This window comes from Epargyreus clarus, unplaced genomic scaffold (assembly GCF_041222505.1).
Source record: "Epargyreus clarus isolate Ecla_fem2 unplaced genomic scaffold, WU_Ecla_fem_2.2 ptg000007l, whole genome shotgun sequence".
Lineage (NCBI taxonomy): Eukaryota > Metazoa > Arthropoda > Insecta > Lepidoptera > Hesperiidae > Epargyreus > Epargyreus clarus.
The window spans coordinates 20,965,670-21,250,635 of NW_027332215.1; the positions used below are offsets into that span (position 1 = coordinate 20,965,670).

Below are 284,966 nucleotides of genomic sequence, written 5' to 3' on the forward strand. Positions count from 1 at the left end.
TCTTGTTCATGTTCACTTGTTCATAACTAAATTAAAATAATAAAAAACAAAATTATAATTTTTAAAATGACAGATAAAATTTAGGAGTACTAATTTACAGGTACATTAATTATAAAACTACAAGATTAGGCGACATGTTCATACCCTAAATTAAAAATATAATAGTTATATACTTACACTAACGAATATGGGGAAAAACTTATCGTAAGATATTATAAAAACCTTAGATGATAAGTACGAAAATTAAGCAAATTAAATAATTGGGAATGTATCTTTATAAGATAACAATTCAAAAAATAAAACTAAAATTTACAAAATAACTTACAATAAAAGGTAGGAATGATTGATCGGTGTCAATAGATTGAGCGTTGCAAATCATATTTGGACTCAATAACGCCTTATTTATTGTTTTTCATTTTACAGAAAAAGAAACAGGCGTATATCTTGGTTAAAGAATAAAGTGCAAGTTTTTATGAGATTCATACATTAAAACAATATTTCTACTGTTTTACGAATACTTATTAATTGGTTTATAAAATCGGCATGTTATCATGCCCAACATTTTTAAACTGTTAAATTAATTTCGGAATTTCGCAGCGGGACCACGGGGTACTAACTATGCGGGGAGAGCAGCTGACACATACAGTGGCGGCCAATTTTGTAATTCACTGTACAGCCAGCTCCAAAAGTAGATGAACATATTAAGGTTTCAAAAATACCTATACACCCAAGCGTTAGTAAGTAGCTACGCGCAACTAGCACCACACTTAGATGAACATAAAGTTTCAAAAGTAATAGATGAACAATGTCATATGATATTAGTGACGTTTGCTATACGGTGTTCAGCTACGTTTGACGCGTTAATGTTCGTCTAATTTTGACACGTTACGTTCATCTAATAATGATGCTAAAGGTGTTCAGCTATTTATGAATGCCTGGGTGTATATGTATCTTTGAAATCTTAATTTGTTCATCTACTTTTGAAGCTGACTGTACATTATTACTATCAATTTGGTATAAGTTTTATGAAGTATCTCGGAGATGTTATGACGTCAAGATATTTTTACCTATTTCGTAATACCAGTCACATATAAATATGCCTTCGTATTAGAGTGGATTTATTCGTATAGCAATCGTACTGGCAACGATATTTACTAGACGAGGGTAGGAAACAAGATAGCAAGTAGTATGGTTGGTAGGGGTTAGATTTGTCTAACGTCAAACCTCACGCTTGAAGGTGTGTATAGCCGCCCTCCCTCGAACCATCCATATTCTCACAAAAATGTCTTCAATATAGTGGATTGTAAGAGTAATTGCAAAAAAACTGATAACATTGAATTATACTGTCTAAAGCCAGTAAAATTAGTTATAGGGTTTATGTCATTTTTGTAGTTAATAATATTAATTAGTAAAGGTTTATAAAAATATTTAAGAAATTTTAATGAAGAAATGAATTTTAATGAGAGCTTGGATTTTTATACTGTCTAAAACAATTTAAATTTTTAATAATTTTGTATTTTTTATATAATTTTTGTAAATGTTTAAAATAGGGAGATCAACAATTAAAAGTGATAACATTGTATCAGAAATTCGTTCGATATGTCTGGATAGGTAGAAAATTTTGGAAATTCATATAAAAATAAATTTTAGGTATGTCGTATTGAATTTGAATAGTAAAAACGTTAGTTAATGATATTTTTGTCACTTATATTCGATGAATGTGAATGCTTATTTCTCTCTTTTGAGAACTTTGGCTCTTTCGCTCTATATTAAGAATAGTAATGTCTTTCTTAGAATTCATTTAAGTATGATGTGTCACGATTTTTCACGTTTCAGTTACAGGACTTCCCGAAAATACCGTAAATCTTGAGTTATGATCTTTGGCTGATATTAATTTGGCACCTTTTTACGCAATTTGGAATAGAAAATGTTAAAACTAACATTCAAACAGTGAGCGTACTAGACAGAGTACTGTCAGAAAGTCCGTCCGATCTTATTGTTTCCTTATCATGTTTCATGTCAGTGATGTGGTACCCGAACAAGTTTCCTTACACATATTGTTTATTACTATCTCTAATGTGACACATAGGTCATTCGGTTAAATGCATTTCGATTATAGACACCAAGATATAACCATGCTTAAAGACTATTAAGATGAGTTGAATACGATAAAATGATTAAATACGTGATTAAATACGATTATTGTAACCCGGTTAAGGGAATGCCCTTAGTCATCCCAGGTGTCGTAGGTAGAGTCGGGGTAGGCCCAGGGCGGGCGGATCGAGGCATGCGAGGTGGTTCTGTTGGTACGGGCATCATAGCTAGAACAAAAAATACTAATTATTATAACGTAAGTAAATAAACATTCTGCAAGTTGTTCACCCTTAACATTTTTTTTATTTATATGGCAACACAACGTTTGCCGGGTCAGCTAGTTTTTGTATAATAAATTTAAAGGTGGTAGAACCTTTTGTGGTTCGACTCCGGCGGCACCACCGCCACATCTATTTCTGCCTAATAACAGCAGTGTTAAGCGCTGCTGTGTTCCGGTTTGAAGGGTGTGGTAAGGGAGACAGACTTATCCGAGGCGTTCGAGCTTAGTCCTCAGGGGTAGCGGCGCATCTGTGGCTGACCTCAGGTAAGAATATCTAATCCTATCTGGGGTTGATTACAGATGTCCATGGGCGGCAGTAGCCACTTACCATCAGGTGGACTGCATGCTCGTCTGCTACTCCTATATTATAAAAAAAAAAACAGTTGTTATCGTAGTGACTTACCGGGTCTCGACTTGAACGAATCCGGAGTTGTTGGCGCCGCGGGAGGTGGACTGCACGGGCTCCAGGTCCGCAACGTGCCAAGCGAGGAGAGGGTCAGAGAATCTGGGAAATACAGATATTGTTAAAAGACTATTCAAAATTCACATTACTGAATATTGTTATATTGTCAAAGAATTTTATTTAAGTATTGAGGACCTATTTTGAAATTTCATTAATAAATGAAATATTATTCTCCGTACTTTTCCTAAGATATGATTATTGAGTCATTGAGGATGAATTATATAAAAATACTAGAAGACTTGTAGACGTTAGACTTTAAAAAAAACACCAAGATAATTGTTCTTCAAATCCTTAAAAGCAATTCATTGGCGATTTCCCTGTTGCAAATGTCCATAGGCGATGGTCACTACTTTCCAACATTTCCCTTCTTTGTATTAGGCCCGTGCCAGACCTAAACAAATATTTGAACAAAAGACTTTGCTCACGCATTTGAACACTTATTTGTTTAAATTTTTTAACCTGTCAGTAATGAGGTAATGAGGTAATGTATACTTAATTATTTATGTGGTCTCCTAGTAACTGGACTTTGCGTATGTGCAGCAGGCTCCGCATATATTGAAGTTTGAACGCTTTGATGTGCGCTCGAAAAACCGACACCAAACGGCAAGGTGCAAATATTTGAAGCAAGCTCTGAACAAATACTCAAGTACCCGTGCTACACTGTGTTCAAACATGTTCAAATATGTGTTCAAATGTTTGTGCTATGTCTGGCACGGGCCCTAAATAAAAAGGGTAGTATTTAAACGAGTGACTGCAAATAATTTTGAATGACAAAAGTTTTTTTTTATTCGATCGTTTTATAATTTCCCAATAAAAAATAATAGTTTGATATTTTTTAAACAAATATAGGTTCCTTACTGGTCTTGTCCAAAGAGACCATCGCCTTCAAAGATGTTGCGATCAGGGCGGGGTTGGGCAGCGGGGGCGGGCGGGATGGTGGTGCGGTCGAACGGGTTCGGCGGCGGCGGCGTGCGAGCGCGGGGCTGCGGCGGGTTCGTTTCCAGGGTCGAGTTGTAGATTCCATATTGGAAGTACATGATCATACCTGGGAAGAAATATGTTTTTAAGAATGATTTACTGACATATCCTAGGAAAAAAATAAGAAAGAGAATTAACGAATTCATTGAATTGTTGTTGGAGATGTTACAAATAAACTACGTTAAGTTAAAAAATGTTTTAAAATCATGGATCACATGAGCTTCGAAAAGACATAACGCAGTACATAACGTCAATATTATAAGCAATCAACGAAAGTTAATTTTGAATAAAATTTACTAAACTTACGATCTTGCAAGATTTCGGTCACAGTCACTGATTTACGTTGACAGTCTGTCTGTTCGCAACTTCCCTAACAGTATATCCGTAACAAAACATACCATTTCATCGTTACAAAGAAGTTCATCTGAAAAACCAGTGATAATAAGTGATACTTACCAAAGAACATCCAGATGGTGAATCGCAGCAGAGTCAGCAACGACAGGTTGAAGATCAGATACATGTTGATGAGGAGCGCCATGGCCGGCACGTAGGGCACTCCGGGAGTCGCGTACAGCAGGCCGACACTGAAAGAATTATACGTTTAATACTTTGCCATTCTTATATGTTTTGACCCTTTCCCGGAAACTCGTTATGGGTTCGTCTCAAGCGAGGGCAGCAAAGAGGATATGCCGGACCCCTACCGGCTAAAACAGGCTAAACAGGTCCTCTGGACGCCCCTTGTCTGTTGAGACTACGGGTACGCTAGTAGCACTCTTCCACGGTCCAAGATGTTTTTCCCTTGGGAAATTAACTACCAAGCTTTTTAGGGCGCTGTAAACGTTTGCAGAGATAAGATCTGATGCGTGTCAAATTCACCAAAGAATTGATTATATTTTTTTAACCAAGCTATGTTATGTTATGATAAGTCAGCTAAGAATTGGAGCTACGGTTGCGAGCTACGGATCGGAATCAATGTAGATAACTAAGTATTTTCATAGTACATCTTACACGCTAGCTCCTCGCATATCAAATTCAAATGTCATTTATTCAAAATCCGAAGGAAACTACAACATGTGCTCATTTTTGTTTTTTTTTAAGGCACGGCCCGCGCATTTGATTTTCTGAGCGCATAAGAAATTAATTAACAGTGAAGAAAAAATATCGTAAGGAAACCTGAGAAAAAAAGGCATGCGACGTATATACGCACTTAGCCAACCCTGATTCTCATTCTGAAAGGAGACCTGTGCCCAACAATGGGACAGTAATGGAATAACGTCGACGATGACCAGTAGACATACCTTATCGGTACTTTATTGGCAATGTCAAACGTTTAACCCGTACCTTATTCCACCAAGCCGAAGAATATTCAAGACTGCACCAGCGTTGCACACATATACGTATGAGGTACTCACCGATTTTGTGGTTGACGTGAGATCAGCAGCAGAAGGACGAATATGGCGAACAGAAGGATGCCCATGATCACAGCGATGACGGTGTTGGTGGGGTCGGCGTAGGCTGCCAGCAGGTCGAAACTCAGCATGCACACGAACATCACACTGAAGCATCTTAACACGTACATGCCTGCGAAATGACCATTACTTCATTACCAAGAACGAGAAACATCTAATTTCTTTAATTTTAACAAGATGTAATTTGTGCAATGCTTACAATATTCATTAAATTCTATGCGAAAATATTGCAACAGGAACTTTAGTAGAGCCAGAATTGTAAATATATATCGCCCGTCGTATCTGTTGTTAGAATTAATTTTTAGTGCCATCTAAAATGAGGACAGTTGATACGTTTTTTCTTTCTTTCGCAAAAAAAAAAAACAATCAAAATCGCGCTCTTTCCTGAACATTAGTAAAAAATTTAGTTTGTACTTTATTCGTTAAGAACAAAGAAAGGATTCTTTATTCCACATTGATACAAAACCAGCTTTTTAAAGGTATCGAAGAAAAAAATTGTTTCTCTTATCGGCAAATAGAGATCGAAAGAAAGAAAACAACTTGGCAACTAGTATTCGGATCAAGATATATAAGTTCCACTTGTAAAATGATAACATTGTTACAGAGAGCCCGTCTCGTGCTACGGCAGAGACAGGACTGCGCTGGAAGCTCCCGACGCCCGCCTTAAGTATCCTGCAGTACATGCGAACGGCGCATTAACTAAGTGATCTAATTTTGAATTCAACCGTCCCATTTTAATATTTAAAATTCGAACGAACAACAAACTTTAAATATTACATTTTTTCGAATCGTATTGTGCACGGGCCGGGTTATGAAATGTATTGGTTTAACATAATCACATATTAACTATTGAAACTTAAGCAATGGATTTTTTTTTGACATACAATTCATAATTTAGTAATTTAGTTTTAACAACAAACAGTAAGCATTTATATTATAGTCGTAGTGTTACTGCAAGCAGGGGTAGTTGTAGTTGTCCTGCTTCCACCCTTTCCTCATAAACAGTTCTACCCCATTTAACTTATAGATCATCTGTGTTGTGAAGCTTTGAAAATATTGGTCTGGCGTGCAGAAGGTTCTGGTTCGATTCTCAATTCCTCATCCAGCCACATATGTACATTTTATTTTCAGGAGTAGCGGACACCTGTTGGTAAGTGGCTACTTCCACCTATGGACATCTAGGATTACAAATTAAGACGACAGATAAGATTACATTTCCACCTGAGGTTGGCCACTGATGCGCCGTTACCTCTGAGGATTAAGCTGCAACGCCTCCGAAAAACATATCTCACTTATCACTTAGATTATTTTAGATAATGAGCTTCGATTTTTATTTATGGTTCCAGGTCCCGTTGTTACCGATCTTTATGTGAGTTCATGGCATCTACGACACGTACATAGTGTGAGGTTGTGAGTGTAGAAAGCATCCTTTTTCTTCACATGAGTAGGCACTAATTCAACTCTACTTATTGTAACTACACTTTATAAATTTTTAAAACTTTTGTTTATCATACATCTATTGCGGGTATTTTTTACAAAGTAAACAGTTTAGGACCAGAACAATGTATAAAATATATCGGAAGCCCGATATGACCTTACAACGTATAAGGTAATCGACGTATTAATAATTTATTTGAATCGTTTGTATACCAGCCGTTATGTGAAATATGGGCTATTTTCTTTACTTATGTCATTAGTATGAAATGTCAAGGTTCGCATCAAATTGAAAATTGATGAAACTTGACTATTATTTACTTTACTATGGCACATGTTATTTTTCATAATACTGGACTTTAGGTTTTATAGAACTAGCAATTATACTTCTATTCTACTAGTATTATGTGAATACGGCATACTAACGTTTTTTAACTATTTTATATACGATAGACGATATATCTACTTATCCGAGGCGTTCCAACTTAGTTCCAACGTTCCAACTATGAGCGACGCACGACCGACCTCGGGTTAGACTCTACAGATAAAAATAAATACAGATGTCCATGGGCAGCAGTAGCTACTAACCACCAGATGAACTGTATGCTTGTTTACCGTTATGTTCGTTTGCCTTTATTATAAAAAAAACAAACTAGCTGACCCGGCAAACGTTGTGTTGCCATATAAATAAAAAAATGTTAAGGGTGAACAACCCTCATCACTTAAGGGTATGAAAAATAGATAGTAGCCGATACTCAGACCTACTGAATATGCATCTAAAATTTGGTGAAAATCGGTAGTCTTTTCGGAGGAGTTCGGTAACTAACATTGTGACACGAGAATTTTATATATAAGATGTATCAACAATTTTCCGTAGCACTATTAAAGTGAACTTTGTTTTTCATTTAAACATAGTGGTTATAGTTACCTATTCATAATCACCATTCATATCTACAGAGCAGTTATCATTATTAACGCGTAGATGGAAAAACAGAATATCATATCACCATTTATATCTAAACTAGTACCTATTATTTACGAGTATATCATTATATTATTATATTTTTTGAAGGTGGTAGAACCCTTTGTGGTTCGACTCCGGCGGCACCACCGCCACACCTATTTCTACGTAATAACAGCAGTGTTAGGTGCTGCTGTGTTCCGGTTTGAAGGGTGTGGTAAGGGAGAAAGACTTTTCCGAGGCATTCCAGCTTAGTCCTCAGGAGTAGCGGCGCATCTGTGGCCGACCTCAGGTAGGAATATCTAATCCTATCTGGGGTTTATTACAGATGTCCATGGGCGGCAGTAGCCACTTACCATCAGGTGGACTGCATGCTCGTCTGCTACTCTTATATTATAAAAAAAATATATATATATCAGCATTCAAATCGACACAATAATTATTAATTCTGTTTACATTTAAACTCAGTTATTCATGTTACGATTCAGATCGAGATATTAGTTATTCATTCAATATTCATGTCATCTATTTTCTAGTTTGAAAAATATTAAAAATGTAGTTTTTAGATAATTTACGAATGAAACTATATTTCTCCGCACTTTTTCTTCGATTGCACCACTTAAATGCGCATGTCGGCATTGTTCCGCGTAAGTTACACCATGCCAGCCATTAAATGTCTGACAGAATTGTCAGCCGTTAAAGCCATTTAATGGCTTCCTTCAATTACAAGGCGGTGAGATATCTATACTTATCTATGCATACTTATTACAACTTACCACTTTCAACAGTAGGCGGGCCGGGGTGTACCCAGGGGAAGAGGCCGGGGAACAAGTATGACAGCGGTTGGATGCGACGGTACAAAGCATCGATGAAGCGACTGTACAGAGAGGTGTTACCAGCGCAGCCCCCAGGCATAGCACCTGCGTGAAAATAAACCTTTTGTTTTATGGATATCATTTTATATACACTGACATATGATTATTCGCAAAAAGCGTACATTATTTAATTTTAACTCGCTGCGGCTCACGAGAAAATATAAAATGTTGCTAAAAGAGAGCATCATAGTTGGTATAAAAATATTGACACAACCGTATGGGAATAGAGCCATTACTGATCGCAATAGTTATTATTTATCAATGCCACTAAGTCTGTTACATTTAGTTAACAAATGACCTTAGTCACGACACTAGTTAGTTGTGAATTTGCAAAGAGTTGTACGTGGTGTACAACTCTTTGCGACATATGTAACATAAGTATGTACAACATAAGTACAACATAAGTACATGTACAACATAAGTAACATGCTTACTGCGTTACTACTTTTTCTACTTTACTAAAGTTTCTGCTGCTTTCAAGCAGCACATAATATTAGATCCACATTTATTGAATTATTTCTAGTAGCTTGGCAATTTTATTCAATTGCATTGCAGGATATTTCTAAGTTTTTATTCGAGTAAAATATATCAAGTAAAATATACAGAAGTATGAACTTCTTATATACACGCAGTGCTAATGTGGCTTTGGTTAATAATCTCTTTCATTATTATTTCAGACAAAGACCATTAGTTACATTATTAATCTGTTAATATAATATGGAAGGCTAATCCGGTGCAATCACTTTATACTGGACGCATCGCTCAGCTTTATTAATAATATATTAATGAGGCTATTACTCCTATGTAATTGTGATTAAAGGCGGCAAGCAAGGAAGATGGTAGAACCCTCTGTGGTTCGACTCCGGCGGGACCATCGCCGCACCGATTTCTGCCTAACAGCAGTGTTAAGAGCTGCCGTGTTCTGCCATGAAGGGTGTGGTAAGGCAAGCATTTTCCGATGCATTCTGGCTTTGTCCTCAGGGGACTGTGGCACTCCTCTGGTATTAATCTCATTCTATCTGGGGTTGATTATAGATGTCCATGAGCGGCAGTAGCCACTTACCATCAGGTGGACTGCATGCTCGTCTGCTATTCATATATTATAAAAAGCTGCAATATTTCTGTGACGCTGTTTGTTCCAGAAGGAAACGCCAACAAACTACTCAGTTGATAAAGTCAGAAGGGGTGAATATGGTGGCCAAATACGAAGTGGACTACACACACTCCTAAGTTTGTGATTTTAAGGACGCTGAGTCGTGTATGTTTCCAAACGATGTTTTTGTACTAAGTACGTAAGTTTTTAATATGCACATTACTTTCAAAAATCAGAGGAGCATGCAAGAGATTCTAACTTTAGACCCCCGACTGTTTGTGTGCTACTCGAGTGCGGATGACAAATATACTCGTATCTTGTCCAAGATATATTTTTTATAAATTTTCCATCTTTTTACTTTTATTTCCTTAAGTGATACGACGACTCGGCATTAGGCGGTTGCATTACTTTTACTATTTCACGTTAATTTCCCTCAAATTTCTTAGATTACCGCCCAGTTTTCCTGAACAGGCAATAATAGTTAAAACTTGGGCACCGTCATTATTAAGTCATACTGTTTCAAGTCATTACGAACTTTTTATACTATTTACATCAGGGTTCATAGCTACGATTTTAATTAAGTCCTGTAAAGTTGCCACTAACAATGGTGTTTTAAACTTTATGGACTTACCTACTTATATTCCGACTATAATATTCGACAATTAAGCGAATATCGTATACTTTGACTGCATACATCGGAAAATGTTGAAAAACAAACATATTTTACAACAATAAGTATAAAAAGTGTGGCTAATGTAATGTGTATTCAATACAACTCCAACACAAGGGCAAAAGCATAAAGAAGCTCACATATTTTTTAATCTATTACAACAAAAAAAAATCGCCTCATCTATGAACAAAGCTTGTCCAAGAGCAAAGCAAATGTCAGCAGCAAGTACACAAGGATTAATTAAACTAGGAGACAACAGTGGTCACAGTTGGAGGTCCAGTCGCTAAGAGCGTAAAGTAACTGCAATCTTACCGTAGAACTTGTTTTCATTGTTTGGATTCATGAGGAAAGCGTCGTCGCGCCCATATTCCTCGCTCTCGTCTCCAGGCAGGGTGTCGTCCGAGTCGGGTGAGCTGTGGAAACGCTATATCGCTTAGCAACGCACGCTTGTATGTGCACACGGTAAACAGTCATGAATACACCGGCCGGTCAGTCGCCAGGATGCCGTGCTTAAATCGCAATTGCCCTTAGCTTATGGTAAGTGTCGTCAAATTTTACGGCCGCTCAGAGAACGGTGTTTCTGCGCTATGCATATTATGATAGCAGCAAGGCCAGGCGATGGGTATTCGACTGATATGTGAAACTTTAGACTTATGGAGTGTTCAGAGCGGTCGTAATATTTGACGTGAGTTATACCTTCGAGTCACACGGCGGACCATCACGCGCTGGCCCGGCGGCATCATGTGTGTGCCTTGGCTCTGGAACAAATATATTAAAATGAAGAATTCTGAACATATTGCAATACTTATTGTACATTTTAACACGCTTTTATTAATCTGTTTTAGGTATTATTCGTTATGGTTTCAATTTGTTCAAATTGATTGTGCTTAGAAATTCTATTGCAAACCTTTATGATGGATAAAAGAGAAATTATCGCAGAAAGTATATAAAAATAACTATAGTTCAAGAGGTGGGTAAGGAACGGGTTTACTCGCAAAATGACAATGGCTTAGGCCAATGGGTACAAGTATCCAGGGATAGCTTTCACAATTTTTGGAGAACTACGAGAAATGTAGACTTTCTCATTATGTGCTTTATACCATTAAGCAAATGATGATAAATATAAATTGTTATACACATAAGTTCGAGAAAACAAGATAGCGAGATTGGGATCAATATTACGTTTGAAGTTTCAAATATAGAAATTACATCAAGTGAAGTTTGTTTATCGAGTTTAAGGAAAAAATATTACGCGTATCAGTGCTTAAGAGTAATCATTAAGGTTTTATTATTCCAATATTAACGTTTATAATAAATCAACGTTTCTTATCAGTTGGCGAGTCAATTCTCGAAGTAATAATAAATACCAGTCTGTATTGTGAGCAGTGACGCGATCTGTTTTGTTTTGGCGTGAATTATTCACAATTCATGGCGGTTCCCGAAAGTGGGTCACGGGAGTAGGGGAGTGACAACTGCCTTCCTCCAGATACGATTGAGCCGTGTTCATAATGGAACGCAGCGATCATTGCATAAGTACAAGGAACAAACTTTACTTTTTTTTTTCGTATTATATATTTTATTTTATTTATAATTTTCTTGTATATTTTGTAAATAAGTCCTTTTTGATGTGAAACATCTATAGCCGCACGTAAAACCGATTTCTGGCGTGGCGACGCATGCCGTACACGCATATATACAGGGTGAATTTTTTAAACGGGCCTTCAGGGCCAAATCCGAAACTATAAGGATTAGCGAAAAATGCTGAAAGGAGTTACGAGGCCGATTTTGATAAAAACTAAAACTGCATCATTAGTTTTTTAAAATATCTTTTTCCCTAGCCGGGAATCGAACGAGTTCATTTTAAAAAAAAAAATACACCCTCTATATTATTCCACCATCTGATAGTGTCGCTTATAAGGATCAAATTCTGGGAAGTAATGTTATGTGACAAATTAAAGGAAAAGGCAAATTTTGAAGAAAATACATATTTTTCCATAGTATGGCAATCATACTAATCCTTAAGGATTATACGTAACAAATGATTTATGTGTAATTCTTTAGAAACATACGTAAGTCATACCATTGAAGAATTTGTTGGTTAATCAACTAATTATTCGATGTTATAACCGTGACATACGGCTTAGTATGAGAAAGTAATAGTTTGGCAGGTAAATTACCGCCGTTTTTAGGATTTATTTTTTAATAAAAATAGATAAGTGATTAAATAGTAAATTGTTATTGTTTGTTGTTTATAACTACGTTTCAACAGTCAATATAATTTTCTGTATCTCTTTGTTTAGGTATCACTCGGATTTGACTCGAAAAAGACATTCTCGGAAATTGTCAATTTTACATCTGTATTAAACGAAACTCCGCCCATAGCAAGTTAAATCTATTATAATGGTCCTAAAAGTAACCTTAACTAAGTCGGACATAAAAATATAAATTCTTGAAGAACAAAACGTCCATTTCGAATAATTTGAAACATTGAGCCAAAAAATTGTTAATATGCGAAATGTTTAAATTGATGAATGGCGGGAACTTAACTGCCAAATTAATATAAAAAGATATGTATTTTCTTAAAATTGAGGCTTTTCCTTTAGTTTGTCATTTATCATTACTTCCCAGATTTTGATCCTTATAAGCAACACTATCAGATAGTGGAATAATATAGAGGGTGTATTTTTTTTCAAAATGAACTCGTTCGATTCCCGGCTAGGGAAAAAGTTATTTTAAAAAAGTAATGATGCAGTTTTAGTTTTTATCAAAATCGGCCTCGTAACTCCTTTCAGCATTTTTCGCTAATCCTTATAGTTTCGGATTTGGCCCTGAAGGCCCGTTTTAAAAATTCACCCTGTATATATACAGTCTATATGCAGTAGTGCGTACGGTGTGGCGACGCGTCGCCATGCGCAATAACTATTACCGAAGTCACTGATTAAACGAATTAAGTAGTCACGATTTGAAATAAATTCGTAAATTTTTGTATTTAATGAAAATAAATGTTTATTCAATAAATAGTCATCGTTATCTGGAAAAAAATCGTAATATTTTATTTTATCATTATGACATATTTAGTTCCTATCACAATATGTTCCTTTCTGCATATTACTTTTACAAAATAATGTCGATGTTTCACATCTGCCAGGCGTCCCGTGACGGCTCACATTTTTTAGTTTATAGTTTATTTTATTACTTACAATTTCATATATTTAGTAGTTATAATTGTAAGCAACATAGATATAATATTTAACATCGAATAAAATATATGTTACTATCATGATAAATGAAAAAAGAGAGAGGATGATCAAATACAAGGGCAAATAATATTTTCAGTATAGAATTCGACAAAAACAAAACAGTCTTTACCTGCAATCGTAAATTAAAAGAATACACGGAATATTTTATTTATATTTCTTTTATTAATTGTATTTACAAATTCTACCTATATTTTTAAGATAAAACAATGAGTTCAAATTTCATTCGTTCATTGGATCTCGGTAGGGTCCCAAGAATGTTGACTGCGTTATCTAATTATGTTTTTTATGGAATATAAGCAGCGAAATAGCATGTAGTCTTAATGTTAGCAAATGCATTATTTTTACTAATGATTGCCTTTTTATCCGTATGCCTTGTATACCTTGTGTCATACCTTCGTATATGGTTAGATACTTAATTTCCATTGCGATTCCAATCTAGTTTCTAATCATTTTTTACTGTACAAAAAAAATACGTATACGGAAATTTATTCGCGTACTTAATTTAAGCGTAAATATGTGTCTTTAGAGATGAAATCAACGTCTTTGTTCATTTAAGATTAAACGCAATCATGAACTAGGCTTTATACGTATTCATTCGAAATTGACGTCGCCACATACGAACGTAAATATGCCGAAACGCGGTGACGCTTGGTTTGCCACTTTCAAGTCGTGATATGTGGAATATCAAAGTTCTGTTTTATATTAAATTTTAAGCACTTTGATCTAATAATTGATAAGAGTGTCCTTTGTCTATAAATATACAAAGTTTCGGTACCGGTTATAGGGTTCACAATGCATTTTTATACTCAAATACTAAAAATAAAGAAAATTATATGATAATTACGTGATGGGCAATTAATTATGTTCTTGCGAACCGATTTTTATTATATCGACGGGTAAAATGCGATTTAACTTAAGTTTCATATAGAGTAATATTGAGTTATAGACATCGTCAAAATCGGCGATTTTTGAGCTAAGTTTCAAGGAAATCGGAGCACTTATAGATGACTTTCTGCATTGAGCTAGAAGAGTTAGAAAGGAGCCGTGTATCTCACTTAATTCACTTGCTATCTCTGTAAACTAAGGTAGAATGTCTCAACCATAAGGCAGAATATACTATAGGGTATGCGCAAAAATATTTTGTTTACACGACCATGCTGAAGTTGGGCAACAGGCAAAACCATTCGTGAAGATTTTTACGGTCGTATCATTTCATTTTCATTTCGCGTCTTTTGTGTTCGATAAGGTGGTTGGGACTTTTATTTCGACTTTCTTATATTGGGGTTGAGCATTGAAGTATGTTCCTGTCGTTCAAGCTGTTGCTTGAAAGAGTAAAGTATACTTACTAACCTAGTGGTAGCGAATTGATTGAAACTCGACCCTTCAATCGAAGGATCTTTCAAAATAATATTCGTACGTGCGTCAAAATTAAAACGGTGTTTTCCTTCACCGTGAGGAAACCCACACGCAAGAAAGTTCTTTAGAGAAAAACGTTCTCAGAGGCGTTTGAAGTACCGATTTGCATTTGACCAGCGCGATGGACGATAGCCTAAACGCTGAGACCTGTGCCCATTTGTGGGAAAGTAATGGAACGACGAAGATGAACAGTGTTGAAGTCTACGTATAAACACTGTGGTTGGTTATTCTCGATAAGGTTCCACAGTTAAGTAGTTCGTGAAACTTTGCTAACTACATTTGCTCGATCAACCAATTGGTCGGTGAATAGTTCAGTAGAGCGTGAAACGTAAGCCTATTATTGCTTATGATAAACTAAATTTTACCCGCGGTTTCACTCGCAGTCAGAGGTCGATGATAATTAAATATTTTCAATACGTTGTTCTTAAGCTTATCAGGTACAACACAATACAATAAAAGTTTTCAATGTTATGCATTATCAATATGAAAAAAAAATCATATCGATTATCTACCCTTACGCTGTTTGTCCACTGCACCGACACCGAGCCGATATCGAGAACGATGTTATTTCGGGCCGATTTTAATTATGTCGTGACGGCGATAGTTTGTCCACTGCGACCGATATCGGCGGTTTATTTTGTACCAGCTGTCACTCGTGTGTACAAAAGTTCATGACAATCGATTATGTAGTTAAGGCGTGAAAGTGAGGCAAGCAAACATTGAATGGTTTATATTGTTTCATTAAATATATCTGTAATACATACTTTACATACATTTTATATTTTGGCATTCCTTCATATATGAACTTTGATAATGCCAATTCTCTAATGCGCAACGGGGCCTATAAGATTTTTCGTTCACGTATTTATTGTACTCTTATTTAAGCTTATCTAAGATAATTTCAAGTTATCTAATGCAAACAGGCTAAGTTATCAGCCTATTGGCATGTAGCTCTCTTTCGTAGATTAGTATCGGTGACGAAAGTGGACATATTTTATGACCAGGAAGAAGTAGAGTGACGATATCTTACGGGTATTGTACTCTCAAGTAAACCTAATATAAACAGGATTAGTGGCACTTTCTTCAGTTCACTTTTAGCAACACAATGAAGATCGAAATTGTGTCGGAAGCAATATCTGAAAGCTGATCTCTCACCGAATCCAGTGTTCAAGATTAATATATTATTATGTCGATTTTGCGAGAGAATTTTCTGGGGATATGCTATTATGATAATATTTGCAAAGTGGTAAAATAAGTATAGGTCCTGGTCGCTCGGAGTGGTACCCTTATTTCTAGCGTAAAGAAGGTCTTGCGTATCTGTGAAACGGTGTAGACTTCGGCTGACCTACGGTGTTAAGTGACGAACTTAGCCATTAAGATCGGCTTCTGTTAGAACCCCTGTTTTATGAAGTCTATTACAAATGTCCATGACCGCTCATGGACCAATGTCATCTCATACGATGCATGCTCGTTCGCACTACAATTTTATGAAAATGGCCATTGTTTGAAACTTGGTTCGAAAAGTACAATAGCAAACATTTCTGTTTACATTTGTGTGTGTGTTACATAATTATCTTAAAACTTAACATAATTATTTTTATTTAACTAATCAGTTCTAACTGAAGAATTACCGGCTGCTTAAAAATATAGTATAGTTCTCCCCTTAATTTAGTTGAATCCAACGACACATTATGTGTTAAAATCTGTACGATAAATCCTTTGCTTCATCTGTAGGACCTGCGGCCTCCCAAACAACAGAGTCTTAGAACCGTCCAACCAGCGAGTCTGGGAACGACGAGGCTATGTGGCGAGGGTATGTGTGTGGCTATGTGTGGGTATGGGGTAGTAAATTCGAATGATGCTCTCTCGAGCATCGTCCGACAAGAGCACCGCGCTTAGAGGACTCCAGTTGCGTTCCGATAGAGACACCGGAGACCACTAGGTTGCGTAAGAAAATATAATTGGATTATAACAAAACCTTGATGCACTTTTCAAATATCCATACTTGTAATGTAGAATGTTTCTGTTCAACATTTTTAAATTAGCAAGCATTCATTTGCAAACAGACGTCGTTGATGTAATATCGAATCATATAAACTGCTGAAATATACGATAACTAATTTCAATATTTATTTTTGTAACATACACCTGAACTACAATAAATGTATTATTAACACTAAATCGAAATAACTATAAATAAATGCTACATCGCGTACCGCTGTACGGCTAAACATGGCCTAATAAAACAACAACAAACATTCTAGGAATAGTAATGTTTTGTTAGAAATTCGTAAATATACATATAATATTGTACCGATATTCGTGCGTTGAATGACTTAAGAATAGATTAATATGAAAGAAATACGGCTGTTAATCAATACGAAAATCGATTTCGATATCTAAGTCAGCTGGCAACCAAAGGCTTCCACCGAAAATCTCAACTGCTTTATTTCAGAAGTGTGTAGGATTTTTTTATCTTGCTGACAAATTTCAGGAATAATTTATTCCGAAACATTAGCAAAGATAAACTCGACTATACCCCTGTTTTTGGATTATTGAAGAGTTCGCCTCAGAGCTCTAAAAAAAGTTCCCAGACGCGTGTAAAGTTTACCGATTCGCACTGAATCAGAAATATGGTATAATCCTGAGACCCGTGCCCAGCGGTGGAACAACGGGTTAACCACGATAACAATGTAGGTACATTGTTTACGTTATAACAGATTGGTTGACTGTCAACTGATTGTTAATTACTTACAGATAGATTCACAGAGATGAGACAACAATGGATGTATGCATTAACAGCTATTGTCTTGCCCCGTAATATGCCTTTGGCTTAAGTCTTTGACTATCCCAATCAGGATTTAGTGCCATTCAGGAAATTGCTCAGAGTAATCGCGATGGGGCATCCGGAGTCGAACCACAAAGGGTATTAGCTCAGATTGACGGTGTGTAGATATATTTACTTACGGTTACTTGATTTGCTTGATAGGGCAGACACCTTTGACTCCTTTGGCTTTGACGTCATGTTCTATACCGGAAGTAATACTGACGTGGTCACCTACGTCAGTATTACTTCCGAAGTAAACTGAAGGTTTAATGCACTAGGCTTAGCTGACTGCAGTACAAATAGAGGTAGCTTGCAGCTAGCTTGTAGCATATTAGCTACAAGCTATGCTGAGCTGTAATAAACACTTCTCTGTGACGTAATGCATGTTAAAATGATTGGATTCGATATTTGTTAGTAGTAGTTTTACTATTTCCTAAAGTATTATAATGCAAAAATAATAAAACATACATTGAAAAACCATGTCAGTTGAATGATATTAATGTTTTTTTGTTAATTATTTGATAAAATAACCAAATTGTATTTTCTATTAAACAATTTGTAAAAATACCACAGTAGGTACCTACTCTTATTTAATTTTTAAAAGTAATACATAGTTACATAATGTAATGCTACTGTGTTTATTCTTCATTATTTTATCCGACGGCAGCAGGGAATTTGAAGTTAAAAGAGATAATAAAATGTGCTTATCTGCATGAACTTTTAGTTCGGAATTCCTGAGATATTCCCATGGGAAATTATTATACGTATCTGAACAGGTAGACTTAGTCTAGAGACTAGAACTTTTCTTTATCTTCTAGAAGTATATCTCGAACTGGCAATTAATTCTTATGTTAGTTCATAGTGTAACATCTAGATCGAGTATAGACGAATATGATTAAATACCATGTTAATAATATATTCGGTTGATAACGCGCCTGTAATCGCACGCTCACATTAACGTTGTTCGGCAAACTATTCGGCGAAACGTTCGCGAGTATCTCAATATTACATAGAAGTAGTAAAAGGGTAGAATTACTAAATGACTGATATTTACAATTAGTTCAAAATTACTAAGGTTTTTACTTGTTGTTATAGTAGCAATAATTTGTTGTTATATAGTAAATGCATTGTGAAAATTTCAACTGTCTACGTATTACGATTTAAAAAATAAAGCCAAAACCGTCGAAAAATAGCAGTTTCTTGTATGACTACCCCCATTATTTTGAACCTATATATATTAAGCATTTGTTGTTATAGGCGCCACCGTTCTACATACTCTATAAAAAATCTAGTGTCTCCCCTAATTCGATTTAGATAGAGCCCCGTGATAGACGCACGGACGGACAGCGGAGGCGTAGTAATAGTGTGCCGTTTTTATCCTTCGAGTACGGAACCCTAACAATGCTGGTAAGAAGCAGATATATCAGAAAGTTGAAGATATCCGCCGAGAATTCTAACTTTTTCGAACTTTTGACTGTAAACCAGTAGATGATGGATTCGAAATAATACAGAAGTCCTAACTGTGTTCTGCGAAGATGAGGGTAAAGAATCTTTCTTTCGCGCAGGTAATATTTTCACACAGAACAGTGCCCTAACATTGACAATATATCGCACACCAATAAATTATTTGTATAGGATTTTTTAATGCATTTTATTCAAGAAAAAGCTGCACATAATTACACTTAGTCAACTGCAATTATAAAAGAGGAATACGTCTCTATTATTTTATAATAAAAGAGTAGCAGACGAGCATGCAGTCCACCTAAGAACATCGGTGATGAACACCAGATCGGATTAAATTCCTACCTCTGCCAGTGATGCGCCGCTACCCCTAAGAACTAAGCTGGAATGTCTCGGAAAAATATATCTCCATTACTACACCATCCAAACCACAATACAGCAGCACTTGACACTGCTGTTATTAAGTAGACGTAGGTGTGGCGTTGGTGCCGCCGGAATCGAACCACAAAGGGTTCTATCACCTTTAAAATCCTGTATTTCTCTTAATGTCTTACAACTTTGTGTCACCGAGTCACAGAAACTAATAAATTCTTAATTTTATTACAACCTTTTCATCTATTAAATCTATACCTGTAACAATCATCAACCTTTATCATGTTACAGTTCCTTAATAAATAAACCTCTTTCTCGAGCGATCGGGAAGCTGTCGACTGGGATTAATTCATTAGGGACTAATATGATCAGGATCGCGCCGGGTGTCGTTATACGAAGATTGGATCTAGTGAACATGGCGAGATACGATCGATTTTTGAAGTGATATTCTTTAGCAGTGTTGTGCACTTTTTGTGATGGGTAAAATATTAAACTCAGGACGCCTCAGGACACGTGGCCTGATCAAAAATTCTTAAGACGGCAAAGCAAAGTGCAAAAGCCAATATGTGATCCCGTGTCTGCATAGACAAAATATGTCAATGGCTGTCAGTTCCATCTTTTACTTATTATGTTTTATTATTCAGGTTAAATTGAAAGTTTTCAGTATTGCTGGAGTGCAACCCGTTGTTTTTTTTCGACAATCGATATTAAGCATTTTGAATATGGTAGAACCCTCTGTGGTTCAACTGCGTCGGCACCACCACCATATCTATTTCAGTCTAATAACAACAGTGTTATACGCTGCTATATTCCTGTTTGAAGAGAAGGGAGAGATACTTTTGCGACGCATTTCATCAGATGGACTGTATACTCGTCCGCTACTCCTATATTATATATACCAGACAATATATATTCATTTTGTTATATTTCAGTTACGTTTAACATGCCAACAATTATCTCAGTTTAAAAGTTATAATTATGTCTCTTGATTAAATTAATTTGAACATATCTTTCTCATAATATAACTGAATTCAGGCATATTTTTACAACAAAAATGAAAATGGCTACATGTAAAAATATTACTTTAAGGGAAGGGAAAATAAAACGATGCGCATTTTTTTAAAATATCAAGGAGTGGACGGTTATTTGTTAGGGAAGAAAAACGCTTGCCGAAAAACTTATTGTTGTGTTTGTTTTGGCGTGGGATCGTATCTTTTTAAGACACAAATACTTTTGTTATGACAAAAGTAAAAAATACAAGAAGACAAATTCACGTGACCTCATTGTAGAACGCACAGCAACAAGATGAATAAGAAAAAATCGAAACGAAAACAGTTGCAACGTAATATGCTAAGTCGTGCCACTTGGAAGCCTAAGAGAGTTTGTCCAACGCCGCCGTCACCGAGCCTTCCCGGAGAACGAGATGACGGCGGCGACGTAGCGGTACATATATTTACTATAACCGCCTGTTCATCGTACGTTCGTAGCCCGAGCACTGTCATCCCGGCCACCGATATTGCGAATAGATTGGCGTGACCGCTAGATGTGCCGGCAATATAAAACACGTGTGAACTTGTCCACACTCTGCCGTCACACGCGTGACAGTTGGAACAAACGAAACCGGCGATATTGGTCACGGTAGACACACGATCGCCGTCACGCCATATTGTAGTCGGCCCGAAATAATCTATTTTTTATAATATAGGAGTAGCAGACGAGCATGCAGTCCACCTGATGGTAAGTGGCTACTGCCGCCCATGAACATCTGTAATCAACCCCAGATAGGATTAGATATTCCTACCTGAGGTCGGCCACAGATGCGCCGCTACCCCTGAGGACTAAGCTGGAACGCCTCGGAAAAGTCTGTCTCCTATACCACACCCTTCAAACCGGAACACAGCAGCGCTTAACACTGCTGTTATTAGGTAGAAATAGGTGTGGCGGTGGTGCCGCTGGAGTCGAATCACAAAAGGTTCTACCACCTCATTTTCGGTGACGGTCCGGTGACGGCGGCGGTGGACAAACGTTCTCAGGATAACCTAGTTTACGTAAACGGTCCTTATGGATGGAGGCGAAAAAATATGAATTGGAAATCCATAGCTGCAAGTGGTTGCAATTGCGCAACGGTAGTGTTGGGCAAAACAACAATAAATAATGGTTGTTTTGTACCGTCACTCTGCATCCGAATTGAATTGTAAAGTGACGGCCCTGGGTAAGCGTGACAAATTGAGTACCACCCGCCGAAGGTCCAGGTAAAGTAGGAAAGGATCGATGCAGTTTGTCACACCTATTTTTAGAGTTGTTTGATTTCGCTCACCTTATTAAGTGGGTAGACCCGTTTGAGGTTTTCTTTGTTTTTGCCAAACAAAGAAATTTAAAATAATTTCATTTACTGGTATGTTATGTTTTCAGTATTGTAGTTTATTTAGTCCTATTGGACTAACAAGAATATTTTGGTGTGTACTAACATTTTTGTAAGAATAGTTTTCTACATTGATAGATACAAGAAAACTTTTAATCACGAGGCTCAATCTGCTCATCTGTCCATTAAATGGTAAATAGAGAAGCTTTATCAAACTTTAGCTTAGAAACTTATAAATGCAAAGTTAAAGCTTCAAGCAGCTTGACCGTGAGAGCTCCGTAAATAAGGATCCAGGAAAAAGTGAAGTAAAATAGAATCTTTCTTTTATTGGAAACATATTTAGGTAAAACTAGGGTATTGGGTTAAAAGCACCGAATTCGGATTTTCTGTGGAGAATATTTTGACCCACATCCATACAATTACATTACAGATAAAATTAAAACAACGCTGTCTCTGAAATGTGCTCGGAATTGTCCCATTACGTATTTTGTGTTTTCTTTGTTACGTTGAATAAACGATAAAAGCAGATTTGAATGGAATACGTTATTGGTTTGATTCATCGTGCATGCATGTGATATTAAGATTTATTGATGACATGCTCACCGTGCACCCACGTAGCAACTATGCTACAATATATTTCGTAGCGTTCGTAGCTAGATACAATGCATGCATGTGATATTAAGATTTATTGATGACATGCTCACCGTGCACCCACGTAGCAACTATGCTACAATATATTTCGTAGCGTTCGTAGCTAGATACAATGAGTATTGGATTTATTAAACTATAGAACTGCTTTTGCGACATGCAAAATTTTTAAACATTTTTATAGCTATAATTTTTTAGCGCGTAATGGAAAATTATAAAAAAAAACAAACTGATTACAACTGACTTCCATATCATTATCACTACACGCTGATTATGTCGTAATCTAACAAATTATTTTGAGCGCCGACTTCATGGACTAAACCAACATTTACTTAAATTATTTTTTACTTTGTAGTTATAATGAAGTAGCTTGTATTTTTCGTTAAAAAATTGCATTGCGTATTGTATATCAATATATTTTTTGCTTGTACCCATAATTTTCAGTCCGTTTTTCTATTTCATTGTTTGTAACAGGGCTCTCTATCTCACCTCTGGAGTCAGGGACAGATATACACATGATTTTTTATAGTGTGTGTATTACAATGACCCCTATAACGTCATATTTAGATGACGTAAAAATAATAAAGGGCATCCTCAAGTCTCCTTTTAAAAATTCGTGTTTCTAGGTAATCAGTATCTCGGCAATTCGGTATCAAATGCATGTCGTAGAAAATTTAACAATTTGCAATCATCATCATCATCAATCCGTTAACATCCTACTGCTGTGCACGGGTCTCCTCTCATAATGAGAAGGATTAGGCCATAGTCCACCGCGCTGGCCAAGTGCGTATTGGTAGACTTCACATACCTTTGAGATTTTAATAGATCTCTCAGCTATGCAGGTTTCCTCACGATGTTTTCCTTCACCGTTTAGCAAGTGATAATTAATTTCTAATACGCACATAGCTTTGAAAAATCAGAGGTGTGTGCCGTGGGATTGGCACGTCTGACCCCTCGATCGAGAGGCCGAGTTTTTAATCACTAGGCTATCACTGCCATTTATTACAATTTACAATGCATACCCAATATTAAATAAAACCTATTTTTAAATTACACATATAAGTGTTTGGTAGTTCAAGTTTGTACGAAAGGTAGCAGAATTTCCTTTAAGAGCTAAATTTTGATGCATCTAGCTTTGTTTAACACTCCATTATAAAGTACGGTCTCTTCACCATATTGTGAATTTATGGAGGATATTCCGAAACCCAACTTTGTTTGATGCACCTCCTCAGCTTGTTCAAAGCTTTCCAACCCCTTTGTCTATCGTTGATTTTACTTAGGTATTAAATTTAGGGCAGCCGATAACTTTGTTGCACCTCTCCCTAGAGTTTCAAAGCTTTCATCTCCTAACGCTTTGTTTATTAATTTCTCTTTGTTTTAGGATTTAGGTATTAATTTGTTTCCTATAGAATTCTGCAGCAAAATTTCAGCGTAGCGTGAACTTACATGGAATACTCCCTGGAAATTTCGCATTAGTCTTATCGCAAACTCACCAGTTCGAAAGCTTTTATGCTAAAGCTTTCATACCTTTGGATTTGCTTTATAACAGCATAAGCCTCTAATGGAGGATTACAGAGAATATTCTCCAGGTGCATTTTGCCTTTGGTGAAGCAAATTGCAATAATACCAGAGCTTATGTACTTTTACATATATTGACTACCGTTTTTATACTTCCATTCTAATTATCTTGGCATTTTGTTTTAAAATCCCTGTAGAGTTCAGATATTTCGTTGGCGCTGGATTTTAAGGGTAAAATCGTTGTATAACTTTGCTAGCGTGAGATTGAAAGGAACAAATTAAAAAAACTGCCTGTCTTAAAACTTTCCCCGGTCCAGCGGCAGTTAAAAGCGTGGCTTTACAAAACTGTTTTTTCAAACAGGTATTGAATTGGTAGGTGAAATCCTCTGTAATCCGTTGTATGCCTGAAAGCTGTTATTATTTCTATTGCAGTTTAATGATGCAATTTCGTAACTATGCGGTGTATAATCTTTGGGATTCAGGGATTAAAAATTTTAACGAGCGAACAATATGTTTTGATTATTCATGATATGTTTTGTGGACCTTTGTGTTGCTTACGTGCGTGTAGGAAGGGAGAAATACTTATCAGACGCATTCTAGCTTATGTCCGTTACAAATAATTAAACTCTCCAATATTTTACCAACCACAAATCGAAATTGGGCAAATACTGCCAACTATAAATTATTAGATTTTAATATTTGAAATGCTAAAATTGAATTGATTGATTTCATTTACAACGTGAGTAAGACTGCACGTAGCAATGCGTAGCCGACCTTACATAGAATTTCAATCCTATCTGTCGAACCATCCGTCAGTTACCGTCAAGTGGACTTATCATCCACTCTCTCTCTCCACTCTTATTACTCTATTATCCTAACTACTCGTATTATTACAAATGCGAGTTTGTTTGTTACACTTTCACGCTTTTACTAGACAACCGATTGTCATGAAATTTTGTACGAATGTTGTATTGTAAGGGGTTCAAAAAAACACATAGTATCCTATTTGATTTTAGCGGTATAAAACCGTCTCCGAGGTATAGACCAAAACCTCTGAAAGCGAGCGGAACCGCGGATAAAAGTTATTAAGTTTTTTAAAAAAGAAAATACATAAAGAAAATTAGTAAATATAAAAAGCGTGCATTGTAAATATTACTTTGGTTCGTAGCTAATCCTCAAGAGGGGTAATTGAAATTTTTTTCACTCCTTCGCTTGCCCGAGACAAAACTACTGGCACGATTTTAATTATAAAACGCCTCCTTATTTTCTTAACTAATTATAGTAGTTGATAATTAAAAACAACAGTAGAGTAGATAACAGTTCAGGGCGAATAACCTCATGATTAAACAAAGCAGATTATGTTCAATGATATTTTATATACAATTTTCATAGTAAAGAATAGTTTTTATTTCTTTTCATGTTTATATTTATTTTCATGTTTTATGTTATCCACAGTTTTATGTATGGATATTACACATATACTTTTAAGTGTTTTCTAACGTAAGTACATATTAAAATTTAATTATAAATTGCTTTAATGGGGAAGGAAAACATGGTAAGAAAATCTACACGCCTAGGAGTTAAAAAATCGTTATCCAAGGCGTGGGATGTCTTCTAATACGTACTCGGCCAGCATGTTTAACTACGACCTAACTCATATCAGTCTGAAGCAGTGGGACAGTATTGGCTTCACGATAACGACGAAGACGACATCACGAATGCACCTAGTTAGGTGATGATGTTAGGTTCATTATTGCTATACCCCTGGCGCCAGACATAGACAAATATTTGAACAAAGACTTTGCTCACACATTTGTACACTTATTTGTTTAAATTTGTCACACATGTCATGGTCTCGTAGCAACTGGACTTTGTGCATGTGTAACAGGCTCCGCACATATTTGAAGTTTGAACGCTTTATGTGCGCTCAAAAAAAAATGGCAAAGTGCAAATATTTGAAGCAACCTTTGAACAAATACTCAAATATCCGTGCTTCAGTGTGTTCAAACATGTTCAAATGTTTGTGGTATGTCTGGCGCGGACCTACTTCTAATATGACTAAAGTCCGTCGTTACGATCGTCTACACTTTATTATGTAATATGAAAGCAGCCTGTGCCGCATTGAGAAAATTTAAAACGAACGACAAGACCGCCGCACTAATGTCTTGATAATAAAACAGTTGGGATCGGGAAACTTCGTACAAAATAAACAATTTGTGGCAGTTGGAAATGCTACATGGATTCTTTCGTGACTGTAATCCGCCAGCTTACTTGAGAACGTGTGTTAAATTCAGATCTTTTTATATGTACCTAATGTTAAGAGTATGCCATCGAATCTGTATGAGATAGGGTGCTTTTTAGGGTTCCGTACCCGATCCAATCCGATGGCTGTGAGTGTCACAAGGCTGTATCTCTTGAACCATTATAGATAGCCACTTAAAATGTTTACGGAGTATATATAACGGTAGTTGCGATAGCAACAAATAGGTACTAAAAATAGGGTTCCTTCCACGGAGTATGTATAACGGTGGCCGCTATAACAACAATAAAAATAAAAACGTTTGAAAATAAATGGGGGACGCTATGTAAGAAATCGCAATTTTTCGCGTATTCCGCTTTATCTATTGCATCGAATTTTAAATTAAATTCATTAAAGGATTACATTAATTGTGTAAATAGGCAGATTATGATGTTTCCCGTTTCCTTATAACCCCCGGAATTATTTTCATTATATTATAAAATAAAATTGACCGCGCTCGAGCATGTCATGGAAATCACATTTATGGTATCCTAGACCATGGGTGTAAGGTATCTCCCGAAATCCCATCTTGGCCTCCCCAACTATTGTACATACCTATACAAAAAGTCTTCAAAATGTGTCGCGGTGTTGTCTCAAACCAAAAATCACTTGATCGTATTTTATATGTTAAACCGCAGTACTCAATGCTTGCGTAACACGTGTGCAGTCAAGCAGATTAGAAAATCTGGGTCAGAAAATTTAATCCTTGCCAAAATTCGCGAAAACCGAAAACTATTTCAGCTTAGACGTGACTAAGAAACAAACACCGTTTACCAGTTAGGTACAAATGTATAAGTATTTTAAGGGAGAAACCACTTATAAATGTGTTAATAGGGCTTATTTAATTTTTACTTCTTATCATAAGTATAATAAACTTAAAATTTTATAACATTTCATTATTTTTCATTAGTATTTTTAAACCTGTTATATTTTACTTTCGTACATTTTTTGTAAGGTTAATATTGTATATAATTAAATGTTAATTGTATGATACTTAAATAGAATTAAATTATATATGTATATGACATGCATTAAAAGAAAACAAAAGTTTAAAAAATAATAATATAATGTCAATTTCATAAAAAATATATTTCGAACGGTAAGGCCAGATTAAGTTTGACTTTATTTATATTTCAGAAAATTAAACATAACTATAATTATCTCAATTTGAAAAATATAATTGTTTGTCTAGTATCGATATTGAACCAGAATCGTCAGGTCAGAATTTACAACACTGTGTAAATATCACACACAAAAACACGAGTGCATTCATTCGACTCAATATTGCGTTCTATCAATTCACAATACTTATAATTTTTGCAATAAATCTTGGGATAAACTTGCAGGCTCGGTCGCCTCCTGCCGGAAGTGTGCGAGATGCAGACAATAACTTTGAAATATAGGTCCCTATTAGCGAAAGGATATGGGCGCAACCGCGGTGGAGCGACTCGAGTGATCGATTCACAACCGTAGATTCAATTGGAAATTCCATTTCAAAGATCTCGAGTATGTAAAACGTATTTCTTAATGTCACGTTGTGTTATAAGCGTTATGCAATATTGGTTCCATTTTTAAAATAACTTTAGACCCTATCTACGAGTATATATTTCTACACTCATTCAAAGTGTCAGACAAAATAATATTATTGTTATTCTCAAAATATTTTGTCAGACATGCCCGGCCCATGTCTGCGGTCATGTTAGGTACGAAAGATACGTTCATACATAAACACTGTATGTAAAGATATGATTTCGTGTTGCCACTGATATAAATGCACCATTATGCCCGTTAGAAATAATTAATCTTAACAATTTCGCCTACCAATATTGAAATTTTAACTTGCCGGCGCTAGAAAGTAGAAACGTCTTATGTAAGATTTGTATGACGTAGAAGGAATAAGTTGATTAATACTTAAAACCAGGCTTGATTGCGACTTAGTCTGGGATCGAATACAAAACTCTTTGCATGACAGAAATGGGGGAAAGAGTTTGAATACTTTAAATTGACAATCAAAAACTATCCATGCGTGTTAAGTCGCAGGCAAAATAAAGTCAACTATTATTGTACCATCGCTGGGCATAGATCTGAATGAAGGGAAGAGAGGTTTAGGCCACAGTCATCATCATCAACCCATTACTGTCCCACTGCTGGGCTCGGGTCTCCACTCATAATGAGAAGGATTAAGCCATAGTCCACCGCGCTGGCCAAGTGCGTATTGGTAGACTTCACATACCTTTGAGTTTTTTTTGATAAATTTCTCAGGTATGCAGGTTTCCTCACGATGTTTTCCTTCACCGTTTAAGCAAGTGATAATTAATTTCTAATACGCACATTAATTTGAAAATCAGAGGTGCGTGCTTGGAATTTGAACCTCGGACCCCTCGATCGAGAGGCCGCGTTTCTTAACCCCTAGGCTATCACTGCTTTTTTTTTTGGCCACAGTACTGCTGCTCAAATGCGGAGCCGATGCAGATGCCGAGCTGGTCAAATGCGGATTGCTAGACTTTACGCACCTTTGCGATTTTTTTAAAACTCACAAGCGTGAAGATGTCCTGACGATGTTAACCTTAACATTTTAAGCAAGTGATATATTTAATAGGCCAATTATTTATTTGAGAATATTGCCCAAAGAAAGCGTTATTCTTTTTGTTTCTAGAATCACGAAATTTTGAGAATTGTTATTTGGATTCGAAACTAGGACTCTCCGATTGAGAGGCTATGTCTCTAACTAGGCTACAACTGTGTTTCTGGTGTCCTGTTCGTTGTGTCCTTCCACTTATTTCTATTCCTGTATCACATCTATTTCTGCCTAATAATAGCAGTGTTAAGCGCTGCTGTTCTGGTTTACAGGGTACGGGAGACATAACTTTCCGGAGCATTCCAGCTTCGTCCCTAGGGGTCGGCGCATCTACAGTCGACCACAGGTAGGGTTCTAATCTTAACTGGGGTTGATTACAGATGACCATGGGCGGCAGTATTAATTTCCGAATAATTTGTATACGGCTTCCCGTAGTTCATCTTGTTTGCACGGATTCGGAGTTTATACTAACCGTTCAAGAGTTAAGTTTCGAGAGGTATTTACCTAAGCCGGGATATATATAATTGTGTAATTACTTCACATCTTCAAGGGAGTTTATTTGAACTATAGACATTGAACAAATAATTAGTAATAGACCGGACGTGGGGAGGATATCCATAACTATTTTCCAAAATTTATACAATAATTGTAGGTATTTTAGAATTTGACCATTTGGTATACTACTTTCTAATAAGAAATAATCTTTAATGGAAAATCTTTTCTTAAGTAGATCTTCAATTGAATTTCAAAAAATTATCTTGCGAGTCAAATGTGTGATAATCGGGTCTGATAAATCGGTCATCGCTTTAACGGTTAACGAATAAATAATGTATGGAATTCTAATCGATTAAGTATATTAATTCGATATGGATTCCATATGAATGCTTATGTTCTGAAATGGCCTAATTTGAGTGGATTATTGTGCTCATCATCATGATCAGTGTATCAAACATAAATTTTGAAAGTAAATTTCGATTAAGAACATCAAATCGATTATTACTGATGTCATGGCATGGCTTATTTTCTTAGGACGTTAGGATCTAGAACGAAGTGGAATAAACCTTTACTCTTTGTTCCCAATCATTATTCAATCAAATTAAACCCATGTTATTGTTTGCTTAGAATATTTTTAAAAGGATACCTAGATAAGATATAAGAGGATTAAACCTTTATTCATTGTTTCGTAAAATACATAATGAATTGCTCGATTGTAAAATCAAGGAATAATTGATATAACTTTGGATTCCAATTTTGAATCAAATTAAGCAAGCGCGCATTTCTTGTTATTCTTGTAATCGGTCTCTCACAAATGGATTTGCGATTGTATTTTTCATTTCGACTGAAACCGGGTCGCTATTGAAATATATTAAGTACTTATTTAATAATTAACAATTAAAGCTGCAGCGTATTAATTTTTCTTTTCTTTTTATAATATAAGAGTAGCAGACGAGCATGCAGTCCACCTGATGGTAAGTGGCTGCTGCCGCCCATGGATATCTGCAATCAACCCCAGATAGGATTAGATATTTCTACCTGAGGTCGGCCACAGATGTGCCGCTACCCCTGAGGACTAAGCTGGAACGCCTCGGAAAAGTCTGTCTCCCTATCACACCCTTCAAACCGGAACACAGCAGCGCCTAACACTGCTGTTATTAGGTAGAAATAGGTGTGGCGGTGGTGCCGCCGGAGTCGAACCACAAAGGGTTCTACCACCTTCAACAATTATTTGTTCTCTGAAATAAACATTTTTTATATTGTATCTCTGTAGCGAAACGTCCATTATATTCTCTAATATCTCCTTTACTACATACGAAATATATAAAAAATCTGAAAAGCAAGAACAAAACTTTTTTGAAGGTAGAACCCTTTGTGGTTCCTCTCCGGCGGTACCACCACCACACACATTTCTGGCGCTGCTGTGTTCTGATCTGAAGGGTGTGGGGTTAAGAAAATATACTTTTCTGGTGCGTTCCTACTTAGTCTTCTAGGGTAGCATCGCATCCGTGGTCGACGTCAGGTAGGAACCTAATCTTATCATCTTATCTAGGTTGATGACGGATAAGGAGGACTGCATGCTCGTTTGATACTTCTAGGTTAAAAAAATGATTGATATGGTGAAGGATTTCGATCCCTGTATGTCTTTGTATGTCTTTGAACCCTTTCCAATACTTAATATTACTTTCCTCACATAAATAATAAATTTAAAATTGAATGTGGCGCTGAAAGTTTATGATGAACAAATGACTCACAGCGAAGCTGGTCTCCCGTTGTGCGGAAGCGGTGCCCTCGGGGTCGACGGGGGTCCTCAGTCTCTGGGGCAGCAGCTCGATCAGATTGGTGGTATACGGCTGGAAGCGAAGTACCAACACGCAGGCGGAGACCAGGGAGTACGCCAGAAGAGTACCTGGGAAAGAAAGGCGATTTTAAGGGCTAGTTTTTCTTTCCAATGTTTTTGTGTGACTGAAATAGGAAACGTTTTTAATATTTGCTTGGCTTGAAGAACTTTCTAAGTATTAAGCAGTACTTAAAACAGGAAATTCAGACATTAACTTTGATAATTATGAAAGCAATGTTGAAATATGTCATAAGTCATAAGTTGTCTAGGTTACTTTGTGTAAGTTCTGTTTTTACTAAAATAAAGTAAGACATCAAATATAATTAATGTTGATTACAACGGTAGATTTGAATTCGGGATATTAAGAGATGAATTCGAGAAGTATTTCATTATGTAGGGCTTTATACTTAAAACCTAAAATAGCCAACCTAAATACTACTATGTTAAAATAACTACGTGAGTGCCTAGAGGTGAAAAATACTACATTCAAATTGTTTTGTTGCACGATAAATTTCAATATATTAGAATATAGTATTTCACAATTTCGATACTTAATTCAACGGCTAAATAGTTTCACGCTCGCGAACATTCAATATATCATTAATAAATATTACATAATAATATCACACACAAAATTAAATTGCTCATTTGATTGGATGTTTTTGAATAAGTATTGCATTGCACAGGTATTAAATTTAACGCAACACATTAATTAATCTATAATTATGACTGAATGCCGAAGGGTAGTGCTGTACCTCACCGCTTGCACATAACGTTGCCAGCAATTTAGCCATAATTAATTCGCTACAACGAGGTAGGTAAGTCCTGATATTATAAACACGAATGTGAGTTTGCTTGTTTGTATGCTTGTTATACTTTCACTTTTTAAGTAAATAACCGATTGTCATGAAGTTTTGTATACACATTGTCTGGTATCCATACCTTTTATGCTGAAAACATCGCAACAAAACAAAGTTAATACAAACTCGTATTCCATTATTTCAATGATGTTTTACATAAAAAGTATTTTTAATACTATACTACATAATCGATTGTATCGATGGTGATCTATCGATGTATCTGTCGTTTCCCTGCCCGGTACAACTGTAATTTAAAGTATTTAATAGATGCTCTTAAGAGATTATCTGCTCACAGTATAATTACTTACATCAACATAATTAACAGAATTGAAATGTTCGTCTGTAATTTTAAAATTTCGTTAATTTTGAAGCTTTTACGCAATGGAAATAACTTTAAATGTGAAAATGTAAATATAAATTAATTTGTGAAATCGAATGTGCAATCAATTTGTGAAAATGAAATGAATTATTATTTCGTATAGGTCTTAGTGGGCCTTAAAATTAAAGTTTATTTTTATATTAGTTTCGGATTGGAACATAAACTCAATTGAAAAAAAATACACGATAATAAGCGGGTCTCTTGTTTTGGTCTGTATCATTATCTTTACAAAACTATATGGCTTCGTACTTTAGTAAGAAAAGTATAAGCTCCATTATGGTACCTTATATATGACCCAAAAAGGCTTATTCAAGACACTTTAGATGAATATATTTTGGTATTAGAATCCTAGAGCCCAAGATGAGAAACAAATTCATACCACGAAGCTATCTTTGATCAATAAGTGATTTGCGGAGCCATTCGATCGTTGTAAATTGAATAGGACTGCACAATGCGACCTCAAATCATATTGCACGTAAAGCTACGGCCGAAGCCAATAAATCCAAATACAATACGAAGATTCATCTTCGTTTTCAAACTGGATTCGGTCCAAATGAGCCGCATTCACTCGTGACTATCCCAACTTTTTTAGGACGATATTCCTGTCGCGCATGTTTGTGTATGCACGCGTGACCCACTAGCACACTGAATTAACTTGCTGTAGTCCTTGTAAACAGCATGCGTGTGCGTAGGAAAAGATAGATGTAGATAAATGGCGCGCAGGCGGGCGTAAACGTGCGTGACAGGAAAAGCCCGTAATTCTATTACTAATTAGAAAGTTCTTTACATTTTAAACAAGACAGTATTACCAGTTATAATATTTAAAAGATCTTTTCGTAGGTCTAGAGCTTTAAAAGGAGCTATAGGTGATAGCTATAGGTACCTAATGAAAGAAATTCTTATTTCACTTTAGTATCCTATAGTATAGTATCTTATTTTTAAAGGCACTAGACTGGAATGGATTTTAAATGAAGACACTGACATCGATAAATAAAATGTCTTGTTTGTTCTAAAAGCGACCAGCAATCTTTCAAGTCAGCTCGGTAACATGCTGTAAATAGAAATCGTTGTATCGAAGAAGATGAAGATTTGAAGAATCCTAAAATAACGTTCAAACATTAGGTACATACATGCCATATCCCAACAGCAAATAATAGCGTCACTTGTGCCCGGACGTGGCAAGAATCTGCAGCTTAGCAGAAATAGATAGGGCAGAGGCACTATTACAATGGGATGGAACAGGAAAACTTCGCCGGTTTCGGAGATTTGTGGCACCTAACTCATTAATGTGTGTTATTGTTATCCCACGAGTGTTATTCACGTCGTGTATTTAATTTATTAATGTAATGAAAAATGATGTAATGAGAAATTAATTATCACTTGCTTAAACGGTGAAGGAAAACATCGTGAAGAAACCTGCATATCTGAGAGATTTATAAAAAATCTTAAAGGTATGTGAAGTCTACCAATACGCACTTGGCCAGCGCGGTGGACTATGGCCTAATCCTTCTCATTCTAAGAGGAGACCCGTGCCCAGCAGTGGGACAGTAATGGGTTGATGATGAATGAAAAATGTATGATTGCTTACTCAACGTTTATCGTTCAATCTGTTCAGAGGACTAATAAAATGGATAAGGAAGAAAGGAAATAGAGTGGAGTTCTTGCATAACAATATGCATTGCATAGGTTTCTATTGAGGTAGATAGACGTTCTGACGAAGAAAGAAAGCCACTGGTGATAAAAATCACACAGTATATAAGGATTTTTCTTTCCTTTTTGTAAATTTAAAGTAGCAGAACAGCGTGCTATGTAACCGATGGTAAGTAGTCACTGATATTCATTGACGTCTGCAACTTATTCTATGTACAATAGGGGTTCTATTTCAAGTCGATCAGAGACGCGCTGCTTCTCCTGAGGACTAAGAGAGTAGCAACATACATAAATCAGTCGGCCTACACGGCCTTTTACCAAAGAACTTTACGCTTGAAATAGGTGTGTTACTTTCGTTTCGTAATCAGTAAATAGTCAATGCATCAATTTATGATAAGAAGTAATCTTCGAAGGTTGATCGATCATCATCATCATCATCATCAACCCATTACTGTCCCATTGCTGGGCACGGGTCTCCTCTCAGAATGAGAAGGATTAGGCCATAGTCCACCGCGCTGGCCAAGTGCGTATTGGTAGACTTCACATACCTTTAAGATTTTTTTATAAATCTCTCAGGTATGCAGGTTTCCTCACGATGTTTTCCTTCACCGTTTAAGCAAGTGATAATTAATTTCTAATACGCACATAAATTTGAAAATCAGAGGTGCGTGCCTGGGATTTGAACCTCGGACCCCTCGATCGAGAGGCCGCGTTTCTTAACCACTAGGCTATCACGGCAGCTGCAGGTTGATCGATGGTTAGAATGAAATTTGCAGACAAGTCTAATCAAATAGGCAAATGGATAACCAATTACGTTAACATAACATTCTTCAAATTACTTGCTCACTTTCCGCAGCGAAGACGGGAGTTTCCTGCACTCTAATTAATTAATAAACTAGCATTCTCCCGTCACTAATTGTAATAATGGGTTGCCGGCTTTGATATTCCTCATCCATACTCGGCTTATACACCTGCTAGAAAGCTATCATTATGATTTACAAATTGTAGGGGTTGTGTATAATGCGGGGTCGATACAGATAGTCACATGTTAGGGTTAATTGATACTGATTACAAGACGAATGGCGGTTTTCGTTACGCAGATTTTTACCAAATAATGGTGTGTAGCGGAAATATAAACACCTTTTTGGTATAAATACGGTGCACGCTGTATTTTGTTGCTCGCAGAATTTAACGAGCATAATTAACGCGGATACAGTGAGATTAAATATCACTGTATTCGAGTACGAGTAGGTACAATATTATTTGTATTTTTAATATAAATAAATTGTATTAAAAGTTATACCGTACCTACCCGTAGTATGAGTTTTTACATTTTTACAAAAATGACTGTTTTTGTATTTGTTTACGTATTTGTCCATACATTTTCAATCGGTACCGGAAATTATGCGTCTAGTGTCTTCTTATGGAAAGTATTTTGAGGAGCTATTTACTACCCAGTTAGCTATTGACGACCCGCGTGGCGGAGCGGTCGCCATGCCGGTCTGACGCTCAGAGGGTCCCGGGTTCGATCCCCGGCCAGACAGATATCTAAATGATGAATTTAGATTTCTGTTTCTGGGTCTGGGTGTTTGTGTATTTGTCTCTGTGTGTGTCCATAGCACCCACGATACAGGGAATCCTAGTGTGGGGCTGTGAGTGTAGAAAGCGTTTTTTTTTTATTCAATTGATTAATGTTGGTTAGTGCTAATCACCCCTAATCCGTTTTGTCTACTAAAATTTTAATTATTTTTTAGGTTTGAGGACTTAATCACTCGTTATTATTCACGTTATTATTTATAACAAAATGTTATAACTGACAATGTTAGCAAACGGGCAAGCAGTCCATCTGAAAGTACGTGGCCGCTATGTCCCATGGACAATCAAAATCAACTCTATATAATATACATCACATTCATCATTAATAACGTCACATTGATCACATTGTTATCTACCTAGTCGGGAACTGAACCCTTTCTTTTTTTTTGTTATCGAGGGGGAAACCTTCAAAAGGTACCCGACAACGTGGGAGCGACGCCGGGTTATGTGGGATTTTTACTGCATTAAAACCTCCCCGGTGGCCGTCCTCTGCGCTGCGTAGAGGGCTCCGGGATCTCCAAAGGAATGCAACCGGAGTCCTCTTAGCGCGTTGCCCCGTCGGGCTCCGCCCAGGTGAGCTTGACACTCGCCACACCATCTGGTGCGTACGACGGTATGCGACCACACATACCGTCGTCCTTCCCGGGGCCGCTGGCCGGGCGGTTCGAGCTCCCACTCTTGCCGCCCGCAACCCCGGAAGTCCCCTTTTAGTCGCCTCTTACGACAGGCAGGGGATACCGTAGCCCTATTCTAGTCCCGGAACTACAGAAACAAATCGGGAACTGAACCCAGAATACTAAGTATTAATGTAATGTTTTAATTTTATTATTTGCTACAATTTCTTAAATAACCAATCACGATAGCAATTGTACATTCCATTCGTTTCTAGATTGATTGGTTATTTTCTATTTAAAAGTATATTTGAGGGAAAAAGTATGCGTTATTTTATAAAAACAAATATACTTCTAAATTTAACAAATTGTTTCGTGGGCCGCCGTGGGACAAGTTTGTTAATAGGCGCTATTTAACGAGTGAACAAGTGGTTGATCGTGTTTTATGGGATCAAAGCAGTGGGCCGCCGCTAGTAAACCACAATTAGCGATCTCTCCCCGTTATCTGCTAGAGTATTGTAAATAATTCGACCATTTATTTTGAATACAAAAACGTATTACAAATTGTTTGCGTCAGAGAAAAATGGTTAGGGAATCGAGTGAGAATACTTGAGAGTTCTGTGAATTGTCCTGAAAGCAAGAACAAGTACCGATAGTTCTTTTGGATTGGTGCCACACCACCTATTCCTAGCGTAAAGCAGATGTGATCCATTGGAATGATGTGGATGCCAGCTGACTTACATGGAGACAAACATTGTCCTAGAGTGACATCGCAACCGGTTTCATACACTACCCTGTTTTAAGTGGTATTGGTTACATATGTCCATGATGGCAGTGATCACTTACCATCAGGTGGAGGTGCAGCTTCTATTTTTTCATAATACTGAGGTAACAAACGAGCAAGTATTCCTAGTGTGAAGTGGTTACTGCCGCTGATTGACTTCTGTAGTCGACACTAGATAAGATTCGATTGCACACTCGCTACCCCTAAGGACTAAGTTGGAACGCCTCGAATAATTATGTCAGCCTGACCAGGTTTAATGCGGAACACAGCAATGCATAACACTACTTGTTGGCGATGCAGGCTGCTGGCTGACAATAGGGATAGGTTTTGTATATTTTTACCTTTTTATACTATTTTTTTATTTACAAAAGAAATATATTGCATGTCCCTTCTGACTACTTACAAATAAAGGAACGTTGTTTTTCTCCGACTCCCCAAATATAATTAATTAATAACAAACCTCGATTAGTTCGATAAAGCCTTTGCCCTAAGCATCGCTGCGACACCGGAGCCCTACACTGCTATTATAAGGGTGGGAGAGATGATTCGAAGGTATAAATAAATTTACAAACGTGCAAAATACACGCAAAAAAAAATTGATCCTTATTTCGCAGTTGTGTAAAAAATTACGGTTCAAAATAACAAGTCAGGCTTGAAATGGATATTGAAATATTTTTGAACATTTCTGATATTTGCCATTCTGATATTAAAATTGTAAATATTACAGTTTACTTTGCCATTAAGTTGATATTTTAATTAAATATGCTCGTACGTTACATTTATAAATATTATTTTCACTGTTGAAATGTCGAGTAGATGTTTTCCTAATTAATTATTGAATATATTTTATTACATTTTAAAAACTAGTGGTGAATATAATAATTAAAAGCTTTTGGTGATAATGTAATGATTTTAATGTAAATTACGTGAAAATTTCGTCCATTCACTCTGTATTCATTAATTATATTATTGTATATAGTAATATATTGATAAGTGTGCCTCAGTTATTCGTAAGTACTACAAAATTACGTACTCGGTTTTTTTTTAAATTGAAGTAACAAAGTAAGCATGGACAAGAGGTCACTGTGCCCCTGGGCATTTTTTTATAATATAGGAGTAGCAGACGAGCATGCAGCCACCATGAGTCCATGAGTCATGAGTCCATGAGTCATTACCATGAGTCCACCTCATGGTAAGTGGCTTCGCCGCCCATTGACATCTGTAATCAACCCCATATAGGATTAGATATTCCTGAGGTCGGCCACAGATGCGACGTTACGCCTGAGGACTAAGCTGGAACGCCTCGGGAAAGTATGTCTCCCTGACCACACCCTTCAAACCTGAACACAGCAGCGCTTAACGCTGCTGTTATAAGGCAGAAGTAGGTGTGGCGGTAGTCCCGCCGGAGTGGAACCACAAAGGTTCTACCACCTTCAAAACCATTTGTAACCAACTCCATATAGAATAAGGATTGTCCCTGAAGCCGATCACAGATACGTTTATACTTCTCGGGACTTGAATGGTCGCTTATATGTAAGTCAGTTGCCATCCAATCGTAGTCTTCAACTAAAAGAGTGATTTGTTCAGTGATTGACATGATTAATTTACGAAGAATAATATTAATTATCTATTTTATATTTCATCTTTCGGGATGCATATTTACATCGAAGGCTCGATAATATCGAAAACTTTACGCGTTATTAATTATTGAAACGAATTAATTAAATATCAAGTACGAAAACCTGTTTTCCCTGAAAACGTTCAATTCTGAAATTCGTTATTTCATGTTCGTATTCATTTAATACAAAGTTATTTCGACGCTACTAGACAAGGAACGCAATTCAAAACCACTCAATCGTTTAGAAGAGCCTGGAAATATTTACTGAACTGTAAATGTTTTCCACAAATAAAACTATCGAAGTGATGTATTTTTAAGCTCCGGCACTATTTGTTGGAATGTGGAGCTCTAATGAAATTCATATATTCCAACGAAGCTTTTAATAGTACATCCTCTCAATTACTTGTACTAAATCAACAACGAGGCTTACACGAATGCATGATACAGATTTTATTGTATTTTAGGACTTGGGCACTGCACGCCAAATTTTTATGCAATTTATTTTATTTATTTCCATTTATTTCAGACATAGTCCATATTTTGTTAGTATTTTCTTTGCACTTAAAAACCTATGTTAGTAGAATTTATTATAATTAAAAAGAAACAAAAAAAATAATAATAAATAACATAGAGAACAATAAAACTAAAATTACGAATGAAATGAATGCATTGAATGGAATTATAACTCAGTTATGCAGGATTCACGTTGTTTTCATTCACCATTTTAAGCAAGTGATAATTAATTTCTAATATGCACGTAACTTTGGAAAAAATATTCAAAGGTATGTGAAGTCTACCAAAACGCATTTGACCAGCGGGGTGGACTATGGCCTAATCCTTCTCATTCTGAGAGGAGACCCGTGCCTAGCAGTAGGACAGTAATTGGTGATGATGATGATGATGATTATCAATTTCAATGATAATTGTCAGTATAATAACAAAGCGGTAAGTTGGAGCGGATCACACATTTGTTGACATTTCTGAGGACTGAGATGGTCGCTATATGTAAGTCAGCTCGCACCCTTATACAGAAAACTTTTCGTGTTTCACTTTTAGGCTGATCAGGCAATAGAACTTCTACGGCCCAGTCGTCCTGGTCACTATTATTTATAAGCATGAATTAGTGGAAGTGAGGCTAGATGGCCACTAAACCAACACTAATTTGGCCAGCGCAGTGGTAAGCTTCAAATAAGAACAAATGAAAAGCTTGGACATAAACGATTCACTACTTAAACACTACCTAAACGGACGTGCACCAGCAATCCTTTAAATGCACTTACCCCATTTAAACAATGTTTAAACATATGGTTATACGAAAATTAAACTCGTTAAAGCATTATTTGTCGAACGCATACTGTTTAAATTTCAAATTGAATTTCATATGAAAACGGAATCTCTAAATCTGCTTGAAATAATATTTGTGGAGTACGTCTACGTTTACTATGTCTTTGAACAGATTTCGTAATTGAGTAGAGTTCAAAATGTATTATGAAATGAAACATGCTACGAATAGGGACTTTATATAAGTCCTATTAACGTAGTGTAAGTAAACGAAATACATAACATAATAATATGGTATAAAAATAATACGAATGCAACCTCAATAAAATCATTTGGAGGTCTTTTAATTTTATAGAAGTAACAGACGAGCATGAGTCTACATGACGCTAAATGGGAAATGACAGCCATGCAAAGCTTCTTGTAAGATCTGAAGATGGCAGAACCCTTTGTGGTTCGACCCTGGAGGCATCACCTTATTTCTGTCTAATAAACAAAGTTGGCCATACGATATTATAGGTACTATTAATTTTATATGATCCTTATTATTTCCTTTTAACTAGAACACAGTAGCGCTTAAAACTGTTGTTATCAGACTGAAATACATGTGGCGAAGGTGATTTCAGAGTCAAACCACGATGGGTTCAACCTTTGAAACATTACATACTTTCTTAGAAGTTTTTTTATTAATATTAAAAAAATCCTTTAGAGCTCAAGTGTGCATAATGTTTCACTACTGTTATAAGATGATAGACTTGATTTAATATTTTTAGTAATTATATTGTGATTCATAATCTTTTCATATTCTACGAATGAATGGACATTTCAAATAATATTGTAAAAACACGATTGAATATGATTTATCCAATCATAGCAATTAAAAAAAATATCCAACTGCCTTTTTCATAAAGACATCGGAAGAGATCTTATTTTATTCTATGCTTATTGAGTTCATGCAGTCGTGGCATAAGCCATAGGAAATAGTACTGTATGCAATATCCGGTCGCTGACGGGTCGAGCACCAAACCGGTCATAGCTGTTGCGCGCAGAGTATATTTATTATTTTAAAATATAATAAAAACTAAACTAGTAAGTGCCATTAATTAGATTTTTCAGGTTCCCCCATAGGCCTTGGCCAGCATGGTGGACTATGGCGTAATCCTTCTAAATCGGAAATCCGTGGGACAGCAAGTTAATAAGTTGATGACGTAAATTGGTACACACTTGAAATTTTTACAGAAAATGTATAACGGTTGGTGCTATAACAACGAATACTAGAAATACAAGAAAATAAAAAAATGGGGTCGCACAACAATAAACCGCTGTTATCCGGCATTTTCGCTTTATCTATTTAACCGTTATAGGTAAATTATTAATTAATTTAATTAAACCGTAATAGGTAAATTATTATTGATTTAAAGGATACGTTAAAAGAGCGCCGGCTTAATGTATGCAATTAATTGTCGGAATCTAAATCTAAACCTTATGATTTCAATATGTATTTGAAAGTATGCATAATTATGGATAACGTACAACCCATTACTGTCCCATTGCTGGGCACGAGTCTCCTCTCAGAATGAGAAGGATTAGACCAAAGTCCACCGCGCTGGCCAAGTGAGTATTGGTAGATTTCATGTACCCTTGAGATTTTTATTTATATAAACGTCTCAGGTATGCAGGTTTCCTTACGATGTTTTCCTTCACCGTTTTAAGCAAGTGATAATTAATTTCTAATACGCACATAACTTAATATAAAGGTATTATATTAATACTAGCTGACCCGGCAAACGTTGTGTTGCCATATAAATAAAAAAAATTTAAGGGTGAACAACCCTTATCACTTAGGGATATGAAAAATAGATAGTAGCCGATTTTCAGACCTACTGAATATGCATATAAAATTTGGTGAAAATCGATAAAGTAGTTTCGGAGAAGTACGGTAACTAACATTGTGACACGAGAATTTAATATACAAGATAAAGGTACTCGTATACTGAGTGTAAATTGCAAGCAAGGAAGCGTACTATATTTGCAGCGTTTAATACCAATGCGTTTAATTACAGCGCTGACCACAGTCCAACATGCAAATAAAGCCTTTACAGCTCAACCGACCCCAATTCAGTCTAACATGCTGAGCTTGTCAAAGTCATACGCAAATCGAATAACCGGGTGGAGGGAAACATGTAATTTAAATTAATTTCGTTGTAAGTACATTTCTTAGTTCAGAAATTCATTTGCGTTGGTTTCGGGCGTGCATCGCGTTTTCCGCTCCCCTCATCTTTTTGTTAGTTGCGAAGGGACGCGGGTATTAATTAATGCGAGGACACTAACTGCGAATATTTCTCGGGTTTTAACATGTCTGAGAGATGAGATATTACGATAAAATGTACACATTTCATGATACTTAGTCTCTTTATGGTGCATACGTTTATTTCTCAAAGGGCGCGTGCTGGCTACCGTGTTATGATATATATTTGCATAGTCATTTATTTTGAAGTCGTAAAGAGGTACCGCCGAGAATTTAATAGTAGTAAAAGTTCGCTTTGATTGCTGACGGACCTCTTATTTCTAGTATGAAGATCTTCTTGATAAATCGGCGTGGATCTTATATCTTGTATGACCTTTTTTATGCATGTGGCAACTATCTTAGTCTTCAGTGGTTCCGCATCTCTATCTGATAACATCCTGCGTTGGAGATGGGTATGGTTAACACATGGTATGGTTAGATGGTCTGCCTGCTTATTTGCTACTTCTAGATAAGTCTTCAGAGCTGACTACATTGTGGTCACTTATTTTCGAATTAACTACAACCCCTATACTGTTTCTATCATAGGTAAGAGCTACCGATCCATTTTATCTTCGCAAAAAATGTTAAAAAATACAAGACTCATTGAAACGAATAAACTCCGTTATTTTAACTCGCGTAGTGCTCTCAATCAATGTTAATAAAAGCTTGCAGCAAAAATAATTTTAACAATATTTTTACCTCAAACAGAATCCTGTTGACTCTAATTGATGTTAATATTATTAAAACAAGGCAATAACAGCGTAGTAAATAAGTATTGCTAAACGTACTAGGGAAAACGATAATTAAATTTTCCAGACCAATCAATCCCGAATTAATCTGGACGGGATAGACAATAATTGAAGCTTGATTTGCGAGTAACGGCTAAAAATAAAAATAGGATTGGAGTACCAATATCTATTAGCTGGCGGGAGTTAACGTAAACATTTTCAGTTTATCCAGCAGTGAGGCGGCAAGGCACGTTTATTGATGTTTTATTGCCCCTTTTTATGCACCGATATCGTCCACGGTTGTATTTAAATTGCATTAATAAAAAGTAAAATACACTCCGATCTTTACACAGGCAAAGTGTTGTTCGTTCGATCGCAACTGGCCGACAAAGCTTTTATGTTTCAATGAAAGAATTATGGCAGGATATTAAACACTTTGATTTGTAAAATCCAGAACATTTATAAGATTTATTTATTTTTTATAATTACCTAGGTTTAAGGGCGAAAATAGTTATTCGCAAAGTGATTAATTAAGCTAGTGTATTATAGTTGAATGTCTTCAGTTATTCATCTCGATATTTCTTAAAAAAAATATTATATTGTATAGAAGGTGAAGTACATCTGTCAAAGTGACAAACGTTTTGCAGAATTATTTATTTTTAGATTTAAGTACCTTGTTAGAGTCAAAATTAATTACGGACGACTTGACGGTTCATTAATGATTGGTCCGTTAACTCACTGCTAACTTAAAATATTTCTACTACTCGCGGGCAGGAGTTATTCCTTTATAATCCAGGCCTAATTCTAAATTCATTCTAACTTCTCTAAAAGTATTTATTTTTGTGTAAAACATCTGCCAAATTCCTTAACGTACCCAAACGGCCCTAATTGAAATTAGCGAGTAGTTTTACTTACCCAATGATTATTCAACACTATTGTGTTTCAAACCACTGTGAATCACTGAAATATTAATAGTAGAACGCAGAAACGTTCCTCCGTTAAATTGGGTTTGACGCGAATAAATTATAAAAATACATGTCCCGACCTCTAAGATTAATTTCAGTGGAATACAATATATACTCCAATAAAACATGAGATCCATGAATGTGAATGATCCAAGTAAAGAAAACGTTGTGAAGAAACCTACACGATTGTGAGTTCTTTGGAAAGCAAAGGTGTGTGAAGTCTACCAATTCGCAATCGGCCAGCGCGGTAGGGTGAGTACAGTGAGTGAGAGACTACTAATAAAGACGTTAGTAGTATATCTATGAGTAAACAATTTATTCTGTTTATGACGTGTCAATCTGTCTACGTAAAATTTTGTATGAATCCATTTAACAATTGGTTTGGGTTAAATTGTATCATTTGAGTCTAATTTGACACGCCCTTGTAATCACAAAGTACACTACAAATTTTTGTATGGCATAAGTAGGCTGTTTTTTGTTGGTATAGGATTAGAAAAAGATTATTCAGCCTTAGAAACCTAAAAAGCCTTGTAGTGTATATAAAAAAGTATATAAGATGTATAAAATGGTATGCTTATTGTAAATGGAAGCAGGTAAAGTTGTTAGCACTAAAACACGACATTTCTTTTAGTTTCAATGACGTTAGGGAATGCTAGACTCTGTAAAGTTTCTCTCACAAATAAGACTAAACGATGTTAAAAGTACTTCGGAATCTACTCAGAACTAAAGAGATCTTGTAACAAAATGATTTTGTTCTTGGCTACCTAAAACGCTTTATAATTTATTTAGATACTTCACTTTCCATTCGATTTTGCCCGATGCTTGTATTTCATTTGTTATAAATAATTAATTACTGTTACTAGGCAAGCGTCAATTGGAAATCACTTAATATATCTCAAAATAAAAAAGTTTAAAGAACTCTGACGTTGAATATGATGTTGTTTTGTGCAAATTAAAGCATGACGATTAATATTAAATACATAATATAATCTTTACTTATAAGACCGGTTTTTCACGTTTTAGCAATTGCATTGATGCTGAATCGTGTTTAGTGCCGCTGCGTTCTGTTATCGAAATAATTGGCGTTTAAATTGGAATTGCGGTTAATTGTACGGCGACCGTTATTTACTTTCAACCTTTTGGAACGAACGAAGCGGTACGTTGGTTAAGAGGGCTAGGCGAGCGTCACGAAAAATCCTAACGACACTTTTGCCATAGTGCGTAGCGCTCGGAGAGGGGGCAGGCCGAGTATAGGATTCGACTTATTCGTTCTCTCTCTCTCTCTCTCTCTTGACTGTGACAAGCCACACGACGGGTGCGTCTTCTGTGTATGTGTACATTGTTTTGTCGTGTTCGTATGTATGTAGTTTTAGTATCAACATTAAGTTGATATTTATATAATAATTAAAAATAAAACAAAATGTATATATTCATAACTTTAAATAATATTGATTATAATTTTATTAGCATCCCTTCACTTATTTCATTTATCGTTTAACTCCTAAACATTGTTAATTTATTTAATTATACCTCCTATGGTACTTATTTTAAAACTAAAGGAACTTCGTTCCAATCGGATGTCCCACATGTGACACCTTAGACATTTTTTTAGTATTTCTTACTAATCTACTTAGTAATTCAAATGTCTCTCTAATACGCTTCAAGAAGTAGAGCCCTGTGTCAGACGGGCAGACAGACACCGGAGATTGCTTTTATTGGCACAAAAAGTATAATATTATAAGAACTATATTATTTTGTAGAATGCACACAGCACAGTTGTAATCAAATTTTCAGGCACGATTAGTTATGCGACCCATTTAGGTCCGTTATTCATAATAAATATATCCAATACTTAGCCTACCAAAGATCGAAATGGCATAATGTCTGCCTACAAAATTATAAAATTATTAATAAAAAGTATCAGTGGATTTTATTAAAGCAAACTCGATACAAATTCGTACCTTATATGTAAATACAAAACTTTTCGATTTTAATCAGCGTCTCTTTGAACAAACTTATAACAACTTGTAACATGAAACTGAGTTGTTCCAATAAACAGTTGATCGCTCTAATATCGTAAAATGGATCGAGACGAACGCACGAGTTATTTAAGAAATTATATTAGTTTTCTTTTGGTATTTTTATGTAAAATGACTAGTCGAAATGGACGCATTGATTTTAGAAAACCTTCACACCTTTTCGCATACTCTCGGATTCTTGATCTAAGGGACCGAAGTTCAAATCTCAAGCATGAACCTCTGTAGCACTACCATGAGTTGGCATAGAAACGCCGCTATAGAAATTGTAAATAGAAAACTATTGTCATTTTGCTAGTGAGTAACATAACTACTATCGTTACGGTATTTCTTGACAACGTCTGTCAAATTAATGACTCATGGGACCGAATTTGTATGGCAATAGATCATAATGACATTCGCTAGCGATTTGATTTCGATAGGTTTTTTACGTTACGAGTGGCTCACACTACGGAATTTAGTTCTACGAGTAACCACCAGAGGCGCTGTACAATTTTTCATACATTTATTTTACGCAGTCGCTAGCGAGTAATACTTTTGTAAACTCATGGTAGTGCTACTGATTCTGAGAGGAGACCCAGCAGTACGACAGTAGTTACTATATAAGAGAAGTGACCTCACCTGTCATGAAGATTATGTTTTTAATGTCAAGTGTCAATGTCAAAAAATAGTTTTTTTTAACCGTTTGTTTCGGTTGATCGGATATACTTAGGTGTATATACCAAAATGTTAAGGATAAAAAGCAAACAAAATACCTCAGTTAAATTCACAGGGCCTTTTGAGTATTATTATTTCGTTTAAAAGCTCAAAACTTTGTCAACATCCAATTTACTCGTAATTTGTTCGCACTTCTCGAGCTTAAATGCAATTCTCTTTATTTTTATTGCGTTAGGGAAATGTATTCGCCGGTACTGGCCTACTGCTGGGCAAAGGTTTCCTTTCAAACGAATTGGTCTAGGCCAATTACTTAGTCGAGTTATAGACTTCACACGCCTTTGAACCTCGGATCACAATACCTACATAGATATTAGAAATTAATTATCATTTGCTTAAACGGTGAAGGAAAACATCGTTAGGATACCTGCACACCTAAGAGTCCTTTTAAAAAGTTCTCAAAGTAGGAAGTCTATGGATATGGCCTAATCTTTTTCATTCTGAGAGGAGACCCGTGCCCAGAAGTGGGACAGTAATAGGTTGTTGATGGCATGCCTTTAACTAGTGTTTTTTTTTTTAAACTTTCAGGCTTATTGATTTCCACATGATGTTTTATCCTTAAAGCAAGTGATAATAACTATTTTATAATGTGCACATAACTTTAAAAAATAAATCTGAGATACGTGTCCTGGATTTGAACCCCCGATCGAAAGGCTTAGTTTCAACTAGGTTATCACCGCTCATTGTATACTCATAAATTTTCTATTATTTGTGTCTAGTCATTCCAGTGATAATACACAGATAAGGTACAGATTACAACTATAAAGGGTAGCTTTGTTTTCATTGTTTTGTCTGCCCACTGACTCGATTTATTCGCTCCCGATACTTGACTTATATCTTTACTTGCACTACAGTTGTATCTTGAAGTGAGAGACTTGAAATTGGTGACGATTAAAGTAGAAACACTGAGATTATCCTTTTTTTTTATAATATAGGAGTAGCAGACAAGCACGCAGTCCACCTGATGGTAAGTGTCTACTGCCCATGAACATCTGTAATCAACTCCAGATAAGATTAAATATTCCTACCTGAGGTCGGGCACAGATGCGCCGCTACTCCTGAGTACTAAGCTGGAACGCCTCGGAAAAGTATGTCTCGCTTACCACACCCTTCAAACCAGAACACAGCAGCGTTTAACACTGCTGTCATGAGACAGAAATAATCCTACTAATATATCCTTCTCTATCCTAAGAAATATCCTCTTTATATCGGATGTCGGAACAGCGGAATGTAAGGTTGCCTATACACGTATTAATAGAGGAAATAGGGATTATTTCACAAGATTTACGTTAGTGGTAACACTTTTCAATATAAATACCAAATGTTTTTTTCTAGCATGAAGTAGGTCATTTCGGTAGAAGATTTTAGATGCCGGATGACTTACACATGACTCCGTCTTAACCCTGAGGTGTGGCAGCGGCTTCACGTAGAACCTTTGTTCCGTATGAAGTTAGTTGCAGAAGTCTACGGGCGGCAGTGGTAATATACCATCAGTTGGACTACATTTTTTTTATTTGTAAATGAATTATCACTTTATTATATACAACAAGTTATCAAGTTATTTACAAAATTTACATATATACAAAAATGAAAAACAAAAATATAAAAACAAAAACACTACCATAAAAAATTGTCACCATCACTGTCTTTGGCCAAGGTTCCCAAGACGCTGGCAGCATTTCCTCTCTGAATTGCTATACCAATTCTTTGATCAAAACATGGACTACATGATTATTTGCTATTTCAATCTTGTAAAAAAATACTTTTTCCGCCCGATGATAAGTGGTCATGGATAGCTATGTAAACTGAGTGTGAATGCCTCGTGGTATATGTGTCAAATTCTGAGTTCATAACATCTTCAAACAGGAATACACTCTACTGTATGCAGAAATATACCGGTGGCATCGTCAGCCCAACTATTGAAGGTTTCGGCAACTTTAAAATTAAATTACATCAACAGAATGTAATATTGCGACGAGGACCGAGGAACGAAAAACAAAGAACCTTTTTCAAAAGCATTGACTGCAAAATATTTTTTAAAATATGAAAGGATTAATGCTTTAGCGAACATTATTTGTAGTACTTATAAATTTTATAATGAAATATACAAAATACGGACAGTGCAGTTCTGATTAAAATTTAATTACGTAGTATCAATGGCTGAAAATCGAGAGTTTGTTCGATGAATATTTAAATAACGTAATGCGCCTTTATTATTACTTTGAGAGCTGAAAGGTTAATACATTGCTGATTCATAATGATCACTTAACGAGTATTAAATATATATAAAGGTAGTAGTAGTTCGGGGCGCTGTGCGCCGCCATACTTATTTCTACCTTAGCCAGGCTTCAATTCGTCGTCATTTTAGTTAAGTGAATACCGTTTTCATATAGAAACTGTCAAATAGTGTCAAACTGTCCCGACCACGAGTAGTTCCACTAAAAACCGTAAATGCTTGTGTGGTGTTTGTGGTGCATAATCGAAATTAGTGAATACGAAAACGTTACTAATCGCAGCGTCGAACTCGAGGCTGTTTTCCCTACTAAATTGTCTAGCTGGTTTCAGTGAGAGAGATTTACACACAATGTTCTAACTTTATCCTCAGTTGTAGTGAGAAATCTCTAGCAAATAACGTAACTGACCTCAGATAATCAAATTCTATTTAGAGTTCATTGGTGGCAATGAGTACTTTCCTTGAAATAACTGCTTATTTTTTTGCTGGTTTAATGTCATTGCGTTGTTAACTTTGAGGAATGAGGTGGGGCCGCTCATTTCGATATATGTATCTAACCACCCATTTTATTATCGAACTCCTGTCTTCTTAGAATTTTTTGTCACATTTCGAAGAATGAAAGTACCTATAATATATAAACGTTCTCAATGAACACGAACAATATTTTCTACAAAATGCATTTTTATTACTTACCAATGCTCATCATCTCGACGAGCACTTCCAGTTGAACGAACATCGCCACGAAGGCCGAAATCACTCCACTGCACACAGTCGCCAGAGCAGGGCTTCCGGTGCTCTCGGAAATAGCGGCCAGTCTCCTAAACAAAAAATATACAATTAGTAAATGTAACACTGTTGAATTTAGGGAGTTTGCCTCCTCCCACCCGCTTAGTATGCGAGATAAGAAAAATATCTTGAAACATTTTTGAACCGCCCGCAACAAAGCTATAGCTAAGGCCATGGGTCGTAGGGTGTCCGGCAAATTTGTAAGAGATATATTAACGTAAATAATTAACTTATTTAGTATTTAAAGTACCTAACTAACTTTGGGTACTAAATTATTAATACCCGATTTGAAGCCTTTGTAACTGTAAATAATCAAGAGTAATTTAGATATTTAATGAAAGTGGCCCATTGTTGACTTTCATATGAACAATACGCTAATGGATTTGTTCATTGTGGATTCCGGACTAAACATAATATGTGGATTTTGTGTATGTACAACAATTGTTTTGTTTCATTTAGTCAGAAATAGCGTGAGCCCGAATCACAGTTGATAGACTTTTATTGTTTGTTATTTTACATTAAAGTTGAATTTCGAATAAAGGCAAAAGTTGAAAATATTAAACCTTCCTTCATTTTCCTTCATTAAAGAAATAGTATGACATACATAAAACGATCTTAGATCGCGATCCCTACTTCCCGTGGGATTTCCGGAATAAAAACTATGCTATGTCCTTTCTCGGGTCTCAGACTATTTTTGTACAAAATTTCATTAATATCGGTTCAGTGGTTTGGGCGTGAAGAAGAGACAACCAGACAGACAGAGTTACTTTCGGATTTATAATATGAGTAAGGATTATTATTTAGTGATTTTATTTTTATATATTACCTCAAACGATGAACAGATGAACTAATAGACAGACGGAAGACAGATATTACAATACGATGGAGACAAGTAGAACGGGTTCATTACAAATTATTTTTGAAAGGATATTATTTCGTATAGTAACGCATAGCTTTTTAGAAAAGTAGTATAAGAGCATGCAGTCCACTTGGTGACACGATAACATTACGGTCCGTGAAACGTGTAAACCATCGCATACGATATAGGAGAGCTAGGAGCATAGGAGAGCTATCTAGACGGTCACACATGCTATTCTACCCCTGAGGACTAAATTGGAATGTTTTATTTAACATATCTTTTAAATCTTCATATTTCTACCTAATAACAGCAGTGTTAGGCGCTGCTGTGTTCCGGTTTGAAGGGTGTGGTAAGGGAGACAGACTTTTCCGAGGCGTTCCAGCTTAGTCCTCAGGGGTAGCGGCGCATCTGTGGCCGACCTCAGGTAGGAATATCTTATCTCATCTGGGGTTGATTACAGATGTCCATGGGCGGCAGTAGCCACTTACCATCCGGTGGACTGCATGCTCGTCTGCTACTCTTACATTATAGAAAAAAACCTTTTAAATATGGAAACAAAAGCGTTTAAAACTGCTATTATTTAGCTGTAATTTACGTAATAGGGGCATTTCCATAGCTCATATGAAAGTTTATCGTGAATGAGAACAATAGTTGGTTACTGGGCAATATATCAAACAATATTCGAAATGTATTGTTGCAATCGAACATTTATATACGTAGGTATTAAATGTGATTGTTTTCAGTTCTATTTGTAAACGATTAAGTAGCAGATATTTGGTTTACTTATCGATATGAAAAACTGTTTCCCATATCGTTATCAGAAACAGTTTATTATAAACGTCTGTTCTCATTAGCATCACTCTTTCTAGATATCGATTTAATTATAACATAGACGAAATGAATATATTATTAGAAACGGTTGTAGCTTTGTCATTTGTAATTTGGCAGCGTACATTTCGTTAGGTTTTGTAATAACGGTTAGCAATTTGTAGTGTATCGCAATGGTATCTGTTCAGTATTTAGAACTGGTCGAAATACTGATGATAAATAAAAGGAGTAAATTCAAAATTGAAAAGGTTGACGTTTCTGTCATAACACACATTGTACAGACAGTCGGTATTCGGATTTCGTCACGGGACGTGTATAATTATATAGTATATTACGGGAGTCCTGGGGACCTATTTGGGAGTCGCGAGTGTGTGTGCATCAAGGTCGATCGGTCGCCGAAGGGAGCACCGCACCACTCTACGGTATTTATACATTTATTCACCTACATTATTGTTTCTAGCGCACAAGGGTTCCAAATTATATTTCGGATCAACCAGCGACCTAACACTCTACAGTATCTAATAATTGAAACGGTTACAAGTTACGATAGGTATATCGGAACATCTCTTTTTGTATTCAGTTCCAAATAATTCATTAAACCATTGTGTTAGCAGTCAAATACAGAGCTTAGTGTAATGTTCGCGTTGTAGGAATTTCAATTATACTAATTCGATTTCCGAAACGGTGCAGTTTGGGTGCAATGACACATACAGGAAATAAGACGGACAGTTCGGACAATGTAGCGCGCATTCGCAAATCGAACTGGCTCGGGTAAACGAAATTTAATTTAAACTTTGGTGTACGTATTGACAATCGTTCCATCTGTGTTTTTGGGTCCTTTTGTTTGGTAGCTAAAGTAGATAAGGTTATACGATTAGGGCTATTAGTATGAATATGCTACAAAATTGGTGTTTTGCATGATCGTGGTAGCGATAGCCTAGTATAGAATGAGGGTGGTAGAACCCTTTGTGGTTCGACTACGACGGCACCACCGCCACACCTATTTCTACCTAATAACAGCAGTGTTAGGTGCTGCTGTGTTCCGTTGTGAAGGGTGTGGTAAGGGAGACAGATTTTTCCGAGGCGTTCCAGCTTAGTCCTCAGGGGTAGCGGCGCATCTGTGGCTGACCTCAGGTAAGAATATCTAATCCTATCTGGGGTTGATTACAGATGTTCATGGGCGGCAGTAGCCACTTACCATCAGGTGGACTGCATGCTCGTCTGCTACTCCTATATTATAAAAAAAAGAAAGGCGGGCTCGTTATAGAGGTTCGAATCCTAAGTAATCGTACGACTTACCTGGGATTCGATTTCTGATTTTTTCAAGTTATTGGCATGTATATTTAGCACATTCGGTGTTTTCGAAATCGTATTATCGCCATTTTAGTATTCACTTGCATCGAGCGACCAGAAGTATTTCTGACTAAATAAACGACTACCTCTAGGGACCATCCTGTAATCATTATCTATCGTAATATTCCTAACACACCAGGCCTTACAACCAAATATAACCAATTACAACTTATAGAAATAGTTGTAATCAATATCAAAAATATAGATTAGAAATTTGATTGCAATCACCGTAGCTGCGTAGAAAAGTGTAACTTTCAAAACATAACGGCAAAAGGGCAAAAATAAAACTAACCCTTAAGTTCTAAAACCGTGTTGAAAGAGTACTTTCGTTAAAGGAGCACTTGGGCTTGAAAGATGCTTGCTTCAAGAATTCCTGAATGACTCATCATGTTTTGAGACACAAGAGATCCCTATTATCCGTTGCTTTACAAACAATTCTAGGTTAAGGCTTAGATTGAAACGCGTATATAATGGATTACATAATACGTCTATATACAAATCATTAAACGTTTTCTACACTGGATACACTGGAGCTGCGAGCTTTTTTTATTACAGAATCGTATTCACCTTGCCTTGTCAGTATGTACAATTGTACAGCCATCTCCAAAAGTAGATGAATTTAAGGTTTCAAGAATACCTATACACCCAAACGTTTATAAGTAGCTGAACACAACTAGCACCGTAATTAGATGAACGTCATAAAGTTTCAAAAGTAGAAGAACACTACAGTGGCAAAAGAAGCTAAACAGTGACATATCATATTATTGACGTTAGCAATTTTGCCTTAACGGCGTTCAGCTAATTTTAACGCTTTACGATGTTCGTCTACTTAATTATGATGCTAGGGGTGTCTCACTTAGCTGTCCCTGTAGTTCTGGGACCAGAATAGGGCTACGGTATTCCCTGCCTGTCGTAAGAGGCGACTAAAAGGGGGCTTCCGGGGTTGCGGACGGCAAGAGTGGGAGCTCGAACCGCCTGGCCAGCAACCCCGGGATGGACGGCGGTATGTGTGGTCGCATACCGTCGTGAACACCAGATGGTGTGGTGAGTTTCAAGCTCACCTGGGCGGAGCCCGACGGGGCAACGCGCCAAGTGGACTCCGGTTGCGTTCCGTTGGAGATCCCGGAGTCCTCTACTCAGCGCCGAAGATGGCCACCGGGGGGTTTTAGTGCGGTAAGAATCCCACATAACCCCGTGCCGCTCCCACGGCATAGGGTACCTTTTGAAGGTTTCCCCCTCGTCAAAAAAAAAAAAAAAAAGGGGTGTCTCACTACTTATGAACGTTTGGATGTATAGGCATTTTTTCAATAAGCCCCAACCGATTGGTCTAAATTTTTATACCTGTTTGGGCGTACGTCCCAAGATAGCGGGTTCATTAATTTTTACGCACTCACATGATAGGTATGAATTAATTGAAAGGGTTTTTTTGAGAATAATACGAAAAACTAGACGAGGTTATTAAAACGCTTGTTTTTAAAAGGTTTTTAGCATACATTTATTTCTTGTCGCGATGCACTGATCTCTTCCCATAACTGGAGACTGTTGAGTAGGTATACTCCACGCTGTTCCAAGCTGGATTCAACCCGTGTTAGATGTTTATACTGCTCATTTATTCTTCGATAAGGTTTATGGATTACTGCTCATTTGTACAATGATAACAACCGGGAACGGAAGCCTAACGTATTCTTTGACGTACGGATAAAACTATAGGCTTGTCTTGTGCTACATTTGTTTTACGAAAAAGAAAAGTATTTTAATGGATTATTTTATAAGCCAAAATTTTAACGAAAATACAGAATTTTGGTCGATCGATTGTAGGTATTGCTACACTTTTACTAAACGCTACACACTTTTACTTAAACGTTAATGTTGAAAGTTGATGTCATTTCCATCTGTTTTCCTTTTTGCATCTTTTAATTTGAAATCTGCTGGCTGCTAATTATAATTTTCAGCGGATGGAAGTTCAACTGGATTTTTTACTTTAGGCAGGCGTTTTGCCTTTTTGGTCTGCTCGGCTGCAAGCTCCAAACGACCATTCAATGTGCACTTTATTAAGATTTCTCGCAAAAAACTGAGTTTCCTTTCGAATGTAAATAATTTGGAAATACGATTTTATGGCCACATTAAGTATATTTTACTATGGTTTACAGGCTGGGCTGTGAGCTCATTCCTACCATAGTAGAACACAACGTATAATATTAAACTTGTTACTAATCATAATAATAATTTGGTTCTAGACTTAACAATGCAAGTATTTAAAGTTAAGGGCATTTTGCAAATTAATTGTCACTTTTTATTAAGGCGTAGTTAACACCGACAAAAACTTTGTACATGAGAATAGGTAAAACATTTTCTTCAATTATAGCCGGAAGATGAGCAAACAGTCCATCTGATGGTAAGTGGCTACTGCCACCAATGGACATTTGTAACCCGAAATAAAATTAGATTCCTACAGAAGATCGGCCACGGATGTGCCGCTACCTCTGAGGACTAAGCTGGAATGCCTCGGAAAAGTAAGTCTCCCTTACTACACGCTTCAAATCAAAACATCAGCTCTTAACACTGCTGTTATTAGGCAGAAATAATTGCGGCGGTGGTGCCACCGGAGTCGAAGCACACGTTCTACCTTTATATTTAAAGATTGATTACACACTCCAGATTTTATCACTTACTTGAAGATAAGTCCGTCATTAGCCATCGCGTACATGATGCGGGGCATGGGGAACATGGAGCCGAACATGGAGACGGTGAGGCCGGCCAGCGCGCCGATAGCCACGACGTACTTGCACGTGGGTGCGTCCACGTAGGCGAACATTTGCACGAGCGCGGAGCCGGTGTCCACTTGTTTGTACGGCACTGTTGACAAAAACACGGTTATATAACTTTGGTTCGGTGGAAGTTATACTTATTAGAAAGATGTTAGTAATAAATTAATCAAAACGTATGTATATTGCGTTAATATAGAACCTAAAACCAAACATCGGGTATGTTTGGTAATGTTAAAAAATGTTTGTGGTTTAAATTTGTGTTGTAATTTTACTGTAATATTTTTTTTGATGCTCAAGCACATATTTTATATCGGCAGTAACTTACTCGTGTGTAATTCTTCGACACTGATAGTATTATCATCGCAGCTATTTATTTATGTTTTATATGTTTTTTGAGATTTTAATTCTGGATTGGAGGATTGTTAGTTTGGAAGATCCTAAGATAGAAGAAGAAGTTTGCAACCTCCGATGGTGAGTCGATGCAAATAAGATATTTTTACTTCGGAATTATTAATATAAACAATTGACTGTTTAATCTACAGTTTATGTAATTAATAATAAAAAACGAGAAATAAAATAATTAAGTTAAAGCCCCTTTGCGGGTATAGGCCTCCCTCCTCCAGACGTCCCCATTTTCCTCTATCTTTCCCTTTCTCTATCCAGTCTGTGCCCGCTTTTTTCCTTATCTCATCTGTCCAGCGTTTATTTTTTTTTTTTATTTCTCGTTTTTATTACTAAACTTTTTATATGTATCTAGGTTAGGTTAAAGATAAATAAAAGGCTTATTATTATTATTATTATTATTATTATTATTATTATTATGTAATTAATATACTAATCTACATTAATATTTGAGTAGTCGTAGTAAAAAGTGCGCGGGAAAATTATTGGGTTAAAAGGGTAATATTGATAAGATCAATATAGCGTAACGAGTAAAATAAAGCGTCAGTTGGCTATAAAAATCGGAACTACCGAGTAGAATGGGCGCATTGGAGCTATGCAATGTCCGAGTGTACTTTACACAGTAACATGCACATTAAGCTGCGGCCAGATCCAACGCTCGAAAGCCGGATTGAAATGCGGAGGTCACTTTGAGGTGTAATGCTTTGCTTTACTTTGAAATTATTAATATGAATAAATTGATTGTTTAATCGCGAGTTAATACCATGTGATACACCATGTGATATAATATACTAATAAACCATTAATTTGTATAAACCTTAATTTGTATAAACCGGTGTCATTAATGCGCTGGAAAAATTATTGCATTAAGTCATTGATTTTTTTTTTTATAATATGAGAGTAGCAGACGAGCATGCAGTTCACCTGATGGTAAGTGGCTACTGCCGCCCATGGACATCTGTAATCAACCCCAGATAGGATTAGATATTCCTACCTGAGGTCGGCCACAGATGCGCCGCTACCCCTGAGGACTAAGCTGGAACGCCTCGAAAAAGTCTATCTCCCTTGCCACACCCTTCAAACCGGAACACAGCAGCGCCTAACACTGCTGTTATTAGGTAGAAATAGGTGTGGCGGTGGTGCCGCCGGAGTCGAACCACAAAGGGTTCTACCACCTTCAATAGGTGTGGCGGTGGTGCCGCCGGAGAAAAAATTGATAAAATGAATATAGTGTCCAGTTGTGAATAAAATGAAGCGTCGGTGACTGTAAAAAGCGTAACACGGAACTTCCGAGTAGAATGGGCGCATTGGGACTATGCAATGTCCGAGTGTACTTTATAACAAAATAACATGCACATTATGCTGCGGCCAGATCCGACGATCGAAAGCCGGATTGAAATGTGGAGGTCACTTTGCGGTATAATGCTTTGCTTTGAATTTATTCTTAGAACGTATAAAAATACTCCCGAACAATGTTACAGATAACTAGCTGACCCGAAAAAATGTTGAGGGTGAACAAGCCTTATCACTTAGTGGTATGAAAAATAGATAGTAGCCGATACTCAGACCTACTGAATATGCATATAAAATTTGGTGAAAATCGGTAAAGACGTTTCGGAGTAGATACGGTAACAAAGACTGTGACACGAGAATTTTATATATAAGATTTTATTCAGACCATCTGTATACAACCTAGTAATGTGATGTGATAGTGATATGAATAGGTTATGGGTGCAATTTGATGTTTTTGGATGAGAATAAAAATAAAATAAAATATACCTAGGCGCACGGCAGTGCCTCCTCCAGATTTTGGGTATAATTTATTACTTACAAATGCACCAGAAAATTATTTTAAAAATTATTATTATTAAAATTATTTTATTATTATTAAATAGTTCAGTGGGATTTATTGTCTTTCTGGGAATTTACCGAATTTTAGAATGTACTATGTTATAGTGTGTAAACTTTTAGAAGATACAGGTTTGTGCTTAGAAGGCTGGGATAAGGAAGACACACTTATCCGAGGTGTTCCAACTTAGTCTATGAAGGTTGCATAGAAATATCTATAGGAGGTAGGTATTAGCCAGTTACAATGAGGATTGCATGATCATTGGTGCTCATCAAATGGTCGATAAAAATCAGGTTTTAATATAATCAGCTCCAAATTACACTATCTTAATGCGACAATATATTCAAAAGCTTTCAATTCGAAGCTGAAATACGTTGATTGAATAAATCAGTCTGTGATTAATAGTGTTACGTAAGCAATTACTTTAACGGGTGAGCGAAATAATTAAATAAAGGCTACTGTTTACGTTAAATATTTTTACAGTTGATAAATAATTGATAAAATGGAATGAAAGTATTTTACTTCCGAAATAATATTGGACGGTACTAATATTATCAGTTGTATAATAATTTACTTTTCTTTTTAAATGGTTTTATCTAGATGTTTTAATGTGGTAAAATCCTTCCTAGTTCGATGATGGCAGGACCACCGTCTGACATATTTCATATGTTATCCCTATATTATAACTATCTGGACTTAGTCCTGGGAAAGGTAAGTCATTTCCCAGGTATGACCTAGTTTGAGCGCAAACTGAGATAGATGAAAGAACTTTTATGTGCTGGATTGCAGTTAAAGAAAACTGTAGCCCATTAACTTACATCGTCATTGTAACCACAGAATAAGTAATAGTACGCTTAACTTTAATTCCAGATTAAATTGGACAGTCCGCACTCCTGCTAAAGTTGCTTATCAATTTAAAGTTGGTCATAACTATGTTACCTCTGGGATTGATATGGGCTTAATTGCTACAGAGTATTTACTGCCTTACACTAATAAACTTTATATATCGGATAGCCTAGAAGAAACTCGGACTCTCGATCGAGGGGTCCGAAGTTCAAATCCCAGGTACGCACCTCTTATTTTTCAAAGTTATTAGAAATTTATTATTATTTGCTAAACGGTGAAGGAAAACATCGCGAGGAAACCTGCATACCAGAGTGATTTAATAAAAAAAAAAACAAAAATATCTCAAAGGTATGTGAAGTCTATCTACCAATACGTACTTGGCCAGCGCGGTGGACTATGGCCTAATCCTTCTCATTATGAGAGGAGACCCGTGCCCAGCAGTGGGACGTTAATGAGTTGATGATGACTGATAAACTTGGTTTCTGAAGAATGGATGTCTTACATAAGGAGTTTGGTTAACCCTCAAGCTTAGTGAACAACTGTTTTGGCCCTAACAAAGGGCTCATATCATAATATTTTCTTAAGCATTTTATGTATACATTTTTATGTATTATATTTTCTCAATTATTTTAGCATTAGAAAGGGGGAGGAGGGGATTTGCTGCCGCTCCTGGATAAGTCCATGAACTTAATTAAAAAAGTCTGTATACTTAACATGCCCTGACTAGACGCTTAATATTTTAAACTACATACATATTAGATAAGTATCTCATAAGCTCATAAGATTATTCATGGTTTCTATAAACGTTAATCTCCGAAATCTCCCACTTTTCCAAAGAATTTTTGCGAGTGTGTATATTTGCTTCCAACTTGAAAAATGGATCAATGAAAAAATTAATGCAATGGGTGTTGTCGAGGTCTAGATATTGTTGTCTAGTTTGTGGTTGAGTTGTTGCCGCGACAAAACGTTTGCTTGAGGGTACAAATATTAATAGTGAAATCTACCTATCATTTACAGTAAGCGAAACTTGATATCCGCTTAAATTGATATCCGGTGCAGGCGTAACATACGAGTTAGGCATACAACCCAACATTCAAAGGTCTACCAACCAAACATTGAGCGTACAAATACTCCCGTTGGAACTACAGTAAAGGCTTATTACACAGATGCGGTGTGTCTAGTAGATGTTTGCATACGGTGTTACGATGTTCTATTGCATGCAGAAATGTTTGATCTCGATAGATCAAATACAAGCGAGAATATACGAGTATATTGGCAGCTATTCCAGTCTCTAACCTAAGGGCAATGCACAGAGCCCCCGACAAAACAGGGCCTCCGAAAACTAAAATATTTGCTTATACGACACGCTAATATTTACGTTCAGCATTTTTTAATTGAAACGTTAATCATTCACTTATTAGATTTTTGTTTACTGTCTAAGTTGTTAGGTTTTTATTACTGCCCCTCCCCTTTCAGGCCCCCGAAGTTTTGCATACCCAGGGGTCCCGGCATTTCTTGAGGCGGCCGTAATCAGCTGGTTTATAATAATTGGCTTTAGATATATTTAATGGCATATCACAAACCGAGATAAAACCAGATGTGTCTGATACGTTATGTCGTCAGTTGGGGTTGTTATAGGGCCATTAAACCTCATCGGAGGTCTTATGGGTGGTTTTAAACAAATCCGATACGGGTTGGTAATTAGCCCGTTACCCTCTCCATCAATACGCGTTGGAGCAGCGTTAGAAGTTCACCATAATAAAGGCGAAGTGCTAGTCGATTTCCACGCGGAGTGTTCCGTAGCGCCAAATTTTTATCTATTTTTTATTTGTAGTATTTATTATCATAGCAGCTATAGAATTAAATGCATCGTAAAATTTAAACAGTCTATCAATTACGATCCAATGGATGCAAATGGCAATGATTTTACGAGGAAAATAAGACCGAGTAGAGTAGAGTAGTATTTTTAGATCGCTTATTAGGCTTCTAATAATGCTTGATCAGGTCCCTTGGGCCTTTGGTGTCAAGTTACAACGATTAGGACTTAACCTGCTCTACGAAGCGCCGAAGTGCGTGAGGACTTTGGCCGTTAACAGCTACCCATACAATTTCCAAGTTCTGACGCAATCCGCTAGGGGCGCTGATTGGAAATTATATGGGCAAATACGTAAACAAATACCAAAACAGTAAAATATATTTGTCAAAACGTAAAAACTCATGGTAACTCATGGTAAATGGTTAACTTTGTAGATTATGATGTACACGAATCACATTGTTGAACGCACTTTATTACATTTTATGAGTTACTATATACCTATAGGTATTATTACTTACTATTCGACAAGAACCACTAGATGTAGAATTGAAACGCAAATATTAGCGTAGCATAAAACTCAATAAACTTTAAGTAAATTGATGCAACTCTCGCTGAGAAATCCGATAACTCTATTCCAGTCAGGTACATAATCGAATTAGTGTATTGATGCAGGAAATTCTGTTATTCGAACACTTCTGAAACATTTCTGATGGAATAATTTAATTTATATCTCGAGTAAATTCCGTCTGTATTTCATAGGTATTCAATTGTAGAAATGTATTTTCAATACATTAATTGCCCTACACTTGCGTTGTGTCATGGATGGCATGAACGCACACAGGGACGAAATCACAAACGGAATGGAACCCGGAACCCTTTGCGCGTCAGACCGGTATGGCGACCGTTCCGCCACGGGGGTCGACCCGGTTATTGGTTTAGACCATAATTGGATAAGCCTTAAGGCCAGATTTATAGATTAAATCTATAGACATTCAACGTGTTGTGTAAGAAAAAAACATATTTCTAGATTTTAATACCATGTCGTGCCGCCGGAGTCGAATCACAAAATCTTCCTGTAAGAGCTCTAATATACGAACGACGGGCTGATGTCGGGTTCGGCGACAGTTGACGACAGTTGGTGTCAGCCTCTAAGGGCAGGTGACGACAGTCGGCAGCAGTCCCCAGCCACTCGGCAAGCAAGGATAAAACACCATCACTAAAGCGGTTTTTTTGTATGAGGTACCGACAGGAACATGGCGAATTATTTTTTTGTTAATATAGGAGTAGCAGTCGAGCATGCTGACCACCTGATGGTAACTGGCTACTGCCGCCCATGGACATAGATTACAGAACCAACCCCAGATAGGATTAGATATTCCTACCTGAGGTCGACCACAAAAATGCGCCGCTCAGAGGTCTGAGGACTAAGCTGAAACGCCTCGGAGAAGTATGTCTTCTTAACACACCCTTCAAAACTGAACACAGCAGCGCTTGACACTACCATTGTTAGCATACTCCGGAGTCCAACCTCAAAGAGTCCTACCACCTTCAACGTGTTTTGTTGTCAGTCGTTAACGAAAGGCAGCGACAGCCGACCACCGCCGCGGACTTTGGCTGCCTGTGGTTAGGTTAGGTTAGGTTAGGTTGTGAGCGACAGTCGGCGACCTTCATCGACAGTTTCAGCGCGGGCTGCATTAGCTCAGCGAAGCGGTTTCACATTTATGTTTTACATGCGATGCAACGTACGAGTACTAAATTCCTGAAGTTCGATAAACTGTGTGATAGAAGCACTTCAGTTTAAATCAAGTTACTGTGGCTGACCGAGTTTAGTACACGTTATAGGATCAAGTTAAGATATTTCTGTGTTGTGCTTATATACTAATATTATAAAGAGGAATACTTTGTTTCTTTGTAATGAATAGGCTCAAAAACTACTGGACCGATTTTAAAAATTCTTTCACCATTTGAAAGCTACATTATCCACGAGTAACATAGGCTATATTTTATATGAAATATATTTGATAAATAGATTTTGAGGCGGTACAAAGTTTGCCGGGTAGCTAGTATTTTAATAAAAAGCTTAACTAGTAGGTCCTTTCCTATCGTAGTGGATAATGTGTATTAATTGTGCGACATTTTCTACACAACAAAACAGACAAATATGGAATATTTGAAATAATAAACATTTTTTAATTCCTATACAGATTGTAAACTGTTTTTTTAGTTTAATTAGCAAATGACATATGAATAATTATTTATCATAATACTATAACGGCGAAGGCGAACATCGTAACCAAGAGTCCTTTAAAAGAAAGGTTAAAGTAAAAGCTACGATTTTGAAAGCTCCCCTCGATTATTCTGGTCTACCCGATCCTGATTTCCTTATAATGGAACCACCTTAGAAATATCTTTTTTCCAACAAAAAATAATCATCAATATCGATTAATATACGACGAAGTTGTCCGCGAAAAAACATATATAGGGTCGAATTAAGAAACCTCTTCATTTTTGAAGTCGGTTAAAAAATTGTGTGAACATCGTAACAAAATCTACATGTTTCGAAAATTATTTAAAAGAAATCTTTTTTACAGAACTGTAAAGTCTACCAATTCGCACTTGACTATCGTAGTGGACTACGGTCTAAAGGTCTGTCTGAAACTAGTGGCATAACGGGTTGATGACGACGGTAGGCACGACATCTTAATTCAATATTGGTAGAAGTTCAGAGCCATTTACTCGTAGATGCAGAGAGTTACGTTTCGTCGAGAAATCGTAAGCAACAATCCCCATAACATAATAACACAGATCACAGATCAGTTTACACGACAACTGAAATCTCGCCTACGATTATGTCATACTAGACTCGCATATGACAGAATCAGTTTGAATCGTTTTCAGTGCGAGATTTCTCATTCGAGTTTAGTTTTTATACAATTGTAATTCAAGGAACAACGTGTTCCCAACGATGCTTCCAAACCACTTCTTCTCGCTCTCTATTTTTTAACCTAATACTTTTTCTTCTTTTTCCGTTTACAATTAATTAAACGGAAAATTAGATATAATTGAAATTAAAACACCCTTGCGCACTGCACTCATGGTAGCATCTGGCATAAAATCTCGAAATACGATTATTGCTTTGAACGTCTGTTTATATTAAATAAAACGCAATAAAATATTCCATGCGAGGCAATTATCGTCCAAGGCAACGAGAAAGAAAAAACGAATGGTTAGACGAACAAAATATTTTATATTCCTTCTATAACCGTATCTTCGAGATGAGAAACTCTCTCCATCTAAATGGGCCAGAAGCTTAACGGTGCAAGAAGTTAGTACAAGCCCTAAACCTTTATTTATTCACCATCATCATCAGCACAGGAGTGCAGAACTTCTATTACAGATCGAAGTGATTCGTCAAGTGGCACTTATAGAGCATACTCGGTGCAAACTTCTAAGTGCCGGATGCAGAACTGTTTGAGGACCGGCGGGAAATCCAATGTAAACTGGGTTATGTTTATCGATAGAGCGCCTACTGGAAAAGTTTATTCGTGATCATACTGAATATTCTTTATCTTTTAGTTGTATCGTAGTCATTATAAATTGGTCACGCTGTATTGTCGTTTTTGGCTTTGTCGTAGCTAACCTTGGCTACCTCATAGTCATGTTAAAAAAACATTTATTTTCTTTTTTTGCCATATAATTATGTATTATAATAGTGTTATAATATTGTTAGTTTACACTGTAGCCGTTTTAATTATGTGAGAACTACGTCACATATCGTTTTGTATATATTGTAGTCACATCCTTACCTGATGTTGTACCAATAATGACATTACCTAACTAATTCTCCGATCGTAAACCATCCACCATCTCTAATATAAAATGTGAAATAGGTAAAAAGCTACATTGTGTCATACGGCTATACTCGTTGAGCATTATAGGTTTTTCATAAGCATCATCTTTATTTATATACTTAAATATGCAGCTTTAAGATTACGGCCGGCCTCAATAACTTACTAACCTTTAACTAAAAGTTAAATTAGCTACCAAAAGTAGCTGATGACTGTTGTTTGCGTTTCAATAACTCAAGATAGTTCGAAATTTTAACTTTTACTATTTATCTATCTTTGGGAGGGCTTTGCGCTTACCATAGTTAGCTTGAGCCATACAAAAATGACATAAAGCGTTTCAATAACATTCTGACAGCTTACTTTAGTTAGTTTGAGATACCATCTGTCAATATTTTGCTTATTAGGCATTTTATAGTGAAAAGGAAATGTAAAATATGTCTTTCTAAAATTTAACTAGTTGGAAAGTTCCCAAAAGTCGTGCCAAAATATGACGGTGATAGTCATCACTAAAATTACTCTCACATTTCAGTTCTAGTGGTCAAAGCAATTATTATGAGGTTCACAGAAGGTATTAAGGATCCCAATGGTAAATAAAGAGAGGACAAGTTTTGATGTAATTAATCTGTTATCTTTGGGCGACCGCTTGTGGCTAGCGCTTTCGTGCAACCGAGAGTAAATAAAGTCTTCGATCTCGGAGAGAAAAGCAGTAGTTATTCTTATATATGCACTACGACCGATTTCAAATGATTTGACACGGACGGGTCGGTCGGTGTCGGTGTAAGAACTTTCAGACCCGTAGGTGTCTACGAGTCTTGTCCCTGTAGTCTCGGGAATAGAATAGGGCTACGGTATCCCCTGCCTGTCGTAAGAGGCGACTAAAAGGGGGCTTCCGGGGTTGCGGGTGGCAAGAGTGGGAGCTCGAACCGTCCAGCAAGCAACCCCGGGAAGGACGACGGTATGTGTGGTCGCATACCGTCGTAAACACCAGATGGTGTGGGAGGAGCCAAAAGTGCTCCCCCAGGGTAGAGCCTGATCGGGGCATTGCGCTTGGAGGACTCCGGTTGTGTTCCCTCGGAGATCCCGGAGTTCTCAAACAAGCGTTGAGGACGACCACCGGGGGGGTTTTAGTGCGGTAAAAATCCCACATAACCCGGCGTCGCTCCCACGTCGTCGGGTACCTTTTGAAGGTTTCCCCCTCGTAAACAAAAAAAAAAAGGTGTCTACGAGTCTGAAAGTTCTTAAATTGTTTGGTAAACTGTATGTTTATGGATTCTGGGGGGAGATCCGTGCCCAGCGGTGGGACGTATTAAATCTTCTGAAGATCTAGATTTCTCACTGTCTCTCACCATACTAGTTTACCATAACAGTATGATATACCTACCTTTAAAAGTTTATTGAAATAATTAATACCTTTATTGTTAAGCCGGATTTCGCTTACACGGAAGCTGTAATTCTATTTTATACGGGATCTTCATAAATCTTTTCATTGCACTAAGTCTATTCAAGGCACAAAAGGGACTAATACATCCGAGCAAATTTATATTTTTATATGAATGGTGTGAACCTTCCTTTCCCGCCATACTGAACATAAGCTCCTTATCTGTCTAGGTCCAATGTTACTTAATATTTTGTAGAGTCTTATGGTACTGAGTATTAAATTGAAGCACTAATCTAACTGATGGTTAGAGATTAGTGCAGCCCTAGAAAATTTTAATCATCCTAAGTAAGATTGGAATCTTATGTGAAGTCGCACAAAGATGCGTCGCTACCACTGATAACTAAGATGATTTTCTTCGCTGGTAATGCACTTTGATTTCAATCTTATGGTCTGTGATTCTTTGCAGTATATATCAATAGCTCTAAAAGTATACTATATATATACTTATACTAGCTGACCCGGCAAACGTTGTGTTGCCATATAAATAAAAAAATGTTAAGGGTAAACAACCCTTATCACTTAGGGGGATGAAAAATAGATGTTGGCCGATTCTCATAGATACCGGATAAGCACAAAAAATTCATCAAAATCGGTCAAGCCGTTTCGGAGAAGTATGGCAACGAAAACTGTGACACGAGAATTTTATATATTAGATTAAGTAATAACTTTTTATATGTACAATACAGAAGTAGCAAAATATTGGTATGTATTTACTACCGCCCATGAACATCTAGTTATGTGGCATTTAATGGCCTTGCACATCTATAATTAACCCTGGATAAGATTAGAGACAAACCTGAGGACTGTCGCAGATACCTAACTACTCCTGGGGAGTAAGTTAGATCGCCTCGCCTTAGTGACTGTCCCCTTCCATACCCTTAAAAAATAAAATAGCTTTGCACTGTTAAAGGTAGACCATAGATTGGTAAGGGTTACTCACTCCTAACAAGAAAATGTAAACAGCTTTGACAATTGTAATTGTCACTGTCATCTATTTTCGTGTTTGAAAGATATTAAAAAAATGTAGTTATTAGATCATTTACGAATGAAACGATATGTCTCCACACTTTTTATTGGATTTCGTGTTTTTTCATTACTTAACTGCACATGTCGGCATTGTTCCGCGTAAATTACACCGTGATAGCCATACAATGGCTGACACATTTTTCAGCCGTTTAAGCCATTTAATGGCTTCCTTCAATTACAAGGCGGTGAGATATCTATACTTAATACTTATCTATGGGGTAGACATAGATGTGACCGTGGTTCCTCAAGTCACACCAAGGTAAATCCTACCACCTTTAAAATTAAAAAATACAATATTCATTCAATGAGTATTTCATTCCTACAGTGTAGATATCTACGTATTTTAAGTGTTTCAATAATATATTCTTGTAAGGCGCACGTTGTCAAAGGCAGTCCCATCGTGAAAAATCAAACGAGATCTTCAATGCTCTGTTTGTGAAACAACACTGCGATATCGTATTCCACTTACAAGAACTGGCGGTAATTTAAATTCGCACGATACGGTTAGCTCAAAGTAAATTGGTTTCCGTACGGGTAAGATGACATGAGCATGACGCTTCATTTTATGCGAGGGTGCCTGGTCAACCGATGGTAAATACGGTAAGCTCGAGTAATACAGTAAAACGGTGTATTAGTTTATTAAATATAGTAAATTAAAGTCAATTCCATTTTTTAACAATAAATAAGATACATTCAATGTTCCTACTAAAAGGGTTTATGGACGGGTGAGATGCAAGTTGCTTCATCAAATTTATGCAAGGAGGATGATGGTATGTAAACATGCTAAGAGTGTTCTTCTGCTCTGTTCTGATCTTAAAGGTATAAGTGGCTATTGCCGCCCATGGACATCTGTCATCAAGCCCGGATAAGATTAGATAGATTCCTACCCGATGACAGATGCATCGCTACATCTGACGACTAAGCTGGAATGCCTCGGATAAGTAATTTTTCCTTACCACACCCTTCAAACCAGAACAAAGCAGCGATTAACACTGCTGTTATTAGGCAGAAATTGGCGTGGCGGTGCCGCCGCTAGAGTTTCATCACATTTCAATAACACACATGATATTTGATGTGACTCGTTAAAGTAGATATAATATTATTCGGTTCATGCCGAGAGCTGTTGACGAGCGCTGTGTACAAATAAATTATATTCCCGGAAAATTACTTTGAACGTTCAAAACCAACACATAATCTGGTAGCAATGGCTAAACATTTTATATTCGTTATACAAGGGATTCGTTTTATATTTGTTGATCTGCCCCGCGGCTTTATTTGTGTTGCCCGTTTTATATCGTTAAAACACATTTAAAAAGTTATACAAACACACGCAAAAATAGTGGTCTAAAAAGTATGAAGCATGAAAATATTGGTACTAATATTTTTATATAAAAAATATCCAATATTTATCGTTATATAATTCGAAAACATACTTTTGTAAACTTAAATGGTTATAGCTAAAGTTCACCTTTGTATCATTTTCTAGGTACACAAATAACTTAATAAATGGGTGTATTTCACCTAGTCAAACGATAGCTGTGGTTGTATGACCATTTTGTTCTAAGTTTTCATCCGTATATTTAGGACAAGATAGGCTACTCTTGGACTCTAGATAAGTAGGTACAGAAACTAAACTCGAAAAATGACCTGAGTCTGACTCATTTCGCGGTGTTATGCTGCAGCACTCTTGTCATAATTTTTTACTTTTCATATATTTTTTATATTTTGTTTAGTTTTGGTGTTTAATCATTGTTTCTCTTTTGTGGCTGTTTATTTTAATATAATAGTCTTTTTCATTTTTACTGTTCATATGTTTTTGTATGTTCAACTTCCGCGAATAAACGGTTTTATTATTATCATTATTAAAAAAGCGATGCATTTATAAAACGCGTCTTCGATATCGATATCGCGGCAGAACGCGGCATGTCCAAACAGCGACATAGCGTCGATGCAATCAAAATAACTGGCCAAGTGCGAGCCCAACTCGCGCACGGGTTCCGTACCACTAAATTTTAATTTATTTCAATTTTTATTTTTAGCATTTATTATTAACAGCTATAGAATAGTAAATACAATGTGAAAATTTGAAGAAATTCGGCGCAAAGTGCCGAAAAATAGTTTATTTCATGGCGAGTGGTGACCCCCATTTATTTTCAAGCTTTTCAATATTTATTGTTACAACGGCTACCTTTACACATACTCTGTAATAATTTCAAGAGATACCTATTACGTTTTGAGAGATAGAGCCCTGTGACATTCGGTCAGATGGACCAACAGCGGAGACTAAGGTTAACGCATTGATTTAAATAAGTGGTGCTTGTGCAATCTAACTATTAAATTAACTTTTTTTAAACGTGTTACTATTTCTATTTTCTTACACCTATCTAAGGACACTTGGTTAACTGCGACGAATATAATGACACCTTAACTGTCGAAATTAGTCCAGCCGTTTGTTAGATCCGAGGAAATAAAGAATGACAAACATACAAGATAGGCGCGAAAAACATAACCCTTCCATGGCAGTCGGGTAAAAAAACATGCGATAAGTGTATTCGTGACGTTCGATAGATTCGTTCGCGTTCAGGTGAACACGTGTTTTTAAAGGGAATATTTAAAAACGTTAGTTTCAAAAGGCACGACACCGGTTGGAATGTAGCCAATAAGAAGATATCTATGTCCAATAGTCTAACTCAAAATGACGATGGGATGAGATTTAAATTAATGTGGCTGTAATATTTTTTTTTATAATATAGGAGTAGCAGACGAGCATGCAGTCCACCTAATGGTAAGTGGCTACTGCCGCCCATGGTCATCTGTAATCAAACCCAGATAGGATTAGATATTCCTACCTGAGGTCGGCCACAGATGCACCGCTACCCCTGAGCACTAAGCTGGAATTCCGCGCAAAAGTCTGTCTCCCTTACCACACCCTTCAAACTGGAACACAGCAGCACCTAACACTGCTGTTATTAGGTAGAAATAGAAGAGCGGAAATTCCACGCTCTGCAGTCCATGACTAGAAAGTGGAAAGAGAGGCTGGCCGAACCTACGGCTGGCCTCAGGACTGTGGAGGCTGTCCGTCCGATACTAGAGGACTGGATGGACAGGCGGCATGGGTCACTATCCTTCCGGATGGTGCAGGTGCTCTCGGGACATGGGTGTTTCGGGAAGTACCTGTGTCGCATAGCCGGAAGGGAGCCAACCACCCAGTGCCATCATTGCAGCTGCGACGAGGACACGGCGCAGCATACACTGGAGGAGTGTCCCGCCTGGGACAGCCAGCGCCGTGTTCTCGTCGCTGCAGTGGGGCCTGACCTCTCGCTGCCGGCCGTTGTAAAATCCATGGTCGAGAGCGAGAGGTCATGGAAAATCTTGAAATCCTTCTGCGAGGATGTTATCTTGCAGAAGGAGGCTGCGGAGAGGGAGAGAGAGAAATCCTCGGACCTTCCAATCCGCAAGCGGAAAACCGGGCGTAGGAGAAGGGCTCCCCACGCTCATTTCCTACCCCCATAACGGAGGCATTGGCGTAGGACACGGGGGTGTTCTGCGTCAAAAAAAACATCAAGCCTCGAGGTGCCGCGCGCGGTGTTCCCGCGCGTACCTCAAAGATGTGCGGATGGAGTTACTCCAGCTCCATCCCTACCGAGATGGGCCCTGATGCGGGCAAACGCCGTCGGGACTGCGGACGAGTGCTACTAGCGTACCCGTGGTCCCGATAAAGGGCGTCCAGAGGAACACCGCGGGGTTTTAGCCGGTAGGAGTCCGGCATATCCTCTCCGCTGCCCCCGCGGCCGAGAGGAACCCATGAAGGGTTTCCCCACGAAAAAAAAAAAAAAAAAAGGTGTGGCGGTGGTGTCGCGGGAGTCGAACCACAAAGGGTTCAACCTTCAAATACATAATTACACAAATTGAGTAGCTGAGTAAAGATTTAAGTCTTTTACGGTCTCATTGCTGGACTCGGATCTGTTCACAGTATCAGAAGGGCTTAGGTCGTATTCCACCGCACCAGATTAAGCTTTTTTTAATTCTCAAGCGCATTAAGATTTTTTTTAAATCTCAAGCGTGCAGGTTTCCTCATGAAAATAGCCTTAAGCAAATCATAATCAATTTCTCATAAGAACTATTTAAAAAATCAGATATGCCTGGGATTACATCTTCAAACCCGCAATTGCAAGAATGAATTTCTAACCACTACGCTACCACTGCTACTTCGAGAATCAATTCCACGTGGAATCCGGTTTATACCCGTATTTCCTGGGACGATAATCCTTCGACGGTGTAAATGATGTTAAGGAATAACGTAATCCATAAACACGTTCGTACATGAACCACTATAACAGCTTAAAGAATTGAAGCATACAAATACGATTGTTGGTTCAATAAGCTCAGGATTTATCGGAGCCTTAGGATTACTTAGTTCGGGAAACATGAAATATGTATGGCTGACTTATTTCCAACAAACGTGCTACATGTGACTTATTGTTGGTTGCTTTTATCTAGTGGTCGGAAAAGTTTATTAAGGGCATCTTTCCTGTCGCGCGTGTTTGCTACTTGCATCCTATTGTGTCATACACACGCATACGGGTCGCGAAGGCACTGTGGCGAGGTTATGCATGTGTGCGTGTGGCACGCGCGTGCGGTAGAACCGCGTGACAGGAAAAGCGCCCTAAGGGAGCTTGGTGGCTTTTAAGTCCGAGATTTGAATACCATGCGAGCTTCTTTGATATTGAAATATCATATATTAAAATTTACTATGTTATGATTTTCGTCAACAGTGAAAGAAAACAGGGCTGAGTATTTTCGTAATCTTCTAAAAGAAATACCAACCTTGCCTACCTTCAATTGGCAATTAGAAATTGCTACACAAAAAGTTATTAATACCACATAAACCTTATTGCGAAAAGAATTAAAAACACAGAGAGACAATGAACTCCACAATTCATTTACTAATGAAAGGACTTAAAGATATCAAACGAATACAAAGAGAGAGAACAAATAAAGATACGATTATCCGTTAGGAATTGTTCATTTAGCAAATTACGTTATAAAAAATTGCGCTGTTAATCTTTTTGTACGTGTTGGGGCAGTGTTTTTAATAAGCTATTTAATTATTCTAAGAGCAGGTGTATTTTATGAAACGCGGAGTCAGAATAATCCCTTTGTGTCAAAGATTGTTATTGGCCGGACATTCTCGTCTGAGTTCACCTAAACTACGATGAGCGATTAACTATTCTTTTGCAAATTAATTGAAATTTACGATGGACATAACAGGCAGCTTGCAAAACACTTATGTTAAACGAGCTTTTGTCCGCGGCTTCGCTCGCGTTACGAAGTAATATTTTCATCCCCTATTTTATCCCCTTGGGGGTAGAATTGATCAAAATCCTTTCTTAGCGGATGCCTACCTCATAACATCTACCTGCATGCCTACATGCATACATAAATTTCAGCCCGATCGGTCCAGTGGTTTGGGCTGTGCGTTGATAGATCACTATGTCAGTCAGTCACCTTTGAGTTATATGTATGTAGATGGTTACTGCAGGCAAGAAATATCTCTGACAATCATTAAAATGGGTCATTGTGTTTACTCTCGATAAAAGGGTCCCAGGCTTTTCACCACGCACCTGCGTTTTTCAAAGTTATGTGTTTCAAATCGCATAATAATGAAATGATGTCACTAACATAATTAATTGGTTCAATAAACTTTATAAGTTGATATTTTAGGAATCTTTTTATATCGCTTTCAGTCTCTAGCCCAAAGTGGGACATTCGCTGACGAAACGTACGCTTACAAAGGATCTTTTCAATGAAGATGCCATCTGTAGTAAATAGTTCGGGTCTTAAAGTGCACGGATTACACGAGACAGGATAAGAATGTCTTTGCTTTGGCTATCAACTGCGGGGCTAAAGTTTCCGAGACTTCGAAAAGTTTCGCTCAGTTACTTGCTATTCAAAATGCGATGGCATTAAAAGTACCTCGTAAGAGCGATTAAAATTGTCAAGTTTCCGTTTAGTTTTATGCATTTAATAAAAGCCATATAATTTATGGATATCCTACCTTACTGTTTAAAAATTTCGTTAACATCTACAGACATTGAGCGTGCCAGACACGTACAGTAGTAGACAAAATCACATTTTTGTATATATATTTGTTGACTATAACGCCCCTATCTGTTCCGGTACACGTGCCCTCTGTAGATATGAGCGGGGTCTTATAGTCGCGCCGGGATTAACGAAATTGTGTGTCAGAATCTTGATGTGTGTAGGGATGTACAACGTAAATTAAAACCGATTTGCACTTGAAGCTTTTCAATTCCTCTTTTGCTCACGAGGTACCCGTATATACTAGGTATAACAACGATTAAGGACTGTACGCTAGGATTTCATCAAAATAATTAGATTGAAATGGGATTATTTTTCCAATGGATCCTTTATCTCCAAGCTTTATAGTGTGAATTCTCAGTAGTTTTTTTTTTATAATATAGGAGTAGCAGACGAGCATGCAGTCCACCTGATGGTAAGTGGCTTCTGCCGTCCATGGACATCTGTAATCAACCCCAGATAGGATAGATATTCCTACCTGAGGTCGGCCACAGATGTGCCGCTACCCCTGAGGACTAAGCTGGAACGCCTCGGAAAAGTCTGTCTCCCTTACCACACCCTTCAAAACGGAACACAGCAGCGCCTAACACTGCTGTTATAAGGTAGAAATAGGTGTGGCGGTGGTGCCGCCGGAGTCGAACCACAAAGGGTTCTACCACCTTCTTGTTGAGTAGTGCCCGTCATAGTTTTATTTTTAGGCGGCACCACCTTTTCATCTTTTTGGATCTCATAAAAGAGTTAAGTGCTGCTCAGACCTGGTTTGATGGATTTGGTAACAGCGTTGTACCTTAGTGTTCAGGGGTAGTAATGTACTGTGACAGAGGTAGGGCTATATTCCTATTTGGATTACAGATCTTCATGAGCGGGAGTGGCCATTCACCGTAAACATGGACAGCATATTCGCCTACTGCTTGTATAATATAACAAAGTCACTTAGCAAAAACATTTATGAAAAAAATGTTCTCTACTAAAGATTTATAATAAAATTCAAACCTCAAGCTAAGTAGTAATAAGTTTCATCTTAAAGTATAAAAATATTGACACTTGAGTTCAGAAAATAAGCACATTCTTAGGCAAGTCGAGCAGACTTCCGGGGTAATACGTTTTCCTAGTACACTTTTCACGCTACTTACGAAGCCGTGACAAATATTAAATTTTAAACTTTACTTCATTCTGTTATTGGCTGTTATAAAAATCTTCATGGAAGTACTTTTCTTAAACTCGTGATATTTATATTTCAATAACGGTTATTACAAATGTATTATTATTATGATTGGTTACAAAAAGCTAATATTTATAATACAAAAATATTTATTTGATCTTTGTTAAAATGTAAGGGTAGGTTGCGTTATATAACTTAAACATATAGAAAAGCCTAACCAATCGTCAAATCCATGGTTAAAGATTTATAAGTTGCAACATTTTTAATTGAGGTAGAAATTACGTTTTATCTTATACTTAATTTTAACTGCTCGATTTCGATCGGTTAGAACTGTTGTATTTGTGAACATCCGTATCGGTCAATGTCAAGTAAAAATTTTGGTACGAGTAACAGCGCCACAAATGGCATTAATCGATACAACCTAATCTTAGAAACTTATTGTGAAATAACCATTTAAAGATTAGGGGACCTTTGCATATTGGAAAAAATAATGATATTGAATTATACAAGTACAGTAAATCGAATGTTAGAATAAATATATTGTAATCCGATTTCTTTTAACTAACATTTAGAAACGACACATCACTTACATAATTATTAAAGAAAAGTTGATGACTTAATTTCATAAAGTCAAAATCAAATGACGTTTTCTTTATTTGTAGCGATAAATAGATATACCGGGTGTGGTCCATTGTGTATATTTTTCTGCACTTTATAAAGTTATGTAATATCAATCAAATAATTAAACTTTGAAGTTATGCTAAGTTTCGCAGGCTTGAACATAAGGGCGCTTAACTCGAATATGCTTTATGTAGTTTGAAAACTGCGGTCGGCGAATCGACATCACTGGAATATTTCTGTAATAGTGAAAATGTACCTGTTGATTCATGTGTGTTAAAATCCAATGATCATTCGGATTAATAATGCACACAACTTTCGCTATTTTATAGATTTTGGGAGCAAAGGAGCTTGCAGTTCACCTAGTGTTTGTAGTGGTCACTACCGCCATAGACGTCTGTGATCAACTCCATTTAGAATATGTTGTAGTTGAGGCCAATTTGATTGTCGCGCATGAGACTTTAGATTGTTGCCTCATACATCAATCAGCCGGCATCCACGCCCTTCGCGATATACATGAGGTAATGACGAGGTGCATTCGCAAGTAGTCTCAGTCGAAAAAAAAGTCAAAAAGAACAAATTTTTTGGAGAATATGAAGTACCGCCAGGTAAGAAAGGTCCGCAGGAGGCAAGGAGTGGAACGTGGGCCATATGAAGCCCAGGTCGCAGGCCGCTATTTGCTGATCGCTGTTCTTTTCTAGATAATTTCGATGCCACGTATCTAATAGAAATTTTCTTGTAACATAAAGATCAATAGACTTACCAACTAGAGTGAGGATGATGGAGGTGCTGACGTAGGCCAGTAAGATGATGCCGAGGCTGCACACGATGGCCAGGGGGATGGAGCGTTTCGGGTTGTTCGCCTCTTCGCCGGTGGTGGCTATGATGTCGAAGCCGATGAAGGCGTAGAAGCAAGTTGCAGCGCCGGTGAACACCTGTATGAAAAATATTCTACATTTAATACTGAGAGAAAGCTGGATTACAAGCTTAGTGGTATGACTAGATCTGTTATTCCTTCGCGTAGGCTACAGTGGCGCCTGGTTGTAGAAACAAGGGATTTTCGGGTTTGATTTTTTTTATAATATAGGAGTAGCAGACGAACATACAGTACAGTGACTACTGCCGCCCATGGACATCTGTAATCAACCCCAGATAGGATTAAATATTCTCACCTGAGGTCGGCCACAGATGCGCCGCTACCCCTGAGGACTAAGCTGGAACGCCTCGGAAAAGTCTGTCTCCCTTTACCACACCCTTCAAACCGGAACACAGATTATTAGCCAGACAACCCTTAAACGGTTAATGTAGGTTTTTGTTTTATATCTTTGATAATTTTTATATTTAATCAAGTATGCTATTTGAAAGTCAACTTTCGGACGGTCATTTCGGAGATTTTCTCGATAGTTCCAACGGATTAGTTAACATAATTGGTTTTTGGTACCTGTCAAATCCATAAAGTTTGATTGATTATATTTCCCTCTTCGATATTATCTTAACTATTTGATCTCATTAACACCCTGTCGACGAATGAAAGGCGGTAAATAACTGCCCTAACTTTTTTATGATAGAAATATATTGTATTGTCTATTAAAGTTTTAAGAAATTTGTACATTAAATTAAAAAATAATAATAATCTAAATGTGACACGAAATGCAAAATAGATACGCAAACATTGTTTAAGATTAATTATTACTAACGGGCGCAAATAACATTAAAATAGATTGCGCCAAAGTTATGTAACTTGTTCTCTGAAATAAGTTCTTAAGTATTTGTTACCATGGTTTTTGCTATTGAGAAAAAACAATGCAAGGATCTCTCGAACAATCATCATTACTTTCCTATATAACAAAGAAGCATGTTATCTTTTTCTTATATTTTTACCGTAAATAAATAATAAAATAAGATATTTTGAAGGTGGTAGAATCCATTGTGGTTCGACTCCGGCGGCACCACCGCCGCACCTATTTCTACCTAATAACAGCAGTGTTAGGCGCTGCTGTGTTCCGGTTTGAAGGGTGTGGTAAGGGAGACATACTTTTCCGAGGCGTTCCAGCTTAGTCCTCAGGGGTAGCGGTGCATCTGTGGCCGACCTCAGACAGGAATATCTAATCCTGTCTGGGATTGATTACAGATGTCCATGGGCGGCAGTAGCCACTTACCATCAGGTGGACTGCATGCTCGTCTGCTACTCCTATATTATAAAAAAAATATCATAAAAGATAAATATAAACGAGCAGTTAGCACAATTGGATAACCTTTATTTATACTTGTTGTTTCATATCGTTAAAATCAGTTATATTTTGTAAAACATTTTTTCATTTCCGACAAATATATCAAAATTTAAACGACGAACGCCTCTTTTCCATTTTAAATTACATATTCACAGCTCACAGAGCCTCATTACCAGTTTATAAAATTACCTATAAACATATACTGCAATTAATTTAAGTAGCGTACGAGTTGACACAGACCTTGGGCCCGTCACGAGCAATTAGGTGCGTCGCAAAGTAGCGGAAATACTCCATGCTAAATAAACGTGGATCTCTTATACTATTAGATTAAGCGTACATCGCGGGTCAAAGTCGCTCGTCAAACGGTCTTACAAATTGCTATATTATCGTATAAGTATACAGTATCTACTTTGTAGCAACGAGTGTGTAGTCACGCCTTTTAGTGGTATCCGTCCATGGACATCTGTTATAACTATTTATTACTGACAGTGTGGCCTGTGATTATATTACGCATATCTTAACTATTACTTTGATTCAACAACACTCCTTACTCCTTAGTCCTCAACGGTTACAAGGCAGAAATCTTATCAGAGATTATATATGTACATGCGCTAGTAGCCACTTTCAGGTGGATTACGTGTTCGTATGCTACTCCTGTGATATCAAAAAAAAAATCTCCTAAAAAATCAAACGCCCCTACTCACGTCACTTTTCAGTGTAATTTTATTCAAATAAATAAATTAAATTTCGATCTTTGTAAGGCAAAAATAGTAAAGACTTATTAATTATTAAGCAAGCAGTGATAGCCTAGTGGTTAAGAAACTCGGCCTCTCCATCGAGGGGTCCGAGGTTCAAACATGCACGCACCTCTGATTTTTCAAAATTATATGCGTATTAGAAATTAATTATCTTAAACGGTGACGGAAAACATCGTAAGGAAATCCGCATACCAGAGAGAGATTTATAAAAAAAAAAAAAATCTCAAAGGTATGTGAAGTCTACCAATACGCACTTGGCCAGCGCGGTGGACTACGCCTAATCCTTCTCATTATGAGAGGAGACCCGTGCCCAGCAGTGGGACAACAATGGGTTGATGATGAATTATTAAGAACAGGCATTACTCTATCGACTGACAACATCACTTTGCGTTTATCCTTAATATTCATATACTCTTATGGAGACCTGTCACCGCCATTCTTAGTTACTCCCGCTGCTTACCTTCAATATGACGTCTAATGCATGCATAATAATTTTGTATGTAAAATTAAGTCAACTGTTATTAATATACTTTGATTTATGCTAAACAGACGATTACTTGGATGTAATACAATATAGTTATAAAATTAATTCTAAAATAACGCTTGAAAGTAGTGTAGAACTCATATCTCCGTATTAGGATTTTTCGTGTGTCGTGTGTGATGATGATGCTCGAGTCGGCCATTTTTGGTATTCGAGTACTTTAGTACTCATATAAAAAAGAATCGAGTCAGTACACAATTCCAGAGTATTCACAACGTACTCGAGTTAGTAACGAAGTACTCGAGTACTAATAACATACAGTCCAATAGCACGAAGACAAAAAGGGGCCTAAACTAATCAAAATCAAATAAATTGTTACTTGCACAATTGCTGCTGTATTCACTCGTTTGCCTATATAAGGTACATATCAGTGTACGAGTATCATCCGTATTCGAGTATCACTGGTACTCGAGTATCACTTATTAGTACTCGAGTATGCGAGTTTATGTAAGTACTCGAGTACTGACTCGAGTCGACCTCACTCGGCACATCTCAAGTCGTGTGTACCATAGACTCATAGACGAATACACAAACATTTAACTCCAGAATATATATCTAAATTCATCATTTAGCTATCTGTCTGGCCGGGGTTCGAACCTGGAACCCACAGCGTTTCAGACCGCTGGTCATCACTCTTGGCCACGCGGGCAGTCAAATTTATTTTATTTTATTATAGCTGTAGTATTTTTGTATCTTATTACTTACCAGGAAATGTTTAAGATAGGTATTTTTATTTCAAAAAACTGTATCTTAATTAACGTATTAGTTACATAATTAACAAGTTTATGAGATAGGCATCGTATTGCTTTATACTTTGAATATACTGTGAGTTTGTTGTGTCTATTATTACACTCTTAATTATGGTTTAATATATTCCAGTATAGGCTTTCGTCTTCATTAAAAACAAACATTGGTAACATGAACCTTAGGAAACAATCTAAGTATTTATAAGGGCCTTTCAACAGGTTCCTAAAACAAAAGTAGAACTCGCAATGTTTGCAGAAAATATTTTCCTTATCATCTCTTTGAAGACTGTAAATACCAACGTGGGATCGGGTAAACAATTCTTAGAGAAACCTGACATTTTCTTTAACACAAGCGTAGGTTTATTGTTGTCAATAACACTACCCTGCCAATTTAATGATTTACACCACTACCATAGTGTAGACGATAAGCTATAGACTGAACATTTCTTTTTAAATTTAATTTACCTTTGTACTGTATATTGAAACTGTATTACACTATGCATTATTTTTTAATTATGATTAATTAATTTAATTTAAATCTAATTGCAATATTTTTAAAATTCTGTGATTATTTTTGACATGACAATTTATTCCTTATCATCTTTTTTTTCACAATATACTGATTGTAATGTAATTTAATAATATTTGTATTTTTAATTCATAGCTTTTATATAGACATTTGTTAATTTGCATGTTGTCGTCGCCTATAATTGTCCTGGCACTTTTAGACTTATACCTACTTGAGTTTGTTTAATATTTAGTGCATAAGTGTACAGTATGTTGGCGATTCAATAAATAAATAAATAAACGGTTTGTACTGAGCAAAAATGTTAATGAGGGATTCTATTATAAGTATTGTGTTATGTAGCAAACTAAGTGGATATGTTTGTTTTCTCAGGGTCGAGGGGATTCTCGATTAGGGGTATTCGAGGTTCAAATACCAGGTACGCTCCGCATTACTCAGTTATGCGCTTATTAGAAATTAAATTTACTTGGTTTAATGGTGAATAATGGTTTATGAACTAAACTAATATGCCTGATGCCTGAGAGTTCTTTAATAATCTCAAAAATGTGTAAAGTCTTACAATTCGTCCTTGGCCAGCGCGTGGACGTTAACCTAAGCCACTCTCATTCTGAGTAAGATAATATGAGGCAACAGTGAGATAATAAAGAGTTCATGACATGTTATATAGTTCTGTGATAATATCAAGCGATCATTGCGGTCCATGGACACCTGCAATAGGGGCCATAATCAACCATAGGCGCGTTTCTACCTCATAGAAATAAATTGAGACCCCATGTAATACAGTATTTTTGGATAAAACACGCTTATTTTATTTCTTTAAATACAACATGATGAAAATTGATCATAATTATTATAATTGTGGTATATAACAAAACAAGGCTATACTCGAAAAAGCTTGTAAAAATGTTTGTAAATGGAGAGCACGCCTAACAGTTTTTACAGACATTATATTAATTAACTTTTACAAAAGAAATTCGAAAGATAGGTATACCCCGAGAGATTAATTCATGACCGATGTATTACCTGGCTTTATCGGCAGGATTTTTTCTTCTCTTTAATAATATAAGTTTTTATTTTATTTAATTTTTATGCACGGTTTTTACGCAGGTATATTAAACTTTTATCGCTAATAAGGTACTTAGGTACGTATAAAAGAGCTGAAAAAAATTATATTATATGTTTTGATTGTTTCGTAAATCCATAATAGCTAATCCTAATAAAGAAATTTTGAAAAATAAGGGCACGGCATGTTTTCAATATGCGTAAATTAAGAAATGTAGCATAGAATCGCTTATCGTTCACCAGTTCCTAGTGTGACAGAGGACCTTTCTAGTTCATTTCATTTTCTCTATGTAATAGTACACCTTCATGAAAGTGTTTGGGGAGAGGAAATAAGTGAATGAAAGTTGAATTGTGTACTGTCAGTGCACTTGAAGTGTGATTCATGTTATCGGAATGGTTTTTACTTCTACAAAAAAAAAATCTAGAATGAAATGAATATTTTAGATGTTCATAGATTTGAATCCTGAACCTTAAAGTCGTGTCTGAGGAGTGAGAAGTTAATGTGCGAGTTTTTTTACAATATGGGAGTAGCAGACGAGCATGCAGTGCACGTGATGGTAAATGGCTATTGCCGCCCATGGACACTTGTAATCAACAATAGGATTACATATTCCTACCTAGGGCCGGCGACAAATGCGCCGCTACCTCTGAGGATTAAGCGGGAACGCTTTGGAAAAGTATGTCTACCTTACCACAACATTCAAACCAGAACACAGCAGCGCTTAACACTACTGTTAACAGGTAGGTAAGGTGTGGCGGTGGAGCTGCCGGAGTCGAACCACAAATGGTTCTACCTTAAATGTGTTTATTACACAAGCAATGCTAGAAATGTTTATCCTACGCAAAATCTAGAAAAAATGTTACTTACACCACTCCACCCGTAGGGCAGGAAACCGGATGGGCCAGTCCAGTTGTTCGTATCGATGTAGAACGCGCCGGCCCCGACTAAGAACACCCATACAATCATGTTTATAGCATTCAACAGGTTGTTGAAGACCAGCGACTTCTTCACGCCAGCCACCAGCACCATGGTCATCAAAATGCAGATCACGAACGCCAGCACATCCGGAGGCTTGCCTGTAAATAAATCTTTGGTTACATAACGTCAAACTTAACTAGAACAGTTTACCAGGTAATTAGTGTGTATGAATATTATTAATCGATCTTTTGGATAAATTTAATATATTAGAATATATAAATATAAAATAGAATTTTGCCCGCTAAAAGGGCTATTTATACACTGATTATCTGTCTGTCTGGTTGTCTCTTTTTCACGCCCAAACCACTGAACCGATTTTAAACCTGAAAAAGGACATAGGATAGTTTTTATACCGGAAATCCCACGGGAACTAGGGATGGCGATCTAAGATCGATTAATCGGAGAATCGATCCTTTGGACCCAAAACATCGATTATTTTAATCGATATTAGTAAGGATTGAATCGTAAACTATACATTTGATCAAGTGATGATCTTTAGCAAAGCTGAAGGTCCGAATTTTCAGTTTTATGTATGTTAGTATGTTATATTATTTTCTTTTAAACGCGGGCGAAGCCGCGGGCAAAAACTAGTTTGTCATAAGTGTAAGGTTAAATATAAGCGTCGGTATTAATTTCTGTTTGCGTTATTTTTTTTTTAATTGACTGTCGTAATAACGGTGTTCATTAGCCTCGTATACTATATAAAATTACTCGTATGTTTTCGTCTTAGTATATGACAATTGACTTCTAATATGCACCGAAAAAATTAAGTTTCATATCAAAATTCATATCACTGGGCTACGAGTATAACTGCTAAAAAATAAGAAATGGTTACACACAAAGATTGATTGAAATATATTACCTCGTTGGTTTCTCTTTTTCTTATATTCTGACATGGCTAACACTTATGAATGTTCAAAAGTACACTAGATTGCACCTCGCAGTTAAAAGTGTAGTAACGAAATGATTGAGTTTCATAGACAAGTGATCAAATATGCAATTGCATGCGAATTTGAAACTGCGTCTGTAATTACGCTGAGTGTCTTTGTGATTACAATAAACATGTTACTACACCTCGGACAAACTCTCGCCAATGTTGGGTCCAAGGTTTGGATTCCTATATTGTCATATCTGTCAAACATTGGGACTAAACGCTTAAACATAACAACATATATTTTCGTTGAGTGCAGGAGTATCACACATATCTGAGAAGTAGTGCTGCATGATATTGAGATATGATTTGATTTGAATAGTGTTGAGAAGCAAATAAATAATTTACTTAAGATGATCAAACCTTTAGGTATAATAGATTACTTGTAATCATTTTTTCATATGACTTGCTGTATTTACAACTGTGCTCTTAGTATGAGTTAAAACTCATACTAAGAGTACAGTTGTAAATACGTTTTTACAAACATTACTGTTTCTATAATATTTGTTTATGTATTTTCTATATGTATTTATCAGTCCGCTAGGGACGCTGATTGGAAATATATGGGCAAATACGTAAAAAATACAAAATTAATCCGTTTTTTTAAAACGTAAAAAATTAATACTAAGGGTGCTGATGACAGATGTCCGTGAGGTGACTTCTTAACGACAGAAAACTTGCCTTTTCTTGCATTGTCTTTTTCTGTCTCAGTCACAGAAGTAAAGTATCCAAAGAGATAATTATTTGTTTATTTTGCTATGTATTCACAAATGTCCATTCAATACTAAAAGTGGATTTTCGATACGGAAAAATTAGAAGCAATTTGATTTATGGCTTCCCTAAAACATTACGACACTTCAAATATTGGGCCAGTAATTAGCCAATGGGCAGTTACAAAAAAAATGCCCATGTGTGGCCTCAACAGAATCTAACGGGTGGGCGAATACTGCGTCAATTTCTTGTTAGTGTCCTATCACATACTGGCTCTACATTATTATTTCGCTGTTATTCTATGTCAGCTTCTTTCGGACCTCGTTCTATTTATCACAAAGACATGATGATGCATCTATTGAAATTTGAACCTGTTTTCAACAAGCCCTTTATCATAACATGGGCGTCGCATAAAAATGTAATATTATATTACTGTTTACACAGTACAAAACCTATAAAATATTATTGCGTTGCAAAAATGTCTTATTGTAAAACTACTGCTTTGTAAACTTTTTAATTCCTGGATGGTTTAGCATTTCTATTTCGTTATGTGCGCATGAGGATCGAGTTTCGATTCCTGAAATGGTTGTTTAATAAGTATAGATATTTTTATATACAATCCTTATTGTATCAACGAAGTTGTACACCACAATATTTGTCAAAAACATTCAAAAAATGTATTAAACTATTAAGAGTCTGTCTTATTGTTATGAATTCCTTAATGCCTGTCTAAGATTACTAGATTCTAGATTTATTCTATAGAACCAGGCGTATGGCAGTACTCCGGCTAAGTCGTATGTAAATGAGGCACGGAACGCTAACCATTGGACCACCCCTGACTATTTACATTTGAATGATCGTAATTACTGTGAACAAGGTTAGTCGTGATTTCTTTCTATTTTAATAGTAAATGAGGACTCCTTGTTAAGTATTCACTGGAAGTCTGACGATAGTTCTAAATGGAACACGATTTATTTCTCGAGATAGACACGTTGAAGTACCTAAATTTAAGATTTTAGATCTTTATTACTTTCTCTTCAATAATATCATAGATAGAAATAATAAAATCAACATTGTTTTAAGGCAGAAATGAGTGGCGGTGGTGCGGCCGGAGCAGTACCCTTACCATGAGTTTTTACGTTTCGAGAAATATGACTGTTTTGGTACTTGTTTACGTATTTGCCCATACTATTTCCAATCAGCGCCCCTAGCGGATTGTTTCAGAACGTAACATTCAGTGTCAGTAACGTATCATTAAATGTCTTAATTGACAAAATGACGCTTTATGTTTTGGCCCTCTTTTTTGCGAACATGTGACGTGGACAAAAAGACTTGAGCACTTACTTATTGTTACGTTTACTCAGTCTATTGAAGCAAACGGAAAAGAATAATGGATTGAATAAACGTAACGTAAAATTGTGGGATGCTTTGAAAACTCATGGTAAGGGTACAGAACCACAGAGGTTTATTTAACCTATGCTATTTAACCTACTAATTATTTACCTACAACCTACACGTCTAAATAGGTTTAGATCCGGCCGCAAACATTCAGCTTGCTTACCGGTATACCTACTGTTTCATTAGCTCGCTAACTGAAGTCACTTTCTTTGAGCGTACAAAACAGAATTTTCAATAGAATGCGTACATAAAAACGCCCCACATTTTTCCGACCAGTCGGTTGACAGCAATTAGAGTTGTAGTGAGGGCCCGACGCTCATTAATCTTTATTTATTTTTAAGTATATTTCTTTTGTAATGCTTTAGATATTCTTGTTCATCCACGTAAATAATAATGTCTAACCCTATAAGTATATAAGTATAATGTAAGTAGTGGTAGGCTAGTGGTTAAGCAACTCAGCCTTTCATTTAGGGGTCCGATCAAACCTCAGGCATCGATGTTTCAAAGTTATGGGCGCATTAGAAATTAATTATCACTTGTTTAAATTGTGAAGGAAAACATCACGAAACCTGCACGACTGCATGTTATTAATTCCAATCAGCGCCCCTAGCGGATTATGTCAGAACTAGGAAATCGTATGGGCCAATACGTAAACAAATACCAAAACAGTCATATTTGTCGAAACGTAAAAACTCCTGGTAAGGGTACAACAACGGGACTGTAATGAGTTGATGGTGAAAATAATTTCATGTTTCTACCTCCTAACTTTGTTATGTTGTTTCGGTGCGAAGGTGTGTGCGCCTTCCTTAAAACTTTACTAACATTTTTCCTTACCAGACAGTAATGCGTTATGTTTAAAAGTTTCACAAAAGTATTATAACATAATTGTAGCAATCGTAGCAACTTGGGCAAAGAAATTGTGAACCAGATTGGAGCCATTATTCGCGCATACTGATTTTTATAATATGGGTGAGACATATACAAATGCTATCATTTTGGATAACGATAAATATTTACATTCAATAAAAATTGAACTAGGTTATATTATTTGAAGACCCGCGTAGCGGAGCTGCCGTCATTCCGGCTTGACGCGCTAAGGGTTCGGGTTTGATCTCCGGCCAGACAGATATTTAAATATTTAGACATATTCCCTGGGTTCGGGTGTTAGTATATTCGTGTTTGTGCGTTCATTGCCCCTACTACAGAGAATTCTAGTGTGGGGCCATGAGTCTGGAATGCGTTTAACATGTACTTACCAAATACGGTCCCAACGTTTTTAGCGACGTAGCTGGAGATGGCGCCGCCAAGCAGGGAGTCGATGCAGGCACTGAGGGCGCGGGCGCAAGCACTTGTTCCAATCTGTGTAAAGAAATGTGTTTGCGCTTTCATATCTTTTTCAGAAAATCGGATGATCGGAGAATGATCGGATTAAGACTAGCTTATTAATTAATCGTTTGAATTTTTTTGACTTTTACATACGAAGAAACAAGTCAAATTAAAGCTTACTACAGGCTTTTAAAAAGATAGTAAGAAATAAATACAACGCTAGAATGTTTGTATATTTATGACCGCTTAACTATTATAAATATTGTTGATGGTTTCAAACACATATTACAGGATTACAGGTTCGAATACTTATTAGAAGAACTAAAATACTTAAAGGCATTTTCGTTAAACTTTACAGCTGTCATATTAGAGTAACACATTTCGCACGGAAATCTTGAACAAGTTCAATGAAAGCTTATGAAATGATGTTTGCGTGCCAAAAATATATTTGGTACGTAAAAAGGTTAGATATTTAGAAGTCAAAAGACAAGAGCCCCGTAGTTTTCTAATAGCATTTTTCTCATTATTCATTTAAAGAAACATGTATGTGTAGTATAGCTCATTATTTGTATAATTTAGTTTTCTATCCTTTTTTTGAAGTTTTTATATATACCGCTATAAGATCGTGACGCGGCGATGATGTGAAAGCGCACTGAGGAGTACATTATATACTAAGTAATTCCGCATTCAAATTCAAATTCAAATCTCATTTATTCAAAATTGATTCATGAAGAACTTTTTGAAAGTCAACAAACTACCACCGCTTCGGAAGGTATTTCGCTATGGAGAAGAAGCGGCGCAAGAAACTCCATACGTGTGCATATTTGCATCTTTTAAAGGGTAAATAATATACAATTTTACATAGTGGTCCATATAATTAGGGCGAGCGAAGCGAGTCCTCTATAATTCAAAAATCTTGCAAGCTTTCCATCCCTTTTTTGAAAAAACTACAGGGCTTATAAATTTGAAACTTAACATAGTTACTTAAGGTCATGTCTAGATTGGACCAACACGATTGAACTAAGGTTTTGTACACAAAAAAAACACTTTTTTATCAAATTTAAATTTTGTGTAACATTGATGGCTGTATGACTTGGATTATTTTTGTTTAAATAATGGCAGAATAAAAAAAACGTCATGATGAATGCAGACATTTATGACATAATTATGTCAATCAAAAATATGAAAATGCTAAGGTGGCAGCGTTTCACCGGTGTATTTTAAAAGCGTTTTGTTTCAAGTTTTTCTTTGTTTTGTAATATAGGAGTAGCCGACGAGCATACAGTCCATATGATGGTAAGTGGCTACTGCCGCCCATGGACATCTGTAATTAACAGAGGTCGGCCACAGAAGCACCGCTCCCCTGAGGACTAAACTGGAACGTCTCAGATAAGTTTTTTTTTAATAATATATGAGTAGCAGACGAGCATGCAGTCCACCTGTAGTAAGTGGCTACAGCCGTCCATGGACATCTGCAATCAAACCCAGATAGGAGTACATATTCCTACCTGAGGTCGGTCACAGATGCGCCGTTACCCCTGGACTAAACTGGACTAAGCTGGAACGCCTCGAAAAACCATGTTTCCCTTACCACACTTTTCGAACCAGAACACAGCGCTGCTGTTATGAGGCAGAACTAGGTGTGGCGGTGGTGCCGCCGGAGTCGAACCACATAGGGTTCTACCACCTTAATTTAAACTATCCGTCCGATTTATTTAGTGTCAAAGAAAAAGTTTAATCTATTTACAATATGCGTACCGAAAATGTATCTAATTAATTACTATTAATCCATTTACATAAAATTTACGTATCATCGTATGGTAGGTACATCAATATAGCTCTGACAACTAAGTATAGTATAGCCATATCTTTATGAATTGTATTCTCCAGGTTATACTGGTGTACTTATAGACTGTAATACTGTAAAGTTTCATTCAAATCCGATTAATATAATACACAAACATCCATCCATACTCACAAACTTTCGCCTTTATAATATTCGTTGGATATTATAAATGTTTTGACGCAGTGCAGTTTCAAAAACTCCACATATCCGATTAATCTAAGTTTTTGTTTACAGTGGGAAATTAAAAAACGATCAAATAAAAAAAAAACTTAGCGACTGATAATGACATACTGTTTTAATAACTTGTGCGACTACATTATTAAGTGAGCGACTGGAAATATAAAGAGGCAACTTTAGTGTTAAGATAGATTAGGTTTTTGTAATTGAATTGGTTAGGTTAGGTTGGAACATATAAGACAATATAAAACGAAGCGAGCAGGGCGCGACAGCGCCCAGCGAGCGGGTGGGCCCAATCTGTATGAATTCAGACCTTACCTTTATTCATGATCAATGAGATGAGCACACAATATTCTACTTATTATAGTATTTTTCAAAGTGATTTTTGTATTCGAAACACTTCATTTAAAATAAAATGCTGCTCAGTATTAAAAAAAAACATTTAATGCTAAATATTGAATAAAACGTCCTGCGTTTACACTTAGAAAAATATTAGGTCGCTCAAATTAATGTTTGTAAGTTGCTGTTCTGTTGATTTTTCGTCACTCGCAGCCAGTTCAAATTAATGTTTGTAAGTTGCTGTTCTGTTGATTTCTCTTCACTCGCAGCCAGTTGCTCCCTTAGTAATACTATAACCAAAATTCATTATTTTTGTCATTCAAAACTTTTCTTTGCAGTCACTCGTTTAAATACTACCCGTTTAGAATCCATCCGCAAATTTCATTTCCATCGTCAAAAAATACTTTGTTTGTGACAAAAAGCCCAGTGACAAATTTACAATTTAGCGACTATCACATTGTGTTTTACGGAAATTCGTTCCTGTATTGTATAGAATTGGTTATGTTAGGTAGAAACATAAAAGAAAATACAAAACTAATTGAGCAGGCCACACACATAATTCATTAATTTAATTCATAAATTTAATAGTTAATTTAAGAATTGATAAAAATGTTATTTAATAGAATTAATTAGTAGCTCATTCGCAGCATTACGGAATGTATCCCTCGGAGCTTTAGTAAATTAAAGAAGTCGTGGTGAATTCAACAATCACTGATAAATGACCAAAATCGACATGAAGAGAATAATAAAGGTCATTCACCATCTTGTTGATTGGTAACAGACCCCAGATTAGCTTATAATGTACTGCGTTTCAGACATCCACTATAGCTTATACCTATATATACTTAAAAAATATTTTTTTGCAAATCAGACGCAATAATTTTATAAGTATGGCGGAGTTTAAATTCAAGAGTAAAAAGATACCAAGGATAAATCGCAAAAAAAATTACAATCCCAAAAAATGGATCTAATATAAGTTATCCACCACAAGTTAAAGTGGTTCTGGTTCTGGATCAAAGGTAGCTTTGCTCTTCATAGGTCCTCTGACGAAAGGTAGATTTAATAATTTATTGTTAATTAATAAGTGACCACATCATCCTTGATATAGGATCTCAAACTGAATATACCATTCACGATACGCGAGCCCTTATAAAGCTGCGCTTTTTGCTAGTTAATTATTTATGTTGGAGCTGGAGTTGTCATACCATGCGGATTTATCATTTAAGTACTGATTTACATTATAGTAAAATTATAGTTCAAAAAACAAAGAACACGCTTTTATGATAAAATCAACTAAAAAGTAGCTTTTCGGAGCTTTAGGTGCTTTTCGAACCTGATAAATGGAGCACCCCACACTTTTTCCACAATTATACTATTTACTGTTCCTTAATTGATTCTTAGATTGAAAATTATTTTCTACTTTTTAGTTGATTTTATCATAAAAGCGTGTTTTTTAGTTTTTTGAACTATAATTATTTATTAATTTTTAGTATTTCTCGTTATAGCGACCACCATTATTCATCGTTTGTAAAAAAATCAAGTGTCTATCTATTACGATTTAAGAGATAAAGCCCAACGACAGACGAACAGACCGCAGAGGGTTTCGATTTAACCTTTGAGTACGGAATCATTCTACAAGAGGGCATTATAGATATGTTTCAGAACATTTGAGTTATAGGGAAATAACATTATTATTTTCTAAACTAATTAAATTAAATCACGATATAAAAGTTACGCCTATTGAAACTAAATAGCAATAATTATTTGCAATCTAAAGTTGCGATGAACTTTGCTGAAGGTGTTTGAAAAATCTCGCCTCGAAAATCGTTAATCCAGAGGATGTTGATAAGGACAATGGTACAAAACTATTAATTAATGTTTAAAATATTGAATTGTCATCGGTCCTTAATAAGTATGCCAAATTTCGAGTTAATCCGACGTTTTGAAGGGGGTTAAAATCATGTTGAAAGATTCCGTTACATACTAACATACCAACATACCAACATACCAACATACATACGTCTGAAGCTAATAAAAGCGTGTTAAAATTGATGGCCGCTACTCTGACCAGGGTATTGAACTTAATCTTTAAGTTGCGTTTAACATATAAAGGGCAAATTTAAGAAATTAGGTTAGTTTTTACTTGGTAGAACCTTATGTGGTTCAATTCTATTTTTGCCGAATAACCGCAGCGTAACTGCTGCTGTGTTCTGGTTTCAAGGGTGTGGTAAGGGAAATATAATTTTCAGAGCAATCCCAGCTTAGACCTTAGGGGTAGCGGCCGCCCTCAGGTAGGAATCTAAATTTACCTGGGGTTGAATGCAGATTTTCATGGACGGTGTTAGCCACTTACTATCAGTAATTCAGTACCCTTACCATGAGATTTACAACGATTTGACAAATATGACTATTTTGGTATTAGTTTACATATTTGCCCATACAAATTCCAATCTGCGCCGTTAGCGGATTGTATCAAAACTATAGTGTCAGTAACGTAACATTATATGTTTAAATTGACAAAATGGCGCTTTATGTTATGTCTCTCTTTTTGCGAACATGTGAGGCAGACAACGTTTACTCAGTCTACTGAATAAACGGAACAGAATAATGGATTGTGTAAACTTAACGTAAAATTGTGGGATGTTTTGAAAACGGGTACAGATGGACTGCAGGCTCATCTGCTGTTTTTATGTAGTATAAAAAATGATCCTTATACATAGGGCCCTATATATATTATTGTAAAAATAATCTCTTTCTATAACATCTGCTATATGTGTCACACATGTGAATCTTGGCAGCAACTGGTCATTTAAGACCGATGAATATGCATGGTTTCAGACGCTGAACATTTATGAACGGTGACTGGTAGTATAAGTATTAAATAACAAGTTTAGTATCTACGAGGCCGTGCTTAATAAAAAAATAACATAGAAATACAACAGACTTCTATGTCACAAAGTACACAACAACATACACAAGTATTTATTTATTTAGACATACCAACAGCAAAACATATAAACACATTTACATTGAACATACAACCAGACAGATAATACTTATATGTAAGCCAATTATAGGTATGTACAGCAATCTCTTAAATCTAGTATTACTGTTAAAGCAGTTACAATTTAGTTATTAATAGTATATAATATAAGTAAAATATAAAGAAACAAATGTATGTAAATGTAGAGATACTATCCATAAATTTATATCTTACAATGAAATAAATTTTGTCTTAAATTTATTTTTGAGTAATAACACAGTAAAAAATAATTGAAATAAATGTTGGTTTAGTACATATTTCTGAAGTCGGCGCTCATCCGGAGCTAGGGCACTCGTCGGAGACACCTCCTCTTTTGAAGTCGGTTAAAAAGCCGATATTGGACCTAGTAGGATAGTGTGACATTTCCTAATAATAAGTTATTTTGAGATAACTCAAAAGCGTATTATGCATTTTTTATTGTGTTGTAATTACATTTTTCGATAAAATTTGCAATTTATGAAGATAGCTACTACTATGAGTATAAGTAAACTCAGCTGTAGGTGGCCCTGTACACGAGTGCTCTAGATTGGCCACCAATAGAGAGAAATGGCAAAATGTCGTGAGGGGAGTCACATCAGCCCCCACATACATGATGACCACGACCACTCTGACAAGAACACTTTGACAAGAGCGAAACGGCTAAGAAGAAGACTACTATGAGATACTCTCTTGATAATTAGACGGTTAAATATACATATTTAAACTATTTACAACACGTGTGTTACTATGATCGCGTAAACAAATTACTTTACACAAACGTAAAATAAAATGAACAAACCGATATTTCCGGCGTTTTCTAATTTATTAAATAAATCGTAAAGGGTAGATACTTAAAATGTTTCTAAAACGTTTGTAAAAGTTAGATACATAAACCAAAAAAAACAAAACAGTAATGTAATTTGATGGAAGGGATTCCTCCCCGAGTCCGTCCTTATATGCGAGGTAAACTTGCAATTCGCCAATTATTTGAAATCGTAACCCTGGATATCTTATCTACACTAATATTACAAAGAGGAAAACTTTGTTTGTTTGTTTGGTTGTAATGAATAGGCTCATAAACTACTGGACCGATTTTTAAAATTCTTTCACCATTCGAAAGCTACATTATCTACGAGTAACATTGGCTATATTTTATATGAAATATATTTGATAAATAGATTTTGAGACGGTACAAAGTTTGCCGGGTCAGCTAGTCTCACATTAAGTTTGCAAGAGTAACTATGGTAATTAAACATACCTTAAATAATGTGAGCTAAATTGCTAACCTACGAGTAACCATAACAATGCAAGTATCGTATGCGTACGCGTAATTGCAATAATTGCGAGTGTAAGCCAAATATAATTACTCCTAAGGTTTCATACATAATACTACTGAGGTTTCGAGGTAAGACTAATAATAGATTAAATTCATTGCCGCGTACAGTATCGGAATGCTCATAATTATAGTGGGGAGTTTGACAGTTGGACTCCCCTTGGCTGACAACTAACGCCCCTTATCATCAATTATTTATTCATTGTTTTGTCTACCGATCGATAGCAATGGTGTCCATCAAACTACTTCACCTTAAAAAATGATTATTTAACTGGGAATTGAATTTGGAATTTTGCGAGTCGCACAGAACGTCACAATGATAATTGCCATTATTTTTCCATGATTTTTTGAATTTTCAATTAGGATTTTGAGTTATATCACATTAAAAAATTAACTTACTTTTTCACAGCAGCTTGCATGGAAAGCATTAAGATAGGAATAGCCTACAGTAAAGAAATTCGTAAAAGTTAAATTTTCTTTTTAGCTGCTTCTGAGGGCAAAGATATAGTACCTATAATTTAAATAGATTTTTATGGCGATTACAAATTCTAAGTGTAAGTCTATATTTTAAGATATTTTAAAAAACGAATGATGCAGTTTTAGTTTTTATCAAAATCGGCCTCGTAACTCCTTTCAGCATTTTTCGCTAATCCTAATAGTTTCGGATTTGGCTCTGAAGGCCTATTTGAAAAGTTCACCCTGTATAGTATAAAACTACTCGATTAATATATTTATGCTGACTTTAATCTTATTTACTCTTATGTTGGAAACGTATAAATATTGGCGCGAGTATATACTTATGGGTGTGACATTTCTAAGAAAAAATTCCAAGGCAAATCTAGACTAGACTGGTATTGTAAGATCGATGAGAAATACCCTGGATATTATATTAATAACTCGTTCATGCTAGAGGCGAAAGTCCTTCAAAAAGCAATAGCTGCAGTAATTACAGAGAACATTAATTAATAGGAAACATAATAAAGCAAAGTCACGCGTCTGTACAGATTTCCTATATCTATATTTTGGGATTTTTAATAAATTTAAAGTTCTGTCAATTTATTATTCTCTCTGATTTTATATCGTAAACGGGGATGCAAACGGAATCCTAAATTACCTTTAATGTCATACGCATATTCATAATTCATATTTTATGGGATGTAACGAAATGCGGTAACATAGATTCCAAGCTTTTGGCAAATTGCACTAATTCATTGCATGGAAAACGATATAAATAATTCCACTCGCATGGGATTTGATATTGTTGACTAACTATTGTGTGGTACGAAATATAACCAAAATATTCATCGGTTAGGAAGGACACATAACTTGTTTCTATAAATAATGAGTTTTTTTTTTTATATGTAACCTAAGGATAAGACAGACGGGCTGCCTGATGGAAAGCAGTCACCGTCGCCTATAGACATTTGCAACACCAGAGGAGTCGCCAATGCATCGCCGGCTTTGAAGGAGAGCTCTTTTTACACCCCTCTTGAAGAGCCCCATGTCACAGTCCTGAGGGAATATCTCAGGAGGAAGTTCATTCCACATTTTGCACGTACGCGGCAAGATGATGGTAAGTGGTCAACTGCCACGAATGGACTCTAATAATCAAACCAGGTAAGATAAAAGCTCTACTAAGACGACTAGAGTTAAGAAACCTCTGATAAACATATTTCCATTACCACACCCGCCAAACCAGAAAACAGTAGCGCTTAACACTGCTGTTATTAGGCAGAAATAGGTGTGGTGGTGGTGCCGCCGGAGTCCACCACAAAGGGTTCTACCACCTTCATCAGAGTCAAACCACAAAGAGGTTTTCATCCAAACGCATACATAGGCGTATATATATGGGGAAAACACTTAACCCTTTTAGAACTTGATTAAAAAATAATTATTCAAGTACGATCGCAATACGATCGAGTATGTCCTTATGTAGAAAGTGGGTTAACCAGAATGTCATTACGCTCGCTCGTTGCCGAAGGGAAATAATGCTCAGTGTATGCAACCACTCCGTTATTGTTTATATGAAAAAATCTCGCTCCCGGAGTGAAGTGTAATTGATGAGATTTAAATGGTTTATTTTAAAATAATAGATGGTAAAGTATTCTAGCTATAGTGCCTAGAGTTTTTTATCTTTCAAGCAGCAAATGAGCAAGTGAACCTAAGAAATCCTAAAAAAAGTTTTCAAAGGTATGTGAAGTCTACAAGCTCGCACTTGGCCAGCGCGGTGGACTATGGCCCATTCCTTTTTATTCTGAGAGGAGACACAACAGTGGAACAGTAATGGGTTGATGGTGGTGCCGTTCACATGTTGATAAGTGCACTGCCTTTGTAACCAACTCCATAAGCATATATGCTGCTCTATGAATGTAAAAATATTTAAGATGAACAGTCACATTTTAGACATTTGATACGTATGAGTTTGAAACCGAAAACCGAACAAATCGGAACCAATTAATATACAAAGGAAAATAAGTTTGTATTCATACAACTGTACCCTTAGTATGAGTTTTTACGTTTTCAGTATCAGTTCTGATACAATCCGCTAGGGGCGCTGATTGGAAATGTATGTGCAAATACGTAAACAAATACAAAAACATTCATTTTTGTAAAAACGTAAAAACTCAGACTATATTATGTAACTTAATTATTCCACTGTGGAAGGTAATATTTATAGGCCTTGTAGTCGAAACAGCTAGTGATATATACGGTTTTTATACGCGGTCGGATTTATTATTAATAATGTATGTATGCGACACCAAAACCGACACCGATCAGCAAATGGACTCATGTTTTTTGATTCCCTATTCCGATTTACTCAATCACCGACACCAAAATTATTTAAATGTTACGTTGCTGCAGTTTTCACCGTTTTTATTATTCTAGCAAAGGAATAAATATTTATCTCATCTGACCTATTTCCTCTTTAAATCCATTCATCTTTAGTTTGTATTTGAAACCAACGAATTTCGTAATGTTTCTAGTATTCATAGATTCGATAGAGTCGTGAAAACAATATATGTAAGTAATCGTTATTACGAAAATGTTGAAAATTTTCTTATGAATACAAATAATATATCGTAATTACCATTTGCTTCTATTTTTTGGTTTCGAGATGTTTTATGACCTTATTTAGGTTCCGTTATCATCTACAGACAGACTATTCGAGGAACACTAAATCATAATTGTCTATACACTATGTCAACAGGCACGGCCCATCTCTCCACGGTTTTAAAAACTATAGAAACGTTCTACATCCATACATGTAAATATACCTTTAAGTAAATTTAAATAACATTGACAAAGCTTACCAGTGCATTGTTATGCCGTTGCAAGTGTCACATATATGACCGTTAACAGCAAAATTTCCCGTACGTTTGTGTCAGACGATAGCCTTCGGCGTCGGTTATGATTGGACGGCAGTCATTAGTCGTTGACAAAAGCCTTTTGAACGTCGAAATCGGATATGCTTTCGAAACAATCCCGTGCTTCCCTTTAGTGCTTCACGTTAGTGCAGTGTGCTTCAAAGATGAGATAAAGACAAAGGATCTTCCCTTTGTCTTTATCTTTGAAACTCTGCTCAGTTTTGGGAAAATATCCATGGGATATAAACAATTGCTTCTTTAAAACGGTGTCTGGATTAATATTTTTTCGTTATGGTCAATAACTAGTTATTTATATGAATCATGGTGAATAGATGTCCATTGAAAGATTATTGTTAGGGCAAAATCGTCTGTCTTTCTGTCCAAAAAGCAAGCACCATGCAATGACAGCCGTCGGATTTGCTGATTGGTGTTCATGACAAGACAAAAAATGTATAACGGTCCATTATGATGAAAAGGTTAAGGACTCCTGTCTTAGAACTAATTATACAAAATACTAGCTGACCCGGCAAACGTTGTGTTGCCATATAAATAAAAAAAAATTAAGGGTGAACAACCCTTATCACTGAAAAATAGATAGTAGCCGATTCTGAGCTACTGAATATGCATATAAAATTTGGTGAAAATCAGTAAAGCCGTTTAGGAGGAGTACGGTAACTAACATTATTACACGAGAATTTTATATATAAGATAAGCTCATTACTAATTACGCAATGATAAATCGTAATTGTGAAATATAATTTATTATATGTAGAACACGGATTTCATCTTTCAATCAAAGGGAGTAGGTATGATTTATTTTCTTTACAAAGACGTCTGTTCAGTTCTGAATTATAATGAATTTTCTAAATATTTTAACAATCTTTCACATTCAATGTTTCGTTATTGTCACTTGGGGAATTCGTACTAATAAATGCCGGGTTCGATGATCGGCGATTTTGATGCATAAGCGTTTATAAAATTATCATGTTATTTTTTGCGTGTTTCCGGGCTTTGGATGACACGTTAAGCCGTCGGTTCCAACTTATCTTTGTTAGCAGTTGTTAGATCGTGTCAGAGCGGATGAAGGACACCCGACACTAACTCGCACCATTTTCCAGCAGGTCGAATAGCATAGTGGAGTTTGCTCCGAGTTTCGTCCAGTTATAGCGAGACCCGTTCTTAGAATAGCGGAAAATGGGTTGTAATAATAATGCAGTCTTAGCTTGTTTATGATAATAAGTGTCATCCGCATAATCAGTAGCGTAACGTCATGTTCTAACGTTAAACGCGTCAGTTAAAAATTATGCAAAAGGTAAGCGAAGCGAAACTGTTTTAAACGTATGACGAAACTTGTTTACACATCCTCTAAGGTTTTGCATAAAGTAAGAATAGCGTGTAAATATTTTTGTATCGATTGGTGCTAGCGTTTCCGTCGTATTATGGCAATTAAGAGTGGATAAGCACGCGATTTATTCGATTAAGACTGCGTTTACCAAACAAACAATACATTATAAAAACTATTTTTACCCGTGGTCGAAATCCATAATGATTACTGAAATTTGGGGAACAAAGAAAAGCGGGTCGTAAACTACTTATTATCATAAAAACAAAGCCTTAATTAAAATATAACCAATGTTACTTCCCAAATTTAGACGATTCTAACGACACCTCATGTTACAATCCGTCAAACCTTTTGGTGGGGGCGGCAACACCTTTCAGCGTATTTCGCTAATCGTTTTAGTTTCGGATTTGGCCCTGAAGGCCCATTTGAAAAATTCACCCTCTATATTACTTGTCTTGTTATTTTATTTCGCGCACCTATATGTATACTTTCTTGTAAAAACACAATATCCGCATACGCATCTGCATCCGCGGATGTGAGCGGTCAAAAAAGCGCATCTGCAGATGTGCAAAAATCTGTATCCGCAACATCCGTATTCCGGAGACATATACAAGTATTTTTTCATAAATTCACTGTCACTGATTGTCATCCGACAGCCCCGTACACAAGTCACAGAAATGGAAAATACGGTTTTTTTCGTTTTCACGATTCGTACATACGCGTGAGCCAGTATTGCCTTTGACATACGATTTGTTTTGTGGAAAACTTTAACAAGGAAACACCTATGTAGAAAACGTGTCATAATACTATCCGGGAATTTTTATACTTAAATATTTTTGTGCACTATATGTCAGTATATCTTACAAAAGTAATTTTACTACTGACATACCTACCAGTAGTTATTCTTTGGTACTCTATTTTTTTTTGGAGTTTATTGGAGTTTACTCCTTAAGAAACGATTTGAGTTATAAGGCCCGGTACGGAAATTTTATGAGGAGTAAAATCAAGTGTAACACGAAAAGTTGAGGCGTTACGTAGAAAAAGACAAACATATATATCCACACTTTACGCGCAACACCACTGAAGTCACTGAATAGAAATGTCATAATTTTATTTTTTTTGTTGCATCTCACGGCCTCATACCCTCTGGTGTATGAATTTGAAATAGTCGGGTGATGTTTTGGAACATTTTCGGAACATTTAAAATAGCCTGCAACAATTCCCATGATGTCCTTAGTGTGTATGTCTTTGCGTGCGTGTATGTGTAAATGCGTGAGTGAATATGTGAGCGCGAGCGTGCGCAGATTCATGCGTGTGTGCGATGTGCGTACTTTTGATCAGTGTACATAGATATATGACATGACGTATGGCTTGCGTATGACACACGCACACTCATACATAGGTACGCACGTCTACACAACACTTATAAACACATGCAAATAATACATCGCAGTAATGTGGTCAGTTGCAGTGTATTCTCGTAAATTGAAAGCAAATCTTGGTATTTATGGAAAATTTACGTATAAATAACGAATACTGCTTAATTTACATAATAAATAAATAAGTATTTCAAATATTTTAGAGAAATTTTAGCACGAAGACGTAGCAAAACTTTTTTACGCAACTATTTCAATTCTCAAAAGTGGTTACACTTTCTTGTTAGGAGTAAGTAATCTTTACTAATCTATGTTGTGGACCTTTTACCAAAAGAAAAGAATGAACATTTTTTGTAGGATATTTAATGCTACATTTTTCCTCCGGCCTAATTCAATTCTTGTCTAATTTTACTCGAAATTAATCCACGATGATCGACCGCGGTAGGTGGGAAAACTCTTTTTATACGTACTTACAAATTTAAAAGAAATATGTTTGAATAAGCTGATATATCAGCCTTGTCGTATAGGGGTACATTTTTGTACCAGAAAAATCTCCCCTCCAGCCTTCGTCTTTGCCCAGTACTGGGACACAATGACATGTATGTAAAGTAATAATAATTCGCCAAGTACGAGTCGAACTCTCACATGGAGGCTTCCGTACCACCGTTCATGATTTTTTACTTATTTTTATTCATTTTGTTATTTTTAACACTACTTAGTTATATGACACAACAATAGATGGCGTTTGGGCGATGATGAATGATACGTAAACAATGTATAAAAAAATTAATATAACTATATTAAAATATTTTTTATGGTGCTTATTTGTATTTATTATAATACCAGTTATAGTAGTAAACGGATTGTAAAAAAATCAACCGTCTTCCTAGTATGGTTTAACAGTTAGATCGAAAAATGTCGAAAAATACCGGTTTCTTGTATTGAGACCCCATTTATATTCAACTTTATTTTATTTTTTATTATTTGTTGTTAAAGCGGCCACCGTTATGCATCCCCTGTAAAAAAAATCATGTGTCTATTTTTTACGGTGAAGATATAGCCCTGTGACGGACGGACAGACAGCGAAGTCTTAGTAATAGGGTTCCGTTTTTACCCTTTGGGAACTCTAAAAAAATAAAGCGATGATTTCATTTTTATATAAGACGTGTAATATTTTAATCTTCGTACAGACCACATTACCACTAGGGTTCTTTGTCATTGTTAAAATACTATATTAAAAATACCCACTTTTATGTAAATCTCAGGAGTATAATTTTTCACGAAATTATCTTTTACCTTTATAGCAAGTGATAATAACTTTCTAATATCCATTACTATGTATAAACATTAATACACAAACAAATTCATATTCTTCCAGATAATAAAATAATTATACAAAGCATTCGTATTTTATTTTATTTTCAGATGTTACCTTTCATACCGGTTATTTTATTTCAGCTTGTACTCAATTTTCATTTTAAAAATAATAAAATTGCAAAGAGAAAATGCCAGGTTCTTATAAATGAATAACCCTTTTTGTTTGGGAGATAACATATGAGCGTCGATAGTTGTCGATAGTCAGTGGCAGTCGCTTTCTGTCGGTGACGTCCGCTTGCGACATCTGCTTCTTGCATCTTGCGTCGGTGATAGATGTCGACCGTCGCCGCCTGATGTTAACGACTGACGACAAAGTACTATACTTCTCTGTCGAAAATTGTTGACAATAAGGCGGAGACGGTCGGTAGCAGTTGCTGCCTGTCGTTGATGATCTTCGGCGACTGTTGGGGCCCGTCGGTGGAAGTCTTCAGTGGCAACCGATGATTGCAGCCGCCTGCCTGTGTTAGCGACTGCCACTGACTGTCGACAAACTCGCCAGCGCGGGCTGTCGCTCGTATATTAGCACCCTAAGGTCGTTGTATTTTGGGTCGATTTTAATATGTCGTGACGGCGATAGTTTGTCCACTGCGACCGATATCGGCGGTTTGTTTTGTTCCTGTTGTCACGCGTGTGACGGCAGTATATGGACAAGTGTCGAGGCGAGAAAAGCGCCTGAGGGAGAGTTTAGGCAAAGTTACTAGATTGATTTTTAGTTTTGAAAAATAATAATGTTATTTCCCTATAACTCAAATGTACTGAAACATATCTATAATGCCATCTTGTAGAATGATTTTTAGGATTCCATACTCAAAGGAGAAAACGAAACCCTCCGCTGTCTGTTTGTGAATCACAGTGCTTTATCTCTTAAACCGTAATAGATAGACACTTGATTTTCTTACAGACGATGCATAATGATGGTCGCTATAACAACGAATACTGAAAATTAATAAAATAAATATAGTTCAAATTATAGAATTTACTGTTCCTGAATTGATTCCTAGATTGAAAATTATTTTCTACTTTTTAGTTGATTTTATCATAAAAGCGTGTTTTTTAGTTCTTTGAACTATATTTATTTTAAATGTAGACGTAGCAAAAGAGTATGCGGTTTACTGTTATGCAGAAAAAGTGCGGCGTTGGTGACTACGAAATCGAACCACAAATGGTTTTACTACCATCTCTAGGTTTTAACCCCATTAGAATTCTCGGCCACTGCAATCGTTGCTTTGATGCATTGTGGCTTTATTGCATTAGTATCCTGGACACAAATTTTCATATCCAAGAGAGACTTGAAGGTTACACCTCATTGCTCCAATATCGATTAGTGATTGCAAGCAAAAATAATGGACCATTTAGGGGTTCACGGATTCGGAACGCCAGGTATTAAATACTTTATAAGATACTAAATATAAAGCACACTTTTTCGTCTTTTTATGTTTACTCGAGCAAAGTTTAAAAACTACTAATGCGATTTCAGTGGGATTTTATATGATTATATACCGTTTTAGAATATTAAATCGGAAATTAGAAAGAAATAAAGTAATTTTTTGTTCGGATAATTGGAACACAAATGAAATCACAGAAAGTAATAAACCGTAAAACAAAAACAAAATACACGCGATAAAAGGAAATTAAAAAGATTTTAGAAAATGTCGTTTAAAAAGAAATACTCATCTTGTACCACGGACAGGTAAACTGAGTCATGTTGATTTTCAGTTTGAAATTAGAAATTCCTTTTTCTGTAAATAGATGGAAAGTTGGCTAACACCGGAGACGACATTGTGATGTCTTTTAAAAGCCAATTTGTCACTGTTCAACACTTTTATAGCAGAGTACAAGAGCCAGTATGATAAATTAAGTTTTCATTTTTATTACGACATAGTTCACGTTCATACTCCCGGTTCGGGTGATATTTTTAAATCTATTTTACACTACTTTTCTAGTGAGTACTGTTCTTTTATTAATTCGAAAAAACATTAATATTTACAATTATAATTAAACTTACAAAAAATTAAAAGAAATAAATTAAACTATAAATATAAAACAACTTATTTACAAAATGTACATTAGGGTGGAGCGACGTTGTATGGGATTTTTTTTTCTTTTTACGTTGGAGTTCTAATAGTGCGGGAAATATGTATCATACTAAGAGATTAAACTGTGATTTTTTTTTAATTTTTTGGATGTCATCTTATGCCTCCGCCTCGCTGTCAATAATTGATAAAAAGTAAAAAAATGCTATTTACTTACAAAGGCTGCAAAAATATTGGAAATATTTTTTTAATAATTGCAAAAAAGGTGCAAAAGTAAGAGAATATGATTCTACTTTACTGATCATTAACATATAAACAAAGAGCTTTGAAGTAGGTACAAAAAAATTGATAATTATACCTAAAATCTGTTTTTGCCTCAAATTTGGTCATTTTTGATCGAGACTCTAGTTTTATTTTTATTAAGTCAATGGATTAATTTCGGGCACAATAATGTAGATGAATCTGTTGTTATCATTTACAGCTCTCTCGACAACTTCACATGTTGTTTGGATGTGATATGGCAGCGTAGGACCCCGGTCCAGAAGTGCAACCGTTATGGTGGGAAAGCAAATGATGTATAGTCGCTCTTGAAATAGTTGGGTAACTCCCACCATATTTATCGGTATTATAGATAGTTACCCCAAAGTCAATAGTTACAATATTCTCTTGATAAATTATTGCATGGGCAAAATAGCCGACGATGGCGCACTCTATTCCTTTGGTTAAACCAGAATCAGAGCTGCGTAAGTGGTGTAAACAGATCTGGGTTCGCTTACTAGCAAGATCCGTTCTTTAAGGACTGTTTGCCTATACTTTATCCATATTTTATCCAAAAATTTAAAAAGTAATCTTTCCTTCTGTCAAAATGCTATGCCGATATCTGAAGCAAAAGCTTTCTACTCAATACTCTTTCGTGTATTTATCCTGTCACCACGCAACATATGACGGTCTATAACAGAAATATCTGCTATTATATTATACAAAACAATATTTTAAAGAACACAGTATATCTGTACCAAGTTGGCAAGTTGGTTTCTAAGGTGTTTTGTAAACTTTTGTTGTAGAGATATCTACTTTTCCAATGATCATTGGCAGCGACGTTCTTTGATCCAACAAAAAGCTTTTATTCCTTTCCGGGTACCTCTCTCTCTTTTGGACAACCAGATGGATCGAAATATTAGCATTTGTAAGGAGGTATATTAAAGGGAACTTCTCTTGCAGTCCGAAAATTCTATAATAGTTCTTTGGAAAGTATTGTAATATATTTTAACAAGATATTTCGTTTCAGGTATTTTGCATGCAAGCTTTTAACTTTTACTTCACTTTTGTTTGACTTTCAGTAGAAATTGAGTCTACGTGTCAGCTTTATTATATGCTGGAAACAACTACGCCTCCAATATCCTTAAATGATGATTCGCAAGAATTTCTTGTCGCGACTTTAATCGGCGTCTCTTCCATTGATAAAATTTCATAACATCTTTATACACAGGCATAATATTCCATCTTTATTTTAACTTTTTCAACAAAAAATGAATATATAAATACATCAGTTACGTATTTATAATAAGAGAAGAAGATATTATAATAATAATGTAAACATATTTTAATGAAAAAAGAAGACATGAAAACATGAGTCACCGGCGTAAGTAAACGATTAATATGACTTACTTTGCAAGTTTTGATTGAGAAATGCTCTCCTTTTGCATTTTTATAATGACACTATTCAAAATTATTATTGTTTTATTTGTTAATGCTCTACAAAATAAAGTGAATAAAATATAATAAATGCTTAAAAAAGTTATAGACACCTTCAGCTGTAATCTGCAAAGTATACACCAAAAATGTATATTTTTAAAAGTTCATTGACCTGGCGGAGGCTCTTACCCTTATCTGATCGGAATAATATTTTACACACTTTAGTTTTAACCATCAAGACATCTTTTCGTCACTATTACATTTCCAAAAATAAAAAAAAGGAATTTCGCTCCACCCTAATGTACATATATACAAAAATGAAAAACAAAAATATAAAAACAAAAACACTACCATAAAAAATTGTCGCCATCACTGTCTTTGGGCAAGGTTCCCAAGACGCTGGCAGCATTTCCTCTCTGGATTGCTATACCAATCCTTTGAGCGAAATGTATGCGAAATGTATGTATATTAGTGAGTACTTGAAATTTCAAGCATGTCTCAGACTGATATGACAATACCGAAAAATAAAAAAATAATATAAGATTTTTAAAATTTTAACACTAACACATATATAGAGATACTAGCTGACCCGGCAAACCTTATGTTGCCATATAAATTAATAAATGTTAAGGGTGAACAACCCTAATCACTTAGGGGTATAAAAAATAGATTGTAGCCGATTCTTAGACCTACTGAATACGCATATAAAATTTGGTGAAAACCGGTAAAGGTTACGGAGGAGTACGGTAACTAACATTGTGACACGAGAATTTTATATATATGATACAAATGTTAACACTCTAAAAACACTTATATACGGAGTGTATATAAGTCTTTTAATTGAACTTGAATTTGAATACAGAAATTCAAATCTTTTGCAGCGTAGCATTAGTACATTACGATACGCGTGGCCAAAGTAGCCTATTTTTGCACGGCGTGAAGTTAGCGCCCGAGCGCAGCGAGGGTGCTAAACGCCGTGCACATAATAGGCTACTTATGTCACATGTATCGTATACTATTTTATAGCTCGTGTGACATAAACCCGCTTATACTTGTGAAGTAATATGAAAAAATATGATAATTATTTTGAAACTTATAAATGATTGAAACTAAAAATTATGAATTAAAAGAACAATAAAAATGTGACACAACCAAAACCATTGAAATTTGATGTGAAGAAGTCTTGATTTAGAAAATTTAGTAATTATTCTGCTCTTGTGATAAAGACAAATCTAACACCACACATACGTCGAAATCTATCAAGCTATTTATGCTACATACAGTCGTCTAGACCAATGACTTATAATGGGAACTCCACCTAAACGTATTAAAGAAACATATGATAAGCAATCACATAATGTACTAATTCATGACTAATACTAGTGATACAGTAGAAAATCGATTATCCGGACCTCAGTTATAAATATTCGCGATTATTCGGATTGACAAACGTGAACAAGTATCTTTGTAATAACCCTTGCAAATCAGTCACATTTTGTGTGACATGTGCATTTAAATTCCGAAAAGTCGCCAAATCGCAACTAAAAAGTTACTATAAAAAACAAAACCCGATTGCTAAAAATATAGCCTATGTTATCTCCACGATTAGGACGAATCCAACGACACATCATATGTCAAAATTAGTGAAGTCGTTTGAGTTTGCCAAAGAATGAAAAAAACATACGTAACAAACATATAGTCGAAAAACATTACCTTCCTAAATTGGTTTAAATAGCTTTTCTTCATAAACTCAATAATCCAAATTTTCGATAATCCGAATGCCACAAATACGACAACAAACAGGTCGCTTAGTCGAGATTCTGGATACTGGAGTAGTATTTTGGCTAATTTTGATAATGATTCCTAATTTAAATGTCTCCTACTATGGTGTGTAGCGAAAATACACAGTCAAAACAAACAATAAAACTCGATAAAGCCCAACAGTTAGTCTTATAGTGATGCTATTGCTTATTATATACACAATGGCAAAAACATTTATAAATACGTCCAAAATAAAATATTAACATAATTATAGCTTTAAACAAAATACTCATTACTCACTTTTAATTTTTAAATGACATTTAAAAGACATGAAACGTTCATAGTGATGTTTATTTTTTACAACTGTGAGGGTAGTGTATTGATATTCGTACAGTGTAAAAATCGGCTACTTTGGACACAGAAAAGCGTGGCTAAAATGCGGGTTTAGGTCACAGAGTGCTATAAAATATTTTTTAGATCATCTATCAAATTATCTGTCGACTGCGTCTCACGTGTTAAGTTTAAACAATATTCTACTTTTTAGTTATTATAAAACGAGGTCTATTAAAACAAATCTTGAATAATAATAATGTCTTTAATAGATTTTTGTAGATGAATAAGCTAAGAGCGGTACGTATAAAGTTTTTTTCGGTAGTAGTTTGTTGACTTTCAAAAAGTGTTCTGTATGAATCTATTTTGAATAAATGAGATTTGAATTTGAATTTGAACGATGACTGTATTTGAGATTTTAAATTCAATACATTGTGACTTTAACAGTATACATGTTATACCACATTTGCCCCCTTGCAAACCACGACCTCTTTGAATGAGCGCGTTTCAGAGCGTGACCCGCCCTGCCCTACTGTAAATTTACAGATATACCTACAACTAACTTACGTTTTTATGTACTTTTATGGAAATCAAGCAGGAAATAGGCTTCGGCCAATTATTACAGCGTTGCTTGAATTAATATCCAATTATTACCTTTGACTATATAATAAACTAAATCAAAGTGCGATTCCACATTTTCGTTTACGGAGTACTTGGCACTGAAATTAAATCTTAATAATTAAATAGTCGTCAACAATTCTATGACAGTTGGCCGTCCCTTTGTTTATTAAGCCCTATCCGTCTATTTCGTAGAAGACGGTTGAGCCTAAATGTGAATTGTTTAATCATAATTATATTTGGAAATAATACTAATTGCTTTCCAGAAAATTTGGATATAATTTTTCACCAGCCAATGATAGCTTATTTATATTTTCTACATTAACGCGGTAGGGTCCTGACTAGGGGGATGGATTTTATAAAAATGAAATGATATAGTATCAATTTTCTTATAATTTTCGCCATATACACACTTCAAAAATATATCCTATATGCTTCGATCACTAAGTTCTTATTAATGATCGAAGCCTATATGCCTCTTTTACGCATGAGAATACATAACATATACGTAACAAAGAGATCAACCAGGAAGACCGTGGGTGTTGTTCAGTTAACCAATTTTAATAAATTATTCCCTAAAATCATTCTTAATAAATGGGGTATCATATTCAAATAGATTCGTCACGTCATCAAGCCATTATTGTCCCACTGGTCTCCTCTCAGAATTAGAAGGATTAGGCCATAGTCCACCACGCTGACCAAGTGCGTATTGGTTGACTTCACATACCTTTGAGATTTTTTTTTATATAAATCTCTCAGGTATGCAGATTTCTTCTCGATGTTTTCCTTTACCGTTTTTAGCAAATGATAAATAATTTTAATACACACATAACTTTGAAAAATCAGAGGTGCCTAGGAATTGAACCTCGGACTCCTAGTTCGAGAGGCAGAGTTTCTAAACTATTAGGATATTAGTGCTTTATACTGCTTAAATATATTCTTTCAAGTGTAACCACAAAATTCAGAGTTAAGCGTACGATAGTCGCATGGTGAGCGCAACAGTTGTTTTTCACGTTCCAATTTTACTCTCAACTTCTACGATAAGCCGCTTGGAAGCTGAGGGAGACACAGGGATCAAACGATACAAGTCGCACAACTTTAAATACTAAATGCAACCGGTTTTTTTTTAATATAAGAGTAGCAGACGAGCATGCAGTTCACCTGATTGTAAGTGGCTAACCCCAAATAGGATTAGATATTCCTACCTGAGGTCGGCCACAGATGTGCCGCTACCCCTGAAAACCAAGCTGGAACGCCTCAGAAAAGTATATCTCATTTACCACACCCTTCAAAGCAGAACACAGGAGTGCTTAACACTGCTGTTACTAGGCAGAAATAGGTGTGGCGGTAGTGCGGCCGGAGTCGAAACACAAAGGGGTCTACCACCTTCAAATCCATTTGCGATTATGCCACATACCATTGAGTGGACTACATACTCATACATAACCAAGTTAGGCTGCTAAAGCCGTAATCATGGATACCTATATTGTGTTTATGATTATTCAAGCCGCGGTTTGCGCAGATAAGCGGGTTACAAGTTAAGCTATATTGCCAACGTTCGGAACAAAGCCTTCATGTGAATAGGTTCCATTTAGGCCATCATCTACGTAGCTTTAATAAAAGTTTACTCTTATAACCGTTTAGCATTAATGCGTGTAATATTTTAATTTAAATAACGTGAGACAGTTGTTACAAAGGTATGTTATTGAAAGTCCTCCAAGACATTTTTAACGAAGTCAGTAAAACCGTGTTGATATGTACATTTTAATTTGTGTCTGTGTTCGTCACAAAATTCTATTTCTTAAACCGAAATAGACAGATTTCAAATTTTCATAGTGCCTTTATTTGGCTGCTATGATAAAAATACTTGAAATTAAAAATTCATGCAAATTTTATCCTACGGTACCCTCCATTTTCAACCCGCACTTCGACAATTATTTCATGGGTATATACGAATACTGATCCTCGTAGGTAGTGTATTTTAAAATTATTTCTGCCTCATTACAGTAGTGTTAAACGGTGCTGCTCTGGTTTGAAGGGTGTGACAAGGGAGACATACTTTTCCGAGGCATTCCAGCTTAGTCCTCAGGAGTAGTGGCGCATCTGTGGCCGACCTCAGGAAGGAATATCTAATCCTATATGGGGTTGATTACAGATGTCCATCAGATGAACTGCATGATCGTCTGCTACTCCTATATTATAAAAGACTAGCTAATCCGGCAAACTTTGTACCCCCTCAAAATCTATCTATCATATATATTTCATATAAAATATAGCCTATGTTACTCGTGGATAACGTAGCTTTCGAATGGTGAAAGAATTTTTAAAATCAGTCCAGTAGTTTTTAAGCCTATTCATTTGTAATGAAAACAAACAAACAAAGTTTTCCTCTTTATAATATTAGTATAGATTATAGATAAAAGATGTGGAAACGAAATCAGTTACAGGTAACACATATACTGAATATAGTTAAGAATTTAAAGAGGGCGAAAATGAGTCGCCACCGACCGTGTAAGCTAAGCAATTAACGTTATCCGATTGGTCAAAACCCCTTCAGCTTTCGAAACGTGACCTGAGTTGCGATTTTCTTAGTACAAAAGTTTTAACTGTATACGTGTTACACATCTCTTGCTTTAAACTAAGTAGATTAAGGTATGATATATACAATCACCGAATCTTTGTGGAGCATATAAAAATACATTTTTAGAGATTGTCTACTTCATATAATGCAAAAAATCATGCCATATATTTTGTAGGAGTAATATATATTCAAAACTAAAAAGATAGTCATCATGTATGTATAGCAGTGATAGCCTAGTGGTTAAGAAACACGGCCTCTTGATCGAGGGCCTGAGGTTCAAATCCCAGGTACGCGCCCCTGATTTTTCAAAGTTATGTGCGTAGGAATTAATTATAACTTACCTAAACAGTGAAGGGAAACATCGTAATTAAACCTGCAGTCCTGAGAAATTAAAAAAAAATGTTTTCGAAGATGTGTGAAGTCTACCAATTCGCACTCGGTCAGCGCGTTGGACTATGGCTTAATCCTTCTCATTCTGAGAGGAGAACTGTGCCGATGATGATGATCAGGCTACACCTTACTCCTTACACCTTAACTGTTCTTACGCGGTAATTAATTTCTAATATCAACACGGCTTTGAAATATAAGAGGTGCACGGATCTTGGATATTCCGAGTGAGTGGCCAAGTTATAACTTCTATTACTGGAGCCTGCTTATATACGAGAACCATTATGTGGGGCTATACATCGTCGAAGATGTCCAGTAATGATGATCGATGCATCTCGGTACATCTTAATTTGACATATTGTTGTGACACGCCAGCAAATGCTCGTAACTTGTGTTTGAATGTGCAAATGTTAGTAATATCATCGTATATAAAGAAGACTCTCCATCTGCCCTTATAGAATTTATTTATTGGGTGTAGCCTCTCAAAATTAGAGTTGAAAATTAGTACTAGTACTGCTGATAAAACAACGATTAAAGTAAGATTTCAAATGTTTGTAAGTAATCATCCAAAATTCGAGTATCTGTACGTGATTTCAAATATAAGGACGTTATTGTTATAGTATTAGAATTTTGAAAGAATTCGTTTAAAAAAGAATAGTAAGGTGAAGTAAACATAATTGGCGTGATTGTGTTTATTCGAATAGTTCGTCACAAACATTTAGGGTCGGTAAATATGTGACGGAAAATGCGTCACGTATTATCGGTCGCGTTACGCCAGAATAGAGAATATATAATAAAAGATTCAACCTTTCACACCTAACCGATGATGCGTTAGTGCGTCGAGCATACAACTTCTGATAAGCTCGACGCATTTTCCGACAGATATGCACCGACCCTTAAAAGGTGGTCGAGTCAGTAGGATGACAAAAGGGCAAATATTTATTTAGTAAATACGTATAATCAATTCCAATTTTACTCCTCATAAATATTATGAATAAATTATTACCAAGCAACCTAATCCTTTATGTTAATAGTATTTCTTGATTCCCATCTTATGAACTTTATTTATTAGAAAGCGTCAATTAGCCGTCAACTGCGGTTTCGGAAGGTTTATCCAAACAAATTAATATTGACAGTTTAATGCTCAGCTCATGGATGTTAATAGCAAAATCATTTCACGGAACCACTATTCATCGAGAGTAAATAATTACTGAGCTGAATCCATGTGCGGGTAATAATTTTGTAGGAAATATTGACCCATCAAGTTGGGCTATATTTTATTATTATTAATGTGGATCGTTATGAGAAATTCCAATTAAGCCCGGACCATCATTCGAGGTGCTGCAACAAAGATTAATGTGTCATCACATGGTGCTACAGTTGAGCGTTATTCTATGAAATATCAGCTACAGTTCCCTTAGTATAAGTTTTTACGTTTTTACAAAAATTACTATATTTGTATTTGTTTACGTATTTGCCCATACTTTTCCAATTAGCACCCCAGCGGACTCTATCAAAACAGATTGGATGGACAAATGTATGGGAAATACGTAAATAAATATAAAAACAGTAATTTTTGTAAGAACGTAAAATCTCATACTAAGGATACAGTGACGTGACGATTGAATACGGACATTAGTTTCATCGAACAAAAAGCAACTATTGAATGCGATTCAATGGTCTTAATACCGGTCCGATTTGCAGCAGTTTCCGGACTCGCCCCGGTGAGGAAGACATTAATATGATGGATTCAGATTTCGATATCGGATTCAGCTTTTGAATTTGTCTATGTATGTGTATACATGCTAAATGAATGTAAAGCAACGAATGAATGCAACGGATTATATGTATATACAACAATATACATATACATATAGTAAATGTAAGTAATGTTTAATTGTTTAACTTTAGCCTGAGAAATTGGATTTTACAGTGTCGTGGCGTTGGATACTACCTAACCAAGTTACTTACAAGATTTCCGCTATAATGGTAAGTATGGTATGGTGCTTATATTTAAATAAACGATGACTTAATTTTTTATATATAGCCTAGTCGCTTATAAACAATTGCAACACCAGAGGAATCACGAATGCGTCACCGATTTTTAAGGAGAGTTCTTTATGCACCTTTCTTAAAGAGTTCCATGCGGTAGGACTCCGATAATACCTCAAGTCGAAGTTTGTTCCACATCTTGCAATGAAACCCTAACTCAAAGAAAATCTTTAATGAAATGAAATCCCCACAAATTTATTGTTGAATAGCTGCAGAATAGTATAGTAACAGGCCATTTGATATGCAAACCGTACATTTGTCAAACATCAAATCCAGGAAATTGTTCCGATAATTACCGTGGAGTATTGCGTTACTGGTTAACATGTCTATTTGCGATATTGTGGTTGAATTGTGGTAAATCAGCGGCAGTTACGCGGTTTCGTTTTTCAAACATGAAATTACTCGCAAACAAATATACATACTACATATATGCATGAATAAATTAGGTTTAATTATATTTCCTGACGAAATGATTTATTTTGCAGCGGATAATGAAATACTTATTGAGGCACGGAACAATATTAATTAAAGTAATTTATACAGTAGCAATTTTAAATTAATTACAGTTCATTAGTGCATAGCTGCTCGCACAAATTTTAATACCCATTATTAATAATCGATCTATCCAATGTTCTGCTTACCAAAGACCGACATTTGTTAAGTATCAAATTGTGATCTTCGGTAGGTAAAACTTGAGTACATAAATATATTGTTTATTAATAACAAGCGTATGTACGAGTACATAGAGGTTCTTCTGTACCCTAAGTATGAGCTTTACGTTTTGACAATAATGACTGTTTTTTTATTTTGTTTACGTACTTCCCATATATTTTCAATCAGTTCCGATACAATCCGGTAGGGGCGCTGATTGTAAATGAACGGGCAAATACGTAAACAAATACCAAAACAGTATTTTTTGTAAAAACATAAAATCTCATACTAAGGTTACTCTGCACGTAAATAATTATTAATATTTTATCTTTAATTAAAATGAAATGTCAAGCTTGTTGCAATTCCTTCTGACAAGCACAACACCAACTTTTCGCTGACTTGGTACAGAAAGAAAAGCCAATATCCGCGACTCACACGACTTTCACGGCTTCCACAACTTTTCCATAGAAGTTTTAGCGGGCATGCAACTTTTATTAACTGAATCGAAAGACAGGAAACATAAAGTTGCCACGCCAACAATGAAATGAAATAAATGACTGCAAGAGTTCAAAACGAGAGCGTAGTTCAGACCCTTTGTGCTAAAACTCTTCCACATCCGATGTTAAGTGTCTATATCGTAATGAATTTCGTCCATTTTTTTGTAAATTCAGAGTACCATGCAGTCCACTTGACGAAAAACTACTGACTACTGACTGACTACTGTCGCCCATAAACATCTGTATTCAACCCCACATAGGATTCGGTTCTTACCTGAGGTCGGCCACAGATGCGCTACCCCTGAGTACTAAGCTGGGACGCCTCGGAAAAGTATGTGTCCCTTAGCACACCCTACAAACCATAATACAGCAGCGCTTAGTACTACTGTGATAAGGTAGAAATAGGTGTGGCGGTGGTGCTACTGGAATCGAATCACAAAGGGTTCTACCACCTTCCGATTTTCTAGTTGCAATAATTTCTGTCTGATTAACTGTTAAAATAAACTCTATTACTAGCGCGCGTTGATAATATTATACTATGTTGTTATTATCTTATATATAAAATTCTCGTGTCACAATATTAGTGACCGTACTCCTCTGAAACGGCTTTACCGATTTTCACCAAATTTTATATGCATATTCAGTAGGTCTGAGAATCGGCTACTATCTATTTTTCATACCCCTAAGTGATAAGGGTTGTTCACCCTTAACATTTTTTTTATTTATATGGCAACACAACGTTTGCCGGGTCAGCTAGTAATTACATAAAAGTATAATAACGTAATTTTATGATAATGACTTTGCAGTCCATCTGTTGGTAAATAGCAACTGCCGTCTATATCTACCAACCCCAGATAGGATTTCTACCTGATGTCCGTGACGGATGGGTTGCTACCCTTGAGGACTGAGTTGGAACTCCGTTTAAGTATACGGTTTTTACCTATACGGAATTAAATATTATATATGTATACAACTATTGAAAATAAGATAAATAAATTATACGAAACCTGAAAGATATGTACACACACGTACATACAAAAATATAACCCTTCAAGTTTACCTTCATAATCTGTATGTTAACTTACACAATAGCTTACCCTAAACAAATTACCTTCGACCCATAGCTCATATAATAACTCAACATTTACCTATCCCGGACCTATTCAAATCATAATCGGACGTCTCTCATAATTCAAACCCCTTTTTTGTAGTAAAAATGATAAAACATCAATAGTTGTAATATCTGTTAGAGCTTTCAGATATTAAAAAAGGTTGTGATGTTTAATCCTCACATTTGATTATAAATTATTAATAAAGCAATCAATCACATCAGTTGATTGATAATTATAATTTAGCTAAAAACCACGCTAAAAACGCACAAGGAAAATCGTTTTTCCTGATTCCTGACGGTCCTTATAAGGAGAATGGGTTAAAATTATTTATATCGTGTATCATTATCGGTTCTTGATAATTGTTCAAAATTTTAAATTAATCTGACAGTTCAAAGTGGGTAAAAATCGAGTTCAAAGATTGCGTTACATACATACTGTTCAAGCTTATAAAATCGTGTTAAAAACATAACCTTTAATCATCTCAGAGCTGTAGGTAACCCCGGTCAGGGGCCGTTTGGGCCCGTTTCCCTCTTGCGCGAGTCTCCCTAGAAACTCTTTATGCGGCGGGCGGATCTTTCCTTTTGATTATTTCGCAGTCAAAAAATTTAGAAACTATTTTTAATTTAATTTGACGACTTTATTATTTATCGCCATTAGATTTTAGAACCTAGAGTTTTTTATTTTAATTTTAGGTATAACAATTAAATGCCGTTATTCTATCAAAAAGACAATGAAAAAGAAGGCTTCACTGCGATTTAATTTAATTGAAATTAAATCATAAAAATGGAATTTTCCGCTTCTTCGTATGGAAAATGATAAGAAAACAAAATCCTACAAGTCAAGTTTAATGTGACTTATGCATTTTTGTGGCCATTTATTACACCAACCATATATTTTTGGCTAATCACGAGTTATTATTTCTGAAAAATAGTGGTGAAAGTAGCTAAAAGATTTATGTTTATGATTCTTTGCAAATTGTGCTTTATATTGCTAACAATATAGTACTAACTCAAACTTTTATATTATTATTAGATATATGAATGTTATTTTAAAATCTTGCCTTAATTTGTTACATTGTACCATATATTTGAGCCGGGTTTATGTTAAGAATCGCAATTTAATAAAAAAAATATATGTTGATTTTTGTTGAAAAATATTTACTTCACACAAATATATTTTGATGTGTGTTATATATTGGCCTTAATCACCTTAGTTAGAAATTCGCCTTAAACAAAATTATCAAGCAGACATCTGATCCTGCACCGCCGCCGTGCCGTGGGAAAGCTGACTCCGCACCACCGCTCCGTTTCCACTGTATAGTCCCGAACGTGGGAATTCACTCTGGGCGCTAACATTGCCCCAGCAAGTCACCACTTAGGATAGTTAGTTTTAATTTAGGTTAGATTTAATCCAAAACATGTAATATTCTGTTTTGATTAAATACGTTTATATAAGTAATTCGGACTCTCTGTAGCTGCTGCATCTCGACGCAATATTTAACTTGTGTGTTATCCTTCATGGATGTATTCAACTCGCGCTTGGCTTTCGAATATCGTTTATTTTTCCACTGAATTTGCTGCACCCATTTCAAATTTAAAACTCTATGTATTCTTAACATCTAGAATATTCCACGGCCCTGTTTACCCACAGTTTACTTACAACAGTTTTAATTATTATTTCACTTAAGCCTTGAAGTCGAGCATTTCTTAACGAGGAAAATATTCCTAAGCCGTTCAGACTCACCATTCAGTTATATAAGCTTTTAAAACTGAGTGTTTGAGTTATTTATGTCGTTTTTACTTATTTTATTTTTTGAGATTACTTCTGAAGTGTAAAAGTGGTTCAAGATTTATATGACATGAATTCAAAATGATGATGTGGGCCCTTAAAAAAAGGTGTAAAAACGGCTCTCCTCAAAGCTGGCGGCTCCTCTGGTGTTGCAAATGTCCATGGGCGACGTTGAAGACAGACTCAAGTAAAAAAAAAAGGTAATCCACTCATTAGGTCTGCACAGCGAACCATTAGGACCATGCATATATCACCAAAATATATTGATTAAAACGTCGAAGTGAAGCGTTCTAATTTAGTCCCGGTTCCTTAATTACTGACGCGTCTGTGTCCGACCTGACATGGAACGTTTTTCTATTTTGGGGTTGATCAAAGATGCATTTAGGCCACAGCGATGGTTTTGGGAACTGCATGTTGTGTTTGCCTGTTTACGGAAAATCGGAATTACGCTTTTTAAAAATAAACATTTTGAAGGTGGTAGAACTCTTTGTGGTTCGGGCCGACCTCAGGTAGGAATACTTAATTCTATCTGGGGTTGATTACAGATGTCCATGGGTGTCAGTAACCACTTACCGAGAGGACTGCCTGCTCGTTTGCTTTTCTTTATGAGATAAAAAACACAACCTGTAGGTTATATTTGTAGTAGTTCATAGTAGTAGTTGTAATAGTTGTAGTTATATTTGCAATTATTTTCTTTCAGAAAGACGTAAGTAGTCAACTATTAATTTGTTACTGAAGTCATCGTTAAGAGGTTAATTGATTGTAAGTTAATTTTGCATAGAAGAACTTGAATTCGAACTTTAGTTGAACTCAATTAGGTAAAAGCGGGTACAACTTCCTTCTAAGTTTACTGGTTTCAAAGCCGATTTGAGAACTGGACGACATTGGAGCGGAATGATAAAGATTTTGAACAAAAGGTGAATAGTTTTACCCGTACCGACTTCACACTAGCACAGTACCCTTACCAGGAGTTTTTACGTTTTAACAAATATGACTGTTTTGGTATTTGTTTACGTATTTGCCCATACAATTTCCAATCAGCGCCCCTAGCGGATTGTGTCAGAACTTGGAAATAGTATGGGCCAATACGTAAACAAATACCAAAACAGTAATATTTGTCGAAACGTAAAAACTCGTGGTAAGGGTGCAGATTAATAAATAATAACTACGTTAGGCCGTTAGGGCGCTCGGGCGCGTACCAAGGGCCCCTGAAATTTAAATGTAAATATTTTAAAAAAGCCAATAGTTTCAGTTTCAGTAAGTTGCTTGTTTTGAGCTTTTAATATCATTTATTGTTATAGATTATTATAATTATAAATATTTATTTATTATTAATTGCATAGAATTATTATTTTTATCTTAGTAGAAATAAAAGGTTGTGTCAAAAAAAGTTTGGTATGAAATTATTTTATTATTTTTAGTTTAACTCTATTATTTAAATTTTAGTTTATAAATAATTTTATCGTAATTTATTTTTAATTATTTCTCTTCTAAGGGCCCCTGGTTCTTGAGTGCCCAGGGGCCTTAGATTTCCTTAAATCGGCCAAAACGACTTCAAGCAAAAAGAGGAATAAATTGTGCAAACACGGAAAAGCAAATATTTTCTTAGTAACAAATAACTTTTCGGAAAGAGAGTGTTGAAAATACATTAACGGGTGTACCGCATGTGGGGGAAGGTTGCCTCGATAAACCGAATCCGTACATACGGGTTCTCACATAATATCTTACATATTCTTTTACTATATTTTTACATTTTGTTAATGTTAACTAGTGAAGTGTAGCAATGGTAAACAGAAATATTTCTATTAAATATGAAATTTCTATTTAAAGTGATTGGTATAATTGGTGACTTAATTGACATGATTGGTCAAAAGATAGATTTACTTAAACTTCAAATCCAATTAGTAAAATCAATAGATTCAACTATTGTAATACTAAAATAGTAATGATAAATTCCTATGAAACGTAATGATAATTGACATGGTTAATTTATATAGGTTGACCCTCATTACTTCTAGCTTGACGGTTGTGGTCATTTGTACTTAAGGGCCGGCCGGCTGTACTCAATATTAAAGATTCAATTTTCAAATTCGTACTTTTCATTGGAAACCTATGTACTCATTTAATAAGCTTTCAAAAAACTAAAATCTCAACCGAATAACAGAATACAGAAGATTCTTTTTGAAGTCTGTTAATAAATAAGTCGCATACACTCGCCAAGTGTAATATCATATCATAAGCTTTATGAATTCTAGTGGGAAGGTAGACTTACGGATGCGTCATTCTCTTTTTTTTTTTGTTTAAAGAGCTGTGAACCGGTGAGCTTGAGCGGATTTTAGCACGTAGCAACGTGCTAAAATCCGCTCAACTCCTCTCTAAAAATTCGAATTTGAGATAAAAACGAACATCGAATTAAAAAGCACTTAAAAGGTGCCAATAGAGTAATAATAGTAATAGAATCGTATTAGCAAGGTTCTAAAAAATAAATTCGATTCAAATGTGTACGATATTGGTATAGCAAGGTGGTAGAACCCTCTGTGTTTCCACTCAGACGGCAACACCGCCACACCTCTTTCTACATATTAAGTTAGGTGCTGGAGCATTGTGTTTTGATGGGTATGGCATAGGGTAGCGGCGCATCTATGGGCGACTTTAGGTAGCTATATAATCTTATCTGGGATTGAGTACAGAAGGCCATAGGCAGCAGTAGCCATTTACCATGAGGTGGACTGTATGCTCGTCTGCTACTCCTATATTGTAATAAAGTTATTTAAACCACAATTTAGTATACGGTAAGACAATCTGAAATATAAATCACTGCACGACTTTTGTGCCAATACTCATGAATTGATTTACACTTCCCTTATTGATATATGAGTCATGCAGAAATTGGAATATTGCATGTATGTACTCGTACCATCGCCTATACCTGTAGTGGTTCCATGAAATCTGTTATCGATGGCATCGTAAACTATACTCTTGAAACCTAATATCCCGCTACGAATTATGACGTAGTTATGAACGTTTTAGTTTCAACTATACAAATAAATGAAAATAAAGTGCTTGTTTCTAAAGTGAAAACAGCTTTTCTCCAATTACATATCAAATCATATGTACTTATAACAAAAGTACAATTATAAAAAATATCTGTCTGTCTGTTTTTTCGGCTAATCTTCAAAACTGATTTTGGGAATATAACTGGGAACTAGTTGATGATAAAAAGAGTACGTTAGGCCACTTAAAAAAGATACTGAGGAATCCGCAGAAAAATGAAATTTTCAGAGTATAAACGCGGGTAAAACCACAGGGTACAGCTCGTTAGCCATAACCGTTACAGAAATATGTTCACATATCATATATCTGTATATTTGAGTATGCCATGGGGTTCCAAAGGAGCACGGGGTCAGAATAATTTGAACAATGGATACCCATTTCATGAATAATTTTCCCTGTCCGATACGAAATCGATTTTCAATATGGGATCGGCTCGAACAATGAAGAAGCGAGAACTGAAGTCACCAAACCTAACAATGTTTATATAAATCTTTATATCTCGCAATCTAATGATTTAGTAGCTATACTTCTCATCGATATAGGTAAATATATTTTTATAAATGTAAATTTGTAAAGTGTAATCTTGAAAAAATAAAAACGTATAGTGCTTTTCAAGTTGAGTCCATCTCAAGCTTACCCAAAACGAAAATATCTTGTTCAGTATAGTTTAATTAAGCTTAATAATTACAATAGAATTAAAAAAAAGAAAAACAATTAAACACTTCAAAATAAAACTAATACAATAAAAAAAATATAAATAAATAATCTTATATGTAAAATTCTCGTTTCACAATGTTAATTACCGTACTCCTCCGAAACGGCTTTACCGATTTTCACCAAATTTTATATGCATATTCAGTAGGTCTGAGAATCGACTATTATCTATTTGTCATACCCCTAAGTGATAAGGGTTGTTCATCCTTAACATTTTTTTATTTATATGGCAACACAACGATTGCCGGGTCAGCTAGTTTAATATAAATTTTTATTCTTGTTTAGTTAACTATGACCAACACTAAAATCAGACAGCTTAATTTATTCCAATCAGGTGAATTGAAAGTACTTAAGCAACCAAATTGTTCATATTATAATTGTCTGAAATCTATTTTTAAGCAATTAGTGAAATAGCAAAAACAAACCGTTTCATAGCGGCACAACGTGTCACTAATTGAAACCATTTCAATCTTTGATTTTTCCAATAACGTAATCACAATTTGTATGCAAAATGGATGTGATTCTATTATTACAATGGTAAATTTAATATTGACAACGCTGTTTGTCCACCAACCACCCATACCGAGCCTATACCGATAATTAATGACGGCGCCGAAGTACCGTACATACATTTACTATAGCAGCTTGTCCACCGACCGTCCGTCACCCGAGCACCGTCATCCCGGCCGCCGATATTCCGAGTATTTCCAAACAAATTTTCAATAAAATATCTTTATATCACGGCGTGCGTAAATGGACGTTTTACGCACGCTTCGCGTGCGCAAAACCCCCATTTCCGACCCCGTAATATAAAATTTTATACAACACGCGGACGAAAAATGTTTTTCTGACTCGTGTGATTGCAGTTCTCGCCTGCGGCTCGGCCTGCAAACTCACACTTGTCAGAAAAAAATTTTTCGTCCTCGTATTGTAATGTACTATTAGTACTTCAGGCACATGGATTTTTTTTGCATTTTTCAAAATTTCTACACGCTTTGTCTTATCGCAAAAACATTATAAATCGATACGTAATAAAACGACAATGTTGCAAATTCGTCAAATTAAGGAAATGCATATTGTACCCTTATTTGTAAGACAAGGATCACACTCGCAGCAAAACGTTTTACGTCGTAACACTGCGCTGTTGCCGCTCTTATCAAAGGTGAGTGAACAGATGTTTATAAATGGCGTTCTATTTTTACCCCATCATTTATTATTGTTTGTTTGATTTTTTGGAGTTTACTCCTTAAGAAACGATTTGAGTTATAAGGCTCGGTACGGAAATTTTATGAGGAGTAAAATCAAGTGTAACACGAAAAGTTGAGGCGTAACGGTAACCAAAATATGAATCAAGAGTGCTTTTATTAATTTAAAATACAGTAAGTTCAAATCCCATATGAAAGTAATTATTACAATAAAAATAATTAGCAATATATAAAACATTAAAACGTCATTAACTAATTTGTTTACATTTTTGCATAAATTAAGTTATAGGTTTGATCATTTATAAACACTGTGAAAAATATGAACATTGGCGCCATAATATGATTAACAATCTTTTATGAACGTTTTTAAAGAAGAGTAACATATAAAATCAGTAAGCAATTGAATAAGATATAATATTAGCAAAATAAGTTTTTAACATAAAGAGGCTTTTGTAAGTTACTGATATATTAATTTAAGTTATAAAAATGGATGCATTATTGATCAGCACCATCTATCAACGATAAACAGTATTATTTAATATTTATTACAGAATTATTGCTAATGAATTATGTTCAAAATAAGTTATATAAAATTAGCAATACGTTTTAAATGAATTATAGAATTATAAAACATTCAGAAAGAATCCAAATTACATATAGTAACATGTTTATTGAGTCTCATATAAATTTCATCCGTAAATTGCAACAAGGATATTTTATAGATGGCAAAGAAATTATAATTATTAAGTTTTAAGTTATAAAACGTTTAACATTGTTTTAAATATAAATAATTATATTGTATTAAAATTTACTTTAATATAAACAATTATATTAAGTTACCATTATAATATTTGGAACCAAAATACATAGATTGATAAACTTGCAAACTTACAATTTATAAAACTTGCCACTAGATGGCGCTATTTTATATTATTTCGTAACATACTTTATGCATACTTTATGTAATACGCATTATTGAAGTAATATACTCGTAAATAATCCGAATAATTACAGATATATGTTTGTTTCTCTTATCATTTTAGCAGATGCGTTCATTTACCTACCCTTTTTTCTATTCGATATATATCATAATATTATCATTCGTAAGGAGTAAACTCCAATCGTGCGTCGTAGCTGACACACACACTTTTTTTTTAATTATTGTAACATGTTCCAATGAAGGAGTAGGACTAGTGTTTCCATTTATTGTCGTATGAAGGTATCCACCTTGTATATAAAGTGTCTGCTGAAGTTCTTGCCGCCTCGAGTTGGTACGTTTTGAAGAATACGATATGAGTTAACAAAGTTCAGTAGAAGTGTCATACTCTTACAAGAGAAGGTAAAATACATATAGCAACATAACTATAACAAGTCAATTATGAAATAAGTCAGAACTTTGTAGACACGGTGTTTCTTTCCGAGCTACTTTGACACTTTATTCAAATGAAGTGTCTGCTGAAGTCGGCGTTTTAGATGTTATGTTTTGAAGTGTCAAGTGAGAACTGGTAAAGATATATTTTGTAATCAGTGGACTTTGAACTTTATCTACAAAAAGTTTTTAGTAAGTTTATTAAATAAAATACATATTCGCGTACCCTTACATAAATGTAGGTTTTCTCGATATATTTTCCTTCACTGTAAGACATCAAAATCACTGACTTCTAATTTATACAATACTCATTGGACAATTTTTTATTTTTATATTAGTATACATGTACATAAAAATGGATAAATTTTATATTGAATAATATTACATTTAACATTCTCGAATATTAGGTACGTAATAAAATGGCCTCGAATAAAATTCCAAAGTTCTCGAAAATTCTTGAACTTTCGAGTTAGTAATTGATTATGCGAAAAATTCAAACAAGTATTTTGCATGAGTTGCTGACTACTATATTTTCAACAAAAATTATAATCCTATACATAAGTAATAGCTTCCTTTAAATATTTTTACAGGACATATATTGCCGTGTTGCTTGACAAATGTTTCTTTAAATCAATTAATATAAAATGTTCTATCTATATCTAAAAATGAGTCAAATAAAATCAAGGGGTCCAAGGTTCGAACCCCAGGCACATAAATTAATTATCTCTTGCTTGAACGGTGAAGGAAAACATAGTGAGAAAACCTGCGCACTAAGTGCTAAGAGATCTTTAAAAAAGTTTTTAAAGGTATGTGAATTCGTACTTATTTATTTCGTGGTGAACTATGGCGTAGTTCTTCTCATCCTGACAAGTGACCCATGCCCACAATAAATGGTTAACGACGACGACGACTTATGTATCGTATGTATAATCGCACACAAATTATAAGCAAGTATTTTTTGGAAAACATATACACATATTAAACAATAACGTCTTAGCTTGGAATGTAAAAAGTATATCGGCAAGATGTATTAACGTTCTAAACTTACCATATATTCGAGGATCATGTTCCAGCCAATGACGAAAGCGATGAATTCTCCGACAGTCACGTACGCGTAGCTGTAAGCTGAGCCGGTGGTGTTGGGGACACGCACGCCGAACTCAGCGTAGCAGGCACCTGCAAGTTGGATGTGCATAAGAAACTACCCACAGCCTGGACGGAGACGAACACATGATAATATCTTAAACTTTATAAGTATTAAAAATTGCATAAAATTATTATTTTAACTTTAGTACAAGAAAGAGCTTCTTTGTAAAAACTTCTTATGTAAATTGATTACTCAATTCATATATGAACGTAATACGAGTATATATATAGCACTGAGTCTGAAATCGCTGATGCTACATCAAAGGATTGCTGAAGCTACATCAAATGTTACTATAAAGAAGCTACTGCGCTTAAACGCTGGCCAGACAAACAAGAATAAATAATTAAGATTATATATTAGAAATTCATGTCGACCAAGTCAGATATGTCGACCAAGCTAGTAACTGCTTCCGGTGATCAAAAAGCTGGCGGCTACTTTGTTCAAAGGCTAAGCCTTGCCGTGCAGCAAGGAAACGCCGCCAGCGTTTTGGGAACCATGCTTCACACGGAAATTGTAAATGGTTTATTTTATTTATGATTTTATCTTTTTTACACTTGATTGTATATGTTAAAAATTAGAAATAATTTGTATACATTTTAGCTTTAATAATTTCTTGTTATCTATACTCATATTATAAAGAGGAAAACTTTGTTTGTTTGATTGTAATGAATAGGCTCAAATTCTTTCACCATTCGAAAGCTACATTATCCACGAGTAACGTAGAATATATTTTATATGAAATATATTTGAGGCGGTACAAAGTTTGCCGGGTCAGCTAGTTTAGTTATGTTTATACGATTCATGGAGAAAACGATCATGTAGACTATTATAGCTAATCATTGGAAGTTGTCATTATTTTTCTTTCATGGGACACATCTGTAACCAACCCCACTTAGAATAGGATAGGAGGCATTCACACTTATCGTAATAAAATCAACAGTTATTATTTAAGTATATAAAACTTGGTTTTGTTAGCGCCGTTAACTCAAATTATTTTTTCAAACGAATATTCGGCAGGTAGTTATAGTATTAGTTAATAGAATTGATAAATTGTGCTATAAATATCTGTTGTACCTCAACATTTCACCGTTGAATATGACATAATAATCCCTTGTATTTTTTAGTAGCAAAAATCATTTTGATGTATATTTTATCGAGAAATGTTCTTCAGAAAGGGCTTGACAAAATACGATACTTCCACGCGTGACTTAAAAGGCGTTCAGGTATTGAATAAGTATTGAAGTTGTTACAAGTTTCACCCAACTCCGACGTAGCTTTCTATGAGCTAACGATATTAAATAGATCGTTATACTCGATCTCTGTAAACTTTATACGACTTGAAATGAATCCAATGAAAGTTTCAGTTCGAGAGGAAACAGTTTTAAAAGTTCAATGTTTATAAACAGGATATAAATAGTGTATTTACTTTTATTAAAGTTCGCTCAGTAGAAAAATATAATTCTGACTAAGTAGCTAACACCGTCATAGTGGAGTGCCTGGAGCATTCTAAACCGTAAAACCTCGGATTAGAGTTATAGTGAATGAATTAATATGATCGATGTGGGATATTGTTTTTTAAACTGTAAATTGCAATGTTTACCCAAATTTTTTTTGTGCACTCCATTTTTTTATTGTTTAAAAAAAATATTATAAAAAAATAATGTTTGACCATATATTGTCACTTTAAACAGTATTTTATTTTTTTAATTTGTTAAATATTACCTGAGTAGACATATAGGAACATTTTTCTAAGATATCTGTGTATAAAAATAGCAGTACCTAGGGATTTCGAACAGGTAGAAAAACGTGGAGGGGAGAGCGGAGCGAAAGCTGCTATGTACAATAGAATTTTTCGGCCAGTTGAATTATAAACGAAACGTACTCTATTGTGTACATTAAAAAAAATAGGTAATTAATTATGACTAATGAAAAGAAAAAAATATTAGTACAAAATCTGTTTATTTAAATATATTACATTGTTGTCTACATCAAATATTTTCTTCTACTTCATCTATCTGTATTGGAACGGTGAAGTATTGGAACAACTATTTCCGCTGCACTGTAAACATGCTACACTGCAGTATAAACCACTTCATCGGCATCCACACGGTTACATCATGGTTAATTTTTTTAAAACATAATTGTATTGGGCCCAAATTTCGGTGAAATGATAATATCATCGTGAAAGCGTTCTATTAGTCGTTTTTTAATAGTTTTTTCATCCGGGATATGCTCTGTAGTGATGACGTTTTTCAACTTTTGCATGGTAAATTGGCAATCATCATTCTCTTCTATGTACTTGTATATACTCCATTGATGCACCTACCATCGAAATTCTCGGATTAATTTTCTTTTCAACATTACTGAGGTGAATTGAATTTTTCAGCAAAGTATAACAATCCGAATGATATTTTGCTGAGTGTTTTTGTAAGTCGGTTAAGTAGGTATATCAAAAATCCTTTTATGGATATCTCGATAATAAGCAGATTTCTGGACAGCTATAAAATTCGTGATGGATTCATTTAAAGTTGGAGTTTTCATGTATGAAATCTGCCTACGCCGAGCTTTATTTAATTTTACTTACTTGAATGAGCATAAACAAATTCAGTTTGTAGGTGAGGTAACAATCCATCTTGTCGTTCGGTTAAAGCAGCTTGTAAAGAGGTTACTCTTCGACTAATTTTTATAATTTCACCTAAATTTGAATTTGTTGCGGAAGATGAACCCAGGTGTATACATATTATGTAGCTATTTTCATCAGCCATGCTGCTAGCCGTTGGTTTATCCATTGTTCGAAATCTAATAAAAAAACAATTAATAACTAATTATTATTATAATTTTTTTTTATAATGTAGGGGAAGCAGACGAGCATGCAGTCCACCTGATGGTAAGTGGCTTCTGCCGCCCATGGACATCCGTAATCAACCCCAGATAGGATTAGACATTCCTACCTGAGGTCGGCCACAGATGCGCCGCTACCCCTGAGGACTAAGCTGGAATGCCTCGGAAAAGTCTGTCTCCCTCACCACACCCTTCAAACCTGAACACAGCAGCACCTAACACTGCTGTTATTAGGTAGAAATAGGTGTGGCGGTGGTGCCGCCGGAGTCGAACCACAAAGAGTTCTACCACCTTCAAAAGAAATTCCATTGTACATAGCAGCTGTCGCTCTCCCCTCCACGTTTTTCTAAACAATGAAAAAATGAAGTGCACAAAAAAATTTTGGGTAAACATTGCAATTTACAGTTTAAAAAACAATATCCCACATCGATCATATTAATTCATTCACTATAACTCTAATCCGAGGTGAAAAGCCCCAGGCGCTCCACTATCACACCTATTTACAGCGTAAGGCCGTTCTTGCGTTTTAGCGGCATGGTGTATATGCTCATATCTTATAGAAACGAGTAAGATAACAATTTGAGTATTCAGGACCACTCAATGAGTCTAGATAGAATCTCTTGTCCCTGTAGTTCCGCGACTAGATTAGGGTTGCGGTATCACCTGCCTGTCGTAACAGGCGACTAAAAGGTAGCTTCCGGGGTTGCGGGCGGCAAGAGTGGGAGCTCGAACCCTCCAGCTATGGACGGCGGAATGTGTGGCCGTATACTGTTGTAAATGGCACGTGTGCGGGAGAAATGTAAATAACTCCTCCTAGGGCATAGCCCGATAGGGGGATTGCGCTTGGAGGACTTCTGTTGTGTTCCATAGGAGATGCACGAATTCTCCACTAAGCGCTGAGGACGGCCACATAACCCTCATAACCCGGCGTCGATCCCACGTCGTCGGGTATCTTTTGAAGGTTTCCCCCTCGTAAACAAAAAAGGTAGAATCCCTGCCCCATATGGAGTTGGGTGTGCATGGATAACAGTGTCGATGTAACGTCAGATGGAGTTTTATTTGTTTCTTCAATTTTTTAAGTTAATTTTGATAATAATGAGAATAACAATACGAACTATCAATAAGGTTTTCTATCTGCTTTTACAGTTTTTATCATTTTTAACTTCGTCTATTGTTTCAAGCAACTTCAACAAAGTTAGCGGTTTCCCATTTAATATGTGAAGAGGTTCGAACAAAGTTAAAAGTTGGAATGTGTTCTTGTTTGGAAAATACTTTATACGGGTATTATTTTAAAGTGTAGTATAAATCACAAATGCGTTAACATTTCTACATCTTCTTAATAATATACAAGCAGCAAACAATCATACGGTGCACTTGGCGGTAAGTGGCCACTGCTGTACACACAAACAAATACAATTCAACCATAATAAGATTAGATTACGGTCGTCATTGATGATTTACTAATGTTTTCACTATTTGCAACTGCTGAGTACTAAGTGGGAACGCATCGAAATATATACCAAATTACACAAATTCTACATTGGAGATGTCACGCGCTCGTATTTAAATAATTCATCTAATTAAACATATACTCCACAACAAAGCAGCTAAAACTAACCTACGTATTTCAGTCATAAACAACATCTTTTAAAACAAACAACGTCATAGGGGACTAGCCGAAAGGTCGACGCAGCACAAAGATGGTAAAGAGCAAAGGCAACTTTTATAGCGGACAATTGTCGGGTTTAAAATTCAAAATGGCTGCCGTTCGCATACGAGCGTTGAAAGCACACTTGTTGCTGCGAGCCGCCGAGTGTTCTTCATAACGCCAAGTCTCGAGCCAAGAGAATGTGGGTGAGAATTTGGCACACAAACACGGCTCCCGCTAAACGTTTCGTTCTTTAGGCTTATTATGTGAAAGTTGTATTCGCGATTTTGCGAAAGGCTGTGCGGTTTAAAGGATTCAGAGCGACGGTTTTGTCTTTTAAAAGTAGTATACACATCGATTTCGCTTTAAAAATGTGTCTACTCATCCGAGCCGAACATCACCGGTTTTACCATAAGATAACTAATTGATTTATTTTGTATTTTCATACGTTTTTCTACTTATGTAAGTATTTCTTAATCAGGTCAAACTATGTAATCGATTTTGGAGATTATGACTTAACGCAAGGAAATTATAATGGAATACATAAATTTAATTATGCAGATTCGCTAAGCTGAAGCCGGGCGAACTAAATACATAAGCGCGTGAATGCAATTTCACCCTTCAAAGTCATCATTTTTAAATATTGGCCAAGTACGAGTCGAATATGCAGGATTCGAACCGCAAATATTTTATTTACGTTTTCATTTTTAGCGCTGGCGACGGCGGTGGACGTATTTAGGACTATTTAAATTTTAAAAAATGACGCTTATTCCTTTTCCTTGAAACGAGTACAGAACGTAGCTCAAGATATTATTCAGTCAAAACTATTCTTGACTGAATAATATGGGCGCACCCAGTTAATCAAAGAAGAAGAGAGCTTGGCAAATTCCACATTATTTATTATGAATACAGGAACTATCCCATTATTTTTTTAATATACGATATCTAGTCTTACACGAGAGCAAGTCACTGAAAAATTGTTCCGTATTCGTACATTTTAACTTAACGCGCGACTAAAACAAAATCGTTTGTTTCAAATACGTCCGCCGATTCCGCCGCCGCGCGGCATTTGTTTCAACTGCTCGACTGATGCCGCACCGCTCGCCGCGCCGCTCGCCACACCGCTCGCCGCGCCGCCCACTGCACCGCTCGTAGCTGTGGGACGCTTCATACTCATTGTCCTACATTTGTTTTCGCCGGTCAACGCTCACCGCGCCGCTCGCCGCCCGACTCGCCGCGCCGCTGTTGGCTGTGGCCAGGCGGTGACAGATCAACAGATAACGGAGACTTAGTAAAAGGGTTCAATTTATACACCTAGGGTACGGAACCTGGTAGAGTTACCGTACATTATTTTGGTTTTAGGAAAAATATTGTTGATGTATAATGGAATGATCGATTTATGACACACCTTTTTTGTCACTTGCTTTTAATTTAATAACCCCATAAAATTTCCTTTTCTATACATAAAAAAGTTAAGATGCTCATCCCTTTAATATTTAACGCTCTACATATACATATTTTATAGCATTTGGGGCATATATTATGTACATTGAAGAAATAAAATTGTAGGCACGCTATAATAGTGAAATCAGTTATGGTAAAAACTTTATAAAACCGGTTTGAGTAGTAAAATATATTATTTGTGCGAAATATTTATCTATTTTCCATTATTCGTTTTGTTAGCTACGAAATAATATGTTTTAACGCAATAAGTATTAGTTTTTAAATGAGACAATAAATTTGTAATTAATTACCTTGTCATCTTGTTATGACATTCTGTATTGTTATATGTATATTATATATTATTATTCATTTTTATTATACATGCATAAGTTGTTTCCCTTTCAACGTAAAGTTAAAATGCATTAGCAACCGTATACTTTTGTTGAAAAGCTAATTTATCCTTACTAATATTATAAATCCGAAAGTAACTCTGTCTGTCTGTCTGTCTGGTTGTCTTTTCTTCACGCCTAAACCACTGAACCGATTTTAATGAAATTCTGTACAAAGATAGTCTGAGACCTGAGAACGGACATAGGATAGTTTTTATCCCGGAAATCCCACGGGAACTAGGGATGGCGATCTAATCGATCGACAAAGATCGAAGATAAAAATCGATTATTTTAATCGATCTCCAGTAATGGTTCGAGATTCAGTGAATCGATCTTTCAACCCAGAAGATTGAAATGCAATTTTTTCATAATTTACCTACAGTTACTTTACTTATCCATGTTAGTCGATCATCTATCTATTTATATAAAAATGAATATTTGTCTATATACATTTTATAAAATCGGAAGCTATGCATTTGATCTTATATCATATCTCTTATCATATCATATCTTAAAGCATATTATATCTTTAAAATGCGGGCGAAGCTGCGGGCACCACTAGTCATTGTTATAAAACCTCTAATTTATAAATTCGGTTTTCAGAGCCGCACAATAATTGGATAAATACACGGCGACCTGCCCGGTTTAGTTTTTACGGCACGAAAATCGATTTTGTCGCGTTCTGAATCAACTGGTTGTTTAGTTTTCATCAGGAGTTTTTGTTTTACTTTTATACAACGTTCGCCCAACGTGTAATATGTTAGCAATCCTTTTTAAGTCCCAATACTAAAAGTAGTAGAAAATTCAGAGGTTACAGGTTCAAATCCCAGGCACGATTCCTATCTTCTGATTGATCAAAATTATGTGCGTATTAGAAATTAATTATTAACTAGGTTAAACGGCGAAGGAAAACATTGTGAGGAAATCCGAGAACTCTTAAAAAAAAGTTTTCAAATGTAACTGGACTCTAATTAGTCTAATTTTCACTTGGCCAGCGCGGTGGGCTATGGCCTGATCCTTCCCATTCTGAGAGGAGACCCGTGCCCAGCAGTGGGATAAAAATGGGTTAATAATGATGATGACTAGGTAAGAGTCCGTGTAAAACTGCTAGTCCGCTCTGAATATAGAAATGAATCGAGTCGCCATAGCAAATTGTATGACTACCTGCTCGCAACAACTTCAGAGCGGACTAGCAGTTTGGCGCGGACTATATCCAACAACTGGACCCTGGGGACTGCACCTGACTGCACCTGCTCTGTTGATGATATGAACAAAGGGTAAGTTGGTGGCTGAATTGTATCCTCAAATGTTAGACTTTAGATCAAGGGTAGCCAAGTCGTTGATCGCAATCGAAAGGTTGATTGCGGCGATAATTCCAGTTGATCATGCCAAGGAAAAGACATTGGGCGGCTCGTTGCGAATTCCAGATATCCTATTGTATTTTTTTTACTTTGACTTTTTTTTCCTGCCCAAAATTCCTACAAAGCAGCAAAATAAAGCAATTGGTAGTTCACACAGTCTAATTACAAACAGTACCCCTACCATGAACTTTTACGTTTTGACAAATATGACTGTTTTGAGTATTTGTTTACGTATTTGCCCATATAATTTCCAATCAGCGCCCCTAGTGGATTGTGTCCGAACTTGGAAATAGTATGGGCCAATGCGTAAACAAATACCAAAACAGTCATACTTGTCAAAACGCAAAAACTCATGGTAAGGGTACAGTAGAATACGAATACAATAATATTTGAGTCTATTTGATTTTATTTTGAAATTGCTTGATTTTAATAATTAACCACACTGTCTCAGTTCCTGTTAAATAATACTTTATCTAGATAAGTATTGACGTATAATTCATCAGAGGTATGCTTTAATATATATTCTGCAATACAATGAAAGAGATACACAGTTTTATTTATTCTAATCACACGGTATACGAAATATTCGTTCTCTCGTATCCAACGCAAATACGTGATACACGATAGGGTTCACACTTTTAGGATTTCGTGCCCGAATAGTGAAAACCATATAACTAATTCGCCGTTGTGTGTCCGTCTGTACATCTGTTACGAGGCTATCTATTCAATTGTTATTTACCTATGATCGAAAAATTGATCTAGTTGGTAAATATAACAAAATTTTAAGATTTCTTATTAATAACTGGCACTTATCTTAAATATTTGCTTCAAAAATGTCGGCACCAAAATAAAGTTATAACTATAAAATATTGCGTTAATATTGTATTACAGAGGTGTTATTTAATAACACCGTTGTAATATTATTTACAAAAAGCTTTCAAAGTGTGTAAAAAGACTAATTACGTGGCGTTATAAATAAATCAAAAGAGAATTGAGCAGGAGAACAGTGTTATTTTAAAAGTATACGATGACACGAAAAAATACGGGAGAATAAAATATAAGAAATATAATTTTATAATTAAATCCTCTTCATTGAGTTTTCTGAGCAAAGGTTCTTAATTTATTTTCCCGTTGGCTTTCCCGCGTGTAGCCGGCGGCTCAGACGGCAGCGGGGCGGGTAGAGGGGTGGCGGGCGTGTGAACAAAGGCTAGCAGGGTGGGTTGCAACATGCAACATTAACAAAACTCTAACCAGCCGTCAAATGTACGGTTTAATAAAACCATTGTTTGTTAGTTAGAGTTAAAGTTAACCAGTCGATTTCAGTCGGTTAAACGTATTATTTTTGTCAACTTCCGTATCTGTTAATGGCTTCGAAAATTGCTATGACAGTAACGCATTGGACGTTAATGACAGATAACTTGGTGCGTTCTTATTTGTGATCGAAGGGTGCAATACACATTTTTACCCTTCATTGCTATCGTCAAACTTATAGTTATAATTAAATTTAGCGCAAACTTTAAACGGGCTTTCGATGCAATCCATCCTTAGTAACTTCAAATATAGACCAGTCATAATATCGAATATGTATATCGAAAGACACACAATGGATAGCTGGGAAGGTCTATATGAAGAAATTGTCAGGTGTCGATCTTTGGTACGCAAAGTATTTGACAGATTGATAATTAATAATGAGCGAGAATCACGTAAAATATTAATGGACCGATTTTAATACATACCTATTGCATCACATTTTGGTTTGTCTTAACTGAATAACGAGAATAGGACATATAAAAACACTTAAGTATATATATATATATATATATATATATATATATATATATATATATATATATATATATATATATATATATATATATATATATATATATATATATATATATATATATATAACGAGTTATATAAACATTTGTTTTTTTTTGGTTAAGCAGCTTCAAACACGCTATATTTCTCTTATATATTTCAGTAAGGGCACTTGGGGTTTTTAAAGGGCCGTATTTATTTATTCTTATGTAAGTCGCCTCTAATGTACATTTAACATTAACTTCAACCAGTGTGCATGTAGTCGCCAAAATAAGGATTTTTATATGTAAATTAAAATGTGAAATATATATCATCATAAAAATTATTGAATTTTTGGATGTTATTGGCGAGATTTCTTTCAATTATTATTTTTAAATTTTTAATTTTAAACCGCGGTATTAAATGAGCTACGTAACCTATAAGAATAATAGTAAATCATGTATTTATTCTATCATTAAACGCCATTTATTTTTATATTATGTTCTTATTTGTAAACGCCAGAAAAATAATAACTTAAAGTGAAGATAAGTATTTAGTTGTTACACAACAAAGTTTCCATTAGTTCCAAGGTGATTTGGATACATCTTCAAACAATTTCTGTAGCCAGCGATACTTTAGAGGAAAACCGAGTGCCATAATCTCGTTATTCTTACAATATCATTTCAAATTGAAGAAAGTATCTTAAGTTTTCCGTTTAAATTTACATAATTTCCTGGTTCTACTTCTGTTTAAAAATCAAGCCGTTTATATAAGTTTTTTTTTTTTATAATATAGGAGTAGCAGACGAGCATGCAGTCCACCTGATGGTAAGTGGCTACTGCCGCCCATGGACATCTGTAATCAACCTCAAATGGGATTATTCCTACCTGAGATCGGCCACAGGTATATTTTACTCCTTGTATTAAAAAAGTCTCGGGTGGTATACAGTGCAACTGTGTGATGCACAAGCCTATAGCATACAATGCGGAGATATGAGTACCGTGACTGTAAGCGCACATATGTATGTTATAAAATAAAAATATTTATACCATACTGTCTGCGGGAGAACTTCACTTTCTCGCTTTTATATATTGTCCCGACTCTTTTTTATAATAGGAAACGTGCAGTCCATATGATAGTTGTACTGTAACAACTGCATATGGCAGGGATTCTAACTGTTAATCACATGTGCATAGGCACTTCTGACTAAGGTAGTCCTCACACTATTCACTGCTTCACACTAGAAATAAAAGTGATGGTTCAATTCCTGCTAAGCCGTATTCATAGTACATTTCCACTTCCACTCTGAGTATGAGAGTTTACGTACTCGTCTGTGAGTGTCGATGGTATCAAAGACACGAAATCCGTACAGGCTCTGAATACAGAATGCTTTATTGCTATTTTAATGCATACTTGCGGTAGCTGTGAGCGTTAAATGCTAATTTATGTTTTAAGAGGGCTATGAATAAGGTGATTAAGATAAAAGTAGTTGTTTTGACGGCCCGGATTATCGTATTGGGATTTGAGCTGACAAGCGTAAAATGCAGGCGCGGTCCCAGACACACTTGGTCTGACTCACACTTGGTCAGTTTTTTTCGTGGGGCAATCCTGCACGGATTCCTCCCTGCCGCGGGGGTACCGGTGAGAATATGCCAGACTTTACAAATTCATAATTATTATATTCAATCCCATAATATTGACATAACAATATGATCAACATAGTATGTGACTTACCAGAGAAGATACTAGCCATAGCAGCGATGATGAAGCTGATAGCGACTCCAGGACCGGCGTAGTTGTGAGCCACAATCCCCGCTACCAGGTACATCCCGGTACCCACACAGGAGCCCACACCGAGTGACGTCAGGTCTAAGGTAGACAGGCAGCGCTGCAAACAATGCATATTATTAACATCTTTATATATATATTTCTTATGTGTGTGTGTATGTCACTGAACTCCTCCTAAACGACTGGACTGATTTTGATGAAATTTGCTGTGTGTGCTCAAGGGGACTTGAGAATGGTTTAGATTCACAATTTAGTCCATGGAAAAAGGTTTTTTTAATTAATTTTTAATTTGTAAGTAGTTATAGAATCGGAAACTATGCATTTGATCAAGTGATGATCTTTAGCAAAGTTTTTGTCCAAGAGCCCACGAGGGTTTGGGAGTTGGTAAGACCAATTTTCGACAGATGGCACCACTGTCATTCAAATGCAGGTACAAATTTTCCGTTTTATGTATGTCATTTTATTTCTTTAAAATGCGGGCGAAGGCGCGGGCACCACTAGTTTTGTTATAAAACAGTTGACCCCTTTGGCGGAGGGTTCTAAAGCGAAAAGGGTTCTGGGTTCGATTCCGGTTAGACAAACTTCTGATGATGAATTATCGGGTATCTGTTCTGATTTGGTATGGTATTGTGTATTTGTCTTTATGTGTGTCCATGGCATCCACGGTACAGGGGATCTCAATCCGGGGCTATGGATCTTGAAAGCGTATTTTTAAAAAGTCGTCATTATATTTAATTAATTCTATTAACGGAAAAATTTAAAATGTTTTACTTAGGTAAATTCCCATACGCACCGAAAATTTTGTCGGACTATAGTTTTAAATCTTCTGTAAGGGTCTACATAAGTACATTGAGTACAATTAATCTAAATTCTAATTAATTTTAATTTGCCTGAGCCCTTTATATATCACAATGGAGAAGCACTAAAATATACTGCATTACACTTCTCTTTCCAGAGAATCTATCTCCCGTAGATACTACCGATCCGGAGTTCTAAACCGATTTAACCTCAATTTATAGTGAAGTAACTTAAACTAAATTTACTGATACGTAACCTTCATGTTGGGACTATCAATAATTGTGCAGCAAACCAGAAGAGGTGACCAGATATTTTGAGGTACTATATTCGCAAAGATTAAATATAGGGCTACAGAGCGGACATTGTCAAGATTATAATACAAAAACTTTCATCGCGCTCCTCACTAACATCAATCGATAAGATTGATATTTCTTTTTCAAATATAGGAGTAGCAGACGAGTATGCAGTCTTGATGGTAAGTGACTGCCGCCCATAGACATCTGTAATCAAACCCAGATAAGATTCGATGTAATTAAGCCTCCCCCGACGGAATATCATCAATGGTGACTAATTGAAGCCACCCATGCTAAAAAAAAATATTGCATTGATTTTCAGAAAAGTAGCCAAACTGCATAATTACCGATTCGATTTATACCTGAGGTTGGCCACAGACGTGCCGCTATCCCTTAGGACTAAGCTGGAATGCCTCGAAAAAGTAACCCTTACTACACTTCAAACCAGAACACAACGCAGCTTAACGCTAATGTCATTGTTCAGAAGGTGTGGTGATGGTGCGATCAGAGCCCAATAGCAAAGGTTTCAACCAAATTCAAACATTTGACAAATATTTCAAAACAATGTTTTACAAATTGGTAACTAGTAGGTGATACTTATCCCTCCAATGTCCAGACTGTTATTAGGTACCACATATGTACATTGTACATAGTTAATGTTATTGAATATTCGTAGCCCCTAACGTGTAAGTAATACCTTTGACAGGTATCAGATATGTTTAACAATAGACATTAATTAAACTGCATGGTACAAAGGGGATTAAATGACCACTACGTCGCTGACAAAAGCCCTGTTTGAGGGGTACACCCTTGTGAGACGTAGCATGTAATAGGTAACCGAAACTAAGCGAATTAATTGGGTTCGCTTTGTCGTTTGTGCAGTGATTGTCCGGTTTGACTGGAATATAGGGATTTTTAACGTGCAAGTACTCTTCAAAGGTTTGTCAAGTCGTTGAACCTGCATCAATGGACTTTGTATATGATATGACGAGGTAAGGAGGTACATATATATATTATAGTTCACTTTTTTATGACGTAGGAGTAACAGACGGGCATGCAGTTCCACTTAAAGGTAAGTGGGTACTACCGCTCAGGGAAATGTGTAATCAACCCCAGATAAGAGTCGATTCCTATCTGAGGTCGACCACATCCTTGACGACTAAGCTGGAGTGCCTCGGAAAAGTACCAAATTAAACTTATATGTCATGAAAATAATATTTGAAAATGTTTATCTCGAGTGCTTTCTTGAGAAAATTTTCAATTTCGCTGGCAGTCAACGGAGTGTTCGAGTTCGTGACTTATTTCCAAAAGATTTATTATTTATGACATGCTAATAGATAAAATTAAAATGACGGTCTATATAAGCTGCTTTAGTGGGTGCTTAGTGAAAAATTTATCAGGTTCTAATCTTGTCCTCTGAACACAAATCCGGAATATTTAAGTGTCTCGTTGTAGACATTTGTAAGTATACAGTGTAATAATATACATGCAGTGTAGTAATATCATAATATATATGTATGTATATTGTATATTATTACATTATGTGCAGTAGCATTAAATAAACATAAATTATAGTGTTTTGCCCAAATGAGTCATATCATAATTATATGTGTCGCTGTAGGATTACCTAATAAATAAATAAATAATCAATAAACACTTAATTAAATGTTTTTCTTTTAATTTTACATGTTTTTAGATTCACTTTCAAGATTTGACCAACAAGAGACAAAGGCTTGTGATCAGCCAATTGCGAAATAAAGTCATAGGGTAAACTAATTTAAAAACCTCTCCCATAAATGACAGCCTATGCCTTGTGTTGTACACCTTATGTTGAACTTATTTATATCGTGTCAGTTAATGTAACCAAAACTCGACATAATTAGAGCTATTTGCTAGGGAGGGTCGGTCTGAGGACACTTGAGAGAGAATTTTTGGATAGTTTCTCCACGAAAGCCACTTCGGTGTGGAGACTCAATTTGTCAAAGGAAGGAAATGTTGTTGAGTATGAATAGAGCCAGAGTGTGTTCGTACGAAAATATCGTTGTGTCATTTTAAGGACAATTTTCATAGATTTGCAAGCTAGTGCAGATCTACAAAAAAAAAGTCCGGATAACTCCAGTGTTAAGAAAAAGTATTTTAAAAATTATTTTATCACCACTCGGCATTAGACTAGCATGGTGTAGAAGGCCAGGCTTCTCCCCATTGTAGCAAAAATGTGAAAAACGATTCCTAACCGTGAAACATAAAAAAATGAAAACCACGTACCTATTAGGGACACTCCAAGCTACTTTTGAATATGATTTTGCACGGCTACACGTATCGAATTGTTTAAATTTTTGAAATAGCTCACTTAAGCCGGCAAAAATATTTATGCCACTCAAATAGTGAGTAACAAGTTACAGTAACAGAACATATCGGTTTTCACTTCAGTAAAATTTCACCTGTCTGAAATTTTCCGAATCGAGGATTTGGCGTGTAAAATTTTATAGCTGGAATTCGAGCGTTTAGAAGAGGTTTTTGTATCAATCATCCGCACTTTAAACCGTACACGGTATTCATAGGTACGCAGGAAAAACAATTTCAGAGCGAAATTTTTGAATACTAAACGTTATATTTTATTTTACTACACTTCAACATTGCCTCTCGTGTTCGGAGGGTTTTTAAAAATAATATGAAATAAATAATCTTACATGGACATAGACATGAAAATTAGCTTTCAGATTAAAATTGCACCGGAGCACCGTTTACTAAACAGAAAAAGTATGCGGATGACAGGTCCAAGAGTCCTCAGGCTTCCCAACGACGATACGCTTCTGAAATTGACGATATCTCTCACAAGAACCCGTATCTTATTCTTCTACCCACTCATTAATCGTGAATCACGATCAGTTTTTTCTTATTTTATTAGAATTATAATTACTATATTAGTGTGGTCAAAACAGATTTTTCAATGTGCGATGATTCCCAGAGACTTAAACATTGAACGTGTTAATCACATAGGGTTTAATATTGGTAAGTCTTTGGTACAACATTATAATTTGGAAATAATATATTTTAAGTCCCTTAGACCCTGTTGTATATGAAAATCATGATACCGTAATAAAACAGCTATTTTCATATTTTAACAAGCAATAAGTTTATACTTATTGCATTGCTTATTTATATTGCCATTTAATTTCAACAAGCACGGTTCTCATCTGAAATTGAAGCACAGAAGTTCCTCTGTTCAATTGAGCGGAACAATCAATGAATATGCAGGTGTGTGCCTGAGGGACTTCCCTGCCAGGAAACAAGGTAACGAGTAGTGAGTTGGGCAACGGAAATGGCATGTAAATGAAAATTTTGAATACATTGCTATTGGGTGCATATTGCATAACGAGTGAAGTTTTGAAGTTTTGATCAAGTTGTTTTATTTAAATATGCTACTATTATAAAAGATTATGAGTTTGCGGCGCTTGCAACTGAGACGTTGGGTCCGTGGTCGGCTGACATGAAACTTTTCATGAAAGAGTTGTCCCATCGGCTTATCCTCGCTTCGGGTGACCAGAGGGCTTGCAGCTATTTTGCCCAAAAAATTAGCCTCGCCATACAGCGAGGCAACGCTGCCAGCGTTCTGGGCACTATGCCACAAGTTGGAGTTTTGGACGACATCTTTATCTCATAAGTTTAATTATTTTTTTAATATTATTTTTAATTTAATTAGTATCATATTTTTATTTAATAATATAGAAGTAGTCGACGAGCATGCACTCCTTGATGGTAAGTGGCCACTGCCGCCCATGGATATCTAAGGCGGCGAACGCTACAACCTTAAACTCACCCGGTACTTTAAGATTTAACAAAAGCCCAGTAAAACGTATGATTGACTCTGTTATATTATATAATGAAAAAAATAGGAGAATGGTCTAGAAATTAACCTGGTCTACAGAACGCTTGGTAGATCAGAAGTAGTTTGCGTATATTTCTTAGTGAGATGTTACTCCCATAATTTAGATGAATCAAACGAGACATCACGTGTTGAAATCCGTCAAGCCATTTGGGCTGGAGAACGTAACAAGGAATGAGAGTTATCTACATTCATACGTACATAGTACATACACTACCCTACTACCCATACGCTTCGTCTTTTTACCCCTCCGCAAGGGGTAAAAAGCACGAAGTTACAAGTTTAATTACTACCTCCATCGTTTAAAACGGCGTATAAACACTGTCTATCATCCTAAGAGTGCCGGGTTCAATCCCCAACGAGGTAAATCTTAAGTTAAAATCATATATATCGACACCAGGTACAGCATAAGTATGTAACCTTGAGTATAGAAAGTATTAAAATTACATTCAATATAAAAATGTGAGCTTTAATTAAACGATTGGTAGTCATACGATATTTACAATAATACCCATAGGACTTAATCCGACTCAATTCTATCGAATTAAAGTTAACTCACATCGGTTATAGCTCGCTTATGTTTATTTTGGAGGCTTAATGTTCCTGTGGGATGAAGTTGCGGTCTATCCCGCTTTGCTATACGCCCGTTTATATTTCGCCTTCAAGGTAAGGGTGAGTTGTAAAGGACGACTTAATCCCCACCGAATTCTATTTCGAATGAAATTCTAACAGAATAGCAGAAACCGTTTTGTGCAAGTGGAATATACTTTACATGTATGTACGTAAGTTTTTATGACGCTGCGTAAACTTTTGAATTCTGGGTGCAAATAAACAGAAACTTAATAATATTTTATAAATAATCACATCATAATGTTCTTCCTAATAATTTAAATTTGCTGTAACCCTTTTTGTAAATCTGAAGGCACCACTGCCACATTTATTTCTTTCTAATAACAACTATTGGTTGCAGTTGTGTGTTTTGGTTTGCGTCTTTATTATATGCATTCTTGGGCAGCAGTGGCCACTTGCCATAAGTTGGAATGCATGCGGCAAACGTTATTATATAAATAAAAAAATGTCAAAATGTAATCGGAAATTCTTACTTCATTCTAGAATATTTTGCTGTAAAGACATCCATAGCACTTTTGTATGATTCAAGAATTATTTATTTATTTTACAAGTGCAGCGTATATTGGGAATAAATATTTTTTATTAAATTCTAAGTAATAACATTGTCAACAATTATAAGAATGAGTAACATATTTATTTGAGTAAAAGTATTAATTAATTAAATGAAGTAAATTGTTTGTGTTGTAAAAAAATAAGTAATTTTTTGCGCAATGCTTTGCTATCATTATAAGAAAGTGTCTAGGGCCTAGACTCTAGGCTATCGTTCACCATGCCAACTGAGTGTGAGTACTTTCCCGAGGCATTGCAGTTTAGTCCTCAGGGTATCCGGTCCGGCGCATCTGTGACCGATTTCAGACAGGAATCTTATCTTATTTAGGGTTGATGACAGATGGCCACGGGCGGCACATACTTTCCATCATGTGGACTGTCTAGTTAATTAAAGCAATTACAAAAGGAAACTTTGCTTTTGTTATTTTTTAAATCAAAGTCCCGTGTACATAGTATGTTAATTGTTACCAAAAAGTTTCGTTGAAACAACATTTATATATTCATTTACGCGTTAATCATTTAAAGGTTAACGTCCAAACCTTGATAATATATAAAACGAACCCTTTACAGTTTTACACATATCATTTATTCAATTTATGCGTATTTACTATTCATTTCAAGAAATGAATATAGTATTCACTTCCATTCACATTCACATATGGTATGAGACGTTAAACTTACTTATATTTTGGTACATGTTAATACTGGAATATTTTTTTGGACACGTTATATGTGATACATTATCATATAATTTAATTAACTGTAACAGATATATAACAACAATAACAATACTTTAGGTACAATTTTATTTATTTGTGTAAATGTGAAAGGTTTTCTTTGTATTTTTTTTTATAATTTAATCCACAATACAAATATTTTTTACTTTAAATGATAGCTTGTTTGTTATAAATTAATTTAATTTTAAATATTGTCTATTTGAAACACTTCACTGATCACTAGTAATGACCATTAGATCCACCATTAAATAACTGAACGAAATCAGTAAACTCCACTTGGGAACTTTGATAAATGACAGATCCATATTATAACGAACTGAAAAAATATAAATAACTATAAATTCTATTTAAATTTCTAAAATAATGAAATGTCATTATAATACATTATGTCATGACCCGATGTCAGATAATCCTGAGACACGTCCTTTTGCACACAACTCATATGCATTTAAGGTGTAATTTTTTTTGGTTGTTTTTTCGATGTATAACCTTTTTTGTTGTTCTTCCTAGTTTATTGTCTTTTATGTTTTTTGTTTTCTCTTTTTTAATAGTTTTTGTGTATTTCTTTGTGTGGCAATAAATGAATTTTATTATTATTACATAGTTTGCTGTGACGAAGTTGTTACAAAGATGCTACGCCGTAGTGAATTCGTAGCTAATGCTACGAGATATTGATACAGGCACTCGCCCGCTAGAGAGTAATATGTTATGCTACGAACGTTCCCAAACAAAGCCAGCGAGTTAAAGTTTCTTCTTTCGCGCAATATTACACGAAATAATATAAATTCAACAAAATTTTCTCATAATACGCTTCTAAAGTTTTTCTGTTTGTTTTACAATATAGGATAGCATATAGGTATAGGATAGGATACAGTATAGGATAGCATAAATCGCCAACTTAACGTAACTTTATTACCTTTTTGCAAAACTAAGTTGTAGTTGACTTCATGATTGAGCTTTTACAATTTGGATGGTTATTATATTTCAAGTTAAGTTCAGTATCAGTTTCGTAATCTATTTAGATACTACGTTATAGAATGTGGTTGTTATACTATCTTATACTTTCTAATACTATAATTAAACCATACAACTTCGTTTTTAAAAGTTCTCAAATTAGAGTAAAATCTAGGAATTAGCGCTTGGCCAGAGCGCTGGATACGGCCTCTAAACATGTCTGAGGGAAGACCCGTGCCCACTAGTGGGACAGTAACCGGTTAAAGATGGTCGAAGTCTGAGTTATTAGTTACAACCTTTAGTTTTTGTATACGTATTATATTAATGCCATCAAAAACATAACTTGTGAAAAAACCAAGTCAAACCTTAATTCTTCTACCGTAAAAGTAGTGAGATCAATGTAATACCAAGTCGGTTAATAATATAGTTATATTCGAATATGGGTACATTGACCCTTCTTCCCAGTGTCGTGGGAATCATAAGTGCATAATATAGTACCTTCCTATCCCCATGCGTATAAGATGTACTTAAATACCTATCTCCTGGTTTATTACCTCCCATAAATCTATAACGATATTAACTCAAAACAAAGAGACGCTTTCTACACTCAAAGCCCATTACGGTGCACTGTCGGTGCCATGGACACACGACGACGCATACACAAAAACCCAGACCCAGAACATATACCCAAATTCATCATTCAGATATATGTCTGGGCGGAGATCGAACCCGAAAACCTCTGCGAATCAGTACCCTTACCATGAGTTTTCAAAATATCCCACAATTTTACGTTACCTTTACTCAATCCATTATTATGTTCCGTTTGCTTTAGTAGTCTGAGTAACGTAAGTAAACGTAACAATAAGTAAGTGCTCAAGTAACAATAAACTTTTTGTCTACCTCACATGTTCGCAAAAAAGAGAGACACAACATAAAGCGCCATTTTGTCAATTTAGACATTTAATGTTACGTTACTGACACTATAGTTCTAATACAATCTCTTAGGGGCGCTGATTGGAAATTGTATGGGCAAATACGTAAACAAATACCAAACAGTCATATTTGTCAAAACGCAAAAACTCATGGTAAGGGTATACAGTATGGTGACAGATCTGACACGCGGGTCCTCAAACTACCACTCGTTTTGTATTTCATTATAAATTTAACTACTTTTAAGCCTATTATGAAATGTGTAGTATGTTTTAAAGCAACAGGAGCGTAAAAGCTTCTTAAAAGTATAATAACGGGTATTACGGTGTACAAAACATTTCCAAGCAAGAGTATTCAGGGTGCCTCTGTAGTTAGATATCTATTTTTTTTATAATATAAGAGTAGCAGACGAGCATGCAGTCCACCTGATGGTAAGTGGCTACTGCCGCCCATGGACATCCGTAATCAACCCCAGATAGGATTAGATATTCCTACCTGAGGTCGGCCACAGATGCGCCTCTACCCCTGAGGACTAAGCTGGAACGCCTCGGAAAAGTCTGTCTCCCTTACCACACCCTTCAAACCGGAACACATTTATACCTGTGCATTAGTTTTATGGATGTGGTAAGGGAGACAAACTTTTCCAAGGGATTCTAGCTTAGTCTTTAGACTTAGCGGCGCAGCTGTGGCCGAACTCAGACAGTAATCAAATCTTATCTGGGGTTGATCAGATGTCCAAGGGCAGCAGTAGCCACTTACCATCAAATGTACTGCATGCTCGTTTGCTACTTCTATACATAGATTAGTAAAGATACTTCGCCGCCTTGAAATTGAATGAAGCCAAAAACGGCTTCTTAGTAAATTCTTTTTTTGATTGAATTCTTGACAAATAAAAACATCTTTACAGAAAATTTACGAATAAATAACTAATACTGCGTAATTTATATAATAAATAAATAATTACTTCAAATATTTTAGGGACAATTTAGCACGGAGACGTGGCAAAACTTTTTTACGCAACTATTTCAATTCTCAAAACTGGGTACATTTCCTGTTAGGAGTGAGTAATCTTTACTAATCTATGCTTCTATATTAGAAAAAAATGACATGTATCCTTACCGATAAACGCTGTCTTCCCGGTAAAGGGAGTTCTTGGTCCCCGGTGTCCCGGGGGTCGCGGGTGCGGATGAGCTTCGTAAAGGTGTTGTGCCCTCTGCGGCGCATCCCCGCCCAGTCGACATCACGGGCACGGTGAACGAATCTGTCAAAATCACATGTTAATTTAAGGAAGGTCTTCTGTTCATTATTAACAATTGTACTGTTAGAAATATATTCAAATTATTTAAGTATAGTATTATTTTAATTAATTATTTGTGTTACTTTCATGATAAAAATAGCACTTTTTTATAATAATAAGTGCTCATTTATATAGCCACTGGCTGTATAAGTTTAAAAAAAGAAAAAGAACACTCTTGGCAGGAGACTTGTATTTTACGCGGGAATAATAAAAGTTGTAAATTGGGATCAAGAAATAGTTTTATTTTATTAATTTAGAAGTGGGATAATCTCAAATAACAAACTATGGGTATATTTATATAGAAATAGAAATGTTAAATTAATGACAATGCAATAATTTGGCTAAATAAGCTAAATCCAAAGCTTTCAAATAAGCGTTAAGTTAGTGTGATGATGACATAATTACGTGAAATAGTAATTATCATACCCTTACTGATATTTACCGGGTAATGAGAAAAATATATAAATTTTCGAGTTGTCAAATATATATATTTGTAATTAGTTTAAGAAATAAATGATATGTAAGAAATTACGTTTGTCGTATCATAATAATAAATAAACTAAGAATAGGAAGGAGGGTAGGGTCGTGGTAGGACATCGACGACATACTATATTCGTAGTTGACCCAAGAAATGGTAGTAAAATAATAATATTAATTTTAAAATGTCACGGAAATAAAAATATATATCGGCTCATTTTCTTCGAGGCTAGCTCTATTTCGATAATCAACTTATTTTTTATTCCAAGAAATAGACATAATTTGAAGGGATTGAATATTATTCTATACATGTATGTATATCATACACACGGCTAGCATAAACAATATTTTAATGGTATTAACACAAAATGATTCCACCACAAATAGTACTAAAAGAAACTTTACTTCAACATGTAGAAGAAAACATTCACGCCTTTGCCTTCCAAAAAGCAAACATGATTGTTTTATGTGTGTCAGATGAAAACGGATTGAACTTAGCAATGCGGGCTCCCGGGCGAATATATCATTAAATAAGAGATCCGCCCCAAATAGCTTTCGATACCAGCGCAATGGCATAGATTCCTTAGCGCTGTGATGTTGGTGGATTTTGTTTGAATATACTCTTTGGTTTAATATAGATTTCGAACAAATATAATAATTTAAGTGCACAGTGGTTATACGACGTATGTGTACTGTGTTAGTATGTAACAACTTACTTAGTAAAAATGACTTTTTGGTAGAACGCATGTATATAATAGCGGGTAAAATAGCATAATATAGTAACTGTTTTATTTTATACAAATTAGTAATGTTGGAGTAATTTGTAATAAGAAAAGTCATAACGCTGTGTAGAAGTTTTATCGGATTGACTACAAAGAGTGACGAAAAAGAAAATATTAATGTGTTGGTTGTAATACATACTACGAGTAAACCTTAAAATAAATAAATACTAATAGTAACAAATACTTTGATCGACTATTTTATATCAAAATACGTAAGAATATGTTCTCATAATGTATTTTAAATAGTTTTACCTTTACCCTCTTGTTTCGTATTTGATTCATGCCTTTAACATTATTTAATGCAGCTCAGAATTTTACGACTTTAAGAGACAATGTGGTAATAAATTTTAACGGTCGCAAACTGAGGTATTAAGCTTTATTAGGGTTCCGTACACAATGGGTAAAAACGGAACTCCATAACTAAGCCTCCGCTGTCTGTCCGTCTATCACGAAGCTTTATCGTATCCCTAATCCTGCATAGGATTGGTGTATGGGTAGTAGAAAGAAAGACGCTTTCTACACTCACAGCGCTACATTAGAATACCCTGTGTACTCTGTCATGAACACATACAAAGCAGACCCAAAACAGATACCCAAATGCATCATTCAGATGGCTGCTTGGCCAGGGATCGAACCCGGAAGCCTAGCGGTCACCTCTGCCACGCGGGTAATAGAAATCTACCACTTTTGCTTACTTTTGAATATTATATACAGTTACTTATATTTGTAATTTTTTTCTTATAGGATACTTTCCGAAGTAAGGTACAAGAGTAAAATACATTAATCACTATTTTACTTTCCTATGTTCTAACAGAAGTGTCGCAGTAAATGGATTGTGCCAGGTGTTTCGTCAAGTTAACTACGTTAGAGAAGGTGTCAAGTATAACGTATAACTCAATTACTACCAATTAGGTGTTTTCGTAAGAACAACTTGGTCTGGTCGTGAGAAGGACCCGCTGTATTTTTAAAGCCTCTATTGTTTTAATCGAGTAAAGTTTCACAGTCGTTTAAATAATTTTAACTTATCCCTTAATTTAATATACTGGCCACTGTCTATTTTTAGAATTAAGTTTTTGACGATCAAACCAAAAACATTGTCCTTATACAATGAGTAATTATATAAAAGTCAAATCAAATGATTAATTGCTTTTTTAACACATTGATTTTTAAATTTTAGTAACGAATTCTAAAATTCTTGAATTTGTAAAGTGTGTACTTGTATAGTAATAGTTATTCAATAATACTTGACAAAAGTGAATATAGAAGAAAGTTAAGAGAAGAGAGAAATCTACAGAAAATTTGGTAAAAAATAAAAACCAAGTAAAATCAGGTGGAATCACGAAATAATCACATTTTTCACACAAAATATTTAACGAGATTTGTAGTAATATGTTTGGTATTCCGTACCATAAATTACTTATTAAAGTTTATTACCCTGCGTGTAATAACGTTTTGAGTTCGCCAAAACGTTATTACACGCTTTATGTTTTAATGCAAAAATAAGTAGAAACTTTCAATACTAATTACTCCATGGAACGATGCAAAAACAAGAGAACCGAAAATTCTATTGTTGGTTGCATTACAGAGAAAAGTATTTATACTGTCTGTATGAGCTCAAAGCATTAAGTGGTGACGTAAATATGTGTGATACAGTAGCCAAACGGGTTGAATTATTTTTTTAAATAAATGCTTTTATTTAAATATATCTACTCGTATGTTTAACTAAAAAGTAATAATAACGTAGTAGTTGAAACGCGGGCTCTATTTCGGATTCCAAGATTCAATCCCGGATTATTGAAAAGTTTGTGAAGTCTAACAATTTTGAAGGTGGTAGAACCCTTTGTGGTTCGACTCCGGCGGTACCACCGCCACACCTACTTCTAACTTATAACAGCAGTGTCAGGCGCTGCTGTGTTCCGGTTTGAAAGGTGTGGTAAGGGAGACAGACTTTTTCGAGGCGTTCCAGCTTAGTCCTCAGGGGTAGCGGCGCATCTGTGGCCGACCTCAGGAATATCTAATTCTATCTGGGGTTGATTACAGATGTCCATGGGCGGCAGTAGCCACTTACCACCAGGTGGACTGTAAGCTCATCTGCTACTCCTCTATTAAAAAAAAAATCGCACTTGGCCAGCCGGGTGGACTATGACCTAAGCCCTTCTCACTATTTTATAGGCGACTGCCCAGCTTTGGTACAGTAATGAGTTGACGACGTTTGATTTATGGAATAAAAGTGACTTCTGTCACTCAATGATCTAAGATAGGTTTGAAATGATATCTAAGGTCGTTTACATTGCTACTCATGAGGAAGCTGAAAGTTATATAGTATATATTATATAGCTATAAGTTTATCTCCATAACCAAACTTAATAAAAGGAAAGAAGCAGTGGCCCCGAATCCAAACGAAACTTTCCACCATCTTCAAGGGTTGAAACTAAACTCCCTTATTTACAGCCCTGTATAGTAAAAAATGAATCACATTGAAATAGTACGTCATTATAAAATTTGAATGTTTTTATTAAAGAACTAACTAAGATTAAACTTTGTTCGAGGATTATATAGCTATTTTAAAACTTAATACTTATAACTTACAACCCATTATCGACTAAAAGTTAACCAAGCTCTGAACAATAATTCAACTACAACTTTCCCAATAATAATTCAATCTATAACTATGTTATTTTAGGTCAAAAGAAATTTAGATTTCTCATAATTTGTAATAATATATGTAAAAAAGAGATAAAAGAACAGAGTAATGGCATCCCTTTTGGAGCCACAGCTACAGTAATCACTCGAGCATCAAGAACAATTGTCAAAGCAGATTTAGTGCGAGCTTTAAGCACTCTTTAATTGTGTGAAGAAACCTGCAAAAGTACTTAAGATTCCAGAGGCTGTGATTCATACTATGGTCGTATTTAATTTGAAAATGAAAATGTCGATTTCAATATGATGAAATATATATCGAATTATTCTAGAAAACTGAAATAGAAGCAATACCGTTTGTCAACATCGCTTTTTATTTTTCATTTTTATTAATATACTAGCTGACCCGGCAAACCTTGTGTTGCCATATAAATAAAAAAATGTTAAGGGTGAACAACCCTTATCACTTAGGGGTATGAAGGGGCAAAAATACTAATGTTAAAAATTAGTAATTTAACGAGTCTATCATTACACACAAACATCGAATAAAAACTATGAACTCGTCACGGAACGATTTACTTATTATATATTTTAACGTTGGTCACGGGAGGACCTTTTTGTACGCGTGTGGTCCACGGTGTTTATATAAAGTTTTTCACCTGAATATTGTGACCACTAGTACACAAGGGTACCAAAATTATTATTTGGATCAAATCCAGCGACCTAAAATCATACAATCTGTCTTATCGCTAAGTTTATAATAATGCTAATAAATTATTATTATCGATTAGCTTTTACGAGCTTTGCTCACGACCAGAGTACGATGACATCAATTGGTGAGCGGCACTAAAAGTTGTCGTCATCCATCCCTCGAAAACGGTGCTTTTTCCTCGGGATAAATGGTATCCTTTATGTGTTTTTCTTAACCCCTGACTGTATTTAAGACTTCATGTCATTTGACAATAAATAAAATGTCCATCGATATGTATTAAGGCGTGAAAGTTTAGCAAACGAATAATTTCACCCATTCGCATTTGTAATGTTAATTAAGATACATACTAAAAAGAAAAAATACTTTGCGTTACAATATTATTAGTTGTTAACATTATATTAAACATCATACGATAGATACATTTTTTGAGTAGAATTTTACATCTCACATTTTATAAATTGACTGTGAAAATGATAACTAAATTGAATGTATCTATTTTTACACATATATCCCCTGAGTATTATATTTTCTAGCGAAACAATACTTGCAACCATCTTGTTTATTGTAATACGCAATGCCGTCCCGTGAGAAATGTAATATAATGTTTCGTATTATTTCGAGTTTGTTTAGTTCAGTATCAGTTTTATTTTTATTTATTGCTTATAGGGAAAGAGTAGAAACTAATAGAATAAGTGAATAGCTTTTCAAGTTTCAACTGGAAAAGGGACGAAAAATATTTTTCAATTACTATAAAGGACGACGATGAACAGTTAGAACTCGCGATAAAGTTCAGTTCTTGGGTTCTCTGTTGCGATCTATAATTCTGTTTTAGACATCGCATAGACTAGACTTGCTTTTTACAGTGATATATTGGTACTACAGTCAACAGTTGCATGTTGCATGAAATTTCGACATTTCCATATTACAGACATAGTAAACGAGGATGCAAGTAGTCGGCTGTCGATTGACGAAGAGTTCTAGCGCCTTTAGATACTGCAAGAACTACTCTTATTCATATAGACCTAGACGTGCACCGTCTTGTGCACTAGACGAAAACAGATAGCAAAAACTATTAAGCGTTAATAACGGTATCGAGCAACAACTTACGGCAGCAGTTTCAACTTGTATCAAACTGTAACCGCTACTCATAAGCGACTAATCGTTCATTGATAAAATTGTCGGAATGCCGTCGCGTGATCGCGTGATGTTCGATTTTCGTGTACGGCCGATACTCACGTACGACACGCAAAAACTAAAGAAGATTATGTTGCTGATAGTGATGAGGTAGCAACTAGCTTTTACCAAATGCATGAGAATTTTTTATATTGAACCTAACGATAAGGCAGACGGGCTGCCTAATGGAAGCAGTCACCGTCGCCTATGGACATTTGCAACACTAGAGGAGTCGCCAATGCATCGCCGGCTTTGAAGGAGAGCTCTTTTTACGCCCCTCTTAAAGAGCCCCATGTCATAGTCCTGAGGGAATAACTCAGGAGGAAGTTCATTCCACATTTTGCACGTACGCGGCAGAACCGAACCGTGAAGGACCGCCACGGGTCCAATTGATATGGATGGAACCTTATCCTTCGGCGAGTGGTGCGATGAAGGAAGGGGTGATGTAGGCACCAGATCGAACAGTTCCTCAGAACACTCACCATTTTCAAGCCGGTAGAATACGCAGAGGGAATCTATGTCCCTCCGCAGGCTTCAGGAGCCTTTTGTACTACACCAAATTATTTGTAACAATTGCAGTAGAACTCGCTTCAACTCCAAATGCACCACCGCCGCACCCATTTCTGAACAGCTGTGTTAAGTGCTTCTGTGTTTCGTTTAAAGGTTTGGTAAGGGCGACATACTTTCAGAGGTAGTAACGCATCTGTGACCGACTTAAGACTCATAACTTAAGACATAAGACTTATTTGGGATGATGTCCATGAGCGGTATTAGACACTTACTATCAGGTGAACTACATGTTCCTATGCCACTTCTATGCTGTTAAACAAATGTAGGGCTCCTGTGTTTTGGTTGGAAAAACATGTAAGTATAGAGGTTTTACACAAGGATCTGACTGATCTGATTTAGTTGACAAGAGGATGACATAGCAATCCTCTGGAAGTAGAATTCTTATTCCATAAGATACTAGTATTCAAAGACGTTATTTAATATCGAGATGAACATTATACTCGTTACTGCTTCATATTATTTTTATAATAAAAAAGTTTTTATAAATTTCATTAATTTAAAATTAGAATCTTATTCGACGTATTCAAGAAATCCTAAAGAAAATGTGAAAAGGAAATGTGAAAGAGTATGAATAACTGCGCTCGTGGTATGTTTGTATCAAAGCGAATTTCAATATCAAATATTGCAAAGTAGATTATTTTTCCTTTTGAAAATGATACCGAGACGTTATTTACTCGTAATTTCGCTTTGACCGATGATTCTTGAAATAACCGCGTATTAGGTTTTAACGAGTTTGTATTGACGGAAGTAATAAAAAATGCATTTGCAATGGAAATAATCCAGTTTAAGTCCGAAGGGAAGGATGGCAGTTGAATAAAGTCTGCCAAGCTCAGCCTAGCTGTCTCTGTCGTCAGCTTTCAATTTTTTTGGTTATACAACCAACGTAATAAATTCATTACGTTATCGAATGGATAGAATATATTAAATAAATATCCAGTTTTATGTAAATATGATTTGCTACATTGGATTGAAAATTAAAACTTTCTTATGTATTACTCAGACTTATATGAAACCGTTTGTTTCCGTTGTTATTTTTCGATTGAACTTTGAGGCCCTTTCGGCGATTTGATTTTGTCTAACCCGAGTAGGCCATTAGCTTGTATCTACCATGAGTCCGCATTAGACCATTGCATTAGACCATAGGCTAAGCCTCTTAAAATTCCGGGAGCTAAAACGTGTTACAGTGTGTGAATCCTCGCTTGGGCTTTGCTCGTGGGGCTTTTAGGGCTTTATCTTATCACGCGGGTGTATGCCCGCGTGGGGTTTAAATTCAAATCCTAATTTCATTTATTCAAAACTGAGTACTAGACTGGCTGAGTAAAGGGTACTACGAGTATATAAGTACGTTATCTTACGTACTTATAGTAATCTTTTGAAAGTTAACAATCTACCACCGCTTCGGAAGGTGATTCGCTAGGGAGAAGAAGCGGAGAAAGAAGCTTCAAATTAATTCAAATCTAATTGTTTAAAATACACTTTTCCTGTCACAGACAAGCAGGGGCAGACAGAAAACTGCGTGATAAGATTTTTTTTATAGCATACTCGTAGGAATGGCAGAGGAGCATGCAGTCCAACTGATGGCAAGTGGCTAGTGCCACCCATGGACATCTTTAATCAACTCCAAATAGAATTAGATATTCCTACATAAGTTCGGCCACAGATGCGCTGCTACCCCTGAGGAGTAAGCTGGAACGCTTATGAAAAATATGTCGTCCTTACCACCCCCATCAAACCAGAACAGAGCAGCGCTTAACACTGCTGTTATGAGGCAGAAATATGTGTGGCGGTGGTGCCGCCGAAGTCGAACCAGAATTGTTCTACCTTCAAAATAAGATAAAGGCTCTTAACCAGTCTCTTTGTCAGAGAAACACCGAGAACAAAGCATCGACGGCGAGAATTGTATGCACAAATAAACATGAGAATTGCATGCATAAGAAATATAATCGGATATTCATATCGTACGAGCAGTTCGGAATTCAAATTAGCGAAATGAACATGGAACTAGATATTTTGGTAGTGATCAAATTAAACGCTTTGCAAAGTAATAATTTACAATGCAAAGTCCATTATTGTTGCATCCACCTGTGAATTATTGCGGTAACCCAACTGAATTTTGAATGATATGAGAATTTTGTTTTGTAATGAATGTTATGCTTATAAGCTTTGAAAATGTTTTGAATATTATCTGTAGATATTATTATGTAATAGCAGTGATAGTCTAGAGATTGAAACTCATTTTCTCAATCGATGTGTTCAAGGTTCCAATCGCAATTGTGAAGTCTACCAATACGCAATTAGCCAGTATGGTGGACTATGACCTAATCCTTCACATTCCGCGAGGAGACCCCTGCACAGCAGTGGGACTAAATACCAACCTAACGTTCAACTTTCGTCCATCAAATAAACTTTGATGGACGAAAGTTATATGCACATCAGAAAGTCGTATGCCTTAGAGTTTACCTAATTGTCACTTGATTAACTACAAAAGAAAAACATCGTGAAAAAATCTCAAATGGTAGAAGAATTTTGTTTTATATTTCTATTCAGGTCTGGGTGTTTATTTATTCGTCTATTATATTAGCACTTTTGCACATTTCAACCACGTCACAGAAAAAAAACAAAAAGCGCTTCAAGCGTTATTCCTCTAAATTAATAATGCAACGTTTCTAAAAATGTTTAAAAACTATAAACCACGCAAAAATCGCACAAGGAAAATCGTTTGTCTTGATTTCTGACGATCCTGATGAGGAGAATGGGATAAAATTATTAAAATCGTATATTGTCATCGGTTCTTGATAATTGTTCAAAATTTTAAATTAATCGGACCGTTCAAAGTAGGTAAAAATCAAGTTTAAAGATTCCGTTACATACATACATACATACAACCCAAGCTAATAAAAGCGTGTGGAAAATAGACGTATCAAGCATTAACATTATTGAGATTGCAAAGGAATTTGATAATAAAAAAGTAGCACTCGGTAATAAATTGTTTGCTAATTTCATAACAGACTCCAAGTTATTAAGTAGCCTCAGGCGCCTGTTTCGATATCCAACGAAAAAGGGAGGGTGTGTGTTGATTGCAAAGACATCGCATTGATAAATAGTAATCTCCTGATAATGTTACCTCATCGTCGACAATCTGATACTGTTCCACAACTGGGCACGGTCTGAATGTGAAAAGAATTAGACCAAAGTCCACCGTGCTGGCCAAGTGCATATTGGTACTTGACACACCTTTGAGAACATTTTTTTTAAGTTCTCTCAGGTATGGAGGTTTCCTCACGAAGTTTTCTTCAAGTGATAATTAATTGATCTCCCTTCCCCCGGGCAATAACCCCATAATGTCGATTGAATTTAGCTTTTATCAATTCAATTTATCAAATTCAGAATTTTTGTGTGGACACACATTTGGTCTACTTTTTCTAAGGATGGTTATTTGAAAAAAAAATATCATGGCTTTTTGTACAGAACCTCTTCCACTTTGTTTATTTGGGTATATACTATTCATCATCAGCAACCCATTACTGTCCCACTGTTGAGCACGGGTCTCCTCTCAGAATGAGAAGGATTAGGCCATAGTCCACCGCGCTGGCCAAGTGCGTATTGGTTGACTTCACATACCTTTGAGATTTTTTTTTTATAAATCTTTCAGGTATGCAGGTTTCCTCACGATGTTTTCGTTTACCGTTTAGCAAGTGATAATTTATTTATAATACGCACATAAATTTGATAAATTAGAGGTGCGTGCCTGGGATTTGAGCCTCGGACCCCTCGATCGAGAGGCTGAGTTTCTTAACCACTATATACTATTACTGTCAAATATATTTACATTTTTTTATGAAATTATATTAACAGTGAATTGTGAGGCAATTTTCGGTAGGTAATGCTTTATAACGTGTAATTTCTGTAGAGAGGCGGTAATTTACAAAGCCCACTATGTATCTTTAATATATGAATATTATAACGTAACTATAACGTTCCAGAAATTCCCAGCAATAATAACGTTGGTTTATATTAGCGGAAAATGTTGATAGTTCCATAATAAACATATAATATAAGTTACTATTTCCGTTTAAATGTCACAAAGGCATTTTCGGTGTTATGATGTATTATCTATTAGGTATATAGTTCTGGCTGTATGTAACATACTACTGATACTATAAACCGTAATAACGACTAGTTTGGAAGTTATGTTTAATCAAAAAAACGTTTTTTCCTGAAATTTGGACGTTTGCCACAACTAGATTAGAGTTCGGGGATGTTGATATAAAAATAAAATTATAAATTCAGTGAGATAGGATTAAATAAATCAAACAGATACAACCGTGATACTCATCTAAAAAATCAAATTAACAAAATTGCACCACAAAAATGTCGTTCACAAATGTACTGAGCAAGGGTAGTTAAGGGGTGGGTGTGGAAATATTAATCAAGCTTAAGTTGTGTGGTGGCGTAATATTTAATCTGTTACCTGCGCATGTTGAAGCGGGGTAGATCCGATGGGCGACCTGCATGGACAGCGTCCAACCTGCGAAAAAGAAATATCTGTTAGTACATTTATCTACGTACATGTAATGGTTCTTCATACATGTTATAGGTAGAACCCTTTGTGGTTTGACTCCGGCCGCACTAGAGCAGCATCAATTTCTGCCTAATAACAGCAGTGTTAAGTGTTGCTGTGTTCTGGTTAGAAGGGTGTGGTACGGGAGACATACTTTTCTGAGGTATTCCAGCTTAGTTCTCAGAGGCAGCAGCGCACCAGGCCGACCCCAGATAGGAATCTGTTCTTATCTGTAGTTGATAACAGATATCTATGGGCGGCATTAGCCGTTTACCATCAGGAGGAGTGCATGCTCGTCTGCTACTCCCATATTATAACAATTATTATATTATAACAATACATGTAATAAAACTCGAACAATGACTGACATTATAACGCACAGCTTATACTAGTCTAGAACAATTAAAAACTATTAAAACTAACTATTAATCTTATGCCACTTTTCCTGCCATACGTTTATCCATTGCGTTTAATCAAATAGATATACAAACGGTAATCTGTTAAAAGCCGGAAAATTAAATAATCCTTCGCCTGCATTGAATTTAATGATTTGTGTAATACAAAATCACTTCATGTGTAAAATGTTTGCCTATTTATACGCCGGTTGCAGTCAGTTTTGGATAATAGATTCAACAACTGTACCCTCACCATGAGTTTTCAAAACATCCCACAATTTTACGTTACGTTTACTCAATCGATTATTCTGTTCCGTTTTCTTCAGTAGACTGAGTAAAGTTAACAATAAGTTAGTGCCCAAGTGACGATTAACTTTTTGTCCACCTCATATGTTTGCAAAAAAGAGAGACAAAACATAAAGCGCCATTTTGTCGATTGAGACTTTTAATGTTACGTTACTGACAGTATGGTTCTGATACAATCCGCTAGGGGCGCTAATTGGAAATTGTATGGGCGAATACGTACACAAATACCAAAACAGTCATATTTGTCAAAACGTAAAAACTCATGGTAAGGGTACTGAACGTAAAAACAATAATATCAACAAAATTAATTATTAACACATTAAAACCCACGTTGCCAAAACGTGATGGTCGGTACTAAAAGTAGCAAGTCTGTTAGAATCATTATTGTTGAATATTATTACATTATTTAACCTTTAACTTCTTAAGCAGACACATGACAGGTAAGGCGTTCCACCATGCGGACCAAGGTGAACGGGGGCCCAGGACGATAATGTTGAATTCCGGGGAATTCACAGATATTGTATTTGGCTTAATACTGTTTGGGGGCCCCACCCCGCTTATTCCGCTAGAGCATTCTAGAGCAATCTTTTATAGTCGACTTAGTGTATCTAAGATTATTTTTCCATTTAATGGTAAAGCAAGAAAATCGAGCGAATGAAATGCATGATTGTGATTTTTTTACTCACACAAAAAATAATGTTATGAAGCAAACTATATTATGTGCATAAAAAATGGAGCTGCAAAGCAGCTTTATGATTGCTTATGTCGGAAACTAAATTGCATTTGAATTCAATTAGCGGTAGGTAATTTACGAGAAGCTCAACTGAAAGCAAGAAAGCATAGCTTTTCATTGCATCTGACGGAGGTCGAGAATACCTCATCTCTCGTCATGACGATTATTGTTGTTGAGGTCTAATCGCTCAGATTGAAAGGTTAAGGTCATTCGGAGAAAGTTTGATGCAATGAGAATTCTAAGGGAGGTAATGCACGGGACAATATGGATGGCTATAGACCAGTGTATAATCTTAAAAATATATTTTAGTACGTAAGTAAGGGTAAGTAAAATACTTACACAAATCACGAGGGAACGAGCGAGGCGTTTTGTTTCGTTCATCTAATTCTTTGGTTACAATAAATTGTGGTGTACCTCCAAAAATTTTAGTTTTCCTAGATGTACCTTGAACACAAAAAGTTTGCGGAACACTGCTATAGACGACCGTTGCTGTTGGTCGCCGAACTTTCTTTATAAAAAAATGATAAAAAAATGAATTATAGAAAAATTATTCTTTTTTTATAAAAAAGAACATTATTTTGATAGATTTTATAATCTTGTTATTTTTTTCACGATACCCAATAATATAATCTTAAATTTTAATTATAGGTATTTATTTATTATTCGTTTTAATAAAGGTATTTATAGGTAACCTATTTAATACGTACGATTAAATATGTACAGATAGTAAAATAGAGCTTGCAAATTTATTAATATTTTAATTAGCAATCGTAACTAAAGCTATCGCAATATAGATGTTTGGAATTAATTGGATTGCATGTGTTTTGTCTTAGGTGATCAACTTCTGAATCACTTGACTATAATTGATATTGTATCTACCTGATGCCTAACGACACGATAGCGATAACACATATACGAACAGTTAAATGGAGACAATAAACCATTTCCCAAAATAATAGGTACGTTTGGACCAAAGGCACATAATAATATTTTAGTACGCGAACTCCTAAGGGATTTGTTTTCAGAACAGCAACAGAAGTAAATCAAGGGACTACGACTTATTCCTACAAAATAACTCATAAACAAAACAATATGTGAAGAATATTAATAAAATACGTTCAAAATGACTTATAACTCTTTTATTCTCACAAAATATATTTAGTAAAATCCGCGCCAAACTGCTAGTCCGCTCTGAATGTAGAAGTGTATCGCGTCGCCATAGTAAAATGTATGACTACACTTGCTCCCAACAACTTCAGAGCGGACTAGCAATTCGGCGCGGACAATACTATATTTCACTAGATCTAAATAATCCTTTCTTTATTATCCACCTTATGAAAATTGTTTGTTTTATCCTTATATCTTGTGTCGGTCTTTAGAGGCCATTTTTAAGAAGTCTTTTTTCGTATATTTTGCAGTTGGATCATTGATTTTATAATTAATTATTTTTTACACCATAGATTAGTAAAGATACTTCGCCGCCTTGAAATTGAATGAAGCCACAAATGGCTTATTAGTAAGGTCTTTTTTTGAATTCTTGACAAATAAAAACATTTTTAGAGAAATTTTACGAATAAATAACTAATACTGCGTAATTTACATAATAAATAAATAATTATTTCAAATATTTTAGGGATATTTTAGCACGGTGACGTGGCAAACTTTTTTACGCAACTATTTCAATTCTCAAAACTGGGTACATTTTTTTGTTAGGAGTGAGTAATCTTTACTAATCTATGTTGCACAGCCATAATTATTAGCTGTTCACATACCTATTTCATATCTTCCATCTTATTATCCCGTGCTATTAAAGTTATTTTACTTTTAAATGAATACCTACATTAAATAAAATACTAAAGATCTAAGAAGTAAGCAGTACACAGATGCAGGAAGGAACCCAAAGTTAGGTAAAGTTACCTAACTTACGAACTCTATGTAAATGTAACATTTACGCCGTGACCCACTGCGGTATCCTCGTCACCCGAGCGGTGCACACGTACAAATTGAATAAGAGATGTTACAACGCGAATATTTTATTTTTCCTTCATCGAATTGGCGAATAAAAAGTAGCTGCAGGCACCTTGGAGCATGTCCCTGTAGTTCCGGGACCAGAATAGGGCTACGGTATCCCCTGCCTGTCGTAAGAGGCGACTAAAAGGGGCTTCCGGGGTTGCGGGCGGCAAGAGTGGGAGCTCGAACCATCCGGCCAGCAACCCCGGGAAGGACGGCGGTATGTGTGGTCGCATACCGTCGTGTACAACAGACGGTGTGGCGAGCGGCATGCTCATTTGCTCAGCTGGAGGGACGGCACCGGGTAGCTTTCGAAGGTTTCCCCCTCGAAAACAAAAAAAAGGCACCTTGGAGCAAGTATGAATTTGAAAACGAAACGCATACTAAAAGTTTTAACTGATTTACAAACAAAGGACTTGACTGTTTAAAAATAATTTGATAAAAAGGGAAGTAGTGGATCACTGTCGCAATTTAAACGTATTCAACGACACCTCTTGCGTAAAAAACCGTCAAAATATATAACTGCTATGTAGAGCGTAATATTCGTAAAACGTTACCACAGTCGAGTAAAAATAAGTTTAAAACATGACACTCGATGAAGTAAAAACACCGCTCTAAAACGTACAAGTAAATATTCTTGTCTCATATTATTATGAAAAACTATTCAATATTTTACCCACTAAAAGTAATTAGAGCTCTAAATAGATTACGAAGACCAGACAAATGGGCTTTAAAAAAATCTTTAGGATAAACTTTCGCAATCTGGATGTCATCATCATCATCAACTGTCCCACTGCTGGGCACGGGTCTCCTCATAATGAGAAGGATTAGGTCATATCCACCACGCTGGCCAAGTGTGTATTGGTAGACTTCACATATCTTTGAGATTTTTTTATAAATCTCTCAGGTATGTAGGTTTCCTTACGATGTTTTTCTTCACCGTTTAACCAAGTGATTAACTTCTAATACGCACATAACTTTGAAAAATCAGAGGTGCGTGCCTGGGATTTGAACCTCTGACCCCTGGATCGAGAGGCCAAGTTCCTTAATCACTAGGCTATCACTGCTTTGCAATCTGGTTGTCCGAGGTTCATGTTCCAGGCACGACCCTCTGTTTTTCGAAGTTATGTGGTTATTATGAATTACTGCTTGCATAAGGAAATAATCGTCACGCATCGTTTTGCTACGCTTCAGATTTCTTAACAACACAGGAGTGTGAAATGTTCCAATCCACATTCCACAACTAAAAATATCTAATAGAACTATTCATGCTTTAAATTCTCAGTGCATACATTAATTGAATAAATCTAGTTACGTCCAAGGCACTAAGCCATTTTACTAAGTTTTAAGTTACATTGATAAGTCTATGGCGCTGAACTCTACGAACCTTAGTTTGCACTCCCAAGTCACTTCAACTTTCCTTATACAACTAACGTCTAAGAGTTCCGGGACTCCTTCGTAGTATTAGTGTCAACTACAAGAATAATTTACGTAGATAGTTACTTATTTAATAATACGATAATTACTTCCGCCTAACGAAGATGTTCTCTTCTTGTAGCAGTTTTGTCGTCTCGTCCGTACTTAAATTAAACTTAGTCCATCCATCTCGTATGAACCATATAATTATAATAAGAAAATGACTGTTTGTTCAACTTTCATGGCAAAATTAGTGAATTGATTTTGATAAAATTTAGTACAGATTTAAATTAAGCCTACAAGATGAACATACGCTTCTGTCAACTTAAAAATCTTAAAACATGAAAGAACTTTGATTTGATCTGACACTTGGTAAGTAGCTCAATAAAAATTTTTTTACATGAAAATAACTATTAATAAATTCACAAAAAAATTAAAACCAAGTCATTCTGAGTCATACTCGTATATGTAGGCTATAAGTGTAGAAAGATTTATTTAATAACAATATTCGTATTTGGTAACAATCAAATCCGTAGGTACACTTAGTATTGAAGGATTAAAAATTTACATCTTCTTTACGGTAGAAACGCGACCCAATTTTAACAGATGGAAATCAAATTTGGCACAAAAGACTATTGGACTAAAATCCCGGTCAATCTAATATCCTCGTACTGTTCAATCTTCGAAATCTATTTTTAAAACACAAAGATCATAGTAACTATTGTTTTCACATTCGTATATGTCCGCTGTGATCAGCTTTGCATGATTAGGTATACGAATAGTATGATGACCAAGGGTTTCATAGGGGTTGATTTAGGAGCAGGCTTAAATATAATTTTCTGACAAACGGCGCAAACAACGCTACTCCAATGCTTTCATCTCCCTATTTGAATCATCATATGTACACTGTTGGACTGTTGATTAGTACATACGTACGTATAATAAAATAAAATGAAATAAGTTAAAATAAAGTCTCGTGAGTCCCGTAATTATTTTCTGTATGTCCCTGCTCAAAGGAATGTACCTATTCAATATTATTTATTCTAATTGGACTGCAGCAAACGAAGAGCTAGTGCAATGCCCTAGATAAAGATTCCACTACGTATTAGAAAGTATGTTACATATGCCAGTTCAGTGTAACCCTATTAAAAGTTTCTTTCCATTAACGACTACATAATAATTGTGGATATGTTCATAATTGCGTAGAGCCAATAATTTATTTATTTCAAATCGCATATTAGTTAGTGCTAAGTTTAAGCTTGTAAGTGTCACTAATAATATGATTATTATATCCCTCATTTTTGGTAAGTTACTTTTTACCGTAATAGGTGAAGTTTGAAGATGCACCTAAATAAATGAAAGAGACAACATATGAAAAATAAACTTTGCCATAAAAAATTACGCAGGCGCTTATGAAATTGAATCTCTATAGAGGACAACACTTGTGCGATAGAAGTAATATATTCTTATGCATTTAGCGTCATGTATGATGTTAAGGTAACATTGTAGCTTATGAATTTGAAACTTTAAAATCACACATAAACATGATGCCAAAATTAAATAAAAATTAAAACTAGACTAACCGATCTCAGTGCCTGAAGGAAAGTCAAAAAAATATTGTGCAACAATAATAAGAACGGAAAAGTCGTGAAAACTTGATGCGAAAGGCTCATAATGCAAAAGCTAGTACAAGCGTTTGATGGTAACTTATTGTAAGACTGCATAATTGTGCGAGCAAACTTCCATAATTTCTACAGAACGATTATCGTATTAGCAGACACTGACGTCAACTTATACGTTGCTCCACAAGTTACGAGTCGTCAGTTACGAGAGGAAAACAATGTTATAGAACTGTAATATGGCTTTGGACTTCACTATAATTTACTCCGCGTATAAAGTTTTTAACGACATGAAGCAGCGATGTGCGGCAGTCGATCCATTTTTAAATTAAACTATCTAACTACAAAAACTCGCGCGAACAAATCAATTCGCTCCATTTCGTTACAAGGGCCTTGAATAAATGTTAGAGTTTATTACCTTGAATAATTATAACACCCACTCAAATTACGTAAGTTCGAAAAGCTTAATTTATAGTAAAAAGTTTGTTACCATTTCGTATTAATGAGTTAGTCTATGGTGTTATGTAGGTGTTTGTAAAACTTTTTTGATACTTTATGGGCGTTGTTTGAATCCTGTTTTTTTGGATTTAAAAACCGCGGATTTAAAAACCGCGTCGAACGACAGCGTATATCCTACAACTGTACCTTCAGTATAAGTTTTTACATTTTTACAAAAATGGCTGTTTTTGTATTTGTTTACGTATTTCCCAAATATTTCCAATCAGTTGTGATACAGTCCGCTAGGGGCGCTGGTGGTAGGGGCGCCGGTAACAATAAAATGAAAAATCCTTTTAGCAAGTATCTGACAATGAACCCCGAGGGAACTGTAAGAGAAAAAACTAAAAAAATCTCGTGTTAAGAGAAATTCTGTCTAATACATTTTTTTTAATGATTGCTTAACCCATATTTTTCGGAAAACTTTTATACAGACAAAAAAGGAACTTAAAGATTTTAAAACTTAATTAATATTTAAAAATAAAAAAGAAATCGTGACATCATTTTTTGTTTTCATTTCATTTTCCTTCTCAGAAAAAACCTTTCACTTGACACTCATATCATGGGGATGCTAAAAAATAAGTGGTCCGTCATCTTAAGGCGTTCGCCATTAGAATGACGTCATTAAGCTAATCATGCATGCAAAATTTCGGCTCAATCGTTTATGACTAAATTCATTTGCAAGACTTGACCTTCACGTACGAACTAATAAGGCAAGTTAAATAGTAAAAGTTTGTTAAAAGCTACAAGAACAAACCAACATTGAAGGACTGTGGCTCATGAATATTTATTACAAAACTCTTAATAGGTCAAGAATCCTAATTTTAATTCTAGTAGGTATAAACCAGAAATAAGTGTGAATGATATCGACCTCAAAAACTCAATATCCCACTGATAGGCACGAGTCTTTCAATGTGAGGTTTAGACCATAGTCCTGCGTTGGCCAAGTTCGGATTGGTAGTCTTAAGACACCTTTGATTTTTTTAAGAACTCTTTACCACGTTAAGCAAATGAAACATCATGCCGCATTTTGAATACAAATTGAATATTTTGTGCCTTTTCGGCCAAAAACGAGCAATCCCCTTTCTCACCCACAAAAGTTTGAAAAGACGCGCCTGGTATTTAAACGTAACTAACCTAACCAACTAACCTAACTAACCTAACCAACTAACCTAACTAAACTAAGCTAACAATACTATCATCCATGCTGTTACGTTTTTTCGAAAACCATTCGATCGCATTGTTTTGCTCTTCGATAAAGACTTTTGTTACAGAGCAGAGTCTTACCTGGAATCATTTGACCTAGGTCTGTCGACACAGTTGCATTGAACAGTAAGTAGGCAAGTGGGTTTCTATTTGTTGAATGACTTATCATTCTTGAAATATGTTAAGGTACGTCGCAAAGCATGTCGCAAAACATTATCCATAGAATAGAGTATTATCAATGTCTTCGCGGGCAGACTAGATAACAGAACGAACGTGTGACAGAGAATTGTGTGAAATAATAATACTTGATGGTGCGAAGTATGCGAAGTATGCGTGCGAAGTATGCACGCGTTCTAATGAATTCTATTTCTGCTTATAACATCAGTATTCAGAGCTGCTGTAGTGTGTTGGTGTGGAGGGTGTGGTGAGACATACTTTTCAGAGGCAGTACAGCTTACTCTTTAGGGGTAGCGGCGCATTTGTGACAGCCTCAGGTAGGAATCTAATTTTATCTTGGGGTTATTGCAAATGTCTAGGTGGTAGTAGGTTACTCCTAGAGTAATATGAAAACGATATATTTATATGCAAAGTTATAGGGATATGCAAGTATCGATGATTTAAACGGCTATACGGGGTCGTAATCATCAAAGAGCTCTATCTCTGGAACCGTAATATCTTAAAACAGAAGGTTTCTTAAGCATGGACTGAATAAATTAACCAGCTTGGTGTTACATGGATCTTACAACCTTTCACAGCAGAAGAACTGAGTTGCGAGACTTGTTTTTTTAACTTATGTTTTTGATGACAAAGATATTCTTGTATGAAACATTTTTTTCTTTCCTTAACAGAAAATACATACATAAAAAAGAAAAATAAAATCAAGTACTAATTTGTCCGTGCGACTAGTAATCCCATTACAATAAATACACGGTTAAATAACCGTTTAGTCTTCTACCATAAAAATATCTACCGTATCTCCTCTTGGACCTCAACACAAAACAGGCGATCTTGGATGCGTGTCATACGAGGGCATAATCAAATGTATTTACAAAGGCTGTGGACTCATTGTGACGTCAGAATTATCGGGGCGGATCGTGGCTTCGCGCACGGCATTAAATTAAGCTTCTGAACATCGCATGGAATCTAATTTTCTATGCGTTATGCATTTTATATTTATATACCTACGTTTTAATATATTTGTCACGTTATAAATCTAACTTTAAAAGGTGTCAAATTTATTTATAAAACTTAAAATATCTAATTGTATTTATTTTTTGTTTGTATGTTTTTTATCTATTTTTGTTTACTTACTATAACATAGTAAACAATCTAAATATATATAACTCAAAGGTGACTGACTGACATAGTGATCTATCAAGGCACAGGCCAAACCACTGGACGGATCAGGCTGAAATTTGGCATGCAGGTAGATGTTATGACGTAGGCATCCGCTAAGAAAGGATTTTGATCAATTCCACCCCCAAGGGGATAAAATAGGGGATGAAATTATTACTATGTAACACGAGCGAAGCCGCGGACAAAAGCTCGTTATATTATAATCGTCATTGGAAAGACTAGCTAACACGCAAATGACACTGCGCGTCAGATAAGATGGAAGGACAAATAATTTTACAAACTACTCTTCTTCATATCGCTGCTCTTATTATTCTGGTATTCCACAGCCGGGATACAAAGTAAGATGTTTAAACTCAGTTCACAGCCATTAACACATCTTTAATCGTTCAGTGACGGGAATTCTCTTCATTGTTGATTACATATGTCCATGAGCGGTAACGACTACTTTACATCAGATTTTCTGATGTTTGGAATGTTATTGTAACAGGTTACGAGATAATTCATAATTTTGAATTATTACTCTATAACACAGGGACAGTTATTATTTGATGGTGATAATATTTTACTTACATTCACTACTTTCGTATTAGAAAGCATGGCTGTAATAATTTTGTATAACATTTTGTAATAACAGTATTTGGAGTTTGGAGTATTTGGAATATTACAATTAATTACAATATAATGAGGTGTTGATAACATGGAAGTTTCGGGAATGCTCAGAGTATTGTTTAATTACACAGTCATTAGGAGACCTAGTCGCAGATATGATCATAGATTGCACTACTACACTAGCAAATTGTATGCTTTGTCATAGCCCAATGATAAGGGATTCTAAAGGTGGTAGAACCCTTTGTGGTTCGACTCCGGCGGCACCACCGCCACACCTATTTCTACCGAATAACAGCAGTGTTAGCCGCTGCTGTGTTCCGTTTTGAAGGGTGTGGTAAAGGAGACAGACTTTTCCGAGGCGTTCCAACTTAGCCCTCAGGGGTAGCGGCGCATGTCTGGTAGGAATATCTAATCCTATCTGGCACCTCAGGTAGGAATATCTAATCCTATCTGGGGTTGATTACAGATGTCCACGGGCGGCCGTAGCCACTTACCATCAGGTGGACTGCATGCTCGCAAAAAAAAGGGAGGCATAAAATTCTGAGCCATTCCAGCTTAGTCCTGGGGTAGCGGCGCATCTTTAGCCGACCCCAGGTAGGAATCTAATCTTATCTGGAGTTGATTACAGATTTCCATCGGCGGCAGTAATTTACCATTAGGCTACATGCCCGTATATTACCCTGTATAATAAAACAAGTCTTCGAAGTCAAACCAAATGTCTAATAAAATGGAAATAAGGCGAACGTCTTAATAGAAAAATTCGTGGCCGTTATTCATATTGAGCTGTAGCGGGCGTCAAGTCAATGGACCGGAGTGCCGAGTTACTACTGTGGGTTGCGTGTTCCTATCCACTAAGCGTACGATAAAAATAACATTCAACTTATATTGAGCTGTAGTAAATAAGCCAGAGAACGTTTAGTCGCCTAGTAATAACAAACACGCTTATTTTATTCAAAGTTAATGTTTAAATTAACGACACGCGTCTGTGGCTTACTGCTGACTGGGTATTATTCATGTAAGCAGAGAGGTAATGTGATGGTTTAGAAACTTATTGATATTTTTTTCTATCTGGCAGGGATAATCGAAAAAAATCATTATGAATAGCAAGCTTTACCGGAGTTTTAGAACTGACAGTCAAGATTTAATGCACTTCTTATGCTAAATTAGCTGATCCGGCAAACTTAGTACCGCCTCAAAATCTTTTTATCAAATATATTTCATATAAAATATAGCCTATGTTACTCGTGGATAATGTAGCTTTCGAATGGTGAAAGAATTTTTAAAATCGGTCCATGTATTTTTTGAGCCTATTCATTACAATCAAACAAACAAAGTTTTCCTCTTTATAATATTAGTATAGATTATAGTATATTTTAATAGCTGCTATTTGACATATAGTGCATTGTTAGGAATTACTGTAAAAAAAAGAAAATTTAATTGTCAAATGAGGGTATGAATTAAAAGTGGGTGTATAAAATGGAACTGTAGATCGTCAATTGGGGAGTTTTTACCGATCGTTGTAAAGAACGTTACTCTGCCACATTTGTTGTAAAATTGCCTTTAGTTGTTTTTCTGTTAATTTATTTAGAAAATTTATGGTAATTGGCTTATAAAAAGTTTATTTTTAAACGAGCTTTTGTCCGCGGCTTCGCTCGCGTTGCGAAGTAATAATTTCATCCCCTATTTTATCCCCTTGGGGGTAGAATTGATCAAAATCCTTTCTTAGCGGATGCCTACGTCATAACATGTATCTGCATGCCAAATTTCAGCCCGATCCGTCCAGTGGTTTGGGCTGTGCGTTGATAGATCACTACGTCAGTCAGTCACCTTTGAGTTATATATATTTAGATAATTTTCTGACGAGGTTCCTTATACTATTTAAATTTAAATTAAGTAGGCGAACCTGAACACACATTATAATATCGTCACTGGGAAGACTAAAAGTCTAAGCAAAGCGGCTGCTTATTAAATAAGCAAAATATTAACTACAAAACGATATTAGACAGTACAATCACTATAAAGCGATACTGAATACGTGCTCAAAAGTGCTAGCAAAGTTTTATTTTATTTTCGTATGTTCGTGACAATGTCGCCTAAGCGCTCGGGTCGAATTAAAATTCCATGCATGCGGGGTCGCAAGTAAATCTAATTGAATGCATCTCTATTAAATTATTTAAATTATGTATAGGAACAAATAATTATTAAAAAATGTTTAGTAAAAAAATGTAAATTGGATATACCTACTTATCAATCATGTCATTCCTAATTGTCGAACATTATCAAATTATAGTAGAAAGTTGTGTAAAACTGACTGATGTGTAACTGTTTTTGCATATAAGGTATGGATGTCTACTAATTATTTTATATTTATACTCATAAAATCTGACCGCCTAAAATTTTTGAAGATAAAAACCCTAAGCCACAGCCAGCCCTAAGCAATCGATTAATGCCTAAGGATTTAAACGTTTAAGTAGAAAAATAAGTATATACTGAATACAATTAGCAATTACATCGAAAAATATTGGTAGGTAGGTTCCAACAAAATTCCAAATTGAAATTCTTCAAAAAGTTTAATCAAACCAACAGTTTCGTCATATATATATACATCATCTGTGATTCTATATTGCCAATGTAACATAATTAACTGGCATCTGATTCAAATTCATCCATCCATGCATTAATTGAACTAGTCGACTTCAATATGAAACATATAATTGCATATAATATATCCGTAACAATCGGAATTCAATATTGAAACCCCATTGTCTGAGGAGGATAATTGACTCCAATAATCAGCATGCTCATGGTTGTATGATTTACTCTGACCTACTGATAATATAATAATAATAATTGTTATGCACTGGTGGTCTGAACTGTTCTGAACACAATTAATTAATTTAATCATCACAGCCTACATGCTTCCGTAGTTCTAAGATTAATACCTAATGAGCAGGTAATTTAATATAGATGGGTATGTACGTGATATACCTATTAGGCAAATGTTGTACGTGATATTATTTCATAGATGGATATAGTATGCGTAAGACTGCTAGTCCGCTATGAATATAGAAATGAATCGCTTCGCCATAGCGAATTGTATGACTACACCTGCAACTTCAGACCGGACTAGCAGTTAGGCGCGGACTATACCAGCATTAAAATTAATTGAGGTCTAGGACGCTGGCCGACTGCTGGAAGATTTTGAAAGTTTGAAAATCGTACAAAATAGTATTCGTGACATTTCCCATCATATAATGACAAGTACTTTTAAATTCTAATACATTCAATGTGCATACCAATAAAAATTGGAGATGGTATTCGAGCTCCAAACTAATGTGAAAAAATACACTAGAATCTGCAGGTTAATAAAAACAGTATATAACATACACTGATTCTGAGGACTATGTATATTGTATCTATGTGTGCTCTATAGTAGTAAATATTTTAATAAAAAAATACAAACCGACTTCTATGTAAAAAATAATTCACATTGAAATAATACAGTCGAATTGAGAAACCCCCTCCTTTTTGGAAGTCGGTTAAAAATTAGCATACTAATTTTGTAGTAAAAAATCGACTCGTGATTATTTATGATAGAGGTATTAAAGTTAATCGAACTTGTTAACTGATTAACTACCTTTCGTCTACTCAAGTTGATGTCAAAGTTAACTTAGAGTAGTTCAGAAACAGTAACTACCTAATTGCTGCGTGTGTAGCTGAAATATGAAACTAATGCTAACTAAACTGCATGCAAGTTAGCGTCAAACTCAAATTTGAGTGTTTTAGAGTACTGTGACTTCCGGCATGAGTTGGTTCAACAAATTTCCTTGCTATTACGTTGTTAAGACGCTTTAGCTTGTCACGTAATGTGTAACAGAGTTTGTAATATACTAAACTATGTTTGTTCTATGCTAGCATCAAATGACTGCCTTTCTTTATTATTTTACTGTTACTTAAAACTGAATTCTTACTTGAAACCTACCTATTATTAACTCATTCTTACTTTTACTCCTCACCGTTATAGAAGAAGTCACTGTTTAGCGATAAGGCCGCCTTTTGTATTGTTTTATATCTGTATGTTATTTTGTTGTTTCATTTAAACACAATAAAGGGTATTATAATTATTTTAAGCTGTATGTCAGCTTAAAATAATTAGTGACCATTTTAGTCTTAAGGAGTGGAAATTCATTTTAATCGGTTTCAGGTAGAACCTTTATTCTATTTCGACTTGGTTACAAATATACATGGGAAGCAGTGACCATCATAGGTGGATTGCACGCTCATTTGCCTGCATGTATGTAAGGACTACTGGGTATTTAAAATGACTAAAATGATGGCTTAAATATAGAAATAAATTCAGCCGTTGGGAAGATTCCATGTAATAATTTACAAACATACAAGATACGCGCGAAATACAACTCTTCCTTGGCATTCGAGTAAAATTATTATAATTCCCAAACAACAAATGAACATATATAAAAAAATATTCATAAAAGCCAACATTTAGTTAACACCAAGTAGAGGAGAGCGAGAAAATAAACTATTATTGCATTGTAACAATTCGAAAACAATGAAACAAGACCTATGTTATTGAAATAAACATTCTATTTCTGTCATTCAAGCGTAGAGCCCGCTCGGTTGCTTACATGTTCCGCAAAACGGATATTGCTTAAAATATATCGAAACTTCACGATTGATATCGAAGACGGAATAACTTCGATTTGACATTCCGAGAAAAGTATTAAGAATCATGGTTTTTAAAATAACATTTACAAATTTTATAATAATGAAAATTTGAATGTAGTATCAATATATATAGAAGTATATTTTACATTCCACATTAATTAAAAAAGTAAGAGAATCAGTCATTTTAGTATGTAACTTTAAATTTAAATTCTATGTAAGTAGATCTTGTTAGTTGGAAATTAATTATAACTTGCTACACGATGAAGGAAAACATCGTGAGTAAACCTGCATATCTCAGGGATATAAAAAAAAACCTCAAAGGTGAATTTTACCAATACGGCCATAGTCCACCGCGCTGGAATTGGCCAGCGCGGTGGACTATGGCCTAATCCTTATCATTCTGAGAGGACACCCGTTCCCAGCAGTGGGCCAGTAATAGGTTGATGATGAGATCTTGTTAGTTAATTTAAATTTTACTAATTCAACGATAACTTAAAGTCCCGTGGGAAAGTCTATTTTTATTTTTTGATAAGAAATCCCGACTGTAGATATTTCTTCTGCACAACTTCTTTGTAACACTGAAGTGTCAAAGAAGTTTGCCACTGCATGCTCGTTTGCTACGGGCAGTGACCATGAATATGTGGTCACGGCCTGGACATCTGCAACCAACTCCATAAAGAACAGTGGAATCGAAGTCGATCACGGATGCGTTGCTACGCCTGAGAATTAAGATAGTCGCCTTAAACGAAAAGTCAGCACCGTGGGTGTTTTAACTGCCATAATCCTGTTTATTTCCTTTCGCGATTGTTGCAGCGCATAGTATTTTAATAACACTACAAAATGTAATCTTTCTTGTTTTCCCTTTTAATTGTTTTATTTGTTTTGTTTGTGTCCTATTTTTCAAATAATTTTTTAGATTTTATTTTGTATATTCAGTTTAAAAATTATACTGAACTGTATTATTATTTATGTAATCCCGCATTTCACAACCTACCACCGAAATGTAAGAACTGCTACACGCTACAAAAGTCCGTTTGTATGTCTCCAGTCGGACAATATCTACTGGTTCTACCACCTCCTTTTTTGCTTGTACATAGCTAATATCCACACTAATTAATAAAAACAAAATAAAATGGGGCAAAATTCTGGACAGAAACAAATTGTAAACACAAAAAGCGTGAGGCATGATATACCACAAGAAGTGTACCACGCCATCAAATAAAACCACCTCTAAAGTGGAGAATTCATTGTACTGCATACAAAGTAGCGTTGTACTCCCTCCTTTATCACGTCCATCGTCGTTTTACACGTAATAATGTTTATTCAACTATGAAATAGTGTTTGTCATACGCGGTTACATTGCAGATACCGTATCCTTCGAATCGCATTTGTGATGGTGAATGATTCCGGCGAATCTTATCCGTTAACATTTTGGCGGATTTAAATTGAAATTTAGTTTTGAAAATCTATCTACATCTTTTTTCTTAGTCAGTCGTTGGAAATGCAATAAAGGGCTTTACGAAAAAAATACGAATAAGGTTCACTGGATAATATGCTGCTTCGAAACCTAAATGTTGCAGTCACTTATTTATTTTAATCGGATTAAAAAAAGGTTAAAGTTGCCGAATGGTCCCAATTTCTATCTCAACATTTACACCACTTTGATATTAAGTAAGTAAGTAAAGTAAAGTTAAGTAAGGTTTCATTCAAAAAGCACAATCTCACAAGATGCGCTGTTTTGAATTTGAAATGGTAACAAAACATACTTCAGAGTGTAAAGAAAAATGCAAATGGCCTTACAGGAAATCCTGCCGTCAGAGCGGCGACAAAGCGAACGCATCGTGATCATTTTGCATAACATTTCCATATCCGTTCCAACACACTGCTAAATGCTACTGCTGGAAAATTGCGTTTATCGTTCCAACAAGATACTGCTTACTGCTACTGCTGGAAAATTGCGTTTCGTCGTTGTTTTTGAAGTGTAAACTTCTTTAGGCGTGTTCAGCTCTTTTTGGGTGAACAAAAATCATGGAGCTCGCGTCGTCGACCGCTTTCCATGAGCTATATGTATACTGGGTATATATGTACCTATGTACTCGTATCATATCTATTATGAAGTGAAAACTTATTTAGGCGTGTTACTCTATAAACTAAAAATAATTATCTAATAGCTCGACGATTCAATTCAAAAGTTACATAGTTTTCATTTCTATTGGTAGTCCCCAAAGACTGCGACGTTTTTTTGAGTATTTTGATTGCGGCTGCGCTGTAGAATTCTGTAAAATTCTTCATGGTTCTACTACGGAGATATAATCCCTCAACGATCCGAGGATTTCCGATTGGCTAGAACATTTAAGTTTGCGGAGGGACATAGGTTCTCTTTGCGTGTTCTTCCGGGTTCCCGGTTCCCAGAAACTATTTGACCTGGTGCCTACGTCACCATTCCTCCATCGCACCATTCGCCTAAGGATGAAGTTTCATCCACACCAACTGGACTAGTGGCGGTCCTCCACGGTTCGGTTTGCAAGGACGTTCGTGCCACGGACGTGCAAGATATGTAATGGTGCATGGATTCAAAAAAGGTGCAAAAAGAGCTCTCTTTCAAAGCCGGCGACGCATTGGCGACTCCTCTGGTATTGCAAATGTCCATAGGTGACGTTAACTACTTTCCATCAGGTAGCACGTCTGCTTTATCGTAAGTTTCAAATATAAAAAAAAAATCATTATAACTATTTAATCCTACACAAGTGTTAAGGATTGCAATACTTACTCATAGAGGTTTTTTGTGATTTGATAAATTAAAAAAAAAATCTAGCTTAGCCCTCAGAGTTTGTAATGTAATGACGGACCCAAAAAAAATAAAAATCCTGTTAAAGGCTGATTACAGACGTCCATAGGTAGCAGTGGCTGCTTATACTCGTGAGTAGATAATGATTACTTGTAATTTTAATTTAATAAAGCGCATAGTTGAAAAATAAAGAAGAGCTATTTAAAATATTATAAAACTAAACAAGTCCAACTTTTTTACGGTAGTTTTTAATGGGCAGACGGATCCTTTAAAGGCTGATTAGGGCCAAATTTTAAAGCGATAATAGAGAGTTCTTCAACTATTTGCCAATCCGATACAAAAATCGCAAAGTTTATCTCTGGAATCCTGATCATCTAATTGCTAAAGAGTCAAAATTGGTCAAGTATGGGTCGACGTCGCACACAGATATTTTATTATTAATGTATTTGTCCGATTTATTATCATAGCAGCCATAGAAGTGAATGTCTTGTGAAAATTTGAACACTTACGGTTCAATAGTTAAAGTGCAAAACGCCAAAATATAGCGGTTTCTTGTATGATGATACCCATTTATTTTCAAAGGTATTTATTCGCAATTATTTGTTATTATAGCGGCAATTACACATATTCTGTAAAAAATCAAAGTCTATTACGGCCTGAGAGATATAACCCTGTGATAGACAGGTAGACGGACAGACGATCAGACAAGGCAAAATGTACCTGAAGAATATTCTCTGTAATCCTCCATATTTTATACATTAAAGACTTATGCTGTTATAAAGCAAATCCAAAGGTATGAAAGCTTCAGCATAAAAGCTTTCGAACTAGTGAGTTTATGGTAAAACTAATGCAAAGTTTCCAGGGAATATTCCATGTAAGTTCACGCTACGCTGAAATTTTGCTGCAGAATTCTATAGCAAACAAATTAATACCCAAATCCTAAGACAAAGAGAAATTATTAAACAAAGCGTTAGGAGATTAAAGCTTTGAAACCCTGGGGAGAGGTGCAACAAAGTTATCGGCTTCCTTAAATTTAATACCTAAGTAAAATCAATGATAGACAAAGGGGTTGGAAAGCTTTGAACAAGCTGAGGAGGTGCATCAAACAAAGTTGGTTTACGGAATATTCTCCATAAATTCACAATATGGTGGAGAGACTGTACTTTATAATAGAGAGTTAGGGTTAGGTCTGGACCAAAATTTTCGAGTGTAAGGAAAATTCGACTAAAGGAGATTCGAACTTGTACATAAAAGGTTTCGTATAATACTAAATATTACAAATTTGATAATAAGTATTTGTCATCATATTGGATATAAACACTGCAATTGCACTGTAATTTTTTTACATGCCTACCTATTGCAGCTTAATAGATATAACGGTAAGCGCAGAAAAAATATTTTTTTATATGGAGACTTGAGGAAAATATTTTTTTTATTTTCAGTGTTTGTTGTTATAGCCGTCATTGTAAAACACACTGTAAAAAATCAAGTGTCTAATTGTGTATCTGCTACTGATTCCGGAGATGAGGAAATCCAAAAATTAAAGCTTGGTAGCATGTTGGGTACCTTGCCCAAGGACAGGGATGGTGATCATTTTTTATGCTAGTTTTTATGTTTTTATATTTCGTTTTTGTATATATGTACATTTTGTAAATAAGTTTTTATTAGTATATAATTTGATTTTTTTTTGTTTAATTAGTATTTAATTTTATTGTTTCAAATATTGTATATAACCTTATTATTATCCAATAAATTATCTATGCTACCTGAAATTGAAAAAAAAGTAAATAAAGGTACTATCGAAACAATATATTGATATAACAGGCAATACTTGTTGCAGTTATCGTAATTATCATTTCCTCAATAATTATTACTATAATTATAATAATTAATCCAATAACTAATTAAGTTAATAATGTAGGATCAGTTTAGCAAAATGTTTGTACCACTTAAAATATGTTTCAATTTAAATCGTACGTCAGGTAAGTTAGTGACGACATATTAAACATATTATAGGTATCTACTGATATTACTTTAATGTAACATACTCTTCTCATTTACTTGAGCAATTAGTATCTTTTAATATTCAACGTATTCCTTCCACAAGTAAAGTAACGGAAACGCAAAATTTACGTCGATATTTACGTATGAATGAAACTTGAAACGCAATGTCAACCACTAGTTGTCTTTGTTTATCATAGTGTTCCAATAGCTCTATCCCTTATAGGATATTTATATATGTAGTACTCGTAATATGTAAGTAAAATATAAAATGAGCATGTGTGTGCTCGCGGTTCTCTCGCGTTTTCGAGTTGTTTATGGGGCATGTAACCCATCCATAGTATAAAATACCATTGTTAGTATTCAATGGATTAACTTCATTTGAGTAGTCTACGTGGTTCGTTTATGACCGCTTCAAACTTTGAATAGTTTGACGATACTTCGGTTAACTCAAACATAGCATTTCAAAGATGAACCTGCATCGCTTCGTAGTTAGAGCAAAGTTCAAGTAGTTCCAACATCATCCATGCATCCCTCTCTTAAGAACTTTGGGAACTTATCGAGATTCTGGCTAAGAACCGCTAGGTACTAAGTTTAGTGCAACTTACATCCAGGGCCGGATTTAGGAGGGCAGACGGGGCATGAATTATTACTGCCCCAGAGCACAGAATACTGAATACTGAACTAATTACCGGATTTTTCGTTGATTTTTTTTTTATTTTCGTCAATAACTTTCCAAAAGACTTGACTGACAAACATTGTTCTTTTTATTCGGAAGATAATTAAGTGCTTCCGAAACTTCGTTGCCCCAGGGCCTGCAGCTAAATCCAGCCCTGCTTGTTGAATTACGATGGAGTTACATGATCTCAGTTAGCAGTCCAGTTGATTACTGGACTTGATTAGAGCTACCAATCAAGCTCGCTTCCAATTGCGCTGTGTACATTACTTGATGCTGTTTGAAGTAATGATGTGAAACGTTCTCTAATTGAAACGAAGATAATTTGTTATTACTGTAGTATGTTCTGTCAAGTATTTAAATCGCAACTAAATAAAATATTACTATTAAGACCAAAAATAAAAGCGTCTGCAACGATTTATACCGTTAATCCTGAAAAAAAATAAGAACTATAACGCATATATGTATTTTGGAAAGAAGATGAATCTTAACAAAATAAAAGTGCATCGTCAAATTATCTCTTAAGTAGATAATTATCTACAAAGGAAAATGTTAACACATATTGTTTAACATAACAAAGTCAATAATTATTGATATTATGATCGATATGACCATGACCAGTAAAACTTTTAGTACACATTCGTACTGTAGCAATGTATAATACACGCCTATGACTTTATTGGTAAATATGCATATTAAGGTTTGTATCTTTTAATTTACCTCCCTTTCTTACTATTTTTGTCCTTCTTTGGAAAAAGAATGATATTTACGGCAAATCGTTCCCCCACGTTAGTTTGGCGAGATTTGGCTAGACACCTTCTTATGTAATTTATGTATGCCCATCATTCACGATTATTCATATATTCAAGTCAATCCAGTCATCCATTCCAATAGACGTGATAGAGGTAGTTATTGGATTTAAAAGTGTAAACAGCGTTTACACAAGTGAAAAATGGGTTTTGCCAAAATTGGAATGATTGAATGACGGAACTAACGAAAACTGACGCATCTTAGGCATATAGGTTTTTCACTTAACAAAAAAATAAAAAATAATATTTAGACTGCGTCCAGTTTAGAGGTAGTAAAGATATTTGTATTTCGACTGCTGCCACCATCCTTGACTTGACTGACACCACCAATTAACCCTTCCTTCATGGCAACAGTAATCACAGGATGTCGTAACGCTGATTGATTTATATGAGAGTCTTAGTTACTCACTGCGGCCGAACACAATTCCGTGACCACGACTTGCGACTCCGGCGGCACCACCGCCACACCTGTTTATACCTAATAACAATTAGCACTGTTGTGTTCTAGTTTGAAGGATGTGGTCAGGTCCTCAGTGGTGGACCTTATGTAGTAATAAAATCCTATCTGGCGTTGATTTCAGACGTTCATGGGTGGTAATAGTCCCTTCCCATCAGATGGACTGCATGCGCGTTTGATACTCCTACTTTATATAAAAAAAACATCATTATAGTGCTCATATATACAAGGTACTAAGTATATATAGAAATATCAACTTACAGGATATTTATAAATCGTACCGCTTCATCATAATGTTACTCTTTGTATTTTCAGACTAATGGTTACAAACGGGTGAACATTAATATCCTTTTGCATAAAATTTACATGTTCCTATGTTATGTAAATATTTAAGACACTATCGCGATTTTCGGAGCAAATTTTGTTTTGTTTTTATAAACTGGATACAGTTGACTCATCGAAAGAGTCTAATTGGAGTGTTTTTCTTATAATATGGAAGTAGCTTGAGCACGTAATTTGGTAAGTGGCTTCTGCCACCCATGTATCTGTTACTAACCCCAGCTAAGAGGCTTACCTGAGATCGGCCATAGATATATCACTATCCCTGAGGACTAAGTTGGAAATAAATATCCCTTACTACACCCATCACATCGGAACGCAGCGCTGAACGCTGTTTACTGTACAATAACATTATTCGGAAGTATCTTGTCTTTACAGAATTCAAAGCAATTATATACATTCGTTAAATAGGACAGTGGGAATTTTCATCATTGTTTGTTACACATTATTACGTGTAGAATGAAAAGATCGGCCATTATATACACCGTATGGCGTCCTCGGCTCCTAATGTTCATTGCTGCCACTATATATCTTTCGTGCGCTTCTGGTGTTCATTTTATATAATTCAAAATGGTTAGCTTTGAACTGACATTTATATGTTAGTGGGCCGTAGGTAGAACCTGTCCCTGTAGTCCCGGGACTAGAATAGGGCTACGGTATCCCCTGCCTGTCGTAAAAGGCAACTAAATGGGGCGTCCGGGATTGCGGGCGGCAAGAGTGGGAGCTCGAACCGTCCAACAAGCAACCCCGGGAAGGACGGCGGTGTGTGTGGCCGCATACCGTCGTAAACACTAGGTGTGCGGGAGAAGCGTAAATTGCTCCCCCAAGGGTAGAGCCCGTTGGGCATCGCGCTTGGAGGGCTCCGGTTGTATTTCGTCGGAGATCCCGGAGTTGTCCAACAAGCGTTAAGGACGGCCACCGGGGGGTTTTAGTGCGGTAAAAATCCCACATAACCCGGCGTAGCTCCCACGTCGTCGGGTACCTTTTGAAGGTTGCCCCCTCGAGAAAAAAGAAAAAAAAAGAAAGCTAGAACCTGCTTTACAAAAGACATAGATTCGGTTACAAGCCAATCGTAAATCGAATAGATCGTTGTAACTGCGTTTTTCTTAATTCGAGTGAGTCATAACTAATATTTAAGTGTACATGTCAAATATATCAGAAGAAATAATGTGATATTAAAAAAATAAATAAAATAATTCAAATTTCAATTCGTGCTACACTCAAAGAACATATTTATAAAGCGTAAAAATAAGCTCTGTTTTATTTTGGTACAACAATTTGACCTCTATTTTTGTGCTTACTACAAACATTGATGTTTTAACTTGTTTATTTCTGAAAAGGCAGGTGTCGATGCACTAACTCGTTACAAAGTACGGGTAAGTGGGGTGATCGGAAATAGTCGATCACTGACGTCGAATATAGGTCTGATGGCATAATTAACTATAAAGGGGGTGTAAGACGAATAAACATTCTATGATATATATTTACACATTTATGCAAACCGTTATAATCAAATTTATTTTGTTAATTTATTTCTTAATGTTAAATTGTGAACGTATTGATCTATAGTCGTCACAATTTAATAGGCCCATTTTGACACATGCCATCCCAATGTCATTAATGTCTTAAACTAACTTTTTAGTAGGGAAATTACGACCACGTGACGGTTAGAGACTGCAGCTTCAAAGCATTCGGAAGAAACCATTATCGATTAACTTTCAAATAAACTTAGAATTAGCAATAACTTATTATTTATCCCTTTTCATTATAACAACAATAAAATAATCAAAACTTTGTTTCTTACTGAATGATAAAACGTAAATAATATAGAATAAGAATATATAATAAGAATTTAAAAAATATAGAATAAATATTCTGTTTACAAAATATTAAGTAATTTTCCAATACGATGTGTGGTTGTAATCGATTTGTCGTGAAAATTGGTTTCTTTGGTTATCGATTTGTATGTCACATGCTTAGAGCCTAGCGATGGCATGTGTCAAAATGGGCCTATTAAATTGTGACGACTATAAGTGCGAAATTTGAACACGGATCACCTATCACCAATTTACATTTTTTATTTTTAGTATTTGATATCATAGCAACCATGGAAGTAAATGCATTGTGAAAATTTTAATTGTCTTCCTAGTACGATGAAGAGATAGAGCTCTGTGGCATAGGAGAGGCGGACAGAGAGCGGAAGCTTAGTACTAGGGTTCCATTTTTACCCTTTAGTATGGAATAATAAACAGTAATACTAACTACTCCATGCACATAATTAATACGAAATGTGTATGGAAAAATATGTCATAATAAAATTAAGGTTAGGTTTGTATGCTAAAACAACAGTCGGCCTCAGGCAGTGGACGGGTAGTATCTGAACTATGTTGATTCAAAAGTAAACAATAGCTTTGAGTACAGTCGCCCACGAACCTCCGGGTTCGCCGTTTTTGTTTGCAAACGGATGCGTAGAGGAAATGAAGTAAGGGAAACGCAAACAGTACCCTTACCATAAGTTTTGTTTCGACAAATATGACTCTTTTGGTATTTGTTTACGTATTTGCCCATACAAATTCCAATCAGCGCCCCTAGCGGATTGTATCAGAACTATAGTGTCAGTAACGTAACATTGTCTAAATTGACAAAATAGCGCTTCATGTTTTATCTCTCTTTTTTGCGAATATGTGAGGCAGACAGAAAGACTTAGCACTTACTTATTGTTACGTTTACTCAGTCTACTGAAGCAAACGGAACAGAATATTGGATTGAGTAAACGTAAAGTAAAATTGTGGGATTTTTTGAAAACTCATGGTAAGGGTACAGGGCGGTGTGCGTCAGAAACAACAAATTCGGTGAACGAAAATGGAAAATGTTTTTGCAGAATATTTGGCGATAAAATAATTAATTCTCTGGAGGCATAGCAGTACCCCTGCTGAATCGAAATAAATCTTAAAAACAATTTCAGGTTGAATTTCGTTTATCAGTTGGACTGCACCCATTTGCTGCTATAATCTCATAAAAATAATGCTTTTCATTGACCTCCGATCGGATTCTTGTAGAATTTGGGTTTCAATTATAGATATGGTCCCTCCCGAGTGTCGGTCTGTAAAAGATTGCACGCTTATTCAAGAATGATGAGGCATTCATTACACGTTACGAAACCTATTCAACCATTTCTTTACCAAAGATATGAGACAAAATTGTATTCGCATTCATAAACGAGATTACTTAGATATGATGAACAAGGGACTTAAAATAACCATAACGCAAAGATCTGATTGCATACAGTATACACTTGCACCTTTTGACACCACGTATAGACTATTAGCATATCACTTCATCTTTACGTCTAGATATTACGGCATAGTTCACTTTTCTAATTTTACACTTAGAGGGTTCATCTTATATATCGTTATTTATTATATTTATTTACAATTATAGGTACTAAATATATGAAATTTTAAGTAATAAAATAAACTATAAACTAAAAAAGGGGACTCATTTACAACATATACAAAAAAAATAAAAAATAAAATAAGCCATCTAAAATTGCCGTGTGACGCATGGTTCCCAAAACGCTGGCGGCGTTTCCTTGCTGCACGGCAAGACTTAATCTGTGTGCAAAATAGCCGCCAGCTCTTTGGTCATTGGAAGCAGTGACAAGTTTGGTCGACATATCTGATATGATTTTTTTCATGTCAGATGACCATGGACCCATTGTCTCGGCGTAGTTACTATATAGATAATCACGTTGTCTTTTACATTTAATCTTATATAATAAAATTCTCGTGTCACAATGTTAGTTACCGTACTCCTCCGAAACGGCTTTACCGATTTTCACCAAATTTTATATGCATATTCAGTAAGTCTGAGAATCGGCTACTATCTATTTTTATACCCCTAAGTGGAAAGGTTATTCATACTTAACGTTTTTTTTAATCTTTCGATTTTTTTGTTTATTTATTATTCTAAAATGTAGCATTAAAATACATACAACCCTTTTATCACCAACCCCTATTTTTTAATAGCCATTTCAGTAATTTCATCATTCACGGTTCACGGTTTTAATTTTTTTTATGTGGCAAAACAACGTTTGCCGGGTCAGATAGTAATAATATAAATAGTTTAGTCTTGCTTGGTTCTTATTTCTCGTGTACATACGATAAGTAACGATTACTAGCAAACGCAAACAAAGTCTGCTAAGCTAATTGTCCATTTTTATACCCGACTAGAACCTCATGAAGGTAAAATATTTTGTGGATCAACTGCCGCGGCGCTACCGCCATACATACTGTTATTTGTAGCTAATAACAGCAGTGTTAACTGCTGCTGGGGTCTGTCGCCGACTTCAGATGGAATCTTATCTGAGGTTGAGGGTGGATTGCATGCTCGTTTGTTACTCCTATATTATAAAAATAAAATTTAAATTAATCAAAATTAATGATTTAAATTTTCTTAAAAAGTTTTTTTACAATGTAGAAGTAGAAAATGTTTCTAATACTAGCTCTTCAGATGTTATGTGACTTATTAGGATTAGATTATTATCTTAATCCTGAGGACTACGTTGGAACGCCTCGTATATCTGTCTTTCCCTTACTACATCTATCAAACGTGTTTTTTTTTATAATATAGGAGTAGCAGACGAGCATGCAGTCCACCTGATGGTAAGTGGCTACTGCCGCCCATGGACATCTGTAATCAACCCCAGATATGATCAGATATTCCTACCTGAGGTCAGCCACAGATGCGCCGCAACCCCTGAGGACTAAGCTGGAACGCCTCGGGAATGTCTGTCTCCCTTACTACACCCTTCAAAATGGAACACAGCAGCGCCTAACACTGCTGTTATTAGATAGAAATAGGTGTGGCGGTGGTGGTGCCGGAGTAGAACCACAAAGGGTTCTACCACATTTTCAATTAAGTTAGAATGAAAATCGTAAAGTAAGGTAAGTTTTTTTTAAGTAAAGTAAGGAAGCTCAAATAAATCTTCAAAGGCACGGGCTAAGGTAATCTTTGATCTGAACCATGAACAGCAAACGCCAAGGAACCTAATCATTGATTTCCTATTGTGTTATTGTATTTTGAAGAGAAACGCAATTATGTCAAGTTCAGCTTTAGAGATTTAACAATCAAAGGGCGGGAAGACAATGAACACCTATAATTTGATTACTCCTCTTAAAATAAACTGATAATTTAGAAAAAGGTGGAAAAGGTGGAGACGGAGACGTTTGGAAATTAATGCAAAGATAAAAATAATTTTCAATTAAAAAAGTTTTTAAAACAAGCTGCTGTACCCTAAAATCCCTTCCACTTCATCCCATATCATAGGGTGCACGAAAACTAGGTTCGTCATGTGGGATTTAGAATGACGTCACTAATTGAATAATACATTATCATACATATGAAACGTTATGCATAAATTCTGCTCAATTGGTTGGGATTAATTGTATGGAAATTTAGTGGTAAGATTTACATACATAGAACTAATAAATAAAAGCTTATAATAATAAATAAGAAGACAAATTTAACTTAAATGTGATCATAGATGATTTCCTCTCCCAAAGACTAATTTGAGATAAGTTAAACCTTTGCAGAGCGCCTTTGGTGCTTTGCTTGGTAACTGCTAATAATACATATAATATTCTCTTGCAATTATGTTAAAAGCTTGAAGGAATTACCTAATTTTGTGTAAATTCTCTCATACCAGATTTTATTCATATTAGAAATGCATTTCTACATGTCTTCTGTAATTATGACTACAGTTTAAATTTCTGAAATAAAAGATACATTAAATAAGATGTGGTTTATTATTCTTTTACGTTTATTGGGTAACATTCTAACTTTTATCGATTAACCGAAGTTATCTATATTTTTAACGAAAATACCGTTAAAAACATAAATAGCTAGAACCATGCAGAGTCAAACATGGTAAAATGCAATAACAGTAATTAACAACAGGGTTAATTTAATGTTCCCTGCATTCAAGTAGATAATAATGTGATAAATATAAACATCAGAGCTCAAGCTCACTAATTGGAAGGGGCGGTCCACCCCGGGTCCCTGAAATCTTCACATAGAAAAAATATCTGCGCATATATTATGTTATCAGCTAAAAAATTTATAAATCAGCGGAAAAAGGCGTCGGACTATCACTAAAATACGTAGTTGTCGGCGAATAAGTTTTGTTGTAAAATGAAATCAACTTTTTACATTGAGGGCCTCCATTCAACTTTCCACCCTGGGCGACTTTAGTCCGCCACTGCATCAGAGTTTGGATACCCTGACGTGTTAGTAAACTCCGCCCCGTACGGTGCGCTTAACACGTTCACTGCGGTTCACCCACAATCGGCCCGACGCGGCGCCAAACCAATATGCGCACAGGAAAAATAGGTCTTTCTCGCTAGTGCGAAACCTGTTTCTTGGGTATTTTTACGAATATGACAAAGACAAATATAGTTTTCGATTTGTGACCAACAATGTAGAAATATAGCAATCTAATAATGCGGCAGGCCTTTTTCGACCTCCGCCGCATAGAACATAAAAAAAGTTATCTCAGTGCGGGGGCAGGCCTGTTTTGGTGGATGACCGCTCGCGACCTGTTGCCGCACTGTGCAGATGCGTACGCGTTGAGCCGCCAGTAGTGTTGTGCTAACTTCAATGAAAGTGACGAAGAAATTTTGTCGAAAACAAAAAGAATGAGTCGCCTGGTTCTAGAAATCATATTTACGTCAGCCCCAGTGGGACAAAAATTCATGTGATGAAATCTGTCTCCAACTATACAAAAACACGTAAGTTTAAATTCAGTAGTGTTATTTAATTTGATTTATTTATCAGTAATTATTAAAAGATTTTGCATCATCTTACTTTTCAGACGATCAGAGATTCCGCCTGCATTGTCTTAACAACCTGGGTATAACTAAGACAGTGATATTTTCATATAAATTTATATATTATACATATTATATATAATAAATTTAATAAAATTAATGACTCGATATTTTCTTTTCTTTTACTATCCCATCACTTCAAAAATTACACTCTAGTGCGGTATCGGGCCTTATCGACCAGACATTTTCGATTGCTAATTTCTCATATTCTATTTGGAGGAGCCAGGGGCGGGACTAATGTATAGACAAGTGATTCATGAGGATTTTAAAAGTATAAAAATTTGTAATGTAAAATGCGCCTTGACTAAGATAATAGGGCTTCAATACCACCCAGAGGTGTCGGGTCGAAAAGGCCTGCCACGCACAATAAGAAAGTCAAGTGGATGCATTTTTGGACTGCCGTCGCACTAGCTGAAAGTTACTGTTTTTTTTTACGCAGCCAACGTGTTAAAGTTCGCGTTTGTGAGCTCACAGGCTAATGCATTCAAAGCTAACCTCCCTTTGAATGTCTCAAAGCTTTGAAGTGAAACATCAAATTATACAGACACTCAAAACTATCTCAATTAATTGATACCATATAAGTGGTATCAATATTGATTCTCATATGAACGTACTTGTGAATTACTAGCAAATATTATCGAAAATGTAGTTTAAATTATAATAATAATAAGTGGTTCTTATCATTTATTACACTTTAAAATAATACCTATAATAATAACAGTAATCGGTTGTATGTCAACACAGTTTTGAGTAAAACTCAGAAATATATCAAACTGTAAAACACATATTATATGTTGTATTAGTTTCAAATTTACGAAAAGTTCAGCTCTTTACCTATTTATTAAACCATGTTTTTTTTATAAATAATTTACAAATCATCACTCTATTTTAAATAAAAATATACGCCTTTGATTTGTAGATCACGTTACAAATTAATTAGAAAACGAGAAGATAATTATTCTCTAAAGATTGTATAAATTAATCAACGATTTCTAAATGGCCATTTACAAATTGTATTAGGAAGTAAAATTTCAATATTGAATATTTGACAAACATTATTTGAAAATATTTTTAAAGAGCCTTGTCCGAAAAAGGAATTTACGATGTTTCCTATCAACTTACAACGCTTTGTGACTCGATTTTCCCACGATTCAGTAGGTTCTAAAAGTTTTTCACGAACATATACGCTTTGTGTATTGAATATCTGACAAAAACAAGAAAATCCATCCATTCCAACAGAACAGGGGACAGAATAGGACTTTAAATGATTGATAGGTAGCTGTTATATAAAAATCGCACGTGTGCGTATAGTTGGCGCCAAACTGCTAGTCCGCTCCGAAAATGGAAATGAGTCGCGTCGCAATAGCAAATTGAAAATATTAGCGGACGAAGAGAGCGCGTGACCCCTCCGGCACCCGTCCGCTGCCCGCTTTCGACCACGACCACATTATGCTAACTAAACTTACACGCAACAACTTCAGAGCAGACTAGAAGTTTGGCGCGGACTGTAAGCGCGTAAGTAGTCTTGTGCGTACACAACACGACACATAAGGTATCGTGTTTTATTACCTTAGATACCATATTTGCATGGAGGAGAAAGAGTAATGTCACTTTGAGTATCAAAAATGGAGCGCTATTTTCCTCATAAAATATCAAAAAATATATTTTATAAACCCCTGGTTCGGTTAGTTAATTGACCTAACGATACTGCGAGCCGCCCGGAGTGCTGCTGTATTTTTTTTACAAAACATGCAATATTTACTAACCAACTCCATTGTGTCGATTTTATGTGTCGGTTTTCTAAAAATATTTTTCATACACGCTACAAAAGTATTACTTCTAAAAATTTCATCACATACGTATATATATATATACCTACTTCTTAAATTATTATTTAGACTTTCTACCACTAAGTAAAACTAAAAAAAGACTTTTATGGTCTATGCGACAACTTTTTAGTTGTTTTTACTTGTGATATATGCTTATTCCTACATTTAAATATAGTATATATTTGAAACGTTAGCCTTGGACCTCTTCTGTTTGTTTCTTGTCAGGCTGAATGCTCCCGAGACATGCAAGGTAATGCAACCGCGAACGAAGATCTCTTTGTTCCCTTATATTGAAAAGTATGTAAGATAAAATAGCATTGTGCCGTAATATTTTATGTCCTCCACTTTTATATCTCGATTTTATTTTAAACGTATTCTATTTCTTTGAACTGTACATGTACAGTCTGTTGTAGCCATGTACATTATTTGACTTCGACAAAAAATGTTTTATCTTTAAGGCACATGAAAGGCAATTGATAAAAAAATAATGTAAATTTTTGATAAAATAGATAGATGAACATTTTCATACTTTAAATAAAACCATCTATGTATATCGAATTAATTGATTTACGCGTGCCGATTAAAGATCTTTTTTGAAAAAATCCAGCAATGGGTTAATTAAGTTTACAACAATATCTCTTAAGCCGCTACGCTTAGACCGCTTCGTAGCACCGTAGCTTGCGGTAACTAGTTCTACGCCGTAGTTTATCTACGCGACAATATTAACTTATTGGCAGTAGAAGCGGCTTATCTGATTTACTCAAAAAGTTAATATTTTTCATCCTGTGAGCCGTTTGCGATGACCGTGTTTGGAGCGTGTGATACTATAGGTAGGTGTTATACCAATAAATACAATAAATACAACAAGATTTGGAAAATTTTCAGCGTTTATAGGTTTATCTATCAAACCATAATGGGTAGCCACTTTTAAATAATCGCGATGTATTATATGGCTAAAACCTGTACCCGTAGTATGAGTTCTTACATTTTTGCAAAAATGTCTGTTTTTGTATTTGTTTACGTATTTGCCCGTACATTCCCAATCAACGCCCCTAGCGGGCTGTATCAGAATTGATCGGAAATGTATGGGAAATATGTAAAGGGTACAGTACTACTATGGGAACGTTTTTGACACTATATATCATTTGGCGATTCACAGCAGAACCTACCCGAATCTTAGAAGCGACGCTATGAATAATATGTTTACAAAGAATAAAACAATGAAAGGATAGCGTAATTGATAAACATTGTTCGCTCACTTTAGCTGTCAAGTGACACGGAAGCCGAGTGAGCAATTGAGACGATAAGCCCTTTTTAACTAAGACGACACGACACGACACGGTAGCGACGTTTCTCCAAATATCTAAATAGACACAATATACGTACTTCGCGTATGAAAAGGGTGTGAATTTTATGGATAAATTCACTGATGGATAACAATTTGTACAAGCCGTTATGTAAGTTTGTTGTAAGTTAAATCGATTCTTCGTCTCCGTATTCGTATAGATTCCTCTTTCAACAAAGGTAGAGAAAACTGTATCACTTAGTTACATATGGATTTTAATACATTTCCTATTTATTGTCTATGGCCACCTCTGACAGAACTAGCAAAAGTTCTGGCAGCGCCGGCATCATGTCGTGTCGTCTCAATAAAGAAGAACCTTCGGACCGTATTCACAGTCAGTACGTACATCGAAAACAGAAGCTTCGTAGAGCTAGGAGAACAATAGACAGTGGCCTATCTGAAGACCGGCAGCTACGCACTATGAATACTGACGAGGATTCCGTGTGGGTTGTATTGATATATATATAAAGTTGTATTTAATTATCTCGTCTTTATATATATGAAATTATGTGTTTTTTTTATATGGTAAGTGGCTACAGCCGCCCATGGACATGAGTAATCAACCCCAGATGGGATTAGATATTCCTACCTGAGGTCGGCCACAGATGCGCCGCTACCCCTGAGGACTAAGCAGGAACGCCTCTGTCTCCCTTACCACACCCTTCATTACGGAACACAGCAGCGCCTAACACAGCTGTTATTAGGTAGAAATAGGTGTTGCGGTGGTGCCGCCGGAGTCGAACCACAAAGGGTTCTACCACCTTCAAAGTCCAAGTATATTATACCTTAATTGATGACGTTTAAGGTCAACCTGTAAACCCATATTTAAAATATAGTAAAATGAAATATAGTGATGGTAAAATTAATAGATTGATGTTATTAAGGTAGATATATAAAATGGTTAAGGAGGCTAGTGGTTAGTTTGATTGATTGATTGATTGATTGATTTATTGCGGTGGTTATTATCCATTACTTTAAAGTATAAAAGATAAACCTAAAGTTTTGTCAATTACAAAGATCTATGTTTGCAAATTCTTTATTGCCACAAATTTTAAAATTTTCAATCTTTAGTAAGCAAAATCAAGTAGATTGATTAATATCGCTTTAAGTTTACCACCCCTGATATATTACCTCTCCAAGAAGGAAAGTGTTTGTGGAAAGATAGTCAACAAAGATAGTAAGTTTCCTTACAAAGTAAGTGAAGACCATATGGGGCAATGAAAGAATTTAGGCTCAATTGCTTGCTCATTAGGAATTTCAACGAATGACTGAAATAGAGACCTAAAATAATTTTAAAAACTAAATTAATTTACCACCATTGCCATTAGATGGATTCTCTGTATGTGATCCTAAAATAGAGCCACAACGAAAAATAAATACGCAAGATTGCTAAACACAAGAGCTGGACGAAAAAGGAATGAATTCTTGTCAAGTCACAAGAAACAATAAATGTCAAAGGTCCACTTTAGTTAAAATGAGACTTTGCGAATCAGCAAAACTTTATAATACGATAGAAAGGCAACAAACATACAACTAAGTATAATATTTTTAGAACCAATTGGTAGTATTTACGTAGCTGTATGAAATTATATTTATATGTAAAGTCATTAGAGAAGTATTTGTATATTGGGGAAAGGAACAAACATCATCATCATCAACCCATTACTGTCTCACTGCTGGGCTCGAGTCTCCTCTCAGAATGAGAAGGATTAGGCCATAGTCCACCGCACTGGCCAAGTGCGTATTGGTAGACTTTACATACTTTTGAGTTTTTTTTTATAAATCTCTCAGGTATGCAGGTTTCCTCCTAATGTTTTCCTTTACCGTTTAAGCAAGTTGTAATTAATTTATAATATGCACATAACTTTGCAAAGTGAGATTTGAACCTCGAACTCTTCGATCGAGAGACCGAGTTTCTTAACCACGAGACTTATCACTGCTTCAAAGGAACAAACTAGCAGCTGTTATCTACAGTGTTAATAGTTATATTTGCTGAAAAAATATAGGTATAACAAGAAACGGTTTGAAGGTGATAGAACGCCCTGTGGATCGACTCCGGCCACCACCGCCCCACCTATATCTGCCTAATAACAGCAGTGTTATGCACTGCAGTATTTGAGGGTGGGGCAAGGAAGACATTATTTTTCAAAGCATTCTAGCTTAGCACTCCAGGATAGCGGTACATCTGTGGCCAAACTCAGGTAGGAATCTAATCTTATTTGGGGTTGATTAGTTGTCAATTGGACGGCAGTTTCTATCAGGGGAACGGAATGCCTCTCCGCTAGTCTGCTGTTAAAAATATTAGTTTAATTAAGTTCAGTAACGTATCTAGGCATTTTCATTTGGATATTGTAGAACTCAAAGCGTATATAAATACTAAAGAAACCATAAATAATAACATGTAAGCTTTCATGAGTGAACTTACAAAATAATTTCGTATAACAGTTTCGAACAAAACTGGGGTATATCCTATTACAGCTGCGTCCTGCAAAAAATGATAAGGCGATGTACGTTATATCTACAAATTGGTCATCTTTCTTTAACCCACTTCTTTCTATAAACATTTCATATTACGGTCGTCAACATGAACCCAATACCTAGGAAATCTTTTTGCTATATATGGCTTTCTTTTTAGTTAAAAAAATACTAACCTACGTAAGTAAGTCTATAGTATATTATTATATGCTTCTTAACGACATTTAAGATCAAAATTAATAATCATATTTTTATAAATTTGAAAGAATATAAATACACTTTATACATGGTCCCACATTGAGGTACCTCGTTTGTTCCCTTACCTCATGACTGTTATGGATACCCAAAACCCTGAAAACCGTAAAGTCCGAAAAAATGTCTACATTTGTCATATACCTTAATATATACCTAATTAAGGATCGAAACCGGATCATCGAAAACTTTCTGTATCAGACCATTACGGTATCCGCTCCACTTTTTAATCTAGGATAACAAAACTTTGTAATCTAGGATAGCCCAAAAACATGCAAATGGGTTATTATATAAATAGGTCATGACGTTAAAAAATCTACTTTGTTTACAAATAAATATATATTTTATGATATCTATAAAAAATCCACTCAAATTTTCTTAGCTGTTTATGGTCCAACTTAGAACATGAGGCAAAAACTAGTTTCTAAACAGCCAATGGCGAAGTTATATTGGAATCCATTAAACGACAATTTTGCACTCTACTGAAAAATGCAAATGCTATTGGCAAGGAACAGAAGCCGAGCTTTGCAATTTTGCAACCACAAGTTTAGTCAGAGCTAACAGCAATCTAGGCGTCACCCTCAAGACCCGCTTTCAGGTACATTTATGTCTACAGCCATGTAACGTGTCAGACACGTGACGTGGCAGGCAAAGTAACATGTTCTAAATTTTGTGTTAACATATTTTCTATAATAAAGAAGTAGAAAACTAGAATGCATCTGATAGTGATTGGCCACAGCCGCTCTTAGACTTCTGCTATCAACTCAGATAAGATCAGAGTCCTATCTGAGGATGACCGAAGATTGCTACCCTTGAGGACTAAGTTGGAACGACTCAGACAAGTATGGCTCCCTAACCAACGACTTCAAAGTTCTAGAATTAGGCAGAAATAGGTGATGCGATGATGGCTGGAACCACAACGAATTCTACCTACCTAGTATGTCATTTAGGCATATAATAGAAAGATACGTTTATGGCATTGCTCATTAAAAGTTAATTTCAAATTAGTCTAACAACAAATCCATTTCATAACATTTCTTATTTGTGACGGAAGCAAGGAATAAAACGCATCGCTTCACAGGCAACTCGATAATTATCAGTACAAGTATTGAATGAAAAGTTAATATTAATTAACTGTTACCGTAACTTGTCAATTAAGTCGCTTGATTGCATTTCGGTATCGTAACTGAATGTGATCAGACGGAGCTATCACAGCCGGTGCATTTCTCGTTCCAATGCCTTTCTCATTTGAAACGCAATTTGCATATTGTCGTATCCGTAATATGACAAACGTGAATCTTACGTACAGACGAACAATGTGACTTCGCGTCTTTTCGGGAAATAACAATGTCGGAGACAAACTATTTGAGTTTAGACCTCATCAAGATAATCCAGAAATATGGAGAATACGATATTAATGAACATTTTATGTGTATTGAAAATTTTTATGAGTCAGAAAAGAATTGATTTAATAAATAAAAAGTAAACATTAAGATAAAAACTACTAATATTTCTAATTTTGTACTTATATTGATATTACTCAGTTTTATCAACTACTATTTTTGCAACATATTCAATGTAAAGGCACGCGAAGCGTATATTCTTATTACATGTAATAAACAAGGGTAAAAAGTGCTTCAAGATTGCGACTATCTATAAATAATTGCAGTATTCATTGGTGTGGAGGGTGGCGCGCTGAGGGCGGCATCGTGCAGCTCATTGAAGCGTAATGGGAAAATTGCTGTTGTAAACTTTCTCAAGAAAATAATATATTGATACTGATCACTTTTTGATTAATAGTGGAAATGTTGGGAGTCATTAATACTTCCTCACCAAGCTTCAACGAAAATTTCAGAATTCAATTCGAACTCTATTTAAGTTAGTGCTGCTTTTCACAATTAACTTTTTTATTTGACTTCCATTGTTTGTTGTTCGATGTTATAAATGGACGGGATAAACGAATACTGTTTCTTTTATTTGATTATTTCCTATGGAAGTGTTAATGTTATCATCAGTTACTAAATATTTGAGATTTGCTCTCCCTTTGATTTTCCAACCCATTTAATACTTTCCTAATGTCTACGGGAACGATTTTACGAGGAATTCTAATAAAAAAGTTTGGCTTCAAAAGTTGAAAAATATCTATTATTAGTTTAATAATAAAGGAAATAATGATTTTCTAATTATAATATATATTACAGCCATAAAGTTGGCAAATACCATAAATAAAGCAACAGTATATCGGAATATCGGAATATCGGTATCTCGATGTTCCTCGATGCGTAATAGCGTCTATCACATAGTATTTTTGAAAATAAATGTAAAGAAAAATAATATCTCTTGAGAGTAGATTATCTGACTGTGAAATAACATGTTTTTTTCCAGACTACATTGTTCTATTCCAAACAAAGGTGACATTGCATCCTTTTGTCCTTAGATGTCACTTTGGTGTTATTCTCTAATAGATACACATTAGAGGTAATAGAATTGAACGAAGATACATTATCTCTGAATTTCTATCCTGACATCATAATGTCAGATAACAAGTTCTAAAAACAGTAGCTTTAACGCTATTGTAGAATAATGTTTCAATTTCTCCGAATAGCGCTGGTGTTTTTAGGGGTCCGTACACAAAGAGTAATAACGAAACCGTATAACTAAGCCTACATTCCCTGTTCCTCTGTTTGTCTTTAAGCTGGATGGATACTTGAATTCTTTACAGAGTAGGTACAACAGTTGTAACAAAAAATTCTATGATTTTTTTATATAATACAGGAGTAGCAGACGAGCATGCAGTCCACCTGATAGTAAGTGGTTACTGCCGCCCATGGAAATCTGTAATCAACCCCAGATAGCATTAGATATTCCTACCTCAGGTCGGCCACAGATGTGCCGCGCCCGCTACCCTTGAGGACTAAGCTGGAACGCCTCGGAAAAGTCTGTCTCCCTTATCACACCCTTCAAAACGGAACACAGCAGCGCCTAACACTGCTGTTATTAGAAGTAGGTGTGGCGGTGCTGCCGCCAGAGTCGAATCACAAATGGTTCTACCACCTTCAAGATAGAACGATAGATAAAATAAAAAGCTTGAAAATCAATACGGGTCGCCATACAAGAAACAGCTTTTTTTGCGTTTTTCGCTTTATCTGTTGTCTTAATTACTATTAATTACTACTATTGCTATATTTCTATATAGTCTACGCTGTTATGATAAGAAATAGTAAGAATAAAAATATAAATGAAAATTGGTGGTCTACCTTACATTTCTGCTATAGAACTGGATATCTTTTATAAGATCTAATTATGTGATTATTTTGATACAACTCTTCAAAATCCAATATTCCAGTTTACTGGCAAAAATATTTTTCACGAAAATTACTACAGTCACACCTTTATCTCTTTATTTCTTTATTTAGATATTTCAGACGTAGACCTTAGATGAGTAAAATACATAGATTAATCACTCCTAACATGAAAGCGTAACCGATTTTAAGAATAGAAATTGTTGGGTAAATAAAGAGTTGCCACGTCTCCATTCTAAAATGTCCCTAAAATGTTTGAAATACTATTTATTATGTAAAATAACATAAGTAGTATTAGTAATTTTTACGTAAATTTTCTCTAAAAGTGGTTTTTATTTATCAAGAATTCAAAAATAAATGATAATATTATCCTTTTGTGGATTCGTTCAATTTCAAGGCGGTGAAGTATCTTTCTATTTTACTCATCAAAGACGTAGACATATAATTTTATACCAACCAATCTTCGATCACTAATTAGTGATCGCAGCAACCAATTTAGTATTACTAATTTTATTGAAGATAGACTTTGGCACACAAGGGGAACGTTATGAGGTAAAGTGATGAATGAAATTAGTTTGCCGGTAATTCGCATAGAGACACGATACCGACATGATGAAATTATCAACGTGACACGTTTGTTATATGATTTCATCAGTTTTATCTTATTTTTCTTCTTTAGATGTTAATAAAGTTTACATAGTAACATAATCTTTTGCTTTTTAGGATTCTGTACCCAAAGTGTAAAACCATGTTACTAAGCCTGCGCTTTCTATTCATCTGTCATAGGGATCTATATCTGAAATCGTAAAAAAAATGGACACTTGATTTTTTTACAGAGTATGTATGATAATGGCCGTTATACCAACAAATACTAAAAAAATGCTTGACAATTAACAAAAGTATTCATACAAGAAACATATATTTTCAGCGTGTTTCGCTTTATCTATTGAACCATAATAGCGAGATGGTTCAAATTTGCACAATGCTACTTCTATGGCTGCTACGAGTATGTTTACAAATTGTAAAAATAAAAAAAAAAATGAAACATTGGTAGATCGGAACCGTCCCCAAGCGAGTTTGACCCGCAATTGGTCAATTATAAGATTGGAGTAGCAAAAGACCACACAGTACACCAGCGAATGGTCACTGCCGCCCACAGATATCTAGTGGTTTACCCTTATTATGAGTTTTCAAAACATCCCACAATTTTACGTTACGTTTACTCAATCCATTATGTTCCGTTTGCTTCAGAAGACTGAGTAAACGTAACAATAAGTAAGTGCTCAAGTATTTTTGTCTGCCTTACATGTCCGCAAAACAGAGAGAGAGGCAAAACATAAAGCGCCATTTTGTCAATTTAGACATTTAATGTTACGTTACTGACACTACTTCGAAGGTGGTAGACCCCTTTGTGGTTCGATTCCGGCGGCACCACCGCCACACCTATTTCTACCTAATAACAGCAATGTTAGGCACTGCTGTGTTCCTGTTTGAAGGGTGTGGTAAAGGAGACAGACTTTTCCGAGGCGTTCCAGCTTAGTCCTCAGGGGTAGGGCTGATTGGAAATTGTATGGCCACATACGTAAACAAATACCAAAACAGTCATATTTGTCAAAACGTAAAAACTCATGGTAAGGGTACTGATAATGGTAATATAATCCACGTGGAAAATGAGTCTACCTGACACCGATCAAAGATGCGTTGCCACTTTTAAGGAGTAAGATAGTTGTATTTTTTCCTAAAGACTAAACTATGTTTATCAGCTAAATTACAACTAGATAGTAACTATTTACATTTCAGTATAAGGTAACCAAATAGTGGTTGGAAGTATTTTGGTGACAAGGATAGTTAACGCCAATCCTGGTTCAATGGTTCTGTCTAAGCAATTCTCGTTTGCTTGGCGGAAGAAAATCACAAACTCGGGACGACATGTTATAGTTTGCGGTAAATTGACTCATATTTGTCTCTTACGATAAGTGTGTAGTTTTAGGGACGTTTATTTTTTATAATAATCTCGAAGATTTAGAGTACAAAATATATAAAAACATTTAAAAGTTCAAATCCCAGGCCATCACTTTCCAGAATTATGTACGTAACTATCAATTGCTATAACGCCAAAGGAAAAATATCCGTAAAAACTAAAGACCATGTTCTTAAGGTAAATGGGTCTAGTACGCCACTATTTCTGTTAAGTACTTTTTAACTCAATTACTATAATTTGAATTATTGTATGGATAAAAACATTATAGAATAATGTCATAGAATTAAAACCACAGGTTAAATAAGTTCAAAAACCGAATAGAAAATATTCGGTTCGTGCTCAATGAAATTATGTGAACAAACTTTGCTTGCAATTGAACGTAGATTCTCAATTCTATTCTTTTTGCTTATCGAACTAGCCACTTCTCTTTATTTGCCACTCAAGTATGTTCGTACCGACAAATAAAATCGTTGGACTGCGAGGTCTAAGTTAACGTAAACATATAACTGAACAAACATTGAAAGCAGTTTGTACCATAACAGATATGGTTAGGAAAAAGTTTCACTATATAAATTCGTACAAAGTATATCTGTAACCGATTCTATGAGTCGTATAGAAGTGGATAAGGACCTAGGTTGGAATCCCAGTCGCTATGATTTGCCAAAATTAATTAATTATCATTTGTTTTAAAATTGTGAAATAGAAACATAGTGAGAAAATTTACACGCTTGATAGATTTTAAAAATAAGTTTATTATGGCGTTGGAAGTCTATCAATTCGAATTTGTCCTGTGGCGGAGCTAAACACAGTATTTTATAATAAAGAAGTAGCAAACGGTCATGCCGTTCATCTGATAGTAAGTGGGATAGGGTTCTATTATCATCAAGTACATCACCTTTATAAAGTAAAAAAGTTGCGGCGGTTGGAACCGATTTGAAGCAGTCAGAGTTGTTTTAAAGGAAGCCTTGAAGATGCTACTACAGCTACAAAAAACCAGAATGAATTGAATTTTTTAAAGTAGAAAGAAGAATAGGCCAGCATATTTCAATCCAGTTAGTTATACCCAGACTATTTCCTGGAAACATTGTAGAAAGATGTTTGACCTGATTTCTAGAGAACTAAATTGGCTCTTCAAAGTGGCTTCTTTAGTTTTTAACTTCAATGAACCTATTGAACTTGAGCCAGACCTGACGCTAAACTTAATTACTGGCTTTTACTGTCCGGTTACTTTAGTTTTCATACATATAGTTATTTATCTTAAGACAGAAAGTTTTTTTCCAATTAAAAAACGTTTTACTTAATGCATTCAAATGTGTTTTAGCTGCATTTCACGATGTAGTAATAAATAATTACATAATAATTGATTATACAATGTAAAATTTATAATTGAGGATTACATTTGATAAATAATGTAATCTCCTCTCAGAATAAATCTCTCAGGTGTGCAGGTATTTTCAGTGTTTTGCTTCACCGCTAAAGCAAGTGACTTCTAATCTAATAGGTACATAACTTTGAATCAGTGGTGCGTACTTGGGTTATTATCACTTTTGTACATGGTACAAACTTAGGGAACTCAATTCCTGAACAAAGGGAATAAAACTGGGAATAAACAATGTTTTACCCAAACAAGCGGCGTTCATGGAAGTTTGTACAATGCCCAATCAAAAGTTAAAATAAAACCATATTTTTTTAAATATTTTCATAGTCATGGTGTCTAAAACCATTTATAAATATATCGTACTTTTAGACATAGGTCTCTAACTAGAGGTGCTTGGAGGTTTCCACCTCGCTGCTTCAATGCATATTAGTCGAGGGTTAGTAGGTAAGTATTATGTTTTGAAACCGCCGATAAGATAGGATAAGATTAAACTACTATTATATTATGATTTAATCTAGACTTAACTTAGAGGGATTAACGTGTTCTTTAAAGTACAGTGGCTACTTGGGGTTACCCATCCAACTTCCGACCATGCTAAACTGCACTGATTTGTTGCGTTTCCTCTTTTCAGAATATTTATGCTAAACTAGTGTCCCTACTCCTGAAATTACTTGAATGATTTTTTTTTGAATAATCAAAAATGTGTTTAATCATAAAACGCTAATCCAAAACAGTAGTTGATAATTTTGCACCGTGTCTTATAAGACCCCTACAGGATCCTTTTCAATAAAATAAGTTAGAGCATTATTTTCCTCCTTTTTATTTTCTGACACCTTGTTTCCTTGTCGCGAGACTTTTAAACCGACATCTTTCCTTCTTTTTTATATACTTTTTTGCGACTACTCAGCAACACTCAGACTTACTTTGATTAAAGTAAAATGATAAATTAACATTCTAAGTTGGATGTTTTTATCTTATAAATTAATTTACAGTTTCAAGAATAAACTATATTCTGTACCTTAGTATGGATTTTTACGTTTTTACAAAAATTACTGTTTATGTATTAGTTTACGCATTTCCCATACATTTTCAATCAGTTTTGATACAGTACGTTAGAGGCGCAGATTGGAAATGTATGGGCAAATACGTAAACAAATACAAATACTATCATTTTTGTAAAAACGCAAAAACTCTAACTAAGGGTACTGCTTTCAATTTTAATAATAATGTAATACGGCCCATTATTTTATGTCCCTTTCATTACTTATATTATTATTACTTGTATGTTTAGAAGATGCAACAAGGAGACGTAATCTCGAATTTAATCACAGACAATTAAAACAGCAATTAGGCGAGACGAGACGATAGATATTATGGAGGGTGACATGCGCTAGACTGAGCATGTGGCGAGCTTTGATAGCAATACACCTCGTATTTACATAAACAATATATTACACATTTTAGGGTTCCGTATCCACAGGGTAAAAACGGAACCATATCACTTAGCCTTTGCTGCCTGTCCATCTGTCCGTCGGTCACAGGACCCTATGTCCTGAACCGTAATAAATAGACACTTGGAATTTTTACAGAGTATGTATAACGGTGGCTGCTGTAACAACAATTACTAAAAATAAACGCACCCTGAAAAAAAATGGGGGCCCATACAAAAAACCGCTATATATCAGCGTGTTTCGCTTTATCTATTGTACCGTAATATGTACGCCTCGTAAGTACTTCTATCTGATCACGTTCTAGAAATCAAAACACAGTATGTCCTTAACACTATTATAAAGCAAAAAAAAACTTAGCTCGATGTGGTAAGTCGCATCGGGAACTGTCTCGTTTATCATGCTAAAGTCTGGCTCCGCAAATTGATTTAATGTAGCGTTTATCATCATATAAGTGAGGAGTATATTCATAAGAGAAGTGCCATGGTTGTGGTTACTACTCTTGAGAACTAACCAAAATTCTATGTATGCACAGTGTGAGTACATATATGTTAAATTACCTTTATAAATGATATAGATATAGGATGTCGATGTTGATAGCGTAGAGAAAAAATTCTAAGTCTATGATGAATCATAACACAACAGTAGAAGCTATGTCGGAAAAACAATATGGTAGAGGCTCTATTCGCAGTTTTTAACATATTATTTAAACCATCATTTAGTAAGCTACACAAGGAATTAGAAATATCTTTTTATAATATTTACATAATCTTAAGATCCATTCTCATAGTCCATAGATCCATACTCACGTAAGTTAATTTACATATGCTGTAGTTAAATACCAGATAAGACGTCAGCAAAATATCTGTTAAACCACACTTTTATATTTTTGTATATACCATATTTATTAGGCATGTCATTGGTTTACTATTGGTAGGTACTTAGTGATTAAACCACGCCTTCTGCCTAACAACAGTGTAAGTGCTACTTTGTTCTTGTTCGAGGTTTGTTAAAAGAGACATACTTTTCCAGTGTTCCGTCGTAGCTCTCAGCAACGCATCTGTGGCCGACCTCATGTAGGAGTGCCAATCTGGGGTTAATTACAAGTGTCTATGAGCGGCAGTATCATTACCATCATGTGGAGTGAATGCTTCTTTACTACTTCTATATCTTATACTAGCTGACACGGCAAACTTTGTACCGCCTCAAAATCTATTTATCAAACATATTTCGTATAAAACATAGCCTATGATACTCGTGGCTAATAGCTTTCGAATGGTGAAAGAATGTTTAAAATCGGTCCAGTAGTTTTTGAGCCTATTTATTACAATCAAACAAACAAACAAAGTTTTCCTCTTTATAACATTAGTATAGATATAAAAATCTCGTGTCACAATGTTAGTTATCGTACTCCTCCGAAACGGCTTCACATTGTCACCAAATTTTATATGCATATTCAGTAGGTCTGAGAATCGGCTACTATCTATTTTTCGTACCCCTAAGTGATAAGGGTTGTTCACCCTCAACATTTTTTTATTTATATGGCAACACAACGTTTGCCGGGTCAGCTAGTTACCTATAAAAACAACTATAGGTAGCTAGTAGCTAAAGCAGGATCAGCAAGAATACCTGCCATTAAATTTCAAAAATGACTAATTCATTAAAAGATTTGTTTTAAGTAAACTACAGCTTTAGATTAATTAAGAAAACTTTCGTTTAATACTTTCAGCCTGTGAATTTATACGAGTAAATGACTTGAACACTTTGAAGAAGTTTTATAAAAGTAAGTTAGTAACTAATCTTGAAATGGGAAACCTTTTCGCAACTTTTAAATGACAAATTTTATTAAATTAGCTATAGATTTGTACTCGTAAATATGGCAATGCCGCTAAAAGCTTATTTGTGAATATCGTAATTATGAACCATCGACTTGACCGGAATAGATACTTGAATATGATCTCAGACGTTCAAAATATATAATATGGTAACCCCTCTTTCTTTCTCTACAGTCTTTTACATTGATTGTCGTAGACTTGAAACCTATCTGTACCATTAGTATGAGTTTTTACGTTTTTACAAAAATGACTGTTTTTGTATTTGTTACGTATTTCCCATACATTTCCAATCACTTCTGATACAGGCCGCTAGAGGCGCTGATTGGAAAACTTTAGACAAATACGTAAACAAATACAAAAATAGTCATTTTTGTGAAAACGTAAAAACTTATACTAAGGGTACTAGTATGTAACTACTTGTTATTCCTGAGCTACTTCAGTCTTCTTAAAAAAGCGCACTTAAGTTACAAACACCTAAATAAAAGTACCAAGAAATATAGGTGTATCAGAATATATTGATATTATTAAATCAACTCAAGGGGTATCCCATAAATAAATTACGCCCGCGTACCGCCCGGCAGCGCCGAGAGGGAAGTGGTCGTTGAAAATGTGATTCCTTTCACACGTTTACAGTGTTAATAATGGTGTTATTGGCTGCTATTTCAGGTTTGTATTATACACGTTATATCATCTGTATAATTATTGATAAAAATAACATAGTGAGTAACAACAGAAGAACGGTTTAAGGTGGTAGAATGTGGATCGATGGCACACCTATTCTACCTAATAACAGCAGTATTAAGCGCTGCTGTGTTTTGGTTTAAAGGGCGTGATAATAATGGCATACTTTTCTGAGGCATTCCAGCTTAGTCCTCAAGGGCAGTGGCAGTAGCCACTTACCGTCAGTTGGACTGCAACTCTTACTCTTACGTCCCTGGGGACCCGAGAGCTGGCATGCATTTTGCTCAAAGAATTGGTATAGCAATTCAGAGAGGAAATGCTGCCAGCGTCTTGGGAACCTTGCCCAAAGACAGTGATGGTGACAATTTTTTATGGTAGTGTTTTTGTTGTTAATTTTTGTTTTCCATTTTTGTATATATGTAAATTTTGTAAATAAGTTGATAACTTGTTGTATATAATAAAACTCTTACTCTATTATAACAAAAAATCATTCAGGTGCTACTAATTTCGGTATTTTATACTGCGGGGTTAAGTATCAAGTCACAGTCTTGTCTTGCCTTTTCCGTTGCGCGATTTAAAAATAAACATTTAGCAACCACCTATCAATGCTCTCACGGCGAAGGAAATATCGAGAGGAAACCTTCAAATCTAAAAGATCTCTTATAAATGCGCTCTCATGTACCAACACCGCTTGGCCACACTGAGTCCCGTTTCCATATATATTGATGGTAATAGTGTTGTTGGATAATAAATAGTTGTAAAAATATGCCGAGATTTCTAGTGCGAGTTCTTGTATTTAATTGCTACTTCTAAACTTGTGTCCTTATTCGAGTGATTTTTTATATACATCATATACCTATATATATACAAGCAAACTTAATATCGTAAACAGCTGCTATAGTTATAAAACTGTGTTGCAGCTACATATATACTAGTAAAACATTTAATGACTACGTGATTTATACAATACTATAAAAATGTAATTCTTATTAATAAAATATTAATATATGTATTAAACACGGTACTTATCGCTTTTAAAGTTGTTGTACGGATTCTTTTTGAAAACAGCTGAACCGATTTAAACGCAACTTTCGCTCTAAAGCAGAGGATTCAATGAATACGAATTACTTTCAGACTAATATTATCACATTTTCCATGTCTTATATATTTTTTAAAGCCGGTTCAAGATCTCCTAATAAACAGTATATCTATAATACGTTTTATTCATGTTCAATACAAATAAACACTTTTTAAGTACCTGTACACTTTTCGAGTTCTCAACATTTTTACGGCAGTGTTTTACATATGAATGTATGTGAATGGGCTCGTATGGAAATTGCTGTATCCGCAACTGCTACACGTGACCCGACCTCCATACTTCAAATAGAACCTTACGTGTTCGTGTCGGGAATAATAACGTTTAATTAATGCATCGTAATAAAAGAAAAATGTTTTATCCATGGGTAAAAGGGAAATATTTTTTTGAAGGAACACTTTGTGATTTGACTCCTCCACACCGGTTTTTGTTTGATAACAGCAGTGGTAAGCGCTGCTGTTGTTTGATGGTTGTAAGAGACATATTTTTCAGATTCATTTACTTAATCGTCACTCCACTTAATTATCAAGAGTAGCAATGCATCTATGACGTTTAGGTAGGACTCTAATACTCTAATTTGGGAACCGTTACAGATTTCTATCGATGGCAGTGGTCACTTACCAGGTGGATTAAATGCTCCCTTGCTACTTTCATATTGTACACTTTTCTTCAAATAAAATATTTTCGGCATGTTATTTCCTCATTAAAAAATAGAAGACCAAATGCTTTATGATACATCATTGCATTACCACATCCTCCTACTTGTAAGACATATACAAAAACCCCAATATTCATGTGCATTAAATTTTAAGTCGTTCGATTGACGTGAAAATTTTACTTCACGTTGTATTTTTGTATACGAATGTTTTTCCTTATTTACATGCTTTCATCTCTAAGTTTTCATGGGAGATTCCCTCATAATATTAGCTTAAGCCACAAAGAAACGTAGCAAGTTATTCAAAGTATAACCATATTGCATATTACCCTTAATTTGTCATTGATTTTCCATTGTAAATTCGTATTTATAAATATGTTATGTTTAGGAAAAAAAACACTGAAACCTTTGGTGTAGTATACCCATAGGCTACATATATACTAGTAAAAAGTTTGAAGTGTCAATTATAGCGTTGGGTAAGTTGGCCCTTTGGCTTGTGTAAATTCTAGATCGATCTTCCGCAGATTGGAGTTTGGAATATATTTTAGAACGTTATTGCTAATCTGTACCCTTACCATGAGTTTTTACGTTTTGACAAATATGACTGTTTTGGTATTTGTTTACGTATTTGCCTATACAATTTCCAATAAGCACCCCTAGCGGATTGTATCAGAACTATAGTGTCAGTAACGTAACATTAAATGTCTTAATTGGCAAAATGGCGCTTTATGTTTTGTCTGTCTTTTTTGCGAACATGTGAGACAGACAAATAGACTTGAGCACTTACTTATTGTAACGTTTACTCAGTTTACTGAAGCAAACGGAACAGAATAATGGATTGAGTAAACATATAAAATTGTGGGATGTTTTGAAAACTCATGGTAAGGGTACAGAGAACGTAGATGACACTTTTCCTCCCCTATTGCCATATGAATGTTTTTGCACCAAACCTAGAATTTCTCCGCTATAATATTCTACATCTATTCTTAAAATCTACTTAGACATTGTTAATAAACTACTAGTAACTTACAGAGTAACGAATCCAAAACAACCCTTAGATTAATTAAACTTTTCTACTTTTCGTTACAACTACACGCTAGCTTTCGTAAGTTTAGCGTTCCAGTTTCCACCAAATAGAATTCTCGGTGGAATAACTCTTTCATCTCCATAACTTCTGTTTCGGATTTATCTTTTACGACTTGTAGGAATAGTAGGCACATCTCAAGTAGGTATGAAACTTGAATGTAGTGCACGAGACATATTTGAAGACTATCTTCGACTGCACAAGCGTCATTATATTAGGTGGAATATAGAGGACAATTTTGAGGATATAACAACTGTATTTACCTATATTTAGCAAAATAAATGATTTGAATTGATTTGATATTCCTTTAGTTAGTCTAACCTACAGACATTTAACGTAACAGACACGGTCCGTAGCAGACACGAATAAGATTTAGGTTCAGAATATCGTAATCGTAATATGTGAAAAAATCATTAATTCATTTACATATACCGTTAAAAAATCGTAAAAAAAAACGAAAAGTACCGTTCAAACCGTCCCAAACTTTCCACAGCCCATATTTTACATTTTTAGATAATTGACACTTAAAACAAACTATTGCATGCCATTATTATACTTGCCGTAACTTGAGTGCGGAGTTGCCTATGTTCGGCGTTAAATTAAAGTTATAAATAATAGTAATAGAGTTCCTGGTCTTACGACTGTTTATAACAAACGTCCTCCTCTTTCAGTATGTTCTTTAAAAATTTCATTACTCATATTTTTGGAGTTACTTTTGAAACTCGAGTCATTTTGATTTTATTAATACGCTTTAAATAGCTTGACTTGTATGTATCTAGATATGCATGTAATGGAATCTTTGGACTCGATTTTTACTCACTTTTCAACGGTCAGTTTAATTCAAAATGTTCACTTATCAAGAACCGATGAAAATACATGATTTTAATAATTTTGTACCAGGATTAACGATTTTCGAGGCGGTGTTCGAGGTAGGTGGCGCTGCGGTTATGTGGTACGGCTTATAATAACTAATTAACCCAGTGATGCGGTTATCGATCTACAAACTTCACCACCGAATCGCTATGGCGTTAGTAATTGGGATAAAATTACTAGATTGCAACAATTATTAGTTTTTAGTTTGATACATACTTCAGTGTTTGATTTGAGTTTGATTCATACTGTGATAATATGCCTTCCATTCCGAAGGTTCATAACTTGAATTCTAGGCCATCAAGAATGCAAAATTTGTCTGTTTTCAGGGGCATACTCAAAGGGAGAAACGAAACCCTATCTCTGAGCGTTCGCTGTCTGTCCGTTTGTGATAGGGCTTTATTTTCTTTCTTTTTTGTTAAACTAAAATACGTAAGCGAAAACGCTGCGAAATAGTGGATTTTACGACGATCCCTATTAATAGTAATAGGGTTAGTAATAGTACTATTTACCCTTTGGGAACGCAAACCTAAAAAGAGTACAAATATGACGAATTATGTAACACACTTGTACTCTTTTGTATGAAAAAATAATCTGACAAGTCATAAATTTAAATGACTTGTCTCGAAACTCAACTGGTTTCAGGCTGAGCACGATTCAAGGGTTGAATTTTGATCTCATAGCCACACATTATTAATGCTCCCACTTAGTTCCTACTGAGAACTTAATTAATCAATTCGGTAACCTTCTGTTCTGAGAGGAAATTCACGATTAGATAATATCTTCACTAATGAATGTTGGAGTTAAAATTGTATTCATTCATCTGAAATTCTTAATATTAATCGTAACTTAATCGGATTGGAGGGTGCAATTGACAGGATTTTCTGTGAATTACTATTAAATAATAATAATGACATTTTAATATGTATTACAGTATTTGTTATTATCCTACATCGCATGTTTAAAAGATAGTATACATATATATGAATTTTCGAAATAATATGCCTACTTATTGTTATAGTAATTATGTACCAACGTTAATTAAAAGTTCATAGATTTCATAGATTTTGTCAATGTCTTTATAAACGGCTAGCTGACCCGGCAAACGTTGTGTTGTCATATAAATAAAAAAAATGTTAAGAGTCAACAACCATTATCACTTAGGGGTATGAAAATAGATAGTAACCGATTCTCAGACCTACTGCATATGCATATTAAATTTGGTCAAAATAGGTAAAGCCGTTTCGGAGGAGTACGGTAACTAACATTGTGACACGAGAATTTTATATATAAGATTAAGCTATTGCGTTTCATAGTAAAGAAACCGCATTAAAAGCTTAAAGCTGAAAAGCAATTTATTAACATGTGTTTTCAATCGCCTATCGCATATTGCTTTAATAAAAGTAATATTACAGTTTTGATATTATATGTCGTATATTTTCATATTATGAAAAATAAAGTAAACCACAAGAATTAAATAAAACTCTGGAATAAGAAACATTTAATAGAAAATGAGATTATTTCACCTTTAATAGAGCTTACGCCTCCAAAATTCCTCTTATAAATAAATATTTTCTTTTCTATTCCTCATATTTAACGCGAATTTATTTTAATTACATTCTAAAAAGTGCCTTACCGCCAAATACTCTTGAAGAGCGAAATTGTAATACTAATACAACAGGTTTTGGCGAAAATAAATCCATATCAAATATTCTCCTGCTCATCTCAAATATACATTTCAGAGAAACTTATTACCTGATGAATTACGAGGCACATATTGAGACCAATATAATATTTATTTTAAATCAGAATTTGTAATATAGACAAGTTCGGAATATAAATAAATGTATAGGCGATAGAGGTTAGTTAGTAGATCGGCGGTTTCGGATTCTAACCCAGGTAAGGCACATCTTAATGTGTTTGGATTTTTTAATTTTTTGCGATGTTTTTGAGTGCCGTTATTGCGCATTGAATCCTAATAGAATATAATAATTAAACGTAACGTGTAACGCAGAACTACTTTACGCTAGAATCTTGGTGTAGCGGTGCTATGTCCGCAGTGAAAATGCGAAGTCGATAATTATAGTTTAAAAACAAAAACCACGCTAAAATCGCACAAGGAAAATCGTTAATATTGATTACAGACGATCATGATGAGGTAACTGGAATAAAATTATGAAAATAGTGTATTGTCATCGGTTGTTGATAATTGTTCAAAATTTTAAATTTATCGGACCGTTCAAAATGGGTAAAAATTAAGCTCTAAGTTTCCGTTACATACATACATATATACATAGATACAACCCAAGCTAATAAAAGCGTGTTAAAATGAAGTCATGTCAAAAATAATATGACGTAAATTTATTATACCGTCGAGACTGAAGTAGGACTACAAGTATGATAATCATATTGAGAAAATAATAATATTTATGCTATTTCATATTTAAGGGATTGTATTCCCTACGTAGACGAATATATAATTCGACATCCTTTGATATTTGATATATTATATAGAACACGCTTACTTATAATGAGAGTCAATATTTTTCTCTTCACACCCGTCGAATTTATCTTATTTCTGTATCCCTATTCGGAACGTTGACAGCTAAATCGACAAGTATTGCGATTTTATTATTACCCATCAACGCAACGCTGAACTCATTACCGGTTTCCCACGGGACAAGTGCCCACGCACTAATCTTATATCGATGGACCCTACATATACAAATGGTATTGGAGTGTCTGTGTGTAATTGCAAAATATCTTACATTTTCTTAGTTTATTGCAAAATGGCGAGTAGAGTTCGAGGCGAGGTTTAAAATGTCTACTGCCTATACAATGTACTGAATCCAAAATACGTATGTAATTTCGTAAAATTCCACACGTCTGTCTATCTGTCTATTTAAGTTAGAATTTAAACCAAGCTACAAAAATGCGACCCAAGTGAAATTTTGCATAAATATAATTTCTATGTTTTTGTTTTCCTATAAAATGTTATTAAAGATTTAAAAATATGTGTGCATCAATCTTCTTAAAACGAACTATACTTGCATTGCTGTCGTGTTACAAATTACGCAACTTCCCTAAACCCTGTCATCTAAAGTGTCACGCGCGACAACCCATTATCTTAACGATCACAGAAGTTACATGACGAAAATGGATAAACCTGACGTTTAACTGAACGCGATCCCGTCACTTGTATTTCTTGCCTGTCGTAAGAGGCGACTAAACGGGGCTTCCGGGATTGCGGGCGGTATGAGTGGGAGCTCAAACCGTCCAGCAAGACGACCCCGGGAAGGACAGCGATTTGCTGTCATCACCAGGTGATTTGAGAGCGTAAATTACTTGCTCCCCCAGGGCAAAGCCCAATGGGGGCATCGCGTTAGGAGGACTCTGGTTGAGTTCCATTCGAGATCCTGGAGTTCTCCACCAAACGCCGAGGATGGCCACCGGGGGGGTTTTAATGCGGTAAAAGTCCCACATAACCCAGCGTCGATCCCACGGCCTCGGGTACCTTTTGAAGGTTTCCCCCTACTCACAAAAAAAAAAGTTACGCAGGTCACTAAGAGACAGTGAGTTAGGGCCCTTTATGACTGAGTCTATGCGAGCGGGTGCTGGTGTAAACGCGTGTGACAGGAAAAGTTCGTCACTAAAAGACAGTGTGTTAAGACTCTTTATGACTATGTGTGTATCTCACAAGAAAAAAGCCCTTCATTCATGTGGGACAAGCGTGCAGACCTAATGACAGGAAACCTATATGACAGGAAAGTATGTGTTTGCATGCGGCACCCATACGGCCACAAACATGCGCGTTAGAAAAAAAGAACTCTAATTCATACTCATATATATATATATATGCGTGTACGACACGCGTGTGGATGAAGACCCGCGCGTCAGAAATAGTTCGTTATTGACCTCCCGACCTTGCACTATACTGCATCGTGTCATGCACTCGAAGGCAAGGTAATACGAAATATCCCCACCGTTCAAATAGATCGTAACAAAAGGACGAGTATCATCCACTTAAATCAAATTGAGTTTAATCATGCACTTGACACACTATAGACGTCTAAATTGGCGAAGGTTACGAACATGCACCTGGCAGTACATCTGCAGTTATAGCATATTATAGCTTGTTTGTATTAACTTACGTAAGAAAGTTTGTATGAAATACTGTACTTATATAATTGTTATTAATATCAACGGGCGTACAGAACACCTGTTGAATATTCACTGTAATCGATGGACTGTTATCACCTCCGAATATAACAGAATTAGAAAAGTAAAGTTATAAACAAAATCCGTATAAATATCTGCTTTTCTACGGTGAAGGTGAAAGTTTAGACGAAAAATGACAAAAATAACGGTTTCTTGTATGGCGACCCACATTTATTTTCTGGCTTTATTTTTGGTATTTGTCGTTACATCAGTTATTATTTATGCATAGTCTGTAAAATTTTCACGTGTCTATCTATTATGGTTCCAGAGATAGAGCCCTGCGACGGACGGACAGACGAACAGACGTCTGTCTGTAAGCGAACTCAGTTAAGCGGAGTCTGTCTTCCGCTTAACTGAGTTCGTTAACTTAGATGTGTTCCGCTTTTATCTTTCGGATACTTAACCCTAAAAGAGATAACATTTATTTTAACTTAGGTTTTTTTTTTTAAATGCAATAGATTATGTTAAAACTTATATTTTTTCCTCTTCGATATATATAATACTTCTAACAGGACAATATTTTCTTCTAGCAAACGAATTTATAATACATTTATCCAGTTACGATTGTCACAGCAGTGCGTTCAAATTACTTTACATACAAGATTGTAGCGGCCTTTGTCCAGTTGAAATATTACTACATTTATTACATTTGATTACCCTTATCAACGTCATACAGCAACAAGTACCCAATTCTCTATTCTTAGAGAATAAGTATCAAACTATGTGTTTAGAACAAAAGGTATTTCAAAATTCTTCCTTAACGGATTTGTTTATTGAATCTGCGAGAATCTCTTTCTAGTGAAATTTTCATTCCAATTCTGTAAAAAATTGTTAAATGATGCTATATATTATAGGTATTTTTTCATTTTTCGTTAAATTTGCTTATTTGTCAATACAAATAAGAATAGGGATGTTTTCGAATTTTTTTGATATGATTTTTAAAGTTCCGTACACAAAGCGTAAAACGGAACCCTATTATTAGCCTTCACGGTCTGTCGCTCTCTCCGTCCGTTTATCTATCACTGGGCTCTATCTCTTGAACCGTAGTAGATAGACACTTGAATTTTTTACAAAGCTTATTTCATAACGGTGGCTATCGTAATAACTAATACTAAAACATATAATTAACAAAACAATTATAAAAATTGAAATCACCATACAAGAAACCGCTATTTTTGAGTTTTTCGCTTTTTCTAGTGATATTATGATTCACTAGAATATATGGTATACAGTTCCAATTTTCATAAGGTATTTACTTCTATGGCTGCGTTGATAAAAAACACAGACAGACAGACAGACAGACAGACAGACAGACAGACAGACAGACAGACAGACAGACAGACAGACAGACAGACAGACAGACAGACAGACAGACAGACAGACAGACAGACAGACAGACAGACAGACAGACAGACAGACAGACAGACAGACAGACAGACAGACAGACAGACAGACAGACAGACAGACAGACAGACAGACAGACAGACAGACAGACAGACAGACAGACAGACAGACAGACAGACAGACAGACAGACAGACAGACAGACAGACAGACAGACAGACAGACAGACAGACAGACAGACAGACAGACAGACAGACAGACAGACAGACAGACAGACAGACAGACAGACAGACAGACAGACAGACAGACAGACAGACAGACAGACAGACAGACAGACAGACAGACAGACAGACAGACAGACAGACAGACAGACAGACAGACAGACAGACAGACAGACAGACAGACAGACAGACAGACAGACAGACAGACAGACAGACAGACAGACAGACAGACAGACAGACAGACAGACAGACAGACAGACAGACAGACAGACAGACAGACAGACAGACAGACAGACAGACAGACAGACAGACAGACAGACAGACAGACAGACAGACAGACAGACAGACAGACAGACAGACAGACAGACAGACAGACAGACAGACAGACAGACAGACAGACAGACAGACAGACAGACAGACAGACAGACAGACAGACAGACAGACAGACAGACAGACAGACAGACAGACAGACAGACAGACAGACAGACAGACAGACAGACAGACAGACAGACAGACAGACAGACAGACAGACAGACAGACAGACAGACAGACAGACAGACAGACAGACAGACAGACAGACAGACAGACAGACAGACAGACAGACAGACAGACAGACAGACAGACAGACAGACAGACAGACAGACAGACAGACAGACAGACAGACAGACAGACAGACAGACAGACAGACAGACAGACAGACAGACAGACAGACAGACAGACAGACAGACAGACAGACAGACAGACAGACAGACAGACAGACAGACAGACAGACAGACAGACAGACAGACAGACAGACAGACAGACAGACAGACAGACAGACAGACAGACAGACAGACAGACAGACAGACAGACAGACAGACAGACAGACAGACAGACAGACAGACAGACAGACAGACAGACAGACAGACAGACAGACAGACAGACAGACAGACAGACAGACAGACAGACAGACAGACAGACAGACAGACAGACAGACAGACAGACAGACAGACAGACAGACAGACAGACAGACAGACAGACAGACAGACAGACAGACAGACAGACAGACAGACAGACAGACAGACAGACAGACAGACAGACAGACAGACAGACAGACAGACAGACAGACAGACAGACAGACAGACAGACAGACAACAATTTTACTGATTGTATTTTTGGCATCAGTATCGATTCCTAATCACCCCCTGATAGTTATTTTGGAAATATATTTCATGTACAGAACATAGATTAGTAAAGTTACTTCGCCGCCTTGAAATTGAATGAAGCCACAAACGGCTTATTTTAGTAAGTTCTTTTTTTAAATCCTTGACAAATAAAAACATTTTTAGCCACAAGAAGCCGCTACGTTTCGATGTTTTTGCTTTATCTATTGAACCGCAATAAGTAGAGAGTACAAATTTTCACATTGAATTTACTTCATCATTGAAGTAAATTAAGTATATTTATTGAAATATATTTTTTGTTATAGTAACCATTTACTATAACAAAAAATACTAACAATAAAAATATGAAAATGTTGGTGGTACTGAACCTCCGTGCGAGTACCACTTGTACTTGGCCAATTGTCGATAAGTTGTCGATTAATAAGTCGATAATAAGAAGTCGATAAGCTATAGTGCGAGTGCACGCTAGTTTCCTAGTAGTAAAGCAGCTTCTTTAAGATTATCGTCATTTCTGGTAAACTTTTACGACTCACCCTGAGGTGGGGTAATAATCACTCTAGTCTTTTACGGCTCTAGTGTTTTCACACGTAAGGAGAACGGGAGTGTAGGTAAATTGCCTATTACCTTTAACTTATTCAATGCTCTAAGGTTTAGTGCACAAAGAGTATTAAAAGAGGAAAAGGAATTAAAGGTTGTACTGTTTATTGATTATTAGTAGATTATAGTCATTTATCCTTTATGATTCTTCTTATAATATTATAAAAATAGAAGTAGTATTTCTGTTAATTCGTAGTTAATAATTTGTCAAATAGTCTGAAACGGAATAAAATATGAAATGTTTTTTTAAGAATTAGATAAATGTATTGTAATGTATTGTATTTTTTTTAATTAACGTCGCCTTTTGCAGTAAATGATTAATATTAGCATGCTCGTGTCATTTGCATGCTATCATTCTTGATAGATTTTTGTTCTTGTCACGTGCGCCAAGCGCACGTGGATATTCAGCGAATTATTTGACAGGGAACATTCTTAATTCTAGGTTCGATGGGCAATCAGTTAGGAGATTGAATGATAAACTCTATGTTTGTTTGTGTATAACATACAATTATATGTGATCCATATGTAAATCTATATAAACATATAGGTATATCATTTATTTAGCTTATTAAGTCATAAAATTATTATGAAAACATTTTTACAGGTTTTTAATAAATACCGCCTTTTTACTTTCTTATATTATTTTACGACGAGTAAATATTGAAATGGATTTCAAAATATACACTAGAAAAAATATTACCAGAATATAAATGAGATGTATTTATTTTCTCGGATTATATTAAGACGGACTTCCAAGGTTTGGTTTCCTGGCAAAATGAACCTCTAAATATGAAATGTGCGGACTGAGCAAATTGTCCGTATAATGAAAAGGAAGGAAAATGTCTGCTAATAATAAATCAGACGCTATTGTGTCTGTACGTGTGATTAGTTTGAATATTTGTAGAAAAAAAATATTTAGTTATAACATTCTAAAACTTAGAAGTAAGTCTTCAGAAATTTTCTCTGCCGAGCCTCTTCTATTCTGGCACTGCTTTGTGTTTGGCCTTGGCTTTGTGTGGTTTAATAGATTTCACGGATTTGGTAGATTGAAATGCACGCGTCTTACCCGCATGCGTGCCACTTGCGTTTTATCACACACCCATAAGCACGCTGTTGGTAAGAAAACTATGTCGAGTTAATATAATTCATGAGCGCTGGTACGCTCGTGCGTTAGTATGCGTGACAGGAAAAGCGCCCTTAAGCATCGTGCGGATGCCGTTAGAGCAAGTGTTTATTGGTTTCTAATCTCGGACATCAGAGTGAAAAACGAAATTAGTACTAATTACAACGAAAAGTTTATAGACGTAAAAAACAGTGCTTTCCGGTAAATTATGAGGATTTTTTTGTTTAGGAAGACTTGATTTGCTGGTAATGTTAAAGATATTTAGGATTATAAGTTGCTTGTGATATGATAGTAGTAGACATTTTTTAGAATTCTGTATCACGCTTCTAATATTTTATTGCTATATTATATATTTTCTTCACACAGTTTAACAAAATCTAAAAATTGAAATTTTGGTGGTACGGAACACTCCGTATGCGACTTCGACTGGCGCTTGACCAATTCTTTTATGCATTATTATGAATATGTTCGCTGTTGCACTAGGTTGTTGACTACGTAATAATAAAAAATATAATTCTATCTTCGTATCTATAACGCGGGTCACCATTACACCCACGCAAAGCGTCTACGTTCAATAAGAAACCAGCCAGACATATAAAAGACGAATTTGGACTTCTGCTCCAAATTTCATTATTAAGTATGAATATGTAGCACCTAGTTTCAATTGATAATCCTAATATGGGATTATTGTCTAGTAACCTTTATAATCCTACAGGATAGTACGTGGTTTCTTAGATTTTAATACTGATTTTATGCTTGTTTTATTTAATGGTCCTATTGGAGAATGCAAACAGACATCTTCTCAATAAGGACACACGTTCGTAGTAAATCGCGTCTTAACATCGGATTACATATTAGAACAGGTTCATAATAATGAGACTTACCTTATCTACAGGCGGCTTAAGACTGAACGAAGTTTTACCTATAGGCGATCATACACGATGCTCCGCCGACTATGTTGAAATATATCAAATAAATAGGTTTGTTGTACCTTTCCTTAGAGCAGATTACAGTGATATGAAAGATTTGTAAGGGCGCATCTGTGGCCTCCCTCAGATATGACTAACCTTACCTGGGGTTGATTATCGATCTCCAAAGGCAGCAGTGGCCACTTGTTATCAGGTACACTATACTCGTTTGCGACTTCTACTTTCAATTAGAAAAAAATGAAGACGATCGCAGATATACCGTTGTTCCCGGAGCTTGAGTTGAAATGGCTCATATAGGTTTACCTTACTTTACCTTAGAACGAAATGAAGTGTAGAATCTGCAATAATTGTGGCAGTAACGCAGCGAAATTCCTTCCACCTAAAATTACTTTGCAGCAAAAATAAAAAATAACTTACCAAAGTCAGCCGAGACTTAAAAATAGAAATTATTATTATACAAATGTATAAAGCACACGCTGTCACAACTGTCGCTTAGCAACAAGTTGACACGATGTAAAAAATATTCGCAACAATACTCATAATATGCTGAGTTTGCAGAAAACTTCGGCGAAATAATATAAAAATAAAATAAATAACAAAAATAAAAACAGACACACAAAATAACATATAATAATCAAAACCAAAGCAAACACATAAAATAAAATAAGAAAATATACGAAAGAAAACCAAGGAAATTCTGAAAACAAATTGTTAAAATATTTGTGTAATGTGGCACATTTTGCTGCCTCAAACCACTAATCTGCTTATCACTTTAGCGAAAGCTCCACGTTAATTTAAATCTTATTACGCAAAAATATGGATTTATATAGGCATTTAAAAATAAGGATTTATGTAGGCACATCATTATTTAAATGTAAAATGAACGCAATGCAAGCCTATTTTCTTTATGATACATGAAATGTGCAAAAAGTTGTCACTGTTTCATTTATACAAAATTAAGCTTTTTGTAAAATTAGAGTTACGAAAACTCCTTATTATCCGTAATAATTAAGGTCTTATGGGGCACAATTAGACATTTTATAGGATCTAAATAAAGAAGTTAACACCTCGTTGCTTGCGATCTTGCCCACTTTTATTAAAAAAGGATCCTTAATATCTATTTAACTTGGGAAACCTGACATTCGAAAGTGAAAGTAAGTTCGCTGAAATTGAAATTTACGCAAGCTCTAGAGCGCTGCGCATAGTTTCAGTAAAGTTGCGGCGCGGTACTGCAACAAATTAACTTAAACGGTTGACAAACACGAAAATTGTACAAGGACCTCTGAAGCAACGCCTTGAGTTTTTTATTTGCATTTCAATCAGAACGCTGGCATATTTATCTAAAATTAATTTAACACCTTCAACAGTACTTTTTAAATAAAAAATAATAATTAAAAAAAGTAATAAAAAATAAATTAAAAGTAATAAAAATATTATATAAAAATAATATATTAGTCACTCACTTGGACGCTGCGTTTCGGGCCTTCCCTTTGAACTGCTGACAGCCGAAGGTTCGTTAGAGCGAGGACCGGAGCGCGTGGCGCACGTCGTCAGCGTGTGCCGACCGCGGAGCGTCTGCCGAGCGACTCTCCACCTCGAGCGAGCGTTCCACACTGCTATCGACCCCGCGCGCGCCGCACTACCCGCCGCCGCCAACACCCCCAATACGCCGCGTCCGCCCACCGCGCACCGTTGCCAAAATGTGAGGAACCTTTAAACAATTCATCTGTCATTATTCTCACTATCCACCCGATCGATGATCAAGTGATGGATCCGGCTCCAACTGATCCATCACCGCCCATGCAACGCATTGGTACCTCCCCAAACTTCCAGCGATCGATTTCCCAAAGTTCGTGTAGGCCTCCAAAGACAACTGACACAAATATATTTAGGCGGACAGTAAGAGCCTTCCCAAAATAAGGATTGTTTTAGTAATTACATTAGAAGCATCAAGTTTAGTAACAAATCAAGAACACGGGGGTCTAAGCTTATATAAGGCCCTATCTTAGTTTCCTACTAAGCACTTTAGAGAATAGAATATTTATTATTCATCATGGGTTAAGAGATTTTCGGATCCTTCCGTCTTGTCTTACATTTTTGTTACTGATTGCGCGTATCCGAAAAAAAATCTCAGTGTTATAAAACATATTTCATAGATTTTTCGTAGCGGTATATTGTAGAACATGATTAGGGAAATTTGCTACGAAAGTGCTACGATAATAATGCTCACGTTTCATCTACTATTAAAACAAAGATGATATAGATCACTTATCACATTATTAATTGATCAATCTATCCTATATTTTACTACCCAAAGATTAATATATATATCAATTACCAGACGGTCCAATTTCGATTTATGTCAAATAAGCCATAGATAATTAGTAATATGAACGTAAGACAATGAAATGAGACTACGAATGAAATCTTTGATTTCTTGTCCATTAAATTTATTGTCCATTATTTTAGAGCTAATTTACGTATTCGTTACCGCGTGATTAAAAGTCACAATCGTAGAATATAGTCGACAATGTGTAGACAGAATGATTCATCAGCAACAGGCTGCCCCATTCCCTCGCTGCCCTCGTCGGCACTGTTCCAATCGAATTATCATTTCTACGTGAAAATATAAGCTCAAGACCATTTAAAAACTCATACTAAGGATACAGACCCTTAGTATGAGTTTTTACGTTTTTATAAAAATGACTGTTTTTGTTTTTGTTTCCGCATTTCCCATATATTTCCAATCAGTTCTGATACATTCCGCTAGGGGCGCCGATTTTTGTAAAAAACATAAAAGCTCATACCTAGAGTACTGTTACGGTTTTAAAAAATTGTCAGTGTGACGAAAGTTGCCTGTTCAGTAAAGCGTTTGACTTACGCAAACTTCTTATTACCTATTTTATATATTGTTAGGAACCTCGTCAAGAAATTATTTAAAAACTAACTTTTTTAGTAGCCGAGAATCTTAAAATTACAAAATAAATTAACAGAAACACAATTAAACGCAAATTAGCAACAAAACTGGCAGAGTAACGTTCTTTCCACAAATCGGAAAATAACTACCCAGTAGACGATCAACTATAGATAGTGACCTTTTATACACCCACTTTTAAAGAATACCCGCATTGGACAATTAAATTTTATTACTCTTACCATCCTACTCCTACTCCTAACAATATGTTAATAATGTTAGGAGTTAATATGTGTGTGATACACCCATAGATTAGTAAAGATACTTCGCCGCCTTGAAATTGAATGAAGCCACAAATGGCTTATTTTAGTAAGTTCTTTTTTTGAATCCTTGACAAATAAAAACATTTTTAGAGAAAATTTACGAATAAATAACTAATTTACGTAATAATTACGTAATTTACGTAATAAATAAATAATTATTTCAAATATTTTAGGGACATTTTAGCACGGAGACGTGGCAAAACTTTTTTACGCAACTATTTCAATTCTCAAAACTGGGTTCATTTTCTTGTTAGGCGTGAGTAATCTTTACTAATCTATGGATGCACCTATAAAAGTGAACACTCCAGTTAAGGCATCTAGAATAAAAAACAGTCTATTATTAGCCGCTGTGTTCTAGCTTGGTAAGCGAGACATACATAGTTTTCCGAGGCATTTCAGCTCAATCCTCAGGCGTAACATCTGTGGCCGACCTTACGTAGGAATCTAATCTTATTTTGGAGATGATTATAATAATAATAATATTAAATTTATTGACATAAAATTGTAAGTACATTTCAGAAGTTTGAAGCCTCTGGTCCCTGAGTTAGTCGAAACTGTGTTTCAAGAACCAGCGTCTTCTCCCATTTTCGTGTAATATATCACTTACATAAACAGAAATTGAAGCAGATTACAGATGTCCATGGGCGGCTGTAACCATTTACCATCAAATAGACTGCACACTCGTCTGCTGTTCTTATTTTGTAAATTTAGGTATGTTTAAAAAAGCGAAAACCTAGCTAAAACCGCCGCTTTTTAACTTTACAAAGGTCAGGCGACTAAAGTCCTGTATGGTATGTAATTCTTTTACGAAATAACTCGCTGTGTCTACCAAAATTCGCACAAAGTTAAACTCAATGTAGAGAAAGTCCGCTTATGTGAAAACTTTGATTATTCGTTATAATACATTTTAACTGGGGATGATTACAAATGTTCTAAGGCGGCAGTAGCCACTTAGGATCAAGTGGACTGCATGCTCGGCTATTCCTATATAAGAAAACATAGTACATATACATTTAGCGATGTTTGATGTGAATATGTTAAAGTCTGGGGGGCTTGTTCTCAAAATGCTGTTGGGTTTACGCTTATAAAAGAACTAATAAACCGTCATTTATGACCACCGCCGCGCGTGCTCTAAACCTTGTCTGCAAGTCACATGTGATGTGAATGGACCTTTACTGGCAACTGTTAGTTTTTTTTTCTATAAGATCAAAATACCAAAATAGCACACCGACCGACTGATGATTGATCACTTTCGGCCATGAGCAGCTGTTACCAACTCCACATAGAACAGGGTTTCACCTTTTTCTTTTTTTCTCGAGCGGGAAACCTTCAAAAGGTACCCGACGACGTGGGAGCTACGCCGGGTTATGTGGGATTTTTACCGCACTAAAACCCCCCGGTGGCCGTCCTCAACGCTTGTTGGAGAACTCCGGGATCTCCAACGGAACACAACCAGAGCCCTCCAAGCTCTACCCTGGGGGAGCAGTTTTCGCTCCTCCCACACCATGTAGTGTTTACGACAGTATGCGACCACACATACCGCCGTCCTTCCCGGGATCGCTTACTGGACGGCTCGAGCTGCCACTCTTGCCGCCAGCAACCCCGGAAGCCCCCTTTTAGTCGCCTCTTACGACAGGCAGGAGTTACCGTAGCCCTATTCTAGTCCCGGAACTACAGGGACAAGAACAGGGTTTCACCTACAGTCTAAATTCGCTTACAGTTAGGTTGCTACTCGTGAGGTCTAAGATATTTGCTGCACATTTAAACCCACCAGCGTTCCTTTAGTAACCTTTCCACCAAAACATAGAATAATAAAAAAAGATGTGGCGGTCCCTCTGAAACCAAAGTAATATTACCGTTAAAATTTAAGTAGTACAAAAAAGAAGAGTTGTGGATAGTCCGCCATGCTACTCCAATATTTATTACTAACGAAAGCTCATTAAACCTCCCCGATGATACCGATAATATTTAATGACTACAACTAATAATTAAAACTACATTATTGATTAATAACGTAACAACATTCCCAGTACATTTATTTTTGGAAATCGAACAATTGGGAGCAAACGAATTTCTGATTTGATGTATAGCATGTCAACGGAAATAAATCGTTGGTCGTATCGTGCCGAAAATATAAGATCGGCCAGTTTCACCGAACCCGTACACATAAATGATTGGTGGTTTATGAAATTAATACAATTTTTATGGTACTTGGTTTTATTTTTAAGCGTGAAATGTAATGAACAAGTGATACAATGGACTCCTCTTTAATGGTACGACACGACACGGCACAGTAGCGTACAACACGACACTGCACGGCAATGACGCAGACCATGACACCGCAAAATATATTTATTTTTTTTATTTCCAACGTCATGGATATGGCAAATTTTAACCCTTAAATATTGAACTTATTAATTAAGTATATGTCAATTAGTACCTGACACATACATGCACAATTACACATACATAAAGACGCCAGCACGAAAGTACACGCCGGTGTCGTACTGGGCCAATGAGATAGTGCACAGTACAATTTCAGAATGGTCTTGTCCTAATAAAAAACAGTCCAATGCTAGGCACTTACAACCTTATAAATAATCACTCAAAACAAAGCTTTAATTCAATGATAAAACTATATCAATGTATCGTAGCAAAGGTAAATAGTATATAAATAATTTCTTAACATTTATGCACACTAAAAAAATATACAGCTCCTCTACAACAATGATCTTACGTGCTACGCAGCAATGCCTTCGATCGTAGCAGTGCTACGAATAGCCGACTGAAATTTGACGAGATACGGAAATAGAGTAAATATTTTAAAAAACAAAATACTGATGTTAAAAGTATAAATATAACTTAAATCTAAAAATAGTTAAGTAATTTAATCCTAACTTTATGATAACTAACTAACCATGTCTAATTGCATTGCTATTTAAACGGCACTTTTTTTTGTTTTTGAGCGGAAAAAAATTTGGAGATACAAAATATGTAGTTGCTTAGCATCTGTACCATTGTTAAAAACTCTTAGGTCAATAAGAAAATCCGTGTAGACTCGGTTCAACCAGTGATCCTGGCAATCACCACCAGGTGCTGCCGTATACAGTCGTAAACATTCGAAAATTTTGTGAGCATAAATGCGTACATAGACAGAGACCAATAGGCAACACGCCCGGAGGACTCTGGTTATGTTACGCTTTCAGTCCGGAGTCTTTCACATATCGCTGAAGACGGCCACCGGTGGGATTTTAGTAGGTATAATTACGTAATTCATCTACAGATCCGTATAAAAATTTGCCTTTCGTCAAAATAAAGGTCAATAAGTAAAACAAGGCAGAGATAGCCTAATAGTTAAAAAACTCGGCCTCTCGATCGAGGGGTCCAGGGTTCAAATCCCACGCACGCACCTCTGACTTTTCAAAGTTATGTGCGTATTAGAAATTAATTATCAGGCAAATAAAAATGGCGTGTGGGTTCAGTTTTTCGCGAATGTAGGCTCCGTACGTTGCGTTGTTTACCAAAAATGTAATTTATTTAATTATGTTCTACTCCTATTAAAACATGATGTTCGATTTAGATTCGCGCTTGTTAGTTTTATTACTTATCTTACTTACTTTTATTAAAGATGACGCATTAGATGAAACATTAGAGTCAGAGTATTTGCCCATAAAATTTCCAATCAGCGCCCCTAGTGGATTGTATCAGAATTATAGTGTCAGTGTTTGTGATCTTACTTGTTTCTATGAAGACTCCGTCGAAGCACCCTTTCTCGCCCGATTTTGAATAATTTTTCTAACAGTTTATAACTATTTAACATGAGTTTTTATTTCTTATAAGACAAATTACGATGTAGTTTAGGCGGTTACTTTTTTCGAATGAATATCATCGCTAAGATGGCCGCGCGTCGTTTTCTCCCACTCTTCGTCGCGGTTATTATGTTGGCGGCAATGAAAAATGCATAGACATGCCCCCCGCCTTGGAGCAATTGCCTCCAACAAACAGAAACGCTAATTATGTTTGTCTTCACTGAGCAGTGGACATATCTTCTGCCACGCTCTTTGGACAACTCCGCCAGATGTGTGAATATCTGCAACACGCGCAGCTCCATCCTGTCCACTAAAAACTCGTATAACTCTTCCCAGGCGCCATTTTAGCGGTGGTAGATTATCTTCCTTTATGATCACAAGTGTTCCTGGAGTTAATGTGTCTTTACTGGTCTGCCACTTAGTCCGCGTCTGGAGTTCGCTGATAAATTCCTTCGACCAGCGTTTCCAAAAGCATTGTCTCATTTGCTCTATGCGTTCGTAGCGGTTCAGGCGTGATGTTGCCTCAGAGGTGAGGTCTCTGCTGGCAGGAGCGACTAACGGCTGACCAATGAGGAAATGAGATGGAGTAAGAGGGAGTAAGTCATTAGGATCAGTGGACATTGGATACATGGGTCTGGAATTCAGGACTGCTTCAATTTGTGCTAATAATGTAGAATACTCCTCGTAAGTGAGGTTCGCGTTTCCCACCCGACGAAGATGGTATTTACACGATTTAATTCCGGCCTCCCATAAACCACCAAAATGAGGCGAGTAAGGTGGAATAAAACTGAATTTAATGCTTTCATTAGCGGAATAATTTATAATATCATTTTTATTGGATTCTAAAAAAATTGAGAATTCCTTTGATGCGCCTATGAATGTTTTACCATTATCGGAAAATATTTCCGCGGGTTTTCCTCGGCGAGAAATAAACCTCTTTAAAGCTAATAAATATGATTCGGAAGTGAGACTCGTGACTAATTCTAAGTGTACCGCGCGAGATGCAAAACAAACGAATAGGCATACGTAACATTTTTCTAGTTTTGCGCCTCTTCCCTTGCGGTTCAATATGAACATGGGCCCAGCGTAATCTACTCCGCAACGTAGGAATGGATACCCTGGCTCTAATCTTTCGCTCGGTAAGTCACCCATTTTAACGCGCATCACCTTGCCCCTCTGCCGAGTACAAAAAGTGCATTGACGTATCGTTTTCCTAGCTAAATCGCGTCCCCTCAATGGCCACCAACTATCCCTAACCGTAGCTAGAAGTAGCTGAGGTCCACTGTGGAGAAGACGTTTATGCTCAAATTTAAATATAAGTTGTGTAAATATATGTTTAGAGCATAACAATATAGGATGTTTTTTATTAAAAGAGAAAGTATCTGAATTTCTTAATCTACCTCCCACTCTAATAAGGTGCTCGGAATCTAAAAATAAATCTAGACTAGATATATTCCGCATTTTTGTGACAGGCAGGTTATTTATTAAAGCGTTATGAATATCAGGAAATGATATTTGTTGTGACAAGCGCGCCAGGACTATGGTAGACTTGTTCAACTCATCACTTGTTAGTGGACCTGTTGTACGATTTGAACGAACTTTAATGCGTGAATTATTAATGAATCTGAAAACGTAGGCTGCTGCGCGCCTCATACGATTAAAATTTGAAAAACGTTCAAAGGTAAATACGCTAACATTATTTGAATGTGAAATTAATGAAGTTACATTTGACTTTAATTCTGGTAAATCATTACTATTAATAACATCGCCCTTATTACTTTGTATAAAATTAGATTTATGTTCTCGTAAAAATGCTGGCCCATACCACCAGATATTCGAATTTTGTAACGCATCGAGCGGTAAACCACGAGATAAAAGATCAGACGGGTTGTCCTTGCCAGCGACATGCAACCACGGCAACTCACCGGTCAATTCGTTTATCTGGACTACTCTATTCTGAACAAATGGTTTCAATAGGTTAGGTGACATTTTAATCCAACTTATAACTATAGTGGAGTCAGACCAAAAATATATATGATCAAAGTGCGATTTCCATGAACTGATAATTTTCTGATATAATTTTGCACCAATTAACGCTCCGCATAACTCGAGGGATTGTGACGGGTTTGATTGGCGCGACTTTACTCTTAGCACCGAGTAACCTGACTGTGACCGGTGAATCGTCGTCGTAGGTACTAACGTACGCGCAAGCACCGTAGGCGTCTTGCGACGCGTCCGTAAATATGTGCAGATCCGTGTATTTTGTAATTAATCCTTTAACGTGTCGAGGAATACGAATATTCTGTAAATGTTTAAGCGTATTCAAGAATTTTTGCCACTTTATTACGATATCATGGGGTACAGGGTCATCCCAGCTTAATTTACATAACCACAATTTTTGTAAAAGTATTTTTGCTATTATAATCGAAGGAGCTAACAAACCCAATGGATCGTAAATTTGTGAAATAATCGAAAGTATAACGCGTTTGGTTACACGATTTTCGTTTTGATCAATTCTCGTAGTAAAATGAAGCGTATCCGAGGACTGAAACCAACCTAAACCTAATGTTTTGGTTGAACTATTTTCATTAAGACATAATTCTTTTGTATGATCAGTTGTAGGAGACTTTGAATCATTGAACATCCATTTACGCAAAGGAAAACAAGCAGACTTTAAAACCTCTGTAACCTTATTACAAATATCTAATAAACATTTCCTATCGTCATGTCCCGTTATTAAGTCGTCAACAAAAAAATCCTCGTTTATAACGCGCTTGATGACGTCATCCGTGCATTCCGATGCTAGCTGCTTCAAGCAACGAATGCTTAAATACGGCGCGGACGCAGTGCCGTACGTCACAGTATTAAGCTGATATACACCGAGCTCATCGAATTTATTTTCCCGCCAAAGAATTAATTGTAAACTTCGTTGATCAGGTTGAATATTAACTTGCCGATACATTTTCTCGACATCGGCACAGGCGACGTATTTAAATTGCCGGAAACGTAATAATATAGAAACTAAATCATTTTGCAAACTAGGACCGATTAATTGGATATCGTTAAGTGATTTCCCTGATGTTGTTTTTACACTTGCGTCGAATACTACCCTAAGTTTAGTTGTGGTGCTATGTTCCCTAATAACACCGTGGTGAGGTAAAAAATAACTTGGTGAAGGAATTTCATATATGCGATTCATGTGCCCCAGATTTAAATACTCTTTCATAAATTCACAATATAATCTTTTATATTCAGGCTCACATAAATCCAATTTTCGTTCTAGTGCAAGAAATCTATGTCGCGCGATTGTGTACGAATCACCCAGTGTGTCACTAGCCTCTGAGAGCGGAATTCGCACGCAGAAGCGACCCTCGTTGTCTCGATACGATGTTTGCGTAAATAGCTGTTCACATTGAATGTCCCCTTTTGAAAGATTACTTTGTGGAGATATTTCTTCTAATTCCCAGAATTTTCTAAGTTGCATATCTAACGATTGTGAATAATTGCAATGAACTTCTTTTATTCGAGATTTATTATTATGTAATAAAGATCCGGAAATTATCCAACCTAATTTAGTGTTTTGTAAATAAGGACCACTACTTAAACGAACTAACCCGTCATTTAACAACTCCCAAAATTTATCTGCACCAATTAATAACCCTATTTCTGATGGTGAATAAAAGTTGGGGTCCGCGAATTTTATATTGTCAGGAATATTAATGTGAACCTTTGTACCTAAAGATGACAATTGAGCGGTTATTTGAGGCAACACTAAACATTTAAGGCGCGTATTGTAATTTGTAGTTTTAGACCTCAATGCTATTTCACATGACTGCGTGGATTGAGTCACCGAATTACCTACACCTGTGACTTGAACAGTGGACTGTAATAAAGAAACGTTTAATTTTTTACATAATGATTCGGCAATGAAACAATGTTGGCTGCCATTATCCAATAATGCTCGAGTAGTGTGATATTTATTGTTTTTATCTGCAATTTCGACTAAAGCTGTGGACAGTAATACAGTCTCTAATAATGAGTGAGGTGTATCTTTTGTTCCATTTAGCGCTATGGGCGTGTAAGTTGCGTGAGCTGCAGTGTGCAATGTAGCTGTATGTCTGTCATTCGCACTAGCTGTATCATGCAAAGAATTTTGTGATATTTGTGCGACAGCTGACGAAACGCGTGCATCTGTGTCGTCGCGACAATCACTGTGAATTAAGCTATTGTGTTTTTGAGTGCATAGTTTACACGGACCGAACCAACATTCGGCTACCGTATGACCTGCGCGTAAGCAATTACAAAGCTGTTTGTCGATAATGAACTTTAATTTATCATTAATGGATAAATTTAGGAATGAATTGCATGAATATAAAGGATGATTAGCTTTACACATAGTGCAAATTCGAACCCGTTTTGAATTAAGCGTTTTATTTTGCGTAGGCGTATTAGGCGTTTTATTTAGCATAGGCAAATTAAGCGATTTATTTTGCGTTAAAAGGAAGCTATGCGATTTATTATGAGGATTCGACGACTTTTTAGGGTTATTTTCAAGCGTATTTTTACTGTGTGATAAATTAATGTTTTCCAGTACATCGGCTTTGTCTTTAAGAAATTTTATTAAATCGTTTAGAGATAAACGTAAATCCGGTTGATTCTTATTGTTTATAATAGTGCATTTATAGTTTTCCCATTCACGTTCAGTAGAAGAATCTAATTTTGAGGTAATTAAATAAATTATTAATGTGTCCCAAGACTCGGTTGGTTCATCTAGGGTTTTAAGAGCACGTATATTTTTCAGAACATTATCAATTAATTTTCGAATTTGTGACGGTGATTCTTTATTTATTGAAGCGATTGAAAATAAAGATTTAACATGGTTTTGTACAAGTAAACGGTTATTATTAAATCTATTCTCTAATAAATCCCATGCAATCGTATAATTTGAAGCAGAAAATTCTAAGGATTTTACCACCATTAATGCGTTACCAGTGAGAGACGAGCGTAAATAATGAAATTTTTGTACATTGTCTATTTCTGTGGAATTATGAATTAAAGATAAGTACGTGTCACGAAACTCGAGCCAATGGTCATAGGAACCGTCAAAGGAAGGCAATGAAATGGTAGGTAATTTAATAACACTTTTAGAACAATTTTGATTTTGATTTTCTTTTACGCTTAATATACACTTAGATTTAGCCACATATTTATAATATTGATTTTCAAAGGCTTCTCTCTCAAATAATTCTTTTTCGATTTGACTTTCGGGTACTTTTATATCGATTTCGTCTTGAATTTCCGAAAATTCAAGTAGTAAAGAATCTACTTTTTGTAAACGCGTATTTAATTCCGTTTTAATTAACTCTGTTATTTGCAGGCCTTCTAAAGAATCTACATATTTAGTGAATAACGTAAACTTACCTCTAATGACACCCCTTTTTTTATTTAATTCCCGTATAAAATCCACCTCAGACTCAAATTGTGATATAGAATGCCTCTTTTTCCCCATTTTGGTGGTATGAAATCCGTGAAATACACTTCAACAACCGTTTAAGAACCTTAATGCGTAAATTAGTTCGCGCGCGATCGCCACGTGTCCTTGGCCGTTTCAATGTCAAACCGCGCTCGTAATGAATAAAGAAACGTATTATCACTTTTTTCTTCTACTAACACAAAGTAAAGCGTTAAAGGATTGAGAAAGGGATACCTTAGCCGACTCCACGCTGATATTCTTTAAGTTTTATGCTGCACCCGGCGCTGAAGGTCCAAATGTTTGTGATCTTACTTGTTTCTATGAAGACTCCGTCGAAGCACCCTTTCTCGCCCGATTTTGAATAATTTTTCTAACAGTTTATAACTATTTAACATGAGTTTTTATTTCTTATAAGACAAATTACGATGTAGTTTAGGCGGTTACTTTTTTCGAATGAATATCATCGCTAAGATGGCCGCGCGTCGTTTTCTCCCACTCTTCGTCGCGGTTATTATGTTGGCGGCAATGAAAAATGCATAGACAGTCAGTAACTAACATTAAATGTCTAAATTGATAAAATGGCGCTTTACTCGTATGTTCTGTCTCTTTTTTGCGAACATGTGAGGCAGACAGAACGACTTGAGCACTTACTTATTGTTACGTTTACTCAGTCTACTGAAGCAAACGGAAGAATATTGGATTGAGTAAACGTAACGTAAAATTGTGGGATGTTTTGAAAACTCGTGGTAAGGGCACTGTTCACGAGAGTAACGATAAGAGAAAAGGTAAGATAAGGTAAAGTGAATTGCTTTGCTAACTTCACAGAGATGTTTGAACCCAGCTAAGGATAGAAAATGCAAGAAATTGCGTTGATCGCAGCAATTGTAGATTGCACGTAGCTTACAAGAGATAGTTTGAAGGCATTTCCTTTTGTTACGTAGTAATTGCTGTGTGTAAATTTAAACTATTTTCATTCTTAAGATATTGCGGTCCTGTTTTCCGACTTCATTAACATTCTCTTTTGGGTTTAAGTTTAATGGGTATACATCCTTACTAATATTATAAATCCGAAAGTAACTCTGTTTGTCTGTCTGGTTGTCTCTTCTGCACGCCCAAACCACTGAAGCGATTTTAATGAAATTTTGTACAAAGATAGTCTGAGACCCGAGAAAGGACATAGGATAGTTTTTATTCCGGAAATCCCACGGGAACTAGGGATGGCGATCTTAGATCGATTAATCGGAGAATCGATCTTTTGGACCCAAAACATCGATTATTTTAATCGATATTAGTAAGGATTGAATCGTAAACTATGCATTTGATCAAGTGATGATCTTTAGCAAAGTTGAAGGTACGAATTTTCAATTTTATGTATGTTAGTTAGTATGTTATATTATTTTCTTTTAAACGCGGGCGAAGCCGCGGGCAAAAACTAGTAGACTTTAAATTAAAAGAGTAACCCAATGCTTGGTAATTGTTGAAGTGCCGTCTGAATCTGGACCGCGAAGCGTATAAGTCGATGCTCCCTGACACTGTGACAACCAAGTTACAAGTTGTAATTATATATCTATTTTTAACATTCTGTTGAACATTTCAACCACCGAGACCTCATGTGAAATGAATTTCCGACCTCAGGATATATATTGAATATAACATTTTTTAATAATTACTCTTACTGAAATGGAGAAAGCTAATCGGAGACTTATAATTTTTATCACACTATATTTTTTATATAACATAGGTGTAGCCGACGAGTATGCAATCCACCTGATGGTAAGGGGCTACTGCCGCCCATAGACACCTATAATTAACCCCAGATAACATTATATCTCCCTTATTAGGGATATATGGGTGTGGCGGTGGTACCGCCGAAGTGGAATCACATATGGTTCTACCACCGGACGTAAGCGTACGAAGATAATTTTTACCCAATAGCATTCAACTATGTCGTAGAACAACAATAGACCGAAAATGAAAAACATTTGATTTGTGGAGAACATAAACATGTTATCCACAAATTATTATTAATTGGTCGTTGAGTTGAGTCGTTGAAATATTTGAAATATAGCAAACGTCAAAAATCTGATATGGTGTTAGTGTGAAGCATCATGAAAGAATTCAATGTGACTTTTTAGTCCCTCTGCTGGACACGGATTTTTCCCAACACCTAGAGAAAGCCTCAAGTATAATTTACGATACTGCAATATGATTATTTGGAGAATATACAAGTATGGAGTATCCAGAGAGGAGATCCCTGCCCAGCGTCCAGTGGGACGGTAATGGGTTGATTTCATACAATGATTTTGTGCTTTTAATATAAAAATCATTGATATCGTACCTGTCTTTACTTTTCAATACGTCAGCAAATACAAAATCGAACGCAAATACTCGTAAATTCAACTAGAGCTTGAGATTGCCGTTCAACAATGGCAGAAAAGTGGCGATTGCCGTGCAGGCTGTCGCGTGGCGGAAAGTGGCGTGACGTCACTCACTTAAATATTATTGGTTTTGCACTAGCTTATTCCCGGAAAAAAACATTTGGTTTCAAATACTTTCAATTCTACTGTAGATACTATACATACATGTTGTTAACAACTGATTTTGACTATTATCTATTATTATATTTATGCCGGCTCTATTCTGCTATTTATAATTTTATAAGACAAACCTACTACCTTTCACATTTGAAAGTGTTAGAACTCTAGTGGTTCGACTCTGGCGGCAACATCACCAAACCCTTTTCTGCCTAATAATGCGCTGCTATTTTCGGGTTTGAAAGAAGTGGTACATTTACCACCTGTGTCTCCCAAGACATACTTTTCCGAGGCGTTCCAGTCTAGCGTTCAGGTTCAGGCAAGAATATCTAATCCTATCTGGGTTTGATTACAGATGTCCATGGGTGGCAGTGGCCACTTAACGTTTGCATGCTCGTATTCTTATTGTATAACGTATCAACCACTTCTTATTTATAAATTGTCTAATTTATAGATCAACCATCGGAGTCACTTGCAATTGCTAGTTTAAACCACATTTGTATCACTTGATCACTACCAATAAAGCTGGTACTACTCGTATTTACAATTAATTGAGCCCCATCACAATTCACCACTAATCTCACTTGAGAACTATGTTACCATTTGTATTAAACTTAAAGGAATTGTGCAGTTTGAGGTCCTACAAGTTTTTCTTTAAATTGCCTTGTCAGTTCGTATGTACCTGAGGATCTCAACTTCTTCCAGCTGGATATTAAATCATTTAAACCCAACCTTTCGAACTCATTTTATATCGTGATAACAGGACATATAAAAATAAAAGCATAACTCTTATATTCCTGTCGTTTTAGTTCGGGACCAACATGTATAATATGAAAGGTACTTTTATAGATGGGAGAACCCGCTGTGGTTCGACTCTGGCGGAACCACCGTCACACCAATGAGTATTTCTGCTTAATAACAGTAGTACGAAGAGCTGCTGTGTTCTGGTTTAAAGAAGTGGTAAGGGAGACATACTTGCGTCTGTGGCCGACCTCAGGAGGGAATATAATCTTATCTGGGGTTGATTACAGATGGAAATGGGCGGCAATAACCACTTACCACCAAATGACCTGCATGCTCGTGTCCTGCACCTATATTATAAAAAACTTTAACTTTTGTAGGATGAGAAAAAATATTTAATGAGCTAAGGAGGGTCTGTTGTCACAGAGGTCTGGGAATAGCTGACATCGCAGGAGTTTTAGAACGTTGTTAAAGTTGCGGTTAGTTTGTTCCAGTTTGGTTCCAGGTGACCTCTATATAGACGTTGTGTTCTAGTTGTACGAATTGGTACTATGATCTAACACGAGGGTAAGATTAGATGATATTATATTGGATAGCTTGTATCAGAACTTACACTTTTTTATATAAATATAATATAGAGACGAGTATTCGTCCACGCGTTACCTGTTACGTGGCTACTGCCACCCATGGACAACTCACATCAATTCCAGACAGGTCACGTCTTCGTACATGAGGACGGCCACAGATGTGCGGCTACCCTTGAGGACTAAGCTAGAGTGCCTCGTAGAAGTATGTCTCACTTAGCACATCATTTACATTACATTTACACGGGATTATGGGATGACATTTACATAGCAAGAGTTCCGTAATTAACTGTACGCCGACATACATATTTTAATTTGGAGCCATTTCATATTGCCCCAATAAATATAGTACCTTCACTATTCTTCATGTAAATAATTAAGGTACTATATTTGTTCACGTCTTCATAATGTTTTAAAATATTCAATAAGTACATATTTTATAAGTTTATTACTAACCTTAGAACAGAAAATAAACAAACATTTTCTTAAATTACAAAATAATACAGCAAAATTAAATAGATACTGGAGGCTTCTTCTTTGGTACGACAACGGCACGGCACGGCAACGACACCACATACAATGTCTAAGTAGACGACAGAAATGTTTGTTACGCAAATAACAGGTATTTCGCGTATCAAAAGAGAGAACAAAGTTCGTATAGGTGACAAATTATAATCGTTTTTTTTTATAATTTAGGAGCCGACGAGCATGCAGTTAACCTGATGTAAGCTGCCACTCATGGACGTTTGTTATCAACCTCAGATAGGAATTAATATTCCCACCTGAGGTCGGCCACAGGTGCTACTGCTGATGACTAAGCTGGAACGTCTCGGAAAATTATATCTACCTTACCTCCCCCTCACGACTCCTATGTATGTTTCTCAGTTTGTATGTCCGTGATTTATTTCAAAAACTACTGATCCAGTTGAGATAGAGTTTTGGTTATTTGAAAGGATATGTTATTAATACAACAGTATTGAAGAACCTTAGATCGATTAATTTCTGAGTGTCGAGATTTTTTTCGATTCATGATATACCTTTATTTCCTTTGGCAGAATAAAAATAATTTTCAATCTAGGAATCAATTAAGGAACAGTAGATAATATAATTGTGAAAAAAGCGTGGGGTGCTCCATTTAACAGTTTTCGAAAAATTTAAAATTATTTTTACTTTTTAGTTGATTTTATCATAAAAGCGTATATTTAGTTTTTTAAACTATACTTATTTTATTATTTATAACAATAATTGTTTGCAATCTAGTAACTTTGCGATGAACTTCCTCTCAGGCGCTCAAACAATCTCGCTTCGAAAATCGTTAATCCTGCGGATGTTGATAAGGGGAATGGTACAAAATTATTAAATCGTGTATTGTCATCGGTTTTTGATAATTCTTCAAAGTTTTGAAATAAACTGAACGTTCAAAGTGGATAGAAATCGGGTTCAAAGATTCCGTTACGTAGTTACATACATACATACAACCCAAGCTAATAAAAGCGTGTTAAAAATAGTGCGCTTAGTTTTATACATGGTGGTGGTACATAGTCTTTCTTGTTCCGTGGTGGTATAGGGGTTTTCTATATATGTAGATTAGTATCTATGGCCGCCGGCCGGCATTGACAGAACTAATAGAAAATCTGAACGTCGGTACAGACTGCTGTAAAGTAACATGCAATGTAACACTCAGTAAAGAAATGTAACAGAATTCGCGTAGTGTAGACGCCTTACGCGCACGAACCGTGCACATAACGCGCGCGAGCAGAGCGTTTCAACTCGTGCGCGCCGCGATCCGGCATTTGTCGGTTTTTCCGGACATGAACAATCATCGTCGCTAATATTTGGTCGCCACGATCCATTCTTTTCGGTATTCTGAAGATGGTAGAACCTTTTGTAGTTCGACTCCAGCGGCACCACCGCCACACCTGTTCCTACCTAATAACAGCAGTGTTAGGTTGTTGTGTTCCGGTTTGAAGGGTGTGGTAAGGAAGACAGACTTTTCCGAGGCGTTCCAGCTTAGTCCTCAGGGGTAGCGGCGCATCTGTGGCCGACTCAGGTAGGAATATCTAATCCTATCTGGGGTTGATTACAGATGTCCATGGGCGGCAGTAGCCACTTACCATCAGGTGGACTGCATGCTCGTCTGCTACTCCTATGTTATAAAAAGAAAAATAACTCCACAGGCTGAGCCATGTTCGCCGCGAGCTTGCTGGAAACAGATGTGAGTGGGTATATGCTTAGTTCGTGCGTGCGCTGTGTCCACACTCATGAAAAGCTCCTTTCATGTTACATTGCATGTTACGTTACAACAGTCTGTACCCACCTTAATAGAATCGGTACCGTGTCGTGTCGTTGTCGTTCCAATGAAGAAGCTCCCATTCTCGGCGGAACCGATGCATAACCAGACGTCCTTATTTACTCCTGACAGTATAATAGAATTGTGACTTTCAATTTCTTCCATAATGGTTCTTCTTTGTACTTCATGCATCCTGCTTTCAAGACAGCGCTTCGAATTTTTCTGCAAAATAGAAATTGTTTTAATTTTTTATCGTAAAGTTTCTGTCTAATAATCAGTGGACCGGATGCACTTCTTTCATAACGAAATTAAATAAAAACATCTAGCTGTATAGAGTTCTATAGTGGCAGAACTCCTCATAGTTTGAGTGCGGAGGTACTTTTGTTACATCTTTCTGCCACTTAGCAGCAATGTACCCATAACGTTGGTTTGTCAGTAGCACTACCATGAGTTTACAAAAGTATTACTCGCTAGCGACTGCGTAAAATAAATGTATGAAAAATTGTACAGCGCCTCTGGTGGTTACTCGTAGAACTAAATTCCGTAGTGTGAGCCACTCGTAACGTAAAAACCTATCGAAATCAAATCGCTAGCGAATGTCATTATGATCTATTGCCATACAAATTCGGTCCCATGAGTCATTAATTTGACAGACGTTGTCAAGAAATACCGTAACGATAGTAGTTATGTTATTCACTAGCAAAATGACAATAGTTTTCTATTTACAATTTCTATAGTGGCGTTTCTATGCCAACTCATGGTAGTGCTAAGTTTGAATAGAGTAGTAAGTATTTAATTACTTGACGTTTGACATTATTATGGTTTAGTACAATGAAATGTAATGGAATTGTGCTACAGCGTTGCCTAGCTAGGTATTTAGGTTGCCCTGTTTTTCATTTCCCACTTTTGGGCAAAGAAATGGAGGAGGCCTGCACACAGCTCCGATACAGAATGGTAATAAGCGCGACGGTATGAAGTCACGACGTTCATACACATCTGTATTTAACACCAAATATTCAAGTACTCGGCATCAAGCGACAATACTTATTATTGTATGTCTGTGGTTACCTTTAGAACGCAAATATATCATCACTGGAAAGGCTGAAAGTCTAACACGTATAGTGGCGCCTTTGTGTATTAGACTTTTAGCATTTCCATTGTATGTATACGTTGCTCTCTTTGAGAACTAAGTTATAAAATGCTATTGAATAACAAAGATTTTCAGAATAGCTAAACACGTTTACGACCCATCTCTGGTAGAATAGAACTGTAATTCTATCCTGGGTTGATTATGGTATTAGGGTAGATGTCCAGGGGCAGCAATTGCCACTTTGCTACTAACTATCCAATGGATTGCATTCTCGTTTCCTACTTTTATAAGATAAAAGTACTAAATAATGTTAAAAATAAAACCCACGGTAAAATGACCCAAGTAAAATCGTTAATCCCGACGATCCTGATGCCGAATGGAATAAAAATATTAAAATCGTATAAATATAGTAATCGGTTCATGATAATTGTTACGAATTTTGATGCTCAAATTGGGTAAAAATCAAGTTCAAAGATTCAGTAACATACATACACATACATACAGGGCAAGGAACTAAAAGCGTGGTAAAAAGAGTATTAAATCTGTTGTTACATAGTACCCACTAGTGATATACAGATGTGGAGCGAAGGGATATTTAAAGTAATGCATCTTCTCGCCAGCGCCAATGGAGATTGATGAGACATTCCTGAAACAGGAAGCTTGCATTTCCCAAACATATTCTATGTCTAGATTGAGCGTCTGTTTTAGAAAGAGTGCGTATAAGTAACTATCTACCTTTGTATTGGTTGATTGGTCTGATGATTAGGTGGTAGAACCCTATATGGTTCGATTTAATACATAACTATCTATCTAAAGGAACTATGTTGAAGGTGGTAGAACCCTTTGTGGTTCCATTCCAGTGACACCACCGCCACACCTATGTTTCCCTATTACAGTAGTGTTAAACGCCGCTGTGTTCTGGTTTGAAGGGTGTGGTAAGGGGAACATACTTTTCAAAGGCCTTCCAGCTTAGTCCTCAGGGGTAGCGGCGCATCTGTGGTTCAACATAAACAGGAATCTTATCTTATCAAGGCTTGATTACAGATGTCCATGGGCGGCAGAAGCCACTTACCATCGGGTGAACTGCATGCTTGTCTACTACTTGTATATTATAAAACACACAAACATACACGATACATAGATTAAAGGGGATACTAGTCGTCGCAACTTCGGTATCCTTCAATCATATATTTGTTCATTATTTCGGTCATGAACTCTCGTCTGTTTTACAATTACCTAATATATATATATATATTTATAGTTTAGCCTCACGATTAGGCATACGTGTTACCTGATGGAAAGTAGTCAACGCCGCCCATGGACAATTGTCAATGCATCGCCGGCTTTGTATGAGAGCTCTTTTTGCACCTTTTTGAAGAGTCCCAAGTCATAGCGCTCCGGGAATACCTCAGGAGGAAGCTCATTCCACATCTTACATGTCCTCAGCAAGAACGTCCGTGCAAACCGAACCGTCGAGGACCGCTACGAGTCCAGTTGGTGTGGATGGAACTTTATCCTTCGGCGAGTAGTACGATGAAGGAATGGTGACGTAGGCACCAGGTCAAATAGTTCCTCGGAACACCCACCATTGCACCCAAATACGATTATTAACAACAACGCATAAGTACTAGACGAGGAAATATGCCTGAAGTAGATTTTAACGAAAGGATTAAAAATATGAAAAGTATGGAATGTATTCATTCTATCCAAGGGTTCCGAAACGACCAAGTTGTGATTATTGTAATTGATCATTATCAATACATTTTAGAAAAATGTCTTTTTTGATTGTTAATAAATTCCATAAGCACCCTTGTTCAGTATTTTGGGCTGGCTGAAATACTATTATAATATAAAATAAAAAGTAAATTCAAAATTTGTAAATTGACGTTTCTGTCACTACATACATAAATCGGGCAGTCATTACTTGGATCTCGTCACGGTACTGTATATAAGTGTTATCATTTACCGATGGTCTCGGGAGGACATTGGGAGGACGCGAGTGTGTGTGTGCTGCATCACGGTGGACAGGCCACCAATGGAAGCAGACGGCATCAGTCATCGGTATTTACATACTTTAATACCTGCATTATTACGACTAGCGCACAATGATACCAAGTTATCATCCGGAAACAAACCAGCGATCTGAAAACCTTATTTACTTTTTAATTTACGATAAATTAATATTAATTTCCTCTGTTTAGACATGATTATAATACAGTGTAGTGTAATTCACCGGTCAGTAAACGCCTGTCTCACAAACATCAATTATAATAGCGTCTTTCGCACAAAATCTTCGCTCCCGACGCGCTATCTAGACATAAATTATCTTGGGTCTAATACTTTAACATTACTGCTATAGTGCTAAATATATATCGTCTTTATATAACAATAAACATTCTATAAATTTTTTAACCTATTTTGATTGAAAATAAATTCATCAGTAGGTAATCGCCAAGAATCAACAACATCGAATAAACTTTTAGGCGTTTTTGAAAAAATGCGTCGAAGAATAAGAAGTGTTTAAGCAACGTGTTTTCTTTACAATATTAGAATAGCAGATGAACATGCAGTCCACCTCATAGTAAGTGGCTATTACCGCCCATGGACATCTGCAATCAACCTCAGAATAGATTAGATTCCTACCTCAGGCCGGCCACAGGTGCGACCCTACCCCTGAGGATTAAACTGAAGTCTGGAAGATCTCCCTTACCACAACCACCCTTCAAACCATTACACATCAGCGCTTAACACAGCTCTTATTGGGTTGAAAAAGGTGTGACAGTGCCGCCGGAGTCGAAACATAGAGGTTTCTACCACCGTTAAGGGATCCATCCCGTTGACCAAATAAGAATAAGAATTACCTTACTTAAATATCAAAATACAATAAGAAGTTTAATCATGTAATTCATGTTAAGGATTCACATTCAAGCGATGCACCGTCACAACTAATGATTTTCATCATTCATGGTGGAAAACTGAGGATGAACTCAGTATTTTTAAATGATGAGAACACTCTTTCTCTTCAGTCCGTACTTGTTCACGGCTGAACATAAGCATCTACCAAGGTGCACCATTAAGCCCACCTTCTGCTCTTCGCAATCAATTGCTTCCGGCCACCCAGCGCAGGTCACCTAGCAGTTGGCGCCCTGCGCTCTGTTTACTCTTTTTTGCTGTTCTCGAGGGGTACCTTCAAAAGGTACTCAGCGCTATGAAAGCGACAATGGATTAACTGGTATTCTTACCCACTAAGACCCTCCTGGTGACCGTCCTCGGCGCAACGTAGATCCCCAACGGAACACAACCAGAGACCTCCAAGTGCGACATCGGGCTCTGGCCTGGATAAGCAAATTACGCTCCTCCTACACCATCTGTCATACTTCCCAAAGTCGGTGGCTGGTCGGTTCAAACTACCACATTTGCCCCCAATCCCGGAAGTATCCAGTTAGTCATCTCTTACGATTCTCTCTCGAACTCGATTTTCCCGGTACAGCAGCTCGATTACCTAGATTCGGTTTCCACTCTAAGAGCCGTCCACTTCAGCGGTTATTGGCTTTTTGACAAATGTGATCGCTTCACTGCCACTTCAGCTTGCTTGCCTTCGGAGATACGGTGACTTTAGTTCACGTCCGCATCCCTCTTCGTTTAACATTTTATTTATGGCACGTGTCATCATTAACAAACTTTTAATGTCCCACTGCTGGGCACGGGTCTCCTGTCAAAATGCAAAGGATTAGGTATGTACGTTTCCTCACGATGTTTTCCTTTACCGTTTAAGCAAGTGATAATCCTTACTAATATTATAAATCCGAAAGTAACTCTGTCTGTGTGTTTGTCTCTTCTTCACGCTTAAACCACTGAACCGATTTTAATGAAATTTTGTACAAAGATAGCCTGAGACCCGAGAAAGCACAAAGGATAGTTTTTATCCCGGAAATCCCACGAGAACTAGCGATGGCGATCTAAGATCGATTAATCGGAGAATCAATATTTTGGACCAAAAAGTCGATTATTTTAATCGATATTAGTAAGGATTTCATCGTAAACTATGCATTTGATCAAGTGATGATCTTTAGCAAAGTTGTTATCCATGAGCCCACGAGGGTTTCAGAGTTGGTACGACCAATTTTCAGTTTCATGTATGTTAGTATGTCATAATATTTACTTTTAAACGCGGGTGGAGCCACGGACAACAACTAGTTAATTTATAATAACAAAACTTCACAATACTTTACACATACTCGTAACTTAGGAAAATCAGAGGCCTGGGAATTGAAACTCGGACCCCTCATCCAGACGCTAAGTTTCTTAACCACTAGGCTATCACTGCTGTTAAGACACGTGTACTCCTATATTGTAAAAACATGATGTCACAGCGCGCCACGACGCGACGCGGCACTTGTTTATGTTTGAGCCCTAACATCTTGGACATGAAAAACATGACAACATGAAGTTTGCGAGTATCCTAAGTATGTTTACAGCCGTGAATGTTGGTTTTGGCTATAAAAACCTTATTCCTTTTTCTTATTTTTTTAACTCGTAGAGTAAAGTATAGACATTATGATTTAAAGTGACACATTCAATTCTCAATCTGAGAGGACCCGTACCCAGCAGTGGGACAGTAATGGGTTGATGATGATGATGACGATGATTAAATGTCTGTACATAATAAACGGAATCGTAATTCACATAACATTAATACAACCATATGTAAGGGTTCTGCTTACATGCACGTCCGTAATCTGTTATCACAAGCTGTTTAGTCTGAACGTCTTCAATAGTCCCTTCGAAAGAACATCCGAGTACAATTAGACACTGCACAGTAAAATAGATATAGTCTGTATGCTATTTGAAGGTGGTAGAACCCTTTTTTTTCGACACCGGCGGCACCACCGACATACCTATTTCTGCTTCATAACAGCTGTACTAAGCGCTGCTGTGTTCTGGTTTGAAGGGTGTGGTAAGGGAGATATACTTTTCCGAGACATTCCAGCTTAGTCCTTAGAGCAGCTAGCTAGCTACCTTCCAGCAGCTAGCAGCGCATCTGTGGCCGACCTCAGTTAGGAATATCTAATCCTACCTGTGGTTGATAACAAATGTCCATGGGCGGCAGTAGTTACATACCATCAGGTGGACTGAAGGCTCAACAAAAAAACAGTTTTTTTTTGTAATCCTGACAAATATACGAACGGTTAAAAACAATTCATCCGGATTGCTATAATACAGGTCGGCAAATTCTTTTTGACATTTTCAAAAATTCACTTACCAACTTATTCGCCATAAAAATTATAAAATCTATGTACATTTCCAATATCAGAAGTATTGGTACGATCCCAACTACCTTTTTTTTGGACACAGCAGAAATAGCCTCCCACGCAATTGCTACACTTTTGACCGTTACTCTCACAGACCTATATCTAAAATAAATATAGTTTAAAAAACTAAAAAACACGCTTTTATGTTAAAATCAACTAAAAAGCAAAAAATAATCTTCAATCTAGGAATCAATTAAGGAACAGTAAATAGTATAATTGTGGAAAAAGTGTGGGGTGCTCCATTTATCAGGTTCGAAAAGCGCCCCACACTTTTTCCACAATTATACTATTTACTGTTCCTTAATTGATTCCTAGATTGAAGATTATTTTTTGCTTTTTAGTTGATTTTAACATAAAAGCGTGTTTTTTAGTTTTTTAAACTATATTTATTTTATTATTTTTAGTATTTGTTGTTATAGCGACCACCATCATGCATCGTTTGTAAAAAAATCAAGTGTCTATCTATTACGGTTTAAGAGATAAAGCCCTGTGACTCAAGAACAGACAGCGGAGGGTTTCGTTTTATCCTTTGAGTACGGAATCCTAAAAATCATTCTACAAGATGGCATTATAGATATGTTTCAGTACATTTGAGTTATAGGGAAATAATATTATTATTTTCCAAAGCTAAAAATCAATCTAGTAACTTTGCCTGAACGCTCCATAAGGCGCTTTCTCTCGCCTCGAAAATCGTTAATCCTGAGGATATTGATAAGGACAATGGTACAAAATTATTAAAATCGTGTATTTTCATCGGTCCTCAATAAATCTACAAAGTTTGAACGAAATCTGGCCGTTTAAAGTGGGTCAAAATCGCGCCCAAAGAAGTCGGTTACAAACATACAAACAAACATACAGGTGAAGCTAATAAAAAGCGTGTAAAATACAGGTCTGTGGTTACTCCACACCTTTCTTTTTTTTTGTTATCGAGGGGGTTCCCCCTCAAAAGTTCAAAAGGTACCCGAAAACGTGGGAGCGACGCCGGGTTATGTGGGATTTTTACCGCACTAACCCCCAAGGTGGCCGGCCTCTGCGCCGCGTAGAGGGCTCCGGGATCTCCAAAGGAACGCAACCGGAGTCCTCTTAGCGCGTTGCCCCGTCGGGCTCCGCCCAAGTGAGCTTGACGCTCGCCACACCATATGGTGCGTATGATGGTATGCGACCACACATACCGTCGTCCTTCCCGGGGCCGCTGGCCGGGCGGTTCGAGCTCCCACTCTTGCCGCCCGCAACCCCGGAAGCCCCCTTTTAGTCGCCTCTTACGGCAGGGCATACCGTAACTCTATTCTGGTCCTGGAACTACAGGGACAAGTTACTCCACACCTAGTTGGATTCAGAATCATATAATCTAACGTTTTTATACAGTTACGGCCGTATTGCTATGCTACATGGTTTTGGCCGCGGGATCTACTAATACATAGTACTATATACTAGTACTAATACATATTCTGGAAATAATTCAAGTATCTATCTATTACGGTTCCAGAAACCGAGCCCTGTGACAAGCAGACAGACAGCGGAGGCTAAATAGCAGGGTTACGTTTTTACGGAACCCTAAAAACCTTGCCGGGCTGCACAAGATAACAAACAACTAACCAACTTAAGTTATAAAACGCGAGTAAGTTGTAAAACCGAAAGGTTTTCGATAATACGTTAAACAAATAACGAAAGTTACATTTTCTTTCCAAAGTGCATTACCGACAGAAACTACTTTACTAAGCTTGAATAATTTCCTTTACAAACGTCATGTACCTGCGTGCATTTTAACGTAGTGATTTTTTGCAAATCATAAATCTTCAATAGTTTTTCACAATTTTAGCAATTTACATACCGTGCGTTGTTAACACAACACAATTGCTGTAGAGGAGCCGCGAGACGTACACGTGTGCCACAAGAACGGCAGGTCGCAGGAGATGGTTAGATCCCGTCGGTGCTGTGCCACATTGGTTGCGACAAGGAAGCTTTTTCTTCTTACGCTCCGCCTTAATAAAGCCATTCTTGTCCGCCACCTGGTCGGACTCTGCACTGCGAGGGGGTTCGATGTGGGGGTTCCCACTTCCCCAGGCCTCGTTGTCGCGACAAATGGCGAGACAACCTGATGCAAACTACATCAGGCCCTCAGGAAAGACAAGAAACATGATGATCGCGACCGCTCTGCCAAGAGTGCTACGACAAAGAAGAAGAAGAGGCTCTAATCAAACAATTATAAATCTTGAAACGTCTTAAAGCATAGAGTATAAATCTCATTATTTGTTATAGATAATTTATAACAGTCTTTCTATTGACCGTATTCAAAAATATAATCCATATTGTTGGTGGTAATAATGAGAGGTATTTCATTTGGCCATTTATAGTTTCTACAGCAACCATTCGTTACCGTGATTCAGGAAATGTACACTGCCATCTATGGACATTTTAGCAAGTATTTTTATTTTTAGTTATTTAGAAAATACGTACACATACACGTAAATAAACATGATAAGAATGTGATTAAATATATTATGTTATTATAAGCGATGGTTATAATTATTAATAATGTGCTTTACATACCTAATCGTTAATTTCCATGTGAGTAAAGTGTGTTACTAAGACTTGTTTAAATGAATTAATAGAATCCCAGACCTTTGAAAATACACAACACATTAAATATAATTATAACAACGTCCTCATAGCAAAGCTCTTATATAAAACAATAAAGATAATGTAAAGAAAATTCGATCATAAAACTTACATACTAGCGCCATCTCTTGAAAATTTCATGAATTAAAAAAGTTATAGAGAATATTCTCAGGAAAAACACAGTGTAGTGGATAGAATTATATTGTTTTACTATACATACAAATAGTAGTATATCTTAATTGTGGATTAACTTTGTCCAATTAACAGAATTAAGACGTAGTCCTTGAAACCCGAAGTCATTCAACTATACTGCGTGTCCCGTAAACGGTGGATAACATTGTCATCTTGTGTAGACCACACAAAGTCCTATTACAATATCGAGCTGTATAGTTTTCGAGTTATTTGCATTATAGTAAAATTGCACGAAAAATGCACCCTCCGTTAAGTACTTTTAGAGTTCAGTCAATCATAAATTGAAAGTATTTTCCAGCCTATTTTAATTTTCACAAAGTATGGTTTCTGTTGCTGCTATGATAAAAAATACTTGAAATATAACATATTTATCCTCCTCTTTTGCGTCGGGAATTTAAAAATACGATACCAATTAAAGAACAACTGAAACTAAAGTCAATAAATTACATTTATTTTAAAACTCTCTTTCACTCTCTTATTTGGTATACTTGGAATTAGGAACCAAATGCATCCGAATAGGGTTTCCGGTTTTCCGAATTGGTTCAAGTTTAATCATTTAATCGTAAATCGTCGGGTCTATTTTAAGAGTGAATATAATAAAGCTTCTGATAAAATTATGAAATTCCTTATTAAGCCATAGTGTACGCTTAATGTCTGACGCTCTTTCTAGTTTTGTTGGAAATACCGCGGAAATAGGTAACTTTACCTTACTATTCTATGAATATTGTTTGGAACGATGGTATGAGTAAAGAAAAAAAGAATTTTCAAATGAACGTATTTACTAAAAATGGGTGAATAAAAGGGCACTGTAGATCGTCTTGTGAGTAGTTATTTTCCGATCTTTGTAAAGAACGTTAGACTGCCACTCTCGTTGCTCATTTGCGTTTAATTGTTTTTCTGTTAATTCTGTTAATCTTGTGTCTTTGTGTGTTCTTGTAACTAAAACGGCTAATTGTATTAGGATGAAACTTTGAAATAATATAGTTTATACACCAGAATAACAGGATAACGAAAATGTATAAGAATATTGTTTGGTTTGTCTTTAACATAACAATAAGTGAGTCGCAAAAATCTTGCCGCCTGAGATCCGTCTTTGCGTACGCAGCCTAAACCGTTAAGTTACAGTAAGGTCATGTGTGATGGAAGTGTTTGTCTCAAATAGTACTAAATAATACTCCGAGACAACATATTATACTTATCTGTCTTTTACTGGTAGCCATTATAGCCAAAAATATCAGTCATAAATTATTATTATAGTTTACTATGATCATTTTATAGTATTAAATTAACTCTTACTAAAATCAATACTTTTATCACGTTTGAAATTTAAAGTAAGTAAACTTTGTCTCTTGCACTATAAACATTGGACGGATAGTTATCAGTTTAAAGTTATCAGGATAAAAGTGACTTAAACTCACACCCCTGAGTAATTTACTCAAAATGTAAATACACAAGCAACGATGTGGCCTATAAGGTTAGCTAGAGTCACGTGAGTAAGACTTGAGCTCATTGGTGGTGCTGTGACGGCATTTGATCTGTGTTTGCCGTGGACGAAACGATAGGTGGCATTTGTTAAGTTTGGGTTCTGTCTACGGAGGGCGTTGGACGGTAAGTGACATTGTGCACTTATAACTTTACATTACTTACAAATTATAGTTATGTTTGGGGCACTTATTCGGTCTCATCGTGTAAACAGATAAACTTGGTCAGTTGCTCTCAGAGTTCTTTGAACTCATTTTGCTATATAGTTAAGTGTAGGTAATATAAATGTACACACTTTAGGTTTCTTAGTTTCTTACTTCCAATGGTAAATCGTTATAATACATGTAGTGCGACGGCTGTGCATTAAAATGCGTTGACATTAAATTGCGTTGGAATGAAATTGGGTTGCCATTAAATTGCGTTGATATTGAAATGCATTGACTTTACATTGCGTTGGAATTAAAATGCGTTGGCACTAAATTGCATTGGAATGAAAGTGGGTTGCCATTTAATTGCGTTGATATTGAAATGCGTTGGCATTACATTGCGTTGGAATTAAAATGTGTTGGCATTAAATTGCGTTGGAATGAAAGTGGATTGCCATTAAATTGTGTTGATATTGAAAAGCGTTGGCATTACATTGCGTTGGCATTAAAATGCGTTGTAATTAAAATGCGTTGGAATTAAATTGGGTTGGCATTAGGTTGCGTTGACATTAGATGGTGTGGACATTAAATTGTGTTGGCATCAAAAAGCGTTGGTATTAAATTACTTTGGAATTAAATTGGGTCGGCATAGATTGCGTTGGCATAGATTGCGTTGACATTAAATTGTGTTGATGTTAAAAAACGTTGGTGTTAAATGGCGTTGGCGTTAAATTGCGTTGGGATTAAATTGCATTGGCATTAAATTGCGTTGATATTGAATTGCATTGGCATTAAGTTACAGTAACTATATCTATCTGGAATTAAATATTAGCAATACAGGCTTTAGTGAAAAGGAAATACGTAGGCTTATAAGAATGACCAAGAATGCAATGACTCGGCTACAAAGAATATGGAAAAATTGTAATATCTCAAGGAAAACCGAAATGAAATTGGTGAATTCATTAGTATTCTCCAACTACGGTTCAGAGACCATCAGAGACATTGACGGTTGCATATTCCCTACATTCCCTGGACTGGTTGCATATTCCCTGGACAGCATCCTGCATCAACAATTCCATTCTTCGAAAGCTTAATGTGCATACCAGACTCTCTTCCATATCTTTAAAGAGTACTGGAGTTCTTTGGTCACATTTCCGGAAAAGACTGAAACAACCTGAACAACTGACAGTTCAGGCAAAGTTCAGGTAAGCGCCCAAAAGGCCGTAGTATACTAAGATGGTTTGACTACATCCGTGCATAACAAAAAAATAATAATAAATTATGCAATAAATTGCGTTAAAATAAATAAGAGGAGAGATGTAGTATATGTGCTTGGGGCAGTTTATCTCAAGCCTATTTGTATTAAATTGTGTTCACATTGTCAAGGCGTAGATCAAGATCAGATCAAGGATCAGATAAGGATTATACATAAGTCATATGTTATGTAAAAGTAGCTTTAAAAAGCTCCTTTTCCTTTAATTTCTCATTTATCATTACTTCCCAGAGTTTGATCCTTATAACCAATACTATCAGATAGGTACAGGAATAATACAGACGATGTATTTTTTTTCAAAATGAACTCGATCTATTCCCAGCTAGGGAAAAAGATGTTTTAAAAAACTAATGATGCAGTTTTAGTTTTTGTCAAAATCGGCCTCGTAACTCCTTTCAGCATTTTTCGCTAATTCTTATAGTTTCGGATTTGGCCCTGAAGGTCTATTTGAAAAATTCACCCTGTATATAAATATAGTCATTGAATATGTCCCGTATAAATAGTAGTTCGTTGCGGGAGATATTTGTGAAAACAGAAAATGTGGCTAAAACAGCTACTTACTTAACAATTTGTAGGTTATGTTTGAATGGTGGTTGGTTTCGTCAAGTTCTTCGCTTTATACAAGACCAGATATTTGCGAAATGCTATTATTTATATTATTCAATCTCCTGTTTACACTTATTTTTTGTTTATTAAGATATAAATTGATCAGAAGTGATTATTCTAGATACACATTGTAATAGTGATGAGCATCAGTTTGTTTGTTTATTTTGTTGTTCTTCCACTCTTTATATCCTAGTACATTATAATATTGTCTGACGGGTAATTTTTGAAGGAATTCGAGGGTATGCGTAACTCAAAAATCGCGATTTTTAGTTAGCTCTGTTTAGATCTAGGCGTGCAATATCTATATTACTTAAAGTAAATATTATTTGTCTGTAATTATGATTCAATCTTTATAGGTAAACACGCTTATTCTTACTATATCATGGCCGTATTTCCATCCTGTTAACGTTTAAAAAACATCGAAAGAACATCGATGTATCGTGCTTAAACATCGATATTTTCGATATCGATATTTCACTTTATAAATATCGATATTATGATATCGATGTTTCTTAAGAACGATGTTGCATCCCTTAGTTATATCATATCAACCCACGTCTAGGTATTGGTATATGTATTTAATTCTCTGTATTTCAAGCGGCCTTTAAAAAAGTCCGTTTCAAAAATAAGCCTAATTATAAGTAAGTAGCATAAATATCAGTAACGAGTGGGATCATTTATAGGTCTTACAACAACATATCGTTAGCGGTTCAGGAGACGTATACTGCCATCTAGGGATACTTTCAGCAAGTATTTTAATTCTTGCTATTCTGGAAATACATATAATAATATGTAGATATAAGTACCCTCAATAAGTATGTAATATAATATACGATTTAATCTCACAGATGATGTACTTAATAAATAAGGCACTTTACATAATATATAAAATTTAATTCTCGTGTGACCTATTTCTATTATTATCTATTGGTAACAGTAAAATCAATACAGTGTGATAACTTAATAAAATCATTGGTACTTTTAAGTGAATCACATGTAATATTTGTGTCTATTCCTCTTTGTTAGACCTACATGTTTCTCTTAGGAAACTAACTAAATGTGCATACTAGCACCATCTTTTGACATTTTCATGACATAAAAAAGTTTAGAATAAAATGTGTCCAGCTAAGAACACATTAAATTACTTTATTTATAAATCCATCTAATGATAGGTAAGTGACTACCGCAGAAATGGACATCTGGAATCATTACAATTACGTGCAATTAAAATATTATACAATATAAGACAGTTCGCAAAAAAAGGTTCACTTGTTTTTGACTTTGCCACCCTCCAAAAGTGTGGTGTCTAAGGGTGCAAGTTGTCTTTAAAAGGTCTTCCAATAAAAAACATGAATTATTTTTATTCCTTATATAATACTACAAAGCTATAATTTAAAAGTTTCCGTCCTTACAATGTATAAAGACCGGGGCTGGACGCAGCCCTAAAATTAATCTTAGAAAATGTGTATTATGCGTACAGTATAATAATATATTGTTATGTATGCCTTTATAGAAAAGACGACCGGCGCGGCGGAGCGGTCGCCATACCGGTCTGACGAGCAGAGGGTCCCGGTTTCGATCCCCGGGCAGACAGAAATCAAAATGATCATTTTAGGTTTCTGTTTTTAGGTCTGGGTGTTTGTGTATGTCTCTCTGTGTGTCCATAGCACCCACGATACAGGAAATCCTAGTGTGAGGCTGTGAGTGTAGAAAGCGTTATTTTTTGTGAAACCGCGTTAATTAATGACAGATCAGTGATTTGAAGCTGTAACCATGCCGTCTGAGTAATATTAAGAAGCTGTTTAGCAGATCTGTGTTTTCCATATCCATTGTAAATATGGTACAATACGAGTAAATAGTAAGCAATTGTCAAACTGTACATTAATAAAATTTACTTTAATAATAATTGATTTCTGATAATAAATACTGATTTAGATTTATACTTGATCAATTAGAACTTGGATACCCAAATGCCTATAAATCCTGTAATACAGTTACAGTTACAAATGCCTATAAATCCTGTAACTGTATTACAGGATTTATAGGCATTTGGGTATCCAAGTTCTAATTGATCAAGTATAAATCTCATTATACTTATAGAACTTATAATCAATTCTAACGGTCGATTTATTGACCGTATTCAAAAATACCAATTATACCTATTGGTAGAGAAACGTTTATATTATTGTCATGCTATGCTCGATATGAGTGCGATCATTTATAGTTTCTACAACAACCTTTCGTTACCGTGCTTCAGGAAATTGTGAATGCCATCTATGGACATACGAGTAAAACTGCATACTAGCGCCATCGTTTGAAGTTTTCGTGAAATAAAATAGTTGAGGAGAAAGTGTTGAAAAGTAACTCAAGTTATAATACTGAATGTACTGGCGAAAAAATACTCATTTTATATATTCTAAATTAGATTTAAATGTTACAAAATTTTGTATGGAAATTTTGACAATGCTAGCTCTAAAGAGTTATAATAATAATAATAGGATTTTATATATTATAATGATAATTATATTCAGTATCTGCTGCCAGTGCTGCCTTGCTGCCTTCTACCACCTTCATACGGGAAGGCATCCGGTCGCTCATCCCGAGCGACTCAAACAAGAGGATCTTGGCACTGCCGATCTCGTCGCCTGTGAAGTTGGTCTTACAGATCTGGATGATGCTGACTTCATCCATGGTGTCGATGGCGTGCTGGCGATCGCCGCGCAAATCGCGAATATAAAATATTATTAATAGCCATTTCAGTAATTTCATCATTTTTCATACCGCTCGATGTTAGATTTTTAATAAGTATTATTGTTATAATTTGTAGGTACTTACTCGAATAATAAGTCCGTGTGATCGATTGTAATAAATTTGTGATAAACTCGTAAAAGGTTACGTTAAATCAAAGTAAGTTGTATCAATTTTAAAGTGTTCCGTAATTAAAAATGTACCAATAATAAATATCGTCTTTTACTGGGATTAGCTGACGCCGCGAGATTACCTACCTATATTATTTGTAAACTGCGTAGTTATTGCAATTCGATTGATTGATCATTACAGCACAGCAAATGCTAAAATATAAATAAATAACACTATTATTAAAAAAATAATATAGTAACAACCCTTTTTTTTTTGTTTACGAGGGGGAAACCTTCAAAAGGTACCCGGCGCCGTGGGAGCGACGCAGGGTTATGTGGGATTTTTACCGCACTAAAACCCCCCCGGTGGCCGTCCGCGGCGCTACGTAGAGGGCTCCGGGATCTCCAAAGGAACGCAACCGGAGTCCTCTTAGCGCGTTGCAATATAGTGACAACCATATTGCTCGATGAAGTGTAGATATTTATTTTATAAACTAGGCTTAGTTTCTTCACTGGTTTATATTTGTACTGTGGTCTCGTCGTGCAAGGGAGTGTGGAAGCCACCAGAGCACGAGTAAGGCTACCCACGCGATGGACTGATCAAATCAAATCAGCTGTGGATGGCCCCTTGCATGAGTGCACCAGAAAATCGGCTAGCTGCGACAAATGGCGAGACGACAACCTGATGCGAACTACATCAGGCCCTCAGGAAAGACAAGAAACATGATGATCACGACCGCCCTGCCAAGAGTGCAACGACAAAGAAGAAGAAGAAGAGGCTCTAATCAAACAAGTATAAATCTTGTAACGTCTTGATGCATAGAGTATAAATCTCATTCATCTCATTGTAAGTTATAGACAATTTATAACAGTCTTTCTATTGACCGTATTCAAAAATATATTCCATATTGTGGATGGTTGATAATGTGTGGTACTTCATTTGGCCACTTATAGTTTCTACAGCAACCATTCGTTACCGTGATTCAGGAAATGTACACTGCCCTCTATGGACATTTTAGCAAGTATTTTTATTTTTACCCGACTGCCAAGGAAGGGTTATGTTTTTCGCGCGTATCTTGTATGTTTGTCTTTCTTTATTTGATCCGATCTTACAAACGGCTGGATAAATTTCGTCAGTTAAGGTGTCATTATATTCGTCTCTATGACCCGAGTGTCCTTAGATAGGTGTTAGAAAAAAAAATCAAAAGGGCGAATTTTTGGCGCGAAATAGTAACACATTTAAAAAAAAAAGTTAACCGAACCTATCGAGTGGGGTATCAAATGAAAGTAAATTAAACGTAGATTATAAAAACATATTTGTGTATATAAAAAACAGCAAGATGACTGACTGACTGACTAATTAAATGACTTTTTCATTTTTCAGAAATCAACGTACCGCCAAAACCGCTCAACTTAGAGTTTTGTAATTTTGCACATGGGTTCGCTATATAGCGTAAATAAGTACTAAGAAAGGCCTTTTCGAAATTCCACCCCTAAGAGGGTAAAATAGGGAAAACCAGTTTTTTTGAAATCCTTTAATTTTGAAGCAACTATTACAAAATTTAGTATTTGGCTTTCTGGGTAGGAACAAGGACACATCTATCTATTCCCTTCCGAAAAATCAACCCCGTAGAGGGTAAAATATGGGATAAAAGTTCATTTGAACAACCGTCAATTTTGAAGCAATAAGCATAAACATAATGAAACGCCTATTTCACTGTTTTTGGAAATTCTACTTCAGCCTGTTTAGTGCAGTCGTGTTTTTGATTTTTTAATTAAATTACTTGTTAGTTATTTAGAAAATACGTACGTATACACGTAAATAAGCTTGATAAGTACGTGATTAAATATATTATGTTATTATAAGCGATGGTTATAATTATTAATAATGTGCTTTACATACCTAATCGTTAATTCCCATGTGAGTAAAGTGTGTTACTTGTTTAAATGAATTAATATAATCCCACACCTTTGAAAACATACATCACATAAAATATAATTATAACAACGTCCTCATAGCAAAGCAATGTTCTTATATAAATCAATAAAGATAATGTAAAGAAAATTCGATCACAAAACTTACATACTAGCGCCATCTTTTGAAAATTTCATGAATTTAAAAAGTTATAGAGAATATGCTCAGGAAAGACACAGTGTAGTGGATAGTATTATATTGTTTTTACTATACTTACAAATAGGGGATCGTAGTATATCTAAATAGTGGATTAACTTTGTCCGATTAACAGAATTAACAATTAACGTAGTATTTGAAACCCAAAGTCATTCAACTATACTGCGTGTCCCGTAAACGGTAGATAACATTGTAATCTTGTGTAGACCACACAAAGTCTTATTAGAATATCGACCTTTATTTCAATTCAAACTCTAATGGTGTTCGAGTTATTTGCATTATGATAAAATTGCACGAAAATTGCACCCTCCGTTACTTTTAGAGTTCAGCCAATATAAATTGAAAGTATTTTCCAGCCTATTTTAATTTTCACAAAGCATAATAAAAAATACTTAAAATATAATACATTTATAACACCACCTCTTTTGCGTCGGGAATTTAAAAATACGAGACCAATTTAGAGATAGGTTGTACTAGGTAAATTTGGGACTAGGTATGCCTGTTGCTAGTATTTAAAAATACGTGATCCAGAAACCTGTTCCACCTAGTCCCATAAAGTCTCATTAGTACAATTTGGTGTGGACTAGGTCCATTCTTGGACTAGGAAGCTAGTTCGTTCATGTCTTAAACGTGTCATGAACCGGTGCGGCGGCCAAAAAAAAAACAGGGAACGGGAAACGTGTCATGAGCCGGCGCGGCGTCCAAACAAAAAAAAGGAAACATATTCTGAGCCGACGCGGCGAGCAAAACAAAAAAAAAACCGGAAACGTGTCAAGAGCCGGCACGGCGTCCAAACAAAAACAGGAAACATGTTCTGAGCCGACGCGGCGAGCAAAAAAGAAAGCGCAACTAACATGTTAATGTTATTAAGATGACACTATGTGGATCGAATATTTATAAGTTGTAATAAATGCTACCTAGTCCGGTAAACTACCTAATCCGATAAACTACTTAGTCCGGTAAAGTACCTAGTCCGGTAAACTACCTAGTCCAGTAAACTACCTAGTCCCTCAACCTGTTCCACCTAGTCCCATAAAATCTCGACACGCGTACAATCTGGTCTTGGACTAGGTACATATTAAAACTTGGACTAGGTCCGACCTAGTCCGGTAAAATACCTAGTCCCTGAACCTGTTCCAGTATATACGCCTCACCTCCAGACCCATTAAAGAACAACTGAAACTAAAGTCAATAAATTACATTTATTTTAAAACACCATGTAGCAATCGTTCTATCTCTTTCACTCTCTTATTTGGTATACTCGGTATTAGGAACCAAATGCATCCGAATAGGGTTTCCGGTTTTCCGACTTGGTTCATGTTTATATTAAATACACATTTAAATCAATATTTAATCGTAAGATGTCGGTTCTATTTCAAGAGTGAAGATAATAAAGATTCTGATAAAATTATGAAATTCCTTATTAAGCCGTAATGTATGCTTAATGTCTGATGCTCTTTCTAGTGTTGTTGGAAGTACCGCGGAAATAGGTAACTTTACCTTACTATACTATATTGTTTGGAACGATGGTATGAGTAAAGAAAAATTAATTGTCAAATGAAGATATTAACTAATAATTATAGTTTAAAAACTAAAAACCACGCTAAAATCGCACAAGGAAAATCGGTAATCCTGATTCCTGACGATCGTATTGAGGTGAATGGGTTAAAATTATTAAAATCGTGTATTGTCATCGGTTTTTAATAACTATTCAAAATTTTAAATTAATCAGACCGTTAAAAGTAGGTAAAAATCGAGTTCAAAGATTCCGTTACATACATACATAAAAGTCAAGCTAATAAAAGCGTGGTAAAAATGGGCGAATAAAAGGGCACTGTAGAACGTCTAGTGAGTAGTTATTTTCCGATCTTTGTAAAGAAGGTCAGTCTGCCACTGTAGGCGACGCGTAGTTCAATTTATTTAATTGTTTATTTCCTTTTTATATTATCTGTATTGTTTTATATTTCACCTGTTTTGTGATTTATTTTTAATAGTTTAGGTTGTCAAAGAGCCTTGTCAAGTTATATTTGGAATCGCTAATAAATTTTCTTAAATATTGCTTTCTAATCTTTTCGTGGTTATAACCCAAGCATCGTTTGGTCCACAACAGCCACTTTTGTTGCTCATTTGCGTTTGATTGCTTTTCTGTTAATTCTTGCTTGGCTTGAAAAAAGTTGATTTTTAGATAATTTCCTGACGTGGTTTTTAATAATATTATTATATTATTATTTTTGGTATATATTTTTTTCCTCTGGGCTTATCCGGTTATATGAAATAACATGGGCACAGCCAAGTGTTAATTCAGAATGATAGTGTTGGTTTCATGTAAGGTGTTATTATCAGTATCTAATTGGAGGAATTTTCGAACTATCCTGCATATATTTAGTATTGCAGCATTCTGTAGTGTAAGGTATGTGAATTTCGGGAGATCTGACGCTTTCAGGCTATGGAATAATTGCTTTGGTATAACGCCGGTGGTGGAGACAAATATAGGAACTATTGTTACAGAATTCATCTTCCATATTTTCTTCATTTCTTGCTGTAATTCTGTGTATTTTCTGATCTTTTCAGCTATTGTTGATTGTAAATTGTTTGTGTTAGGTACTGCAATATCTATTTAGTATGTACGTTTATTTTTCTTGTCTACGAGAGTTATGTCAGGTCTGTTGTTATATATAGTATGATCTGTAAGGACGGTGCGATCGTAGTATAATTTGTGTGTGGTGTTTCCTAATATTGGAAGAGCAGTATAAGTGTAGTATGGAGTGTGTAGATTTTTATTGAGATTATATTTAATGGCAAGTTTTTGTTGTATGATGTTTGCAAGTTGATTGTGTCTGTGAGTGCAGTCATTTTGTGTTAATGTTAAGCAAGCACCTGTTATGTGTTGTATCGTTTCAGGCTTACTGAAACATTTTCTGCATAGGTCATTGGGAAGTGTATTATCTTTGATTATATTTTTCCTATAGTTTTTTGTACCGATAACCTGATCTAATCCTGATTGGATAGCAATAATGAAACCTTCTGTTTCAGGGAACAATCCTGCTGATTCTTACCATTTATTTGATGCGTCTTTATCTATATATATTGATTTTAGACCGTGTTAATGTCTGCCATGTAATTCCTTCTCTCTCCAACTTCTATATTTTTCTTGATTGTTTTTAATAGAATCTACTTGTTCTACGGTTTAGTCACTTAAATTTTATGGTGTAAACATTTTATCTATAGCTCCATGTAATGAAAATAACATTTTTGGTAATGAAAAAGTTCTTTAAATTTTCTATTTGTTTATTGTGCAGGTGCGTAATGTCAATTAAGCCTCTTTCTCCTTCATTTCTCTATACATTAACACGTTTTATTGCTGATTTTGGATTTTAAAAAGTGTTCTAGTCTTAATTTCTAACTGATTTACGGGGTAAGTCTGTTTTCCCCTATTTTATTACACCAAATGAATATGTAAGTATTGGTATTGCATACGTATTTATGGCTTTAAATAGGTTCCTACTGGTGAGTTTTTGTTTACATATTGTTTGCAATCTTTTAAGAATATTATTATTATTATATTATAAAGCCGAAAGTTTGTGAGGATGGATGGATGTTTGTGTGTTCTTGTAGAAAAACGGCTAATCGGGTTAGGATGAAACTTTTCAATAATATAGTTTAAACATCAGAATAACAGGATAACGGAAAAAAAATAACAGGACAATATATACCTATTTTTTACCTGATAGCCACTATAGCCAAAAATGTCAGTCATAAATTATTATAATATTTTACTATGCACTTTTTATAGTAATAAATTAACTCTTATTAAAATCAATACTTTTATCACTTTTGAAATTTAAAGTAAATGAACTTTGTCTCTTGCACTAAAAAAATTGGACGGATAGTTTAAAAGTTATCACTTTAAGACTTCCGATCAGCCCGTCGTGAAATAAACTCACACTCCTGAGTAGTTTAATCAAAATACACAAGCAACGATGTGTATATGAGTACCTTGAACCCTTCAGGGAAATCAATTTATATATATTTTTTTTAATAGTATAGGAGTAGCAGACGAGCATGCATGCAGTCCGCTTGATGGTAAGTGGCTGCATAGGATTAGATATTCCTCCCTAAGATCCGTCACAAATGCGCCCCTACTTCTGAGAACTAAGCTGGAATGCCTCGGAAAATGTAGTGTTACTGATCGATAGTGGACTATCGATAGGATATCGATATTCCATCTATAGTAGTCCGATAGAAGGACTATCGATCTTATAATCGATAGTATCGATTAACTCGATAGTATCGATACTATCGATTGTTCAAAGGGAAACAATATTATCGGACAAATGCAATACTATCCATAGTATCGTATCTCCCAGTCAGTATCCAAAAGTATCGATTTTACCGATAGGATCGATACTACTCTATTTCTAACGATTCGATAGTATCGATAGTGTCGATACTATTCATTGTCGTGAACTATATATATAATATACTATATAATCGATTAATTTTTAATAAAGAAAAGTCGATTTTTATTTAATCGATTCTTTTCCATTATTCTCACAGTCACATCCCTAATATAATTCTCTGTCTTTCTATCGGTCTTTAAAAAAGACCGTTCCAAAAATTACCACATTTGAAATGGCTTATGACCAACCTTGGGCAATGCAAAGCAATGCAAAGCACATAGATAGCTGTAACGACTAGTAACGAGTGGGATCAATTTATAGGTTTTACAACAACATATCGTTAGCGTGATTCAGGAGACGTATACTGCCATCTATGGATACTTTCAGCAAATATTTTAATTCTTGCTATTCTGAAAATATATATATGTAGACATAAGTACTCTCGATAAGTATGTAATATAATATACGATTTAAGCTCACAAATGATGTACTTAATTATAAATGAACTACTTTACATAGTATATAAAATTTAATTCTCGTGTGACCTATTTCTATTAATATATATTAGTAAAATAAATCCAGTATGATAACTCAATAAAATGGTTTGCTACTTTTAAGTGAATCGCATGTTATATTTGTCTATTCCTCTTTGTTAGAGTTACATGTTTTGTCCTGGACACTAATAAAACGTGCATACTAGCGCCATCTTCTGACATTTCCATAAAAAGTTGTAGAGAAAACCCTGTACCCAGTAGTTAAGTAAGGCCGAAGCTCTAATTTTCATATACTTGGTTACATAAGCGTAAACTGTAATACATATATAGAGCTAAAAATGACATTTGCTTTGAGTAAATAATGACAACTTTCTGCCCTGTAGTTTTACTTTTCGTACATATTACAAGACAACCCACCCAATATGGGCATCAAATGAAAGGGCTTGACTTGTATAATACAACACATTATAAAAAAGCTCAAATCCAAATCAAAAACTGGCTAATCAGGTACATAAATTTGTTCATCCAACTCAATACAAATCAAATTAAAGGGAGGCAGATTTTATTTCAACTAATACTTTGCTGCAAGAAACCAGAAAGAAGATGGTCATAGGAACTCGGTAATTAAGTGACACAACACCATCGAATTTGAGCTCGTATGATTTGTCTTAACGAGTACTTTGGTGCTAGATGTTAACAAGGGTCTAATGTTGGAGCTGAAAAATGGTCATAGGAACTCGGTAATTAAACAAAGCAACCCCATCGAGTTGGGGCTCGCCTTAACGAGTACTTTGCTTCTAGATGATAACCAGGGTCTGATGATGCAGCTGGCTACATAACCGAAATACATAATACTAAAAAGTTAAAAATAAAATCCAAAGGGAAAAATCTTTAAAAAAAGCTTATATTACTTGTTAATAAAAAAGAACACGAACACGACGTATTAAATATTTGCAATTTTATATCAGGCATTTTTTATAAATAAACGCGTGTTACATTCTGATTGACAAACAAAAACACAATTCAGGTGTTATAATGCTTTTTATTTTTTTTACCTCCATCAATGTATGTTTTATCAACAAGTAATAAAAGCTTGTTTTTAAATGATACATTACGATACGCGTGGCCAAAGTAGCCTATTTTTGCACGGCGTGAAGTTAGCGCCCGAGCGCAGCGAGGGTGCTAAACGCCGTGCACAGAATAGGCTACTTATGTCACAAGTATCGTATACTATTTTATAGCTCGTGTGACATAAACCCGCTTATACTTGTGAAGTAATATAAAAATATTATAATTATTTTGAAACTTATAAATGATTGAAACTAAAAATTATGAATTAAAAAACAATAAAAATGTGATGGTTTTGGTTGACCATTGAAATTTGATGTGAAGAAGTCTTGATTTAGAAAATATAGTAATTATTTTGCTCTTGTGATAAAGACAAATCTAACACCACACATACGTCGAAATCTATCAAGCCATTTAGGCTACATACAGGCGTCTAGACTCTAGACCAATGACTTATAATGGGAACTCCACCTAAACGTATTAAAGAAACATATGATAAGCAATCACATAATGTACTAATACATGACTAATACTAGTGATACAATGGAAAATCGATTATCCGGACCTCAGTTATAAATATTCGCGATTATTCAGATTGACAAATGTGAACAAGTAACTTTGTAATAACCATTGCAAATCAGCCACATTTTGTGTGACATGTGCATTTAAATTCCGGAAAGTCGCCAAATCGCAACTAAAAAGTTACTATAAAAAACAAAAACCCGATTGCTAATAATATAGCCTATGTTATCTCCACAATTTAGACGAATCCAACGACACATCAAATGTCAAAATTAGTGAAGTCGTTTGAGTTTGCCAAAGAATGAAAAATACATACGTAACAAACATATAGTCGAAAAACATTACCTTCCTAAATCGGTTTAAATAGCTTTTCTTCATAAACTCAATTATCCAAATTTTTCGTTAATCCGAATGCCACAAATACGACAACAAATAGTTCGCTTAGTCGAGCTTCTACTGGAGTAGTATTATGGCTAATTTTGATAATGATTCCTAATTTAAATATCTTCTACTATGGTGTGTAGCGAAAATACACAGTCAAAACAAACAATAAAACTCGATAAAGCCCAACAGTTAGTCTTATAGTGATGCTATTGCTTAGTATATACACAATGGCAAAAACATTTATAAATACGTCCAAAATAAAATATGAACATAATTATAGCTTTAAACAAAACACTCATTACTCACTTTTAATTTTTAAATGGCATTTAAAAGTATGAAACGTTCATAGTTATGTTTATTTTTTACAACTGTGAGGGTAGTGTATTAATATTCGTACGGTGTAAAAATCGGCTACTTTGGACACAGAAATGTGTGGCTAAAATGCGGGTTTAGGTCACAGAGTGCTATAAAAGATTGTTTTTGTTTTGATTTTTAGTATCATAGTCACAATATATATTTTTAAATTAAGAATCGTGATTGTCTGTGATGTGATTTTTGTTTATAACATTTTGCCCCCTGTAGTGTTACAACCAGCCCCTGGTGCGGGGTTGAAAGTGACAAGCCCTTATTTCAGAATTTGTACAATTATATCTAGTGTTTTAATATACAAAATATATTTTAAATTTAATAAAACAAATATGGGTACAATTGGGTAAATTGTCAAACAAATAAAAAATATGACACTTTAACATTAAAATGTCACAACCATCCCCGGTCTCCCCTACTTTGACCGATGCATTTATTGGCAACTACCAAATTAAATTCTAAAGTCGAAGAAAACTAAAAGTTCTGAAAGATAATAATTGATAATTTGTCAGGTTATGAATATTTCAGTTCCCTGGCCCCAGTAAAATTCAGCATCTGTTTACCAGATCTATGTTAACCACTGCAACTATGATACGAATCATACTATAGATTAATAAATTTACTTTAATAAATAATTATTGAATTCTGAATTCTGATAGTAAATAGTGATTACAGGGTTTAAAGGCATTTGGATACCATTAGGCTCTAATTATTAATCAAGCATAAATCGTGAAACTTCTTGAAACGTAGAGTATAAATCTCATTATTAGTTTTAAACAAATTTATAACGGTCAATTTATCGACCATATTCAAAAATATTGTGTGTGAACAATGTCAGAATGCACTCTCGCAAGAGTTATAGTGATTGCAACATAATAGGGGTATAAATTTACTGTCATTTATAGTTCCTACAGCAACCTTTCGTTAACGTGATTCAGGAAATGTACACTGCCATCTATGGATATTTTTAGCAAATATTTTTATTTTTAGTTACTCAGAAAATACATACGTGTACATGTAAATAAGCTCGATAATAAGTACTCGTATGTAATTAAATATATAATGTGATTATAAGCAATGGTTATAATTATTAACAATGTGCTTTACATACCTAATCTTTAATTCCCATGTGAGTAAATTGTGTTACTTGTTTAAATGAATTAATAGAAACGCAGTCCTTTGCAAATATACACCACATAACAATATAATAATGTCCAAGTTAAAGGTAATGTCTGTTGCAACATGTCACACAAGCTAAGCTTCGATCATAAAACGTACATATTAGCGCCATCTTTTGAAAATTTCATAAATTAAAAAGTTATGGACAATATCCTATGCTCAAGAAAGATAGTAAAATGGATAGTATTATATTCGTTTAATATACCTACAAATAAGGGATCATAGTATCTATATCTTAATTGTGGATTAACTTTGTCCACTTAAAAGATGTAAGACGTAGTCCTTGAAACCCAAAGACATTATACTGGGTGTCTCGTAATGGCCGGAAGGTCAGCGACCATGCCACCTGTCCATCTAGTCTTGCAGCACCGGACGGCCAGCCTCCACAGTCCGAGGCCAGCCGTGGGGACGGTTTCTCCCCGCCACCGCAGTTTCGCCGTGACCATTATCCTTGCAATTGAGTCGAAATATCGGCAATAAATAGAAATCTGTATATTGTGACATGGTAAACTATCACAATTCCGCCATAATTTTAGTCTAAAATCATAAAGACCCCTCCGGGTTCGACCAAAGTTGGAATCGCACTTGGCCAATTTTATTTATTATGACCACTAAAATCGGTTTATATATACGCTTGATAAATTACGAAACCACAGTGACATCGCATAAGAAGATATATTTATACATAATTATAATAGAAATGTCCTTATAATAATAATATATTTTTGTTCAATTGCTCAATTAACTAGTAATTTTGTGAAGGAAAATAAGGTATTTAAGATCGATCATTATTTGAAAATCTTTCTTGTGATTAGCTACGTATCTGCCAATATAATAAAAACAGTAGATATTGTCTATTTCAGGAGATAGTTACGATGTTAAGAAGCACTTTTCAAACTAGTAACGCCATCTTTTGAAAGAATTTAAGAACGGTTCAAAGTAAAGGGTGCCACACGCCGCCATTTCATCTACAGTGTACTGATTGTGCTTGTCTATTATCTTAGTGTAGCGTAATATGCACAGATGGCGTTGTATTCGTGACACATTATAAACAGGCGCAAACAAATACTGCTCTGTGTAAATAGGCATAGATTAGGTGCAATTAAGTTATGTAAATAGTTAAGACAGTACTCACTTCCTAAACTTCTTGTTTTAGTACGTGTCACTTAACAACTTTCGATACAATTCAGATGTAAGTAGTTATTATAATAATGAATGAAAAGCTTTATTTTTCACTTCAATTGGTAGTTACTGGTACCTAAGAGCCTTTTAGATTAATAATTCTCTGTCTTATTATAAAAGTTTCGAAATCTCGATATTATGATTTAAAGTAAAGATTACACTGATGACATTTCAACTCGACGGTGTTACTTTTCTGGAAAGTCATAAACTTTCCCATTTTTTTCCTACACCTACCCTGGTATTAATGAGCCCTAGGTTTGGAACACGCGGCGTGGTCCGAGGTTCGAATCCTCCTCTGATTTTGTAAGTAATGTGCTTATTAGAAATTAATAACTTGCTTTAATCACGAGGGAACCATTGCGGGGTAACCTACATACTTGAGAATTCTTAAAATAAGTTCTCAAGGATGCGTGAAGTCTATCATTCCTAATAAAAGTGAATATATATACCTAATATAAATACAAAGTACCTATTTAGAATAAACCGGGTCAATAATTATCTCTATTGAATCTCACAGTTTAAAATGCTGAGTTGAAATTTTGTTTGCACCATATGGGGTAGGTTCATTTTTAAACTATGTACAAATTTCTTACATATAGGCAGGCATCAGGTAATGATATAAGTACATATATATAAATATACATAGAAACAAATTCGTTTATGTAGGTAGAAATTCTATTCCAATACAAATTTCATAAGTCGAAGATCTAAAACGAAGAACTGAAACCGAACTGTCTCAAAATATAACTCGGCATCGCCGACACCTTCACTCACTCAGAACGGCGATTCAATCCGTGAATTGTTGGCGTCAATAAAAAAATTCCAATCTACAACTCCGAGGATCCGCTGTTTAAAGTACTAAAATATAAATGATGGAAGATTCGCCAAACATCTATATTGGAAATTCCTCGTTGTCCGATCATTGGAAAAGTTCAATATAATCTCCGATCCTACGTTAAAACAAGACTTTGCTTTTTTGTACAATTCGTCTTTGAGAATACTTAATGCAGATACCCCTTTTCATCGCTAAGAACTTTTGGGCTCGTTTAAGGATGGTCCAGTGAAATCGTTCCCGTAGGGACCCGCCGGAATGAACGTTACTCGCCTTGTCAAATAGAAAGGACACCGAAAGATAATTGTTTTATTGTAGCTGTATTCAAAATAATGGACGGGTTTTCCTATATTTATCTTTACGTTCTTTACCATATGTTTATTTTCTCACTTGTCTCTGTATGGACTGTTTATTCTATTGTAGGTACTTTTAAGTATTTTATTTTTTCTTTGACACTCTTATGTAGATAGACAGACAAAATTGGATTCCTCGCATAAAACATATGTTTCAAGCTGATGACTCGTAGGCACAAAACTTTTTATGCCGGTTTGAGGGTTCGAAACGGCCTCTGAAGACATTTACCTCAATAATGATATTAGATATACTCTAAGTTCCAATGTTTGAGTGTAATAGAAATCTTGATATTACCTTGTCAGTCGACAATTCCTTTGATTTTGGTTCATTCCCATTAGTTCAAGTAATTAGTTCAACCTTTCACAATTGATTGTTTTACTAAGGAGGGCTGATGCATTCTTTACCATACTACCATCCCACATTTCTAATAAGTGTAAATTTCTAATAAGTCTAATAATGTGTAAACATAAAAGATTTAAAAATAGACTTTTAGGTACGAACACTTAACAATCCTCAAATAAACAGCCCTAATATGAAAAAACAACGCAATCCGAATAAATAAAAAAATGTATCGAAGTCGCATACATTTGTGGTTACTTGAAGCGTTTCGTTGCCCTTATCTCGAAAGAGTGGCCCAATCGCGAGAGCCCTTACGTAATGTATTTGGACTACGAGGGTAAATTTTTCAATATCTCCTTACTTTGCCGTCCTATTTTTATTTGGCGTTCATTATAGGGAGGATCGTGTGCGTATTTTACTTTCTTTTTCAAGACGATTTAGTAACCGAAAAGTCGAACCTCTATTATGAAGTTTATTAAGTTTTAAAGCCAAAACAAAAGTGGTCAAAGCTGTTAAGTGAGTTAAATTTTGAAATACAAAATTTTATATTAGTTTGAAAGGAATTGTATTTCGATGCCTATAAACATTTAATTGTTTAACGTATCGAAAAAGAAAAATGGTTAATGTGTGGATAAGCCCAGCGATGTACCCAAGTCGAAGACCGCGCAGTATTTCACGGTCTTAGCGTAGTTAGTCGAACTTAATCGCGGCTCGCAGGACAGTGAAATTAAGTTTAATCGCCACCAAGTAAGGGGGTCAGTTAAAAAAGAGGCCCCCTAATCAGGTTCGCGCGAGCACGCGTTACGCACTTACATAATGAAAGGGGGTAGCGGGGCGAGGGAGGGGGGCGGGGGCCGTCATCTGCGTACACCCTGTCCGGCCCTCGATCGATACCTATACGTGTGGACTTTATGTAAAAAGCCTCCTGCACACCCGGAGGACGGCGACCATAAGTGTCGAGAAACGAGTCGCCCCCGGGGAGGAAGGCACGAAATATCTTCAATTTTCGAGAGAAAATTTTCCAATGTGGGGGCGAGCCCGCGGCGGAAGGGCTGGCTCGCTCGCCCCGGACGCCTATGTCCGAAAAATGCGCGCCCCTTAATTGAATTTAGAGATTTGCCTCGGAACGCACGCAGCATAGCGCTGTTTATTGCGAACGACTCGTTATTACGTTCGCACGACGAAAGTATCTTAACAACTTATTTTTCTTATATTTTCACACATTTTTAAATTATGAAGATTTTGTGTAACTTCATCCTTTCTTAACAAATAGGTGACGAAATAATTAAAACGGAAGTGGTTTATGAGTTTACACTAACGTTAATGAGTTTTATTTACAATCTACTATCGATATCTACCATACCTGACAGCCACATACGGTATATACCTTGGTATCATGATCTTCTTAAAACTCACATTAATCAGATTTTCTAATTAACTACACAACTACTTATAGTACCTACTTATGTTAGACCATTCATGAAATAGTGAGTTAATTTATGGCCAATGGAAAAATAAAATGGCGTATGAAAAAGATAATTCATATTTTTTATGAACACTCAAGCTATAATCGGTCTGTTATTATCAATAATACATTTTTACAATTTTTACCCACAAAGATCGAAATTTCGCAATGTCTAATAGTGTATTCGCCCGTTATTTATAATCAATCTGTTCAATGAATTACCTACCAGGGATCGTTAGATATAATATACAATATCTTCATACTAGACATTCTCATCGATTTATTTTTAATAACAGGCCCATAAAGAAACTGTTGTCGATCTTCGGTAGGCATTGTAGAAATTGATAATGAATAGGTGTTAATATGTAAAGAAACAAAACAATCTCCATAGGAATTAATTTTATGATAAGCCTTCGTAAGTAAAATTGTCTCGGGAAGGGACAGTAGTTACCGCTACCCCGCTTATTAGTGTTGCCCTTTGGGTCAATCCTCATTTCGCCGTGACGTCATTCCATTCAATTCTTTTATCCGGCATGAAATTTTCGGCACGTTATCTTAGAAGGTGTTTTACTTTTTCAGAAGTACACACTTGTTAACTATGGATTTGTTTATAACAATATACTAACATGTCGTTTTACTATACTTAAATTAGCACTTATTTTTGATTAAAGTTACAATAATTATGAATAGTTTGAGATTTTACTTCGATAGCACCACCGCCAAACCCATTTCTACCTAATAACGGCAGTGTTAAGCGCTGCTTTGTTCTGGTTTCCAGTGTATGGTTAGAGAGGCATACGTAGTACAGTAACATACGTAATATGTTATGTAGGTACCGAGGCGCTTCAACTTCGTCCTCAACGGTGCTATAACAGATAGGACTGTATTTATACTCGTATCTGCAGTGGATTAAAGGTGTCGATGGGTGGGCACTACTCACTTACCATCAGTTAAAGTTATGCTTTATTAATATGTCTACGGCATAAATACGGTATAGATCCATCCATTCATCAGCCTTTTGAGGTCCATTGCTGGACATAGGTCCCCCCTAATTGGCGCGACTCCAACCGGTCCCGTGCTTTGAAGCCAGCAGTTTCCCGCCGTCTTCTTCAGGTGGTCGGTCCACCTGGTCGGGGGGTGGCCTGAACTCCTTTTGCCTACGCGTGATCGCCACTTGAGGACCTTCCTTCCCCACCGGTTATCGGGCGTCTGAGCGATGTAGCCGGCCGATTGCCACTTCAACCTGTTAATTTTGAGAGCTATGTCGGTAAGCTTAGTTCGTTTACGGATTACATCATTGCGAATCGTGTCTCTTAGCGAAATACCATAGCAAGCATAGCTCTCTCCATAGCACGCTGAGCGACTCTGAGCTTACAGTATAGATATACACATAGTACAGGGTATAAGGGTTAACAAAAACATTCTAAGGAACCTTACTGCTTGAGAGTTATTTGACCAGCGATGGAGGATATACCTCTCTTTGAGAGGAGGTGCCAGCAGTGGCACAAACATGGGTTTACAACGTCGGGTCACAATTATACGTATGAGTATATACGTACATACATACATATATGTATACATATATGTTTCCCTTATTTAGTGTTCATGAATCGCGAATAACTTTACGAGGGCTTGTTATACCTTTTGTTCTGTATCGAGACAGGCTCGTCTCGACTAATTTACGAAAATCTGAACGTCCGAACGAGAATAAAGAGAAACTTTAGCTAAAAGATAAAATTCACTAAAAATATGCTTTGATGTCTAATATTACTCGTAGCATATACATTTCTTTATAAACTTGTGCGTAATTGTTCATGATTGTGAAAGGGTAAGGCTCTTTGTAGTTCGATTGGGGAGGCGCCACATCTATTTTTGCCTTATGACAATAGTGCTTTACGTAAAGTTTAAAAGTTGCCAGTTTAATATGGCAAACTGAGCTGAGTTTAGGGTGAGCACGGATCCCCTCTCAGAGTGTGGAGGACTTGGGCCAAAGTCCACCATGAACCTAGCCAAATGCGTATGCCATGTAATTGGTAGACAATTCCCACACCCTTAAAAGATTTACTTTTAAAGAAGATTTTAAAGGTGGTAGAACTCTTTGTGGTTCGACTCCGGCGGCATCACCGCCACGCCATTCCTCCCTCAGAACAGCAGTGTTAAGCGCTTCTGTGAGTGCTGTGTTCTGGTTTGAAGAGTGTGGCAAAGGAGACATATATTTCCGAGGCGTTCCAGCTTAGTCCTCAGGGTAGCGGTGCATCTGTGGGCGACCTCAAATAGGAATATCTAAGTCTATCTGCGGTTGATTACAGATGTCCGTGGGCGGTAGTAGCGACTTACCATCAGGTGGACTGCATCCTCGTGTGCTACTCCTATATTATAAAAAAGTAACTCTTAGACATAAAGTTACATTTCCTCACGAAGTTATCTTTTAAGCAAGTGATAAATTTGTAATAAGCACATAACTATACAACTACAAACATTCGTGTCTTGGATTCGAACCTCGCACCGCACGATTGAGGACAAGTTTCCAATTATTAGGCTACCACTGCTCCTTATATGGCATACCTCAGAGACATCAATACATCTGTAATTATAAAATTAGGGTGATTTTTTATAAATTCGTTTAAGCCTTCCTAATGAAACCTCCGTTAAGCGGTTAATGCGGTTACGCGGATACTGTTATAAGAAAACTAGCTGACACGGCAAACGTTGTGTTGCCATATAAATAAACAAAATGTTCAGGGTGCACAACCCTTATCACTTAGGTTAATTAAAAATGGATAGTATCGGATTCTCAGACCTACTGAATATGCATATAAAATTTGTTGAAAATCGGTAAAGCCGTTTCGGAGCAGTACGGTAACTAACATTATGACTATAACTAACATTATAACGAGAATTTTATATATAAGAAGACAGTTAAGTTCTTACTTAGTATTAAAGGATAGATAGCAACACATCTGTGGTTGATTACCTAAAGATTTCCATGTTCGACAGTGGTTACTTCCAGCCACTTCGAGAACCTCATATGTCCATATTTGTTACGTCTTTTTCCCAAAAAAGTAACATTTATATTAACAGTGGATACCTCTTAAAGTACTCGTACATTTAAATATGAAGGGAACACCTTAGTCTTCAGGTATGACAACGCATCTGTGATCGGCTTCAGGTAGAGTAGCATCTACACTAATATTATAAAGAGGAAAACTTTGTTCGTTCGGTTGTAATGAATAGTCTCAAAAACTACTGGACCGATTTTAAAAATTCTTTCACCGTTTGAAAGCTACATTATGTACGAGTAACATAGGCTATATTTTATGTGAAATATATTTGATAGATAGATTTTGATGCGGTACAAAGTTTGCCGGGTCAGCTAGTGTTTAATATGAAGTTGGTTACAGATGGCCACGGGCGGTAGGGACCACCTACGATCAAGAAGACTGCATGGTCCTTTACTACTTACGATCTAAATCTTATAAAAATAAGAATAAACACGAACATTCGAAACTGTTTCATCTCAAGAGTATAAAATAAGTATTGTTAAGTTCTAGTATGATTTTATATTGACTTTAATTAGACAAGGATTATTTAGGTTAGTTAATATCAAATATTGGGTACATTTTTCTTTAATACTTTAGTAATCAAGTTTTATAATTGTTTTTTTCGAAAAAGATTAAATAATAACCAAAACTCCCTCTAAATTGGAACAGTGGTTTTTAAAAAAATCACGGGCATATTTATTTTTTATACTCATGAGGAAATATATACATTAAATATGTTATTAAATATGCTATACTTTCGCATCCGTATTATTATGTAGGAGTACCTTAAGGGCCACCTTATAGTAAGTGGCTACCGCCGTCCATATACGTCTGTAATCAAATCCAGATAACATTGAAGTCCTACCCAGGTCGGCTGTGGATGCGCCGCTACCCCTGAGGATCTAGCAGGAATGCCCCGGAAAAGTGAACCCGAAACCTCCCTTCATACCAGAATACAGCAGCGCTTAACACTGGTGTTAATAGGCCGTTTAATAGGTGTAGCGGTGGTGCCGTCGGAGTGTTACCTCTACGTTCCTGCATTCCTAATCCACGAAACGAAGAGTTCACTATACAGGTACAAACAAATTAAGGTTGTTCTTTTACTTCCTCAGTTCAGTAATAGATGGCGTTACGTTACCGTGATGTAAACTTGATTCTCAACTATTTATAGAGATTAAAATAATTAGAGCTCCTTTTGAGTTTAAGTACTATAATCGTAAATAATTATTAGATCTTGAAAAAATATTGGAAATTATTTCTTAATTTCTACATTTCTGAGTGTGTCTTATGCTTAGTTTGTATTTGGTAAAGTTTTTCTTTAACTAAAATTAGTTTTCACCAACTTAGGAAGCAATATTTTGAAAAACTACCTGACCAATGGGCAGCTTTTTTAAGGGTTGAAATAGAAAACAAGCGTGCAATCCACTTGACGGAAAGTGGTCACTGCCACCGACAGAGAAACCAACTCCGTACAGTTTAGGGATCTACTAAAGCCTGTTATTAATAACCAATCTATCCAAGTTTTACCTACTAAAGTTCAAAATTAGACGATGTCTAATTTTGAACTTTAGTAGTACCTAATTAAGAAATTGTCAAGTGCCGAACTTTGGATTGATTATTAATAATTATCGTAGAAATACTGTTACAGTTGGGCTTCAATAAAATTCGCGTGAACCATAAAATCTTAAACAATGATTTCATCTTGGCATTTTTTTTTTAATATTTTTAATGTTAATTGAAATTGAGCTGGTAGAACGCTTTGTGGTTCGACTCCGGCCGAACCACTGCCACACCTATTTCTACCTAATAACAGCAGTGTTAGGCGCTGCTGTGTTCCGGTTTGAAGGGTGTTGTAAGGGAGACAGACTTTTCCGAGGCGTTCCAGCTTAGTCCAAAGGCATACAACGCATCTGTGGCCGACTTCAGATAGGAATCTAATCTTATGTGGGGTTGACCACAGATGTCCATGGGCGGCGTGGTGGCGGTGCGGCCGGAATCGAACCACTGTTGGCCTTACCACGTATAAGTAATTATGTACGTCTCATTCTTTGGCATACCCTGCAGCTCAAACGGCTTGACGGATTTAACACACGAGGTATCGTTGCACACGTTTTAATTCTTTATCGTTGCACACGTTTTATTCTTTAGGACGGATGATCATATGAGCTTCTATTTATATTAATGAATACATCATTTCATGTGTATTTTTTAGAACAATAGTTTTATTTTAGATCTCTGTCCACTTAAAATATTCCGAGCTTTTAGTAATATGAAATTGTGCTTTGTAAAATATGGTACGTTTACAAAATAATTTTGTTCTCACATTGTTATTATTTTTCAAATTCTTTGAAATAATACTTGACTTAGGTATATAATATAGAGGGCATAAATATATCGATAAAGAATACCAGACTACATGTATAAATAAAACACCCAAAACAAACATAGAATGCATATTTATTGTTTACATTATTTTCGTCATCGTCAACCCATTACTGATCTTGCTGAGTCTCCTCACACGGAGACAGGGATTTGAGCCATATTCCACCGCGCTAGCCATAGACATTAATTTTAAGATTTTTTTTTTCTGTCATGCACAAAAAGAAATAACATTTTTATCCTTATATCAATTACTATTTGCGAAAAAAATAGAAGTACAATACCTCGTTTTAACACCTTATAGTAGGACCTTGTTAGTAGATCATAGTAATGTGGATACCTAAACCTACGTAGAACTTTAAACTCGTTAAATGTTCATTTTCATTACTTTTAGTTACATTAGACAGTTGTCAAACGCTAACGCTCAGACATAGAATTGGTAGACACACCTCTAAGAACTTTTTAAAGAATTATTAGGCATTTAGGTTTTATAGGAATGTTTAGCATGTGCTTCACCGTTATAGCAAATGATAATTAATTTCTAATATGCATATAAATTTGGTCATGCTGCTTAATAAGTATTAGGTATAACACGCAAGATTTCATAATTCCTTCTTGTAAATGTTTGAAAACAACGAATCTGCGTCAATTGCAATAAAAATAATATTTTATTCAAAAAAGACATTCATTTCATTCATATCAACTTAATAACATTTTTTTAAAACTTAGTCTAATATTTGTTGCTTCTTTGTACTCCGCAGATCTATTGTCTATTGGCAAAGGCCTCCAACCGTCTTTATTAGTAGTATATCGATGCCTCCAACCTTTTCCTTTCCGATGTGTCTGCATCACTCTGTTTCACGTCACTCTTGCCACATTACTAGCCATCATCCCACCATTGCTGCAATCTACCTATGTGTGAATGGTGTGTAATATTAATTATTTGATGTGTGCGTTGTGGTGAGTCCGTAAGAGATTTATTTCACACTATCAACAAATTGGCGGTGCACAGCATATTACACGAGAATATAATGTATCAAGGAAAATTAGTAATAAGTAATAATCATAACATTAAAACTAAATACATTAATACACCACGTAAGATAATAATAAAATACCAGTAACCTTAGTATGAGTATTTACGTTTTGACAAAGTTGACTGTTTTTGTTTTTATTTACGTATTTCCCATATATTTCAAATCAGTTCTGATACAATCCGCTAGGGGCGCTGATTGGAAATGTATGGGCAAATGTAGATTATGTAGGGTGGCTAGATCTTTCATGGGTAACTGTATTCGCTACTACAATAAAATACCCGACCACATCTTGAATCTCACAGAAAAAAAGATTAAACTTGTCATTAAACAAACGCTATGTAAAAAAGCGTACTATACTGGCTGAGTGATTATTTGACCGATAAATCGGTGTGGTCTGAAGTAGCCCCAGCTCCACATGTACCACTAGGTTAAGAGCCATTGTATGAAACATTTATTTTTAAAGAAAATATGTATGTTATGTATGGAGTTTCTCTGGCCCCTTCTTCTCCATAACGAAACACCTTGTGAAGTGGTGGTGAAGTTGTATTGACTTTCAAAAAGTGCTCTGTATAGAACCTATTTTGGATTAAAAATGATTTGATTTGATTTGAAATACGTAAAGAAATAGCAAATCAGTCATTTTTGTAAAAACGTAAAAACTCATACTAAGGATACAGATCATATCACGGATCTCTCAGAAAGTTTAAACAGGGTATTAATCAAATGATGCGCCAAAAGGGAACGATAAAACCTGTTTGGACTATTTGGTTGATAAATTCTGTGGTCTGAAGTATTATCAGTTCTATATGTTCCTTTATTTAAAACATGTGTATGTGTTAAAGATTTTGTTTCCGACGTAGTGACAAAATTTTATCGTAAAAATACTTTAAAGAATGTACTTTTAACTAAACATTTTAATTTAATTTAATAGATAACTGAATCATTAAATATTAAGTGAACTGTGTATTCGTAAACATAAGCAGCTGGGACTATAAGCACTACTTAAACATCAGCTGAAGCCGAACCTTTCATTTGATACGTTATACGTAGGGAAGATGTATCTATAAAGATTTTTTCAACTTCATTACCAATTGTAGCTATATTGACGCTGGAACTTAGCTGAAATAATGAAATGAAAAGTGTTGTTCATAAGTCCATTCATGAAATGAAAGAAAGAATAATTCGGCAAGTACGAGTCTAACTCGCACGTGGAGGATTCCGTATCACCGTTACCACCAGATGTTCATTATATTTTACTTATTTTTATAAAATACCTATAAAATATGTTTTATTTTTCTTATTTGTATTTATTGTAATAGCAGTTACAGTAGTAAACGGATTGTAAAACTTCAACTGTCTTCCTAGTAGGTACGGTTTATCAGTTAGATCAAAAATAGCGGCTTATTGTATGAGACCTTTAATATACAACTTTGTTTTATTTTTATTTCCCACATTTTTAGGGTTCCGTTTTTACCCAGGGTACGGAACCCTAATATCTAGGTAACGCTCGTCGTAAACGGATCTTATACTTACTGGCCATTCAAAAATAATAAAATCTTTTCTCAAAAAGACTAAAATCAGATTCAATCTTATTACTGTTGGTAATGAATAAAATTAATTTAAATATTCTTATGCTACTGACCACCCGCATGGCTCCTCTGCCTCGCCGAGCTTTTCGGGTTCGACCCCCGGCTAGGCGCATATCTGAATAATAAATATAGTTTTTTAAGACATGGCACAAATTGAGAACACAAATACCCTTGTATTATATGTACTTACCGATGCTTATCCGGTCCAACTTATTCCTCAGGGGTCACCTGTGACCGATCTCAGGTACAGGACCTCAGGACACATCTTATCTGGGATTGATTACAGATGGGTGTAAGCGGCAACAACCGTCAGATGGACTGCATGTTCGTTTGCTATTTGTATATTTCTACCTAATAACAGCAGTTTTGGGCGCTGCTGTGTTTTGGTTTGAAGGGTGTGGTAAGGGAGACAGAATTTTCCGAGGCGTTCCAGCTTAGTCCTCAGAGGTAGCGGCGCATCCGACCTCAGGTAGGAATATCTAATCCTATCTAGGGTTGATTACAGATGTCCATGAGCGGCAGTAGCTCGTCTGCTACTCCTATATTATAAATATATATTTATATATATGTTATAAAAAGGGTGTTACTATTACATAGTCTGTTTATTTTAGCTAGGTTAATTTCTTTAAACGTCCAGTAACAATGACAACAATGATGTAATAAACTTATCTATAGGGACGTGATATAAATGTGCCATCATCACATTACTATCCCACGGGTCTCCTCTTAGATTGAGAACAATTAGGTCATATTCAACCACCCTATCTAAGTGCATATTAGTAAACTTTACTAATGCTTTGAAAACTTTTTTTTTACAATTCTCAGTATGGAGATTTCTTCGTGAAGTATTTCGTTACCGTTAAAACAAGTGAGGATTAATTTTTAAGAGCACTTTTCATCAAAGTATGTGGCCACTGCCATGCCATGAATATCAGTTATCGAGGTCGATCAATGCGTAACTAACCCAGAGGACAAATTTGGTTCCGAAAAAAAATCTATTGTTTTTTTTTATTTCCATCTTCTCTGTATATACGAGTATTGCTACAAGACTTTTTGACACGCTTTTATTAGCTTGAGTTGTATGTATGTATGTATGTACGTAACAGTAACGAAGTCTTTGAACCCGATTTCTAACCACTTTGAACGTTCAGTTTAATTTAAAATTTTGTAGAATTATCAAAAACCGATGACAATACACGATTTTAATAATTTTGTACCATTGTCCTTATCAACATCCTCAGGATTAACGATTTTCGAGGCGAGATTGTTCAAGCGCCTTAGACAAAGTTCATCGCAAGTTACTAGATTGCAAATAATTATTGCTTTTTAGTTTCAATAAGGCGTAACTGTTATAGCGTGATTTTTAGTTTAGAAAATAATAATGTTATTTCGCTATAACTCAAATGGTCTGAAACATATCTATAACGCCCTCTTGTAGAATGATTTTTAGGATTCCATACTCAAAAGTTAAAACGAAATCCTCCGCTGGTCTGTTCGTGTGTCACTGGGCTTTATCTCTTAAGTCGTAATAGATAGACACTTGATTTTTACAAACGATGCATAATGGTGGTCTCTATAACAACAAATACTAAAAAATAATAAATAATTAGAGTTCAAAAAACTAAACAACACGCTTTTATCATAAAATCAACTAAAAAGTAGAAAATAATTTCAAATCTAAGAATCAATTAAGGACCATTAAATAGTATAATTGTGGAAAAAGTGTGGGCGCTTTTCGAAACTGATAAATGGAGCACCCCACGCTACCCCACGCGAACATAATACCCTAAAGAGTTTCCACTCATTTTAAAACACAAATTATTATTATTTTTTAACAGGCTTCCCAAAGAAGAGAGCTTACATATTCGTCACGTATGTAGTTTTTACTATCATAGTGTGCACGTAACTAAAAGTAAAAACATAACAAAGTCCATTTTACGTAAGCAAAGTCGTTGTCGGAGCCGGACGACTTTCGCTTTCTGTAAAAATCGAACGTGATTTAAGCTTGGCCTTGTGTGGAAAGTGAGAGCGTTCGTGTTCCTATTCTGAGGCAGTACGAGCGCAAAATGTATTCGCCGTCGCGTTGGAAACCTATTCCGACTACCTACCGATACGTAGGGCGGGCGGCCATCGTCCGTGCACATGTAAAATAGCTCCACTACGCTTGGAGTTTGCTCTACTTCGACTTTTTTATGTTTTTATTTGCAACTTTGCCTTTGTTTTAAAGCGAAAGTTGTTTAGGTTAACGGAATTATTAACGGTTACGTTAAGACATTACGTGAAAATAATAATAAATAATTATTAGTCGTCATGTCGTAGTCAAGCCTTAACTAATGGACGTATCGAAGAATTGGTCAGGAATTTGTATGAAAATGTATGAAAAAAACAATATTTTCTTTAAAATGATCCCTTTTCTTTAGGTTGTCATTTATCCTTACTTCCCAGAATTTGATCAGTATAAGCGGACACTATCTGATGGTGGATATAGAAAGTAGTGTATTATTCAAGGTGAGATTTTTTTTATAATGAACCCGTTCGATTCCCGGCTGGGGAAATTGATTCTTCAAAAAATTAATGCTGCGGTTTTGGTTTATATCAAAAACCGGCCTTGTGACTCCTTTTAGCGTGTTTCGTTATTTCTTAAAGTTTCGGATTTGGCCCTGAAGGCCCATTTGAAAAATTCACCCTGTATAACGGGAGCCCTAGCATGTACCAGAAGGGGTGATAAGATGACCTATTTTATGAAAGAAACAACATTTGAAGTGGGTTTTTCTAATAGTACTAAAATGCATAATATTTATTAGTTAATTAAAAGTTTATAAGTTTCTTATTACAAAGGAGAAAACACAGAATTAAAAGAAATATATAAAATAATGCTTATTATAAAAAAAACTTTCATAAATAATCTTTGTCCAGACACATTTGATTTTTCTAATATGCTGTTTCAAAATTTGTAAGTAGATATCCACAATTAAATGCAGTCCGAGGGGTCCGAGGTTCAAATCCCAGGCACCTCTGATTTTTCAAAAAATATGTGTGTATTAGAAATTAATTATTATCATTTGCTTAAACGGTGAAGGAAAACATGATGAGGACACCTGCATACTTAAGATATTTATCAAAAAGGATATCTCAAAGATATGTGAAGTCTACCAATACGCACTTGGCCAGCGCGGTGGACTATGGCCTAATCCTTCTCATTATGAAAGGAGACCCGTGCCCAGCAGTGGGACGATAATGGGTTAATGATGATCCACAATTAGTTTTAACTGTATAGCATTCATGCGTGAAAATTTTAAATCCAATCTCCTTTAACGAGTTACAGTTTGTGAACAACACCCAAAAACATCATCACATTTCTTTATTAACCTATCATTAATAAAACAAAAACTTTTCCTCTACTTTTAAAGAAAGCAAACTCCACCTTAGACGCAATATTCAAATTTTCACAGTAAACATTCAAGTAAATGCTAAGTTGATATTATTGTTGTTGTTTTTTTTTTCAATTCTTAATCAGAGAGTGGAGGCAGCATGTAGAGTTACTTCGTCCCAGAATCAAACGTAATAACGTACCTTTAAATTAACCCTTTATATATTACTACTCATTTTTAGATGTTTTGAATATCAAGTGAGTATCAACATAAATGAGTACGCCAACAAATGTTCATAGTTTAGATATTTACTGGGAGTCATCACAGAACCTGTAACTATATGCACAGGATGCAGTTATAATATAAGCTAAAGTGGGTCAGACAAAGAATTTCATTTGGCAATAGATTTTTTAAGTGAAAACATCAAAAATCTTAATGTAAAAAATGTTAAACTCGCTTTAGGATGCGTGACCTGATCGAAAATTCGTAAAACGGCAAAGCAAACTGCAAAAGTCAATATGTCATCCGGTGTAAGCATAGAAAAAATGTTTCAATGGGTGTCAGTATATTTTTTTTATTATATTTTATTATTCCGATTAAGTTTCGAATGTTTTCACTTCTGCCAGCACTCCCGGAGTGATTGTTTTATAAGATTTGAGTAGCAAAAGTATATTGTGTTACCTATGTGACATCTGCGGTACCATAGCAATTCAGGTAAATCTAAGTATTTGGAGTAGAGCAACAATCTAGCCACACCGCCTACAAGCAGGGTACTGGGGGCCACTTCTCTGTTATATCTGCCCGTCCAAGATACATGCCTCGCATAGGCGCACTCGTGTTACCGGCCGCGTCCTGCCCGGGGAGGCCACCCCCGCCCCCACCCGACCCTACCACCCTGCGTCATCTAGTGCGGCGACCACCGCTAGGGTTAATTCAAACTACAACTATTTGAATATTTTAATTTTATTTTATAATTTCACTTTCTTTTCGTATATTGAATTTTTCGGTGACGAAAGTAAAGGACTGTATACATGATACTTATGCACATTATTGTTGTTAAATTAATTATTTATCAATGGTATTTCAAATGGTAAGTAGACAGCTCGTCCACCTTGTATTAAATGACAACTCCATCTAGCGGCTAACTAATCAAAATAACCACGTAAAATATAATATACGAATGTGGTAGTGATATGCCGTGAAACTTGTCATATAAAGGCGCATTTCTGAATATTTTTTGTCGTAGAAGCCATATTTTTTATTGTTTTACCAAATTTAATAAAAAAATACACCTCAAATACTTTCTAAAAAAAACTCTTAGAAAAATGTACAAATTAAAGATATGCACTTATAATAAAAATTAAAAAAAAAATACAAAACTTTATTACTTATCGATTATTTAAACAATTCTTTCTGGAGCTGTGGATGATATAATACCTTGGTACTTGTAATAATTGCCTTAAGATATTAATATACCACTTCATTGTAGTGAGTTGTTGACCGGATTGGAAATTTATTTTCAAAACAAAATACAGAGTGCATTGTTGAATTGAAGTACCCGCCCATGTACCCTTTTCTACAAAGGCGTATCAGGAAGTTCTTAGAAACACTTAGATATATAATCCTTTTGAAGTTGCTTCGATAATTTTACTAAGTAAAACCGTTTTGTTTTGAAGAATAAAAAAGCTAAAAACTACTCTAAATGTATTGATTTAGAAGGAGATATTGTTAAAGAAAAAAAATATTTTGTCCTTTATTTTAAATTGATTGATGAGAAATAGGCTTATTAAAATCAATCTTCTTAAAAAATAAAAATATAGATTTAAATCACGTTAATATTCTGTAACATATACAAGACAAATGTTTGTAAATAACATTAGGAAATTAATGTAACTAATACTCATGAAATTTGATTTTTAATATTTAAATATTCTTGTATTATATGGAATCAGTCAGTCACATTTCAATTTATACCAGTGTATTCAAATATAACATTTACATTATCCTATAGATATTGTAAGAAGTGACGTCATCATCACCAGGTCTGCTGCGATCACCAGTAAATACAATTAACGAAGTGTAAAATAAAAAAAATGTAAAATAAATATTTTCATCCATTTTATGTAAGCAGACACCATATTTTCTCGTGAATTCTATATCAAAAATGTTTGCAGTAAATTTTGTACCTGAAATAATAGCTATGAAAAAGAAACAGACAAAAAATGGGCAAGAAAAAAAATACTTTAACAAGATTTGACCAAAGCTGTGACAACCCTGTGTGTCCGGCGCGCAGCCCTGATTCTGTAGAACAGAGCGGCGTGCGTGCCCGGCGCGCTCTAAACAGCCTACCCTATATGTAGGGCGGATGGACCCTACCCCCCCAGAGAAAGGGGTGCCCCCGCTTCTTCCTTGTTCCTCCTTGTGCAAATTCCCCTGCCGATGGAAATGTGCTCCGCCACATTTTATACAATTTCTAGTCCGTGCGTTCCAAACTTACCCCTGTCCACGCCTGAGCCGGGCTTATTAAACTGCTTAATTGGAAAACGCCAGAAATATCCAAGATTTCGAAAACTTAACAAACCGACATAGATTATTCTTAGGTAGAATCGTCCAAAGTGGATACTTATCTAAAGTAGCACACGTGATAGCTGGGCAACTAAGCCACCGACATTTTTAAAGGTTATTTTTCAATAACAATAAAGTAATCAGTTGTTATTGTTATTGAAAAATTGAATACAACTTATTTCCCATTTAATTTGCTTGTCAATAACTCTTTCAGAAATCTAATCTAAATTAACTCGAATACGAAAAAGTCACATATTACGAGAATAAAGTACTAAAAACATCTTTAAAAATATTGAAAACATTTAATGATATGCTAATTATTTAAAAGAACTAATGGCAAGTTAGTTACCAACATCACACATTATTACATTGTGATCCAAGAATGTCCGTTGAGTATAAATTGGTCCAATAGAGTCTTCAAACTAGAACACAGCAGCCAACACACGCTGTAACAAAAATAGAAGTGATTGAAGGACCTGTACAATCGAACCACAACGAAATATAACACTTTAAATATAGTATTTTACCTTTAGTCCTTTTGTTCGTTACATAAAACTAGGTACTTTCAGTGAATTGGAACTAGACACTAACCGTACAAGAAGTACGTAGAAGTGGCCGAGGAATCTTCTCCAATATGCCTTACGTCACAATACTTGGCGAAGGTGTAGAATTAAAAATAAAGATCAGTAGAAAATGAATTATTATAAATATTGACAGCAGATTAAGTGCCACAAAATCTAGACCACAACTGAAATTTTAATACATTATGTAGACATTTTGCAGTAGAATCCTTTGTGGTTCTACTCCGGCGGCACCAGGGCTACACCTATCTCTGCCTATTAACAGTAGTGTAAGCGCTGCTATGTTCTGGTTTGAAGGGTGTAGTAAGTAAGATATATTTTTCCGAGTCTTCTCAGCTTAGTCTTCAGGGGTAGCGGCGCATCTGTGTTCGACCTCAGGTAGGAATATCTAATCCTATCTGGGATTGATTACAGAGGTCCGTGGGCAGCAGCAGCCACTTACCATCAGGTGGACTGCTTGTTCGTCATGTAATGACATTTTACGTCTTTATTAGTAGTATATCGATGTATGTAGTGTTAAAATTTTATATCGATGCAAATATGCTTTAAAATGTATAAAAATATATTTAACATTAAACTAGATATAACGCAAATCGCCTACAAAGAACTTTTATGAAAAGCGTATCTAAAACAAAAGGATTGCTCTATCGATAAATGAACGAGGGTGCTTCTATAATTATGCATCTTGAGATCACCTTACTATGAAACGCTGAGTGTCTGAAAACATCGATTCGAGCTAAAAGCTAAGAAAGCGAGGCATTCAATATGATCTATTTTTATCGAAACACATACAGTAAAAAATAAATACCTATTAATAAAATATTATTTGAAAAAAGTGAAAGAAAAATATTTCTTTTTTTTTGTGACCGCGTTGTCCTGACGAGTAAAACCAATCTTGTGAAATCCTACGCAAATCTAAATATACAATCATGATAAATTTGATCAATATTATGAAAGACCAATTAGTTCTGTTGATTTTGAGTGACACATTGAGAGTAGCCACAGTATAATTGTTCACACCTTCAGCTAATAAAGCGACATTGTAAAGTCGGTTGGTTTGGTGAAGAAATGTCAATTTCTAACTGAATAATGACCAAAGACATGACGGCTACTTCGCTCAAAGATTAAGCCTAGCAGAGCAAGGGAACGCTGCCAGCGTTTTGGGAACCATGCCTCACACGGCAATTTTAGATGGTTTGTTTTATTTATAGTGATTATTGTTTTTATCGCCCCTTTTTTGTATATATGTACATAAATATATATATATTGTGAATATGTTCTTTTTTAATAATAATATAATATAGACGTATGAAGTTTGTTATAAATACATATATATTTGAAGTACGAGTAACACTGAATAATTGTCATTTTTTAACTGATTCCGCTTAATCTTTATATGGGACTAGTATCCGTCCACGGCTTCGTTTGCCTGGACCTTAAGTTATGAGTTAAGTAAGTGGTTTTATAAAATGAAATGTATTGCATAAAAATCTCATCAATGAAATATATTAATTGGCCAAATGTGAGTCAAACTCTTACACGGAGGGTTCCGTAGTAACAAATTTTCATGTATTTTTATTTTAAGTATTTGATACATGATAACTCATAGAAGCAGAAGTAAATGCATTGTGAAAAATTGAACTGTCTACCTATTACGATTAAATACCAGTTTCTTATATGGCGGCCTCCACATATTTTTGAAGTTATTTTTTTATTTTTAGTATTTGTTGTTTTAGCTACCGATTTACCTACTCTCTATTTACAGAGTAGATTACATTACAGTAGATTTAAGGTCATTACATAACATTAGATTTACATTTGAAATAAGAGTTAAAGAGATAAAGCCGTATCACAGATGGAAAGATGGACAGACAGCGGAGGCTTAATAATAGCGTTCCATTTTTTTTTTGGGTACGGAACCCTACAAACAATATTACCAAGTTTCATAGGTGAGACGTTTCACTCGGTCAGACGGTGTTACCATCAACTAACCATCACCACATGCTCGTTTGCTGTTTGTTGTTAGTGTTTTTACCACGATTTTATTAGCTTGACCTGTATGTAGGTATTATGTAACGGAATCTTTCTCAATTATTACCCACCTTGAACGGTCCAATTAATTGAAAATTTTAACACTTATCAAGAACTGATACTGACAATACACGATTTTAATAATTTTCTCCAATTCATCAGGACTATCAGGATTACAGATTTTCCATTTTCGATTTTAGCGTTTAGTTTTTTAACTATAATTATTTTATATATTTACACAGGCTATTCCACTTTGATCGTTTTCCACTTATTTCTTTTTTGTTTTTTTTTTTTTAAATAATATAGGAGTAGCAAGCGAGCATACAGTCCACCTGATGCCTGATGCCGCCCATGGACATCTGCAATCAACCCCAGATAGGATTAGATATTCCCACCTGAGGTCGGCCACAGATGCGCCGCTACCCCTGAGGACTAAGCTGGAACGCCTCGGAAAAGTCTGTCTCTCTTACCACACCCTTCAAACCGGAAAACAGCAGCGCCTAACACTGTTGTTATTAGGTAGAAATAGGTGTGGCGGTGGTGCCGCCGGAGTCGAACCACAAAGGGTTCTACCTACCACCTACCAATTTCTTCTTATTAGTGCATTTTGAGCACTTTGATTAGTATCGTTTTACTTGATCACCTAGGTATTCATGGGCGGATTTAATGAAACATTTTTTTTGGTTATCCTTAAAATTTGAATGAACATTGGATAACTCCACTCTTTAATTCTGATGATGCATGGGTACGACCTGCCTAAACCATTAGAGGTGGCCATTTACTACTTATATATTTTCATATCAGGGTCATGGTCATGGTCCATGTATATAAGAATCTGACGGGCTTGTGTTTATATAAAATAGCTTTTTTTAGGATTTCAAAAAGTCACTGTGTACTTGTGTCATATTCGAATCTTTTGAATTCGAGCTTTGTTTGGGGTCATCTGATATCCCCTCTGAATATCTGATGCGCCCGAGTATTTGTTTTGCCCACTTTTGACTGTCTAACCGGCAGATTAACATTGGCATCAGAGACATGTGATGAGCTGGAGTATTTCCATCCATCCATTTTTTAGATATTTGCAACTCGGTAGACGCTCCCCTCACTGGAGAAACGATAAACTTCATAAAAAAGCTTTTCGTCATTTGACGAACAAATCAAAATACAAAAGGTCGCAACGAAGCTGGAGTAACTACACATTTAGCACCACAGGCTACCCAACTATAACGTGTTACGTTAAAAACGCATTCAACGCTTTCCATATTTAAACAAAAAAAACACAACAACCTTTCCCACTCAATAGCGAACGTTAACATTGATCGGACGAAATTTTCTATAGAAAACTTCGCCGCGCCCTTTGTTCGGAAAGTCAAATAATAATTAGAACGGAGAGCAACATAATTATTGATGTCGGCACTAACGGTAGCACTCGTGAGAATAGACAGGCGGCCGTGAATGAAACGAAAAGTCAACGGCCGGGGAAATTGTTCACAACAAACAACCTTAATAACTTGGCCAAACCATTCATAGAGCCTAATCTTTGCGAGTCAACTTCGACTGCGAACGAATTAGACGTTACGTTACGTTAAGCCGGGGCTTCCGTATAATTGTAAATATAACTTCGGTAAAGATTTTTTGTTGTGTGCGATAGGTCATGTGATCACAGAGTAGGAGACCACTTCATATTTGTCATTATTCATTTATTTAAAGTTTATTATATACTCATTAATGAATATAAAGAGCGAAGTTAGTACTTATTTTTTATCATATAAGAGTGGTAGACGAACATGCAGGCCACCTGATGGAAAGTGGCTACTGCCGCCCTTTGATATCTGTAACTAACCCCAGATAAGATTCTTATCCTACCTGAGGTAAGCCACAGATGCGGCGCCATCCCTGAGGACTAAGCTGGAACGCCTCGGAAAAGTCTGTCTCCCTTACCACACCCTACAAAACGGAACACAGCAACGCCTAACACTGCTGTTATTAGGCAGAAAAATATTTACAACAATTATATCTCGCCAATATTGAGAATTACGATAGATCCTACATAACGAACATAGAGTGTTCTATAATGATTATAATAAAATGTTTTACGATTAGAATATCACATTAAAGTTAGTTCTGGTATGAAACAAATTGAAACAAGTTAAGTAATAATGACATAGAGTGAACATTTTTAAGACTAGCATCGCCTCTTTATTGTTTATCTTTAGAAAAGTAAGGTAAGGAGATGAGTAACGTCCCCATCATCGATATGCTTTAGAGATGGACCAAGTATGCTGTTTGTTGACTAGTCGATAAACACGTATAAATAATGCCTCTCAATCGAGAGGTCCGAGGTTCAAATCCCAAGCACGCATTCCGCATGTTCATTTTACAAAATTAATTATAACTTTCTGTCACGGTGAACGTGCGTGAACGTGAAGTGACGTAACTGAGAAATCTTAAAAAAAGTTTTCAGTGGTATGTGAAGTCCACAAATTCGCACTTGGTCAGCGCGGTAGGCTATGGCTTAATTCTTCTAACTTTGAGACCCGTGCCCAGCAGTGGGACAGCAATGAGTTGATGTCGATTTCGTACAATGTTTTCCTTTTAATTTAAATATGTACTAATTACTGTCTAATTCTCTTTTATTAAAAGGTTCCAGTTTCATTCGGTGTTCCGGTGGGGTAAAATGTTACCTAATTGGCGAATTTTAAGTAACAAAATGTAATTTTAAAGAAAATCAAGACATGTTAAAAATAAATCTCAATAAGAATACCTATTCGTTTTTACCGGGTTGCCAAGGAAGAGTTATTTTTTCAATAAAATGAAGAATTTAGATTTGCTGTGGGCGGTAAGTATTAATTATCTAAATAGATAAGTCCTTCAATATACCAGAAAATAACGAACACGCAATCGGATTCAATTTTTTTCTTTATTTCTGAGAAATTCAAGTAAAAGTTTATAAAAAAATCAAATTATTTGTAGTTTATGCTCTTATAAATACTATTAAACCTGACTCGTAGGTCCATATAATAGATACATACAATAAAAGTATATTGACGTGGGGCTGAACGTGTTTCAAAAATGTTGAAAAATATCTTAAATTCATGCGTATTTTTACAATATCTACCATACCGCTCACTATTAAAGTGAGTTCATTCTTTATCGTGAGGGTTTTACAAAATAAATGTTAATAACTACAAATTTTTTACATCTGATAAAATTAAAAATCATCAAAAAACAATTAAGAAATTATGAAATGTACTCTGTGTAATCAGCTTTGAGTCTGCTTTTTAAAATATTAATTATTAATGTAAATTATCAACCTGTATCATATGAGATTTTTTTTAAACCGTAACGAAACGTATTCAATAAACTTCCTCCCAACGCCAGTTGTACTAAAGAACAACCAACTAGCACTATCGGAGTTCATAGCGGCTGTAGTTAGAATACTTGTCATGTACAGAATTGCTCGGCTTTTAATTAAAGCTCAAGTAATTTAGAGGGCCAGGGCAGCTCCGCCACGTATGGCCATGTATAACAATCTTCTGCATACTCATTTGGAAATGTTTAAACAGAGGTACGGGGTGTGAGGGTGGCAGGGGTGCCGGGCGATGGTTAGTTCTACGCTACAGATAAATTAATAATACCTACCGCTTAGCTATGGCTACGGCTACACGCATGTCCGTAAGTAGGCGTCAGAGTAAGGGTGCTCCGAAATTAGAAGACCAATTTTAAAATTTCTCTAAGGATTTTCTATTTTCAACGTAAATTTGTAATGTAAAGATTCATCTATCGTTCTGCGCGCTATTTATTTAATCGTGCTATTTATGTCAACGTTCGGTAGGTATCTGTTTAGTCAATTTGTAGACTTCGCAATGTTTCTCTATATATGATTGGATTAACGCTCATTATTAATATTCAATCTATCGAATGTTTCGCTTAGCAAAGATCGACATTTAACAATTTCAGCACACTTAATTGTCAAAGTACGATTTTTGATAACAAAAATTTGGATAGATTGAATATTGATAACGGATGTGAATATAATCGTAATAAGCAACGGAAAAATGGGGAGTAATAAATGTTATGTTAATTTTTCGTTTGCTTTTATGAATAAGGTTTTTCTTAATGAACCTTTTTTGGGTGGAAGCTTTATAACTGACGATATAAACGGCTCCACGTGCAATGGAATTATTTCTCGAAATGTCCCAATTTATGTAATCTTCAAAGAGTGGCAGAAACGAATTTAAAATTCAGTAAGGTGGATGTGGGATGGTATTTTTAGGGTTTCATTCCAAAAAGGTTAAAATTGCCCAAATCAAAACCCTATTACATACTGAGCCTCTACAGTCTGTCCTATCACAGGGTTCTATCTCTTGAACCGTAATTGATACACACTTGAAATTTTTACATAGTATGTAGAATAATGGCCGTTATAACAGCAAATACTAGGTTATTATACAAGAAACCTCCATTTTTCGGTTTATCTATTGAAATGTAATAGGTACACAGTTAAAATTTTCACAATGCATATTTACTTTTATGGCTGCTATGCTAACAAATAATGTAAAATCATTATTCCTGAAATACAATTATTATTATTTTATATAATAAAAGATTCAATTACAACTCCATTATTTATTTTCTCTGACAATTCATTTCATGACATCTTATTCTCTAAAAAACATAATATCCTTCTTTCTTTTTATATAGTTTCCCGCTACATTGCTGCTCACCAGCAATTAAATAGACTCTTTTTAACATAAATTAACTAAAAAATATTGTTATGAAAATATACCCTTACAATAATACAAAAGAATAAATTAAAATTTCAAGGTACGGACCCCTTCGTGTACGAATTCGATTCGCACTTGGCCAATTTTTTCAGATTGTTACGGCTTCTGCCGAATTTAAACGGTTTACTTCAAATAATAGATGACACAATAATGTCTTTCAGTGCGTACACGTGTCCCCGTAATTATTTTTGTATTTATATATCCTGATAGGTACCTGCGGCCTACTTTTAGTTTCAAGGGGCCTTATGTAAAATTCAACAGTTCAGACATATGTCGTTGTTTTGAAGGTGGTAGAACCTCTGTGGTTCGACTGCGGAGGCATCAACATCACACCTATTTCTTCCTAATAACAGCATTGTTAAGCGCTGCTATGTTCTGGTTTGCAGGGTGTAAGGAAGACATACTCATTCCAGGCATACCAGCTTAGTCCTCAGAGCGAGCGGTACATCTGTAGGAATTTATCTAATCTTATCTAGGGTTGATTACACATGTTCATGACATCCATGACAGTGGCCACTTACTATCAGGTGGGCTGCATG

General features: G+C 35.7%; 1 protein-coding gene across 1 annotated transcript; it reads right to left on the reverse strand.

Moving 5' to 3' along the window:
- Window positions 1-1,380: 1,380 nt before the first annotated feature.
- On the reverse strand, window positions 1,381-215,685 carry LOC140743648 (solute carrier family 7 member 14). Its single transcript, XM_073075076.1, has 19 exons — window positions 215,548-215,685; window positions 155,383-155,439; window positions 144,380-144,521; window positions 134,430-134,583; window positions 123,115-123,242; window positions 85,973-86,075; window positions 81,566-81,774; window positions 75,597-75,768; window positions 55,631-55,814; window positions 49,826-49,950; window positions 31,308-31,462; window positions 11,014-11,075; window positions 10,630-10,730; window positions 8,456-8,599; window positions 5,228-5,396; window positions 4,272-4,399; window positions 3,696-3,882; window positions 2,778-2,879; window positions 1,381-2,321 (listed from the first exon to the last, which is right to left on the reverse strand). The coding sequence occupies exons 2-19, from the start codon at window positions 155,388-155,390 to the stop codon at window positions 2,228-2,230; spliced, it is 2,367 nt and encodes a 788-aa protein (XP_072931177.1). The 5' UTR covers window positions 155,391-155,439; window positions 215,548-215,685; the 3' UTR covers window positions 1,381-2,227.
- Window positions 215,686-284,966: the final 69,281 nt, after the last annotated feature.

What these genes read in the sequence shown, in the direction of transcription:
- LOC140743648 (XM_073075076.1), bottom strand. An exon ending in CGGGAAGACAGCGTTTATCG is followed by an intron (nt 134,584 to 144,379) that starts GTAAGGATACAT and finishes CATTGTTTGCAG; the next exon opens with CGCTGCCTGTCTACCTTAGA. An exon ending in TGCCCTACGGGTGGAGTGGT is followed by an intron (nt 75,769 to 81,565) that starts GTAAGTAACATT and finishes TTTTTCATACAG; the next exon opens with GTGTTCACCGGCGCTGCAAC.